Here is a 288,358-nt window from a genome sequence, read left to right on the forward strand (position 1 = left end):
ATGAAATATATTGACAGGTCCTTAGAATTTGATAACACTTAATAAATTCTGGTTACCTTTTTGAAGAACCTCTTCACCAATCACATAAATCAATTAAAAATTAATTAACTAATACCTCAATTTGGCCAGAGGCGTGTAATCATCAGTCTTTGAAAAAGATTCGCCTCTTATAGTTCACCAATCACATAAAGGTTTGTTATTCTCAAAAAAAAATATCTCTAACATTGAAAGGTACACAGATTCTGATTGGACAGGTGATCAGACAACCAGAAGATCCATGTTTGGTTACTTTACTTATGTGGAAGGTAATCTTGTCACTTGGAATAACAAAAAAACAGAAGGTAATATCAAGATCAAATATTGAAACTGAATTTCGAGACATGGTTCATGGTGTATGTAAATTGTTATGAATAAGGAATATACTGAGGGACTTAGAGATTGAATATGTTAAACCTATGAATCTCCACTGTAATAATAAGGCAGCCATCGCAATTGCACGAAATCTTGTTCAACAGGCTGATATGCTCACGAAGGGAGCGTGTGCAAAGCTGTAAAATTGTATCCATAGAATTAGTTACCATAATTTTAGGAAACGATATGTTTCCCGGATTTGCCTCTCTATTTTAGGATTTAAGTTTGACCTAATTTTATGGTGTAATTGTATTGATAAATAGCCTCCAGTTGAGAGAATAATACATCGGGAAAAAAACTAAATTCGAAACTTTGTATTTGCTCTGTTTTACACAAAGTCAATGAACTTCCATCACAAGATTAGTAGAAAAAGGAGAGCAAAGGTGAAACTAAACAGTAAACGTTAGAAGTTGAACAGTAACCCCACGTCTGTCATCAAATAATTCTCCCTAGCTTTCCACTTCCTATGGCTAGGAAGTTGTTAAATTCTCCCAAACTGTGAGTGAAGGGGAATTCTCCTATACAGTCTTGAGCACCGCCATCAGGACTTTAAACTGATCTCCAGTCAATGTTTTCTTTAAACCCACACCATACAAATTTTCATTGCTTTCATTATCAGAATCTTTACACAAAGTTCACAGAGCTGCTAAGAGAAGAATGTCTCCTCTTATTTCATTTCCACCAACCCATGTAAAGCAGCGAGCACTGAGAGTCTCTTTGTCCCTCATGGCAAATCTGACCCTCGTTTTTGCTTGTTTTTTCCTTCTTGCACTAACTCCATCTCCTCTAACCCATGTCTGTCAAGCAAGGAATTTGATTCTTCGTCGACAACGGGTGCTCGTCCTGGCGGAACCCAGTAATGGCAGAGAAGATCCAGGCATGGCTACGACATGGGGTGACGGTGGGGACGAAGCAGAAAAGCAGGGAAAAGCGGACCGGCGAGTGGCGATAGGGGCTGCACAGACAACGAGAATAGGACACAGCCCTGGTGCTGGTCACCAAGTTCATGACTAGGCCGTGCATCAGTAGCCATCGCCACTCACTATGTATCAGTGAGGGAGAAGATGGAGCTCGGAGAGCTTGCTCAAAGAATAAGAGAGTAAGGTTGATTCACACTGTTCATGATGGGTCGTCCTTACACATGCCCACTTTCAAAAATTGGTCGTTGAAAACAATTGGAACTATGCCATGCATTATGCTCTCTTGAATAAGTTTTTATGTTGTTAATGGTGATGCCACAGTTTGCTCAAAGAGCTACCAAGAGATTTGTGGTTAAGAGAAGAGGGTGAGAGAGAAGTGGTTCTTAGGAGCAATGGAGGGATCCGCCTTTGTAATGTAACCATCTACTTGGATGAGTAAATGAGTTCGACAAGAGATTATTCACACTATAAAAAAATTATTTTTGGCATGGTTTCTTTCGTTTCTAAATTTCCCAATTGATGGTGATAAGGGATAAGTATAATCTCTTTAGTTGTCGGATAACATCCCATTGGATTTATCCCATGTTATATTTATCTTATCATGTAAAATCTAACTTTTCTATTCTAAATTGTACAAATACCACCTTTACTCAATTGTATACCTATCTAACAGACTAGTATACCTCAAAAATAGGAACTCTTGAGCATTTTAGATTGTATTGATCGACCCGATTATTAAGCTGTTAAGTGGTATTTTTTGTTTCAATAGTATATATTAAATGGATTGATATACCTACATTTCATAATCAGCAGTCCAAGATATATAAAATTGAATTATTGATTCATACAATGATCCAGGGGGTCCCAAAACAATTTTGAATATGTATTAATTAATTAGAATTTTTATAATTATAAAATAAACAACATTTTGTAGAAACTAAAAATTTCTCCTCATTTACTTGAAGTCTACCAATCTTCATTGGTGTAATTTCCTCAAATGTAAATTCTTTCTCAAACTTAAATTCTAGTTAGTTAAGATGTCCCCCAACAACTGTGTTTCACCCCAAATATAACACTAAAGATATGGGGTACACAAAGCCAAAGTTTTGCAAAATTTTAAATAAAATATTTTAAAAAATATATATTTTTTTTTTAATTTTAAAATAGTTATTATTAAATCATTCAAGAATTATAATATTCATAATTTTGAGTGTAATCAATGAATTCCTAGGTTTATTACTTTTTCTTGGAATTATGATTTTACCCTTAAGATGATTTTCTCTTGGAATAAAAACTTCTCGACTTCATAGAAAAATATCAATTTTCTAAAGTAGCTAAATGTGTCAAATAAAGTGTTTGTGTCATTTGTTCCCATTTCAAAAGAATCATGAATCTCACACAAAAATCAAGTCAATTCGTATGATCAAAGAAAGATATATAAGATGGTGATCAGGATTTTGGCCCAAGGCCTAATTACTCAATCAAGTGATCACCTATCCTATGTACTATGCACACAATATTATACGTTTATGTGACATCTTGTGAGTGCATGGTCCTAGTCCAACACCTCATATGCGGTCATCTATCATACAAAGGTTTATCCAAATAAAAAGTTGAGCACTAGGCTCTAAGACAAAGTGTTAATATGACACCTACCTCCCAGTGATCAACAGTCCAAAGGATGAATTCTATGGAATCAACCCAAAAATTCCAACCTAACTTGTAAGTTTCAAACTATATAATATGTTAAAATTAAATAAGGAACAAATAGATGATGGTAATTCGATAATTTATTAAAGATAAATTTTGAACATATGTTAGTAAATTATGTTCATGCCCTTAATTATTAAATAAATAAAAAATTAAGAAAATTAAGTAAAATATTCAAGAAACTTTCCTAGGATGAGGTAGGTACACAGGAATGAGGCAGAGATAAGGTTTATGGACAAGGATTGGTCTATAATTCAACTCCATAATGAGTTTGAATGTGGACAAGATTTGGGGATGGAGTGGCAAGGCAGAGTCCAACCTCTCTCCTTTCATCCTCTAATTCTCTAAATTTGAGACAAGTCACTTGATATGCAAGTCACCTTACAAGTTTCAAGTAGTTGTTGAATCTATAAAGAACATTTTAAGAAAAAATAGGAAAGTATGTTTGTGCTAATAGGAAAGTATAAAAAAATGTCATAGAAAATTTTCCCGTTAACCAAAATTTTCTAGTATTTGTGCCATTTTTGGGATGGAAAATTTTTTTCTCTTTATTCTTAATTCCTCTTACCTTTAAGAAACATTAAAAAGGATATGAAAATTAATTTCCTTTTACTCCAATAGAAAACTATATGAACAATAAACCAAGAAGCACTAAATGGATCTTAATCACTTACCTCTTACTTTTAACCTTATTTTTATTATTTATTAAAATTAAATTATTTCTAGAATAAAATACAAAGACCATTACTAATTTTTACGTTGTTTCATATGGTGGCATAAACGCATGAAAACCGATCAAAAGGAATTTGTTCCAATAGAAAAAAATTAATGAGTCAGCTAAAAGAAAAAGAAACAAAGATTTTTGTACAACCAAAATGAAAAAAAAAACTTATATTAATCTTCAAAACTTGTTCAAAGCTACAACAAATTCACTTATTTATAGACTCTAAAACATCCAAAGACTTGCTAAAATAAGTAGCATCATAATAGTAAAAATTTCATAAGAGTGGATATCCTTTTTACAATTGAGCATCGACTTTCTACACTAAAGCCACTTACTCAAAATAAATTCCAACAACTAATTGAAATGGAAAATAGTAATAATGGATTTACTAATTTCAAGACTTCTCTAAGTTGTTTAATAATAAAAAAAAAAACTTACTAACTAAAGACTTTCCTGAAGAAAACTCTCCTAATTAGGATCGCAGACAAGCTAGAAAACTACTAAAAGGTGAAATATTCCAACTTTTCCTACGTAGAAAGTACCAAAATAGAGTATTATCCTAAAATAAAAACAACTCCATTTTATTTTTTTATTTTTTTCTTAATTCCTTTTTTATAAATCTCCGATCGTTTTGGATGGCTTTCTTCTTCCACGGATAAGTCATGTACTATACCATTCACTCTCTTGTCAAAACAACTTGACTTCGAGTTCGTAGTTTCAACTTCATGCTCTCTATGATAAGGTGATAGATGTGTGAAATCCAATGGTGAACAAAAAAACACAAACAAAGAATGATATTGCTCAGAGTTGAAAATTGTAAATTATCATACCAGCCCAAAGCATACAAGGAATTAAAAAAAAAAAAAAAAGCCTTAGAAGAATGTATTGAGTTCTAATGCAAACGTAAAGCACTTGGGAAATCATCATGGACATGGAAGAACACATTTGTTTTCCTCTAATCAGTGTCTTGATCCTTGACTAGTTCTCTAAATGGTATTTTCACGTCATTACTATAGCACATGGCTGATTTGGGTTGAGTTTATGTGAATCATTTCTTACAAGGCTGCACTTCTTTCCTCTCATTGAAGCCTATCTTTCCCCTCTTTAAAGTGAAGAATACTTGTTTGATGATGAAATTGGAAATGCTCAATGAACTCTGATGTAATCCATTATATGTAACCTCCATTATCTCCAGAGGTTGAAGAAATACTTAAACATGGGTGTGCCAAGTGCTTGCTTGTCTTTTAATCCTCATTCTTAAAAAAACCTGTCCATGTGAATGGCAGTAACCTTTCCTCTCCTTTAGGCTTTTACTTCATCAAAGGGTTCCTTTTTCTTCCAAAAGAAACGAGGAAAAGAAAAGAAGATGAAGCTGATCACTCTGAATCAAAACTGTCTTGTGATCCATTGGAGAAGTCTGAGAGACTCGAACCAATCAATGTGCTTTCCACTCAAAACTAAACTAATGCTTCTTTCCGAGACATGTTTGATCAGATCACATCATGGCGACTCTCTTAATAGTTGCCTCGATGATGAAAGTTTCTCAGGAAAGACAACGATGAGACCTTAAACCATTGATGCTTCTCTTCTGTGAGGGAACCATTGGTGCTTCAGAAGGTCTTTCCCAATAGAAAGTGATCAGTTAGTGCATAATGAAAGTGAACAGAGAAAAATACTTTACGTAGAAAATAGACTTCTTCTAGTTTTATTTTTAAAATGACGCAATGTCAAATTCAACCATTGCGGCTATAATTTATTATTTTATAGTTCTATCACTTGTTTCACTGCTTTCTTGTATCACTTAGTATATAGTAAGGGGAGGCGAGGGCAAGATCCCTTTACTAATATATATATATTGACTCTTATTGCCACACTACATGAGATGCCACAAACTATCAATTTGGACAAAGATTCAATTTTTCTAAGCTCCTTTAGAGAGATTTTTTTTCTATTGCAAGACACAATTGTACGACTTATCATCTTGAAATGGATGGCCAAACTGAAGTGGTCAACCGATGCTTAGAGATTCACGTATATGGGTTCGTAGGCGACAAACCATCTTCTTGGAGCCTCTGTCTTCCTTGGGTGGAATGCTCTTACAGCACTTCATATCATTCTTCCTTGATGATGTCCCCTTTCAAAATAGTATATGGCAAAGCTTCGCGATCATTTCATCATATGTGAAAGACACCACACAAATCGCCATTCTAGAAGAAGCCTATTAGATCGAGATCAGAGCTTGAAACTGGTCATGTACCATCTTGCCTTAGTAATAATGCATAAAGAGTTAGAACGAATGCAAATACAAGGAAGTCGAGTTTTACATATGCGATTGGGTCTATCTCAGCTTCAACCATACCAACAACAAACACTAACCACTAGATGGAATCATAAACTTTCGCAAAAAAAAAAAAATGGACCATTTAAAGTGCTCCAACGAATCAACAAGGTGTCATTCTTTTTACACCTACCAGATAAATCCACCATCCATCCGGTATCCACGTCTCTCAACTAAAGAAGTGACACGAAGAGGCACAAACCGTTTCCACCACTGCCATTCATTGAAGCTGAAACCGCCACTCTCCCACTAGCTATAATGAAGAAACATCGAGTATGACATGACTCCCACTTACATATAGAGATCCTCGTTCAATGGGAACAAACCCCGTTGAAAGAAGGCACGTGGAATGTGAGGATGACTTCCTTCATTTTTAAGGATTTCTAACCTTAAAGGCAAGGTTGATCTTCGGGAGGGGATGAATAATAGCAAACCTAAAATCCTCAAAAGCATCAAGGAAGAAGGAAGAAGAAGCAAGAGAAAACTTGGTGCACATATGGATCCATGTTGGTAGAAATGGGAGTCTTACCTTCCTCTATTGATGGATTCCTAGAATTTCTACTTTTCTCTCTTAAAGAATCTCTAGAGATAAGATTGTAGTTAATTTAGAAGTTCCCTTGATTGATGTAATTAAGGAGCCTAATTGATTGAAGAGTTTTCCTAAACATGTAAAATGAAAAAAAAGTATAAATAGGTGTCTTGGTTGAAGGAAAAATCAATCAAGTCTTTCTTGCCTTGTTCCCCTATCCCCCTCCTAGAGGTCGTCCCCCTCTTTCCTCGTCTCTGTCTCTCTTTGAAATGCAAATATATTTAAATTAGAGTATGAAAATAACTTCGTCTGAAAATGCATACATTTATTGAAATTGAAATGAAATAACATGTATAAATTAAATTTATAAAATTTGAAAATAATTAAAACTATATAAGATGGTTTACATTAATGAATTGAATACTTTATTCTAGTAACATGAATTTATTAAATTATTTTTATATAAAAATTGTTTAAGAAAAAACTTAGTTGATATGACATTTAAACTAAATTACACTCAATTAGTTGCCATGAGGTTCAATTAATTAACTACTATGGTCTATAATATTAATTACTAGGTTTTCTAAATAAACTTAGTCAATATGAAATTAAAATTAAATTAATAATAATGGAAAATTTTAAATTTAGTATAATTTATAATTTATTATTCATAAAATATGTTATAGACTAAAAATAAATATTATATGTATAAATATTCTATAGTCGACAAGGTTGTTAAGAAAGATAATTATTATATTTATTTAATAATCAATTTATTTTTATATCACAAGTTTTATAGACTCGAAGTTAAGTTGACAATGCTTGTTCTTTCGATATCTGAAATTAATTTGACAAAAAAAAAAGTCCTACTATAGCAAAGTTCAAACTAAAAACTAAATCAATTATGAATTGTCTTCAAGGTGACATCATAGCTTAGACAAATAATGACTTCTCCTTAGACAAATAAATTCATAGTTTTCATTTCATAGGAAGGTTTATGTGATAAATCATAGATACATTAAAATAATAATAATAATAATTGATTTTTATATTTTAAAAATTGATTATAAGAGTTATTCAAAATTAAATTAAATATAGAAAATTGAATTGGATTAAATATTATGAAATTAAAGTATTAAATAAATACAAATATAACATTATTACACATTACATAAAGTGGACAAGTAAAATAGATACTATAAATACTAACATAAATGAAGGCATTACATAAAATATAATAAAGTACATAATTATATAGATATTAAGAAATTAAAATAACGTAAGATTATAATAAATATAAAACTAAAAATAATTAAATAAATATTAATAGAAAATCTAATGTATAAGACTTCTTCATTAGACTTATTCATATAAGACTTATAAGAAAACCTAGTTTGGCATTGTCTTGACCCAAATTTGTGCAACACAACTGATTTTATAATTTCTAATTGAATCAAATATAAAAACTTTTAAACAAATTACTAGTGGATAAATTCCTACAAAAATTTTGACGATTTTTTTCTTATGAATGTAGTTAATAACTAGTTGTAAGAACATCGATTTGTCTCACTGAAAATGGATAGAGGGTAATATAGGGTGTTTTTATTTTGTTTTTTTTACCCAATTGCCTATGGGTAACTACATAAAGAAAGTGGATAAATTCTTACAAAAAAAAAAAATAGCTATTGTTGCCATCAATGGCTAATCATATTGAACAAAAGCTAAGTTAAATGAAAAATAGAGGAAGGAAAATCTGTAATTGTCTAGTTAGGATAAAAGGGCATGTAACAATCCCTCCATAACCAATCACAAAATTAATAAAACTAAAGAACCTTCCAAAAAATAGAAAATATATATTAAAAGTAGCCATCAACAACTGAAATCAAAGTGAAGAACAATGTAACAATGGGTGAGAAGAAAAGGGAAGACATCTTCTCGATTAGTAAGATGAGGGAGGGGTGAAATTCACTTTTTTATTGCTACATTATTATTGAACTAAAAAAAATATATTTTAAATATTTTTATAAATTATTTTTTTCTTTTCCTCTTTTCTCCTTCTCCTCTATTCTTATTTCAAGTATAATTTTTACCTCATTTTTTAAATTTTAAACATATTTATAATTTTTTTTTTGTTTTCATCTTTTTCCTTGTCCTCCTGCTTTTTCTTTTTTTCCCTTTTTAGCTTCTTCTCCTTTCTCCATTTTTTTCTCTTTCTCCCCTTTTTTCCCCTTTCTTCACTTCTTTTTCCTTTTTTTTTTTTCCTTTCTCCCCTTCTTTTTCCTTTTCTTTTTCCCCTTCCCTTCTATTTCCTTTTCTTTTTTCCTTCCCCTTTTTCCCTTTTCTTTTCGCCCTCTTCCGCTCTACCTCAGGCCTTCTTTTTCCTTCTTTGCCTCTCCTTCTTCCATCCTCTCCCCTTAACATTGAGGGGAAGGGGGGAAGGGAGGGAGGGAGGGATAGGAGAGGAGAGAGGAACGAGGGGGGAGAAAGAGGAGGAACAAAGGATTGGGAGACTAGGGAGTATTGAAGTGAAAGAGGAAAATACGATGGGACCGTTGCATGAATTTTTTGTTCGTGTTTATATGTTGTGAGATAGGTCACATGGTAGCCAAGGGAAGAGTCATGATGTTTTTATTTATTTTTGTGTTTGTCTTAGTTATTAGTTTGGGTAGTTGATGAAAGAGTCATAGGACTATAAGTTTAATCGAGCTTAATTCTAAAAAAAAATACAAATTTTATTGGCAATTAAGATTAGTGTAATATATAGAAGCAAAAGTGAACATAATGTGTAAAAATGTAACCATAACACAAATTTAAAATTTTGCAATATGAAACTAATTATAGAGGTAAATTATATAAAATTTTCAGCATAATAAGGAACAAATAAACAACAAACAACTAAACTAATATGAAACATAATGTGTGGTAATTCATAACATTATGTATAACATGTCAAAATGCTCGATCCAACTTTAGCTTAGGTAGTAGGGGAGTTGTGATAAAAAGTCATGTTGGTGTAAGAATAAAATTTTGATTGAATGTGCCTTATATTTCACCATTTTATGCTTTGGCAATATGAGTTTTTCATTGTCCGTGGCCTAATAAATATTTGCTAGTATCTAACATAATAAATTTAAATAGTTTGATTAAAATCAGACTGCATGTTCAAGATATTGTAATGTATATGTTAGTTTTTTGTAAAGTTTGAGTTATCCATTCATACAAACAAATTGTACAAGTACTAAATATGCTCATACAACTCTTGAATTATCTCGTCAAACTCTTAGGGACTCAATTTTTTTTTTATTGTTGTTAGTATTATAATTTGAGATGGTTTTTTATGCACTCAATTCATCTTCTTTATTTTTTATTTTTTTTAGTGTTATATAGCATACTTCATTAACTAGTATGCATTGTGCTCTAGTAATAGAGTGTGCTATAGCACGTTAATTAGTTATGTCGATATAACATGAGAAGTGTAGGAAGATGCTACCACAATTTTTGCCAAGTCATGGATCGGTAGGTGGAGTCACAAACTTAAGTAAACATTAATGAAGTTGGATGTGATTTGGGAGCATAGTCTAGGACCTCTCTCATCTAGAATTAGAGATCTTAAAGTACAATATTCTCTTGAATAGTTGGATGTTGCCGATGTCTAATTTGTGTGTTTAGATATTTTGGTTTTAAGTAGAAAATAGACAAGAATTGGATGAAGATCATTTGCACAATACCTTTGACTTGAAGAATATAAGAAAGGGGTAGAGGTTTTTATTCGTATAGCCTACACCATATGTATGGTAGGGTAAAACAAAAGATGTGTTATCCATGCAAAGTGTGTGCTAATAAGCCTTTTTGGGATGGATGCCAAATAGAGAACTTGTATGTGAATGGGATGTTACTGAGCTATACTTGATGATATTTTATGCGGAACAATTGGATACCTATTAGGAAACTCATCAAAGGTGAAATCCTACAACTGGACAGATCATCAAATGGAATTGAGGGTCGTATGTATGGTGGTATCGTGATCTCATCCATGATGTACAAGTTGAACAAACCTTTCTCAATGATAGTCAACTAGGGCCCAGTATTCATGCCAAGGTCTTTGGATTTGGATCAAGTGAGCTTGATAAATTCACTTGCTTGTTAATAGATGCTAATAGGTCTTTATATCTTGGTTGTCAGAGGTTCTCTAAGTTGATGTTTCTTAGTTGTTTGCTTCATAAGAAAACAAATTCATGAGCAACAGAGCATTGGATAATAGGTTCTCTAAGTTGATGTTTCTTAGTTGTTTGCTTCATAAGAAAACAACTTCATGAGCAACAGAGTATTGGATAATATATTTTCTCTGTAGAAAGAAACATATTTCCTAGTGAGTCACCGCCTCGTAACATTATGATACGAAAATTCTGCATGAATTGGGATTTCATTACAAAAAGATACATGCTTGTAAAAATGATTGTATCTTCTTTTGGAAGTAATATATAAAAACAAACGCGTATCTGCAATGCCATAAGCTAGGGTACATATGGCCAACCAACAAACTGAAGTCGATCCTATATAAGGTCTTATGTTTTTTTCCTCTCAAACCATGACTTCACGACGGTTTACATCAAATGATACAGTTAAGGACATGAGGTGGCATGCCAAGGTATATGTAGATGAAACAAATACGCTGAGATATCTGGTAGATTTAGAACTTTGGCGTGAATTTGACAAAGAGTACCTTTGGTTTGTTAGGGACTCAGGGAATGTATTTCTCGGTCTTGTAAGCTATGGTTTAAACCCATTTGGTAATATGAGTACATCATATAGTATTTGGCCATGGTGTTGATGTCAATTAATCTGCCCCCATAGAAATGTATGAAAGATCAATATTATATGATGGACTTACTCATTCCAAGGCTGAAGTCTCCTTATAACAACAGTTATATTTATTTATGCCATTTTTTTATGAGTTACGAGATTTTTGGTTATAAGATTTGTAGGCCATAGAAGAGAGGTATTTATAATGCATGCTACACTTTTTTGGACAATAAATGATTTTCTGGGTATATCATTTTTAGGTTGGAGTACCAAGGAAAATTTGCATGTACAACATGTATAAGTGAAACAAACGTTGTGTGATTGAATCAGGGAAGAGAGGAATGTTATATAGGTCATCGGTGACTTTTACCCATGGAAAATAAACGATGATGGGATAAAAAAATTATTGGTAAATTGCAGAAACTCCCTTCTACATTGTATGCCAAAACACAATCAAATAGGAAGAACAAGCGATTTGCCAATAAATTGAATGGGAAGAAGAAGAGCATGCTTTTTTAGTTAAGTTTTTAGTCAAATTGATATTTAGACATAATTTGCACGTCAAGCATATTAAAAAATATTTGTGATAGTATTGTGGGCATACTTTTAACATAGTGATAAATTGAAAGACTCTTTGAATACTAAGCTTGACTTGGAAAATATGGGAATAAAAAGGGAACTACCTTTGATAAGAGACAATGATTCAGTTTATATGTCTCATATATCATACACGATATCTCAACAAGAGAAAAATTATTATGTACATGACTCTATAACATAAGTTTCCAGATGTGATTGATTCAAATATATCACGTTGTGTCGTCGTGGACCCCCCAATGTATCTAACCTAAAGAGATATGATTGTCACATAATGATGCAATATTTGCTTCTAGTGGGTTTATGTATTTAACTTTTTCAATTATTGAACTTGAATTATTCTAAAAAGAGTTGTGTTAAAAAACACTTACAATTGATGCATTGAAGAAATTTCAAGGAGACATCAGAGTGATTTTATGTAAGTTAGAAAAATTCACACCTACTCTTTGATGTAATGGTTCATCTGGTAGATCATCTACCTCATGAAGTACAATTACGTGGTCCAATACAATATCAATAGATGTACCCAATTGTGAGTTTTCTTCATAAATTAAAAATAATGGTAGGAAATAGAGTTCATTTGGAAGGTTCAATTGTAGTAGTGTATATTGATAATGGAACTTTGATGTTTTGCTTGATGTACTTGAATGGTACTGAAACAAAATTTAACCAAATGGATCAAGATTATGACGAAGAAATCCACTACCTAAAGAAAAATATCTCACTAATTGCACACACTACATGTGAACTAAGTGGAAGAACTGAATTAATCCTTGACCCAAACTTGTATAACAAGATGTAGTTGGTTATAATCAGCATTTGATCGAACAATACATCTTGTAAGTATTTCTTGATTTCATCTTGTAGGTTTAGTTATCATATATGATTTTAAATCTTTTAGCATTTTTGTTTTATAGTGAACACATAGAAATTTTATAAAAAGAAGGTACATCTCAACCTGGACCAATGACGTCATTTAGTTTAAATAAAAGGTTAGTTGTGTCAATCAAGTGTATATGAGATCATATTGTAGAGTGTATTGTATATTGATCTTCCTTATGTTATTTAAACTATCATCAATTAAAAATGCAAAAGTTTGTGGCCAACTTGAAATGAACAATGATATTTTCCATCTTCAAATGGGTCCTATATCAAGTAGCTGCTTAATGACATGCACATGCACACTAAACAAATTGAGGTAAATTGTAAAAATCAAAATAGTAGTGTTGTTGTAAAGGAGTACTATGAAGATAAATACTTTGAATATTATGGGGTTTTAATTGATATAATTGAACTATGGTACTTTAGTAATAATTTTATTTATGTGCTCAAGTGCAAGTGGTTTGATAGAAACGACAATTGACAATGTATTAAGACCAATGAATGGTTTAGTAGTGCTAATATCTAGTGAACATGATGCAATGATGACCCTTTTGTATTTGCATTACAAACAAAACAAGTTTATTATATAGAAGACCCTAAAAATGGTGGTCTTTGGTACTAGTTCAGAATGTAATTATGAGAAGTGTGTTTGATGTGTTCAAGCAGTAATTATTGACATCTAATGAAACGACTATCTACCAATAGGAGTTGTCAAATGTTAATCTCCATGTTGACCAAGTGGACGATAATGTCGGACCATTGACAAGTTCAGATGTTCTTCCAGATCATGTGAGGTACAAGTGGTAAAGGATGAAGATAACGAAGATAATGTAAATGAAGAATACGAGGTTGAGGTAGAAGACAAGTACAATGAAGGACAAGAGAAAGTATAAGAAGAAAAGAAAGTGGTTGAAGAAGAGGGGGAAGGAGATTGAATTTGAATAATTTTCCATAGCTCTAAAATGTTTAATATTATTTACTTCAAACATCGTTAGTGTTATTATTTTTTAGAAAGAATATTATTAATGATATAAATATACTACACAAGTTTATCTGATCTCATGCCTCCTAGTTCACCTAGGTTACCACCAATCTCAAGCCTTGCATCACCCAAAGATATGGATTCAATGGAGCTACCATTGGAGATGAATGGTAGTGAGGTACTTGGGGCATGAGGATGATTGTGTCCCAATGACTCATGGACCACTATTCTTCTTTTATGTTAATTATATTTTATCTGTAGTAATTTATTTCCTTTGTGTATATAGATCCATCTACACTCTCTCCTTCCATATCATCTCCATCCAGTCTCTTCCATCCATATCCTCACTGACAGGGTGAGCATGTGGCTTGACCAATGGCTCCAAAGTGGATGATGTTATGAGATAGCTTGGTAGGAGGATCCAGGTGTAGTTTAGAGCTTTACATAGAAGGGTATCAAGACCCTATTGTCCACTTTTCACTCATTGAGTGGGTCATATCCTTAAGACTAACATGGAGGTGAAGGTGGGCAAGTTCAAGGCCTAAGTTGATGATTAGTTAGCTTCTGGTACCCCTATATTGAGGTAATATTATAAATTACTCAATTAGATTTCCTTTTATTTCTTCTAGTTTACAATGTTAAATTTGATAATATTTTGTGTTATTCATTTTTCCAAGGAGAACTTTGATATTGATATGCAAAGAGATACGGTGGCATGAGCTATCATGTGTTCTATATGGGGTATTGCATTTTGATAATACCGAACAACCATGCACGCCTACTATAGAGAGGGTGGAAGTCACCCCATGACACTGTCCACACCTTATAGAGGGGTTTCCCTCAAGGATGGCAATGGTTATGTGAACGTATTTAAGGGGGAAAGGTTCCAGGTGATGACATTTCTAGGGGTTGTGTTTCAAAGTCTCAATTATTTTTCATTTTACTAATGTCTAATTTTCATTTTCAAAGACTTTCTTGAATAAATATCAAAAAGGTTAGCAAACAAATAGTTCGACATACGATGAGATCAAAGACTTTTATGCGTATCGAAGAGGAGATATATGTATTTAACTTGGAGTATATTTTCTTTCAATTATACTAGTAATGTAATATTTTTCCATGCATGTGTCCTTTTTAAATATGTAGGGTACAAATTGCTCTTATATTGACCATTTTTAGTTTATTCATCAGTTCAAGTACAGGTGGACTAAGGGATCTGAACAACAATATGTAAGTATAATTACAACTTTAAATTTATTTAAATAATATATTTTATTTTAAGAGAAAATAACTATAATTGTATTATGTTAGTTTTCATAGGAGGAGATGCAGCGGTGATGAGCCGATCATCTTCGTCTCAGTCGACTGTACATATGGAGGAGTTGCGGCAGACTAAAAAGGTATTTACCCAAACTCAGGAGAAAATTGAAAAATGCTTAGTGTTGGAGACAAAGTCTGAACGTCTTGCTGAAGAACAACTAAATAATATCTAATTGACTACAAAAATAAGATGAAGGCCATTGAGGATAATATGAATAGTTCTTTCAATAGATGTATACTTGGAGTTATCATCCTCCAAATCCTCTCGTGGATGGTGTATACATTTTTATTATTTTTATATATTTTATAAAATTTTATTAGGTTATAAAAAAATTTGGGTTTTTATTGTAGATAATTTTATTTTTTATACATTTGATTTTACAATTCTATTGAAGATTTTAAAAAAATATGATATTCATATTAAACGAGGAAAATATCAATTTAAAAAAAATCAAATTATATTTTTATATGTCCGAACGAAATTCAATTTTTATTTGGGAAAACATCATTGCAATATAAATTAATATAAAATACCCTATGCCAACAAATTTTCAGAATAGCCTTTTTGCCAATGAATTTTTAAGTTCTTCGACAAGGAAGAGCTAAATTTGTTGGCAGATGCTTTTCTGCCAATGATTTTTTAAATTCATTGATAGAGATTTTAATTTCTACTAGCACATTTACAATTTTGCTGAGAAAACTTCTCCTAACAAATTTTGGACTTCTACCACCAAAAAAATTTCCTTGATAGAGATACATTTTTTTGTAGTATCATCTCTAGTTGCATAATAGAGACTCGGAGGTGAGGGGCCTCCCCTCTACTCTCAAAAACCCAAAGAGGGGAAAGAAGGGGGAAAAGGTGAGATAGCATGTTGGGTTAGATGCGGCAGGGGATGCGATTACTCCTATTTTGTTTGACTAAAAATTTATGATGTTAAATTCTTTGGTTCCTTTTTAAAATTTATTGAATTATAAAGATCAATAAATAATAATCAAACTAATTATAAAATTCTTAATTTAATTAAATAATTATAAAATTCTTATTTTAATTAAATAATTAAATAATAATTATTTTGATTAAATAATTATAAAATTATTATTTTAATTAAATAATTTGCTAACTTATAACAAGAAACAATGTAGAAAAAATAAGAAGTAGCTGAAATATTTTATATTCTCATCTCGTCTCGCGAGAAGGGATATAGAAGCAGCTGAGAAATACCGAGATCGAGTTAAAAAATCTCATCGTCTGTCTCGCGTGATCGTCGAATGTTTGTACGGATCTAACTACTTCTTGCTCGTTGGATACCCAACAGAACGGATGAACGGAACGGAGTACCCAAAAGGACAAACGGGATTTTAAGTGGTTTTTTTTTTTTGTGAAGATCAACTAGCATCGCTGTCGTCCCGATTGGAAAGGAAGGCTTCAAAAGCCGCTTAAGCTTCTGCAGAGCCTCTTCACTCTTTGTCTTCCGATATTCTCTCAAAGTCGAGCAAAATACAGACTTTTTTTCAGTGGAAAGAGCTTCCAGAAGAGAGGTCTCTCTTTTGCCTCTCTGATAAAAAAAAAAAAAAAAAAAGCTCAGAGTTAGAAGTACAGGGACGACGACTCGGGTTTTTTAATTTTAGTTCCTCTAATGTCCGGAATTGAGCTTCTCCTCCTTCTTTCCCCTCCGGTCCTCGCCTTCTTCTTCATCTGGAGTTTCAACAGGAGGAAGAAAATAAGCCTCAAACTTCCCCCGGGAAACATGGGTTGGCCCTTCCTGGGAGAGACGATTGCTTATCTGAAGCCTCATTCGGCCATCTCCATGGGTGGATTTATGAAGGAGCATATGTCGAGGTAAATCATATATATATATATACACTTCCAAATTTAGCTACAACTCAGAGTAAAGAATTAGAAAACCCAGGTCATTTTCCTTGCCCCGTTGAAATTCGAATCGGATTGGCAGGTACGGCAAGATCTACAGGTCCAATTTGTTCGGCGAGCCAACGATTATATCGGCGGATGCAGGGTTCAATCGCTTTATACTGCAGAACGAAGGGCGACTGTTCGAGTGTAGCTACCCGAGAAGCATTGGTGGGATTTTGGGGAAATGGTCCATGTTGGTTTTGGGGGGCGACCTGCATCGGAACATGAGGATGATATCTCTCAACTTCATGAGCAATGCCAGGCTTCGGACCCATTTGTTGGCGGAAGTGGAGAGGCATACTCTCTTCGTTCTCAGCTCTTGGAACGACAATTCTCTCGTTTCAGCTCAAGAAGAAGCAAAGAAGGTGAAAGAAACAGTTACAGCAACTAGATTTTCCCCTTTCTCTTTCTTCCCCGATTTCAGAACTAACAAAAACCGTGCAGTTTACATTTAATTTCATGGCCAAACATATCATGAGCATGGACCCCGGGAGGCCTGAAACTGAGAACCTGAAAAAGGAATATATCACCTTCATGAAAGGAGTGGTGTCTCCTCCTCATAATTTCCCAGGGACGGCATACAGAAAAGCTTTACAGGTACGGAGCTGATATTATTTCAGGCTTTGATCAGCCCTTGGGATTTTTCTTTGTCTGTTTATTTATTTCATTATTTTCTTCTTCTGATGAATCCGTGTTCGGTCTATCAATAACAAATCAGCTGCTCCGCTGAAAATCATTCAGACTTCCTTAAAAAAACGGAAAAAAACAATTAAAGTCATCATCCTTAAACAAGGATTTGTATTAATTTCACAAAGTCGCAGTAGATACCTCCGTAAGTTTCCTCATCACTATTTTTTATGTTATCCATTCATTAATGGTGAAAAACTTTTTGACTTTTTTTTTTTCGATTTTCTGCCGATTTTGAATATGTGATCCAACTTACCTTGAAAACGTTGGTTATTTTTCCACCAGCAGCTAATCATTCTCAACTATGTTCCTCCCAGAAACAAATTAACATATCTGAAGTTGGGAAAGAGAAATTAAGAATTTACTAATTTTTACAAAACGCAACGGAAAAGAAGGGATGGGAAAAAAATTACAGCTTAAATTCGATCTTCGGGGTCTTAATTTCTCCAATTTCTTCTCACAGTCGAGATCAATCATTCTTAAAGTCATCGAGCGTAAAATGGAAGAGAGACTCCAGAAAGCAAATGGCGACCGCAGGAAAGTCGAGGAAGATGATCTTCTAGGATGGGTTCTGAAGCAATCTGATCTCTCAAATGAACAGATTCTTGATCTGATACTGAGCTTACTCTTTGCTGGCCATGAAACCTCCTCAGTAGCCATTGCTCTAGCTATCTACTTCCTGGAAGGCTGTCCCGAGGCAGTCCAACAGCTGCGGGTAAAGATGATTTAACATTATCTATAACATTTCTTTACCCGATATCAGCAATAAAATGAAATTTCTAGCTAAAGATCAGGTCTGTTAAAATGTTTCAGGAGGAGCACCTGCGAATTGCCCAAACGAAGAAGGAAACAGGAGATCAAAGGGTGCTCGGTTGGGATGACTACAAGCAAATGGAGTTCACCCAATTCGTAAGCTTTCCTTTTTCAAACGCTTAAGTTTACTTTCTTTATTGTTAAACTGCTTCCTGCTTCCATTATCTGCTTCTCTTTACTGGACATGCACCAACGAAAAGCATTCCTAACTCCTCTTGTAGGTCATCAACGAGACACTCAGACTGGGCAACGTCGTTAGATTCGTGCATCGAAAAGCTATTAAAGATATTCGATTCGGAGGTAGGAGGAGAATCGTACCTTAATCCTTAATCGGCTTTTCCCATTTTTATTTTTTTGTTTTCTTTCTCTTCCTGCTTCCAGATTACGAGATTCCTTCTGGGTGGAAAGTTCTTCCGGTGTTCACCGCTGTTCATTTGGATCCATCGCTTTATGAAGAGCCTCAACGATTCAATCCTTGGAGATGGCAGGTTAGATACTGATCGATTAGAGTTTCTTTAGTTAATTAAAAAAACCAAAGAGTTGGATTCGATCTTTTCTGGGCGAAGATCCGTTTAAATTTTAAAACCATGTGATCGAGACATGAAAGCCAGAAGTGATGGGTTGGCAGTAGCAGATGATTGAAAGTCATGTGGGTTCACATGCACGTGCATGCATGTTTTTTGCCTTTTTTTTCTTTCCTCTTTCGTTATTTTTTTCTATTTTAAATACATAAAAATAACAAAAAATAGTTGTAAAATAAATAAATAAATAACTGGTTGAAATTTTTAAGGGAAACCCAGAGTTACAGAGTTGGCCTTCATGACGAGAAGTGAATCATTTGAGAGACTCTCATGGAGGATTGAGATAGCATTCAAAGTTGCAGCAGAAAGGGGCCGATTAATTCAACCCAGAAACAGACTGTAAAGAAGGAACGAATTAATGATCATCGGAGTGGGAGAATATCTTTTTTTTTTCTTTCAGTTCTAAACTCTTCTGTTGTTGCGTTGATAATGTGCAGAAGGGGAGCTGCAGCGTAACGACGAGTACAAGCTTCATGCCGTTCGGTGGTGGTCCACGGCTGTGTGCAGGATCGGAGCTGGCCAAGTTGGAAATGGCAGTGTTTCTTCACCACCTTACATTGAATTACAGGTGGAAATTGGCCGAAGCCGACGAGCCCCTCGTTTTCCCTTTCGTCGACTTCCCCAAAGGCCTGCCCATCAAACTACTGTTACAATCCCCACGTTTACAGTTGTAAATCGATTTCTCCTCCCTTCTAATAATCCAGCCCCCACGTCTCGAGGGATTTTTCATTGATTGTAACTCCTTCATGTATACACATCAGTTTCAATTCAAAATAATAGTTTCATATTTTCACAGTACGAAAGTACAGAGAAAGGCGGAAAGAGAGGAAAAGGAAAAAGGCAGAAACCCAGGAAGATAAAGAAAGAGAAGTGGAAGCCGTAGGGAATTATCTAAGCTTCTTACTAGATGAAGTAATGACCACTCGTTAAGGATAGGTCGGAGGCTGTGCAGTGAGTACTACAGGTCGCACATTTGCTTTCCAGACTCTTATCGATCTATGTGTGGTTGTCTGGTTCAGAGATTGGAACATCCATTGGATTATCGTAACTGCAACACAAAGAAGAAAATGCACAGCCAGTAGCCACCGTCGTCTCTTCCTTGTATTCTTCTTCCTATTGTTTATCTCTTTCATCAAGCCCTGGTTTGAGTAAGAAACTTGTCAGATTTGGGAAATTAACAATTACATTGACCCTTCTGGTTGTGTGAGACCATGATGAAGATAAGAGTCATATATCCATCACATTCAAGTTGCTGACAACTGCCAAATGCCCTTCAAATATTAAGGGGTAAGAATGTCTCTCAACAGAAAGCAAGGATCTACTTGAGCAAAGAACTCACTACAAGAAAAAACATTTCTGTCAACAAAAACTTCTGCTAATGAAATTAAATTTGTTTGTCAACTTGGTACATGTAGTTGAGAGGGAGCTTGCAAGATAGCTTTTATGAAAATATCTGTTAATTGGCTATTGGAAGGAACATACTGTATCGATATGACACTTGCTTGGAATTTTTCTCGAAAAAAATGATAGGCAATTTCAATCTATTTGGTTCTCTCAATATAAACTAGATTGGTTGTAATGTAAATGATTGCCTGGTTGTCACAGTGGAGTTGCATAGGCTTAGTTGTCTGAAACCCGAGCTCTCTCATCAATAATTTTAGTTATAACAATTCACTTACTGCATCAGTCATGGCCCTGTAGTATGCTTCGGTATTTTACTTAGCCACAACATTCTATTTTTTGCTTCTTCATGTGACTAAATTACCTCAAACAAGTGTATAATAATCGAAAGTTGATTTTGTGTCATCAGGAGAGCGAATCCAATCTGCATATGCAAAACCCTCGATATTAGTATATCCATAATAACCCTTGACCTAGATTTTTATTTAGATACTGGAGTACTCACTCCAATGCTATCCAATGAGACTGTTGGGGTTTATGTATAAATTAATTGATGACACACACAGAATAAGATATGGTGGGCATTGTGAACACTTTGTAAATATAGAGTGATCACTTTCACAATGTGTGAACCCAAGGCAAACAACCACAATAGTGAATTTGTTAAACCTAGCATAAGGGGATTGTTTCCACCCAGAAATAGCCTTATTTAAGCAACACATCTTCTCCCCCTCAACCACATAACCTAGTAGTTGGCACATATAGACCTCTTCTAATAGGTCGTCATTGAGAAACACATTTTTAACATCCAAATAATATATGACCTATTTAGAATTGGCCACTAAAGAAACAAGAACTAGGACAAAATGCTTCTTGGCTACCGAATAACATGTCTCGTCATAATCAATGCCACAAGACTAAGTGTAGCCTTTTACAACCAATCTAGCTTTATAGCTGGCCATGGCATTATCGAGGTTATATTTAAGGGTAAACACCCATTTACAGTCTACTGCCCTTTTAGTTAATGGAAGATACATCAAATCCCAAGTATGGTTATGGTACATGGCCTGCCTGCAACTCATCTTTTATGGCAGTCTTCCATCTTGGATCAAGTAATGTCTGATTAATATATATGGAATGGAGGAGGATGGCACTGAAATTAAGAATGAAACACAAGGTTCGGATAGGCGGTGTGCGAAAACAAAGTTACCCATGGGATGAGATGTGGGCAATTGTCTAGCAACTGTAATCCAAGGTTCTTTACGGAGGGCAATTGGTCTAGTGTCATTTGCTGGACCAAAAATAATAGGAGAAGATGGAGGAAAGTATACCTCAAAAACATTATGATACTCCATAGGTGAGTGGTTGCTCAGAGGAGAGAGAGTAGTCTCTGATGTTGAAGATGATTTCCCTTTTTCCTACACTTGGTCATCCAATGTAACAACTAGATTGGTTATCCCTACAGAAGGTGTAAAACTTGAAGGAGACTTAGCGGAAAAAAATAATGGTTGATCTTCAAAAAAATGTTATATCAATAGAGATAAATGTCCTTTTGAGACTAGGTGAATAACACAACCTCTTTTTTTCTTTTGAGTATCCCAGGAAAATATACTTGATAGCCCTGGGGATAAACTTGTTTTAGTGAGAACCCAAATTATTATCAAACGGAACACATGCAAATACTCAAGGAGCTAATGGGAAAGCAAAAGAATCATGAAATAACTTGGAGAATGGTATACTATCATGTAATACAATAGAAAACATGTGGTTTATTAAAAAATAAGCAGTGAGAATTGCATATGGCCAATAGAAAAGGGATATTCATGGACAACATAACTGTTCGTGCAACTTCAACAAGATGCATGTTCTTCCTTTCTAAGACACCATTCTGTTGTAGTATATACAAACAGGAAGATTAATGGATAATGCATTTTTGTTAGCATAAATTCTGAAGTTGAGAGGAATTTTTTTCCTTTGCAATGTCAAACCTAAATATCTGAATTTTACATTGAAACTATGTCTCAACCATAACACAAAAATAATTAAAGATAGTAAACACATTATATCTATCTCATATTAAAAATAACCAAGTAACCCTTGTATGATCATCCACAAAAATCACAAATTTCTTAGACTATGAAATATTCAGTACTTTAAGGCCCCACACATCTGAATGAATCAAAGAGTACTATGATATATTGTTTTACCTGGGCTTTAACACACCTTGGTGATGTCTCTCCAAGCTCACAAAACTCACAAGATTCCTGAGAAACAAATTTTAATGAGGGAACTAATAGTTTCAAACTTGACAAGGAAGGATGGCCCAGCTTATTGAACCATTGTATGGCGACTTTATCGGTTGTTGCTATAAAGTAGAGACCTCCTCTCTCATGGCCGCCAATCACCTGCTTCGTCTCGATATCCTAAAAAAACCAATGAGAAGGAAAAAGGTTACAAAGCAATTAAACATTTTAGTTGATAGATTAATAGACATATGACTAAGAGAGAATTGACATGCAAATAAAATAATAGAAAGTGAAAGAGAGGGAAATAAAGTGGATGTACCAATACCCTGAAATTTAGTTTGGGACCCATCTACAATAGATACATACCGGTCTGTAGTATAAGGGGTCAAGGAATATATCTATTTTACCAGTAAGATGTTCAAAGGCACCAGAGTCAATGAAAAAAAGGATAATGTACCAGTAGTAGCAACTGTAGTTGTAGTGACACTTGGAGGTTGAGTCATCGAGTTCTAAAATTTCTAAAATAAGTCATAATCTTCTTCTTTAAGAATCATCTTCCCTTTGGGATGATCAAAGATAACACCTTGTGGGGTTGTTGTGGTAGTAGTTGGGGCTTGATTAGCTTTAAAAACTCTAGTTTACCATGTAAATTTTAGCATTTTTCAACCAGATGATTGTTTAAACCACTGACTGTACACTTTCCGTTCTAAGTAAAGTTTGGGGAGTTGGAAGTTGGTCACCCACAGTTCGTCCTCTCCCTCTACCATTAAATTTTCCACCTCTTCCTCTTCCTCTTCCATAGTTGTTGCACCCCCTTCCTTGAGAGAACATTGTTGAATTTTCTACTTATTCTTGCTAAGTTGAGGATCCCTTAAGTGGAATCAAAAGCATGGTAACATACATATCATTCAAAAAAGGTTTGGTTGTAGAACTAAGTACTTGTGATTTTGCAACATCCAGGTAAGGTTATAGATTTGCAAGGCATATGTCTAAGACCAGATCTTCTATTTGTTTTTCTTGAATTGTAATATTTGTTAAGTAAGGTTGAGCAACCTTCCATTCCTATAATAGACATCTGAATATGGCAAAGTATTCATCAAGGTTGTATTTATACTTTGCCCTGCACATCTCTTAAATTATCATAAATATTTTGAAGACTGTGAAGAGTAGAATATAATTCAAGACATTTATCCTAAATCTCCTTAGTTGTTTCCAAACAAACAATATTATTTGTAAATTGTTCTTCCATGCTATTTATTAGCCAATTGATAACTGAGGTATCTTCCCTCGACCACTTGTGATAGGAAAGTGAATCAACATGCATAGGTGGCAAATTTATATGTCCAATAAGTTCTCTAGTAATCAGAAAATGTTTGATAGATTGAGACCATGACAAATAGTTACTCAAACCCTTGAGAGGAATTGAAGTGATTCTCAAGGCATCTATGTTTGCTGAAATCAACATATGATGAGGCAGAAGAATAATTACTTGAGATTTCTGCCATGTTAGATCAATTAAAAATACTCTATTTTGTAATTAACTCAAGTGATTAGCAAGGCAAACACTCAATTTCATAATTAGAATCAACAAAAATCAACATAGTATGTGTGAATAAATGTAGAATAAATTATGAAGAATATGAATTCATATATGAACTAAAAATGCAAAATTCGAAATTGAATCAATTCCAGCAATCAAACATTAAATGAGTGCTAAAAATGATGATTAACCCATGAAAACAACACACTTAAAGGTGGGATTGAAGGCTGACTTAAATAGACACTTTTCCTTCAACAATTTACTTCAAACCCTACTTTGCATTAGTTTTAATCCAGCATTAAAAATGAATTTTAGAAATTGAATACCTGAATTTTTTTGCATCAAATCCATGGCTAAACATTTGAGATATAAGAACACAAAAAAAAATCAGAATTTAGCCATAATGACTATGAAGAAGCTTGTTTTTCACTTAATCATGGAGATTGAAGCTCAAATGAAATTGGAATGTTTAGGACTTGGTTTTGGATGAATTAAAAACTAGTTGCAAGGATTAAGAACCACTTATCTAATTTAGAACTTTGCTAGAATTTGAAAAATCCAGCACCTTGCTTCCTTCAATGGTTGGAAAAACTCTTCCTTTGCACACTTTTAACACTTAGAGAGCAACTCTACTTAAATCCTAGAATCTCTATTCTGATACCATGTTAAACTCTAGGGTTTTATTCTTAGAAAATTTAGTATTTAGGGGAAGGAGGAAAGGAGAGAAGAGAGTTTAATAGAGAAGGTTAGGCACATGAGGCAAGAAAGAAGAGAGAGAGTGAGGAATTAGAGCACAAATTGTAGTGCCCTTCCCCTTGGCTTGATAATTATAATTTTAGGGCAGAAACCTTATTACATGAGTAAAGAGAGAAGGAACATAAAACCAATCAGAATTATAACTTATATCACTCACTCATTTAAATAGATGTCACTCATACTACTTCAACTTAATTAAGAGAGAAGTAAAGTAGAAGAAGAGAATGATATAGAGTTAGAGCTAGAAGGAAAAGTGAAAAGAAAAGTAGAGAAAAGAAATGAGAGGTACTAGGGCACAAATTAGAGAAGCGAAAGAGAAACAACTGAGATTTTGGAAAAATGCTTGATTGACTTTTCGTTCACCCAACAACCACTTTTGTTATTGCACTCCTCAATCAATTAGAATTCCTTAATTACACAAATCAAGGGAAGATTAAATAATTGAGAAATTTAACAAGCTACCCGATATTTTTAAAATATTTATGAAAATTACCAATTCACAAACATAATTTTAAAAATACCCAACTTTGATCAGCCAACTATTCACTTGGAAGTCCAATGAGACACCCCAACATTGACTGCCCACATGGCACTATGTCATCCATCACCTCACCATCCTGAAGATAGCATGCGCCACATCAGCCTCCATGTAGGCTACCACGTCAGTAACCATATAGGCAGCCACGTCAACAACACGGCTTTTTTGCCTCCCAATTTTCTTTCGTTATTGATTTAAGTTATTTTGTAATAAAATATTTTAAAATTTGATTTTAGGTTTTAAAAATCTTATTTGTTGGTACTAGTTTCATTACCTTCTATTTATTTTAATAAAAAAATATAAAATTATACAATAATTATTTCAAAAAAAAAATTAATGTAATTAACACCTTTCATTATAGATTTAAGATATTTAATAATTCAAAATATAATTTTTAAAAAATATTTTAGGTTTTAAAAATCTTATTTGTGTACAAGTTTCATTGCCTTCTATTATTATAATAAAAATATAAAATTGTAAATTAATTATATAAAAATATTTGTTAATGTAATTAACACCTTTTTATTATGGATTTAAGATATTTTATAATTCAAAATATAATTTTTAAAATATTTTAGGTTTTAAAAATCTTATTTGTTGGTACATGTTTTATAACCTTCTAGTAATTATAATAAAATATAAATATTGTATATTAAATAATTAAAAACCTATTTTAATCTCTTTAACACCTTTCATTATCAATTAAAGAAAATTTTTATTTTAAAAAATATTTTATCAAAAATTATATTAATTTTTAAAAATCTTATATATCAGTACATGTTTCATTAACATCTATTTATTATAATAAAATTAAATAATTTTATATTAATTATTAAAAATATTCTAATTTGATTAACACTTTCATTGCTAATTTAAATTTCTTTAGAATTTGAAAATTATTTTAATTTTTAAAAATCTTACTTGTTGATGCATGTCTATTACCATCTTTTTTATTGTAAATAAATATAACTTTAATATATTAATTAAAAATATATTCTAATCTATTTAACATCTTTCATTATCCATTTAAGATATTTAGTAATTTAAAATTTTATTTTAGTTTTTGAAATTTTTATTTGTCGATACACATTCCATTGCCTTCTATTTATTGTAATAAAATAGAAAAATTTTATATTAATCAATTTTAAAATCATATTCTAACCATTCATATCGAATTAAGATATTTTCTATTATAAAAAATATTTTATAAAAATTAATTTAATTTTCAAAAATCTTATATGTGAGTGCATGTCTTATTACCTTTTATTTATTGTAATAAAATATATATTTTTATATTAATTAATTAAAAAATCTTCTTCAAATCTATTTAACACCTTTCATTTAAGATATATTTAAATTTAAATATTTTATTAAATTTTATTTTTATAAAAAATTATTTGTTGGTACAATTTTTATTACTTTCTATTTATTGTAAAAAAATTTAATTAGTTATTAAAAAATCATCTTCTAATCTGATTAACACCTTTTATTATCCATTAAAGATATTTTCTAATTGAAAAAATATTTTATGAAAAAAAAAAATAGTTTTTAAAACTCTTACGTGTTGATACACTTTTGATTACCTTCTATTTTATTTTAATAAAATATAAAATTTGAATATTAATCTGATTAACATATTTTATTATCAATATAAGAATTTAAAAAAAAATTAAAAATTATTTTTAAAAATCTTATTTGTCGGTACATATTTCATTACCTTCTAAATTATAAAATTTGTATGTTAATTAATTAAAAAAATCTTCTTCTAATTTATTTTACATATTCATTATAGATTTATGATATTTCAAATTTAAAAAATTATTTTAGGGTTTTATGTTTTAAAAATCTTATTTGACGATACATGTTTACTTTTTTTTATTTAAAAATAAATATATATTATATTAATTAATTACTTCTAACATATTTAACACCTCTCATTATCGATTTAAGATATTTTTAATTTAAAAATTATTTTTATCGTTTCATTTCCATCTATTTATTGTAATAAAATATAAATTTTGTATTAATGAGTTTAAAAATTATATTCTAATTTAATTAACATCTGTCATTATCAATTTAAGATATTTTAAATTTTATAAAAATATTTGGTTTCAAAAATATTTTATTGAATACACATTTTATTAAGTTATATTTATAATATATATATTAATTAAAAATCTTATTTTTATCTATTTACCTCCTTTCTTTATCGATTTAAGACATTTTATAATTTAAAAATAATTTATAAAAACTTTTTTAATTTTTAAAATCTTATTATTCAATACACGATTCTTTACCCTCTTTTTATTAAAACAAAATATAAAATTTATATATTAATGAATTAAATATCTTCTTTTAATCCATTTGACACCTTTTATAATCGATTTAAGACATTTTCTATTTTAAAAAATATTTTAAAAAAAATCTCTTTTGATGGTAGTGGATAGCTTGTGTTTTTGTTTTCACCTTTCATTATCAATTTAAGATATTTTCAATTTTAAACATTGTTTTTATTGAAAATTTATTTTTTCGTACAATTTTTATATTGTAAATTTTGTACATTAGTTATTGAGAAATCATCTTCTAATCTGATTAACACCTTTTATTATCCTTTAAAGATATTTAAAAATTAAAAAATTATTTTATTAAAAAATTATTTTAGTTTTTAAAAATCTTATGTGTTGGTACACGTTTGATTACCTTCTATTTATTGTAATAAAATATAAAAATTTTATATTAATCTGATTGACATATTTTATTATCAATTTCAGATATTTTTAAATTTTTAAAATATTTTTAAAAATCTTATTAGTCGTACATTTTTCATTACCTTCTAAATTATAAAATGTATGTTAATTAATTAAAAAAATCTTCTTCTAATCTATTTAAGACATTCATTATAGATTTAAGATATTTTTTAATTTAAAAAATTATTCATTACCTTCTATTTATTGAAACAAAATATAAAATTTATATATTAATGAATTAAAAATCTTCTTTTAATCTATTTAACACCTGTTATAATCAATTTAGGACATTTTCTAATTTAAAAATATATTCGTAAAAAATTATTTTTCACATTTGATGGTAGTGTACAATTTTTGCTTTTACATCTATTCTGTTTTTAGTTTACAAATGGAAAACTACAAGGTAACAGAGGCACCTCATTAGATGAGGAATGTCAGTTTTCTGGGTTGCTGAATTAGAACAAGCAATTTGGATAGAAAAACAGTGGTACAAAACGAAACATATTTTCAGTAAAAGCTAACAATGTTTCCGAGAGAAGAGCCAAAATGCTTCTCACTCACCGGAATTGTCAATTACATCGACGTTAGGCCTCACCATGAAGTAGCATAAATACAAATATCGCCATCATTCCCTGAGAAAGCTCAATAATGACTATCTCAGAAATATCAGCAGAAACCTCCAATTTCTAGTGTTCTGAAGGCCCTTTCAGAATGAATTGCTGGCAGCAAAAGTTTCTTCCCCACTTTGCTTGGCGCAATAAGAATGACGTAACCTCGGATGGGTCACGGAGCTAGAAGGAAGCTTTGGTATCCCTGTGGAGATTGAAATTCAGAAAGTAGCAAGTCTTAGTTTTAATTAGAACCAGAAACAAAAGCCAAAAGAAAAAATAATAATCTCAGACGTAAGGAGCTAATTCATACAGGTAATGGCAGTTGCTGCATTGACCCACTCATCGACCATTGTCTTCTATTTGCTGCAATTTGCAAAACGGCAAGAAATCAGAAAGATATAAGGAGCAGCTGAAAATCCTCTCCCCACTTGAGGGGAATGGATTATTCCCCATAATCATTTGCCAGATACGCAAAAATAGAATATGACAACAAGCTTAAGTGAACTCAAGAGTTTCGAAGGCTCAAAAAAAGCAAGATTTTGAAACCATGACGCATTCACTCAAAAATGAGTAAACAAAGTAAAGCACCAGAGACATGCTCTGAAAATAGAGATTTGAAAAGCAACCAACCTAATCTGAACTAACATTCTAATATACCAGCATGCTGCATCAACATAACTAAAGAACATCGAAGCCCAATCCAATAATCTGAATGACGAACTGACCTATCTCAACCTGATTTATGCAAGAAGGGGGACATAAACACCAGTTAACTGCAGATATGGGGGAAAATCAACAGCTGAAAAACCTGCAGATTTTATCTCAATAGAGTATACTGCAATTTAATCAATATAACACTAACAGATTAAAGAACCTTTCAAAATGGTAAATCCTCCTCAGATGCTCAAACTGAATTCTGCTTAACAGTATTCCAAAATAAAACAAAACAAAACAAAGTATGCAATTTCTAAGAGTAGTAAAACAAGAAAAATCTGGATAAACCTGCAGAATTGAGGTAATATAACATGACGAATTATTCAAGTTGTCATGTCAGATAGTAGCGAAGTGGTAGGCAGCATTCATCTCCAGTCTTTTAATCTATGGTTAACTAAGAATATCAAGAACTTGAAGAATTAATCCAAGTATAAGACCAATACAGGAACCCCATATTTTCTTTTTAGAATGGAAAACGAATATTAACCAAAGTATAAGAGCAGATATATACCCATACGCCTATGATACAGAAAAAAAAAAAAAAGAGTATCAAAGGCAACAAATATCTTGAGGGCCCACGACCCCAATATGGAGTAAGCAGATCTGAACCAACTGGATTTCATTCAAGGACGAAGTTCTATCCGTAGAAATGGTTAGTCAGTCTTCTCATGATTGATACGGCAGAATTACTGGTTTTTTAAAAGGAAATCTGGTCTTTCCAAGGCCAAGGGAACCTCTTCTCAGATTCCATCATTGCAAAATGCAACAAGAATTTCAGTTCAATGAAATCTAAATCAGCTAACAAGAGGCAAGCAATCTGAAATATGGCAAACCAAAATTTTCGCAATGGTTTGTGTAGTGGGAGGAAAAAATGACCTATTTCACAAAAAGGTAAACCTCCTTTTTAAATAGTAAAAAGCCAAAAATTTACAAATGGAAGTTCTCTGCTCTGGTGTGAATATTGTACACAACTTTGCATTCGAATCATAAGTAACTCTACCCTCTGAAATACTTTTTGCATATCTACCTTCAGTCAAGGGACTCTGGAATACAGCTGCTTTAAGTGTTGGATCGAACATTACTCTTTCCTGAAAATTTTCTTTTCAAAGCTAACTCCAACTTATGAAATACAGATAAGAACAGTCCTGCCCAAAAACAGTTGCACTTAAGTAAGTTCATAAGACTAATTGTAGTTCGATAAGGAAAGGAAGATCAATAACATCCCATTTTGCCTACTTTTTTAGGGGAAGAGTCAAAATATTTGGATACTCATAGTTGATTTAAAAAAACTATTTCAATGGTTCATGCAGCTAGAAGTTTTCATTGTACCAAACTCAAGAGAGGTGATGCTGGTATAGTACTGTACCTGAGGTCCATAAACTTAATATGTGACAAAAAAAATGAAGGTTTGGTTCATGTAAAACAAGAAACGATCATGTAGAACAACAATATGAGTTAACGCCCTATCTGGTCACAAATTTCAAATATATGGTCTGGATAGTTAATGAGTTTCTTTTCGCAACTGGAAGAAAATGCTTTGATGATGTCTGGACCCTTGACCTTTTACATTCATATTAGGGAAGCCATGATGCTCCTGCCAGCTAATGGCCACTGCAATATGAATAGTCTAGTGGTATTATCTTCAATCTGCGGGTCCGAGAGATAGCCTACTAACAAGTTAGACATTTGTTATCAGCAAGGGTAAAACCTGCAGGTCTCATTACAAAGAGATGTCCATGTCTGTTGAATTAGTTCAACAATCCCCAGTATTTCTACTTTATCATTTATGAGATCCATTTATGGTTTCTTCAAGCCTTTCATTCCAAGTCAATTTTTTTCCTTCACTATTTCTCATCTATCCCTCTAAAGACAAGAATCTAAAAGTGCACTAGAAGTCTCCATCAAACCTGCAAAGCATCTCAAACATCTATCTTTTGTTTTCCACCACCCTAAATTGTTCTCTGTTTGGTTCATCTATTTTGAAATTTCTAGTTCTGATCAAAATGGATTTCAACATAAATGAAGACAAGCATCCAACTTAAAACTTAAGCATAGCTAGCAAGGGGAATAAGTTCCTTTATCTACCCTCTTCATACATTTGAGTATTTATTTTTAGCAATGAAAGGCAACCACCATTTCAAAACAAACCTGACGATTAGAATAGAGATGCCCAACCCAAGTTCTTATAAAAGATGGTAGATCCCTTTACCACCTATATGGGACCGTGCTCTTAACACTCTTCCCCACTTATGGTTCATCTTTGTGGCTCCAAAGAGATGAACAATGTTTGGGAGGAGATACAAATGGTGGGGGGCCACTCAACCAGCTATCATACCTGAATAAAGGCATCAAACTCAAGGCTTAAGCTTAAGTGGAGATGCTCAACCCAAGATCTCATACATGATTATGTATCACTCAATTACCAATTTTCTTGACACTTGCCTGCACATGTGGCGCTCTTTGTTACTGATAACATGTTACAATTTTTTGGTAAATGTCCGCTATCAAAGAAGATCCATGAAACCTACTCCAATATCATGCAAACGGCATCTAACTCAAAATCTCAAGTTTTAGAGTAGAGGTACCCAACACAAGTTACTACAAAAGGTTGTGGATCACTTTACTATCCTTGGGGGACTATTTTTAATAATTATTTATCTCAGCCAATTTGAAACACTTCAAGTAAAAATAATATACTTTCTTACAGCCAGGTACACCTGGCAGAAAAAATAATCTTCTTTTTCTGAAAAAGTGATAAGCTTTGTGTTAATGAAAAGTTCATGGGAAAAAGGGAGTGAAGACAGCATCCCCACCATATTCTACAAGGGAAGAGAAGCCCAACAGCAAGATGCTGTCAGAGACCCCATCTTTAGCTATCTGATCAGTAACACTTTGCTAATCAACGAACATGCATCTATAAGGTTGTCCATGAAGTACAAAAGAGAAAATCGTCCATATAACTGAGCCACCTTGGTGGATCCAGTTTCTTTGACTTCCATGATGTCTCAATAGCTGAGTCTCCTTCAATTTCTACATAGAAAGAAAAATTTTGGGAGCAAGTCCCTTAAGTTAGGGCCCTCCTTTCAGAATCCACAGAGTCATACCCACCAGCTGACCCTGAGAAGTCAAGAAGGTCAGATCAAAACCAGCTGGGCCCAGGTTGCCAAGTGCAGTGCCACCAAAATTCAGCTTTAACCAACTACGGCTGAGGCACCTACAGAGTGATGGAGGGAGATATGAGATTTTTAAAGTCAATTATAATCTGCCAATGCCTACAAGATGAGCAACAGGAGCCATTTTCTTAAGCAAGTTTGCCTGAGGAGAAAAGAGTGTCGTATGGTTTCAATTATCCCCCCTAAGGAGCAGAAGTAATGAAATGTTCTCCAATTCAGATCTTTCCAAAAATGTCATAAGACAGCAGGCCTGGCTACTTTCCACATATTATGAAATCATCACTTAAGAAAGCTGAATAAAGCTGTAGGGAAGCAAATACTAGCACCAAACTTCCTAAAAATGCCCCCAATACTTGGAAGCTGAAAGGGCAGTGTAGTACATGATCAGCTGATTCTTCCACTGGTCCACAAGTTTATGTAGCTGTTTAACACTTGAAACCCTCTTCCAGTTAGTTGGCAGTCCAATTGCTTCCATTAGTAGCAGGCATTTGAGGTATTTATTTAGGGTACTAGGTTTGTAGAGATCATAAAAGAATGCAAGTGAAGATACACAAGGTGGTGAGACTCCATACAGAATTGTACTATTCCCACTTCAGATATAAATGAATTCGCCAGCTATTTTATAGCACAACTATTTCAGCATCATTCATAGCCCTTCTGAGGTTCAGATCCCAGCCAATTGTGTCCCTATGCAGGACTCTAGAAGTCTGGAGCGTAATGTCTAGGTCAAGGGCCACTCTATGTAGCCTCAGGAAAGCACCACAAATAGGTGAATCCCCAACCCAAGCAGCAGAACAATACCTTGCAAGTGCCCTGTCCTTAACATGAAAGCGAGCGTGCTGTTAACAATAGATCATTGCCTATGGATGGCCTTCCACAGGCTAGAAACTCTACTTAAAGAAGTTTGACGTGAAGCAGCAATTTTCTGAGAGCTTATTGTTGGCAGAACTTACCCTTCTGTGCTATGGTTGCTGCTCAGTAGGCAAATCTCCATATCCACCTGACTAAGAAGGTAGCAGTCATTGCTTTTAGGCCATTGATTCCTAAACTACCTTCTCTCTTTTTTAATAAATGTGTTCAATACAGCCCACAAATAGCTATAGCTAAATTTTTTGGGGCACCCAACCACAGGAAATGCCACTGCAAACCTGCAAATCTCCATATCCACCTGACTAAGAAGGTAGCAGTCATTGCTTTTAGGCCCTTGATTCCAAACTACCTTCTCTCTTGTTTAATAAATGTGTTCAATACAGCCCACAAATAGCTAAATTTTGTGGGGCACCCAACCACAGGAAATGCCAGTGCAAACTTCCAATCTCAAGATGACGCTTGCAGGATAAGGGATTAAAGATAAGTAATAGTTTGGGAGTCTAGCTGGAGACTATTCTTATTAGGATTGTCCTTCATATGAATAAAAGCAAACTCCCCTTCCATGCTGCTACCCACCTTTCATATCTGTCAATTACCAGATTCCAGAGTTGCCCAATCAGCCCTTCAATGAAAAAGAAGCATAAGAAATTTTAAAAAAATTTAAATTTTTTTTTATTATCCTTCATCAACATCCTTCAAAGTCATCCCTTTGTCCTTGATCAACATTCTTCACAAGTCTTCATTGTCACGTATCAATATTTTCAAAGTACTTCATTCTATGAGATCAATACAGTTTTTTTTTTTTTTTGATAAAGATGTATATTTATATTTTACGAAGGAAGAGGGAGCAGCTCCCTCACAACCAGAGATTGCAAGGACACTCCCTGCTTGGCTAGCACATCTACAGCCAAATTTGCAGATCTCGGAATGTGAGACCAAATACAAGACTAGAGTGAGGTAAAATCTAAAATCTCCCAAAAGATATCCCAATGGCGCCACAGTGGAGGGGAAGCACGTACACACCATCCAATGACCACCTTTGAGTCTCTTTCAATGTGAATGGGACCACTACAGTTGTCTCTGAAATGCGAAGCCCATTGAGTAGGCCATAGAGCTTAGTCATCGTAGAATCAGAAATGCCTAACGGACCAGCATAAGAGAAACATTGATTGCCAGATGGATCCGAAATAATTCCCCCAAAACCAGTAATCCCCGGATTGCCGAGAAAAGAGCCATCAAAATTCAGCTTCAGGTATCCAGCTTCCGGGGGGGTCCACTCCTACATTACTGGAGCCTTACTCCCAACATGCATCCTAGCCAAGATATTCCAATTTTCACGAATAGAGGTTCTTTTGAAGGAGGAAAAAGCCTTCTTAGTTATAAGCCAAGAGGATATTTGCCCCGACACCCTGTCCGCTACTCTTACCTCCGATTCACTTTTAGCAAATCAATACAATTCTATTCATCTTTTTAGATCAACTTCCTACTTGTCCATGAGGTAGGTGTACTCACCAATATCAACTGATTCTTGACTGCCTCTATGGCTTAAAAGTGGTTTAACCGTGTCAGATTTTCACTTATTGATGAATCTAACTTTGCTAATGTTAGCATAATAAGAATTTTCACTTTTTGCTTAGCTACTTTTTTCTTTTCATTCACATTATCGTATATTTTTAATATTAATTGACCAGAAGATATGTTATAGACTTTGACTCCTCGCAAATGTTTTCCTCTCCTCTATTTTCATCAAAAAGCAGCGATTAGGAAAGGATATAAAATCATGCAACATATTTGGTCAAGTTACCATTTCCATATTATTATGGGAGCATAATATGGAAATCATGCAACATATTATAAAAAATAAAATAAAATAATAGACATCATTTATTTGATAGTTAGAATGTTTAGGCACAAAAAATGTGCATAAAATTGGGAACAGGTACAAACCGGAAAGTGGACTTGGTTTATGCCGCAATGACCCTCTCACCAGAAGTGTGCCAGGAATTTGCTCAAAAACCTGAATTAAAAATTCTAATAATGAAGTGAATTCAAATGAAGCAAGTGTTGATTAACTATCAAGACAAGTAGAAGCAAGCTTACTGAAACACGAAAACATAGTTCATCTGATAGAGGAAGCCTTTTACACAACAGCTCATGTAAGGATTGAACCTCACTGACACCAGAGTTTTCAGAATCATCTTTTAGAAATACATCACAGCTTTCATTTGATGCAGTGATCTGAGAAGAAATATTTTTCAAATGAGACCAAAATAAAAGATGCCACCACCAGTACCTCCTGAAATAATATTTGAGTAGCGAGCATCTTACATCAACAGTAAATGCGAATACATTAGTCTTGCAAGAAGCACCAGCAGCAAGAAAAAGCAGTTCCGCAGATTTCAAGACCTCTACAGCACCCAATAGACGAGGAAGACCCTGAAAGATCATCTTATCACATTAAAGGCAATTGATCTCAACCAAAAGGTATCAAAACATAATAAAATCCTAGTCTTGTTTGAAGTTGTACTATAAATAGCTCTCACCAAACCACAAGAGTATGAAAAGATCAGGACAACTAATTTTTTATCCCAAAAGAGAATCCATTTCCAGAAAGAATGCATAAAGGCACATAAGCAACCCAAGGTCAATGAAGGTTTCCAAATGTGGTTTCAAGATGGTCCGGAAGTTAATAGTCAGGACATCTTCTATATTTACCAACAGCCTTCAAATAAGGCTGGCATGAAATGGATATTACATTATGGTAAAATATAAAACTCCACCAGTGAGACTAAAATTATTATTTTTATCACTGAGACTTTGGAAGCTGATTCTTCAATTGGTATCTTCGTGTTCTCTAAATATGCATCATAAGGAAAACCAAGCAACTATTGACTCCAGGAATGAATGCTTTCTAAATTATCAACCAATTGTTTTCCACACAAGGCCTTCAACTCATAATTTGTCTAGTAAGAGCCATGAAGATACCAATTGATCACAATATGCCAAAAAAAAATTGTATCTTGAAGGTTGGCTCAACCAGAAACAGAAAGAATTATATAGTGTAGAAAAATATGGTTTAATCTTGGCATATCTGCAATGATATGCTCTAGCCCACTTCTAAATGGTGACAGAAAGAGCCACACTTGCATGCCTCATTTCAGTTCAAATTCCCTCTCTTTTAATGCATAGAGGTTACAACACTCAAACACCCTTAAGAACAAGCACAAAATGAAGGTATGTCTGCTTTGAAGTGATCTAATTAGTTAACAAAGTAATTGTGCCTTTTCTTTCGTTTATTGGATAAAACAGACACCAAGATATCCCTCAACTGTTAAAAACCTATGAAAATTTAGAACTGAACCACAGATATGCATTAAAAAACTTAATGCAGCCATTACACTGAATGCTCACAAGGCAATGAGATAGAAACCAACAAACTGCTTTTTATCCAAACCTCAAGCATGAAGGACTGATGATTCTTTTCAGGCATATGAGCCGCCATTATCTTCATGTTTGGCACTGCAAAAGACCAGGCTAGCCCCCATCTAGATGTTTGACCCTGTACAAATTCAGTAGTCTTCACAATTGAGACCCCAACCTCACGAAGCTTTGACACTAGAAATTTTAAGTTGGCTTTTCGCCCAACCATTGAAGTGTACCACCTACATCAAATTCATTAAATACAAAAGTTGATATAAACTCACTTGATAAAATAAAACTGATACCACATATATCAATATGTTTCTATTATGCAATTTATGGTACTTTTCACTTAATACTAAAGAATCCTAATATACTAAGGAGAGCGCACAAGCAGAAGGGAACTTCCAACCATCACATGACAGCAAGATAAACTTTCCTTGGCAAGTAAATCAGATACACTGCTAACAGATCTTAGCATGTGCCTGAAGGATTTATTAAGGGATGAGCAAACATATAGTATTTCATCAAGCTGTGCCGCATCCTCCAAGGTGGGGGAGGCTTTTTTTCTGAAGCTATCCTACAACTAAGGCTAAACAACAGTAGTCATTGCTGCTTTCCAAACAGACTTTCCTGTTTTCAGGAAAGGCCATAGCCATGTTGATTGATGACGCTTGATATAGTGGCTGGGAAACAGGTTTTGATTGTAAGCTTGCTACAGCCCGATGCCTCCCAAAACAAAAAAAGCTAAATTAGTAGTGCAACATTAGTTTTTTGAAAAGTCAGTGCAACATGATTAAATTATAAAAAAAAGACCAATTATTATAGAAGTGGCAATTTTTACCGGAAGGATTGCTTCAGCTCAACACTATCTTCAATAATTTTAGTAATAAAAACCTGTTCTCCCCCAGGACAAACCATCTCCTCATGAGTTCCTCCAAACGAAGTTTCTGGATTCAACCCTGCTTCTTCAATTGTCTTGAAAAATGGAGGGTTGCACATACAAAAATCAAAATTTTCAGAGTCCCTGACAACACCAAGGAGTACAGGTAGGCCAGCATGGGTCTTCTTATCAACTCTACTTTGATCAGTATTTTGACCAAAGAAAGTTTCTTCAGAATATTTAACAGTAATATCAGCACTGTCTTCTACTTCACTGTCATCTCCAACTCTCCTTATTTCGATGAGATCCAAAAGATGAGGATTACTATCAACATTTTTCCTCGCCCATTCTATGGCTATATCAGTCACATCTACAACAAACAAATAAAAAAATTACATTGTGCCAAAAAAAAAATTAAAAAATTAAAAAAAAAAAATTGCAATAGTAAGAATGGCAAATAATGATCTAAATAGAACAGAACAGGTTACCTGAGCCAACAAAGCTCCAACCAAGAAGAGATGCACCAAGAAGAGGGTAAATGCAATTCGCTCCAGTCCCAATGTCAAAACCTCTCACTTTATCACCACAACCATCGAACCTTGATATGATATCTGAGGAGAGCAAATCTTCAATCCAATGGATGTAATTTGACCGGTTGGGAACTGCTGGACAAAGCTGCCCATCAGGGATCCACCTGCCCAGATAATAATAATAAAAATATAGTAGTACCAAGTCAACAAATCTCAATCCAATCATTCTTTCCACAAATGTTTCACTCTTTCCAACTTCAAGTCAAAAAACAGAGAAATAAAAGGAAAAGACAAGAAATAATACCACTTAACATTGTGATCATGATCAAGAAGAACACGAGTGAGCTCCCTGGTAGCATTGTAATCAGTCCAGTCTATTCTTGGCCATCCTCCACGTGAGTAATAGACAAAGGGCTCAAAAGAAGGGTACAGTGAAGCTAATAGACGGAAATCGGGAGCATTTTCAGAATATCTGTTGCGAGGGTGGATAGTTGGGCGCTGAAGCGTCTTCCTCTTCTTGCTAGGCATGGCAAAGGCAAGCCAGAAAAATATACGCTAGCTCTTCAAAAATTATATTTATCCTGTATCAAGCATTATCCGTACTATGTATCAAGTAAGCCCCATATGACTGGATCACACAAATCCAATTACTAGACTAAAATTAGAGTATACATCAGTATAAAACTTACTGAGAAAAAAGAAAAGGAAAAACTCAGCTTTATTGTACTTCAAAAAATTTCTTTCATGTAAATTCTTCCATTTTTAACCATTTTTAAAGATGTCAAATTTATAACTCAGGAAATAGAATACAGCCACACCCTCTAATTTGCTTATCATGATAGATGAACAGTCTCCAATTTAACATTACTAGCCTCCTCTCAGTCAGAGGTCAAATCACTTTCAATAAGACCTAATGGATAAGGGATTCACATAAATAACTGTAACTCATGCAATTCAAATTTATAACATCAACTAACCTGCCATTACAAGCATCTGACCTCAAATTTAATACCATTAGCTTAAACAATTCAGAACTCTAATCCATCTAAAGAAATAGCTGCAACAAAGCTCAATAAGGAAAGAACCCACGAGACAATCCATAACTCCCGCAATAGAAAGCAGCATCAAATTAATATAGTTTTCCATCATGAACAACAGAACTCAACTTAAATATCATCAGCTTCATGAAATCATAATTCAATTCCTCTAAATAAATAGCCTACAACAAAGCTCAATAGGGAAGGAATCCACAATAATCTATAACTCATGCAATCGGATTCAACAACGTCAACTAATATAATTTATCCTTATAAACAAAGTCCCAAACTTTAAGATCGCCCGCTTCTCCAAATTAGAATTTAATTCCTCTAAATAAATAACCTGTAACAAAGCTCAATAGGGAAGGAGTCCTCAACTAGCCATAACTCATGCAATGGGGTTCAGCAGCGTCAACTAATATAATTCATTATTATAAACAAAGTTTCAAACTTTAAGATTACCAGCTTCACAAATCAGAATTCGATTCCTCTAAATAAATAACCTGCAACAAAGGTCAATAGAGAAGGGATCCACAACAAGTTATAACTCATGCAATGGGATTCATCAGCATTAGCTATTATAATATATCATTATAAACAAAAGACAATCAAATTTTACCTTTCTAATCACTAACTAACCCAAAATTTTAAAACCCCTTCTTAACGGGGATCTAACAAAAATTTATGCAATAGATTAGTACTGAGCATGCCATTTACAGCTTCTTACATACACCTAAAATCCATCGGTCACATTAGAGAAAAGACCAAAATTTTCAGCTCCTCTAATCTCTAGTTAATTAAAGGATTTAAACGCTTCCATAACGAGTATTTAACGAGAAGGTTCTTATAAAATGTAACATATTTTTCAAAAAAAAAAAAAGGTAATGCAACAAGCAAATTGAAATTTCTAACCTACCCTCAAAATCAGTGGGTATTCTAACTGAAAGACTTCAAATTTCAATTTTTTCTAGCCTCTAACTACCCCAGAAATTTAGAAGCCCTGATACAAAAACTTAGCCGAGGATAAATATTTTGTAAAAGAGGGACCTCGACCATCAAACCTAACAACCCAAACTCGTAACTTTATACTGTATGAGCAGGAAATATATCAGATTCAACATCAACAAACCCACCTAAATTAGAATGAGAGAGACAAGTTTTCTTTCTAGAGAACTGAAAGAGGAGGGCCCAAAAGGGCAGAAATTAAGAGAGAAGAGAGGGGAGACACATGAATGAACTTACCTCCCTTCTCTTCTTATTCTTCTCCTCAAATTTTCCGTTCCCAATCATTCTTCTTCTCCTCTTCCCTAGGTCGAGCGCTCTCTCTTCTTTCGTCTCCTCTCCTTTTTTGTCTTCTTTCCGTGTCGTCTCTCGGGCATTCTCTAAGGGACAAAGGAACTTTTTTAGCACCTTCCTTTGTAATCCAAATATTAAATATTATTAATATAAATGATATATTTGACATATTAAATTAAATTAAATTTATTTATTTAATAATAGTTTTGATGAAAAGTTTTGTTGTATAATAACTAAAAATAAAAAATAATAATAAATCAATGAATAAGATACACGTAAATTGATTTTATATCAATAGACTACTAGCAAAATTACCAAAATTAAACTCTAAACTAAACATAATTAATCGGTGGTATAAGTTATAAAATTTATTATCCCAATATACATGTTCCCCCTCAACCATATACCCAAGTGGCTGAACATATAAACCTCCTCGGAAAGGTCACCATTTAAGAAAGCTTTATTAACATCCAATTGATATAGATTCCATTGAAAAGTAATTGTAAAAAAAAAAAAAAAAAACCTGAACAGAATTTATTTTGGCTACTAGTGAAAATGTTTCATCATAATCAATGTCATATGATTGAGTATAGTCTTTAGCAACCAACCATGATTTATATCAGGCAATAGTGCCATCTAGATTATATTTAAGTGTAAAAACACACTTGCAACCGATTGTCTTCTTACCTTTGAGAAGAAGAACCAATTTCTAAGTAGAATTTTGATACATGGCATGAATCTCTTCATCCGTGACAACTCTCCATCTTGGATCTATCAATGCCTCTTCATAATTACTTGGACCCTGAGAAAAAGAAATGGAGGACAAACAAGAAACACAACTGGAAGACATGTGACGAATAGAAACAAAATTAGAAATGGGATGTGAAGTGGATGGTGGACGAGTAGTGGTACGTGGTTCTTTACGAAGGGCGATATGATGAGTATCATATAGTGGCCCAAACACAACTAGAGAAGAGGGAGGAGAACTTACCTCAAGAGCATCGGATCACTGCATAAGTGAGTGGTCAGCAGGAAGAGAGAGAGGAGTCTCAGATGTTTGCTTCTCATGATGAATGTGACGATTAATAGGCACACTTGGCTTGGGCATACCTACAGAGGGTGAGAAACCAATTGGGGAGCTTGCCGAGAAGTACGACTAATCCTAAAAAAAGTAACATGAACTAAAACATACCTCTTCTTGTTATAAAGCACTCACGTCTAAAGGTGGCAAATGAGGTAAATAAATTGACTTTCATAAGGATGGCATAAGGGTATAATTATGTACGATGATGTACATCCACTTATGTCATTTCTCTCATAAAGTTTGTTGCCTCAAGGGTATCGTAATCAGTGTAAACATCACCCCACAACTATAAATAAGAGCCTTAAGGCATGGGGTAGAGCATCAAGCCTATCATCTTCTCAAATAGGTCCCTAACCTATTCTCTCTTCTCCTAAGAGCTCTTTCTCTCTTTCTCAACTAGTCTTCCCACTCTTCCTTTTCTCTTCTTCTCTCTTCTTCCTTTCTCCTTTTCTTCTTCCTCCTCTCTTTCTCCCCCACCTTGATCGAGGCCTTCCCCAATGGAATCCTAAATTCCACATAGTATTAGAATAATGGTTTTAGAATTCCAAGTCCCTTGATTAAAGTGCTAATTATATGAGTTTATCAAGTTTGCCAAGTTGAAGTTTCGGTTGAAGCAAAGTTGAGCAACTCATGCTCATTTAAGATAAGTGTTCTTCCTCATTTTTTTTTAGATGATTATCGAAGGAGAATGAGTATTTTCTTCTTATTTGCATGAAGATTTAAGTGTTGCTACTTTGTATGAATCAAGATAAGGTTTTTTTATTCGATTTCCTCTCTTCCATACAAGTTTTTGTTAAGGAGCAACTTTCTATATCTTAATGTTGTTTTTGGTCTTTGGAAAATTATTTGAATCAAGCCTAGTTGATTCTCTACTAGAATCTTGATTTATTTCACTTAGTACCATGGTTAAAATTCATTGAACAACCCCTAGAAGACTGTTGATCTTGGTTGTTTATTGCTTGATTCTCCTCCACCATTGATTATTGGTTGACACAAGGCAAGGAATTTTTTATTTATTTTTTGGCAAGAAGGTTGTTGAATTCAGCAACATTTAGGTCCTTCCAATTAGGACTATAATCTGGGATTTCATTATCTAAATACTCAAGAGCCAAAGGAAAGTCTAAATCTTGAGATTTCTTTACATATGGGGCATGCACTTGAGGAAAGATTTCTTATTTGGAATTGACTTGATTTTAAGCAAGATTTGATGATTTGATTTGATTTTCTTTGGATTCGAAGTTTCTTTCTTGATTAAGAGTGATATGAGAATCCTTCTAGATTGCATGGGCCAGCATGTGGAAGGTTTATTCTTGTTCAAGCGCATGTATGTTGAGGTTCGGATTTAAGAAAAACAACACTTGGTATATGCTCTCCTCGATTCATTTGTTGTTTTCTTAGCTTAATTCTGGATTGTAGCACCTTATACATGAATCTAGTTTGATTCTCTTTTGGTTTTACTTCATCTTTGACTTTAAAATCAAGAGGATGTGTGGTTAAGAGATTGTTGTCCCATGCCAAAGAAAAAAGGGGTGCTTAAATTTCAGCAAGTGTGATTGATTCTTGAAGATACAACTTAAGCTCATAAATTATTTGATTGGTGATTATTTATTTAGTGGTTAATATTTCATGGCTGAATATATTGGATTTAATGTAGCTAGAAAAAAGTGACATACACAAAATCAGCACAATGCCTCTTAAGGGGTTATCAAATTATTTGAGTTGGCCGCAATCTGTTAAGAAATTTTTCATCACTTGTGACTTGTTGAGTCACTTTAATAAGTCACCTCCTCTACTTGATGAGGAAGATAGTGTATACACCGAAGGGTTTAAGGAGGATACACTTATTCTTAATTGGTTGATTAACAATATGGAAGAGACTATTGCAAATAATGTGGTGCATCTTGAGACTGCTATACAAGTGTGGGATACTTATGCCAAACTATACTCCAGTGCCAACAACTTGCAGAAATTATACATTGTTTTTTAAAAAAAGTATAATACCAAGCAAGGAGATAATGTACACGAATATCTTGCATGGTTTAGAGGTTCATTCAAGAGTGAAAACTTGTTCAACCCTATTCCACGAATCTTTCAGTTCAAGATAAATAAAGGGAAGCATTAGCACTAACCATTTGTCTTGCCAATATTCAAACCCTCAACTCAACAACTCTTCCCATCTTGGATGATATAAGTGTGACACTTATATGTATCCCGAATCCATCCACCAAAGTTGATGTCTCCTCAACCATGTACTCTAATAATAGAGGTGGTAATTATAGTAATGAGGGACGAGGAAGAAATACTAGAGGTGGTAGGAAAGGGCAAGGCTCTTCTCGATCTGAAAATCAAACCTATTCTCACTATGGGAAAACAGGTCACATAGTAGACACTTGCCAAAAAATCCATGGGAAACCAAATTGGGTTATCGCCAACCAAGCTTCTACCAATAGTGGAGACAAGCAAGGAACAAACCTGACACATCTAGAGGCAAGAAAACTGTATCTGAAGAAGACTATGACTTCAATGGATGAAAAGTATTATGATATTTCCCTCGAACAAGACCTCTCCAATTACTGCAACTACAACTATCTTAGGTATGATCTCAACTACTTCACCCTCTCCATCCTGGATTATTAACTCTAGGGCCTCCAAGCACTTGACAGGTAATGGTAATCTTCTGAGTTCTATCTCCCCTTGTTTGACTGATAAATTTGTTTCCATAGCAGATGGATCCCAAACCATCCAAGGGATGAGTTCCACGTATGCTACGCCCAAAATGCACTTACAAGATGTGTTTTTTGTTCCCCAATTTCCTTTAAATCTTCTATCAATTAGTTAATTAACAAAAAAAATTAAATGTTCCATTACTTTTTCTCCTACCTCTTGTGTCTTTCAAGACCTGCAGACGAAATAGGTGATTGGTGGAGGCCATGAACAAGGGGGTATGTACTTTCTCAAACAGTCAATAGTCTTAGCCGCAACCAATTCCCAACACAAGCCCTCCAATGACACAACAAATTAGACCACCGATCTTTGCAATCCCTTAAACATGTGGTTCCATCATTACAATCCATTTCTCATTTTAATTGTGAAAGTTGTCAACTGAGTAAACACCAGTGGAGTACTTACTCCTCTCGAGGTGAAACTAAAGGAGGTGTTGCTCTTTTTTATTTAGTTCATACTAATGTGTGGGGATCCTTGAACATCTCTAATATGTTTCCTTCAAAGTATTTGATTACATTTGTTGATGACTTCTCTCGAGTTACATGGTTATTTTTACTTAAAGATAGATAAGGGGTATAACCTACTTTCAAATCCTTTTATGCGATCTTTACTAAGTTCAATACCACCTTACAGGTTCTCTGGTAAGATAATGTAAAAGAATATATGTCAAGAGAATTCCAATCCTATGGTCAGACTAATGGAATCATACATCAAACCTCTTGTGTCTATACATCACAACAAAATGGTGTTGTTGAGAGAAAAAATAGTTACCTTCTTGAGGTTGTTCGGGCCCTTCTTCAACATATGCACGTGCCCCACTTATACTGGCCCCATGCTATCCTTTTGACATGCTTTCCCATCAATAAGTTATTATCTTTGAATGTAAATGATCAGTCACCTTTTCCTGTCTCTTTCCTACTAAAGATATATTTTCCCTTTCTATGAAAGTATTTGGGTGTACTTGTCTTGTCCATGTCACATCTCTGCATATAGCCAGTAAATGTATTTTTTTGGGCTACTCTCGTACTAAAATATGACACGTGTGTTATAATTCTTCACTCAATAAAATGTTCATATCCAATTATGTGAACTTTTTGAAGAGTAGACTTTTTATTTGTCCACTAGTGCCCCCCCTAGTTTCCCTCCTACAAATAAGTTTCCTAAGCATGTTGTGCCATTCGAAGACTCAACAATTCATGGCCATGATGACTTATCTTTTTAGCCCCTGGAAGCATTGGCGTACACCACACCTGTGGAGTCTCTAACTCCTTCTGAGGTAAGTTCTCCTTTTTATCCTTGTATTTTTGGTCTTCCTTTTTATACCCGACCAATTGCTCTTCAGAATGAGCCAAGGTCTTGCACACGATCATCTACTTCTCACCCCATCTCCAATTTTTGATTGATTCATTGGTTATCACCATCTTGTCATCACTTCCTTGCCTCCATATCATCTACCTCTATTCATCAGGAGGCCCTTTAGCATACAGGATGGAAATCGGCGATGGATGAAGAAATGGCAGCCCTACATGAAAATCAAATTTGGACACTTGTTCCCCTCTCATTCAAGAAACAACTAGTGGGTTGTAAATGAGTTTTCATTGTTAAGCACAATCCAAATGGTTCTATGGCCCGCCTTCAAGCTCGTCTCATAGAAAAAGGCTACACTCAGTGCTATGATGTTGACTATGAGAAAACCTTCTCCCATGTCACCAAACTCAACTCGGTACGTCTCTTATTGTCTCCTGCTACTAACTCTAGTTCGTCACTATTTCAACTAGATGTGAAAAGTGACTTTCTCAATGGAGATATTAAGGAGGAGATTTATATGCATCAACCATTTGGCTATGCGGTTGAGGAGGAGTTGGTATGCCGTTTACAAAAATCCTTTTATGGGTTGAAGTAGTCTCTACGAGTTTGGTTTGACAAGTTCTGTCAAGCCATGCTTCGATTTGGATTCACCAGGTGTTTTGTGGACCATTCGGTATTTTTCACGCACACTAAGAAGGGTGTGGTGCTACTTGTTGCATAAGTGGATGACATTATTTTGACAGGAAGTGATACCAAGAGCATAAGTCAAATTCAATAAAAAATTACAGTGAATTCAAGATGAAAGACTTGGGACTCCTCAAGTACTTCCTAGGTATTGAAGTCCTTCGGTCCAGACATGACATTATCCTATCACAAAGAAAGTATGTACTTTTACTTGCTCAAAGACACAATAATGATGGGATGTCACCCTGTTAACACCCCAATGGATACAAATATAAAATTATGTGCAGGCTCTGGTGAGGATGTTGATGTGGAAAAATACCAAAGGCTGGTAAAAAAAGTTGATTTATCTTATAGTGACTAGACCAAATATCTCACTTGCGGGCACAAACCCCAAATCTCTCACTAGGAGGCACTAGAAAGATTCTTCATACACTTGAAGAAGGCCCAGGACAAAGACTTTTATATAAGTGTCACAATCATCTCAACATTGAAAGTTTTACTGATGCAGATTGGGTTGGATCTCCAGATGATAGAAAATCCACTTGAGGGTGACGTATCCTAGTCGGAGGTAACCTTGTGACATGGAAAAGTAAAAAACCAAAATGTAGTATCACGATCCAATGCCGAGGGAGAATATCGAGCTACGACACTTGTGGTAAGTGAACTTCTATGGATCAACTCCCTCCTAACAGAAATGGGATTTAACAAAAATGGCTCGATGGAATTCCAATGTGATAATCAAGGTGTAATCCACATTGCTTCCAACCTAGTCTTTTATGAAATAACTAAGCATATTGAAGTTGATTGTCACTTTGTCAGAGAGAAGTTGCAAGCAGGCATTATAAATCTCAAACATGTCTCATCTCACAACTAACATGCAGATATACACACAAAATTAGTTAGTTCAAAAGTTTTCTTTGCTATGAGCACTAAGTTGGGGATATCATGTCTTCTCACCACTAGCTTGAGGAGGAGTGTTAGAAGACACCCACGTGAAGGGTGGCATGATTGGTAAAAAGGAGGAACTTTGCACCCATGTCTAGAGGTGGTAAAGGAGGTAAATAATGTGATTTTCATAAAGATGGCATAAGGGTGTAATTATGTAAGATGATGTATGTCTACTTATGTATTTTCTTTCATAAAGCTTGTAGCCCTGAGGACATTGTAGTCATTGTAAACATCCTCCCACAACTATAAATAAGAACCTCAAGGCATAGGGTAGAGCATCAAGTCTCTCTTCCTCTCAAATTCATCCCTAGCATATTATCTCTTCTCCCATGAGCTCTCTCTCTCTTTCTCAACCAACCGTCCCTCTCTTCCTCTTCTCTTCTTCTCTCTTCTTCCTTTCTTATCTTCTTCCTCCTTTTTTTCTCCACCACCTTGATTGAGACCTTCCGCCATGGAATCCTAAATTTCACACTTCTTAAGAACAAGCAAGTAACACACATAGCATTTTGGAATACCTAAAAAATATACACTTAATGGCTTTGAGAGAAAATTTGTTTTGATGTGGCTCTATATTATGAATGAAGGAGGTGCATCCAAACACGTGTGGGGGTAATCGAAGTGTAGTATTAGGAAATAACCATGTAAGACACTTGATGGCATTCGATTTAATTAACAAATAAGTTGTAAGAACACTATACAGCCAATAAAACATAGGGACATGCATAGAGAGCATGATTGTCTTGCTAACTTCAACTTGATGCCTGTTTTTCCTTTCAGACACACCAGTTTGTTGTAGATTGTAGACACAGGAGGACTGATGAGTAATTCCTTGTTCTTAATAGAGATTCTGAAATTAAGTAGAAAAGTACTTTTTAACTTTATCAGATTGGAATATCTGAATCTTGGTATGAAACTAAATTTCTACCATAGCACAAAAGGCATTGAATATAGATAACACCTTGATCCTTGATCTTTCTTTTATAAAATATAACCATGTTACCCTAGTATGATCATCCACAAAAATTATGAAATACTTAGGTTAAGAGATATGTGGGACATTAACAAGTTCCCACACATTTGAATGAACAAAAGCAATTAATAAAGGGTGGCCACTTTTTCAACTCGATGCGAAAAATGCTTTATTGTATGGTGATCTATAAGAGGAAGTATATAAGGACCAACCTCCTGGGTATATTGATCAGGGGGGAGCTAGGGAAGGTATGTAGGTTAAAGAAGGTGATAATGGACTTAAACAAAGTCCAAGAGCATGGTTGGAAAAGTTTAGTAATGTAGTGATGCAGTTTGGTTCCTACAGACACTATTGTGATAATTATATGTTCTTGCTCAAAAGGAAGACTAGTATGGTTATCATAGTTATATATGTGGATAATATTGTACTATTGGGGATAGTCTTGAAGGCATTGCAGAAGTTAAAAAGCACTTGGTCACACACTTTTAAACAAAAAAGTTGGGTCATTTGAAGTACTTCCTTGGCATCGAAGTTACTCGTAATAAACAAGGTATGGTTATCTCTCAGAGAAAGTATGTATTAGATATACTGCAAAAATATGGTCTATTGGGTGCCAAATTAGTAGACACCCCCATAGAAATCAACCATAATCTCCATGATACACAAAGTCCTAATCTCAAGGACAAAACACAGTACAAATACTTAATAGGTAAATTGATTTATGCTACAATTCACAAACCCGATATATCCATTGTTGTGGGAGTTGTGAGCTTGTTCATGACCCTTAGAAAGTGTATTTACAAGTCGTCTAGAGGATTTTAAATTATTTGAAAGGTGCCCCTGGAAAATGTCTATTATGTACTCAAAATGACAAAATAGATGTACTTGGTTATCCTGATACAAATTATGTTAGATATAAAATAGATAGAAGGTCTACTTTAGGCTCCTGTTGCTTTTTTAGGGGTAACTTAGTAAGCTAGAAAAGTAAGAAACAGACAGTTGTGGTTAGGTTGAGTGCAGAGGCCGAATATAAAGTAGTGGCTCACACTGTTAGTGAGTTTATGTGGATTAAGTATATTCATTTTGAGTTTGGTTTTCAAATTCTGTAACCCATGGTTATGAAGTGTGACAACTAGGTTGCTATATTCATTACAAGTAATCCTGTATTCCATGAGAGAACTAAATATATAGAGGTAGATTGTCATTTTATTAGAGATGCAATTAAGCAAAAAAGGTAATTACTCCATATGTGAAATCATCAGACCAATTTGGAAATGTGTTTATAAAACCTCTTGGAAGATGTGAACATATGGTCTTTTGTGACAAGTTGGGATAGTTTGATATCTACTCGCCAGCTTGAGGAGGAGTTTTAAATACCAGTCTGAGGGTATTTGGGTTATTTCTCATATTTTGATTTATGTTAGCAGAGTTATGTTAGATAGATAATGTTATTAGACTCTTATTTTTCAAGTTTCATTCAAATCAAAGTTGTATTGTACGAGTTATAGGAGTTTTTGTAACTAAGGACTTTTTTGTAATTATCACTTAAGGATTTAATAAAGAAGGGAACTCATGCTTTTCTGGCACAAACTCCAATGCAACCAAGGATGTTTCTTCCTCCTCTTTCTCTCTCAAATCACCTTCTTTAAAATATGTTTATGGTCATATCTTATTTATCTTACAATACACATTACCACTAGTCTACTTCTTTCCCTTTTTTTTGCATTTCTCTTTTGTTAACAAGGCCCTTCACTGTCTTGTTTCGTAGGTGCTGGAGTAATGGCACAGTTCAGCTTGATTATGGCCTGTCTGCATGAATATGTTGGATTATGAAATTCAATCATTCCCACCGAAAGCACTTCTTTACTAATGAAGGACATCTTAAGATTACCTTATCATAGGAGAAGTTTTAATGAAGTTATGATACTTGCTTTCTTAAATGGTTTTACTGCAAGGAAATGGGGAAGCTGAAATGTAGATTAAGTTCTTCATATCTCCAATAATGTTTGAAGTTTTCAATTTTGGAGGACACTTCCAAATGATTTTATGTTCTCTCTGTTCCTGCATCACAGGTTTTGTATTCTCCATATTTATGGAGACAAGAAACTGTTGTTGGTGACATTTTTCAGGTGTAAAGCAACAGCCTGCTTTTGGAATGACTCTAGGTTCTTAACAGTGAAAGCATTTAATTGCTCAAATAAGTTAAAAACTTCCAAAGTGACTAGTGTAAAGAGGCAGATACATGTCGGTGACCTTTTCAAGGGAATAAAAGAAAATTAAAAAAAAAAATTTAGATTATCTTGTTCAATCATCAATAGTCTAATAGACACATCAAACCATGAAACTCCCTATAAGACATTGTAAACTCCTACTAACAGACAACTGATGCACCTTCCAGAGCTTATATAACCCTAGTTTTTGTTGTTCTTGTTTGTAAAAGGTCTCCGATGATCTCATCAATCAATCTATTCAATTGATGTTTCTCAACATCCCTAATGACTTCTTCTTTCTCTATATGTGCAAACATTGTGCAGTTCCATCCAAATTCCCACATGCAATTTGCTTCTGGGTTTGTGTTTTCGATCTCTCTCTCTAGTATTTTATGTGGGTATGTTGCAGCATCATAATCATCACCCTGAGGTTGCCTACATCGTTTTAAGCAAGCAAGGTTTTTGTTCAATTCCTTAACCAAATCATCTAAGCTTTTCACTTTCAAGGGCATAATTGGCATTGTTACTGATGGATGGAATGCCAGTTCTTCTTTCCTTCCTTTTTTCTTCATTATCTCATATGCACAATCAAGCACTAGTTTGCTTTCTCTGTCTTCGTCTTTGGGGCAACTGGAGTGGAGAATGCTTACAGGAATATGGAACTTGAAAAATGCCACTGCAGCAGTAAGAAATTGTTGGCTTGTTATTAACATCTGCTTAAGATTGCTTTCCTCTTCTGTGAGTGATCCTTGTTTGAGTGCTTTGTTGATTGTCTGAATCTGGTGTTTCGAGCGATTGAATCTCCCATCTCCATTCCGGTGATTTACTCCTGCTACAATACAAAGAGTTATTCATATTTCCCATATTTTAACCTTTTTAAATATTTGGTCTAAGCTTGAACAGTTTAGTCATCAGTGTAAAAAAGACAACTACCATTTGTAAGTGTGGAAGCAGGGGAAAAAAAGAGAGTATCTTATTGTATGATATTGCATAACTTATACTAGATGATGGGTTTTTAAGGCATCATATAGTTGTCTCACTCAGGAAGTGAATTTTTGTGGGCAATATTAGTTAAATATAAGAAGAGTGAGGTACCTTCAAGTTGAAAGTCTTTGTGGCTGGCAGCTGGTATAATTTGATCCCCAACAAAGGGTACTGAGAATTGTGGAACTGCTACCATCTCACTGGCCTTTGCCTGAGAGTGCACAAAGATGGGAAACTTAGAGGGAGCTAACCATTGATCAATGGTAAAATTTTAATGAAAAAGAGAAGCTAAAGTAAGGATGGAAGCTGGTTGCTTGGATGTGCTAAAACATGTACCCTTTTTTACTGGGAGAATGTAAATTTTTCCTTGTTTTGATCTTCTCAGGTTTTAAGTATTTCATAAATTAGACAGTATAATATCTTTTGCTTCTCATAATAGTAAAGGGTGGAATCATGAGGCTTTCCATGGAAATAAAAGTATTAGATGCTTGCTTGAGTTACTCCTCAAAGGTAAAAGCAACTTACTTTGGTATCTGTTATTATTCCTGGGACTGTTTCTCTTGGTCTTCCACAATCATCTTCTATAGACTTGCTTGAAGAGGAGCTATGCAAAGATTGTTTCTTCACTTGTTGCTCCATAACTGTGGCCGTTTGAAGGCTTGGTGCTGCTTCTTTTGCCTTGATGATTCTCTCTTGTCTTCTCTGTTTCAACTGCTGTAGAAGTGATGTTCCTTCTTTGTTTGTCTGGACTATACCATGCATTCCACCTTGTTTTTTACATGGCTCATCAATCTTTCCAGGCCCCACAATTGTTGATGTTACTCTATGATCTTTGATTCTCTCTGGTGGTGAACTACCTTCTGGATACATAATGAAGGTGGGTGAAATAGGATCTACTGGCTTTTCCTGGGCTTTCGAATCTTTGTGTTTTTGTTCCTCCAAGCTCCCGTTTGACGACTGTTCACAGGGAGAATTTCTGCCTTCTTTGTTTTGTGGCACATTAATGTTTTCTTTTGAACTTCTCTTGTTGGGGAATAGCAACCTCTTTTCTGGATTTATTTTAGGAACATGTTTTTGAGTGTTCTTCAAAATCTCAGTCTTCCTTTCCTCCCATACTATAGACTTGCTTTTCTCACTTTGATCTCCTGTTGCCATGTGCTTGTCATTGTGATGTTTTAGAGTGTTCTTCAAAATCTCACTCTTCCTTTCCTCCCATACTCTTGACTTGCTTTTCTCAGTTTGATCTCCTATTGCTATGTGCTTGTCATTGTGATGATGTGATATTTGTAGGACAGATGGCTCTAGGGACTGACTGCTGTTTGTTCCATTGTATATACTCCGGATGCTATTTTGATGTTTGGAAACTTTCTGCTCTTTTTGGAGTTGGATCCCATTTCTTCTAGGAACTTGACTATCGAGAGCTTGTGTTGAGTTATATCTTGACAAGGCCGGCCCTTTCGGATTTAATTTAAAAGTTGATACTACAGAATCTTGTGTCATCTGGTCACCTTTTCCTGTGTAATTTTGGTTTTCCTTCAGATGTATATTCAGCTGACTGACTTCTGCATCCTGCTTGCTGAGTCTTTGTTCTTGGGTTCGGTTAATTTGGGTTGTATAAGGCTGTGCAGTGACTTTGGAAGATGTGGTTTTTGAATCTTCATTTCTCAGAGGAATCACATTATCTGTCTCCTTTTCTTCATTTGCACGTTCTTTTCTTTCGCTGGATATTGTTTCAATGGGAGCACTTAGACTTGCTCCTGTTTTCATTGTTTGTAACACCCTCTCATGCTGATCAAGTAGACCAATTTCCTTCTCTGCCTTCACTAGTGGCATCCTGTTCTTCGTGTTTCTTTGACAATATGTTTTCCATTTTCCTTCATCAATGACAGCATCACTAGAGGAGTCCTGAGTTACTCTCCTTTTATTTTCTTGCAGCGCCATCATCTGCAGAGGATCAAGGCCCTCTGAATGTGTTCTCATTGAATTAGCATCTTCTGTACCGGCAAGCTGCAACCTTTGATTTCTCTTCTGGATCAGTTCAGCTCCTTCCTTGGAAACTTTGTGTGTCCTTTTGGTCTTTGGCTCATGGCTAGGAGGGAGCTCTTCAAGACCCATCAGCTTTGCAATGACATTTGGAATTCTCCCCTTCCCCTTTTCAGGACCCAAAGACCTTTGCTCTGTCATCTTGTTCCTTGAAGCTGTGGAGGTCAGTAAGCTTGCAGAGATTGGATTCTTTTCAGAACTGAAACCCTTTGTAGTACCTGTAACTGTATGATCTGGCAGTGAATCCCAATCAGAACTTCGTGTGCGCCTATGTGAGAGAAAATGTGAAGTTGTCTTTCTAGATGTCTTCAATTTGTGCTGCTGACTCAGTGGATTTGCTTGGGGGGCAGATGACTCCAGTAGCTTTTGCAAATGGGTACCACTTCCAAGTGGTTTACTCGAGGGCCTATCAAACGAAAATCTGGGTTTCTCTAACAGCCTCATTTCTTTCACTTCATCTTGTGCATCATCCTCCTCATCGCCTTCAAGTAACTGGATTTTCTTCTTCTGTGAGTGGACTCTGCATTCATGCAAGTTGACAAGCATTCTAAGAGACGCCTCCAAATCCATAGCTCCTTTCAGCAGCTCTCTCCTCATGTCTATAGAGTATCGATCATAATTAAGCCCCTTAGAGCAGGCCTTGAGGATCTGATGGAGCTTCTGTGCGCCTCTAGAGATTTCATTGATTTGCAGGTGAGAATGAGCAGGGTATTCACCAGAGAGAACTAGATGAATCTTATCTGAAAGAATGAAGTTGCTGTGTGTCATTGTCCCAAGGTCAATCAGCCTCCTATCTGAATGATTCCCATGAAATTCAAATTCTCCAAGTCTCTCATAGTTTTCAAGTGCAAATGCAATTGCCATATGCAAATCTATGGTATGTTTGGAGCTTTGGGGCCGCTGTGATAGAACAATCTCTTGTGATACTTGGTCCATGAGAAATGGTTTCTGGCGAACAAGCTCCACCTTGTCATGGCGTCCATTCTGCGGAGGAAACAAATCCAACTGAACTAAACAGATTTTATTACGATTTTCTCATAACAATGTGAAAGGCGTGAGGATAGTTCTTACGATGAAACTGACACTAGCGTTTCTGGATCCTTGATAAGGTCTTCGAATGTGTTGCCTTGAATCTGGTCACGATTTTAAGGTAAGTATGCTGCGGTTTGGACCTTCTGGGTTCAGAATTTGTTAGGAAGCATCGTATTATGATTTAATCTAAATACATCAGTTTCTGGGACAAGTTTACTGTAAGAATATGAGCCTACATTCCTCTGCAAGCCGCAGCTGAACAACCTCAGGTCCATTATTCTCATAAATGAGACACCGAAATTCCTTCATGGATATGAAACGCAAAGAAAAGATTGGTTCGTGAACCGTCTTACCGGAAGGAGCAGTCTGCATCTGCGTCTGTGAAGCAGCCATTTTCTGCTTCCGCAGCCGGAGGTCATCCAGTAATTTCTGCGCGAAATCCGATTTCTTGGTCATGGCTTTGTCGAAGATACCTCTGCTATCCTCGCTGTTATCATCCGAGTACAGACTTCATAGCTAGCCTGAACTTACCACGAGAAAACCTCACACGTATAGGGAGCTGATTTCCTTTTTGTGTTTGTGTTTGATGATTGAAACAAGCGAATCTGGGGTCTTTGTATTTAGTAAAAAACGGCGAAAGAGGAGGAGGAGAGCATGGTTGGAGTGGAGCTTTCAGAGGAAAGAGAGGTGAGCAGTCGTCGCGTCGGTCTTCAGGAATACGATGGTGTTGATATGACAGTCGAATGCTTTTGTGGAAGTTTGACGCTAACGTTAGCTTCCTTCTTGCCATTACATGAGGTGGGATGAGGCGCAGAGCATCCATACCTCCAGACTTCAATTCCAATCTAAGCAACCTCCGCTCTGTTTCCACACCCTTCTCTTCCAAGCCTCCCTTCCCCCCTCTCTCTCTCTATGAAAATTTTGGTTATCAACTTTTTTTTTCTTTTTATGATGTGGAGTATGGAATGTTTTACTTCCGTTTCACCATCACCACCGATACCAACTCTTGTCCACCATTTCACTGGGGCAGACAGGTTTCATCTAGGAACCCAGCAAGGCCGTCTTTGTCAAAGAGACTGATTGTTTTATCAGGAAACGTTGATTACTGCATTTTGCAGGAACGGAATAGAACATGAGGAGTACCGTTGGTAAGACTTGAATTCTTTCTGATGCGGTGAACGAAGGACAGCCTCCTCTGTTCGCTTCACAAAGAAGTTACAGAAGGATGGTCCAAGTTTTCTTTCTCTTATCCAATTTAGGCAGCGAACCTAAAAATGGTGCCGATTCGATCATCGTCTCTCTGGAATACCAAGTTGAGAATGACAGTGGATTAGGATATATAATGTCTCAGAAACAAACTTTTTGCTGTTTTGGAAGCACTAGGCTGAGCTGAAAGCTGAAGCACTGGATTGAGAAATGAGGATGAACAAGCAGGGCCATCGTATCTCCAAATTTTGAGTGTATCTAACTCCAAAGTCTTTATGTATTTTGTGAAAAATTTCAGTGAAATTAAAAATCATTTTGACACCAATGTTCAAGTGTTTCAAATAGATAACGGTCTTGTATTTCTCAATCACAAGTTTAATTCATTTTGTGCTTTATATGGTATTACTCTTCAAATTTCTTGTATAAATTCTCCCCAACAAAATAAGGTTGTTGTAAGAAAAAACAAGCATTTTCTTGAAGTTATTGGTACCTTGTTATTCCACATGAATGTTCCCAAATCTTTTTAGGGGGATGCAGTGTTACATCATGTTTCTTAATCAATCGCATGCCATCATTTGTTTTGCAAGAACAAGTTCCTATATAGGTTTTAAAACCACAATGTAAACTCTTTGATGTTCTTCCTCTTATCTTCAAGTCTACGTGTTTTGTTTATTTGTTTAGTAACTCTACGAATTAAATTGTCTCTTCTCTCTGTTAAATGTGTTTTTATGGGTTATTCCGATCATAAGAAATGATGTAAGTGTCATGATCTTGTTAAGCTTAAGACATATATTTTTGTTAATGTTACATTTTTTTAGAACACGGTATTTTGACTCTTCAACTGATTCACAACCATCATTTGATCCTTCTTTGGATAACCCAATGCCTATTGCTATTATGGATGCACAAACCATAGCTTCCTCTCCCTCACTTCAAGTGTACAATTGACATTCTCGTTGTCTGTTACCAGCACCAGTGGTCTATGGCGTTCTAGCTCATGAGCCCATTCCTCAAGACCAATCATCTTCCTTTTTGCCTATAGGTTCACTTCCATCTAATTTGGATTTTTCCATTGGTCTCTGGAAAAAGGTAAAAGATCATGTACTCCTTAATTTGCCCATGTCAAAATATGTGTCTTAATTTTTTGTCACTCTCATACAAGTCATTTGCCTTGTCATTATCTATTTCTCCTATCCCACATTCAATGCGGGATGTTGTAACTTCACTTGCATGAAAATTAAATATGGATGAGGAGATGGATGCTTTGGTGTCTAGGGGGGACATGTAGTCTTTGTGTTCCACCTACATGGGTCGTTGTAATGAAATGTCATTGAGTGTAAAAATTTAAGTACAAAGCATATGGGACCCTTGATCAATACAAGGCTAGATTAGTGGTTGTTGAAGAACAGGTATGAAAGAGTCTTATATGACTCTCACACCAAGAAGTTTCACAGGGTCAAAATTATTATGGTAGAGCCTTACAAGAGTCTCACAAGAGGTCTCCTAGAAGAGTCTAAGTTAAAAGTGTTTTAGCTATGTTTCAATTGTCCAATTGTTCAGGGACTTATCTTTTAGTATTAACTTCAATTTTTGAGCCATTTTATGCCATCAAGAATGAAACATTATATGGATATATATATGTCAAAAGAAATATCTGTAAGTCTATTTTCTATCTTATCAAACCAATTATCAATCTGAGATTTCTAGAGTGAGATATCAATTTCACTAGGGTCAATGGTCATGCTAGCCAAAGAATAAAGAGTACTCAATTCAGCAAGATTACATAGTCCAAAATCTATCAAATTCTTTCTCTAAAAATAAGTATATTTTTTGAAGAAAAATTATACTTTAATGAAAGCTATCAAATTCTAGTTTTAGAATGAGCATATTTCATGTCGATTTGATCTATCTATAAGGAGATATTCACATTGCAATCGACAAGGGTCAAGCTACAGAACAAAGCAAATCAAGTGGTCATAATAAATTCAAGAACAAAGTTTTTTATGTCAAATTAGGTATCAAATTAAATTTATTTGAGTCTAGTTTCTTGAGAAATAATCTTTTGTGATTCTAAGTTATATTTTGAGAGATATGGGTATTAGAAGTGCCAAAGGTCAGATCAGCCAAAAATTTCTCTTTTTCCTATTTTCTCTCTTGTTATCTCTCCATGCATTGTTGTGAATTGAGTTTTCTTTTCTTCTAGAAACCTAGTTTTTTTTTGGTCAAATTTCTCTTCTAATTAGAGAGTTTTGGTCAAATTTAATCGCTACATGATGTACTCGTTCAAGGTATGTAATATCCTGTTTTGATGTTGTTTAAGTTTTACATTTTTGTTACTTGGTTGTGTATTTTCTACATAGTCAACTCCCAAAAATTGTGGTCACCCCCCCAAAAAAAGTTAGCTGTTGTCAAATTTATTAAGTTCTACCGTTATATTATCGCATAATTTTTTTTTTTTTAAATGTCACATTCTAGATTAGTTTGGAAGTATGAGTGTTGCATAATGGCCTCTTTTTGGTTAAAGTTATTTTCCTCTAGTATTTCTACAGTTTATCATCTTGTGTTTTCATCACTTCAGAGTAATCCCTAGACCCACTACCTAAAAAATATAGGAGTGTGCCCAACATCCAACTAGAGTCAAGTTTTTTATTCTTCACCCAAGATATGATTTTTGTTTGAGCTATTCTTAATAGTGACTAGTCTCTTTGTTGTGCCCTAAGTTTGGCCATTTTTTTGCCTTTAAAATTGAGCAAAGTATGTTTTAGACTATGACCATTTTGACTGATATTTGGAGTTTTGTCGTACAGTTAGGAGTGATTTTTTTCTTCCATATTGTGTTTTGTCCACGATGGGTCTCGATGTCATTTTTATCCCCAACTTGAGGGGGAGAAGAAGAAAAGGTATAAGAAAGAGATATTTTATTCCATATATTGTAGTAATTTTTATGTGACCAAAATATTCAAGAAAGGAGAAAAACTAAAGATGAAGAATTTTGCATCAATGAAGAATTTTTTTAGCAAAATAAGATTAAAGACCAAATTTTTTTTTCCTTGCAAGTTGAAGTTACAAACTCCAGCTTGAGGGGGAGTGATGAAGAACATGTATGAATGAGTTTTACATGACTCTCACAACAAGAAGTCTCATAAAGCCAAAACTATTATGGTGGAGTCTTACAAGAGTCTCACAAGCAGAGGTCTCACAGAATTGTCTCAGTTAAATGTGTTGTAGTTATATTAGTTTTTTATTTATGTTCGGTTGTTCAATTGTTCTAGGACTTATCTTTTAGTGTTAAACTTTGGTTGTAATCGGGACAATGGTAGTTCAATTGTAATTGAATTTTACTTATTTTCTTTATTATAAATAGAGGTCCGTTGCATTCAAATTACATCAATTCAGTGAATTTTTTTTTTTTTCAAAAATTCAACAAATCTTTGGTGTTGGTGTGTTTGAAATATTTTCTCCAGTTGCTCAACTCATCTTGGTTCATAATTTAATTTTCGGTGCCCACTGTTTCAATTGGACATTAAAAATATTTTTCTATATGGTGATTTAGAGGGGAGGGTTTATATGGTGCAACCTCCGGGATATGTTGCTTAAGGGGAGAGAGGGAAAGTGTGCCTCGCTTGAAATCCATCTCCATTAAAACCTTTCGTGGGTTTGAGAATTTAAACCAATTCCCTAATGTAACGGGTTTGTGTGAAGATGGATATGGGTGATCGCAGTTAGCTTCCTGCAAATCACATCCTCTGTTGAGGCGAGGCAAAGGAATGATGAATGATTCAGGAGGAGCACAGTGGCGGTCCCTCTCCTCTCACCATCTTCTCTTATTGTCTACAGCCTCATAATATCCACAGTCATTTTTATTTTTTTCCGTGGAGTCTTGCCTACCTCTTTCTTTTTGTTTCCTCTTTAATGGCAGGGGATTCATTAAGAAGAAAATGAGGATGTAATCATCCTCAGTTTGGATAGCCATTTTCATTATTTGGAGTAACTCTTACCTGCTCGGTTTAAGATCACTCGTAATCTAAATTGCAAGTAAGACGATGATATATTCGTTACTGCTGCTTGGTGACAACTCATCGTCTTCCAAATTCAGTACAGGCTTGGAATTAGAAGCTCTTTCTTTCCCTTGTTGCGCCTTTCGTCTTCAAACCTTCCTTACTTTTCCACTACTTTAAAAGGGGAGACCAAATCTAGTGTTTACATAGAAATGATCACAGAAAGATTTAGCCTCATTTGCTTCTCCTGCTAGCTTTTTTTTTAAAAATTCTTTCATTTTCTTGCCGACATCCATGACTGAAGTGCGTCAGATGTTACACCGGAAACAGCAGAAATTTCTCTCTCCTCTTTAAGCTCTTGGTGGTAATGGAAGAGAAGAGGCAGGCTGGAATCCATTTGATTTGTGATCCGATCAATCCTTCCACACCTTGATTGTCTTTATGACTAAGACATAATACCCAAGGCCTCCCTTGTCTTCTGGCCTTTTCTCCTCAGAGACCTGAAGAGGTTTTCTTTCTTTCTTTCTTTCTTTGGCCAATTGGCCCCGTTGGACTGCTCCAAAAGATCAGCTTCTCTTCCTAACAATGATGGCCTCGTTGAAGATTCCATCTCCGAAGAAGAACACTTGCTCCTCGTCCCTCCCGTCAGCAATCCCATCATTTCTTTCAACCTTAAGAGTCTTGAATCCGGTACTGATTCTGAAAGCTCCATCTCCCCCCTACCGTGTCTGAGTACTGATCACCATTTTACATTTTACATCCGGTACTGATCCCTGTCTACTGCATCGTACATTTTACAGTCACAGGACTGAGAAATTCACAGGAGTCTTCTCCGATTCGGGAGAGATTTTATTAAACTAATCGAAACTTCGCGTCCATCAATCTTTAAATTCAACAATTCACATTCCACCAGCCTGAAGCTTAATCTCTTGATCCAAGAACTTGCAGGGCGCCAGAGATCATTCATGTTGGACCACTAATTCCATTGATTGTACTTATCATTATATAATGGCTGACAAATTAACCAATAAATGGGATGGAAAGTGGAAGTCGCATTCGGAAATGAAAGCGATCCCCCTTCATGGCACCAATGAAGCGGACAGTGGAGATTAACTTTGAGACAAGGACGGGACCACTGTCAACTCCTGCTGCTGCAAACTGGGGTCGTAAATGGGAGTGAGGTGATCGAGAGCTTTCCAGTTTGAAGAAGAAGAAGAAGAAATGATTGCTTTTTTTTCTTATCACTTTCTACTTTCTTTATTGCCGCGCTAGCTGGTCATGCACACATGGGCACGGCACGTCCAGTTCTTGAAGGCCATCTCCAACCATCGCCGGTGGAAGTGAGCCGTCCATCCACAGGACTTTCATTAGTGGAGACGGAGAGTGGAAATTGCAGTCGCAGGTGGGTGGAGGACGAAGACCATCTTCCTCGGTCTTCTGATGTGACATACATTGCAATCCGAGAACACATTTTTAATAGCAGAGGCTGCTACTGATAAGGAAGTGCGATTTTCCTTCTCATTTATTTGAGTAGAAGGAAGGACGGAAAGAAACAATAGCAGCTCCTGTAGCAATCCCTGTTTCGATTTAACATGTCACCAATTTGCAGCTCTTTGCGACTAAAAAACGGACTTAACAGAGCTGAATTCTGAAGAATTACGCATCGTCGTCTTCCCTCGTTTTGAATAATCATCCATGTTAATTAATTACTGCAAGAAAATGATTCTGAGCTTGAAGGGACTTTAGGAGTTTTGGAGCTTCAACCGTAAGAGATTGCGTCACACCCCATTACAGTCGTGCACTCTACACTGAGAGAAGTCAAAAAGTTCACGACTCCCTCAATCTGCTTCTTGTAGATTTCTGGAGCCACAAATAAAAAAGAGAATGACACAGAAGTAGTCTAATAAAATCCCAAACAAATCTTAATTCAGCCAAAAGCATATATCGTTCAGAATCAGTCGTCGACGGGCTAAGCGAGATTGAGAAAACTAAAGATCCATTCCAAGCTTAGAGACGAGTCTCTCTCTCTTGGCTTTTTATCTTGCCGAAAAGCGCTTGGATTCATATCCATTCATTTGCTTTTCCCTCCTTTTTTCCTGCTCCGAAGAGTGAAAGTGGTCGACCTGACCTGGCAGGGCCCACCACTATGGTCTTCTCATTTACGTTTTTTTTTTTTTTTTTAAAAAAAATTAAATATCTTCTCCGCTTTTTTCTCTAACTTTTTGACCGCCGTTAAAAAGCTGAATGGTGGCCCTGCCGGGTTCTTCTCCAAACCGTTGGATCAAACTCGAAAGAGGGGCCACTGCCGATGACATAAAAAAGGCGCCGTATACGGACGTGGCTCGGATGTGATGTCCCATGGGTCCCGCCCTTAGCTGCAACCCTGCGACTTGTGGGCACTGCCACGCCACTTCGGCCCACCGCGTAACTGACCTAGGCCTGTTTTCAAAATCTAGAAATAGACGGTGGGCCTCCACTAGTTAGCCACTTTACCGCATTGCGTGTCCCTTTTGGTTACCCTAGCTTTTTTCTAATATTTCCATTTTCTCCTTTCGGGCCCATGGCGTGGGTCCACATTCTATTTCATCACTAATGATGCTACTTTTTTTTTTAATCCGAGGTGGGAGCCGAGTTTCCGACGGGTGATCACGAGTCGTCTGTGAGAACTGAGTCGTCAGTTCGTCAGTTTTGAGTTTTTATTTGAAGAGAGGAGGAGAGGGACTCACCCTGCCTGAGTGGTGGCGATTGCTTTCTTGTTCTCTCTTCTCTTCTCACCATCAAGCTCGGCTCTTTCCTGTGTCTCTCTCGACAGGAGCGGAGCCAGTGGGAGGAAATACTCGCTACAGAGTACAGACTGCGATCAGCTAAATAGATATACAGTGATGAAAAGTGTGGAGTGAGCGTTACTATCGTTTTCATTTGAGGCCTTTTTCCTCATTCTTTCCGAGCTTCAAAATCCCGTAGCGCCTCTGCTGAATCTCTCTCAACCAACCGGTGCTAGTCTCTCCCGGCAAGATTTGCAGGAAATATATAAGAAAATACTCCGAGGGGAGGGAGTATGGCCTTCATGTGTGCGGATAGCGGCAATCTCATGGCGATCGCTCAACAGGTGATCCAACAGCAGCAGCAGCAGCAACAGCAACAGCAGCAGCAGCAGCTCGCCGCCGGTGTTGGACTTAACGGCGCCTTTGCTCCCGCCCCTTGGGCTCCCACTCACTCCAACCCTGCCTTTTCCGCCCGTCCCTCCGACGATCGCTTTGGATTTGGGACCGCCGCTCAGGGCTTCGCCGATGCCTTTCACCTTGGTGGCCCGGCTGCTGGGGCCCCCGATACTGCGGTTTCGCTCTTCCCCCACCTCGACCACGTCCCCGCCGGCTTCCCTCTCTCCGATTTGGGAACGCCTGGCACCGGCACCGCTGCCGCTTTCGATTCGGACGAGTGGATGGAGAGTCTGATGGGTGAGTCCACTGACAGCTGCTGCGACTTCTCTTCCATTCTCGTTGATCCCTTTGTTTCCTCTTCTGCTCGACTTCCAAACCCCCCTACCGATCTCAACCCCCTCGCCGCCTTCACCCCTCGTACCCAGCCCAGCACCAACGCCCCCATCCACCAGAGTACTACCGCCCCTGGTCCTCCTCCGCCTACGGTTACGTGGGGTCAGCCCCCGCAGCCGGAGAATTCGCCTCCTCCGCTTCCTCCGACGGACACACTGAGGGAAGACCCTTCGCCGGAGGCCTCCTCACATGACTCCCCTCTCCTCAATTCCCTCCTCGACTGTGCCCGAATTGCCGATTCCGACAGGGATCGGGCGGCCAAGACACTTATCCGCGTGCGAGAGTCCACCTCCGACCGTGGGGATCCGAAGGAGCGTGTTGCTTTTTACTTCGCTGAAGCCCTTTACAACCGCCTCGGAAAGACCCCTCTTTGCTTCGAATCGTCCCCGGAAGATTTTACTCTCTCCTATAAGGCCCTCAACGACGCCTGCCCCTACTCCAAATTCGCGCATCTCACTGCAAACCAAGCCATTCTTGAAGCAACAGAGACGGTTGGCCGGATACACATAGTCGATTTCGGGATTGTTCAGGGTGTTCAGTGGGCCGCGCTTTTGCAAGCTCTTGCTACTCGATCTACTGGAAAGCCTGCTAAGATCCGTATCTCCGGCATTCCTGCTCCGGCTCTGGGTCCCTCTCCCTCTCTTTCTTTGAAGGCAACGGGAGCTCGCCTTCGTGATTTTGCTAAATTGCTCAATCTCGATTTCGAGTTCATTCCAATCCTGACTCCTATTCAGGAGCTGGACGAATCCTGTTTCCGAGTCGATTCGGAAGAAGTTCTTGCAGTCAATTTCATGCTTCAGTTGTACAACCTAATATCCGAGACCTCAGAGGCGGTGGAGACGGTGCTCCGTTTGGCGAAATCTCTGAATCCCAGAGTGGTGACTCTGGGCGAGTACGAAGCGAGTTTGAACCGATTGGGTTTCGTCGACCGCTTCAAGAACGCGTTGAGGTATTACTCGTCAGTGTTCGAATCCCTGGAGCCAACCATGGCGAGGGATTCCACCGAGCGGATCCAAGTTGAGAGGCTCCTGTTGGGGAGGCGCATTATGGGCGTCGTGGGTCCGGAAGAAGGTGCCAAGAGGCGCGAGAGGTTGCAGGAGAAGTCGCAATGGAAGTCTCTGATGGAAGGATGTGGATACGAATCGGTTTCGCTCAGCCATTATGCCGTTAGTCAGGCCAAAATCCTTCTCTGGAATTACAGTCCACTCTATTCATTGATCGAGTCCCCGCCCGGCTTTCTTTCTCTGGCCTGGGACGAAAACCCTGTTCTCTCTATCTCAGCTTGGCGATAACCGGCAGTTCTGTTTTACTTAATTTCAAATTAATCTACCGAACGCCTCTCTGCTCCATTTTTCTTTTTGTGGAGTTTTGGGTCTCTACTCACCGCTCCTTCATCAGAATTATCTTAGCTTTTTGATATGCAACCATGGTTCCGCTGACGTAGTAACCAGGGATCTTTCTCAGTTCATGTCTACCGGTAAGCATCTGCCACGAGGAGCAAGGAATTTCTTCGTCTCGTCTGGTAAATGGGTTTGTTTAGAATTTCATTAAGGCTCAAATGGTTGCGCTTTGTCGCAGGATTGGGTATTAGCAAATGTAAAAATAGAAATGTTCTATCTTTTTAGAGTCTGTATATAACTTGCCAAATACAATGTTTCGGATTTCAGAAGGAAAAACAGAACGAAGCAATGTTTTGAATTGAAAAGAATTACAGAACGTAGACGATTTTGAGTTTCAATGTCTTGTGTATATTGTCGTCTGAACGGTAGGAATTTTCCTCACAAATAAGTAAATAAAGACGGAATGTAGTTTAAGAAATGATCAGAGATGGCGGAAAGCAGATTACGACTCATGAAAACTTCCCCAATTTGGAGCAAGGCAGGGTAGTCTGCTTTGTCTTTCCCGTTCCTAACTGACTGGCATAGCTGCAGTTTTCAAGTGCTCTTCTGTGCAATTCTCGCTGTCGTCCACTACCTATCTGGTGTACGGCCTGGAGGATTTTCCTTGCCAGTACCAGGTTGCAGTGTCGCGGCATCAGAATTTCCACAGCAGGGATGAAGGATTATAACCAGGGGAAAGAGCCCGTAGCCCTTTTCTCAAGTCTCTAGTCTCATGGTTACAGTGTCCGACTCGGTCGAAACGAGCAACCGAGATGCTCCCCTGTTCCGCATGAATTAGAGAAATGTCGGGGAGATCCGCCTACGGAAGCAAAATAATTCAAAAAAGAGTGAGATGAGCTTGTATCTAACGGGCTGTATCGAAAGAACCGTTTCAATGATTTACCAGCGGTGAAAAGCTTTAATGCCGAGGAGAAATTATGATGGCTGTCGAGGAGAACCAAGTGCTCGAGTAGTTCGATGGTTTGTGTTTGGATATATCCGTTGGATCAGCTTTTCACTCTCTCCCAATCTGCCAATTGGACTGCTGACAATATTGAGCAGAGCAGATCCCTCTTCCCCCACAGACGCTTCTGATAACCAAAATTTCACTGAGGCCGGGTAAAAAGAGTGCCCAGGGTAAGGAAAAGTGAATTCAGATGGGTTGACCTCCGGCTGTCGGGAGGGCTATGTTCAACAAGGGTTTTAGAGAAAAAAAATCTCACTTGCCACTGACCTTTTGGCAATTTCAATCGCCCTTTGTGCGACCTGTCTCTGGTGCTCGATTCTCTTCCTGTCGCCGTCCCCAACACCGACGACCCTATTTTATATCCATCCTATGTCTTTCACTGCTTGGGAGGTAATTGCGGCACTTCTTAGTCCCCATCCCCCCTCTTCCTCTCTCGATTTCATCTTCTTCCTCCTTTTTTGACCATCCTGTGTAATTTCCGTGTTTGATTTATGTGCTTAATAGTCTCTCTACAATGTCTTTTTCCGTGCTTGTTGTTTACTCTCCTTCTCCCTCATTTCTCTCAAAAAAATTTTCATTCCTTGGCGCTCAAATAATTTTCCGGCATGGTAGTAGTTGGGTCTCTGTCGCCGTAGCTCTCAGACATTAGTAGACGAAACAAACACCCTTCTTTGTATACCTTATGATTTTCCTTATTTCCCGCACATTCTGATGTTTCCTTGTGTGATTTATTGGTATTATTTTCAAGCTAACCACGTGGAAGTTTCAGAGAAATTTAACATTACCATTGTTAATAGTAATTAACAATGAAAAGTTAATTAATACTTAATTTCTAGTAAGTAACTGAAGTAGTTTATAAAGTAATTAATAACTAATTAGTGGTTGATAGTAGACACCTAAATAATTCATTAATCAAATCATGGTAATTATTGGCTAAAAATTAATGATTAATGATAGGTATAATAATGAAATGTGTATTATAATTAATGTTGAATTTATGGTAATAAAAATAAAACATAATAGTTGTAATATAAATTACTAAAATATGTTTACTGATTAATACTTAAATAGTTAAAAATTAATAAATAACTATTATATTATCTAAACATTAACAACTTAGATATTCCCACCAGTAGTAAGGGGAGCGAGTACAATTCCCACGCGTCTCCCAATTGGATATATTAAAATATTTTATTTAATAAATAATCTATTTGTACTTTACATCACATTTTCCATTAGTACTTTATACTGCACAAACAAAGTACTTTACATTCCATATCACTTTTCCTAGAAAAATACTTCCCTTTCTGTTTCCTTTTTCACTGCCCTACATTTAAGGGTGGCTTCAAACCGAGCCGGCTCATGAGCCGCTCGAGTTCGACTCGGTTTGAAACGTTATACTTCGAGCTCGAGCGGAGCTCGAACTCAGACATGGGCTCATTTACATTAACAAGTCGAGCTCGAGCAGAGCCCGGTTCGGCTCGTCGGTTTACGAGCCAACTTGTTAAAATAACAAACGATTCAGGGATAGGGAGATTTCAAAATTTTTGGGAAACCTCTCTTCGTTTTGTCTTGCCGCCTGCGAAACCCATACCTCACTCTGCCATTTCCATGCCGTTTCAGCATGATTTCTTGCGGAAATCGCTATCTGTCGACAGGTATTCAAGGGAAATGGGGGATTTGGTCTTCAAATCCCTCGTTCTCCCTCTCCCTCTTCGATTCCTCGATTTCTTCCTTTGCGGTTTCTGTCTCTTCTTCCTCTACAATTTCTTTCTCTTCTTCCTCTTCGATTTCTTCATCCAAAGTTTTTCATCGTCGACGAGACGAAATCGACGGTCCAACGGAAGGAGATAAGATTTTTGTTTAATCTTTCTGTTTTTTTTTTTCGCCGACCTGACCTAAAAAATCTTTAACTCTCGCTTCGTTTCTCAACAGTGCTCCTTCATTCTTGGAAAGTCTTTTTGGATATCCAAATGGCAAACACTTTGTTTCTGTAAGTGAAATATTCTGTATTAGAATGCAGTTATGCCTAAGCAAAGATAAACGATCTGTTTTTTTTTTTTTCTTTTGCAGATATTTGCAGCTGATAGTTCAAAGTACACTCGGGAAGAAATCCTTGGAAGAAAACTGTCGGTATGAATTTTATTTCATGATTTTGAATGTCGAATTTTATTTCATGATTTTGAGTGTTGATACTATTTGATTTTTTGAAACGGTGAGCTCTTGATTTAAGGGTAGAAGGTAATGCACTGTCACAACGTACTGGGAAGATCATTTTATACAGATTGTATAAGGATGTTTCCTTTTCCTCTATAACTTAAAGAAAAAGAGCTTTGGGGGATGAATTTTCCAACAGAGATGGTCATAATTATTCTCTTTGTTCTCATGTCTTATTTCAAGTCTCATCTGCACAACCTCCACTGTTTCAAGGAAATCTCCTTTACAATTACAATCCTAATGTTAATGTTAAAGTTAGTTTTAAGTGATTTTGGTGGGTGAGGGGCATTCAAATTCTGGCAGTTGGTATTGTAATATAGGTTCCTCCACTAGATGACTTTTTTGTATACTCTCTTTTTCTTGCAATTGTTTGCATCTCAAATAGTTCAATGGTGCTTTAGTGACACCTGTTCTTACTAGAGGTTGACCTATTTTATTCTCTTAATTTATTTTTTCATTTTTTTTAATTTTTTGCTTGAGTGTGCCATCAATTGCATTCTAGCTGGCTGAGAGCCAGGAAACTTCATTCTGAGTTATGACATTCAAGAAGGAAAGGAGGGGTGGGGGAGAAAAATCCCCCACCTTGTCATTTGTTATGTTTTTGTATATCTCATAATGACTTACTAAGCTCAAGTGCTATAATGTTTGGAAAATAGTTGGTTATCAATGATTTTTTTGCTCAAATTCCACTGTTTTTCATAAATGAAGTTATTATTCTAGACTTTCAAATATTTTTATGTTTTGGGATTTTGTTTCTTTTTTGCCCTCTTATTTTTAGGTGTTAGACCTCTTATAAAATTTTGTACGTTTATCATACATTTCAACAATAAACAACAATGGTATTCAAATTGTTACTTGATATATTTTAGCAATGGAATTTTATTTCATGATTTTGAGTGTTGATAACATATTCTGTTCAATAATACTCTATTATAGTTAATGGAATCAGGAGCTTTCTTAATTGCATCCAACTTCTCTTTATTATAAAAATGAATAAAAATGTTAGTTTTTGTCCTTCTTTCTTAATTCTCATTGAACTTATATTTGCTGCTGTTCTAAAATGTTATATGGCTTGATGTATTAGCAAAAGTGATTTGATTGTTACTTTTCTATCTTTTAGAAATTGAGATCTTGTGTGTGAACCATTAATGTCTTAAATTTACTCATTGGATGATATATGATGCCTAAACCTTGTCAAATGTTCATATTTCATTGAATTGGTACGTTAGATATAGACGGATGTAAATTATCTCTCTTTTTTACAATCGATTTTTATCCTTCTTCTTTGATTTCTTCATCCGAAGTTCTTCCTCGCTGACGAGATGAAAGCGACGGTCCGACGGGAGGTAAGAGTTTTATTTAATGTTCTTTTTTCTTTTCGTCGCCGACCTAACCCTACAAAATTTCTAACTCTTGCTTCATTTCAATAGTGCTCCTTCATTCTTGGAAAAGGCTTTTGGAGATATCCCTGAACGACGAACACACTTTCGAGTTCTGTAAGTGTTGATTTTTTTTTTTTCATTTTTATCATTAATTACTTGGTATTGAGGTTGAATTTTATCAGAATATTAGAAGAGAATGTTGGTGTGCTTATTTCCTTATCTTAGAAGTTTTTAAATTTATATATAAAAAAAAGATCAAAATATTGGACTGAAAACTATTGGGTGCAGAGCTACTGGCTCAAAGAGACCCCGCTGCATTGAAAGACAAGGGTCATTCCCGATTGTCACAATGTCACGTACCTTCCTCTAAGAATAGATAAGTATCTTAAATTATGTGTAGGATCTTTGTTGTTTGGATAATTTTCTTTTCGTTATGTTTTTAATTTGTAATTTTGTTTTTTGTAGAAGTAAGAATGTCAACACCTCCTCAATTGACATCAATAATTAACACTAGTTCTAGTGTGGCTATAAATAGTTACTCAACTCCACCAGAGTCACTACCCTCTGTCATAGAAGTGGGCCCAGATGAAATTTTCATAAATGAGGATGAAGGTGATTCTACTCATACTTCAAAAAGACAAAAAAAGTTTCATGTGTGGTTGAAATTAAAAAAAGTATCACATAATGGTACAAAAAAGGCTCAATGTGTTCATTATAAAATCAATTTGAGTGTTATTAGTAGTGGAGTGACCACACATATGAGTCGACATTTGAAACGTTGCACTAGTGGAAAAGTGGAAATGAGAAAACAAAAAACCTTAAACTTTCAACCAGTACGAGTGGGGTCTAATGTTGATCAGAGTCCATCTGGACTTCCTTTTATGGATTTTGGAGGAAAACATGATCAAGCTAAAATGAGAGTACTCATTGCTCATTGGATTCTTATGCATGATTATCCATTCGTGAGAGTAGAAAAGGAGGGATTTAATTTTATAATGAAGATAACAAATATGAATTATGAGAAAATATCCCGTAAGACTATTAAGAAGGAGTGTATGGAGGAATATGAGGCAGATAAAAAGAAATTAAAATTTTTGTTAAAAGTGATTAACAAGATTAGTCTTACCATAGATCTTTGGAAGTCTCAAAATCAAAAAATTGAATACATGGTTATTACTGGGCATTTTATTGACAGTAATTGGAAGCTACAAAAACGAGTCTTGAGTTTTGTGCATGTTCCTTCTCCTCGTCGTGGTGTTGATATAGCTGATGCTATTTACAAGTGTTTGAAAGAGTGGGAGATCGAAAATAAAGTTTTTAGTATTTCAGTTCATAATGCTGCATATAATGATGTTTGTATCAAAGTTTTAAAACAAAATTTTTCAAGGAAAAAAAATTTGGTGTGTGATGGAAAGTTGTTTCATGTGCGTTGTTGTGCTCATATTTTGAACTTATTAGTCTAAGATGGTCTTGTTCAAATTAAGGATATCATTGATAATGTGTGTGAAAGTGTCAAATTCATAAATCTGTTTGAGGCTAGACTTCACACTTTTTCTAAAATTATACAACAATTAGAACTTGGTGCAAAGAGGTTGGTTATTGATTGTCCAACTCGTTGGAACTCCATTTATGACATGTTGTCTTCTGCATTAAAATTCAAAGATATATTAACTAGATTTAAAGTTAGAGAACCAACTTATGATTATTTGCCAAGTTTTGATGAATGGGAAAAGGTTGACATGGTGTGTGAGATTTTAGAAGTTTTTAATGCAGTTACTAATATAATTTCTAGGAGTGACTACCCTACTTCTAATTTGTACGTTAGTCAGGTATATAGGGTAAAAGAAGTTCTAGATTTTCATTCTACAAATGAAAATGTTTTCATTAGGACAATGGTTAGTAGAATGAAAGAGAAATTTGAGAAGAATTAGGGTGAATGCAATTTATTGATGGTTGTTGCTTCAGTTTTGGATCCAAGGGTCAAATTAAAGTTGATCGAAATGTGTTTTCTACTGATATATTCTAAGAAGGAAGCTACAATAAATATAAATTTAGTTCGACGCACCTTATATGAGATCTACGATGAATATGTATCCTTATATAATGTGGATATTAGAAATGAAAAGATTGTTTCAAGTACTAGCTCTATGGGTGTTTCCACAAGTCGTTGGCCTTTATCAAGTTCAGGTTGGTCAAAGTTAATGAGTTATATGAAACAAAAGGATGTAGTTAATTCACCAAGGTCAGAATTGGAAATTTATCTTGAAGAAAGTGTATATAGTGAAAGGAAACTTAACAATATGATTTTGACGTTTTAGAATGGTGGAAAGTGAATCATATGAAATTTCGGATATTATCTAAGATGGCCGCAGACATCCTTGTAATTCCCATATCCACAGTAGCTTCAGAGTCTACATTTAGTACTGGTGGTAGAGTAATAGACTCATATCGTTCTTCCTTGGCACCAAGTACAGTTCAAGCTTTGATTTGTGGCAGTGATTGAGTTCGGGTTCTTCACAGTGTAAAGAAAAATCAAAAGGTGAATTTTTTTTAACAATTCTTTATTATGATATTTTTTAGTATATTTTTTATTTATTAAAAATTTGTTTTATGATTACAGCCTGAGAAGAAGAGTGTAGAGATAATGCTACCAGCTACATGATTTTTCATGTTTCTCTCATCATGGTGATTTTAATATTTTTAACGGCATTAAGTAACTAGTAGTGGAAGAGTATTTTTTTATCTGACAATAACTAATTTTATTTTTTTGTTTTGGTCATAGGTGGAGATTTTGCTCATGCAGGGATGCATATTATTTTCTAGCTTTAAGAGAAACAACTATAGTTTGTAATTTTATAATGGATTTATAGTTTTTATTTGGGTGATTATAAATTGATAGTGATATTTCATTTAATTTTGTTGTATTTGATTATTGTATGGAGTTTATTTATAATATTATGCAGTGTATGAAGTGTTTAGACTATTTTTGTTCTATAAACAATTTAATGGAGTGTTTATGGAATGTATAGATAATTTTATGAAGTGTTTATGCAAGTATTATGTATATTGATTATGCCCAATTTTAAGTAGAGGTCATACTGAATTTTATACAAGTATTATATACATAGATTATACTCAATTTTAAGAAGAGGTTATGCCTCAATCTTATACATGTATTATATATATAGGTTATGTCTAATTTTATGTAGAGGTCATGTCCAATTTTATGTAAAATATATGTATAATTTTATATATAATTTATTTGATATATATTTTTTGAAAATTTTTGAATTTATGTTGAGGCTCGAGTTTGGCTCGAAACTCGGTTAAAATTTTTAAGCTTGAGCTCGATAATAATTTTAGGCTCGAGACTAGGCTTCGCTCGAAGCTCGGCTCGAAGCTCGGCTCGAAGCTCAACTCGAATTCGGCTCGTTCACCAAACGAAGCTCCGCTCGAAGCTCAACTCAAGTTCGGGCTCGTTCACCAAACTATGTGACAATGTTATGACAATGTTATTTGAGGAGTGTTGAGCGGCGCCACCGTCGACCCATTGATGATCTTTTGTTTGCGGCGTTTGGTGGTGGTCCGATGACAAGACAAGACAAGACAAGAGGTGGAGGCTGAGAGGGTACATGGCAGAGCTACAGCATAGCGCACCGGAGCTCCTTCGCAGAGGCAGGCACGAGGGCGTGCACGTATTTCAACCTCTCTCCCTGCTGGCTGCTACTGCGACTGCTGATCACTGATGTCACTGTTCTATCCGGTGGTCGGCTGGTCCCACCGCCCTCTGCCGTTCTGCAATCTCCAGGAAGACGGTCGAGGAGAATCTGTGATTCTGCATTTTTGTATATCTGAATTTTGATCACTTCTGTCGGGAAGGCAGATGCAGGCGAGGAAAACGAATCCAAGCTAGTTAAAAAAACTAAACAAAACAGTGTCTGTCCTTTCATTCATGGGGATAAACAGCTTATTTGCTTCGAAAGGAAAAACCAAGAAGAAAAGCGGGAAAGGAGCAGATGTGCAGGTTTTTAGTATAGTTTTTTTTTCATGACCGTCCTGCTGGTTAATTCAATTCATCGGGGACACAAGGAGAGCGCCACCGTTGTCCGCGCTGAACCATCTTCGCTGCCCGTGTCAGCCATCGATTGCCTGTATTTTCTTTCGCCTTGTCTCTGCCACTCTTTTCGTTTTGCCCTGCATCGTCTTGTACAGTGTTTCCTCTGCCATTCATTTTTTTCACTGACCCTCGAAGGACTGATCTATTGATTTTACTAAAACAGGCCAAACTTCGTTAGCGGTTTTGTCGTGTAAGATTTTATTTATATGGATCATCGTCTCTACCGGATTAACGGTGGAGAAGAGTTAGGAAGGCGGGTACCTTGAGAATTGATTGTTTAGACTTTAGAGAGGCTAGTAATTAGTGGTTAGTACAGCCCGTAGCTTTCTGCTGCTGCTGCTGCTGTTCGCCGTAACTACGATTCTGCCGCGCTTCTGGTTTTTCTAAATGCTTCTCAACGTTTCCCTTTTTCTACCGCGGGCCAAAATTTGAAATTCTCAGAAACTGCAGCCAAGGATCCAAGAGGAAGTTAAATCAGAAAACCTTTCATTTCACTCTGGATTTTCTCCGATGCACTCCTCTGAGTGCTTCATCGTTATGCAGGTAGCTGTCAAGTGTAGGGGATTTATTATGTACTCACTCACGAGCTTATCAAACCCATTGGGCGCTCTTCGTGATGAATACGGAACGAGAACCGATATGACTCTATGACTGCCGGTAGCTAATCTCCGAACCTAAGACGATGAAGTAATGGGGGGGTTAGTCCATCAACTAATGGCGTTAGTGTAGCCTCCTGTTACACATAAAACTCGACTGCCTGTTCATTTTTTCCCTCAAATTCATTCAGAAGGAAAAGATGTTCGAGTCCAGGGACTTGGAATGAGGATGCCAATCTTTAGCCACAGCAGACGATACGAGAGAGGAAATGGAGAAGTTTTACAAGGAAGTAGCAGAATAAAAGATGGTGAAGAGAAGTAATTACTTCGGGGGATCCAAAAAAGCAACCACTATCACATTCTCACATTCTACTTACCCTAATAGTTTTCTCGTTGAATTTGTTCGAGCCATATCAACCACCCCTTGATGTACATAGACTTATGGTATTTGCTCATCAATTGCTTCAGGAAACTTGTTGACCTCGTTAATTCACACTCACGTATATAAGGGTGGTATGATTAGTAAATAATGAGAACTTTTATAGAAAGAACATTGAATTGTAATTATGCATGTTGATGTATGTTCTTTTATGTCTTTTTTCTTTTGAAGCATACAACCCTAACTGTAATGTAGTCACTGTAAACACCTTCACACAACTATAAATAAAAATATCAAGTTATGGTATAGAGCATTCAAGCCTCTTCCTCTTTGCTCAAATTTGTCTATACAACTCCCTCTTTTCGTCTTTTTTTTTCTCCCTTGGTTTATTTTCTCCTCTTTTCCAAAGAGTTAGAGTTCTTCTCTTTTCTCCTTCCCTTTAGATCTCTTGTATTTTGTTGAATTTTTTGGAAAAGAGAAAAACTTTATTAGCTTGTTGTAATTTGAGTACATAAGACTCTATTTATAATAAAGGAAACAAGTAGAATCCTATTACAATTAAACTACTCTTGTCCAAGTTACACCCAAAGTTAAACACTAAAAGATAAGTCTTAGAACAATTGAACATAAATAGAAAACTAACATAACTAAAACACCTTTAAACTGAGACTCTTCTGTGAGACCTTATTCCATAATAATTTTGGCTCTGTAAAACTTCTTGTTGTGAAAGTCATGTGAGACTCTTTCAAACATGATCTTCATCACTCTTTCTCAAGTTGGAGTTTATAACTTCAGCTTGCAATGAAAAAGATTATTGATCTTCAATCTTCGTTCCTCAAAAAAATCTTCATAGATGCAAAATTCTTTATCTTTTGTTCTTACACGTTCTAGAATATTTTGGTCACAAAAAAATTACCACATGTAGAATTTTTCATTGTAGATTATGCTACTTCTTCTCAAACGTGGAATTCGGAAGGAGGTGCAACCATTGTAGCGCTCAACTTCCAATCTCATTCACATGGTTCTCCTTTTATTCCTCCTCTCAAGATGGGAAGGCTCTAAAAAACAAAATACAAACTCTCAAAGAGTAAAAAAATGGGTGATAAAAACATTAGTCAAAACCAACATTAAAGGATTTAAAAAAAATGATATTAATCGATAAAGTGGGTAATGTTTGTCAGTCACAAGACGACAATAAAAACCCAAGGGTACCAATAAAAAAGTTTCACAGGACATAAAAATATTATATATAGATAGACTGATAGATAGATAATATAAAGGACCAACCAATGCAACACGCCAAAAGGTTGGCCAAAAAGGGAGTAAATGAGAGGAAAAAAAAGATGTTAGGAGAAAAGCTACAAAGTAAAAGGCTAATGGGCAATTAAATGAAGAGAAAAAATCCACCACCGTAATAAGAAGGAGATTGTAACGGTACTAATGAAATAATTGAACAGATTTGACCAATGTATAATTTTTTTGGGATGACCACAATTTTTCGTAGTTAACTCTATGGAAGATATATAACCAAGTATCAAAAACACAAAACTTGAAAACAATATAAATGTAAGATATTGAATGAGCACATCATGGAGTGATTAAATTGGACCAAAACTCTCTGATTTGAAGATAAATTTCGGTGGAGAGATAATCGGAGAAAAAATAGGAAAAAATGAGATTTTTGGCTGAATTGACCTTCTTTATGATATCAATATCTCCCAAAATATAGCTCAGAATTACAAATGGTTTGTTGTTCAAGAAACTAGACTCGAAGAGCTTTAATTTGATACCAAATTTTACATAAAACATATCGTTCTTGAATCTTTTAAGACCCCTTGATTCTCTTTGTTTTGTACCTTTGTTTACTCCGATGTAGATATCTACTTAAATATAGATCAGATTGACATTGAATTTTCTCTTTCTGAAACTAAACTTTGATACATTTCATAAAGTTATAATATGTCTTAATATAATATACTTATTTTGAGAGAAATAATCTAATAGATTTCGGACTCTATAATCTGGCTGAACTGAGTACTCTTTCTTCTTTGGCCACTATGACCATTGACTGTTGCGAAATTGATATCTTTTTTTAGAAAACTCATATTGAGAATTGGTTTGATACGGTATAAAACAAACTTATCGAACTAAAGTGTAATTCTTGATGGTATAAAATAGCTTAAAAGTTGAAGTTTTCTTCTTATGTTCGAACCTTTCTTGCAGTCTCTTGTTTTATGTTGTTAATATGCTACAAAAATTTCTTATAACCAGAGAAGAAATACATGTTTTGAATCTGATCCTAGATCAAAATCTCCTTACATAGATACTTCTGTTATTTGCAGTATTAAATCAATTGACTAGTTTTTTGGGAAGTTGCCATAATTCAAAGTAAGAACACTTCTTCTCTTTAACAAATAAATCAAGGAAAATTTATAAAAATAAGATGATTTTCTAAAGATGTTTTCCAGATATTGTTAGTTAACAAACAAAAATTTTTAAGGGTAGATCATGAGATATTTTCCTCATATTATTGATCAATAGCTGTTACTCAAAAAGTGAAGCAAAAAATTCGGCTTAAATTCGGATCTTCGAGTGCAACAAGATTCTGACATAATCTTTGATTCTTCCAATACGAATATCTCCATAAATATAGATCAAATTGTCATGAAATTTTCTCCTTTTGAAATTGGACGTAAAGCAATTTCATCCAAGTATAACTTATTTTCATAAAATATACTTTTTTTAGATAAATAATCACATAGATTTCAGACTCTATAATTTGGCCGAACTAAGTACTCTTTCTTTTTTGGCAATATCTCCATCTAAAAAACACAAATTGAGAATTGGTTGAATAAGTAAAAAAATTGATTTACAAATATTTATTTGGATATATATATTTCTCCATATAAGGTCTCATTTTTATGACATAAAACGGCTAAAAAATTAAAACTTTTTGCTACAACATGAAACTTTTCTACTACTTAACCTTTGTTCATTCAAATGTCTATTTCTCATTTGTAAAGAAATCTAATTTCAACGATTTTTTTTACTTTGAAACTAAACTTAAATATCTTTCCAAAAATATATAATTTTCTATACCAATCATCTTGTTTTTTTTTCTTTCTTCTTCCCCTTTTTCTCTGTCTTCTTCTCCGTAAGATAAAAGAAGAGATGAGTCGTGGATAAAATATTCAGGAGGAGGAGAAAAAACGAAGAGCTACGAATTAGGAGATGGGAGAAAAAGGATTAAGAATTAAGTTACGGATAAAAGCCGACTCTATTTATGATATTTACTTGTTTAATCCGCCCGAGTTGTCAACATCCCATGCTTAGTCAGCGCGGTTGTCTGCATGATCCACGCGTCCACGTCCGACAACGTTGCGTACACTCCAGGCTACCATTCCTACTCTAGAAAGTGCGATTCCGAAGATGCCCTATCTAAATCTAGCCGTTGATTCCCCTTCACCGCCTTTTGCGAGGAAAAAGCCAACTGGAGCTCCTCTGGCCTCTTTTCTGCCCTTAATCTTCACCGACTCCTAATGGATCTACACCGTTCAGCGGCCTCTAGGTTGAGAATAAATACATCCCTGCCTGTATCCTTTTACCTTATCCTCTGCTTTCTGCATACATTTTAGTTGTTCGTTGCTTTTCTTCATCTTGTTCAGATCTAGATTTGGTTTACCTCCTTGCCTGAATTTTTTTTTTTTTTTTTGTTGTAGATCTCCCCGTGATTTGGTCTTTTGTTGGTGCTTCCTTACTTATACGTTTGGATCGCTTGTAGTTCTTGGTGTGTCGCTGTTTGTAAATTTTATCTCCTTAGATCTGTTTTGATTTCTGGAAGATTGGGTTGATTTGATTACGGATCTCTGCAATTCTCCTGGGTCTTTCGATTTACGTTTGATATCTGATTGCTACAAAGCTGTTTTCCGTCTGTTGTTGTTTGATTGTTTGTTTAAGATTTATGTGAAGTGCTTTCGACCCTCTCTTCTTTGTTTTTCTCGTATCTGCTGTTTTTATGTGTTTCGGTGATTTGAGATTTCTAAAGATTTGTTCTTCAGACGAATTTCGAGTTATTTAACTTCCTAACGTTGGAGATCTGGATTTTTGTTTCCCAAAAAATAGGTTCTGTCGATATTGTTTGTTGTTGCTGTTGTTTTTTACAGGATTGATGTGGATCCGTTCGTCGTCGGTGGTGAACTGAGCATTTTTCAGATTTTATTGTCAGCGTCGTTGAAAAAGAATGCATCTTTAGATCGGATCTTCTTGAGAGGTGTCTCAGATTGTTGATTTCTCCGTTCCTCTGCTTGATGGCGCGTCTCTGGCGAGATAAATCTTTGGCAGACCTATGTGTGCGTTCAGCTTGTTTTGTAGATGAGCGAAGTTGTGAGGTTGGTTAGATGAATGATTGTGCGTCATAGCGGCAGCCGAGCAAGTCGTGTAGACAGGGCCTGAATAACCTGTAAGGATGGGTTCTGGCATCGATCTATCGTCTTATGTCATCTCTGACCTTTGCCATGTTGGGTGCGCTCGCATGGCAGGTCACAATCCCTAATGAAATTATTGATTTTTGGTCGTTGGGAGATCGCACGAGGCGCTTTGGCCCGGGATCTCCCTTTGGTGTTGTCTTGCTTTTCTGCTTCGACTCCTTTATCTTCCGCATCGTCTCTTCCTTGCACAACGATCGAGGTCAAAGACTCCACTTCGAGGTAAACAAGTTTATATTCATGATTGTTAGCCAATTTTAACGATGAATTATGCTACGAGGTAGAGCTCATGTATTTATTCCTTTTTAAATCCACACAATACTCGGAAGACTTGCCTTGTGCTTCTTCTAAAACAAATTATCACAGAAGCCTAAGGTATTCTCTTTAATATCGAGTTAACACCTTTTGTGAATCCTTTCCTCATGTCGCCGAGTGTTCTCTACAACAGATTTTCTTACCCCTTAATCATCCGCAACTGTCATGATATTCTGAGCTAAAAATCCATTTACATGAATCTTGAACAGAATCTTTTCCTTTTTTTTTTTAATGCATTTAGGATGCAGGTTTTTTGGTACAATTGTTAAAATTGAGAATATGTTTGTATGAAACATATTGTATCTTTTCGGATAGATGTAGAGGGTGGGACATGGCTATGTATGTTCTTTGCGGTAAGCTGGACGGACATGTACACGGGCTTGAAGCTTTGTCTTTTTAAGTGGACGAGCTTCTCAAGAGATGGGGAAAGAAGAATATATGTAGGAGATCTGAACTACATGATATTTGACAGCGTCTCTCGGCCTTCGAAGGTAACTGATGTCCGTGATGATATTCGCTTCTGTCGGTTTTACCTTCGGTTGTTCTTCGGTAAGAATTTTATAGTGGATCAATTGATATTTGAAGCAGTGTTGTGTTAGTGGATTGTTTATTCATTGAATTTTTTCTGTCATAATTCTGATTTGGAATGTTACTGATTGTAACAAATTTTTTTATTGTATAAACTGTTTCATGCAAGAATCTTTAATGTTCAACTCTTAATTTATGCTGTTCTTTCTAATGGGTATATACTACTATGGTGTCGACCGAGGATCTTTGAGCTCAAAATGGGAGAGCACTCGAAGATTTGATCTTTGAGAAGATGGTGGTTCGAATCCACCAAGATCCATATATTTGTTATGTATATAAAATCTTAGATCGCAACCCGAAGTGGAGCGTGACGGCGCGTAGATGTTCTTATTAAATTCATAGTCTAGAAAATGTTAACTCGTTGAACGGATTCTTTTCCTCTGTCTCGATGGGGAATATGCCTGTATTTCTCGTTTTTTCTCCCTTGTGGAGCCCTTACATTTTTTGTCAGTCATATTTTTTGCTCTGTTGTATTTAAAAAAATATCCAATTGATATTTTAAAGTGCTTTGTAGAATTTTGTGGCGGTGTAGGCGACTACGATGTTGATGGAAGAATATGCCACAGCCGGGGCCTCACATCCGGAGGTGCTCATAATTGGATTCTGTTTCTTGTTGCTATATTTTATTTGCATCGAAGGCACTTTAATGGCAGGAAATTCCCTAAATTTGATGAAAAAAGGGTGACCTCAATTTCTCAAGAAAAAAAATCTGGTTATAGTACCAATTGTTTTCTTGTTTTTTTTTCTTTTTTATCTTGTATTTATGAATAATATATAATATATATGCATAATATAATATATATATATATATATATATATTATATTACTGGAATTTATGAATAAAATAGATTTTTAATAATATAACTAAGAAAAGAGGGCATGAAAATAACTTTTGAATAAAATTTAGGATTGAATTCACATTTAATACTAATAATAATAGTAATTCAATTAATAAAATAAAATTAACGAATTAATTTAGTTTAAAATGAAAATTTTATAATTAAATAATAAGAATGTATTAAATGCGTAATTGCATCAATAATAATAATATAAGATTGTAGAATAAATAAAACTTAATCATTTAAAAATTGAATATGTAATATTTTTTTACATAATATTGATGATAAAATAACTTTTACTTATATAGCACTAATTTGAATTTTAATACAATAAATTAAATTCTTAATCACTTAGTACTACAATTAACTTTCTATCACTACAGTACAAATGATGAAATAATAATATAAGATTAAACTTGTCATACATGATCAATTAAATATGTAATACATTTTTATTTAATTAAAATCTATCTTAAAAAATTAATTGCATTATTGAAATAATTAAAATAAGTTATTAATCAATCCAGGAGGGAAAAAGTGAGGCGACTTCCCAAGGAGGATGACATATGAATGAGGTGCAGCCCAGAATGTTCCGCGCAGAGGCGGGGGCGAAGGAAATGCGTCCCCTTTCCTGATGTCCTCCACAACTTGTTAGATGACGTTGGAAAAAGAGAGCGTCAGGGAAGGAGACGATGTCCTCTCCCCGTTCCGGCGTATCTTTTGGCTTCTTCTCCCTGTTCCAGCAGAGCCTCCCTGTAGAAAAATTACATAAAAAAAAGAGGAGGAAGAGAAGAATTAATCAATGATATAAAGTGAAATTTCATATACCAGAGTTAGAAAAAATTTAAAATAATTTCCTAGAGACAAACTAAAATTCTTCTGTTGGTAATGAATATTGTTTTTAAGCATTAAAATCTGCACAATTACTGCACGCCATGCCTCGATTCTGGAAGATTGGAGCTTAAAAAGTTGTCTCCGTAACCAGACACCTAATTATTTTCTGTTGTTGCAGATTTAAGGTGGGTGGTCGGAGTAGTCAAGAGTAGCTGCCAACGGCTGAAAAATTCCCAATTTTGAATTGCTCCAAAAGGCTACACTACTGTCAAATCATACATGGCAATACCCAATTCGGTGGTGAGAGATGATTTCAGCCGCAAATCCGAAGAAAAAGCAACGCTTTGGTTGCATCAGTTGTCTCTCCTCCGCCGACGCCGATTTACCCGAAATCTCCCGAGGGAACTGTAACGCAATCCCCGGCGCCTTCAACGACACCCTCACCGCCATAAGTCATTCTCCGCTTCTTCCGGGAAATGAACTAGCGACCTCTGCCAGTCAATTTTCTCCACCTTATCTATCCAAAGTCCAAAGCAGGCCTCTCCTCCCCCTTTTGATTTCACTATCATTACATTTTGAACTTGCTCTGATCTCGTCTGGCCCATGGAACCTCCAAACCCATTTTCTTAAGGGCCTTTGGAACCAATAAAATGTTGATCATAGGGTGACTTTTTTAATGATAATAAAATTTAATTATTTTTACAACTTACAAAACTAAGTATTTCAGATATTTTATCTTTACCCTCAATCCATCTTAATGTCTAAAACTTCAAAACGATCAAATTTATTCAAGACCTCAAACAATATTGAAGAACGTCTTTAGATCAAACAAAAGAAAACAAAAAAACAAGAGAATTCCTAAATCTTTTCTTTTATGTATAATAGTGAATATGAAATTTTAGGTCATATATTACATATAAACATGTTTTTTGAATTTTATTTACCTGTTTATTGTGGCGAGTGCAGAGCTCCATAGAGCCGGATAGGATAGGACGCCATGAGTCTCCAAAGTTTGGGGAGTTAGGGTAGCATCAAGCCGATCTAAGCTCCGGTATGCATATGTTCATAGCTTGATTTGAATGCTTTGAACTTGATCTCGAACTCAACCTTGATTCTAAAATTGGAATTAATCTCAAACCCAAAAATTTTAATCAAGTTTTAGTTTGAGCTCGAGCCAAGTTCAAACTATAGCCTACATTTAAAACTATATAAAAACTTTGCGATGAAATATACTAATATATGATACTTAGCTTAATAGACCTATAAGAAAGAGCAAACATTTCCATTAATAGTATTTATTCTATTGACAAACAATAACATTAGATGTTGAGGAAGTTGAATGAAAGGCTATTTTTATAAAAATATTACGCTAAAGAGTCGACTCAGTGTGCTAATAGGGGGGTTAGTGCACAATGTAAGTTCAGGAAGAAAGTGAGAAGGAATGTAAAATACTTGTTTGTGTTAGTGTGCGCAATGGAAAATGCAGTGTAAAGTACTTGTTTGTGTTAGTGTGTACAATGGAAAGTGTAGTGTAAAGTGCAGATAAATTATTTATTAAATAAAATATTTTGATATATCTAACTTTCAGAAAATTAAATTAATATTAGTTAATAAATAAAATATATTAAATATAAAAATTAAATAAATGTTTACTTTTATATTATTAAAATTTTAATTTTATAATATCTAAATATGAAATAATTATACAAACATCGTAATAATAAAAATAAAAATAATACAAATATAACTCAATCACTTATTTAATATAAAAAAATTACAATTATATATACAAAAATACAATACACAAAATATTTGTCAAATTAGGGTGGGAAAACAGGGTGGATCTAGTTCCTTTTTTTAGCATTTTGTTTGTTGTCAAATTAAAAGTAGGGGTTTAAGGTTAAGGGTTCGGGGTAAAGTTGAGTTCTTAAAAATATGACTCGAGGTTAAGTTGAATGTTTAGAAACTCCACTTTACCCAAACATTAAACAAAGTTAAAATTATTTTAAAAGGAACGAAAGAAAATAAAAATGAATTATTAGTTTTAATTATACTTTATAATTAAAAAGTAAAATTGAGAAGTAATTAAATACTAAGTATTGCATAATTAAAAAGTCCAAAATATGAATATAAAATAAAAAACAGAAAAACGAGATTATAAAAAAAATAAACAGAACATAAATAATAACAATGGTTATTTAAAAGGAAAAATTAATAATAATAATTATTTAAAACGAGTTACTGTAGCTCGTCTTTCTAGTGGAACAAATAACGGAGGTTGCAGAGAGGGGAGAGAAGTCGCTGAAGGTCGTCAATGTTGGGAATTGCGAGAGGAAGGGAGTCGAGCGCCGAAGATAGGTTGGTTGCGAACGAGAGAGAAATTATTTTTTCTCTGAAGCCCTCGTTCAAGAGAGCCTTCCTTCTTGAGAGCTTGAGCCCGATGTAATTGAGAGAGAGAAAGTAAATTAAGTGGTCGACCCTTTGAATTCACTTTCCCTCCCATTAAACCTAATTTCCGCCTGCACTTACACTACGCACTAACAGGCCTTATAAGTGAAAATCTCAAACGGGGCCTACAAACGGGGCCTTTTAAGTGAAAATATCAAACATAGCTCGTTATACTTGACTAGCCATATTTAAGTTCGAGTTCCAAAAGCAAAAAATTGACCTGAACTCGACTGTTTGCTATTGGTTCGGTGCCATCCCTAATGGGATTCCAGAGTCCGTCCTCGACGGCACTGCCACATCTGCCGGAATTATCCTCCGACGGACCCGGTGACTTCAAGCTGCTGTCGGCTATCGATTATTGGCATATTCGATTGACTGTTACTCGTCATCACTCTTTCCAACCTCAGGTTTCGCGGTTGAATTCGAACGAGGAAGACCCAGCCCAAGGAAGACTCGATCCGGTATGATAATTGATATGATGTCCTTACTCGTTTGTCCTTTCGGCTTCACCCTCTCGAATTTGGATTGCCGAGTACTCCAGAAAAAAAAGTTATCGTTTATAAATCCACCTAGAATCGGACGCTCAAACTCACAGCCGCCGGCTTGAATTTGGAACGGCACTGTTCATCGATTCAATCGCAGGCAACAGCAGAGTCTAACAAAATCTGTTACGAAGTCCACGCCTCCGGTACTGAACCATTATTTTAACTCGTAATTAACTTCAGTTCTCTGCTTTCGTTCGGAGGTCAAATCTTTGTTCCTATTTTCTACGACAACCTTTTTAATCGATCGGTTGAATTCGAATCAAGACTCAGAAATGGATGACTCTGTGAAGCTACCGTTCTTCTCTTTTTTTTTTCCTCCATGCGTTTCTCGTGTCGCCGATAAATGTATCGACTTGCCAAAAACTGATGCCTTTCGCACCTATTCTTTCTTTACCTACCTCTCTGCCTGTCTCATCAACCCTCCTCGTTCTACCAGTGCTACCGCTTGTCCTTATTATTTCAATCTCTGTTTCTCTGTTGCTATCATACTCCAAGCTGTGCGCTGCTCTGTCGATCTTCACCGCTTTCAGGTATCACACTATCATTATATCCATCGTCATATTCCCTCCTATTTTGCTTTTGTTATGTTTAAATGAAGGGTTATCGGCTATTTGTATTATTTCCCCTCCCCTCTCCGTTATCATATCTTTAAATTAATTCTTGCTCTTTTTGCTTGATTCATAGGCAACGCAGCTCCAAATTCGGATCTCTCTCCCTTTTAGTTATACTTCATATGAACTTACAAGAATTCGATTATGATGGACTGTTTCATTCATAGTTTTTTTTTTTTTTTTTTTATGTATGCTTCTTTTTCATATCTAATCCACTGCTTTACCCTAAGGCTAGTTCATTCATTATTCTCTTATTTGTCTTCTTTTGTTTGGAGAAATTATCCGTAGTCTCCTTTAAGCAACATCATTCTTTCGGTTCCGTCCGGAGACTGCTGCTGCCACCATATAGCTCTCATCTTTCTACTTCAGCTAAGTGTGTGAGGATGATTCCAATTGGCTTTGGGCTACTCCCAATTTTTTTCTCTGATCATAGGCCAGTAGAAACTGAATCGTTAGTGCCCATGTTGATCTGCGTCTCAAAAGCTAGAAAATATGCTTTTCGATTCTCATCTCGCCTCACGTCTGTGCTGATTTTAGGCATCTTCCATTATCTCCATGGATGATATTGATTATGAGTTCACAAACTTGCTGCTTTTCTAGTGTTTGACTGTCTTTTTAGGCTTCATATATGCTTGCTTTCAACAGGATTAACTCGTTGCTGCTCTTTTGACTTATCCGACGGCTTGGCTATAACCACTAATTTAGTTTTCAACGCTTGTTCTATGTCTAGAATTTGATAAGATCCATGACAGATGACGAGCCCAGCACCTTTTTGATTTTTATCAGCATAATTATTGTTATCTTCTTCGTATTAGGGAATAAAATTTTTCAGCATGAATTTGAGGAAAGCTTGAAGTGCTCCTTTTCTAGTAATTGATGGATATGATATTGAATTTGCTGCTTGAGGCCTTGGTTTTTTCCTTTTATCTTTCTTTGATGATCCAACAACCTAATTGTTTTTTTTCCTGACTTCCAAAACACATCTTGTTTACTTCTAATTTCCACTTAGTTCTTCACCAGCATTACCAAAATAATGTATGACTGAATTACTATTTTGGTAGTGGGAAAACTTCACCACATCTGATAAGAGTAAGAAACACTTGTATTTTCTCGACTGATTATTGGATTTAAGATCATGGAAATGTTGTTTTCTTGTACCGTATTCGATAAGGCTTAGTTATCACAAATTCTTTTACTTGTAATTTCTTAATGTTTCCTCTTCAGGATGCACTTTCTTTCTCAGAAAACTGACCATAGCAATATGTAACTGATTTACTTATAGATAGTGTTCAACTTGAAATATTGCCAATGTCTAACACAACTTAACTGATGCTTTATTCTCTTTGTTAATATTGGTTTTAAAGACAGAAGAATGTTGTTTCTTCTCTTATATTCATTAACTTTGCACTGGACCTGTGGCTGGTAGTGGCTGGTAGCTGCAGCATTTCTTTAAGATGTTCTCCTCTGTAATAATGTTTATAAGCCTCCTTATTTGCCCTTTTTTTAACTGTGGTCTAAGTGACTTTATGGTCTATCCTCTTTCTAGACGTTGCATCAGTTACATACACTGCCTGTTATTGCAGGTGGGACTTTGTTGTAGGTTTTGATAGTGGGCTCCATGTTCCAGAGAAAGCATAATACTCATGGTCTTCTAGAGAATGATTATGCAAACCAAGAAGCAAAGGTGATTTTATTTATATATTTGGCCATATTGATTGAACTTTTCAATTGTTCAATGAGCATCTGTGATAATTTCCTTCTTTCTGATATTGAATATTCGGGTATCCTTCCTGTTTATCTCTTTCTTAATTGATGAAGTTATGCTTGGGCCTCATAAAGGAGTCCTCAATGCTACAAGTGTTTGACAAGAGTCCTACTTGTTAGCTCTCCACAGTGCTTGGCGTATTTTTTCCATAAAATAGGTTTGGGAATATTAAGAGTTCCTGGTCAGGGAACAATGTTTTACTTTTAAACAGTACTTGTATAACATTGATTACTTCTTTCTTCTCCTGTTTATCTGCATTTTCTATTGCTTGCCAAGGTCTTCTGGCTTGAATTATTGTCTCACCAGAGAGAGTTGCTAGCGATCATAAAGAAGAGAGATTACATAGAGCTATTTTCATCCCATTGAATTTAAATGGAGTAAAATCATTCGGAAACCAATGGTTGATCAATAGTATGAGAGTATGTTGATGGTAATTATGGATGCAACTGCATCATTATACCAGGTAGAATTGGCTAAATACTTTGTCTCACATGACTGAAAAATAATAATGATGAAGTTCCTTTATCAAATACCTGTCTTTTTACTGATGTGCTCTCCATGCGGGTAAACATGCAAGCACTATTCTTCAGGTCTAGAAGATCCAAGAGTAGTTCTCTCATGCTCATTCATTTATTTTTAATTATTCCTTGTGTCTAGGCTCTGAAAGCATCTTAAAGAAAGCAGTGAATAGCATTCGCCCTCTGAAAAGTTGCAATATAGTAAAATTTGAAAACCACGGGGTAAGTGTAATCTTGCAGTTTTTCTGGGGGTTGAGTTTAATTAAAAAATAAAAAATGATGAGTGATCCTTAAAGCTATATTACTCTTGTTAACTTTTTCAGATGTCATTTTTGCCCTTTAATATGTTTCATGTGCACTAAATGTGCGTTCACAAGGAAACATTCTTCCTTAGGTTTTATGGATTTCCAAATACACAAGTTTGTAGCTTGCATCTTTTTCATGTTCTTATCAAGCCGACGGGTGTTCACCTCATATTGATTAATTGGCAAGTGGGTCAAAGCTAAAGCATTTTCCTGCACTAATTTTTTAAACAGATGAATGAGCTTAGAGATGCCATTGGCCCGTTATCGGGACGCAGTTTACACTATTGTGAGAATGCATGCCTGAGAAGATATTTGGAAGCTCAAAATTGGAACCTTGACAAATCGAAGAAGATGCTAGAGGAAACACTAAAGTGGAGATCAACCTTTAAGCCCGAGGAAATTCGCTGGGTAAGACCTAAGTAGTTGGTGAAGAGTTTTTAGTTACTTTGCAATACCATTGAACTTAACTTTGGTTCTCTTCTTTTTTGAATTTTACAAGTGGTTCTTTTTGGTGCATTGAAAGCCATGCATATGTAAAAACATAAATAAGATTCTCCATTCAAAACTTGCATGAAATGTTTCTGAGAGTTGCATGTCTCTTTTAAGCACGAAGTGGCAAGTGAAGGTGAAACAGGGAAAGTGTACAGAGCAATTTTTCATGATCTACATGGAAGAGCAGTTCTAATAATGAGACCGGCAAAGCAGGTTTGGACGGACACTTTTGATTTAGGGTGATATCTTTCACTGATGTTAAAGAACTCTCGAAAGAACAGGGTTTTAGACAAATAAGTATATCATTGTTTTCCTGGGCAGAACACATCATCACCTCATAATCAGCTCCGCCATCTAGTGTATCTGTTAGAGAATGCTATTCTCAACCTGGCTGAGGGCCAAGAACAGATGGTTTGGCTGATTGACTTTAGTGGATGGTCATTGAGAAATTCAGTACCCATCAAGACTGCCAGAGAAACTGCCAACATATTGCAGAATCACTATCCCGAGAGGCTTGCGCTAGCATTTCTCTACAATCCACCAAGGATATTTGAAGCCTTTTGGAAGGTTTGATATCCACTCAACTAATTCTCTGTTAGGGCTCCTATTATTAGAATAGAACCTTATGGGGGACTATTCGAATGATTTGTGACTTTTTTATTTGGAGAATTGGATTCTTTTGCAATGTTAAATCCAGCTTCTTTTCTTCTCGTCCTTTCTGTCTTCCTGGTGATTCGTTAGTTATTGCCTTGAGCTCATTCTGGCTGTGCAGATTGTTAAATTCTTCCTGGATCCAAAGACATTCGAGAAGGTAAAATTTGTCTACCCAAAAAATGAAGAAAGCATGGAGCTTATGAAGCAGACCTTTGATCTAGAGGTGCTTCCATCTGACTTTGGAGGAAGACATTCTTTCCACTATGACCACGAGGAGTTCTCAAGACTGATGACCCAGGACGATGCTAAGTTTGCTGCATTTTTGGAAGTCAAACTTAGCCACAGTAGGAATGGCCATTTACCAGCAGAAGTGACTCCTGAAGCACCAGTTCCTGTTGCTCCACCAGTGAGCTAAGCGGAACAGATTTTGGTTTATCTGTTCCCCAGCTACAGACATCAAGTTGGATTACATATTTCTGATCCATAGGCCAAGATTGATAGCTTGGCAAAGAGAAGCGAACCTCTAATTATGAAACTTTTACACATTATCTGAGATCTAAGCATTCAACTTGAAGAGTCTCAAACTATGCTTTCAAAATAAGTGAATGAGAACAAGCTTTAGTTCCCACTTTCTTGTCTAATATCTCTCCCCTGCATTCTTATACTCCAGTCTTGTGAGCACCAACAAACAACTTTGTTCTCCACTCTTTTTCTGCTTAAATTTTCAGGATTAAGTGAGGCTTGGGGGGGCCTCCCTAACTGCATTTTAACAAAACAATCAGGGGCCACAGATATGAGCCCTTTTGTTGACCATGTGGCTGCATACTTGTAACTGGTCTCTTATAATAAGTAATTTGGAAAAAGAGAAGTAAATGGTGATGACTGATTATCTATTATGCAATTGAAGGCTGGATCTTAATGAAAATGCACTATGAGACTGTTAAGAGTCAATGCCTTTTATAATGATACAGCTTCATGTCTGTCAAAAGCTAAAGAGATACTAGAGTCTAGAATAAGACCTCTCCCATGTCAAATAGATAATCCAGTAACATGAGATGCTCAGCAAAGTTAAGAAAGATGTTCCAATCTCCAGCTTTACCAATGAAAACTTTGGTCCATACCATATCAAAATGGGGATATCCCCAAGTCAGCTTGTTAGTTGTGGCTGCTCAACTAGCAAAATTGTTATTCCATTGGGTAGGAGATATAAGGGATTATTACACAAGCCGCCTTTTGAAATTCTGGGTTGTTGCTTGGTAAGTGCGCGCTAGCAATCCTACTCCTATGCCAATTCCTAAGCAGATACCAAGGCCAATTCCAACACCCACCCTAACTCCAGCATTGAACCATGAGAGTTCACCATCTTCGCTTTCTGTATATTCTGCTCCTGAGAACAGATTGTAGTCATCCCCATCATCCTTTTCTTGTTTGTAATCTCTAAATTCTGATACCTGCATAATTGAAAAAGGCAAACAAGCAGGATGGCATTAGTGTTCCCAGTGGTATGTTTAGTAAGACAAGGAATCATGATGAAGAAATATCCACATCTCTGAAACTTCTCCTTCCTGTTAAGTCATCAAAAGCTCAATTTTCTTGATCAAGGGTTTATTCTAACCCTACCTTATGTTTTTAATCCAACAAAACACAAATTTCAATATCAGCAGGCAGGAGAGGAATCATTCGTTCTGCTTGAGTTATGGATATTTTGGACTTTGGGTTAATAGCGATAACAATACACTCAAAAACTTTGCAGCCAGGTAAAACTATCCAAATGGGTTTTCTCATAAAACATATATTGAAAAAATATTAATGTAAATCTGATATTGGTATGGGCTGTTAAGGAATAGTCCGACATGGATTAGTGAGTACAAAGATCTTGAGTTTATTAGTTGGAAGTTTTTTTTCCTAAGTTGACTAATCATTTTGGGATAGGGCCTTGGACCCAATTTAATATGGGCATTAGGCAATAAAATAAATAAATGACCAAATCTTAAAGAAAAGGCCAGGTATAAACACTACATGCATAACTTAATGAATTCATTTTCCAGACTCATCCAATACTCCATCTTCAGCATGTCCAAAATCTCATTCAATGTGATTGGCACTTGACTAAATATGTATTGAAATCGCTGCTGTGACCTTCATGTCATGCCTGTGCTTGTACCATCTTAAGTTATCAATTTTGGAGGAACACAAACACATGGCAACCTCTACAACTTAGAGCTGTCCGAAAGCTTCACGAAGGGTAATGAGGCACAATAGGACCATTTTGATGAATTGTAGAAAGATATCTTAGGTACTAATATTACCCAAAAAAATCTCAGGTAGCAAAAACCCACTTAAATTGTCCATGGCACAAAATGCAATAAAAAATTATTTTTTTCATAATATATGGAACAATAAAGAAGCTCACAAGTCTAGAACAACTGAAGGAAATATCATTTTCCTTCTGAAAAATCTACATGCAGCTAAAATTATCCAAGTTCAGTTTTCTAGGTGTTTATAACATGTATGATACATTGAAGTATCAGTATTCACCTTTATCTAGAATGTTCTATCCTTCAAAACTTTTTTTTTGTGTGCATAACAAGCATCTTAATAAGTTTGTATGTGCAAATCAGCTATCCTAGCAACATTACCAACATTTCCTCTTTGAGGAACTTTACAAGTTATACCCTCTCTGTCGACTTTTAAATTTATCATTGGCATGGAACGGATAAACACAATGCTAATGGCAGGTCAAAGAGCCAAAACTTGTTCCTCATTGAAGCATTTAAGCTCTGTACATGCAGGTAGCTATATAACATTATGAGAGGAATGATATATCTGAGATATAACATAAGAAAGCACAACTGTCATTTGAATAGAAAACACTAGAGAGCAAAGACAAGCTAGCTAAATTATCCGAGTTCAGTTTTCTTAAGTCTTTATAACATGCTTCAATATTCAATGAAAATCCTATGATGCATCGAAGTATCAGTAGTCACCTTTATATGGAACATTCTATCCTTTGAAACTTTCTTTTGTGCATAAGAAGCATCTTAACAAGTTTGTATGTGCAGATCAGTTATCCCAGCAACATCACCAACATTTCCTCTTTTAGAAACTTAAAGAGTTATACTCTCTGTCCTTCAACTTTTAAATTTATCATTGCCATGCAACAGATAAACAATATGCTCATGGCAGGTTAAAGGGCCAAAGCTTGTTCCTCATTGGTGCATTTAAGATCCTTACATACTAATATTATGAAAGAATGACATATTTGAGATGCAGCACACGAAAGCACAGTTGTTATTTGAATAATAGACACGAGAGCAAAGACAAGCTCGATAGAGGCTAGTACCTGTAAAGCAAGCTTAGAATGCACAAATGTCTTAGTTTCAGCTGTCTCATACTCGGGGATAGAGTCCAAGGTATTTTTCCTTAAGAGCTTCCTCCGGGAATTGAGCTGAAGAGTCTTGGTTAATATTATAGGATTGCCAGAGAAGCATCCGGCAACATAAACCTCCACAGTTGGGGAATGCAATTCAGAACTAGTTGTATTTGGTTTCCCTGGAAAGAAGCCTGAACCAACTGTCATGACTGGTTGGCAATTCATGCACCATCGCTTGCTATGGGTTTTTGATTCGGAAAAGCCATGGCTGTTAGACCTCTCTAGCACTCCAGACAACAAAAGATGCTCTCTGAAATATACCTCAAATCTCACACTGCCTGTCATTCTTATATTATCTGTGCTGACAAATGTTGCTTCTTTAGATTTCCGGCCAACTCTATCCCTCCTAAGAAGAGAAGATACACTATCCGAGTAAAGGTTACTTCTTCCCCTATTGACTTCAAGGAGGATAGCAGGGCACAGAGGTATATGATTCAGAGTAAGAAATTCAGGAGTTGATTCATCAATGTCACAGTTGCTGATCCTAACATAGAATACCCTCATGTCAAACCACGATGACATTTTAGATTGGTAATTTGAGTGCTTAATACTCTTCCAACCAGTATTGGCTGCTTCATCTGTGTTTGCAGGCTCGCAGGAACAGTCCATAATTTGGTTGGACTACAGTCCCTCTCATAAGTAGGCTAGGACTTGCCTCAAAGAGCGAAGAACATAGCAAAGAGCTGGACAAAAGAAGTACTCAACTAATCATTAGAGGTTCAGATATTTGCTAAATAAACGGAATGACAGAAGAATAATTAAAATTTGAATGCATTGAACAAGTTATAGAGGTTGATATTGTAACAAATTTTGGTAGAAATAGAAGCTAGGCCAAAAGAAATCCAGCTAGTAAGAACCCGAACCAATGTTAAAGAAACACTGAGCCAATAAAGCCCCCGAAAACTACAGTTTAGAATAGGCACGAAGAACATAAGAACCCCACAGTAACGAGAGTTGAAGCTGAGAGATTGAGTGGAAGCAAAGAACTAAATTCAAGGAAAAAAGAAGACTCACCAAAAGTGTAAATTCAGGAGATACATAAACTTTCATTTCTGCTTCCATTTTCATCTGGAAATGACAGAAAAACAAGCTCAAATTTTAATTGGAGATATACTCAAGTGAAAGAAGAAGATAAAAAGTTCTCAGAAAATAGAAATATAGCAGGTTGGGAGGAAGTAAACTTCACGAACAATGTTCGCCTCCTTGTCTCAGTTCCTTCCATTTCTTTAAATCCGGACAAAACTGCAGGCAAAGGGTCGTCACTCCCACGTCAGAGAAGCTGCCAAACAACGCTTCTTCTCTCTCGCTCGCTCCCATTTAACCATTCGCTTTGACGTCTTCATTCTAATTCTAAATGTACAACACAGGGACTTACTTTACAACCGAGGATGAGTCAAGATGTGTCTTACCTAAACAAGACGGATCAAGAGAGCTCTTTAATCGGCTAGGAAATTGGACAAAACAGAGAAAGATACAACTCACTTGTGGGTTTTGTAGTTTTATCTGTTTTTGCTGAGCTCGTAGCAGTTGCTTTTACAGAATCGGAAAACGTGGATAGAAAGAAGGAAAGGTTGCATTCCTGTGTTTGCGTGGAAGAAATTTTGTTTCAACAACACTGGGTAGAATAAGAACGATGATCTGGTTTCTGGATTTCAATTTAGTAGTGGGGGTTGGGGCACGGGGATCTTATCCTCTGTCTAGACTCGTACAAATTTACGTTCACGAGGTAGTGGATGGATACCCGACATAGGAACAGATAAAGGAAAGATGAATCGAGTCCACTGCCCATGCACATGCTGGAACTGGTCGATTTCGCCGATTGGCTTCTTTCGTCCTCGTCCTAATGCGTCTCCTTCGGGTCATCGAGAAGGATGAGGGCGAATACCAAGTACAAACAAACAACACTCAGGCTCATGCACTTGGCGGCATTGTCGATGCACGCTTATAGATGGTCTATCGTTACATACAGACACGAAACATTTAAGATCAGTTAGCATAAACATCTCGACGAAGCATCAACTACTGTACAAGGAGAGAATTTAAGGAGGGAAGAACACCAAAACTCCCTACAGTTCATTCGAATACAGACACTCATCCACAAGTTGGCGAAGGTTGGGATTCTCCAAGGCAGCAGCAACCCTTTCTTTGTCGTTCAATTGTTTATTCACTGCAAGCATATGATGCATAATGACCATGTAAAAGAAAAGCTAATAAACCAAATCACAACAATACTAAATAGAGCATGTAACAGATTGAAATGTTTCTGGCACAACACCTGATTCTTCATTTGCATGAGATCCTGGAGATACACAGACGTCAACCTGCACAGTATTAGCTGACTAAGGCTTGATAAAAGAAGCAAAGCTACTCCAAGATGAGGAAGGACAAAACAGATGAGCCAACAATATTTTTAACAAGGGAATCAATAATGATTTAATTACTCATATACAATCATCTAATCAGAGGATAACAGGGATAACTCTTTGAACATGTCATCTCATTTTTGTCCTTACTCATAATAGGATACTTCCCAGAGCAAAAGGGGAAACACGTTAGTTGATTGCTTAGGCATAGGGAAATAGTTCTCATCTTCATCAAAATGGATGGCATGTGACCAATAAGACAACGTTAGTACAATTTTTTGGAGATTCCCATAACATAAAGACTCTCATGCAGCTTCCTCCAGATTTTGTAGATATCAGAGTCGATAATCCCCGCTATCATGTCTACGACAAGCAGAGAATGCCTTCAATATCCTTGTTTATAAAACCTCTTCACTCAACAAAAGGCAGTGCACCTCAAGAGAAAATAATTGAGAAGCCATGCTGCTTCAAGAAAATTGAAGTGTCTACGATGATAATCATGGAGGCAAGAAACATTCTAATCCCTCCATAGGAATGAAGAGTTGCCTTATCCAAATGTGAGATAGAGAGGGAAATCCTATTGGATGTGCAATGCGTGGACAAACACACACACACACACATACACACAAAGATAATATTCTATATTGAGTAATACTTGAACCCAAGACCTCACACTAGACACACTCATATGACCCATACCCTTGTGAGACTAGAACACAAAACCACCCAGTAGAAATCCTACCACTTCCCCACTTTTCACTTGCTCACTTAGGAAACAGAACTAAGCAAAAACATCCAAAATGAGTAACAAATGTGGTATGAAAGAAATTTGAAAGATAAGAAAATTTAAGTTATCAAAATCAAGCAGGCTTTCTAACAAAAAGCATGCCGATAGAGCATCTCAGAGTTGGAGGCTAGAATGCTTACAGAGACTCAAGAGAAGTACACAAAAAAAACTTACTAAATCATGCCCATATGACAGCCAAGTGGGTGAAAAGGCACTAAGAATTGATCCCATAAAACAGTAAATACATCCCACAGTATGAAACAGGTGGAAGGAAAGAACAAAATCAGTAGAAAAAAGATATCTTTCATAAAGACACAATATGAAAAACCTCAGATGATAAGCTTAACTACAGATGCCCCCTAATAGTACACCATGAATACCCACTTAAGTTGACCACTTATTATACTAGGAATGAATTAATGTGACCTAGCTGCCAAAATGTTCAGCAGTTAGGAAACACTATTAGACTGTATTGTTTGAATTTTTACTAAATTTCTTGAGCTAAAGATATAGATCAGCCAAGATCAGCAGCCTCGCACATCAGATACGACAAAAACAAACACCAAGCGTTGAGAAATAATTCAAACTTTGCACAAGAGTTCCACCATTCCTTTGTGGTGAGACAATGGGTCCTCCAAATTTAGTAACTAGAACATACACATACACATATTTATGCATGGAAATGGTTAAAAATGTAAAATTGTGTTCAATCATCACAGGTAAAAAAATGTGTTTGAGATGCTAGATATGTAGCCTGAATAACTGACAAAACTCTAAATGAAACTGAAACTGCCAGAGCTTAACAAGACACTGTTTACAGATAGAACAAAAGATAATTGATTAATGACAAAACATCATATCCGAATCAGAATAGAATTCCACATATAAACGTGTACTAGAAATTAAAGCCAGGATACTTCCCAAAATTTTAGATGTCCTTGGGCAATCCCTGATCCTGATAAAGATAAGACTAAATGCATCCACTCACCTTGTAATGTGGAGGGAAACAACGCATCAACTTAACACGCAAACACAGGCCAATGACTGTTGCCATGCTACAATGCTGAACCGTTGGTGTGAAGGTAATACTACAATCCGGATAGATAATTAGTGGCATATTAAAAAAAAAAAGTGTGAGGGATGTTAATGTCACTTGCAGGAACTTGCAGTGGCCAATGATCCAATAAACTACGGTGAAGTACACTTGCAGTGAGAATGAGACAACAAAGATACACTGTGATATACAGTTGTTCAGCATGGGGCAAAGTTAAGTGTAAAAGTAAAGAGAAAGAACCTTCTTGCGGATTTTTAAGCTGTTTAAGCAATGTCATCACCTTTCCAGAAACAAAAAAAAAGCTGTTTTTATGACTGAAATGTTTTGGGAAGTCATCTGCATCCTGTATACCCGTATCATAGTGACAAGGCTCAGTTGACAATGAGAATTGTACCTTGAATATTCTCACGCCTTGTCTTTTATATTAATTGGGCTTCAATTGACGTGCAATAAATGAAAGTGTCTCAAGTAATGCAAGAACACACCTCAACACCTCTCTAATATCTCTTAAGACATCACTTCAATGCAACATATACAAGAACTTAAGAATGAGATGGAGGTCTATAAAGGATAAGATGAAGCAGATATTAATACTCAAATAAAATTCCTAAGATATGCAATGTTTCTTTTTTTTGTTTTAATGGTGGATATTTTTATTAAATAAAAAACAAAATTAAAAAATTACAAGAATATGGGAAACGGAAAGAGAAAAACAAAATTACAAAAGAACATCAAAACTTTCTTTTTTTTGAAAAAGTATAAAAGAACATCAAAACTTTCATGCAATTTTGATACCCATTAAACAGTAGTGGCATTCAAGGCCAATCATGATCTATCAATAGTGTAAATGGATTTTCAACTTTTGGTGCACTGTCATCAGATGCTCTTCACAGGTTACAGTTCATTATGAACCTTTAGGTCTTTTAGAGATTGGCACCAGAGAGTTGGAAAATCCCTCACTCAAATGTAAGAACTAGCTCAGTGATGCTGGGTGACAAAACTCACAGTATCCTTCCAAGCTTCTCATCAACGGTAATTGATTCCTCAGATAGCACGCTCAACTGTTCCAATGAGTAAGGATGCTCAGGATCTCTGATGTCCCTCACAGAATCTGCCAAGTTAAATATTCGCTTGCAAAGTGAGAGCTTGAAGTAGGAGCATCCACACACAGTAAATACCGAAACTGGGACAGAAATTAGCCGAAACAAGGAAAAGAACGAAAAAGCTGGCAACCTTAATTTCCTCTTGATTGTAGCAACATAGCATAAAAAACGAAAAGAAGGTTGATGCACCTTGAGCATTTCAAACCAAAAGATGAAACTACTGAGAAACCACAACTTTGTTGAAGCACCAGAGAAAGACTGAAACTAAAAATCAAGCGTGTGCCATCTCAAGCTTTTCTAAGCAAAATGAAAATTTTCGACACAAAAACTTTGAACTTGTGTCCTATTAGCTAGAGTATATAGAAAAAAAAAAAACGCATCGATTTCAAGGACATCACAACATTTCGTAATATCTCTACCTAAATCATATAGAAAATAGGTAGTCTCCCCAAGAGGAAGAAAAATTCGATTTAGTCGTTTAAAAATTGTTCCTTAAAAATAAATTTATCCGTCAAAGGAGAAAGTGGTAGGAAGTCCCAGGTGGGAATATGCCCCTTTATCAGCAGGCTCAGATCCGGTCTCGGGGCAAAGAAACCGTTGAATTTGGAAAGAAGTGAAGTAGCAGAAGATACCATAGATTTCAAGGGGATCAACGGCATCATCGGCATGTGAATCTTCCACTCTAGCAATCCTTTCCTTCTTTGCGTGAACGACCGGATTGGCATTGATGAGACCCAGTGTCATCTCTGTTCAGACGGCTACGCCGGAAGTCCTTAAGGTGGCTCCGGTCTACACGGACAGCAATCAAGTGTAGCAGAGAGTAGATACGAATTCAATCAGTAAACGATAAAGGGGAGGGACGGGAGAGGAAGGAGAAAACCCTCTGCTGCTACTCACGGGAAAATACTATTTGACACCAGACTCGTGACTTGACGAAAGGAAGAAGCTGTGCGGCTGAACAATCCATGCATGATGCACCCAGCCGATGACAATGGGCCAGTGAGGGGTTGATTCTTCATTTCTACTGTCAGGGTTAAAAAAAAAAAATGAAAAAGAAAAAGGGTAACAGCTTTCTGAAAAGTCGAAACAATTTATTTCCAGAAAAAAAAGCCAAAAAGGAAGACTGAGGTTACAGTTTCTAGAGAAAGCTCATGCCTGCTTTGAAAAAGAATTTTTTTAAGGCGGCCATGAATTTAATACAAAACCATTCGAGAAGGGTTTATCATTCTCAAACATCGGATTCAGTCAGAAATACAAAGACTGTAGAATGGTTGTGTAACATCTTCTACGTAGTTTTATCTCGTTCGAGACTTAAAAAAAAAAAGAATAAATGTTTTGATTTTGGGAGCTTTGTATTTGTTTGATCTAATTGTTGGTTTTTCACAATGATCGAATCTGGTGAAGAATTAAAATGTGATTACTACTAAAAAAATTGAACAACCAGAGTTACCTCGTTAGTCAAAATCAATTCGTACATAGCTAAAGTCAAAGAGAAAAACCAAATACCTAAGAAGTTATCCTCCTATTCCTGTAATTGATTACTGGGAAATAGAAGATAACAAAGAAATGATTTGGCTACAGACTCAAAAGTTAGATCACGACTCTAAAACAACTAAGGCGAGGTTAGTCCACAAAAAACTTGAATTAAAGTAAATAATTGAATTAAACTTAAATGAATTGATTCAACTTCAACTCATCTTTGGGTGTTAATATAGACGAGTTCAAGTACACTAGAAAACAGATTCCAGTGTTAGTGCCCCCAAATGAAAAGTATGATATAAAGAAAAGAATGTATAACCTTATATAATATACTTAAATAGAATATATACCTAAATAAATAATTAACCAAAATAAACATGGTTACTACACTTATAAGTAATTTAACGTGTAGTATTAGAATATATTAATATTTTAATTAATAAAAAATTATATTATATTACTTAATGATTATAGTTTATTATAAATTAAAACAATAATCACATGTGACTAGAATAAATTATTTAAAATAAATAAAAAAATTTAAAATAACATAAGTGAATATAATAAATAAACAAATTATTTTGTAATAACATAAGATATAGTTTAACATTAAAACTCACTATTTTAATAAAAATAAAAAATACATAATAAATAAATAAATATATTAATTTATCAATAACATAATATATATTTTACATATTATTAATTAATAATATATTAACAAAATGAAAAACTAATGGTTTACTTAATTGGATAATTAAACCAATTATGACGATGGTTTAATTTTTCCTAACTTAGGAAAAATTAAACATTGTTTTCCTTAGAGCACTCATCTTCCTCAGAGGTGGGCAACGACGACGGAGGCGACAGAAAATAGGGAGGCCGAGAGAGAAGAGAAGTGGGAGGCCAAGAGGCTCGGTCTCCCGTGCTCTACGACGGAGATCGAGAGGGAGAGGACAGGGAGGAAGGCCGACGCGGGGAAGGGGGGGGGGGAAGAGAGGGAGGCCGTGAGAGAAGAGAAGCCAGGAGGGTCTACAATAGAGGTTCGACCTCCCGTGCTCTACGACGGAGGTTGAGAGGGAGAGGAGGGGGAGGCCGAGAGGGAGGAAGGCCAACGGGGGTGGGGGAAGAGGGAGGAGAAAAAAAAAATTGTTGAAGGATTGCGGGGGGAGAAGGGAAAGAGCAATGCGCGCTTCAATCGGTTGATTCACAAAATAGGTATGAATCAGCTTTCCCCGATTTTTGCCTGAGCGAATGAAATGGTGTAATCTCACTTCAACGTAATTCATTCCACTTCATTGTGGACTAACCCCCCCACCCCCCAAGGAAATTTGAACTTCCCTTGAATTAATGTATGTAAAAAAAGAAACATGTCAAGAATTTATGAGTTATATGTAAAAAAAAATTAGTCTAAAAAGGGGTGAAAAAAAGTTATTAGTATATATGGTCCTTTTACCATTGATGGAAAAGAACTTTGGAATCAATAAGGACAGATTTATGTTGCCAAGTTTTTAAATTGTTTGGGATCTAAATATGATGAAATTCAAGCACAAATTACATGCCTCAAATGATGTACCTTAATTTCTCAATACTTTCAATGGGGTCATGTATGTCAAATTTGTTGTGGTCTCACTGAGTAGTAAAGAAAATTCAAATGTTGAGATTGCTGCCCTCAATAATCAACATGCACCTAATCATTCAGATACCACCTATAGACAAGGTGGGGGCAATAGAGGATGAGGACGAGGCCAAGATAGTTCAGGTCATAATAGAGGCACAGGTGAAGAAAGAAGTTGTAGAAGGTCCGCACATTGTAGATGTACCAACCACATTTCAAATAAATGTTGGGATAAATTCAGTAAACCAACATGGGTGAGTTGTAGTTTATTGAGACTTGTGAGACTTCCACTACTCGTGTGAAAGATATTGTATATGGTGCTCTAGATGAGATGCAATAGTTACACCAAAGGATGGCACAATTGACTTCCTCCTTTGCCTCCTTACCTCCAACTAACTTGTTACCTAAAGCCACTTGGGAAAGTTCAAGTGAGTCTATTTTACACGTGAGTTCAAAGTCATCACACATGTCAAGTATATCCTCATTATTTTTATATTTGAGTCAACCTTCACCATGTAAACAAGTTGCATTTGAATATGGCTCCTCTTCTATTAGTGGAGTAGGCTCCATCCAACTTACTTCCTCATTGCCATTAGCCACAATTTCATTAGTTCCTGAATTTCCAATGAATCTTCTATCTGTAACTCAAAAATTACAATTTTTAAAAATTGTTCAATGAGCTTTTATCTTACTCAATGTGTTTTCAGGACCTCTGAGAGAAGAGGACGATTGGTTCAAGGTGTGAGAGAGATGGACTTTATCACTTAGAGCGTTCACGACAACATACCTTTTTAGAACTTCATGTAGATTGTATACTCTTCCAGTGGTATCTTCTGCTAGGACATTCTTCTCTTGCAAAGATATCTCAGTTATTTCCCACCTTGCCATCTAGATCTCAGTTTCATTGCGACTCCTATCAACTATAGAAGCACCAATGAGCATCTTTCCTTTCAATCAAATATCTAGTAGTAGTCTCTTTGAAATAATTATTCAAATCTATGAAGATCATGTCTTGTTACTAGTACTTTTTGTTACAAGTATTTTATGTCATTTATTGATGACTTTAGTAGGTCTACTTGGGTGTATCTCATATGGGAGAAATGTGAAGTTTTCAATGTATTTTTGACATTTTACAACAAAATAAAAACCCAGTATGGTGCTTCTTTTTGTATTATGTGTATAGATAATGGACTTGAGTTCATGAATTACTTGTTATTGTCACTCCCCCATTATCATTCATCTATCTTCATATAAGTATATTCCACAACAAAATAGAGTTGCAAAAATAAAAAAAAAGGTCATTTGCTTAAAGTTGCATGCATTATATTGTTTCATATGCATTTTCCCAAGTCTAATTGGGGTAATGCAATTATCATTGTTTGTTTTCTTATAAACATGATGGATACCCAGTACTAGGAGGAAAAATTCCACTCCACATTTTAAAATCTAAAATTAAATTGTTTCCTATGTGTCCTTGTTTTTTTTTTTTATGCATGTGCTTTGTGCAATGTGTTTCATTCTAAGGTTGATAAACTTTCACGGAAAGCCATTAAGTGTGTTTTCTTGGGCCGCTCGTACACAAAAAGGGGTTCAAATATTATTGTCCATCTACTAAGAAAACTTTTGTATCTGGTGATGTTACAAATTTTGTGGACACTCCATATTACTCATGGTATGTTCTCTAGCCTATTCCTCCACTTCTCTCGGTTCTTGTTGCTCCTAATCATGTGACATTGGTTGAGGCATCCAAACCATTAAAAGTTTACCAGTAAAAAAAATATACTAAGACACCACGAAAGGCTCTCTCTTAGCCACCTGAGCTACCATCCTTTCAGTCTGAAGATCCTGAAGAAAATGACTTATACCACTTTGTTTTTGTTTATAAGGTGTTCGTACCTATACTTTGATATCCTATTTTTCAATTTTTTCATTTGATTCATTGTAAGGGTCTTTTAAAGGGTTTACTCTATCATTATCTACGTGTACTTTTCCTTCCTCAATGTTGGAATCATTGTTATTTCCTATATGGAAACAAGCTATGGACGCAAAGATGAATGCTCCTAGTTGATTGAGGAACATGGATGTCAATGATTGCCCCCTTGTGCTGCAATTGTGGGTTGTCATTGAGTATATACAGTGAAGTATAAAGTTGAAGAAGTAAAGAGATATACTGGTAATGTGGTACTACTTGTCAATGTGGACGATATAATATTCATTAGGAATGATAAACAAGGGATGAAGTGGTGAGGATCAATGAAATACTTTTTGGGGATTGAGTTAGCCAGAAGTAAAACATGAATTGTTTTGATGCAAAAGAAATACTTGATATATGTGTTGCAAGAATATCACTTAATAGGTGAAAATCCCGCAAAGAGGCCTAAAAAAGTAAATCATAATCTCCATGAAAATGATAGTGTGGAACTCAAGGATAGACCATGTAGAGAAGGTTGGCTAGTAAGCTTATTTATGCTACTTTTGCATGTCTAGATATATCATTTTTTGTAAGCACGATCAACCAATTTATGAAGTGTCATTTACAAGCAACTCATAGAATATTACGATACCTAAAGGGGGCACCAGGAAAAGTTCTGCTATATAAACCTCAAGGTCACTTGAAGATTGAAGCATATTCATATGTAGATTATGTGGGATCAAAACTAGACAAAAAGTCTAGTACTGGCCATTGTGTTATTGTTGGTGGTAACTTAGTTAACTGAAAGAATAAAACACAAAATGTAGTAGCACGCCTCAATGCATAAGTTGCATAAAGAGCAATGAGTCATATGGTTAGTGAGTTTATGTGGGTTAGATCCATGCCACGAGAGTTAAATTTCCTGAACAAAGAGGCTACAATCACTGCGGCAATCAAGCAATGATTTTTATTGCTAGCAACCCTGTATTTCATGAACATACCAAACATGTTGAAGTAGACCGTCACTTCATTTGATATGAAATAATGAGTGGAGCAGTGGTCACTCCGTATGTTCGATTTGCTAATCAAGTTTGTGATATATCATCAAAGCCTTGGGCAAGAAGGAATTTTGGATTTTCTATAACAAGCTAAGACTGCTTGACATATGCACTCTAGTTTGAGGGAGAGTGTTAAGATCTATGTAAGGGTATTATGGTCTTTTCACTATGGTATGTACCTTGTAAGGTAACAGCAGTATAGGTATCATGTTAGGAGTATTAGTTTCAAATTTGATAGAATTCTGAATAGTATTCTAAGAGTTATGAGGATTTAAGTTGTGAGGGGAATTTTTATAACTTTACAAAGTCTATAGCTTAAGTGATATATGAGGGAAACAAGGGCTCGATTTCAGCCCTGAAAGTGCCTTTCAAACGCACTCTTGTTTCACCTTTCTCTCTACTTTTTTCTCTTCTCTTTTTTTTTTTTTTTTTCTCAAAGCCCATTTCTTTCATTTGTTGTCACTGCAAGCTTATCAAAGAACTACGAAGACAGCTCACCTCAAAGCTCTCCCATGGATGGCCCCTCCATCCCATTGGCTGAAACTTATTAACAAAAAAGGGTAGTGCTTTAGGGAACGTTAGACCTGTGATAAGATCCAGCTTGTCTTTCGAGATCTGTCAGTACCTTTGAATCTGCTAAGGCATCAAGCTCTTCACTCCGTATTTCTTCTTCCCTGCTATCATCAAAGAGGACTTGGATGACCATAGGGGAGAAGAAATACTGAGAGAAGTTGATGTATAGCCTTTTGGAACGGTAATGGAGAGGTTTGAGAAGAGGTTGGCATCATAGAAAGGCCGCGTCCTCTCACTAACAGGCAGAGCGGTCTTGATAAAGACTTCCTTGGCAGGTGTCGTGAACTATTTTTTATCACTTATTACCTGCCCTTCCTGGATTGCCAACAGCCTAGAGGTGGGGTTCCTCAGAAAGCTTCTCTACCACTGGTTAAAGGGGAAGAAGTTTGCAAAAGTAGAAGAGATGGGTAATGGCTATAAAGGGTCCAAGCTAAGCTTTTGAATGAAGCTTTCTTGACAAAGGGGCTATGGCGTTTTGAGACTTCTAAATCCTCCCTACGGAGGAGAGTCATTAACAGCAAAAATTGCTGCCACCCTTAATGCTGGATTCCACCTGACATGCCTTTCTATAGAGCATCAAGTCTGTGGCCAGCCATTGTTAAACATTAAGGAGCATTCAAATCAATGAGATCATAACAGAAAACAAACTAAAACAAAGGAGAACTACCTGGAGACTCAAGCGGCATAGTAACAAAAACAAAGAAGAAATTATTGTAACCTCGTGGAAAGTGCATGGAATCTACTCAGAACAAAACGAGCGATTGTTCATTGTATCCTTCTTACCTCCAAGAGTCCAAAATCCGGAACTTGGATGATTCCTTTATTTGACTCTTGATTAGGGTTTTTTATTGCCGTCTTGTGAATGATAAATATTACCCACTTTAGTGATTACTATCAGTATAATTATTCAAAATCATTTGAGGTTAGTTTCGCCTTATATTTGTGTCCAGTTTCGTACTTATCCTTGGGACACATTGATGAAGAAGATTATTACTATATCTATGTTATTTGTTTTAAACTAGGATTACTACCATTACCTCCCAACTTGAGGGAGAGTATTGGAAGATATGAATATGTTGGAGTGTCATTGATGTAATTAATTTATGTTTGTTTTTTGTCTCTTCTTCACTCTTATTAGGGTAAGTGTATAGGTATATTGGTACTTTTAGCATCTATAAATAGAGCTTAAAGGGGGAGCGTTTGGAGGGTTTGGACTAAGTCCATAACCCTAATCTTTCTCCTCTTTTCTCCCTAATGTGAGCACTCTTCTCTCTTCTTATTCCTTCTCTTCTTTACCCAAGATGTAATCTATGGAGTCCTGAAAATCAACACACCTCAAAACTTTCCTTTTGGAGATTATTTTTGGAATCTATTTATGTGAGTCCATTCTAAAGAGCTTATAAAAGTGTAAAAAATCTAGTGGTTGTCCCTAATTCAAAGTGAATCAAAGCCTTCAATTAAAATTTTCAAAGTTAAGGGTCATTGATTGATCAACCATTCCAAGGATGATCGATCAACCTGAGAGTAACATATCTTTGTTTAAGCTATTACTCAATCATGGAAAGTCATGGAGGTTGTTTGAAAAATTATCTATCTCCTGCTTGAGTCAAGTCTATTCACTTTCATTCATTTATTGGTCTACTAAGTGCTTCTTTCTTATTCAAAAGTATGAGTGTTGCATTGTGTGTCTTCTTCCAGAGGAAATGTAAGTACTGCTATCTTTTATTCATGCCCTTGGTTCCTCAAATATTTCTTCAATTTGTCATTATTAAAAAAATTACTTCAGAGCAATGACTATAGACCCACAACTTGCAAAGAATGGGAGTGCACTCAATAACAATTTAAAATCAATTCTTTAATTTTTTACCCAAGTAGTGTTCTTGAGCTACCTTTATAAAGTGAGTAGCCTTTTTTATTACCCTAAAACTGGGTTAGTCCGCCTTTAAATTTGAGCAACCTTTTTCTAACTAGTGTTTGGAGTTTTGTTGTTGGATTAAGGGTAATTTGTCTTCTCTCACATTAATTTTGTGCATGTTAGGGCTCTTGACAAAGAAAAGAATTATCCCTAGTTTGAGGGGGAGAAGTAAAAGAACTACAAGTAAGAAGTAATCTACAATGAAGAGTTTCACATATTGTAGTAATCAAATTTTATATGAATAGAATATCTAAGTAAGAGAGAGAACAAGATAACAAGAAGAAATTTTTCTTGGAGAACCAAAAGAAGGTTTAAGAAGGTTTTTTATGAAATTTCTTTTGCACCCACATAAAATTGAAGACTAAGAATTTTTGCAAGTTGAACTTACAAGCTCCAACTTGAGGGGAAGTGTTGAAGAAGTCATTACCAAGTAAAATAAGGCGAGTCCCATGCAACGAAGGTCTCATAGTTGAAATAAAGTTAGAGAACAAGAGGAGAAAAAGACTCCACAAGGAGCACGTGTGGGTGGAATATTTCCTCCTAATTCTCTTAGTTTTAGTTTCCTTATTACAACTTATTGTGATTGGATTTAGTGAGATATTATAGGAAGTAATTAGGAAAGTTTATTTTTAGTAGGATTCAAATTGTAATTCATTATAAAGAACATGATGTCAGAAAGCAAGACATTTATCTCGCATTATTTTTTCAAATTAATACTAATGTGCCTCTCTTTGTCCTCTCTTTTCTCTCTCACGTTTTGATGAGTTCCGATTAGTCCCACATCAGTTAGCAAGGGTGGTCTTGGGTGTTATTTATATGGGTTTGTAAAACTCCCCTCTTGAGCTAGCTTTTGGGCCGGAGTTAGGTAGGTTCATATCATCTGGCATCAGAGTCATACTTTAACTGGCTGGTCGATGGACCCATACGCCGGTTCCTTGCACAAGGACGTGCATTTTAAAGGAGTCGGGCATGATGAGTCCCAATTAGTCCCACATCGGTTAGCAAGGGTGGTCTTGGGTGTTATTTATATGGGTTTGTAATCCTTCCCTCTTGAGTTAGCTTTTGGGGCGGAGTTAGGTAGATTCATATCATTTGGTATCAGAGTCATACCTTGACTAGTCAGGTGAGCTGGTCAATGGGCCCATACGTCGGTTCCCTGCACGAGAACTTGCAGTTTAAAGGGGTCAGGTATGATGAGTCCCGGTTAGTCCCACATCGGTTAGCAAGGGTGGTCTTGGGTGTTATTTATATAGGTTTGTAAACCTCCCATATTGAGCTAGCTTTTGGGGCAGAGTTAGGCAGGTTCATATCATCTGGTATCAGAGTCGTACCTTGACTGGTCGGGTGGGTTGGTCGATGAGCCCATACGCCGGTTCTCTACACAAGGATATGCAGTTTAAAGGGGTCGGATATGATGAGTCCTGGTTAGTCCCACATCGGTTAGCAAGGGTGATCTTGGGTGTTATTTATATGGGTATGTAAATCTCCCCTCTTGAGCTAGCTTTTGGGGTGGAGTTAGGCAGGTTCATATCACGTTTCTTCTCCTTTATTCTCTTCTATCCTCCATATTTCTTCTTTGAAATCAACAAAAAAACATGTTCAACACCATATGGTTTAGTGACACCTTTTTCTTGTCCTCATCAATGTTTACATTGGTTTCCTTCTCCACTTTTTTTTCTCCATCCTTGTTCTTAGAGATGTAAGGTCCTTGAGTAGTCAGTTCCAATAAGTAAAAATTGTAGCATAGCAAGAAGTTTTTCATCTTATACTTTTAGTGTGTGTAATTGTTTCCATAAAAGAAGTTGAGGAGACATACAAATAGCAAAGGCTTGGTAGTAGCTTGAACTAGCCATCTTAGTGGATATTTAATATTCCACCTAAGATTAGGCAAATCAAAGTATACTTTCTCTCATAAAACTAAATTGGTCCAACAAAGATAAATCAAGAGCATGAAGAAAGGGGAGAGGGTGACAAATTTTTGTAGCTAGTACAAACTTTAAACTAATTAAAAAGCAATCCACTTAAATTAATCAACAAGTAAATAAATCAATCAAAATTACACCAAATTTTTTATAGTAGTTCACAATTGTATTTAAGATTGTTAATCCACTCCCAAGAACAATCCACTTTAGAATTAAACAATCTATTAATAACAACCAAACGATATCTGTAATAGCAAACCACAAAGGGTCCAAATTAAAACATAGCCATATACTTGAGACTTTTGGTCGACAACAACTAGGTTCAAACACCTAGACCCTTAAAAGAGATTTTCAACAACAACTACCAATCAGCTTATTCAATTTTAGATTGATTTACAAAAAAAAAAATAAAAAAAAAATACAAGAATCACTATCTTTTCAATTAAACTCAAAACCTCTAATCTAGGCTGATATTACAATATCCAAGCACATTGAAAGTACACCAAATCCTAGGTGATACTATAGCAACTCAAATTAATCTCAACTGAATGATTTCAAAATAAAAACCCAATGAGATTTGAAACTCAAGAATTTGAGTTTAGAAAGGTTGTAGAGTGGCTTAAATATGATGTCTAATGCAATAGAGTCACAACCATATCAACACGAAACTCAAATAAATCGATTTCAAGTTAAACACAATATAGTTCAATGAGAAAAAAACACCAAGTACTCTTAAGATGTATTGGGTCTTCTGAATTGATTCCAAACTCACATAGCACGAAGGAGGATGTAGAAACTTCTATTTTATTGTAACAACCTATGGGTATTAAGTGAATACCGTAAAAACTACACAAACATTAAAAAAAATCTATTTAAAGAGTTGTTTTTCCATAAAACAATAATGTCATTTTGTGAATATCATTCAAATTGACATCAAAATCCTTGGAAAAATATTCTAAATTCATTATTTGAGCGGCCAAACACAATGTATATCACATATAGTTTACAATGATCTATGTTATCTCATTTGATATAAGAAGCATTTCCACATTTTTGTCTTCAAAAGAGCCATTTGGTCGACTAGGTTTTGGTCGCCCGACATTGTAAGTTGCTTCTAGCTCTTTTCTTTAGACATTTGGTCAATGGGCTAAACGAGCATTTATTGAATTTTTTTTCTTTCATCTCGTTTAGTTGAGGTTTGTCTAGTTGGTTAGACTTTTTTTTTTATTCCATCTTCCGTTCTAACTTGTTAACATGGTCGGAGGGTCGAGTGTTAGTCGTTATTTTGCAATGCCTCTTTTTCTTTTCACGCATTTGTGTCTTGCTCGTCGGTCGTCTAGGCATACAAGTACAACTCGAGTCTTTTCTCTATCATGTCGTATAGACATGGTATAGTCAAATGGTTGACCTTCATTAACTCCTTGCTAACAATGTTCGATCGACCATAGTTGATTAGACGGGTGTAACCACAAATTTATTTTCTAGTTTTGTTCTACCCATGTTACTCATTTTAATTTTATACTTAGTTTTTAAGTATTTATTATCATCAAAATTAATTTCATGAGAAGTGACAAAGAAAAAGTCAATTGATAAGTAATTTGATAAGTTATTACTATTTATTAATTATGATGTGATAGAGTGTTATGGTCGGAAGTCAAGTGTTTAACCCAAGACCATAACATAGAGTCTTTAATGACCCATTGCTTCCTAATCAAAGTTTTGACAGAAATTGGACAATTTACGCCCAACAAATAAATAAGATCAGAATTATGAATTATCAACCTCTTTCATTTTGAAATTTCAAACTTGGAACTTGAATAAGGGAGATCGGTAGGGGTAGGTCGGACTGGGCTTGAGCCTAATGGTCCCAATTCCCAAAAGCCAGTTCAGAATTAACGCCTCAAACAAGCAGATGTGGTCTCAAAGAGACTCCCGATCGTATGGCCACCGCCTCGCCCAAAGTCGCAACTCCGCGTTCATCTTCGCAAAGCTCTGCTCCAATGGAGGCGTCCCGGCGGGCCGCGACGCGCTTCAAGCCTTTCATCCTTCACGTCTTTGTATGTTGCTGTTAGACGACCGCTGATTAGTAGTCTTTTTTTTTTCTTTTCTCTAGAAAAAAAAACATCTTCTGAAGTCTGATTTTTTTCTTTTTTTTTGTCTGAGAATAAATGAAATAAATCCAAATCATGATTTATCGGAAACGAAGAAAAATAATTAACAGTCTCAAGAACAATGTAAAATTCGAGCAGCCGTTAAAAGTTTAAATCATAAAAAAGTCGGCATAATGCAAAGACTCTGGTAAATAGAAAAAATATATCCGCAAAATGAAAGGTGCGTTGAAGTCCGAGACTTGACTGACTTTTCCGCAACAGGCCCTAGTAGAAGGTGGAAGATGGCGAACGTGGTAGAGGGTAGCGCAGGATAAGGCGGAGCGGGTTGCAGAGGGTACGCAGGCTTAGATAGGCGAACGTGGATGGGCCAGTCGGCTTCTTCCGTTCCGGCGTCGTCTTACCGGACGAGGACGAGATCGATATCGAGATCGATGTCGTCGGTACCGGCTGTAAGTACCATCTCGGAGGAGAGGGCGGTGGTAGAGGAACCTATCCAGCCCTTTGGAGAGGAAGATGAGGGTCATCGGGATTGTATTTCGGATCTACCGGATGAGTGTCTCGCCTACGTCTTCCAGTCGCTTGGCTCTGGTGACCGGAAGCGGTGCTCACTTGTTTGCCAGCGGTGGCTTCTGGTCGAGGGACAGTCGCGTCACCGCCTCTCTCTCGATGCCAAGGCTGATCTTCTCCACGTTATTTCCGACCTTTTTGTACGATTCGATTCGGTTTCCAAGCTCGCCCTCAAATGCGATAGGCGATCGGTCAGCATCGGCGACGAAGCGCTCGAGTTAATCTCGAAACTTTGTCCTAATCTCACCAGACTCAAGCTCCGTGCCTGCAGGGAACTGACAGATGCCGGCATGGTGGCCTTTGCGCACAACGCTAAGCACCTGAAGAAGCTTTCGTGTGGCTCCTGTACGTTCGGCGCCAAGGGCGTGAACGCTGTGCTGGACCACTGCTCTTTTTTGGAGGAGCTCTCGGTTAAGCGACTCCGGGGACTGACAGACGGGGCCGCCACGGAACCAATCAGACCCGGTGCCGCGGCGCTGTCTCTGAAGACCATCTGTCTTAAAGAGCTCTACAACGGCCAGTGCTTTGGGCCCGTCTTAGTGGGCTCTAAAAATCTCAGAACCCTGAAGCTCTTCCGCTGCTCCGGCGACTGGGATAAGCTGCTTGAATTGATCGCAGTTCGTGTCACTGGATTGGTGGAGATCCACCTCGAGCGTCTTCAGGTCAGTGACCGTGGCCTTTCCGCCATCTCTAACTGTGTAGATCTGGAGATTTTGCACCTCGTGAAGACCCCTGAGTGCACAAATGCGGGGCTTATTTCTGTCGCTGATCGGTGCAAGCTTCTACGGAAGCTTCATATCGATGGGTGGAAGACGAATCGAATTGGGGATGATGGATTGATTGCTGTAGCTAAGCGATGCCCGAACTTGCAAGAGCTTGTTTTAATTGGTGTGAACCCGACTTCGACCAGTTTAGGGCTTCTAGCCAGCAATTGTCAAAATCTTGAAAGGTTGGCTTTGTGCGGAAGTGAGACTATTGGGGACGCGGAAATCTCTTGTATTGCGGCCAAATGTGTTGCCTTGAAGAAACTATGTATCAAGGGGTGTCCAGTCTCGGATCATGGGATGGAAGCTTTGGCGGGCGGATGTCCTAATTTGGTGAAGGTGAAGGTTAAGAAATGCAGAGGGGTGACGTGCGAGGGCGCCGAATGTCTAAGGGCAAGCAGGGAATCTCTAGCAGTTAATCTGGATACCGGAGTGATCGAACCACATGATGCAAGTACCAGCGATGGCGGTTTACAGGAAAATGGAGTTGACCATGTAATACCAGTACTTGACCAGGTTGATCTGCCGTCAAGTAGTAGTGGCCGGTCTGCATTATCCAAGGCGAGAATGAGCCTTTTTGCCGGGAGGAATTTTATGGCCTGCACTCTCTGGAGGTGGTCAAACACAAGCAACAATGCTCACAAAACTTAAGAGTTTAGTTGGTAATATGGAAAAACAAATGGAAAGATAAGAAGAGACTGCTCTTGCTTGTTTTAATTGTGCCAAAATCGGTCTCTTACTCTACCTGTCTGTATCCCAGGAAATTTGGTTAACGTTAATCTTTTCCTTGGAAATTACAGCATCGAGACAAAGTTCTGTATTCTCTTACTTCTATTGTTGTCTACTGTGCGTACTTTTTCTTTTTATTATTTTTTTAGTTGAGAATACTGTGCATGCTTTTTTGTATAGGCAGTTTTCTCGTTCATTGTAGTTTGCTATCTGATTGAATTCTCTATGTGTGATCTTGATGAAAGATTGTTTGATGTGTGTATTCAGTTCTCTGTGATGTTTACTTGTAGATTCAAGTTGCTACTTATGGAAAGAATGATTTCTTTTAACCATTTATCTTAGTGATGAGATATTGCTACATGTATATGGATACACTTTCTCGTTTATTTGTGCAGACTGCATAAAAATATGCACACAATGAGTAAGCCGCCCTATGGTCCATAATTAGGTTGGGTAATGAGACCAAGTTCAAGCAACAAGCTCGCAGAGGAGAAAACTAGCTCCTTATGCTGAAGAAATTTGTTCTAGCTATATCTTTTTGCCTAGATTGTTCTTTCTGGTTTTGAAGCTATCGGGATCCATAATCTTCCAGCTTGATGAAAGCCCTGTTGTTGGAGAAAACTCATGTCTATTCTGCGAACTACTTCTTGAGTAAAAAACTGACTGATAGTTCAGTCAACTGTCATGTTCATTAAGAAAATAGTAGTTTTGTCATTGGCACAAATTCTTAGAAGGTAATGTGCAGTTTCGCTTCCTGAGCCTTTTGATTTTGAGTTGCTCTGAACCCTAAAGAACCTTATTTTCCAGTTGTAGCTTGTGATATTTCTGGTGGATTGAGCCTTTGGATTTGATGGTTGTATTGGGCAGTTTCCTAATGTACAGTGTGAACCATTGCTTGTTGGTACCCTAATATTGCAATTGCCATTGGAGAAGCTTGGCTGCATGCCTGGTTTGAACCTAAAGCTCGGTAAGACTTGAAGTCATTGTGTATCTACATGGCATATACCACAGGCTCTCATTCTTTCCCTTTTAGAGTCATCTCAAGCTGAATCATTAGCCCCAAGCAAAGCAGCATTACCTTGCCTCTCTGGATTCAACGATTTGTTCAATCTCTTGACTGAGACTTGTTTAAAACTAGCTGCGAATGTCCAAGCACATGTAATTTTCCTCAGAATGTTTTGTACTGATCATTGGTAGTAGTTGTTTGATCAAGCTTGTGACGGAGATGCTAAACTTTCAACTGCTTATCTCATTTCCAACATTATCTCAGTTTGGTTGCCTGGTCTGACTATAGTTTGCCATTTGTAGTTTGACAGAGGCAGCAGTCAGGCACATATTATTCCTCTTTTGGTAGAAGAATTTGATATAACTCTTCCTCTATTCTGATGTGTACAGGAGGAATGCTGGCTTGTTAGATATTGGCCTATCAGGTATGTGGTTTATCAGTTGGGACTCTCCTCTGATATGTGGTTTATCAAGCATCACATATCTGGTATGTGGTTATTATAAAGATATATTGTTCCTCTATTAATGTGAAATTCCAAGCTATATTCTTCTTCTTTTGGTGTTTGTAGTAGTTTGACAGAGGATGCATCAATTTCTGCATATCTAATTCTATATATTAAAATAGCTTCCTGCCTCCACCCAACATTGAAAATTACTCATCTTACTTTCCAGCTCTCTTCTCTGTTGACAAGTCAAAGGAGTCAAAATGGAGAGGAGTTACAGATTAGCAGCAGGCAGATACTTCTGGCAAAAGGGCTTGGGCATGGATGTGAACTGTATATTCCAGCTTTCTTACCAAGATCCATTTGGTATTGGCATGATCATGATTCTATATGATAGTTATTAACATGTAACAAATGTATGATTCTTTTCAAGATTAAAATTCCAAATCGACAAACTATTGCATGAGAAGATATGGTTTTTGAGTTAAAAAAAGTTCCTGTAAGTTTTATTGGGTATGACAGAAATGAATTTCATGGAACTTCAGGTGTTTGTTGGATCAGCTTGAAAAGTAAAATCAGAAGAAAGATGTTGTGTCGTTAATGTTCTCTTAATGGTGTATTTACCTAGAATTCTTGACTGGCAAATGTCTACTGACTTTCAAATTTTGAACAAGACTCCATAGCCAAGTGCATTCACTTGCACTCCCAGTCTCTCCACTACACACAAGAAATCATAGGTTTCTTGAACACCTTTCTCACTAGATTCTATTGGAAGGATGACTGTCTCAGGATCCTATTTCACCCAGTTTTGATGATTATAAACACCTAAGTCTCCAATTATGTGCATTTAGAATGTCTTAGTGCTAAAAAAAACTCTAAAAAGAAATGTCAGGTAGCATATTTGTTCAACCAGCTAAAGATCATCTAAATGACCAATACATGTAATAGGGAACAAGTAGTATATACCAGAAAGCACACTATCTAAATGGCCTAGCTACACCATTTAATCGAACAAGAAATTAACAATTATCTTTTACAAATAGCCAACCTACAAGAGACAAAAAGAGTAAAATAGGTAAGAGGAGTTTATCACATAGCAAGGAATCGATCACTCGAGCAGAAAGATTAAAGCCTTGAAGTACCAAGGCCCAAAGGAGTTGATCACTAGTGTCATGCACTTTGAAATTATTAATTAAAGTTCAGATTACTAGTCAAGAACTATACTTTGAAATAATTTATTTTATTCCCCCATTTTGAAAAAAAAAAAAAATCTAAGATTTTCCTGGGGCCTAGATTTTGAAATTAAGTTATTTAAGGATTATTTGAGCTATTGTTATATAGACGTACCTAGGATTGTGTACTTATATTTTTGTTCTTGATATGTGAAATTTAGCTATTGAAGAGATTTGTGTATGTGTTGAAGAGTAAGAAGGTAGCACTGCTTGCAAGCATTAGTCAAAACTTAGGTATGCCAAACTGTGCTTATCTCAATTTGATTGAAAAGAACTTGTATGACAAAAGAGTAAAGACTAAGAAGCTATATTTGTTTTTCTGTGAGCCATAAGATCTTGTGTAGGAGCCATAAGATCTTGTGTAGGCAAGCAGTGTAGAAAATCCATGTGTGGCTCTATGTTGGTGTGTCCAATGTACAACTAAAAAATCTCTTTGTGGGTTTAGGGTATTTGCATAGTTTTGCTACTATAAATTTATGTGAAGGTGTGCATTATAAATTAGCTATTGGGTCAAGTGAGTGGCATAAATCCCTATGTGGGTAGTATTATAATTTTCCTTAAAGGAAATTTGATGTAAGTGCCACTTGGTAACCTTAACATAGTAGAACTGTAAGTTGCAAAACATTTTGGAGAATAGATTAGCAATCCTCAAAGAAGATTGTTAACCACTATAAGTCACTACATGTTTCCTGTGTATTTTTTTGTTTAAGTTATTACTTGTGCCTGAAGTTTGATTGTAGAATCAATTTTGCATGTTGATTTTAGGGCCAACACATTAACACAAAAGATTTCAAGGGAGGGAAAGAAGAGAGGGACTTTAGCTCTTGGGGGAGGGGAAAAGAAACCAAGAGAGAGAGAAAAAGAAGAGGAAAAGAGACAGAGAGGTGTAAGGATGAATTTGAGCAAGGAAGAAGATGCTTGAATGCTCTGACCATGCCTTGAGGCTATATTTATAGTTAGGGGAAAGTGCTTACAATGACTACATTAGCCTTAGAGTGACATGCATCAAAAAGAAAAATACATAAGAGGACATCTAGTTTTGAGTCACCTTCTTCTTGTTTTCATCTTGTTCTCCCCCTTACTTCTTCTTGTACTTCTCTCCCTTAAGCTAGGGATCTCTTTGTTTTGTACCAAGAGACCAAACTTGCACAAAATAATGGCGAGAGAAGAAAAACCACTCCTAATTGTGTGATACAGTTCCATACACTTGTCAAAATGGTCATAGTCTAAAACAAACTCCACTAAATTTCAAGGGTGGAAAAGTCGTACAACAGTGCACAACAAAGAGACTACTCACTTTTAAAACTAACTCAAACAAAAAACACCTATTGGGTGAAGAATAAAAAGACTTGATTCAAGCTAGATGTTGGACACACTCCTATACTTTTAGGTAGTGGGTCTATAGGAATTACTCTAAAGTGATTTTAACAAACACAAATTGAAGAAAATACTTTTTAAGGAATTAAGGTGTGAATAAAAAGATAACAACTCTCATACTTCAAAGAGAAGGAGGTGCACAATACAGTTCTTCATACTTCCAAATGAAAATGAGACACTTTAAGACCAATAAATGGATAAAAAGTTACTAGGTTTGATTCAACTTGTAGAATCCTTCATGGTAGATTTTATCACCTACCTCATCCTTCACACTTCTCTTAGTTATTCTTTCCCTCAAACTGGGAGGTAATGACAGTAATCTCATCTTGAAAAAAAATAGTTGTAATAATTATCTCCTCCATCAAGGTGTCTCAAGGATAAGTCCTCTATCGGACACAGTGTCAAAAAGTAAAAAACATGGGTGATAAAGCAGGAGTTGAAACCACCACAAAGGATTTCGAACAAAATAGTAACAATAATCACTAAATAGGGTAATGTATATCACTTACAGGACAGCGATAAAACCCACTTAAGGCTACCAGTAAAGAAGTCTGAATAGACTTAAAAACACCCATATATAAAAAGGGACCAACCAAAACAACGCACCAAGGGGTTCGCCATGTATAAAAAGGGACCAACCAAAACAACACACCAAGGGGTTCGCCTAAGAGGGTAAATGAGAGTAAAAAAGAATGGTAGGAGAAAGACAAATGATTAAAAGGGTAATGGGGGATTAAAGGAAGATAAAATAACCACCATCGTAATAAGGAGACATTAATGATAGTACTGAAATAACTTAACAAATTTGACCAAGTATGACCCAAGAGGGAGATAAAAAAAGTAATTCTTCTATGAACATGGTAAGAAGGAGGAGAAGAGAGAAGAGAAGAAGGTGACGTCTAAGAAAAGGAGTTATAAAAAGGGGCGTGTTGAGGAGAAAAGGGGAGGAGAATTAGGGTTGTGGACTTATGTCCTAACCCTTTCCCTTAAGCTTTATTTATAGATGCCAATAATATAATAATTACAAGTGTACCCTTCACCCTAGTAGGAGTTAATAAGGGACAAAGATCATAAGATAATTATGTCAATGACACCCAGGTTTGTCTATATCTTCTATCATTTTGAATTTCTCATACTCATTTAGGAGTTGTTTACCTTAGCATCTTTTAGTTGTAAGGCACTAGACCTCTATATCTTTTAGTTGTGGGTTACTTCTACTTTGTCCTACACCTCCTTAACATTAGAGGCACCAATTACTCCTGAGTGCTCCATAGCCCTTGAAGAACATAAAAACATGTTCAATGCTTTTTGGTTTAAGAATACTTTCTTTTTTGTTCAAGAAACATAAAAGCATGTCGAACGGTTTGTAGCTTACATATATACTTTCTTTTTTCTCTTCATCCATGTGTTCCTTAGGAGGATTTTTCTACTTGCTTGTCCAATTTAGTCTTCATAAGGATATAAAGTCCTTGGTACGGGTCTCCCGTTACTCACAATCATATCCTAAGAGGAAGTACTTCATTCTATACTTTCAATGGGTATAATCATTTCCATCAAACAATTGAGGTTTTGTTCTGTACTTTCAATGGGAATAATTATTTCCATCAAACAATTGAGGTTTTGTGGAAAACATGCTATGTCAAAAATTAGGGTTTGAGATGAATAGGAGCTAGCCTGGGTGGATCTTTGACACCCAACCTAAGGATTAAATTAGGTATTTCAAAGTAGACTTACTCTAATACCACTTCTTAGGTCCTTAAAAGATAAAGTTTGAGGGGGTGAATGAGTTTATCTAGATTAATGACCAAGTTTTACTTTAATTTAATATGAAGAACTCAGTGCACAAACAACGCAGGACTTTAGAAAAAGGTAAACTAAAAATACACAAGGATTTATAGTAGTTCACAATACAAATTCAAGATGTTATGTCCAGTCCCAAGGTGTTTTAACCTTAGAGTTAAATCCATTATGAAAAAACAAATAATATCTACAACAAAAGATCACAAAGTCCTGAACTGCAACATCTAACCACACTGGATTTACCTAATCCCTCAAATTGATTTTCAATTTTCAATCAGCTCACACAAACTAAATGATAGGGTTTACTATCCAAGCACTACTTGCCTTACTAGTACAACATAAATTTGCCTCTTTAATAGGTTGATATTACAGTAAAAAGATTAAAAATAATAATAACCCAACCTTAGGTGATTCTACCAAGATCACAATAACTCAAAATTTAATCTAAAAAATAGTTTCAAAGTCAATTAATGCATAATGAGATTAAAGATTTTTTGAAAATTGTTATAATGTATTCTCGAAAGAGACTCAACAATCAAATGCTCCAGGCAACACAAGCAAACTGAACAAATTCAATCATCTCAAAGTATGGGAGCATGAGTTCAACTAAGAAAAACTGAGTATAATTATTGATTTTGAAATTCAAGAACAAATGTGTTTAACTCAAATTAAAACCTTGAGGTAAATTTCTTCTTTCAAATTGGAGGATACACACTTGTAGATAAGAACATGAGAGGAATTTTGAACACTATTGAAACCATTGGATTAAAGATTTCACTCAGAATTGCTTAAATAGATAGAATTCCAACTTTACAAAACTAGTTGTTTTACTTAGAAAATATCCCTTTGTCCTCTAGTAGAAATTGGTCAAAAAAATACTAAACAACTATGACAAAATACTTTAAAAAAATTAGACGTTGATTAAAATGGTAGCTTACGTACAAGTTTTGATGACCTATGGAGGTCGATCGGAGGATTAAAATCTCCATGTAGGGTGTTTTGGACGGCCAATGTTTGAACAACTCGACTATTCAAACTTTCATGTATGTATTGAGCTTCTATCCAGAGAGATAATGTTCAAATATAAACCTCATTCAAAAATCCATTTATCTTCCAAAAATTCAGTTTAATAGATGTTGGTATAGTCGAACACTTCATTTCTTCAGAAAGTTTTATGTTAGATCAGGCCATTCAAATATTGCCTTTGGTCAAACAACAACCTTTTAGTAGAACTATTTGTTGCTTCAGGTTCTTTGATAAGTATTTTTATCGTTATTGTATGGCTCAAACCTTGTATAAGTATCAAGACCCTCAAGATCCAAGTGGACTTAGTAAGTATGTTTTGCCTTGACAAATTCTACTAACCTATCCCATAACCTAAAACAAGACAATGTTTGACGAGTTAGATTGAGTTTCCTCATTTGAGTGAAACTAATTCAAACTTTATGTTTGCATGATACGTGGTCTTATCGAGTCAGCTGATAAATGCCATATTCTGACATGAGAACTAGGTTAATTATAATAGAATAACCTTTATAATTGTGTTATAGGTGGTTACTTATCGGTTTTCAAATGAAATGAGCATTTATTGAATTTGGCATTAATCACTGTCGATATTGCATATTTCTCTCTCCTGAATTATATTTTATTATTTTTTTAGTCTTATTTCTTCCTGAAATGCTTTTTATAGATTCAATTATAGAATTTCAGGAGAATTTGGGTGGAGAAAAAGATATTTACCAAAATGCCCTTAGTGAAATGGAGGTAATTTCTAGGGCAAATTGTTTTAAAATAAGAAAATCATATTTAAAGGAGGGAGGCGTCGAACGAGAGGGAGGAGGAGCGTGAAAGGAAAAGAGAAACAGAGTATCGAAAAACAGAGGAGCACCGTCGACCGAAACAGGGGAGGATCCGAGAGGAGTTCCCCACCGCCGTCCACCACCGTCCACCGCCGTCCAGCAACCGAGAACAACCCCGAGGAGAGCTCGAGAGAGTCTCCGTCGAGGTGATTTCGACAGTGCTATTTTTTGCTCGCCAGGCCGGGAGGGGATCCGAGAGGGCTTCTCCAGTGCCACTTCTTCTTTCCGACCATCCTCCGGCGTCGGTTACGTATTTCCGACCAGTCCCGGAGCTATTCCGACTCCAACCGAGACTCGAGAGAGCCGGTTGGAGAACGTCAGCTCTGTTTCGTTCTTCGCCGGACGTTACCTCCGTCCGTCGGCTTCTAACCGTCGTCGCCGGCGTTGTCTCTACCTCCGGCCACTCACTATTGCTACCCGACGTCACCAATTTCCGGAAATTGCAGCACCTGTGAGAACGAGTTGCTGCCCGAGCGAGAGGAGGAAGAAGGGGAGTAATTCGTCATTATTGAATTTAATTTTTCATATAGTTTGAACTTAGGTTTTGAATGTTAATTGAATCTTATTTGATAATTAAGGTTTATTTAAGATTTATTTTCTTGATATTTGATTAAATTAGCTAATTAGGGTAAGATTATAATTGAGGTTGGATTTTGGTATTTTAATCCGATTTTTGTCTTTAACTCTAGGCGTCCGAGAGGGGCTAGACGCAAGGATTGAGAATCCGGATTCGTGGTTACGTGGCGCTCGAGAGAGGCACGAATCACGGTAAAATCCAAAGTTGATAATTTTAGCATCATCACAATAGAAAATTGATTCTCGCATTCTATTGTAATCCGATCTTTATCATTAACTCTAGGCGCCCGAGAGGGGCTAGACTCAAGGATTGATAATCCGGATTCGTGGTTACGTGGCGCTCGAGCGACCCACAATTTGCATTGTCCAAATGAAATTTTAAGTGGACTCCTTAGTTAGTGGACATAAAATATGATTTTCACGAATAACTATGAGAATTTTTTTACTATGTTTTCATGCAATTTCCTATCAAGGCACTAATCAAATTACAAAGTAAAAAAAATCTTTGAAACCTAATATAAATGACATGGCCCAAAGATATATTTTTGTCCTAAAACAAGTTTTTTCAGGCTTCAAACTAGAGTACGATTGATCCAATACAAAAAGTTATTTGGTGCGAAACATAAAACGGTTATCTCAACCATCCAATCATGGTCGAACGGTTGAGATAGTCGTTAATCGAATAGCTTCGGTAGCCGTTGATCGGACACCTGATCAAGATAAGGTTTCGCACCTAATGGCTTTATTGGATCAGTCCTCCAACCTAGAGTACGGGGCGATGCACATGCGAGTGGGAAAAAGTATAAAAGAAGTCTAATTACTGCTTGGGAGAGTTGTACACGCGAAAAGTATATAAGAAGAGCAGCTTGGGTGGTCATGGCCAAAAGCATTCCAAAGAGAGAGAAAGATTGTTGCTGGCGTCGTCTTGAAAACAGCCACACGATGGAGAAGCCCAAACATGAGTGGAAGAATTCAAGACAGGAGCAGAGTTCAGAGGCGAGAATTTAAGATAAAGAGACCCATTAGACTTGCTTTTGATGCTTCTTCTCCTTCTGTCTACCCGCAGAGATTCAGTTAAAGCCTTTCCTCCACTTTAATGGCCATGTCAGTACATTTACTAACCCATTTATGCTCCTCCCCTCTTTAATTTGCTCTCTTCTTGAAGGCGGAAAGGCGTGAGCTCTTTAGTTTGCTTTCCCCATCTCCATCATCTTGCCATGATTTTTTTTCTCGTGTTGGGCTCCAAGTCTCCGCGCTGATCAGCCGCAAGTCCGGTGCAGAGATGTCTTACATTACCAGGTTAATCTCCATAACATTATTATTAGTTCTGGGCTTGAGAATTTTGGGGTCAGTGGGAGCTGCTCGGGACATCCATGGTTTCCCTCACCCTTCATCATCGACGTCGTTGTCATCGTCTTCTACTTGCTCTTCCTGTTTGAGTTCTACATACGAAGAAGAAAAGAGAAGTGTGCCTGGAGGACCCAATCCTCTCCACAACAGGTAGCAAAGCAAAGAGTGAATTAATTAACCATAGTTAGCGATGGAAGATTCAGGTTTCTGAAGATTAAAACAATATAATATCCCGCTTTCTTCTTTATGATTTGTTAAATGTTTTGATAAGGATTTTGTGCGGCAATTCCCAGAGAAAGCTCTTCTGGTTCGAGCAAGAGTTGTCTGTTGGTTTTGGGATCAGGGGGACTCAAATTCCTCGGCATGCTTATCGATCAGTTGGACGGATAACAGCTTGTCGGTCTTTTATTTTTTAGCTTCTTTGTTTTTTCTTTTTCCTCTTTTTCATTATAGATTTCCCATTAAAATATTTGCATGGCGTGCAGCGAGTTCTAACAAATAGTGGGTACTTCCAAAAAAAAACCTGAATCATTGCTCCTAATGCCCGCATAAGAACAAAGCAAGAGAGTGAAGTAGGTCCCCGATGAACATTAGAGAGGGAGAAGAGTAGGCCATGCCTCACATGGCTTTCCTCCTCATCTCACCTTCTTCTTCCTTTTTTTCAGCTTTCTTTTCGTTTTCCTTCAACTGGACATTAAATCTGAGTACATAGTAATGATAGAATTTGCTACAGACATTATGTAGAGAACGCGGATAGATCAAATGCTTAAGATGGACATGGCGGAGAGATGTTGGGACCCTCCGACTCTTCTCTCTCCTGCGTATAGAACCTTTTTCCATGGCGTGAATCGTGATTTGATGAAGCCCGAGGAGTTTTACAAATTAAAAACCAGAGAGCCAAAGTGTTCATTGCAGCTACGATCTTTTTGGGCTCCCAGCCTTTCACGCATGTTCCTCTGCACCTGAACGCCTGCTTTGAATGTCTTAATCGCAGAGACTCGATGGCCCCCCTTCCTACGACTGGTCCAAACAAGAATTTCAGCAATAGTAAAACTTCCCTAAATAGGTGCCTCGTTCTACATCAGAGTAGGAAGAATAGGAGTTAACATAAACATTCCAAAGGGGCATTTACATAGAATTGATTCATTGGAGGCCAGTTTTGAAAATCCAAACATCATTGCATTCATATTTTGAAATATTTTGATTGAGATTGGTCTCAAAAATCTGAATACTAGAATTTAGATCCCTACCTAGTGTGCATGTATTGTGAGATCATATTTGAGTTAAGTTGCTTTGATTAATATTCTCCCATTTGAAAACCATTATGTTTTATCAATCTTATATTTTGAAATTTGGTCAATTAAATATATTTGAGTTATTATTTGCATTAAATAGGTACTTAGGATTGTTGTGCCTATTCATTATGCGCGAATTGTGAAATATCCCTATTGAAAAACATTTTGTATTGAGCTAAAATAAAAGCAAGTAACATTTGTTCATTAGTCACGCCTAGGCAATGCAAGACCATTCCCACCTCAAGAGAATTGAGTGAAATTGTAGTTGTGGGACAAGATTTTAAGCCTAGTTTGTTATTGTTGTGAGCCATTAGTCCTTTGTATAGGTTGGTTGTGCTGAAAACCCCATTGTGTGTCTAAACCTAGTGTGTCTAGTGAGTTGTTGTTGAAAATCCTTTGTGGGTTTAGGCAGGATTGTCTAGTTAGCTGCTAAAAATCTCTTTTTGGGTCTAGCCTGTTGACCGTAGGTTAACTCCTATGTTATTTTTTTATGATAACAACACTTAATTGATCGAACAACATAAAAATCTAAGTATTTCAGATTCTTCACCTTCAAGAGTAAATGCCTCTCTAGGTCCAAAACTTAAAGTCAAACTCAACACCTCAAACACCATTGAAGAACATCTCTTGAAAAGCACCCACAAGGAAGAAGATGACAAAAATACTAGAGTTCAAGTGCAAAAGTCAAAATGTCCAACTCAGATACTTATGTAAGAAAGCATTATAAATCTCTTCTTTTAATTACAAATGTGAAATCAGAGTTTTAAGTCATAATTTGCACTTAGACACGTTTATGACCATCATAAACATCATTTAGAACATGCTAGAGCACTTAGAAAAAAAATGTTCTAATGTTTTGAAAGTTAACATTGTTAAACTGACATTGGAATGATCGATCAACCACTAGTAATGATCGATCATCGAAAACTGTGCAAGCTTGGAATATAAAACATGATTGATCAATCATCTAGAACATGTCCATTTCATGTTATAAAGCATGATCGATCATCCCACTTGGATTGATCGATCATTTCGACTTAGGCAAGCAAATTTCAAATGGAATGATCGATTATCCCACCTGATTGATCAATCAGACAAAACCTTGTCAATAAGGGACATAAAGGGGGGTTAATCAACCTAAGTAATTAATTGAAGTTCAATTTCAACTTCAAATTCAAGTCAATGATTTAATTCAGCTTCAAGTTCAAGTTGGGTGTTAGTATACACGAGTTCAAGTGCACTAGAAAACAATTTTCAGTGTTAGTGTCCCAAAATAAAAAATATGACCAAAACAAGAGAATGAGTAACTTGTAATAATATACTTAAATAGAACATATCTACCTAAACATCAAATTAACCAAAACAAACATGAGTACTACACTAATAAATAATTTAATGTAGAATTAAAATATATTAATATACTAATTAATTAATAAAGATATTATATTAATTAATATTTACAGTTTATTCTACATTAATACAATAATTACGTGTGACAATTAACTGTGCACTGATCAATTATAAAAATAAATAAATAAATAATAACATAAATGAATATAATAGATAAATTTATTTATTTATTAATAACATTAAGCTCACATCAAACACTACCGGCTCCCCCAATAATAACATTAAACAAAAACAAGATAAATGTCAATGGAGTCTGTATAATTTCATTAAGCTCACATCAAACACTACCAGTTCCCCCAGTAAAATCTCCTAAAATCACGCCGAAAGCTCGAACTTTCGATCGTTGAATTCTGTTAAGGCCTCTCCCCAGTTGATCAGTTTGTGGGCAATCTGAAAGCAATTGTTGAAGTGTACCGAAAGACAATTGGGCATCCGAACAAGAACGTGTTGATATTAGACTACAAGGGCAGAGAAGGGTTGCTAGGTTGGGTCATCCGTGAAATCTATGATAGCATTTCCGAGAAAAAGTAGCACTTTGTGTTCACAAATAACCTCTTGGGTCTGGGGAGAAGTTACAAAACCAATTTTTGTAGAGTTGCAAGATGCAATTTGCCCTTTAACTTTTGTTCAAGTTGTTGCCGTCGTGAATATTTTAAGGGGCTGAAAACAGCGAGGGAGGACATGCGGGGGAGAAGGGAGAGGGAGAGTGAGTGCAAGAGAGAAAGGGACGTCAAGAGGGAGACAATGCCAAGAGGAAAGAAAAAAATTTGGGAGATCTTCTGGTCACGAGAGGCAGCCCCAACGACTTCAACTAGATGAATCAGGATTTTGGTCAGAATCCTGATTCACCCGATTTAGCCTTGGGTGATGTCAACTAGATTACATGCTTCATTCGCTTGAAGTCAGCGGAGGTGCACCACTAACGGCTTTAAGTGAATGAATCATGTAATCACATGAACTTCAAGTTTAAGTTCATGTTGACTAACCCCCACCCCCTCCCCACCCCAAAGCATGATCGATCATAGGAAATACATTGATCGATCATATTTGTATTGCATAGCTAGAGGAAATTTTGATTAATTAATCAATCAAAGTACTAACTTTTTCAAATAGGAAAATAACAGCTAGTTTGAGTTAGGGAAGCAATTAATACCCCCACAAAATCGTGTAGGGAGGAGTAAATGAGCTTTCCTGGCAAATACTCCAAGTCATTATTCTCTTTCTTGTAAAAAAAATTTGAAAGTGCTTTAGTGTGAAAGAGAGAGACACACCGTGAAAAATCTCAATTCTCTTTCATCAATCCTTGCTTACACATAGTCAAAAGCTCCTTCATCATTTCACATCATGCTATAAAGGACAAGATAACTTGAATTTCTCAAGGAGAAGCATCTCTCCAAGTAAAGGTGTATTTTTACCTTTTTATTTTATTTTGTGAAATGTTCATCTAGAGCCTATATAATCTAGATAGAAATGCCTAGCTAGAGTTAGAATCTAGCAGCAATCTTTTAGGGAGATTGACATTATAAAAATCATGTATTGAGCTATACGTGCCCAAAGAGAGTTTGAATTTCTTTTGTAATTCCAGCTATTAGATCTTTTGAAAATAGTGGAATTTTCCTAAGTAAGGGTTCTTGGGCAGTGACTACCACTAGGGGAACATCGATAACAAAAAAAAAAAAATTGTCCATGCGGTTTATGCATGTTACATTTTATCTTGACTTGTTTTATGCATGATTTTCAGTTATATGCATAACATGTTTTTAATTTGATAATCTCAATTCACCCACTTCTTGAAAAGCCACCTGGGCCAACATAACCTATTAGCCTGCTATACTAATGTAAGACTATGTGAGGGTGTGCTATTGTTAGTTGACAATTGTTGTCAATTGAGTAGCATGAGTCCTTGTTTGAACAACATTGTAATTAGCTTTAAAAACGATATGTTGTGGATATTGTAGGGCAACCCAAACATAGTGAAACTCCAAAGTTCAAAAACACTTTAGGAGTAGATTAATAATTTGAGGATAGATTGTGAACCATAATACATTATGTGTATACTTGCCATTGATTCTTCCACTTGTACGTTGATTATTTGTGCATAAACAAAAATAAAAATATTGGCATTACAAGTTAGATTAAATGAATACCTAAACACAACTAGAGGGTTAAGTTAAAAAGGATTCAAATTAGGCTATAGAAGTTAACAAACCAATTTACCCCTCCCCAACCCACCACCCACCTCTCCCCGCCTTTATTCCTCACCAAACCTAACAAGTGGTATTGGAGCAAGGGAGCTTTAATAACTTCATTCTAAGTTGCGTATAAAAGATCCTGAGTAAGGAATTAAGAAAGTAAGACCTAACCCCATTTTATTGGGAGTCTACATAGATGTCAGTCTATGAGAACATTACATTTAAGGAGGGCCATGACCCCCTTTACCCCCTCTAATGTTTCATGGGACCCAATACCAACATGGAGAATATAGAATAAAATTGTTTATTTAATTTGAGAACTTAGACATGTGGGAATATGTATGCAATGAACCCCATCTTCAATCACAAAAAGTGTAAAGTAGAATTATCCCGAGAGTTGTGAATGATTGGGATAAGAATGACTTTGCCAAAGTGAATGGATTAAGCAATGAAGTAGTTGAATTAAGTTGCATCATTCAAATCAATTACACAAAATTTGGGATAAACTAGAGTTAAGAGTACTCTAGGAACAATGAGGACAATCCATCATATTTAGAGTGCACACTTGAGTACTTGTGCTTAGTATGAGACATCATCTCAGATGAAGATGATGAGTTTAGAAGTGAGAGTTCTAAGAAGTAATACTTGGGAGAATTATTGTCCTTGTTGGATGAGTCATGCATTGCCCTGGGTGTGTTAGAAGACGAGAAGAAGTGTAGCATATCTATAATTTACTTTATGATTCAACCCTTATTTTCAACTCTTATAATAAGGGGTGTTTATGTAAACATTTTTCTTAAAGTTATTATTTAAATCAATGAGGAGAGGAATAAGGCATCACTTTGAAACCCTAGTCACTTTTTCACCCTCCTCTCACTCTCGAGCCTCTCACTTCCCCTCTTCTCTTCCCAACTTTCTTCTTCTTCACAACTCTCTCTCTCTCTTCTTTTCTCACCTCTTTCTTATTCAAAGGTCTTCTAAGATTGTGTTAATAAAATCCTAATATTCAAAATGGTATCGAGGTCTGTGGTGTCTCTCCATTTCATGAAATCCACAAGGTAAACTAGTAAGAGACATTAAAGAAGGAACAAGAGATTGTAAGGCTGCAAAGGAGGGATGAAGCCTATTATGCCACTAGATTGCTTGTTGATTTGATGACATCTGATGAATAATGTCCTTCTAACTAGATAATGTTTGAAATTGACATGAGAGATATTCTTTGTAGTTATTAGAATGAAACATTTGCACTTTTTTCAAAATTGTGTCTCAACAGTAGCACAAAAGAAATAAAAAATAGATAACACTTCATATCTATCTTTCATCAAATAAAGCCAAGCGACATCAACCACAAGTATAACAAAGTATTTAGATTGAGTAATATTTGGAACATGGACAGTTTCCCAAACATCCGAATGCACTAAAAAAAAAAGAACTACCACTAACTTTATCCAGTCTAGGTGGGAACATGGTTCTATGGTGTGTCCCCATTTCACGAAATCCACAAGGTAAAATTAAGAGACATTAAAGAAGGAACAAGGGATTGTAAGGTTGCAAAAGAGGGATGACAAAGCCTATTATACCATTGGATTGCTTGTTGGTTTGATGACATCGCTACTAAAATTATTTGATTGCCCAAGCATTAAAGGCCTCCTCTCTCATGGCCTCCACCAATCACCCAATTTGTCTTGATGTCCTGAAAAACACAGTGAGATAAAATAAAAGTCACAGAACAATTGAATTTCTTAGTTAACTCATTCATAGACATAAGACTTATTAAAAACTAAGAAACAAGTAGGACATTAGAAAGAGAGACACCATGAGATAAAGTGGATATACCTATACCTTGTACTTTGGTTTGGGATCTATCAACAATGAAAATAAATTAGTTCATAGCACAAAGGAAGAGAAATTTTTTTTCCAATTTTACTTATAAGATGCTCAGAGGTTCTAGAATCAATGACCCAAGATGAAGGACTAGCACATGTGAAAGAAGAAGACAAACCTGTAATGACAATTGTATGAGTACTAATATAAGAATGCAACAAGCTCTTAAGTTTCTGTAAGAGATCATAATCTTTTTCTGCGAAATTTACCTTACTCTTAGAAGGTTCTGGAGGGCCCTCTCTACTTTCTTTGCGAAATTTACCTTACTCTTAGAAGGTTCTGGAGGGCCCTCTCTACTTTCTTTAGAGGTAATGATAGAGGCTTGATTTGCTTTGAAAAAAATCATGTTTTCCATGTGGCTTCCAACACCTCTTCGCTGTATGATTTTTGAGACCACAATAAGTGCATGTTCTAGAGGAAGAAAGATAGAATTGTTTGTCAACAATATAAAAAATAATAAGAAAATCATACATTAAAAAAATGGAAAAGTACCAACCAAGAATAGAAAATGAAATGGGTTGCCAAATAAATTTATAAAGTTTAAAAAATATTGAGTTTCTATTTCTTGTATTATTCTCTAGAGATAAGATCTTTGTTAATTTAGCGATCTCTTTCAATTTTCTAAAATTATATAATTTGATTTCCTTGATTGCTATAATTTAAAATCCTAATTGAAGTAGGAGTTTCCTAATACATGCAAAGGAAAAACTACAATAGAGGAAGCTAGAATGTAAAAATCCTCTAAAGCCAAAGAATATATTTTAGTTTACTCTCCCTCAATCCTCTTCTCCCTCTTCTCTGTCTCAAATTTCTACCCTTGCATGTCTCCTATCTTTTTTCCTCTCTTCTTCTCTCTTTTCCTTCTTACTCTTTCTCTCTCTCTATCTCTCTCTCGTCCTCTAAGTGACTTCTCTCTTATTTTGACATTCTTAACCTCTCTCTTTCAATTCCTCCTTACAATTTAAAAAAAAAAAGATTGGACCTTTACCAAGGGGTTCCTATCAAAGAATCATTACCACTCCATGATCTAGAAGAAGAGTCATCACTACTTCTCCACGTCCTCGATCACAACTTATGCAACCCATTCCCTTGTCACTATCATAACTTCCAGTCTCCCTCCCTTAGGAGAACATGATAGAATTTTCCGATGGCTCAAAGTGAGAATCAGGTCCTTTGTTAGGAATTTGAAGCATGGCTGCAAAAACATCATCAAAGGAAGACTTTATTGTGGAGCTAAAAACTTTTGACTTTACAACATCAAAGCAGGGCTTCAAATTAAAAGGCATATGACTAAGTCAAGGGCTTCTCTTTGTTGTTCTTTCTCTTTGTTGTTATTGAGTGGTAATATCTATAGAATAATGCTGAGTAAGCTTCCATTCTTAAAGAAGTCTTCTGAATCTAGCAAAGTAATCATTAAGATTATCACCTTGGTCAAATACATTGCCTAAAAAAGGCCATAAATCTTTTGAAGACTGTCAAAATCGGAATATAGTTTAGCATAGGTGCCTCAAATTTTGTTTGGTCATATTCTAGTAATATTATTGGAAATAAATTCTTCTATGCTAGTAATTAGTTGGCTTGTAACAATAGTGTTTTTCTTCAACCACCTTTGGTAGGAGGGATCATCTTCATCAATATGTGGAGGTGGTTGGGTTAGGTGTCGAGCAAGATCTCTCTAGATTAAAAGAAGTTTCACAGATTATGACCATGAAAGAAAATTAGACTAACCTTTAAGAGAGATGGAAGTGATCTTTAGGACATCAATGTTTGCTGAATTCAGCAAAGGAAGTGATTTACTTGAGGTTTCAGCCATGATTTTAAAACAAAAGCTTGATTTTTAAAGGTAAAAACTTGGAAAGAAATGATAATAAGGGACAAATCAAGGAGGGTGGATCATAATCAACTAAATTTTAGCAACTTACAATGCAGCAATTTGATCTACCATGCATGCATGAAGACTGACATGCATGGTAATAAAAAACCAAAATTGGATCTTATATGAGGCTTCATAGTTCCATGCATGGTTGGGCTTAAGATGGCAACCAAAACATAGGATTATAGGACATGAAAAAATTAGGAAAAATTAAGTTCTCAACCTTTGAGCATAAAGAAAATTTAATGGAAGAATACCACGAAACTCTAAATTAGGATTTGGAGTCACAAAAGTTAAAAATTGGAACAAGCTATTAAGAACACAATTGCCACAATGCAGGGAGTTTTTGAATTCTTTTAAACGATTTTCCAAGACAAAAAAAAATCAAACTTTGAGAAAGTATGTATTTCAAACAAAAACAATAGTTACATTTCGGAGATAGAAGCTGTAGTTTCTTAGGAAATAGTACATGTATGATGAATTGGGCGTCCTCCAAGGTATGATCAACAAAAAAGTTGATTTTGGATTGAAGAAGGATAGATCTTTGTTGTACTCATCTGCCCATAATCATGGTTGGAATTCTGAAATTGTTGTTATCGTTTTTTTGTGATTGGAATTCGGATGCCCCTTGAGAGCGTTTTTCCTCCTTCTCCCTTTTTTATATGTAGAGTAATATGACAAAACCCTAAAACCCTTGCTCTGACACCATGTTGAATTCTAGGGTTTCATGCTTAAAATAGAGGTAGCAAAAGTGGTAGAGACAGTGAGAAAGAGGAAGAGAGATGGAAGAAAGATAGAGATGAGAGAAAGACAAGGGTACAAGTGTGGGTGAGTAGAGAGGAGAAAGAAATCCAAAGAGGAGACTTGGCTCACTCATTATCAATTCATGCCCTCTTCGATGTCTATTTAAAATGAATGAAAAAGATTATACAGGGTCAAAACTACCCTCATACAACCATGAACTGAATATGAAAGAATTATAGTTATACCATTAATGATTACATAGAATAATTTTCTTCTTTCTCCGGAGTGATTCTTTTTTTAGATGGATTTTGCTGCTAATTTTAATAATTGAAAAGGTTGTTGGAGCATCCATTGTCTTCTATTAGTATTTAAAATCTTAATATTTTTAAAAATAATAATAATAATATATTTTAATTACTTTTAAATAACTAAAAAAATTATCACTTTTTAATTTTTTGATTGATGGATGAGGAGTAGAGAGAAGGCTCCTTCCCCACACATTATTGGAAGTCTCTATTCTCTCTTATGCTAGTAGAAAAGAGAAATCATTTTCCTTTTCATTTTTAAAATTTTAAGAATTAATAGTTTTAAAAATATCATTCTTCCATCTAATGTTTTTGTCTGTTTCCATTAAAGATTGCAAGCTCACACATATTCATTCAGATAAGATGGAAATGTATCATACGATAGGGTTACACTAGAAAGTGCCCATTTCATTAAATTGTATTAAATTTTAAACTCTTACCAGAATACACCATTAACATATTTTCACAGTAGTTGAATGCAATCCCACTCTGTGTTTAAAACTCGTCTTCATTAATAGTTAATACCAATCTTTTCACCAAATAATTGATTACAAAGTGAGGGAAGATTTTATATCGTTCACTTGAATCAAGTATATATCATAAACAACGACCATGGAATGCCTTATTAATCTCCACAGTATCCTTTGCATATATGCACCAATGAAGGCAACTATTACACTCTTATACTTCCACTTGACCATGACAATCAAGGGTGTACTCAATATATGAAGACGACGTTATATCCCGGCCTCACATTCCGGTGGGGTCATCGGATAGCGTGATTTGTCCGTGCAGTAGCCGTAGATCATGTGGTTGAGTCGGATCCACCTGTACTTTCTTGCTTGAACTGGATTGAGTTGCCGGTAGAGTGGCCCTTCCCAGAAGTTCCTTGGGTTAACGGCACAAGAGGCGGGACCGGGAATGGGGCAGCCCTCTATGTTGAAATCTTTGTAGTAGGAGTAGAAGGGAGCTTTGCTCCAATCAATCTTCTCTAATCCACCCCTAGTTGCCCAATCATCAGCTTCCCACAACGTGGAGTAGATTCCCATTGGTTGCATTTTAGGGTAGGGGATACCTCTTGCTTCATTGTTCTTGTACACCCTAATCCGCACATCATCGATAGAGAAGCTGCCTCCATTGCCAAGATAATTAGGAGAAAAAGTCATGATAGAATAGAAGGAAAAATTATGAAGATATGATGATGATGATGATGATGATGATATATTTGGATTTTAAAGTGCATAGATAACATAAACTAATTCCACACTAATGTAGTATTGGATTTCTTATATGGGACTTGTTGAAACAAAGCAATTCTAATATATGATGAACGAGATTCACTCATGTAGATGTAAATAGTGATAATGGATTAGCATAATCTCTTTGTTTATCGAATAAGATCTCATTGTATTTATCCCGTGTTGTAATTATCTTCTCATACAAAGTTTATCTTTTCTATTCTAAATTGTATAAATACCACCCTTAATCAATTGTAAAGGTGTGGTTCAATTCATCCTCTAATATTGTTCAGTTCAATATCTAACAAATAGGTCATATTGACGACACTTTTGTGTAAATGTAGTAATATAACTTCATGGCACTTGATAAAATCAGCCTTAATTTTTAGCCTTGTAAAAGCTTTAAATAAAAATAAGAGAAGCTTACACAACGTGATGGCTGTTCCAGAGGATAGTGTAAGTGTGAAAATCAGTAGCTGGATCAAACCAGAGGTTAACCCTTTCTTCCCTATCAGCCTTCCCGTGTGCATACACGTTTGTCTGTACAGTGTAAGGCTGCCCGCTACGATTGCCCAGAAACTCGAAATCCAGTTCATCTCTGATCGTATCAGTATCTGAGTTCATCTGAAACGAAATACGTACAGAAACAGATTGATTGACACAAAAAATTATTGAGTTCTGCTTGATTACTGACAGAGGAAAGTAGATAGAGATGTATTAATTACATAAAAGGCGGTGACTGTTCCGGCGGAGTCGCCGGGGATGAGCTTGATCTTGATACTGAAAAGCCCATACAAGTACCGGCTCTTGGAAGCAAACCCACAACCTGCAAGTACAACGCACCGACAGATGTGTCGTCAAATGAATGTATTTTACTGATTTCATAAGCACAGGCAAGAACATTACTCAGACAATAATGGCCCCATGACTGTACATGTGAAATACTTGTAGGAGAAAAGGAAATTTTGAGTACCAGAGTTTTGGTCCAGGACTAGCTGGACGGCAGTTCCTCCATCAATTTGCCTGATGTGGGAATCAGACCATGTAATCCGGAAGTCCTGAAGGAAAGTAGCCAGCTTGGCACTGACGGAAAGAGAAGCAAAGGAGATGAAAAAGAAGAAAAGAAATAGTAGGGAGTCTTGAAATGTTAAGACTAGCCATGAGGGCTTAGAGAGAGAAAATCTGAGTCTAGGAAAACTAATCTTCCCCTCTCCCCCTTTTCATTCATGTATAGTGAAGTCAAACAGAAGAGGGCATGGACCCCTTTCACATGAAAGAAAGGGGAAGCTCCTATCAAAACAAAGAAGCGGGAGGGAAAGGTGGAGCCTCCAATCCCCCTCTTCCGTTCATTCTTTCCACAAAATAGAAGTCAATGAGACAAGGGATTTTGCTGCATGCACCCTTCCACTTCCTTCTCTAGCTAAAGAGGGCCTCAACCACAACAAAGGAAGGGGGAGCTTAGGGCCAATCCTTTTTGCCAATGTGGGAAGGCCTACTATCTATAAAACAAGGGGAGAAAGGTATGGATTTCTAGGGCCAACACATAAACCCAAGAGATCTCAAGGGAAGGAGAGAAAAAAGGAATTTTAGCTCTTGGGAGAGAAGGAATTTTAGTTTTTAGTATTTCAGTTTATATGCAATATTATCAACTGAAATACTAAAAACTTTATTTTCGATCTCCCACTCTTTCAAACACTTGTAAATAGCATCTGCTATATCAACGCCATGACGAGGAGGAAGAACATGCACAAAACTCAAGACTCGTTTTTGTAGCTTCCAATTACTGTCAATAAAATGCCCAGTAATAACCATGTATTCAATTTTTTGATTTCGAAACTTCCAAAGATCCGTGGTAAGACTAATTTTGTTAATCTCTTTTAACAAAATTTTCAATTTCTTTTTCTCTGCCTCATACACCTCCATACACTCCTTCTTAATGGTCTTACAAGATATTTTCTCATAATTCATATTTGTCATCTTCATTACAAAATTAAATCCCTCCTCTTCTACTATCATGAATGGATGCTCATGCATAAGAATCCAATGAGCAATGAGTACTCTCATTTTAGCTTGATCATATTTTCCTCCAAAATCCATAAAAGGAAGTCCAGATGGACTCTGATCAACATTAGACCCCGCTCCTACTGGTTGAAAGTTTAAGGTTTTTTGTTTTCTCATTGCCACTTTTCTACTAGTGCAACGTTTCAAATGTCGACTCATATGTATGGTCACTCCACTACTAGTAACACTCAAATTGATTTTACAATGAACACACTGAGCCTTTTTTGTACCATTAAGTGATACTTCTTTGAATTCCAACCACACAAGAGACTTTTTTTGTCCTTTTGAAGTATGAGTAGAATCACCTTCATCCTCATTTATGGTAATTTTATCTGGGCCCACTTCTATGACAGAGGGTAGTGACTCTGGTGGAGTTGAGTCACTATTTATAGCCACACTAGAACTAGTGTTAATTATTGATGTCAATTGAGGAGGTGTTGACATTCTTACTTCTACAAAAAAAAAAAATTACAAATTAAAAACATAAAGAAAAGAAAGTTATCCGAACAACAAAGATCCTACACATAATTTAAGATACTTGTCTATTCTTAGAGGAAGGTACGTGACATTGTGACAATCGGGAACGACCCTTGTCTTTCAATGCAGCGGGGTCTCTTTGAGCCAGTACCCCTGCACCCAATAGTTTCCAGTCCAATATACCGATCCTTTTTTTATATATAAATTTAAAAACTTCTAAGAGAAAGAAATAAGCACACCAACATTTTATTCTAATATTCTGATGAAATTCAACCTCAATACCAAGAAATTAATGATAAAAATGAAAAAAAAAAATCAACACTTACAGAACCCGAAAGTGTGTTCGCCGTTCAGGGATATCTCCAAAAGCCTTTCCAAGAATGAAGGAGCACTGCTGAAACGAAGCGAGAGTTAGAAATTTTGTAGGGTTAGGTCAGCGATGAAAAAAAAAATAGAACATTAAATAAAAATCTTACTTCCCATTGGACTGTCGCTTTCGTCTCGTCAGCGAGGAAGAACTTCGAATGAAGAAATCGAAGAGGAAGGATAAAAATCGATTGTAAAAAAGAGAGATAATTTACATCCGTCTATATCTAACGTATCAATTCAACGAAATATGAACATTTGACAAGGTTTAGGCATCATATATCATCCAATGAGTAAATTTAAGATATCAAAGGTTCACACACAAGATCTCAATTTCCAAAAGATAGAAAATGAACTATCAAATCACTTTTGCTTATACATCAAGCCATATAACATTTTAGAACAACAACAGATATAAGTTCAATGAGAATTAAGAAAGAAGGACAAAAACTAACATTTTTTATTCTTTTTTATAATAAAGAGAAGTTGGTTGCAATTAAGGAAGCTCCTGATTCCATTAACTATAATAGAGTATTATTGAACAGAATATGTTATCAACACTCAAAATCATGAAATAAAATTTCATTGCTAAAATATATCAAGTAACAATTTGAATACCATTGTTGTTTATTGCTGAAATGTATGATAAACGTACAAAATTTTATAAGAGGTCAGACACCTAAAAATAAGAAGCCAAAAAAGAAACAAGATCCCACAACATAAAAATATTTGAAAGTCTAGAATAATAACTTCATTTATTAAGAACAGTGGAGTTTGAGCAAAAAAATCACTGATAACCAACTATTTTCCAAACATTATAGCACTTGAGCTTAGTAAGTCATTCTAAGATATACAAAAACATAACAAATGACAAGGTGGGAGATTTTTCTCCCCCACCCTTCCTTTCCTTCTTGAATGTCATAACTCAGTATGAAGTTTCTTGGCTCTCAGCCAACTAGAATGCAATTGATGGCACACTCAAGCAAAAAATAAAAAAAAATGAAAAAAAAAAATTAAGAGAATAAAATAGGTCAACCTCTAGTAAGAACAGGTGTCACTGAAGCACCATTGAACTATTTGAGATGCAAACAATTGCAAGAAAAAGAGAGTATACCAAAAGCTCATGTAGTGGAGGAACCTATATTACAATACCAACTGCCAGAATTTGAATGCCCCTCACCCACCAAAATCACTTAAAACTAACTTTAACATTAACATTAGGATTGGAATTGTAAAGGAGATTTCCTTGAAACAGTGGAGGTTGTGCAGATGAGACTTGAAATAAGACATGAGAACAAAGAGAATAATTATGACCATCTCTATTGGAAAATCCATCCCCCAAAGCTCTTTTTCTTTAAGTTATTGAGGAAAAGGAAACATCCTTATACAATCTGTATAAAATGATCTTCCCAGTACGTTGAAACATTACCTTCTACCCTTAAATCAAGAACTCACCGTTTCAAAAAATCAAACAGTATCAACACTCAAAATCATAAAATAAAATTCATACCGGCAATTTTCTTCGAAGGATTTCTTCCCGAGTGTACTTTAAACTGTCAGTTGCAAATATTTGCAAAAAAAAAAAAAAAAAAAAAAAAACAGAGCTGAGAAAAAGAACATTTGCTTACAGAAACAGAGTGTTTTTTGTTCAGATATCCAAAAAGACTTTCCAATAATGAAGGAGCACTGCTAGGAAACGAAGCGAGAGTTAGAGATTTTTTAGGTTAGCTCGACGACAAAAAAAAAACAGAAAGATTAAATAAAAATCTTACCTCCTTCTGTCGGACCGTCAATTTTGTCTCGTTGGCGAGGAAAAACTTTGGATGAAGAAATCAAAGAGGAAGAAGAGAAAGAAATCAAAGAGGAAGAAGAGACAAAAATCGCAGAGGAAGAAGAGACAGAAATCACAGAGGAAGAAGAGACAAAAATCGGAAAGGAAGAAATCGAGGAATCGAAGAGGGAGAGGGAGAACGAGGGATTTAAAGACCAAATCCCCCATTTCCCCTGAATACCTACCGACGGATAGCGATTTCCGCAAGAAATCATGCTGAAACGGCATGGAAATGGCAAAGTGAGGTATGGGTTTCGCAGGTGAAACGAAGAGAGGTTTCCCGAAATGAAGAGAGGTCTCTTGATCCCCAAATCACTCGTTATATTAACGAGTCGGTTCACGAGCCGACGAGCCGAACCGAACTCTGCTTGAGCTCGACTCGTTAATGTAAACGAGCCCATTTCTAAGTTCGAGCTCGGCTCGAGCTCGAAATATAACGTTTTGAACCGAGCAAAAATCAAGCCGAATTCGAGCAACTCGCGAGCCGGCTCGGTTCGAAGCCACCCTTATACACATGGGTGTCTTTTAACAAAGGGGTTGTTGACTCTCTCATATTTGTTTTGATCCATCCATTTCAAACTTATTTATGGATCTTGCAATGTCTTGACCTCATTGAGAGAACAAGTCTTATTGAACCTTATTCAATCATCTAGCCCAATCTGATAGGTCCAATATCTAACACACCAATGGCACAACTTAAAATATGCAAAGGAAATATTCTTATCAATTCAACTACTGAACCAAAAACTTAACATGGTCAGTCAAGTCATTTGTTACATGGACAAGAGATTAGTCCACCATTCCATTGTCTTCCAATATTAAAACCCCACCTATCTAACACCAAAAATGATGGAGGGCCTACTGTTACGTTCGAAGAGGAAGGCCCATTGTAATATTGTACATTTATCATCTATAAATATAGCTTAATGGGGAGGGTTTGGACTAAGTCCATAACCCCATGCTTCCTCATATTTTCTTCCCAACTTGTGTTCTCTCCTTTACCCGAGATGTAATTCATAGTCTTGAAAATCAATATGGTATCAGAGCATTGATTTTCAAGACACATAGCTATGGTTTTTTAGAATTTCAAACTAGTTATTGCTCGATGGATGATCTACTTGTTGATGGTATTTACTCAGCATTGTCTTTTGAAAGATATTCCTTCTGGCTTTGCTCGTGATTAGCCTACTGCTTCATTTCCATGATCAGACAAACCATAGCAAGCCAGTGTTTCATTATTCCTCACAACATAATCACATGCATGAGCATCTTCAAGCTTGACATGGCTATTCAAAACTTGTAGTTCTTTCTATATAAGAAGCTATCTTAAGTTCCCCTTCTCTAGGGAAATGGCCATTGCCCATAGGAGGGAAACTCTTGTTGAGATCTCCATTGAAGACATCGCCACCCCATTGAACTATATTGGCTTTTTTCATCTTGTTGTTGAAGACTGAAGGAGCCCAAAAACTCACATGCTCGTTATTGACAAGAAGCCACCATGCCCCATCATTTGCTAAGTAAATCAAATCTTTGAGATCTACTTGAGGCCCTCCAAATTCATAGCTGGTAGGAAAGACTTTTGCACCCAATATCACATAGTCGTTGACTTGAACAAATCCTTGGCATTCAAGATTGAAGCAACCTTTGTTGTGCTCATTATCTTCACTCCAGTGTGCAAAAAATCAAGGTTCATGGTAAAAAAAAAAGTTTTTGTTCACCATCCATCTAGTTTGAATGATCTATGTCCATTGGTCAACGATCTCGTACCGTTGGAAGTCGAGTTACTTTGCTGACTCACTTTGTTCGACTGACTTGCTGCCATTACTCTGCTAATGTTCCCATTTTTTCCCGTTGCTCTCAGGATGATCTGGCATTCTACTGCAGTGAAAGTTTCATCTTCAATTAAGAGCCAAAGTGACTCATAATTTTCTCTTGTAGTTGGCGCCTATCATTGGCATCTTGTTGGTATCTATCATCTATTGTCTTATTTCTGGCAGAGAGTGCTCTCTTTAGCAAAGTTTTTTCCATGATTTGGTAAATTGTTGTATGACATCACCTTAGAGATTACAGTGGATTTTATGTGTGATTGCTGAGATCGCTTTCTATTTATAGCTTGGGACTAGATTCATATTTCGTTCTAGCTATCTGATGGCATATCAAAAGTCTTGGAAAGTTGCTCTATCTGGTGGACGTAACTTGCTCTCAATCAATGCAAAATTATCTCATATCTTCGAAAGTTATACCTTTGGAATTTGCTGGCAAATCATAACTTGTTGGGATACCAAATATTGATTTTTCATTGATTGATTAATTTGCCATCAAGTTATTTTTCGGTAGTTTATCCAGTTGATCTGGCTTATTGCTTTTAGTCTGAGTTCACTGTTGTCTTGGTTTGTCTTGGTTGTTGTCATCTGGAACGTTGTTGTTTTCTTTTTCGTTGGGAAGATTGCCTCCTGAGCTACTTAATCTCTGATCCACTCAATCCGGATTGCATATCTAACTACATATGAAGCAACTCGAACCAACGTTCATCTGGGAAGTTGTTGTTTCTTCTCCTTTATTGGGTGGCTCATCTCTTTGTTGGCATTGGATCGGATTGATCCTCCTGGAAATATGCTATTGTATCTCCTTGATTTATCTCTGCATAATTATTACTGGTTTGACAATTATAGAGACTCGGCGACTCGGCAATCTCTTGTTCTCTTGACTCAACTATTGGGTTTGTATTTAGTTTGTTAGAGTAATCTCTTTTGTATTTAATCTGTCTGGTCGTCAGTTGTCGTCGTTAGGAGAGCATAAGCGATTTTCAATTTCTCCCTTTCATCTGCATCGCGCGACTTGCTTCTGCTATTTGACACTACAAAGATTGTGTTTCGTTCACCGTTCTTACTTTGTGCGTCTTCGAGTTCGACTAGTTCCCGTTTTCTTTGTTTGAGAACTGGTCAGAGGATTGAAAATTGATTAATCTGTTTCTAAACTCTTGGTTTTCTTCTCAATCAGGTTCGAACCAACGAACCATCACACCAGCATACAGCTTATTACTGTTGTTCTCGGGCCTGGTCAACTCGGACTCGAGTTAGCCTGACTGGGCCGATTTGCTCTCTGCCTTTGGTATACTGGTCTAGGTTCCAAGTACTCTACTGATTCCTCCCGTGACTCAATTATATTGGTCTGACATCGACTTGAAGTAACTCTGGTTTTTAACTCAAGCTCACTCACCCTTGACTCGGATCCTTGACTTCGGCTTGATTATTACCTTGGGTTATCATCAGCTTATTACTTGGTTCACTACTCCTTTATCCATGGATGGACTCGTTGCAAATTATTTCATGTATCCTTATTACTCTTAAGAACTTTCATTATTTACCGGTTATTCGCTGCTATATAATTGCATATTTGGTATGTGTTATTTGGGTATTACCTCATTACCATTATTGTTATTGTGTCTCTTTGATTGAGACATAATTGTTGAAGATGAACTCCTCAGTTGTTTGCCTTGGGTTCATTATTTATTAATTGTTACTGATATTGGTTCTTCTAATGAAGATTTGAATTACTAAGGAAAACAAAGCACATGGTGACCCTAGCTTCTTCACTTTATATTCCTATTGATTCCCTGTTACCTTTTTAGTGTTTGACAACCTTTCTTCTCACCTTCTTCTATTTAACTCTCACTTACCCCTTTGGCCAACCCTTTTTGGAGTGTTGCTTTGGTTGGTCCTTTTATATATATGGGTGTTTTTAAGTCCATTAAGGTTTTTTTATTAGTAACCTTGGGTTTTTTATCGTCATCTTGTGAATGATAAACATTACCTATTTTAGTGATTATTATCACTATGTTTGTTCGAAATCATTTGAGGTTTGTTTCGACTTATGTTATTTCACTCATTTCTTCTATTTGAGAGTTTATGCCCAGTGTTGTAATTATCCTTGGGACACCATGATGGAGGAGATTATTATTGCATCTATGTTATTTGTTTCAAGTTGCTATCACTACCATTACTTCCCAACTTGAGGGGGAGTGTTGGAAGATATGATGTAATTAGGGTGTCATTGATGTAATTAGTTTATATATTTTTTTTCTTATTCACTCTTACTAGGGTGAAAGGTATAATTTTAATATTTTACTTTTATCATCTATAAATATAGCTTAAGGATTGGGGGGGGGGGGGGGGGGGTGATAAGTACGTAACCCTATTCTTCCTCCTATTTTCTCCTCAACGGGTGTTCTCTTCTTTACCCGAGTTGTAATCCATGGAGTCCTGAAAATCAAATTATTAAAAGATTGTGAACAAATATAAAGTTTATTCATAAAATTAGCAGTAAAATTCAACAAACTTACTCACCTTCTCTCTCCCCTTTTGATTTATTTCTCATTGAACCTAACACCCTGCCCTTACCTCTATCTCTTCTGTCAAGAGAATTCCACATGTTAGGCAAAGAGGAGGGGATAAAGTGGAATATCTAAGTTTATATCTCACTAGCACAATTTTTCTAAATCAAAAACATTCCAATGACATTTTTTCAATGCCTGTGAACACCAATGCTTCATTTTCCATGTCTTCTCAATAGAAGATAAAGAAATAAAAGATATGTTTTTTTCAGTTATTTTTGTGATTGTGGCATTATTACAAGTGTAACATATTAGAGTATGCTTTTTTATTTTAAATGATCCCATTTTGTCTTGCACCCTGAAGACTATTAGACCTCACTCATATGACAGAGACTTGTAACGCTGAAGATGACCAATGAAAAGCTGCAATTTGGGTCAAATATTCACTCAATAAAAAGGCAACTCCTGATTTGTCTACCGCATCATATTCGATATCTTAACATACCTATCTTGTGGTTATGTTTTTTCTTTATCAACAACAGATTCTCCTTTTAAGCTCCCTTGTTTGTAAATTAGGGCTTTGTGGGTTCATGTCTTGTCCATTTCACTGTAAAACTGAACAATATCAAATATGTATTGGGTCTTTACTAATCTCGCAATTAGGATTACCTAGTGTGATGATGTGAGGATGATAATGATATTATCCTGTTTTGACCCAATAGACTTAAAGAGTAAGAGAGATTCATTTCACTTGCAGCCCCAGTTTGTGGTTGTTAAAATGTCTCTTAAACCATAGGAGATTCTTATCTTGAATATGGGTCCTAGAAAGTAATGGAGATTACTTAAGCTTTGATATGAGAAAACAAATTTTGTGGCTCAAAACTTGGATTCATTTGTAAGCTTCAACTGAATAGTCAAGAGTGTAATCACTTCTGGAAACCATTTTATTCCCTCCCACAAGACTCAAGAACTGGAAGCAACTCAGATGGTTTTACAAGATGGTTCCATGGTGAAAGTATCTGGAAGTAATGAAAACAAGGGGAATATAGGAACCATGCAGCCTATAGCCAAGGGAAGAAAAACCCATTATGTGAATCACAAAAACAAGTTCACCAAAGGGAGAAATAAAGAATGAAAATTCTCCTGTGTTTAGTACTTGGGAAGGAAGCACTCTTTGGGAAGCTGGTTTTGGAACCTTGTACTGTCTTGACAGTAATCATAGATGAGGTGGTACTTCCTCACCCATTTGAACAACCTTCTTTGGGCTGGTGTTAGAGTGCTGTACTTTGGTTTGTGCCACCAATTAGTTTCGCTCTCACCCCTGCAGAACCTGGCATTCCCTCTCCAAACACATGCATCGATCTTATGGTTTCTGAATGAAGCTATGAAAGGACCATTCGACCAGTCTATCTTGTCGTGTCCACCGCGTGTTGCCCAAATTTCACCATTCCATAGGCTAACTTTGATGCTCATTGGCTGCCACCTTGGGAATGCTACACCTTTGTCTGCATGGTTTCTGTACACTCTGATGGGTACCCAGTCCACCATAAATCTGAAACACACAAAAATGAGGTTTTTAATTGCATTACAAGTTCAAACAGAAAATTGTACAAAACCTTAATAAAGCAAAACAAAGTTGTATTTTTTTTTTTTTTTTTGCTTATTCTTAGTACTTGCGTTCCAAGCGCAAACAGAAAAGCAATAAATATTATCGTAATTTTTTATTTTTTTTGGCTTCTTCTTGATCAATAGTTACTCTCTGTTGATTCTCAGTCTATGAAATCTTGAACAGAAAAATAAGTCATGCAATCTAATTTAATTCAACTTACACAATTTGATGAAGATTCCACAGAATTGAATAAGTGTGGAAGTCTGTAGTTGGATCAAACCATAAATAGATCCTCTCTTCCCGGTTATCAAATCCATCAGCAAAAACATTAGTTTGCAGAATGTAAGGTTGGCCAGTGACATTGCCAAGGAACTCAAAATCAATCTCATCTCTGTTGGGTTGATCAGAAGTCAGCTGCATTTCAAATTGCAAAAGCACGATCATCAACCCTTCTCTGAAACCTGTATTCAACTAGAAAAAAACAAAATGTAACAGTACTCACATAAAAGGCTACAACAGTGCCTGCAGAGTTTTTGGGAACTAGTTTGATCTGCATGTCAATCTCTCCGAACAGGAACATCTCATTTGAATCAAACGCAGCTCCTGAAAAAGACTAAGATCCAAGTAAGCTTCTGCATCTAATATTTCTCAGTACAAAAGTTGAAATCTCTTTACGTTCTTACCGGATTCTTGGTCAAGCTTAAGGCCTCTCTGACGCCCATCCGCTGAAGTGTTTACATGGCTGGGAGACCACGTAATGTAGAAATCTCGATTGAAATCACCAACGGAGACGACAGAAGACAACGCAGTTCCTACCAAACTCACAAGCAGAAGCACTAGAAACGCACTGAATTTCCAACTCGGAGACATGTTCTCTTTAGCACTGTGCTGTGTCTTTGAGAGGAAAGAAATGGAGATTGGCACTATATATATATAGATTTATATAGTTGCATGTCAATGGTAACTAACTGAAACGACAAGCAAGGAAGGTTTGATGGGAGAAGAATGCCTTCAGATGGAAGCAAAGGAATATTGAGCTGTTTGAATTTAGCATTCATGCCAGTTCAGTTCACACTTGGTTCTTATCATCAGAAAGAATTGGTTTTAAAACTCACCGGGCTGAGTCTAAACTCGTTTGAGTTCGTTGGTTCTTCTACCTCTCTTCTCTTTGTAATGTTAGCTCAAAATCAAAGATTCAAGTATGTACAGCGACCGAAATTTTCCAAATAGTGACTCGCTAAATCACCGAGTCAATCCATGCAAGTCTAGATACCTATCTTTGAGCACCCTCGGGCTTTTTCATGGGAACGTTTTGCTGTCTTCGGAAAGTTTGGAAAGTAGGCAACTTACATAAGATCAGCTTTTACTTTCTAGTTTTAAGGGATAACTTGGCCATCCATCTTACCTATCTTTCCTTATCTATTGAGGAGGTTTCTCTTGATTCTTGCCCTTCCTCGTGTCCTTGATAAGGAAGAACTTGTGGGATAAGTTGACTCACTCGATCTCTGGAGCATAGAGCTGTGAGCAACTCGGAAGTTTCTAACTGGAATGATTCGGTTATCCTTGTTTACACATAAATAGAACAGATACGGGTAAAGGTAACTTACATAAAGAGAAGCAGTTTTATGATATTAGTCTCTCCCATATAGGGAGAAGATAACAAAAGCAACACCAAGGGTGCTTTGGCTTCTCCACATCACATTTAACAACAAAGACTAGGAGAATCAACAGAACTGAAAGACCAAATGGCCCTCTCGTTCGAGTCACTATAAATTTATGTACAGAACCAATTGGCCGTCTCCTTCCTCAACAACAAACTTCTGAGAGACTGTCTTAGTTGGGGCTACCACTTCTACGTCATATGTTCCGTAAAACCCTCTAAACTCGAACTCTTTTTTATCATTTATTTGCCCATGAGAATGTGATAACCACTCTTCTCTTAGTGCTAAATATCTCTTACCAGCTTCGTTAATACTTCCATCTGCCTCAAGTAGGTGTGCATTATCTCGGCTCATAAGTAATTCCCAGAATCCCCAAAGCATAATTCCTTCAACAGCTGGGTGCGCAAAGGCCTCGCGAAGCATCACTTCCAAGTCATCAGCTCTAACATGCTCATTTGTAGATGACACATCCAATTCAGTGAACCAAACTGGAAGACCAAGAATAGCTATTTTATCCAAAGCAGAACAAACAATAGATCCGATAGGACTATGGACATGCCCCTGTAGTCCTATCCCACCAACTGGTGCACCCTGCTCCTGCAAATCAAGAACATGCTCAATATACTTCTCAGGGGAAGATTTATTATCACATCCGTCTTCCACATGATAATCGTTCACAAAGAGAATGGCGCTGGGATCCAGTTTATGAGCAGTCTTGAACATATAAACTCTTATTTCTTTCCCTAATTTATCCTGATAAAAAGACCCATGAAGCATCTCATTGTTCACATCATAATGCTGAAATTTTTCTTTGTACCTAGAGAGTAGGCCTATGAGACGGTTTTCTATGGCAACCTTCAGATCATTTTCACTCAATGAGCGGACCCATGACTGGACTGTGTCTTCAACTTCCCAAAATATACAGTGACCTCTTACTTTTAATTTATGGCTCTTACAGAAATCCAAGAGTTCATCAACGCCTTGATAGTTAACTTTACCTTGTTGAGGCTCAGTGGAAGACCACTTCAACTCATTTTCCATTACTGCCCAATTGAAATTCTCCACAAAAAAGTTGATGAACTTTTCATTATCTATGGCTCTCCGACAGATACAAGAACCAAAGGGGAAGCTGTTTTGGTTTTGTTGGACCTTCACAAAAGCACCAGGCGCAATGCTTCCATCCAATCCCAAGAACTTTATTATTACATCTCGCTTTCTTACCTAAGACAAATACCAATAAAGTTTTAGATAGGAGTCTGAAGGTAAATATAACAATAGCAAACGAGGTAAAATTTGCCAATAGCACGCAGCAACTGTTCTGGATTCCACTGGTTCATCCAGCCAACCCCACCTCTAGCTCAATGGTGGCCACATTAGGGGCTTTCTTAAAGCAAGGTCTGGGGATTCAAATCTCATGAACAATAGGGTATTTGAACCAAATATTCAGAAAAATAAAAAAGTACCTTGTCAGTCTTCTGTTTGAGATGCTTGAATCTAGCCTTCCGGTCAACAGGAAATATTTGGAGTCCTGCCACCATTAAATCAACACCCGGTGAAGGACCTTGAACATAAACCATGACTTTGGCTGGTTTCTTCTCAATTCTAAATGAGCCTCCATTGATCCATTTGCTATCGACATCAAGTGCGACATTTACATGCTGTAGACCACTAATTCTTGTACCAATCCGGACCCATGCAGACACTTGGTATGTCAAGTATAAATTTATTTTATCAGTAATCATCTGAGCTGGACCCATCCAATTTTCGGTGCGATTTGTCACTGATATGTAGTGCCCACTTAAAGTTTCATGGAACTCAAGAGATTCAATTGCCTTTGAGGGAAGCACACAAGGTGAACCCATGGCAACACTAAGAGTACATGGGCCAAGAGGAAACCACCCTTTCAGGCCATCCTGAAGACTGCTGTTCTGAATCACATTGACTCCAAAGTCAACATTCTGCAAAGAAAAAGTGGTTATTTTAAAACTGATACGATTCTCAAGTTAACTATCTAAGACATCAAACTTCACTGACTTTAGATTGAGAGAAAATTTACAAGCTACTAACCTTAATTACAGGAGGCGGTGAAGAAATTATTTTTGCAGCACGTTTTATTACCATATGGTTTAAAAGAAGGTCAGTACCCGGAGGAGGGCCTTCAACATAAATCATTACTCTCGAAACGGCCCCGCACAGAAGGAACCTTCCCTGCACTTGCACCCACTCCTTGTCTGAGGCTTGCAAGCTGTATAAGCGTACTTGTATCAGCCATATGACTGGTCAAAAGGTTCTTATTTCAGTGCACTTTCTTTTAACCAAAGTAAAAATGTTAAAGACAAAACACTGACTTATCAGAGTAAGAAATTTAGAAAAACATAAAAGTTTGTGCATATTACAATTCATTTACTGATTGAAATATTATAATAGCTTTGGAGGAGTAAAATATTATAATAGGTGTCAGGCAGTAAAATGTAATTGCCCGGCATGTCCAGATCTTCGCAGGAAAATAGTGTGTTCTCTACTGATCTTGGCTTACACCAAGGATCAACTCTAAGCCCTTCATTTTTGGTACTTCTACTAAACAAAGCAACTGCTGATTAGAGATTAAAAAAAAAAAAAAAAAGTAAATGCTGACAGACTCTGGTATGTTGTTTGCCACACAAACAAAATATTAACAATGAATCTTAGTTTTAATAAAGATTGAACCCGTTCCCTCTAAAAAGTAATAACCACTTAAGAGCCTTATTTTTTGCTCAACCTTATAAACCAACAATTTTGCACAATATCTAAGTGAAATTATTCCTAACAACACTCCCTCACATCCAGGCTTACACATATGGACAAATCCAAGATATGGACAACATAAACAGGGTGCAAACTACGCTAGAGCTACCTTCAGTTCCCAAAGGCCGTTATCTCTACCCCACGTACTGGTGTGCATCTGAGCTTCTAAGAGCTTTGTTGAAAGGTATAATTAGTGTTTATTTAGTTTACTTTGTTTTCTAGGAATGTCATTTCTTGTGGAAAGTCATTTCTAAGGGCTCAATGAGAACAGGGACATGGATGTAATTTTGAAGTGTTTTAATTATAAATAAGGAAGAAGGGTTTGTAAACACTTCCCATCTCTTTTTCTCCTACAAACTCCAATATAGTATAAGAGCAGGGCCTGTAAGCTATAACTCACAGAGACTATGGCAAAACTTTTTCTTTGTCTTTGTAGAAAGTTAATCTTTATAGGTTTTTGCAAGTCATTCATTTTTAGATTTTTAGTTATTCCTTCATCAATGGTTCCCTACTCGACGGCTCGTTCTGGTGAGAAAAACTGGATTGTCTCTCATCCCAAAACCCATATTTGAAGCCCCTTTCTTTTTCACAAAAATCCTTGTTTCAGTCTCTTCCATGTATGTGTGCTCCATTAAGAGTAAGAAGCAAGTCAGATTCGGCATAGTAGAGTGGATGTCATGCTGGAATTCCGAATTGGGTCAATCGGCAGAGAAGAATGATGAATGAACTGCTCATCGGGATCTTAACTAAAGAATTTCAGGATCTGTTGGTCCTTAAGGGTAATCAAGGAAAGACTCATCTTGTAGACAAAGTGATAGATTTGAAGGCAAACCATCCCCTGCTCTGTCCCAATATCTTTGTTGAAGTTCCTCTGTGGCTCTAAACCTGTCCAATCTAATCAGTTTGGTGAACTCTATCTGATCTCTTACCCAATTTCTGGGTATTTCAGTATGCCACCAACTCCTGTGCAACCAGACATCCACCATCTATGTAGAAGATTGCCGATTCTAGTGAAGATGCTTCTTCTTCAATAGACATCCCTGAGTGACAATTTGAAAGAGGAAAGATTCCGAGAACTGAGCCCATCTCCCTCTGCTCAGTTTGAGGAGCCAGTGTTTGCTTCTCATTTTGTTCATCAGATTACAGAAGCAAGAGGCTAGAGGCTCGATGGCTTATGCTGCTACTTAGTGGCAGTTCATACTTGCGAAGGAGAGCGAATTGAGAATTGCAGGGGGTAAAGAGACATCCTTGCGTTTCTGTCTTCAGTCTGGCATTGCTGACATCTTCGGCACCAAACTCACCTGTCTACTGCTCATCACTCAATCCATAGGAGATTGCCTAATGCCACCATATACATGCTTCAAAATCTACCAACTTCGACCAAGCTCCTAGGCCTAAAACTACATCACCACCTCCCAATTTCAGAAATTTCAAGGTTACAAGGGACCCAAGATCAAGAGTAATTGTGTTTGATCCTCAAGGACTGGCCTGATAAGGGTGTAGCCAATAGCAGAATTCTCAAGATTTTGCACCTAATGGATCAGAGATAAGTGATCCAAAGCCATCACCTGCACGAGCTGGATTTTCCAAGTGTTGGCCAACATCAAATGTTGCATTCAGAAGAGCCTGGTTTGAGTGGTGGCCCATGGGAGTTGGGTATCTTTTGGTGTTTTTCTCTCCTTAATCCTAGTTTGGTGTTTAAGTTTCAATCAATATTCTAGTCATTTATGTGGTAACTTAGGTAGTCAATTTTTATTTTTTATTTTCTAATTAAAATAGTGGGTGGCTAATATTCTGGCCAAATTCAAATTGTTGGTCTCAATTGTGGTTGATTTTGATGGTTAATTTTGGTACATCTATGTTGTGAGCTCAAATTCATTGCACTTATGTCAATATATCTTCCATGAGTTCTTTATATTTTTTTACTATTCGATTCCACCTATCTCCCTTTTCAATCTCATATTGTATGCATTCTCTTACTTTCTAAACCAATCCTTATATTTTTGTTTCGGAACTCTTTGTTTTTGTTCGGACTTTTAAATTCTTAGTGTGGTTTGAACTTTGTCTCAGGAAAACTTTTCTTTGTGCAAGCCCAAGAGAGTATGCCCTATACTATCTTCTTCTTATTCCTCTAATAGATTGAGAAAGACAAAAGTGTGACATAGTTACTCCAAGATTTCTCTTCTCATACCATGTTAAGATTGAAACCAATTCCATCCCAAAATGACCACTCACTTAAAAAACAACACTCCCTCACACACTTACCTAGGTTAGACTATTCTCACTAACACTTCCCCTTACGTCCATCCCAAAATGACTAGTCAAGTTAAGAACCCTCTTTCTCAACTAATAAACCTAAAATTTTTCTACTCATTGATCTATTTGGGACTATTCTTTAACACTCTCCTTTATATGCGGGCACACTTTGTGACAAATGGACAGTTTGGGTAGAGGTCCACATTCAAGCACCTGCTCTAATACCATGTTAAGATTGACTACAATTACATCCCAAAATGACTAATCACTTAGAAGGTTTGTTGTTCAACCTTTTAAGCCAAGAGATGCCTAAGCAATTCTCCAATATGGGACTAATACCCACTTCTAACAACTTCACATTGTTGGTGATGAAGTAATGTTTTGTAAAGATAAATACAATAGAGCTAATAAAGTTTAACTAGATGTGTGGCAAAAATAAGTAAGACAAACTTAAGGATGAACAAGACTGCATATTCTAGTGTAGGATCAGAAATCCAAGAGACAAAAAAGAGAATGGTTAAGAGTAATTTTCTCAACCCACTTTGCTATTTACTTACAAAATAAAAGATTACAATATTTCCTAATTTAAATAAAACTCCAATTGAGAACTCAAGACACTAAGAATGGAGTCCATTTTACGTGGACCCTCATCCCATGTTACTTCTTTGTTTACAACAGATATTATGACACTTTTACATATAAGTTCGTAGATGCCCAACATGCTATAATTGAACACGTAGCTTGCCACAAATTGATGAAACTGAAGCTAACGCTGAAGTCTTGCTAAATACATATGCAAGCTGACTTTAGATGACACATTACAATGACATGACTTTTTCTGCATTTTGTCTCACCAAAAATAATTCTTGAAAAAGATTCTTGAAGCAACTTCATCAACATTGACACACTTATTCATAACTCTAACTGAAGCAAGGAGGAAATAACATGGAGCCCAGCTCAAACAAGCAAATATAAGTGAACCAGATAAGAAGCTTTAGATTGCTCTCATTATTTTTCTTACTTTCTCTAAATAGTAACACCATGTCAAGTAGTTGTTACATATTGTAATATAAAGGTCTTTTAGTCAATCCCTGTTATGATAGATTACTGATTATCCTCTCCTCTCATAGGTATGTTATGCAGTTGTTTTTGCACTTAGTTTATATTTGATCTATTAGAAATATGTTGTACTCATTATGTTACGGAGATAGAGGGTATAATTGTCTATTTGTACTATTTCACTCAAGTTAATATAAAGAGGGCAAAGGGATCAAACTCGACTCCTAATTCTTTTGTGTGGCAACTTCTACTCTCCTCTCCCTTGCTTCTATTCTCTCTTCTCTCTTATTCTAACCCTAAATAGTTATTCCACATGGTATTAAAGCAGGTTTTTAGGCCCTAGTAAGATCTTTACAGGCTTGTTCTCCTTCTCTATTGACTTTATTGCTTGAAACAAATACAAGGAAGAATCACCCTCAAATTACAATTGGAAAAGAATTACCAACGACAACGCAGTGGCAAGAAACACTCCCCTTAGTTATTTTCTCAAACATGCTATTGCAAGACCTTAATATGCTTAATATACCTAATTTGTGCTGCCATGATACATAAGTGATTCACATAAATCTTTAATTTCAAATACACAAAGATCTCCATCAATGCATCCGATCCTAGGGTTCCATGCTTAAAGTGTTTAGGTTGAAGGGAAGAAGAAGAAGAGAAGAGGTTAAATGTGTGAGAGAAAAGGAGAAAATTAGGGCAAAGGAGTGAAGCTTGAATTGTTCCTTGAGCGCTCTCTAATGACTCTTATTTATAATGATATGTTTGGTTCAAGAGGGATAAAAATACCCTTCTACATGATAGTGAATAAAGAGTTCTAAAACACTTAGTAATTACAAGCTATGCCACTTCATAATTTGAATATTTTTCAGCAAATAGTTCAATATTAGTATGCCCATTATGTTTATATAATAATCCTTGATGTGGATTTTTCTTTGAATATCGAAGGATTCTTTCTAATGCCAACAAATGAGACTATCGAGGTTGATGTATAAATTGACCGATAACATTAACAGAAAAAAATAGTTTTGTAACTATGAGATAGATAAGTTTTCCAACCAAATGTTGAAATATGCCAACATCCACATTATTTCCAGATTCAGCACATAATTTAACATTTTGTTCAATAGGTGTATCAATTGGCTTACAACCAAGCATTCTAGTTTCTTTCATTAAATCAAGAACGTACTTTCTTTCAAACAAAATTAGAGAACTTTTATACCAAAAAAATACTTCAGTAGGCCAAGTCTTTGGTTTGACACACATTATTCCAATTCTTCTTAACTTGCACAGTGTTACTACCTATTATGATAATATCACCTACATAAACAGCCATAAGAATCATACATTGTGCAAGTTTTTTTTTAGAAAACCGAAGCATCACTCTCACATCTTGTAAAACCGAGTCTAAAAACTGCCTTAGTAAATTTATCAAACCAAGTACGAGGTGATTGTTTCAGCCCATTAATTGCCTTATTAAGAAGACATACTTTCTCCCCCTCAACCACATAATTAGGTGGTTGAACCATATAAACCTTCTCAGATAAATCACCATTGAAAAAAGCATTTTTAATATCTAGTTGTAAAATAGTCCACTTAAAATTAGCAACAAAAGAAATAAGAACTCTTACCCAATTCAGCTTGGCCACTAGAGAAAATTTTTCACCATAGTCAATGTCATATAATTGGACATAGCCTTTTGCCACTAACCTTGCTTTGAACCAAGCAATCGTTTCATCAGGATTATATTTTAGGGTAAAAATCCATCGAGTACCCATTGTTTTTTTTATAGGAGGAAGAGATGATAACTCCCATGTTTGTTGTACATGGCTTGCATCTCCTCATCCATGGCAGTTTTCCACCTTGGATCATTTGAGACCTCTTCATTAGTGATAGAAATAGATGAGGATGACAAAGCTACCAAAAAAGTGACACCACTCGTGAGCAATATGTGAGTGGATAAATGATTAGCAAGAGAGTGAGCAAAAGAAGGTTGTCTGGAAGTACTAGAGTGGGATTTCTTACATACAGCAATGGGTCTAGTGTCATAAGGTAGGCCAAACATAATAGGAGAAGATGGAGGACAAGAAACCTCAGGAACATCATAGGACTCCACAAGTGAGCCATCAATAGTGGGAGAGAAGGTCTCAAGAGCTGAAGAAGGAAGTTGTTCATCATGTGAAAAGTGTTGGTTTGGTGGAACAAGGTCTTGGCATCCCTATAGAAGACTGAAAACTAGGAGGAGAACTACTAGATTAGAAGGGTTAATCTTCAAAAAATGTGGCATTTGTTGAAATAAACGTTTTCTTCATAGAAGAGGAATAACGCATATCCTTTTTGGTTTTCAGGGTAACCAAGACAAATGACATTTTACAGCCCCGGGACTGGATTTATTTTGATGGGAGAATGATTATTTTAAACAATCTGTTGTTTCTTCAACTAATCCACATAACTTGCAAGTGAATCAATAATGAGATACCCTCACTTTTGAATCTCATCACGAGTATTTTCCTGGGTGCAGCGGTCCTTAGAAAATGTCATTCTTTTTGGAGGCCCAATTAAGTTCCAAACAAAGGAGCAATTGTTCACTTGGAGGCCTAAGGAAATGATTGCATTGGGATGAAATGGATAACAGACCTGTAATCTGCTAGATTCTAGCAGCTCTAACAATTGTGTGGCTTCAGATGTCTTCATCATGCAAATCCCTTCATCAAGAAAGACTCAATTTTTTTTTTCTGTTCAGAGTCTCTATAGTCTTCTTCTTCACTACTTGCGTGCCACAACCTCCTGGTTGATGGTGTGAGTGGATTTATGATCCACATACGATCATTTAAGTGCTCTTGTATTGGGTAATTGGAATTGTCAGGCTTCCTAGCCCTATACCCGGTCTGATGGATATGTACTGGTTTCTGTACTTTTAAGTTTTCTCTCTTACAAATATGTTGCACAAATATCTTGTACTCATTATATTAGAGAGAGAGGAATGTACTTGTCTTTTTTGTAATATTTCACTTAATATAAAGAGAACATAGGGGTCGAACTCAACCCATAATTGCTGCACATTCTTTTGTGAGGCAACTTCCACTATCCTCTCCCCCTTGTTTCTCTTCACTCTTCTCTTTTAACCTAAACCTAGAACATCACCCATAACAAACTGACAAAAAAAAAAAAAAAAAACAAATAACATGTTATATTTGTAGGAGAAAAAGAATGGGAGATGTTAGGGTTTATGTTGTCTCCTATTTATAACTTAAATAACATTTATAATTTCATCCATGTCCTTGCTTCCTATAAACCCTATGAAACTACTTTCTCCAAGAAATGACTTTCTTAGAAAATAAGCAAAACTAAATAAACTCTACATTATACCTTATAACACTCCCCCTCAAACTATAGCATATAGTTTCAGTTTGTTACAAAATTTCCCTCAATCCCTTTTTAAGCACAAAAAAATTGGTCTTCAAGAAATTATGGTCTATATGACTTAAAAAATTTGTGGTTTCTGGGTCTTCGACCATTGAGCTTGCACTTAGCATTCGCACGCTTATATTTTCTTTCCCTCAAGCTGAGGAGTAGATGCAATGATTCCTGGCTTGACCATAATACAAACTTCAGAAATTGCTAAAAAAAATTTACTCCATCTCCCTTTGAATAGAAACCCATCTTATGTATCCAATGAATAAATACTAAAACAAACAAGGACTCCCACAGTCCTAAATAGAGGGACTCATATTTTCCCTTAAGTAGGTTCTCACAATCTTTAGCATTTTCTAGGTAGTCCAAGTGGATGGAAACCTAAAGGACAACAATTGAAAACCCACTTAAGGGCAAAGATAAGTGTTCAAGGACGAAATCACCCATATATACTCGAACAAGAAAATCAACTTAAGGAACTCAAACAATGGGATTGACACACACAATTCTCAATGCACAAGAAAATTTTCCCAAGACAAAGTTCAAACCACACAAAGTATTTAGAAAGTTTGAATAGAAACAAAAGACTTCAAAAACAAAAAGTAGTAAATGACCTTATCAAATAAGAGAGTCCACTGCACAATTTTGAGATAGTATGGGAAACAAGTAGAAGTGAATAAGTGGAAGATACAAGCCAAAAACACAACAAAAGTAAGTGGAACAAAGATTGCATCAAAAGCCTTGGAACTAAGTTCAAGCATAACAAAGAGTGCAGCTCACAAAACACCAACTTATAAATCCAATAATCTTATTTCTAAATCAAAACAGGTATGAAGCAAAAATGTGATCACACGATAGATAAGCAAAGATAAAAACAGGATTTCAAACTTCAAACCAACACAATTAAGAGCTAGCTTGCACGCCGGATCCAACTAAAAAATCCTTCCAACCAATGAGGAAGAGAGAGTCTACCAAACTGGTTAGATGCCAATAGTTCCATGTGCTTTTCCCAAAACAAATTTTATAAAATCTGGACCAAGTAAAAGGAGAGACATAGGTAAAAAAAAAGAATGGAAGTCAACTGTTAACTCTCCAAGAAGAAGAAAAACAAGATGAAAGAAAGAGTGATAGAAAATTCAGGTGAAGGACGAGGTGAGAATAATTCAGTAATACCTCTTGTTAAGGAATAGTCCCACATGGATTAGTGAGTACAAATATCTTGAGTTTATTAGTTGAGAAAAAGGTTTCCTAATGTGGCTAGTCATTTTGGAATGGGCCTTGGACCCAACTTAACATGGTATCAGAGCAGGTACTCATATGTGGGCCTGCACCTAAACTATTTACTTGTAGAGCCACAAAAGAGGGCCTACACCTAAACTATCTACTTGTAGAGCCACAAAAGAGGGCCTACACCTAAATTGCCTACTCTTAAATTATCCACTTGTAGAACCACAAAAAGAGGGTCTACATGTGAGGGGGAGTGTTAAGGAATAGTCCCACATGGATTAATGAGTACAAATATCTTGAGTTTATTAGTTGAGAAAGAAGTTTCCTAAGGTAGCTAGTCATTTTGGGATGGGCCTTGGACCCAACTTAACACCTCTGATAGGGGAGATTTGGATTAGATGAAACAAAATAAGTGCGCACCGCTGAAACTGCCAATAGGCATGTGCCTCATAAGGCAATGACTTGAGTGAAAAGAATCCAGCACTGCTGGATAAATATTCAGCATCACCAAATATAATCCAGAGCCATTAGATCTGAATCCAATATCGCTAAAAATGAATCCAGTGATGCTAGCTAAATTGAGTATATAGCAATTAAATGAGATATTCTTGTCCTAAATTAAGTATGCACTCAACAGTGAGTATATATTCATTTAAAAAAAAAGTGAATATATAAACTCAAAAAACAAGTAGATGCGCAGAAACTGTAGGCCCAGCAATACTAAAGACTTAGCGCTGCTAATTTAGCAACAGTGAATCACCCAACAGCCCACAGGACTCATTGCCACATCATTTCCTTACAGAGCACACCCCCTGGCAGTTTCAGTGGTGTATGCATTTTTTGTTTCAGCAAATCCAAACCCTCACACAGGGATATGAAGAGCAGAAGAGTAGGTGATTTCTTTGTTAGGGAGATAAGTAGAGAAATATTTTATAATTCCTCCAACTAGAACCGCACAAAAAAGAGAAGGATTGGATTTTCAATTACCCATAGGGTTTCTGACGAGTTCTTTTGATGTAAATTAAATCAGAGGTAACAGTAGGATTGATTCACCAATCAATCTGCAGAGCACACTGTAACAAATGCAAGAGCAGGTCCTTCAATCTGGGAACAAATCAGTACCAAAGGAGCAACCAAACCATATTTTACACGGAAAGAAGTTTTCTTCTTCTCCTTTTTCTACTTTATTTTCTTCTTCTTCTTCATTTTCTCCTTCTCTTTCTTCCTTCTTCTTTCCTTCTTCTCGGAAATCACTCTCTAATTCCAAGACATTTGAGAGTAAGAGAATAGAACAGTCTAGAGTAATTTTTTGAACCCCTTCTATAATTTATTTACAATGAAAGATTGGACCGTTTCCTAATTAAGATTGTTAAGGAATAGTCCTACATAGATTAGTGAGTACAAAGATCTTGAGTTTATTAGTTGGTAAAGAGGTTTTCTAAATTGACTAGTCATTTTGGGATAGGGCCTTGGACCCAACTTAACAAAGATAAAACTTCATTTGAGAACTCAAAAAACTAACGAGGACCCCTTAACATGGACTCTCCTTTCCTGTCACTTCTTTGTTTACGACATATAAGTTAACACTGCTGTAAAGTAAATATGTAAAGTTCCTTTTTTTTTTAAGGAAATATGCAAAGTTTGATCACTGGACTGGATTGCTCTAACTTAATTTGCTTCCACAACCCACCACTGTAGTCTGTAAATGCGAGAGAGAGAGAGAGAGAGAGAGAGAGAGAGAGAGAGAGAGAGAGAGAGAGAGAGAGAGAGAGAGAGAACTGATAACTAAATTGTACGATATCACAAAGAAACAGAGCCAAGTAAGGCATGAGCATTAAAATAACTGTTATTTATCTTGAACTGTAATATACTAGTACATCAACAAGCACTTCTTAAGAAACAATCTAGAGAATTTTAATCATGTTGTGTGCAACTATGATGTTACTCAAGAAATTAATTAATAAGTAAAGGTTATTACTGTTTAATATTATACATAAGAGGTTAAACTCTCAACTGAATATTCTTTTAAAAATTATATCAGATATTATCTACATTTCAAAGACACTTTGAAAAAGATAGCTTGACTGTCAGAAAATTGAAGAAATAAGAAGATCAAATGCAATACAGTAAAATAAAATGCAGAAAAGAAGACAGACTCACTTGGCAACTCTTATATATTCTTCGCATTGATTCTGTTTCTGAACCCATAAAGTCACTTCTACATTAGCAGTACTAGAGATCCCCCCCCCATATCCTTAACACAGCTCTAACCTCATATGCAACATTTTGCTTTACCCTGCCCGTGATTTCCTGCTGAATTCCATTCCACTCTTGAGTTCGCTTGGTTGCAGAAGCAAAGAATTTCCCATGTAATGGGGTAACTTTCCCATCACCGATGCAATCATGCAGGGCAGTCCCGCAACCACGTCCAGACCAGTTAGCAAGGCCAGTTTCAAAACGTGGGTTCAGCAAGATATTTTCATCTCCTTCAAGAGGAAGAGTTCTGCATGTTTCCTTTGAGGTAAAGACGAAAAAGAAAGCAATAGAATGAAGAAACCAAACATAGGATGTAAATGGTAATCAATTCCGGAGAAACAAGCAAAAGGAACTAAAGGAACAAAACAAGGCGTTAAAATAAATATAATACAAAAAAAAAAAAATCTTACCTTCCCCTCCCTACGACTCGATGAAGAGGCAACAACAACAGAATCAATGAGAAGATCTATGCCTGGAGATGGCCCTTCCAAATAAAACATTACACTTTTGGGCATTTTTTCCAGTGAAAATCTGCCATCCAATTTCTTCCAACTGTCCTTTGATGTCAATGTACTAGAAAAAATAAAATCGTCTCAATTCCATAAACAATTTATTAGTTTCCAGTTAGATTATAAAACAGGGGTTCCGATTAGATCCCGTGTAGTCCAAATGGATGGCTATTAATGTACGTGAATAGTGAAAGAGAGCAAGAAATAAACTTACCTCCCAACAAATAAATAGGCTGTTGCTGCATCTGCGTACTCAAGTCTTAGCGTTGCTTGGACATTCAAAGGAACATCAAGAGAAGCAGCCCAAACTCTGACATAGGCTGAGACTGTGTAAGTAGCTGCTGGGGAAATTCTGCTCGTGATATCTTGTTCCAGCCCCTGCCAGCATTGTCTGCGATTTGAAGTAACAGCAAAATTCGTTCCGGTATTAGCTTTTACTCCGTTAAGGTTGGAAGACTGCCCAGAAACCACATACGCATCACAACAGTTGGGTTTCCATGGGTCAAGTCCTCCTGCAAAATCGTGATTTAGAATAATATTCTCAGCACGATCGTCCTCGCCAATATTCATATTTTCCTGTCTTCTGCAGTGACAAATAAGTCTTACAGGTAAACAAAAATTCTCCGCCGAAGTAAATTAGTTGCTAGACAAGAAAAGTCAGTACCTAAAAATGCGAATGCCCTGATCTCGACGCTATGGATCCATCAATCCGCAGCTCATCAACTCATCATTATCCTGGTAATTGAGGTTAACTTGGCACTACAAAAAAAATCTGCAAAGCCGCTCCACCTCATCTTCCAACATGGTTCATTCGAAATGTCCGCACAAATAAATAGCAATATCTTCCGTATCTTCTTCGTCTATGTTTTGCCTACCGATACAAGAACAGACGGGAAACTGATTTATGTCTGTTGAAGCTTCATGACAATTGACGGCACCAACCTACTACTTCTACCCCATCCTCAAAAATATAATATTTTTTCATAAGATTTAAATTATTATTTTGATAAAAATGAATTCTGAATTATATATAGTATGATTTTAAATTTTGATACAATAAATTAAATTCATAATTACATGGTATGATTAAGTAATAATAATAGTCGTAAAATTTTTAATCAATATAAATAAGAACTATGAAATAATAATGTAAGATTGATAATAAATTTATTTAATTAATATGTTTTAATAAATTAAGTAAATGATTAAAATATTTAAAATAAATTATTTAATCAAACACTAGGCCTGAAACTCAGTTTTCACACCGACAAATGCAGCTTATCATACTATATATTTGCTTATAATGGAAAAATAATTATAATATGTTGAAAAGATAATCCATTCAATCTACAAATTGTAGATTTTTAGTATCATTTAAAATTTAATCCGTAAATTTTCCTTTGCCTCAGCCTCGGGTATTCTTCCAGCACAGACGATCCAACGACTCTACTGATATCCGTACACAAATTTCGACGTGAAGGTAAAATATACCTGGTTGAGAGTTAAACCCTCCTCTTGGCCTGTCCTCCGCCTTCTGTTTCCATTTCCATTTCTCGAGTGAAGAAAGAAGGAAGAACTCACGGCGAGCGGAGGAAGAAAACGGAAGACCGGAAACAGGAAAAGAGAAACTTGAGAGAGAAAGCAATCATGGAACCAGGAGGACTGGGCTTAGGCGGGGACGATGGGACTAACTCTGCGATCGCCCAATGGAATGCCGATCTCTCCCGCCGGTATCAGTATTATCTTGACAAGTCAACTCCGCACGTCTACCGGCGCTGGATGGCCTTCGTCGTGATCGCATTCTTCTATGCCCTTCGCGTCTTCTTCATCCAGGGCTTCTACATCGTCTCCTATGGCCTTGGCATCTACATCCTCAACCTTCTTATTGCCTTCCTCTCTCCACAGGTGGACCCGGAGATCCAGGAACTCGTTGACGGGCCTATCCTCCCAACGCGCGGCTCCGACGAGTTTCGCCCCTTCGTCCGTCGCCTTCCTGAATTTAAGTTCTGGTACGATTCCTCTCTATATTTATCTCGCTAGGTTTCTCATTTATGGATTACATTAATGCATGTCCTGTTGCGCTTACAATTCGATTACTACGAATGGTTGACTGGTTCTTTAGGATAAGTAATTTTAAATGCTGAGCTCTGCGATTTAGCTTGTGATCTGGATGCGATCCATCTGAAATATCAGGAAGAAACTTGATCTGGATTCTTGTTAAATGTTTATAGGAATTAACCGTGTTGCGCCAGTCTCTGATGCTATGTGATTTCATTCCCGTTCTATTTATTTCATATGGCTATTTAATGACCCTATTTCTGCGGGTGTTTTGTTATGTTCTTGGCTGATACTCTTACTGGACAAACAGTTTGGAAATGGAAGTGCTTTAGAAGAACTGTGAGGCTACTGATGTATCACAGCTAAAGCTTTTCTTTGCAGGAATCTTTATCATGTCCTGATGCATAATGCAGGAATCTTGTCACTTAGGGGTAACCATGTTTTTGTAAAAGATGAAAATTTTTATTTCAATAGAGGAGAAGAGAAATGAAAAAAGCTATATGTAAAAAAAGAAGAAGCAAAAAACATAAACACAAAACAGAAATACAATGCCTAGGAGTGGGAGGGACTAGGCACCTCTAAAGGGTAAAAGGTCTCAACAAACTGCTCCATCATGCATGAGAGCATCACTCAGCTGATTGGCTCCATGAGGAGTATGTATCCAAGAGATGCCGAGATGCAATGCGATGTCCAAAATTAAAATAAGCAATGAAATGCTCATGGGGGAAATGACTGTCCAGACACCCAATTGATGAAGATCCTAGAGTTGCCCTCAACCATCAATGGCTTGAAGAAACAATCATGTTGCAGCTGCAAACCCATAAGTAGGCTTTGGGCCACATCAAAGGGGTGAAATGTCCAAGTTTGATTTTCCCCAAGTGGTCACAAATTGTGTCTTGCCACTAGTTGGACTAGGGTTTCCATGAAGCCTACCGTCAAAATAGAGTTTTAGGTGAGAATTGGGAGGACTCTATTCATAGCCGGTGAGAGGTTGAGAGCTGGAGAGAGCTGCAACTTGTGGCCAATTGTTTCTGCTGACAACACAAGGAAGGTGGCTAAAACTTGAAAGTTATTGACGCTGAAGAGGGTGAAATGGAGATTTATCGAATACTTTACCAACAGTGTGAGAGTGCCTCTCAAAAACTCTGGAGTTTCTTTTTTTTCTTCTTCTGTATAGCCCAAATAGCAAAAAGGAAGGAGAGGCAACAGAGAATCTTTTCAGATTTGGTAGGCTACCAACTAAATAGATGTGAGAAAACATTTGGGAGGGTAGTCAGGAGGCATCAACAAACATACCTCAGATGTTGAAATTAAATGGTTCTGAAGAAAGATCAGCATAGTGCAAAGCTTAAATGAGTAGCCTTCCATGACATGGTCTATCTAGGGTGGTTGGATGGGCATTTTCCAGGGGTAGGGGGATTTAGATTTGTGAAGAAGTTGAGGGCCTAGAAAATTAAAAGAAAATAGTGAACCGAGCAGCACTTTTGGGGAATTTCATAAAAAAAGGGCAAACACACTTGCATTCAGCAGCTTGATCTTGAGAAAGAAACAAGAACCCTATTAAAAGTGGACGATATTACACATGATGTCTTAAAATATGAATACAAGAACAGTGTTCCAAGAGAGGCTATATTGGAAACAAAGATTGAGATTTAAATGGATCAGTTTAGGAGATGCTCGTACAGCTTCTGTCACTCGGTGGCTTCTGCCCATTGAGGGAGAAACTGTATATTTTTTATTCTGCGTTTAACAAAAGAAGAAATAAATAATGCATTTATGAGTTTCTTTGTAGAAGTATATGGTGAGGAGATGCCCTTCAGACCTAAGCCTGAGAACATTGAATTTAAAATAGTCCTAGTGGGCATTGCTGAATCATTAGAACAGCCTTATATGTTGGAATAGTGTGAAGCTGCCTCGCCCTCAATGTCTCTTGACAAATCTCCCAGGCCAGACAAGTTTCCCACATAATTCTATAAAGAAATAAGTGATGATAAAGATGGATATGGAAAAAGGCATTTGACAGAATAAATTGGAACTTCTTATACTCTCAGCGATGCAAAATGGGTTGGCTTTGGGTTAGAATCGCCTACATTTTCCTACTCAAAATTACTCAATTAGGGCTTTTTTTAGAAGTTCTAAAGGCATCAGTCAAGTGGATCCACTCTCACCTTTGCTTTTCAATGTTGTAAGTGGGCATTATGCTTCTCTTCAATAGCTCAATGAAAAAGATGGATCATGGGTTTTGAGGTCAATGGTTCCCAGTTTTTCATCCTACTCTTGCTGTTTGTAGATGAAATGTTTTTTTTTTGCGATGGATCAATTGGTCCTGTGATTAATGTTAAAGCACTTCTGTCTATGAGTTAGTCTCGGGCTAGAAATTAAATCAGGGTAAATCAGGCATTTTTGGCATTCATATTGGACAAGAGAGACTGAAACATAGCTGAAACATAGCTGAAATTCCTGGGTGTGGTTCCTTAACATTCCTCTCAGGCCACATTGAGCTCATTTTTTTTGTGGTCAACCTGTGAAGACCTTGCTGAATCCAATCGTTGAAAGGCTGGAAAAATGTCTTACTACATGGAAAGACTAGCTCCTATCACTTGTGGGTCTAGCTACTTTCGTGAAGTCTACATTGACTGGACTCCAATTTATTTCTTGTCCTTCAGGCCTTGCTGGCTTTTGTAGTTTAAAAAATTGAAGCAGTCCAAAGTAAATTTCTTTGGTAGGGTGCAGTGGATTGAGTCATATAGCACTTATTGAATAAGAATCTATTTGCAGAAAGATGGCTGATGGGGGTGCTAGGTGTTAAGAGAATGAGGCTAATTAACTTGGCTTTCCTTTCGAAGTAGTTATGGCACTTTGCCTCAACAAAGGACTCTTTGTGGAGAAGAGTCCTTCACAGTGAATATGGGTTTGAACCTCGATGCTACTAAGTGACAATCCTTTATACAGGCTTCAAGAATAAGCAAAATTTTGTAGAGCATTTCAGGTTCCATGCTCAGGAAGTGTGCAAGAGTTGGCTAGAAGAATGGTGGAGAATGAAAGGGTGGCAGAGAGGGTGACTTTAAATTGCAAATACGATTGAAAGGGACCGTAAATAGTTTGATGATCATCATATCTTGGAACACAAGGGGATTGGGAAGCAAATTGAAGAGAGCTTTGGTTTGTGGCTTAATAAAAAAGGCTTAAAGCCCATCTAGCCATTCTCCAAGAGATGAAGTTGGAAACGAACACTCTTGCATCATAAGGGACTATGGAGCAAGAATGACCTCTCTGGGACTGTTGATTGGGGACAGATGTATATTGAAAATCAATGATCTCTCCTCTTGTTTATACTCAATCAGGCGAGGGTGAAAGATCTTCATATCGGTGCTTACTGGAGATGTTGGGTGGAATCTATGGCCCTACATGGTATCAACACTGTGCCGCTGTTTGGGATGAATTGTCTAACTTCCTTCAAAATAATGGTGGCTCTCGATTTCAACTACACTAGATTTAGGAATGAGAACCAACCTCCAGCCACTAGAACCACTGCTTCCATGCGAGGCTTTAGTGATTCATTGGAGCTCATAATTTGGAAGGAGTCCTTCTATCAGGTAAGGCTTTTATGTGATCTAATTGCCAATCTCCTCCAATCATATTAATGAACGTTTTCTTAGCAAATGTTGAATGGCTTGAGTTGTACCATGGTGTTGCTGGAAAAGTCCTCCCCCGCGATATTGATCACTAGACTATTTTTTTCTGGACCAGTTTTGGTCAATAGGTCCCTGCTCCATTTCGTTTTTTGTAAAATCCTTGGCTCATCAGTGAGGGTTTCTTTGATTTCATGGACCAGTGGTGGATGGATTTGGTTATCCATGGGCTGGCAGGATGGGTATTCACACAAAATGCTCAAATGCAAAATTAAATATTGGGCGAAGACTGAGAACAACATAGTTGCCTCTTATAAATCAGAAACCACTGTGCAAATAAACCAGCAGGAGTTAATTGAGGAAACCAGAGAGCTTAACCTTGATTAGATTTCCTCTTGTAGTGAACTCCTTGTGGACCTATCCAAAGTATTACATAGGGATAAAATCTTCAAGAAACAGAAGGCAAGATATAAGTGTCTTCAAGAAAGGGACGAGAACACACAATTCTTTCATGGCACTACCTCTCGAGGCGAAGAGTGATTAAAATATTTGCTCTTTGCCTTAGTGATGAGATCAATGGCTGTATGGACAATATTGCAAATGAAATGGTCAATTATTTCCAAAACCTATATAAGGAGGAAAACAAGGTCAAGCTTGACATGATTGAATGGCTTTTCACTGAGAAGGAGGTTGCGGCAGCCTATTCTAGCCTCATGATTAGGGCTTATGGCTATAATTCAGAATTTCTTTAGCTATACTGGAGCACCATCAAGAAGGTTGTGATTAATATGAAAAAATGAATTCTATGCAAAAGGAATCACTGCTAGGACCATGGGGCATCAATCATTGCCTTTGTCCCAAAGAAGACTCTGTTGGAAACTCCTTGCAACATTTGGCCTATGAGCTTGGTCTCTTGTTTCTGTAAAATTGTCACCCGCATTCTAGCCTTCAAGTTGTGAGCTATCCTTCTTGTAGTTATGGAACTGTGCCAAAGTGCTTTCTTGAAAGGCGGAAACATCTTGGATTCTGCAATGGGGGTACACGAGTTTCTTCAGTATCACAGGATGAAGGGGGAAAAACTTGAGCGGCGCTGGCCACTTGTAGAGGGTGTCATCTATCAAAAGTTGGACTCTCTCTCTTGCATTCCTGCATCATCGACATCCCCAACTATTACCTCTCTTTCTTACATTGACCAGCTACGGTTTGCCATCAAATTGAGGCTCTCAAGCGTAAATTCCTTTGGAGAGGATCAAATGAAGCATTCAAATATCACTTAATCAGCTGAATTGAGGTTTGTCGTGATGCTAATGGTACCACACTCATTACTTATGCCGGTCCGATGGGTGTTACCGACTCTATTTCAGTGGAGCTCTTTCCCCTCCTCCAAGGGCTCATCATATTCCGTGATCATCTCAATGGTCCCTTCATTATTGAGGATGACTCTCAAGTGGTAACTAGTTGGGCTCTTCCTTTATTGACACCTTGGAGACATTGGGCCATTTTCCACCAGATTTCTGGAACTATATCTCGTTTCCATTATTCATGGACTCATGTACCTCGTTCAGCTAATTCTCTAGTTAATTCACTTGCCAAGCGAGGATCTTCCCTCCAATCTCTTGTTGTACATGGAATGCTCCTTTAGCTGGCCTTGTATTTCTTCAATTGCTAATTAAATATTCACTTCTCTAAAAAGAAAAACAGGATGAAGGGTAGCCTGTAATTGCTATCAAGCTTGATCTTGGGAAAGCTTTCAACAAAGCTGATTGGAAGGTCCTATATTACCTTCTAGACAAACTTAGGCTTAGCAAGCGGCAATGCTTTTGGATGAGGACATGTATTTCTTTGGTTGTATTCTTGGGTCTGCTCAATGGAAAGACATATGGGTTCTTCAAGGGCTCTAGGGTCCGAGGCAAGGAGACCTCTTATTGCATTGGCTCTCAACATTATTGGAGAGAGCGTGTTCTTGTTATTCTCAAGCTTGCGAAGTGGGTGGATTGATTCGATTGGATAGAAATTGGGAATGGACATTCTACTACAATTTGTTGACGAACCTGTTGTTTCTACAAAGCAACCAATTAGCAAGTTAAAAACATCATGGCGCTTCTTTGCAATTACTACACCTTCTTTAGGCAGAAAGTTAACTAGGAGAAGAATAAGGAATACGGGCTTAACATGTCGGCTAATATCATGCAAGAAGTTGAAGGCATCTTAGGCTGCAAAAGTGGCTCTCTTATCTTGGCCTCCCTTTATTTGTCGACAAAATCAATGCGCCATTATGGGACAGGGCGGTGGAAAAGATTGAGATCGAGCAATTGGCTTGGAAAGAGAAATTCTATCTAAAGCAGGTAGACTCACAATATTAAAGTCCTCTCTTGCGGGAATTCTTGCCTATCATCTGGCCTTCCTCCTTGCTGGAAGAATTGAGAAGTTGAAGAGGAATTTTCTCTGGAAAGAGAACATTGAGGGGTTCAAATTCGACCTTGTCAGCTGGTTGGACAGCTACTAGCCCAAAGGAGTGGGTGGCCTTGGTGTTAGATTGGTGAAAGGGAAAGTCAGTAGAAAAGCGATGACGGATCATGATCGTGAGTGAGCGAGAAAGTGAGAGAGAGCAGGAGGGAGAGCAAGAGGAGAGCGCGAGGAAAAACCAATGGAAGAGATGGAAGGATTTCTATGGCTGTTCACAGAGAAGGGAATACTTCTGTGAAAAATGCTGGCACGGGCAATTTTGAGGTGGAATCAGGAAAGGGAAAATTTGTTCCTCATGGCAATGTATTGGAGAAGGAGGATGACTACAACTCGTCAAAAGCGAAGCAGCCAAGAGACAACCATGCAAAAGCTTGTCGGACTGCCAACACAAGGATTTATCCTTCCGCTATGGTGACACCATGCTAGCCACAAGGAAACTCTTAGATCATTTTGGCATGGTGACTAGGGTAACCATTTATTTTCAAAGGAAACGAGATCTTTCATCACCATCCCCGATGTCACTAGTGACTCCTCCATCAAACAATTTGAGCAAGCCAATCTGAGACATCATTCTTGGAACAATACCAAGGAGCTTTGGACTGGGCATCTTGTCTTCTATTTCTCTGTCTTTAAATACCGGCAGATTTGGGAATGCAAGATTACCCACTATTGTCAAGGAGCTAGCATGGGAAAAATTCAAATCCTAGAATCAACTCTTCAAGCTTCGGGTGGTGCACTTTCAAAGATTGCCTCCAAAGCCTTTCCCCTCCTACCACTCCCACCCCTTACAACCCTGACACCACCTCGGTCTTCCTTGCCCTTGCACTCACTACCAAACCATCAACTCCACTAGTCTCGCTACCACTACCGTTTCCAGCTCCTCATAACACCGAAGCACCCACCAACCATCTTACTATCTCCCTATCCACCCAATCCCCTGATCGATGGCCATGATGGGCTCGCCACCTCTCTGACTATTACTACAACTTGCCACTTAGTCGACAAAATCTCCATTGTTGGATGGATATCCAGCCAGCTACAACTTCAAAATCCTTCCAAGCACTCCTAGTTGGGACACTTTAACTGGTTACTCCAATTCACCTTGCCAGAAGATATGTCATCAGTATCGAACCTTAGACCTAGCCTTGAGTTCAACATCCTCAGCATTAGGAAATAGACCCCAGGCTCTGTGAACTCCTTTTTCGGCCAGTGGATATGCATTTGGGGCCTTCCTGCTGAGCTATGGCATGGCCCAACCATCACGACGATTGCTAGTATCTTTGGCAAGATGGTCAAACAAGATGACATTACAACTCATATGATCAGACTTGACTTTGTGCTAATGTTTATTGCACCAAATCAACACTGGGTTGGATACAAGCTGCTTAAGATCATTGTTGGTAATAGCTTCTTTTGGGTCAAGATCACATTTGAGGAATTCTGCTCCAATCCAAGCACTGTTGAGAACCTTGATTGCCAAGGATGATGACACCGAGTCCAGCCAGCTGCCATGACACCACTGAGTGCCAACAGAGTTGACCACCACCATTACTCAAACATGGAAATCGATAACTCACCTACCTCTTGCCCATCCAATTCAAATTCAAATCCCAACCTCCCAACCTGTTCATAGACCACCACCAACCCAGCCAACCATGCTAACAAAATCCAGAATTGCGTGTAAGTAGTTGACAAATCCAAGAAAGGTTTGCTAGAAATGCCCACTTCCCCTACCCGTCACAAGTTGCCTCCTCCATCTTCACCCAGAAAGGCTTGCCAGAAATGTCCACTTCCCCTACCCATCACAAGTTGCCACGTACCCTCCATCTTCACCCATAACCAAAAGACTCCAACCTCGTTGACCAACAGAACTCCCATCCCAAGACTTTGTCCAATCTTAATGGCACCCTCATACCCTCTGCTAGTCAACGCAACATTTGTTGGCACACACCAGCCTAACCCACCAACCCTCACACGCCTATTGAGCACCACATGATGGGTCACTCAACTAGCAATACCTTGAACATCTCCCCTTCCCTAGGTGAAGCTTCTTTGGACATGTGACAACCTTGCTGTGACCCGTAGAACAACTCCTCTGTCATTACCTCTTTAAGCCCAAAAAACTTTCCAACGCCTGCCAACTGCCACATGCATCTTCCCATTCCCGGAATGGGGAACCTCCCCCCTTCACCTCCACATCCCAGCCACACTTTGGACTCAGAGTCGGTCACTCCCACTGCCAACAGAACTTCCATTCGATCAGCCGCAACAATTTCATATTCAGACTACCCAGAAAACCTATCCCCCCATCCCCTTGCAACTTACCAAAGGAAAGGAAAATGACCCCAGCAACAACTCCTCCTAGGGGAGTCCAACAATCCAAATCCATTCCCTTCACCTCATCTTCCCCCTACCTAATGAAAGATCCCACAAACTTGTTGCTGAACTTCAATATGAGAGGCACAAATATGATGATGAGACTTGGTGCCAAAGGCCCCATCTATGGATGATTTAACTGCTCACAAACATTGGCATTGTCCCACTCTTAGCTAGATGACTGTGAATGCAACTGGCCATTCTAGGGACATTCTCATCCTTTGGAACTCAAAACCTGGTTAATGTCAGTAATGTTGTTCATGGATCCTTTGCCATTGCACTCAAACTATGTGATAGCAGCTCCAAAAACATTTGGTGCTTGGCTAGAGTCTATAGCCCTACAAAATATTTGGAACGAAAATCCTTCTAGGAGGAGCTCCTTTTCTTTCAGTAGTGGCATCTACCTTGGCTTTTTGTGGGTGACATCAATTTCATCCGTTTTTGCAATGAAAAATCTTTCTGAGCTATCTGTATCTCCTCCTCCATGAGGGGTTTTACTGACTTCATTTGCTGTTGTGAGCTTCATGAAATCAACACCTCCTGGAAATCTTTCACATGGTCAAATGGGCAGTCACAACCCGTTCTCTCCAAGTTCGACAGTTTCTTAGCAAATGGTGATTGGTTTCAGCTCTATAAAAATGCTGTTGGCAAAGTTCACAATCGAGCACGTTTTGATCATTGCCCAATCCAATTGTACGCCAAAGTTGGAAGGTGGGGAGCCAAGCCTTTCCATTTTGAAAATTTTTGGCTCTTGGAAGAAGACTTCGGCTTGCTCCTCTTCGATTGATGGTCTTCCATCAACACCTTTGGGGCTGCTAGTTGGCATCTTCTTGAAAGGCAGTCTTAAATGTTGGTTGACAACTCGCCATGCTGCAAGTGCACCCGAAAAGGTATCTCTTCTTGTCCCAAAGTGTCCATCTTGATGAATTGGAAGAACAAAATCCGCTCTCTCGTACTAAATTCTTTTGCTGTGTCTTCCTCAACAAGTTCCTCCATACCCACCTTGAGTGCATTCAATGGAAGCAAAGAGTCCACTTTCAATAGCTGGTTGTGGGTGATGGAAACACCAAGTTCTTCCATGCCATTGCCTCAACTAGACAGATATCCAACCGAATTGCTTCATTATCCATCAACAATGAAGTAACTTCGAACATGAGCTCATTACTAATGCTTTTATCTGTTTTTGTAGACATATTGAAGAATGTCTTGTTCTCCAATCTATCCAGCACAACAGATTCTCTAGAATTTCCTCTTTTGTTGCATCACTCCTTGAGCTCCGCTTCACCAAAGAAATTGAAGTCACTGTTCTGGGTATACCATCTGACCCTGCCCTTGGTATGGATGTGTTCAACGACTACTTCTACTATAGATGCTGGCCAAGCATAAAAGATAACATCCTCAGCATGACTCGAAGTTTCTTCTACAAGGGAATCACCTACTGTTCCATGGGTGCTTCCTTCATTGCACTCATCCCCAAGAAGACTAGTACAAAACATCCACGAGACTTCAGATCTATCAGTATAGTCTCCAGCCCCTACAAAATCATCACCAAAATACTTGCTCACAGGCATAAGGCCACTCTTCTTATGGTCATTCACTAGGGCCAAAGTGCCTTCATTAAGGGGCACAATATCCTTGACTCAGCGATGGCAGTACATGAGATGATTAACCACTTTAAGAGATCTAGAAAGGGCAAGGTCATCATCAAGCTCGATCTTGAGAAAGCCTTCAATTATGACAACTAGCAACTTCTTGACGATATTCTTGAGCGTATGGGCTATGGGAAGCAATGGCGCTTTTGGATGAAGAGCTGCTTTTCCTCCGCTACATATTCCATTCTAATCAATGCCACTGCATGTGGTTATTTCAAGGACAGGCATGGCATCTGACAAGGGATTCTCTCTTCCCTCTCCTCTTCAACTTCATTGTTGAGTATCTCTCCTCTATGATTTACTTGACGAAGGAAGTTGGGTGGCTCTCGCCAATAGTAGATCAACAAGAATTCGATGTCCCCTCCAATTCGCTGATGACACCCTCTGGTTTGATGGCATACTAGACTAGATTGAGTGAATCAAGGCACTCCTTGGCCTCTTTGAAATTACCTCTGGTTAGAAAATAAGTTGGAGCAAAATCACGCTTACGGGCTTGAACATTGACGAGGAAGAACTTAGTTCCATGGCCGCCTATCTTGGCTGTTCTCTTGCCACTCTTTCCACCACATATCTAGGGTTCTCTTTTTTCTATTGCCGTCCACACAAAAACCTTTGGTCCCCTATGATTGAGAGGATGAATCGACGTCTGGCCACTTGGCTCGAAAGACTACTCACTAAAGCTGGTCGTCTCGTCCTCATGAATTCCTGCATTACTGGTCTTCCGTTTCAATTTCTCTCCTTCCTCCCATACCCAGCCTTCATTTGCAATCAAATTGAGAGCATTAAGAAGCCTTCCTCTGGTGGGGGGCTGATGATGGTTTTGGGTACCATCTTGTGAATTGAAGGACTTTTGCAAGCCAAAGGCCCTAGGTGGTTTGGGGATTAGGCTCACCAAAGAAATGAACTCCACTCTCCTTTTCAGGTGGTTGTGGAAATTCAATACCTCCTCGAAAACTTTTTGGGAGACCCATGGTTGCTTCAAAGCTTAGACGAGATTTGATTTGGTGTATCTCTGGAGGATTGCGTCACAAACTCTCTTCTGTGGGGCTTCCTCTTCCTCTTGTTCCACACTTTTGCGACAAATATTAAACTCTATGTTGAGAATATGGACGACACTGCATTCTGGAATGATTGGTGGAGAGGATCAGGGCCCCTCAGGGACTCCTATCCTGCCTTGCACGGACTCAGTCGACACCCCTCTATCTCAATGGCTGACTCTTGGGCTACCAATTTGCTGGAATCTCCACTTTCATCGAGGTTTGAATGACTCAAAGGCTCAAGATGTTTGAAAGCTCCTTGATGATCTCACTCCAATCAAAATCAGAAGCAACCTTGATGACAAGTTGATTTGGAGGCCCGTTGACAGTGGCTCATGTTCAACTACCTTTGTCTATCTCTGGAGAAGAGGCAACTTGAGTTCATCCACCCAATCCCCTTTGCAATGTTATTGATGAGATTGTTCCCCATCTCCTTCTCCACTGTCCTTACCCCTGGAAAGTTTGGACTTGTTTGATTGACATGATTGAGATCCAAATTTGCCTTCCTAGTGATTTCTCTCTATGTCAAGTTTGTTGATTAGCTTGGTAATGTCCTACTAAAGCTTTAAGACAAGCGAGAATTTTGGAAGTTTTGTAACAAGCTAGGGCTCCTTAATATATACACTCCAGCTTGAGGGGGAGTGTTGAAATATACATCTAACACTTTGGTCATTTGTTTTGATCGTATGTCCCTTGTAGGATAGTAGTATGATTGTCTTCATGTTAGAGTTATATGTTCCAATTTTTGTTTTATTCTGAGTTGTAGTTAGGGAGTTGTAATGGTTTACGTGTAGAAGGGCATTATTATAACTAGATGCCTTTTCATTTTAGTGACTCCATAATGCATAAGGGGGTTTTCTCTAGCCCTAATTAGTGCCGTCTCTCGCACCCTTCTCTCAATCTCTCTCGTGCTCCTCTCCTCTGCTTTCTTCCTTTTTCCTTTTTATTATTATTACTTTTTAAAATACCCATTTCACACATGAGTAGAAATCCATATTTGAAGTGAATTTTGAGCTTACAAATTCATTTCCAAAATGAAAATCGCTAGGATTTATTAGGCTGCTTATATACATTTCTTGTCCTTGGTTTGTAGGATTATTGCAGACTATCTGGGACATGATATGGTTATCATCTTTGTTTCTAGACAAAGAAATTGTTGAAAGATTTTACACATTCATTGCATGAAGAGTTGGTAAATGAGATAGCTGATTTTTAGTGCAGTAGTTTCTTTTTCTACTTCAATTCATTGGCAGAATCTCAGTCAGTTCAATCTTTTCCTTTTTGAATTGGTTAGTCGTATCATGTGTTCAGTCACAGTTGCATTGGGCCTTTAGCTCAATGGTCACAATAGGGGGTTTCTAATATGAAATCTTAGGTTCAAATTTCACCATGGTAAGGGATTTCAACGCTCAGAAAAAAAAAATGATTAGCTTTTTTGAACTTAGTTGTTATATTTCGTTATTCTTATAGTTACAGTTTTGTAACTAATCAAACATATGAATATGGCAAAGCTGTTACATCGATGCAACCCTAGCTCTTCGGACACTAATAATGTGTTCCAGATGCTTTTTAAGAGTGAGATAGAGCCAATTTGTTATCTAATGATCTAAATTCATATTCTTCTGTTTACATTCTTTGTTTGAAGTGTTTTAGGTTTTCTGTTGCTGATATGCAGCAGCAGCAGCAGCTGTTAAAACCATCCAATGGAATGTTGTTTATTTCATTTTCTAGATCATCACCTTTGTGTGACACTTGCTACTTACCTCAACAAAGAATTGAGCTATTGTAGATGTCTCTGTTTCATGTAGTGGTTGGTAAGATGCTAGCTGATGGATATTATTTAGCACCATTACATTGAAGCATCTTATTAGGTGAAGTCATTAGCAACGTTAAGATTCTTCTCATAAAAATCTGTCAGCTTCGAGGATCCAGAGGAGCATGGATTTAACCTCTATTTCATGTCTGAACTGTCGTGCAGGTATTCCCTCACAAAAGCCTTCTGCATTGCTTTTGTGATGACCTTCTTTAGTGTCTTTGATGTGCCGGTGTTTTGGCCAATATTACTTTTCTACTGGATCATGCTCTTTGTGCTCACCATGAAGAGGCAGATAAAGCATATGATAAAATACAAATATGTGCCATTTTCCTTCGGCAAACAGGTAATGCTTTTTTTGCTTCTTATCCAAAGATGTGCAGAGTAACTTAATCGTACATGGGATTCAAGTTTGTATAATCAAAACTGTTAATTGCACCATTTCTTTTCACAGCGATACAGTGGGAAGAAGGCAGCCTCAATTGACAATTCAGACATAACTAAAGATTGATCTTTGTACAGCATGTAGGTTTGTAAATTTTGCCCATTTATGACGACATGTCATTCTTCTATTAATATTTATTGCTCTTCTTTGTTGTAATTTAGGAGCTTTATCAAGAGTAAAAAAATAGACTGGAAGCAAAAGTTACCCCACGACTCCTACATGCCCCCGCATCTCCTGATTTTACAACGTTTATGTCAGCAGATTTCCAATGCTTCTGGAGGTTGAGAATCAGGCAATGAGAAGCTAGCTGGTTTTGCACGCCTTTTTTCTTTTTTTGTTGTTTGGCTTATTTATAAGAGAGACTTGTTCTATGCTTCTGTTGATGGGATGTAGCACACACACAAGGGGTTTCATAGCAGCAGAAAATTGCTGACCTGACCTGGGTTGGCTCTAGAACATTGTATAATTGTTTTTGATTGATATTGCGCATAATTGGCTCTCTCAATCAGGTTGGTATAGTCTCGTTCTGGCAAAAACTATGATGAACAAATATCATGCGCAGACTATATGCCATCTATCAGACACTATATGAAAGTATCATGTTCGACTACATTTCATCTATCAGTTTACAAAAAAACAAGACATTACATGAAGTGGGTTGCTCATTGTTAATGAAACTTAGCAACTCTTGATCAATGTCTCCAGATCTAAAACAACTAATGACCTAGATGGCAATCAAGGGCAAGGATAGATTATGTAAGAATTAAGTTTTTTTCATAGTTTAATTATGTAAATTTATATGTATGCATGAAAATAAAAATTCAATAGTGATGTATACAAAGGGTTTTTGTAAGTTGTTCCTTTCAACATATGTCTTAGAGTCATCCTCTTCCAAATCCTCCCTCAAATGCTGTATATATTTGTTGTTGTTATTTTTTTATAATTTATAACTTTTTTGAACTTATATATATATATATATATATATATATATATATATATTTGTTTGTATAGTTTTTTTTATCATTTCTTATTATATTTATATTAAATAGGGAAAATATGAATTTTAAGTAAAATAAAAAAATATTATTTTCAAGCTTTTCTAGCAAAATTAAAATTCTTGTTGTGGAAAAGTAGAAAAAAATTAGTAGTGTGAATTTCTATAGAGTTCAATTCAATCTCTAGTAGTGGATTTGTAAATTTGTTGCAAGAGGTTAAATACTGAAAAACGAATTGCCCAATTTGTTGCTAGAGATAAAAATCTATAGTAGTGAATCGCTACTAGAGATTTAAATTCTATAGTAGCTAATTACGAATTTTGCTAGTTGAGAAATTGAACTATAGCAATGGCTAGTACAAGTTGTACTAATGGAAATGCGGAACCAAATTCTTACAATGAATTTTTTGTTGGAAGAGCTTCCATTAGCAAATTTGGAACTTTCGCGGGCGGAAGTCAACTTTCTTGTAGTGAAATTTCCAAAGCCTATCTATCATACTCAAGTGGTTTCAAAGGACTTGAGTTTGAAATTTGTGACTAAAAAAATTTTCAACTAAGATTTGTGCATTTATTTTTATAGCTCTTAGATTCTTTCTCAAAATGTTTGAAGTTTTGATTCTATTTGAGCCTTTGATTTTGAAATTTGTGACTAAAAAAGTTTTCAACTAAGATTTGTGCATTTATTTTTATAGCTCTTAGATTCTTTCTCAAAATGTTTGAAGTTTTGATTACTATCTATTTGAGCCTTTGATTTTCAAATCAAAACTTCTATTCTGATTAGCAACAATTGATTTTGTTTTTATATATACTATAATGCTGCTAACCAAAGTGATAGTTTCACCTACAAATTGAGGTGTAGCTCTGTTATTGCTTTCAATTGTATATTTGCCTCTTAAAGAGTGTACTTAGTGAGAACATTGTAAAGTAAAAAATCTCTACTCTTAAGTCAATCAAAGTAAATTAACTTGTTATAATTTAAAAATCCCTTTTAGATCTAGGTATTTGTACTTAAGAGTTGTTGACCATAAGTGCCAAAGTGTTTGTGTAAGTGCTCTAAATGAACATGTGAGGTTCAAAGTTGTGGGTAGTGGATCTTTTAGTTCCAGAGAGTAGTGGATGTGTTTGTATGAGTTTTATTGAAATGTAATAAATCTTAGTAAACCTATTTACCTCCCCCCTCTAGTTTACTTGAATAAAACTTCTTCATTATCTTATCTATTAAGTACTTCCTTCCTATCAAACCTTTTTGAAAATGATGAGGACCAAGAGGACTTCCCAAAGAGAGATTTTTAGTGATCAATCCAAACTCTCGGATTGTAAATGGCATTTCCACTCCAAGACCAAGAGAAGTTGGGACATGAAACTTTTGCGGAGCATAGTTGAGCCTTCCAAGTTCGACATTGGATTTTTTAGGAGAGAATTTCCACAATTCAATGACATATTCAAGCCGTACGAGTTGATTCTAAAGATGGATAAGGAGATTCTCCTAAACTTCATAACAATATTCTGATCCAACTTCAAACTAGTAGAAGAAGGAGGAAAGAAGTTGAGGTTCACTTCTATGTGAAGAAGGTGACATATCAATGGGTGTGGGAGAACTCAACTCACTTCTTGGGAGTCTAACAAATGGACTGAACTACTATGTCAATGAAAGATGGCTTGCCGATCTTGAGGATAGCCATCCTCAATTCAGCCAAGATGCAATCTATGAATTTTGTGGTTAGCAAGTGGACAACTGATATGATATCAAGATTAAGGACCCAAACATGCCATTGAAGTTGTGCATGGAGATTATCACACACTTCCTCAATCCATGCAAGGCTACCTTCTCAGGAATCATGATCACATATGTCTTTTGGATGTGGGCCTTATTGTGGGGGAGTCAAGCTTGACTATTGTTGAATTTCTAGAAAAGAGAAAAACCTCACTAACTTGTTGTAATTTGAGTACATGAACCTCAATTTATAATAGAGAAAAAATAAATAGAATCCAATTACAATTAAACTACACTTGTCTCAATTACACCCAAAGTCTAACACTTAAATATAAGTCATAGCATAATTAAACAACTGAATATAATAGAAGACTAACATAACTAAAACACCGTTTAATTGAAACTCTTTTGTAGACCTCTTTCCATAATAATTTTGGCTTTGTAAGATTTCTCATTGTGAGAGTCATGTAAGACTCTTCCATATTTGCTTTTTAACCCGCCCCCTCAAGTGGGAGTTTATAACTTCAACTTGTAATGAAAAGTTTTGTTGTGCCTTCAATTTTATTTTACTAATAAAAATTCTTCACAAATGCAATTCATCATAGATGCAAAAACTTATCTTTTGTGCTCCCCTTTTTTTGAATATTTTAGTTACATAAAAATTACCATAACGTGTGGAATAAAATACCTCTTCCATATTTGCTTTTTAACCCGCCCCCTAAAGTGGGAGTTTATAACTTCAACTTGTAATGAAAAGTTTTTTTGTGCCTTCAATTTTATTTTGCTAATAAAAATTCTTCACAAATGCAATTCATCATAGATGCAAAAACTTATCTTTTGTGCTCCCCTTTTTTTGAATATTTTAGTTACATAAAAATTACCATAACATGTGGAATAAAATACCTCTTCCATATTTGCTTTTTAACCCGCCCCCTCAAGTGGGAGTTTATAACTTCAACTTGTAATGAAAAGTTTTTTTGTGCCTTCAATTTTATTTTTCTAATAAAAATTCTTCACAAATGCAATTCGTCATAGATGCAAAAACTTATCTTTTGTGCTCCCCTTTTTTTGAATATTTTAGTTACATAAAAATTACCATAACGTGTGGAATAAAATACCTCTTTCTTATACTTCTTTTTTTACTTCTCCCCTTCAAGCTGGAAGGTATCAGTGTAATCCTAGCTTGAAACAAAAGCATAATTGTATTTATTATCTCCTCCATCAAGTTGTCCTAAGGATAAGTACTCAATTGGACACATACTCTCAAAAAATACGATGGGTGATGTATGTATAGAAAAATATCAAAACTAACCTCATAGGATTTCAAGCAGTGATAATAATCACTAAAAAGGATAACGCCAGTCACTCAAACGACGACGATAAAAAACTACTCAAGGGTAATCATAAAAAAGTTTCAATGGACTTAAAAACACCCATATGTATATAAAAAGATAAATCAATCGAAGCAACACACAAAAGGTTAGCCCAAAGGGGGATGCAATAGTTAAAAAAGGATGGAAAGACAAAAGGTAACCGATAAAAAGGCGTATGTAGGGAATCTAATGAAGAGAAAATAACCACCTCAATAACAAGAAGGAGATTGTAACGATAGAAAAATAACTTAAATTTTTTTACTAAGTATGACCTCAAAATAATTTCATGAAGGTGAGCAAAAATACTCAATGAGTTCCTATCTGGAATACGTTCCAGATTCTACAGAATCAAAACAGAAACTTGTTAAGTTGTGGAACCTAATCAATGCCTTACACTGAGTCAGTACGCGGATATATTGATTGTTGTTTCATTAAGGGTAGTTTGTGAATTTCACTCTTGTCAAGCGGTTGCCCTACTTTTCTATTTATAATTGTGTGTGTGTGTGTGTGTGTGTGTTGGGGGGGGGGGGGAGGGGGGGGTGAGGGCCATTATAAATAAACCCACTACCCCCCCTGTAATGGTTTTTATTACTCCTACCACTTGAGAGTCGTTGTCCTGTGGAAGGACATGGTGATGGACACTTCAGAGCAATGTCGATAAACACACTACCGTGTGCCTTACATCCAGCATTAAGACTGGAGTATGGAGCATTGTCTTACCGGCTAGGAGTGATTTTTACTCTCACTTATATTATGCCAGCAGGGCCTCATGGAAGGACACAACAGCGTGAGGGGGAGTGTTGGAAGAGGGAGGCATATTGGAAGATGTGCCATTTTATACAAAAAAATTATATACATCATTTGCAGCAAACTGGGAGTTCATGTTGTTCTTTCACCCCCAGCTTGAGGGGGAGTGTTGGAAGATAGGCCTAAACCCACACGACCAAGGACGACCCACATATCTAAGAGTATTATAAGATGGGCCCAAGTACATAAGAAGTAGGACTCACCATGATTACCACGAGCTGGCATCTTTATCACATAAGTTGGAAGATCAAAAAGGATTCACAAAGACATCTTTATCTTATGGTCACGTCCTTGAAGAGTTATTGTTTGAGTTATGTTTGTCTTTTATCTATATTGAGTTATTTAATTATGTTAGGACTTATCTTTAAATGTTAGAGTTTGGGTGTAATTGGGACAAAGGTAGTTTTATTGTGATTGGACTCTACTACCTTCCTCTATTATAAATAGAGATTCATGTACTCTAATTATAATAAGTTAATGAAGTCAATGAAGTATTTTTATTTTTCATAAATTCAACAAGCATTGATTATTCTGATGAAGAAGAATGCATATGGTGGTGACAGCGGCTAGCCAATACACCCAACAGACTGATTTGTTAGGTGCGGAAAGCTACCGCCTACAAGAGTGGACGGAACAACTTTAAAACCCACCCTGCCCATTCTTGACCGCCTCTCACGGGATTTGAACGTAGGACGTGGCGTGCCTAACTCTGATACCATGACAGCGGCTAACCAATACACCCAAAAGACCGATCTGTTAGGTGCGAAAAGCTACCACCGACAAGAGTGGACAGAACCACTCTAACAGGTGGCCCCAAAATATTATCTTCCTGGTGATTACCTTTTACCCCCCTTAATTGGCATTTATTACTCCTACCACTTAAGAGTTGGTGTCATATGGAGGGACACGGCGATGGAGGAGTTTTATTACACTTCTGAGCAATGCCTATAGACCTACTACCTATAGAAGATAGGAGTGTGCCTAATATCCAACATGAGTTATTTGATTGGAGTATGTAGCAATGTCTTACGGCTAGGAATGATTTTACTCTTACTTATATTACGCCAACTGGGCCTCATGGAAGAGACCACCAGCTTGAGGGGGAGTGTTGGAGGAGGAATTGCCAAAACTAAAGAGGCATTATCCCAAACTCAGGAGCAGCTGAGGAATGTACAACATCATGTTGAGGAGTCTAATTGTTGTGTTAAGAAGCAAAAGCATTGGGTTGAGAAACAAGAGCATAAGATGAAGAACTTAGAGATGTAGATGCAATTGTTCTTTTAGCATATGTCGATTCAGAGCCAGCCACCCTCGGATCTTCTTGCTGATGGTGTATACTTTTTCATTTTTGAATAATTTGTACATTTTTTTATTTTAAAAAAATTGATATTTTCTAATACATTTTTTGGTTATATATAGTTTCTTTTATATTTAATTATTTTTATTTTCAATGAATTCATTTATTAGAGAAGGAATAATAAATAAAATATATATTTAAAAAAATAAAATTCCTAAAAAAAATTACAAATTTGTTGACAGAAGTGTTTATTTGCTAATTGAATTTATAGAAATAAATTCACTGGAAAAAATTAAATTAGATATTTCTTAAATAATTATTTATTAAATATTATTTTGATATTTGTCAATTAACTTGAATTTTGTAGGGAGAAGAGTCGCCCAACGAATATTAGAGTTCAGTGGAAGAATCATAACCTAATGAAATTCCCATTTGTTAGTAGGAGAACTTCCTAGCGAATTACTTTCATCATTGGTAGAATGCTATCCCAACAAAGAATGAAATTCATTGGCCAAAGTCTCTTCCAATGCAGACAAACTAGAGAAATTTTCGTTGGAAGAATTTTCTACTAGCGAAAAATTTCATTGGTAGAAGTGTTATATTTCTTGTAGTGCTAGGTTTCCTCTTTGCTTAGAGAATCGATCAAAACCTAAGGTCTTTGTGAAAATATCTACAAATTAGTTTTTGAAAATATCCTAAGGTCAAATCCCCATTATTGATTTTTTTAATGTTTTTGAGATTATTTACAAGTACCTCTCTTTCTCATCCTCCACTCGACGCAACCGTCTTATAGGTACTTCTCTTTCTCACTCTCACTCTCCTCTCCTCTCCTCTCCTCTCTCCTCTCTCCTCTCTCCTCTCTCTACTCTCTCATTGGGTGGAGTAGTTGTTAGCCTCAAATACACGACGCCATGGAATATTTGAAGGTTTCAACATTATCTAGCTCAATCGTGTTATCTGGGAGTTTGCCCAGTTCTACAGCCGAGGAGGGCTAACTGCTTTCGTTTCATTTCCCAGAGACATATAAAGAAAGACTTTTCTACAAATTTCGAAAGATCTCTCGGTGAACCTCAGTGACACCCTATTATAAATGTAAACAGAGACAAAGAAAGTATAGAAATTGTAATTTCATTCTCCTCAATTGATCTATGTACAAGTGGTGGTATTTATACAGATTACAATGCTTTGGATGATTCTAGAATACATGTCATGTATCAGTATTCTAGATGTTTCTAGAATACATGCTTTGATTATACGTTCTGGATTCTTCTGGAGGAGGTGATTGTGTCTTTTGTTGAGGTGGAAGTCTGAGTAGTGCTGAGTTGTCGTTGGGAGACTTAACCTTGTTGTTACCCCCCGACGAGCCCAGTAGTCCTGGTAGGACGGTGAGGCTCGATCTGAGTGTGCAAAATCGGGTACTAAATAGGGGCTTGGTCAAGACATCTGTAATCTGATCTTTGCTGGAAAGGAAGGAGACTTGAAGAGTCTTGTTATGAACACGATCATGAACAAAATGATAATCAATGTCCACATGCTTGGTTCGAGAATGCATCACAGGTTCACAGATAAGTAAGTGGCCCCCAAATTATCACAATAAAGAATGGGGGGTTGAGATAAGAAAATGTCGAGTTCAGATAATAAGGATTGAACCCAAATGAGTTCACACATAGCATGGGCCAAGGCCTTGTACTCAGCCTCTGTGCTAGACCAAGCAATAGTAGTTTGTTTCTTTGAACTCCAGTAGATGAGATTAGTGTCATAGAATAAACAATAGCCACTGGTAGATTTTCGATCATCGGGGCAACCTGCCCAGTCAGCATCAAAGAAGGCAGCCAAAACAAGAGATGGAGAAGGGGTGAGAACTAAACCATAATCCAGAGTTTGTTTTAAATAACGTAAGATTAGCTTCACAGATTGCTAGTGAGAAAGACAGGGGGAATGCATAAATTGACAGACCCGATTGACGAAGAAGGCTAAATCAGGTCAAGTGAAGAGAAGATATTGGAGGCTTCCCACCACACTCCGGTACAAAGAAGGATCATCCATAGAGGTTGAATCAAAGGCAAAGAGTTTAGTGGAGGGAGACATAGGTGTGCCAACAGGCTTACATGTTGGTCTTATGTAATAAATCAAGAATATATTTGCGTTAGGACAAAACAATCCTATTCGAAGTTCGGTGACACTCAATACCGAGGAAGTAATGAAGATGACCAAGATCTTTCACATGAAAATCAGCACTGAATAATTTAACGAGCTGAGCAATGGAAGAGCTATCTGTGCTAGTAAGTAGAACATCATCAACATAAACTAAAAAATACAAAACAATGGACTGACGACGGTAGATGAATAAGGAAGGTCGGACTTGGAAGTAACAAAGCCAAATTCAATCAGCTTGCTGCTTAGACGAGCAAACCACGCACGGGGGGCCTGCTTAAGGCTGTAGAGAGCATGATTGAGCTTCCAGACATAGGTGGGAAATTGAGGATGGACAAATCCACTGGGCTGGGACATAAAGACAGTTTAATCTAACGTGCCATGAAGAAATGCATTTTGAACATCTAATTGATGAACCAACCAATTTTTAGAGAGGGCAATGGAAAGAACTAACCTGATGGTTGTCGGTTTGAAAACTGGACTGAAAGTTTCGGAATAGTCCAAACCCTCGAGCTGACTGTAACCCTTGGCAACAAGGCGCGCCTTTCGCCGTTCAACTGAGCCATTGGAGAGATATGTTGTTTTGAAAATCCAGCGGCAGCCCACAACATTCTAAGATGAGAATGGAGGAACAAGAGTCCAGGTATTGTTAGAGAGAAGGGCATCAAATTCGAGTTACATCGTACGATGCCATTCTGGATACTTGGAAGCTTCGGTGAAGGAGGAGGGTTCATCGGGAGGGTCACGGGATGTGAGAAGAGCTTGAGGGGGTGGCCAGGAGACGGTGCCATAAGTCCGGATTTTAGGAAAATGAAGATTGGATTTGGACTTGGTTTGCATGGGATGAATATGCGAAATGGGGGAAGGGGAGACGACTGAAGACTCAAGAGGTACAGGCGTAGAAGGGGCTTGAGAAGAGACAAAATCACGAGGAGGAGAAGTGGGCAGCGATAAGAGTGGGGAAGTGGGCCTAGTTGACGGGGTTTGAGAGGAAGGGGAAGGGACGATGGATGGAGGTGTGAGTCCAGGAGAGGAAGGAAGAGTGATGAGATGGGGAAGTTCAGTGGTAATGAACTGTAGGGGCAGAGAATGGGATTCTGGAGGAGATGAGTTTGATGGAGATGATTGAAAGAAAAAAACGGTTTCATCAAAAAGAACATCACGGGAGACGTACATACGAGAGGTAAGAATATGATAGCATAAGTACCCATGATGATTAGGACTGTAACCAAGAAAGACAGAAGGAAGAGAGCGATAATCCATTTTTTGGCGATTATAAGGACGGAGATTAGGCCAACAGAAACAACCAAAAGTTTTCAAGAAATTGTAATCGGGTTTGCGATTCCACAATTTTTCAAAGGGGACTTATGATGTAACACCAAAGTAGGTAAGCGATTAATGAGGTAGACAGCAGTGAGGAAGGCATCAGACCAATATTTCTAAAGAGCAAAGGAAAGGGCCAGAAGGGCAAGAACAGTTTTGATAATGTATCTATTTTTGCGTTCAACAGACCCATTTTGAGAGTGGGCATAGGGACAAGCCAATCGATGAGAAATCCCAAAAGATTGTAACACAGTATGAAGAGAACAAAATTCGCCACCCCAATCAGATTGTAGTGCACGGATTTTTGTCTGAAGTAAATTTTTGACTTGAGACTTGAAGGATACAAACACGTTAACGACATCGGATTTACACTTGAGCAGAAAAATCCATGTAAACCGACTATAGTCATCAACAAATGAAAGATAATATCGAAAACCACCCCTAGACACAGTGGGTGCAGGACCCCATACATCAGCAAAAAGAAGTTGGAGTGGAGCAGTGGTCCAAGATGGAAAAGATGAATACGAGAGTTGATGGAGTTTGGCCTGACAGACAAAGGAGCATAACCCAGTGTGTGGAGAGTGCTTTACTGGGAGAGAGAGTTGGGAGATGGTGCGATAAACTAGTTGCATGGAGGGATGACCTAGACTATCGTGCCATTGGAAGGGAGAGATGTGCGAACCAGTATGAGCTTGAAAGGAGAAGGCAGCTAGAGGGAAGACATACATGCCTTGACTAGTGGGACCGTGCAGAAATATTTTCTTGGTACGACAATCCTTCACAAAGAAACAAGATGAATGAAATTCAAAAAAGGCAAAATTATCCTCACATAATTTTTTAACAGAAATTAAATTATTGGAAATGGACGAAACATGATAAAGTTGAGAGAAGAGGAAGGAAGAACCGAGCTGCCAACATGGTGAATAGGAAGAGAATTACCGTCACCAACCCGAACCTGGTCATCGCCCGTGTACTCAATAAGATTAAGTGATAAGTTGGAAAAATTGTGAGTGAAGTGATGACTGGCGGCCGAATCATGGTACCAATTATGGTCAACAGACGGAGCGCAGGCATAAGAGGAATGGGCGGAAGAAATCGGGGGAGAGGTTAAGTGTGCAAATAAAGCTGGGGTTGGGGCCGACTGAAAGGAGTGGTCAAAATGGTGATAACATTGCAGAGCAGTGTGGCCCTGTCAGTGACATATCTGACAGGGTGGGCGATTTGGGGAAAAGGGGGAAAATGAGGAGGATGAGGGGCGACCGCCGGATAGTCTGCGGGAGGTGCCTCGGCCGCATAATCCTGACCGATTGAAGCCCTTGCCTCGGGTGTTGGGATGCGACGAAAGGGAGGTTGCATTGGTTGAGAGCTCAGGGGACGCTGGGAGGGTGGTTTGGTGGTGGAGGAGGCGGGATTCGTGGCTGAGGAGCTGTAGACTTGGGAGGGAGAAAGGGGTTCCAGACACATCGTAATGGAGGTTACGACAAAATCAAAATCAGAACCGAGGCCGACCAACAGGAAGGTGATGAAATCGGAAGTGTGAAGGACTTTTTCGGCCGCCGCGAGTGTGTCACGAAGATGTTTGGCCTTTTGGTAGTAGTCGGTAATCGATTTTGACCCTTTTTTAAGGGTCGTGAGTTGATATTGGAGTTGCATTACACGAGCATGAGATTTGGACTCAAATAGAGTCTCGAGAATCAACCAAATTTCATGGGAGGTGGTGGCTTCGACGACATGGGCAATGAGGGTTTCAGTGAGGGAGGAAATGAGGACAGACATGATGGTCTGGTCTTGCTGCTTCCAGATCGAGTAGGGAGAGGAGATTTTTGGGGGAGAGTCGTCGGACGGTGGTTTGGGCGCAGGGATGGAGACATCGATGTATCCAAAGGCATTCCGACTGTGGAGGTAAGACATGAGTTGAGCCTTCCACAATAGATAGTTGTCATGGTTAATTTTACGGTGATGAAATGGGAGGGAGATGGGAGGGAGAATTTTGGGAGGTTTGATTCAGTCATGAAGGGAGGGAAAAATAGAGATATGATCGAGAGGGAAAGAGATGGATACGGACGTGGGTCCTTACAGGGATCTGATACCATGTTAAAAATGTAAACAGAGACAAAGAAAGTATAGAAATTGTAATTTCATTCTCCTCAATTGATCTATGTACAAGTGGTGGTATTTATACATATTACAATGCTCTGGATGATTCTGGAATACATGTTATGTATCAGTATTTTGGATGTTTCTGGAATACATGCAGTGATTGTACGTTCTGGATTCTTCTGGAGGAGGTGACTGTGTCTTTTGTTGAGGTGGAAGTCTGAGTAGTGCTGAGTTGGCGCTGGGAGACTTAACCTTGTTGTTACACCCAGATCAAAGTTTCCCATGATTGGCACTCCAACATCTTCCCAAGCCAATTAAGTTCCTCCACTATCCCCTCTCTATCATTCGCTAGCACGAAGAACGGAAGCAATAGCAAGAAAAAAAAGAAGACCAACGGGAACATCTGGTGAGCACACAACACTCTTTTGATTATTGAATTACTTTCTTGACACAAATTTGAAAATTTTGTGGGCTTCTTCTTCCTCCTCGATTGAACTCTCCTCCTTTTTTAGATTTTAATTTTGTTTTGCCTTTGTTGATTCTAATGGAGAGGTCATTTCTATATCGTCGAAGACATTTTTAGAATCATATCGTTACGTCTGTGAGATATACAATGAAGGACTCCTACGAGAGCGAAAACTGTAATAAATGCATCGGAGAAGACACAAGGTCACCTGGATGTTATTGAAAAGAATTTTATAAAACCCTTCATTATTTTTTTGTGGTTCATTTGTAATTTAATTTTTTTATGTATTTTTTTATTAAGTCACTAATAAAATTTTATACATAAGGTTTCTTAAAAATATATATCTTAGAAAAAATATTTCTAATTTTTCGTGGGATATAAATTTTCAACTAGAGGCACTAAGTCTTAGAATCGACAAAAAAATGCAAGACTTTCATCCCGATTACTTCTTTGAATCTTTTAAGAGTTCAACAAGAAAATGCAAACTTACGTTACGATAACCTCTCCAAATCTTTCATGAATCCATGATAATATATCATTTTGTTCTTTATCTTGTATTTTTATATTTATAATCAACATATGAGGTATTTGGGGAGACGATGACAATGACGATGATGTAGTTTTAACTTGAAAATCTTATAGAAAGAAAAAAATATTTAAAATAAAAAATAGAAGATACTTTTTGTATTATTTTTAATTATGGGTTTGAAAATTTTCTCACATTTAAAAGCATTCAGGGTCTGTTTCAAACCCTATGGAAAAAAAAAGAAATAAAAAAGAAATAAAAAATTAATCATTAATATTTCAAAAAATAATTAGTAAAAAAAAGAATTTGATCATTATCTCATTTTTACTACTTATTTTTTTAAATAATAATAATCATAATCTTATTTTTTTCCGGTAAATAAAATACAATAATGAATACAGTGTGACAATTACTTTTTGCATTCATTCGGAAAATAATATTAAAATTTCCCAAGAAAATGTCTTGAAAGGGCAGTAGCGGTGGTTGATTACTTGATTTCCCATCAAACCACTTGAGAAGATTCCTACTTCCTTCATCGGCAACTCTTGCTGACTTAAATTTCATCAAATGAGCGTAGGAAATATTAGGTGTGGGAAGGAGAGGAAAAACGAATGAAAGGGAGAAAAAGTTATAACATAAGCCGATAGCGTAAAATTAGAGAGAGAGAGAGAGAGGAGAGGGTGCAGGTTAAAATAAAAAAGGAAGAAGCAGGTAAGAAGAAAGATAAGAAAAGCAAAGCCCACTCGGGAAGACAGACCAAGACTCTCCGAGGTCGGCCACGTTATGGGGACAGGGACCTGATTTTAATATTAATAAGGTGGGGGAGGTAGTGACGTCATCATTTATCTGTAATCCTAGTGGCTTCTTTTAAGTAATTTTATTTTTTTAATATTTATAAAATTACTATATTTTGGTCAAATCATTGTGGGGATGGGAGAAAATGGACGGCTGGGATGAGCCGAGGAAACGGGGACGGAAGGAGAAAAAGAAAAACGAGGAAGGCGAGCAGACGTTTCATCTCTCATGGGGGCTTCAGACTTATAAGTCAGTCGCCGCTGTCTTTCTCTCTCTCTCGTTGGTCACCGTCCCCTTCCTCCCCCTGCCCCATCTGTGTCTGTCCTCTAGAGAGAGAGAAATGGACACCTACTGGCCAAGGGGGGTAGAGAGCGACCCGACGCAGACAAATAAATACGCCTCTTAAAGAGAAGCATGAATCTTTTTATTAGGTAGAAGTAGAGAGAGAGAGAGAGCGAGAAAGAGAAAAGGGCGGAGATTTAGGTATGTGAGAGAGATGAGATGCCTCGTTTAAAGGTCTCCTTTGGAGCCTCAAGAGTGGGAAGCTGAGATACCAACAAGCGGTCGAGCGCCACGGTTAGAGAGAGAAAGGGAGCACTTCTCTTTCATCGCTTTCTTTCCTTTCTTTATAGACTTCACGTTTACAAGGACTACTACACAAGGTTTGATTTGGCATTTTGGCTTTGGTCCTCCTGCCCCTTATTCCCCCTCCCATTCTTCCTTATTTTCCATGTCCAATATCCCATTCCATTTTGGAGGCCAAACCGACCGCAAACCCTCCTACCCTTTTTCTCTCTCTAAAACCTCCGACCACCTCCCACCCCGCCCTCTCCGCCTATTCGCCTTCTTTCTTCTCTGACTTCCATCGATCTGCCCATCCATAGCCCGATTTCGGTCATTTTCGTTTTATCTCTCAGGTACCTTTTATTCCCCTTCTCACTTATCGGTCCGTACATCCCATATTGGGGTTGGTTAACGCCGTTTCTTTCTACGATTACCTGTTTTTTCTCTTATTTGGGAGATTCCGTTTCCGATCTTTCTCTGTTGTTTGGGTTTTTTTTTCTCTTTGTCCTGGGTTTTATGTAATAGCTCTGCTCGTTATTTTCTGTAGAGTTCCCGCCGTCGTTTGGCTGGTTGATCGACCATGTTATGAGACCGCCTCTTTGCACGATTATTTTAGATTTTGTTTTTGTTTTTTAAGGTTACTTCCTTTCCAGGTCTTTTTTCCGATCTGTTTCTCGATTAATGCATGCGCGTAATTATGTTTTGCTTATTTTTGTGATTTTATTTGGGCACGAGTTTCTATTTGGTGGGTTGGATTACCTTTAGCTGATCGTATCGTGTAAGGCGAGGCGTCTTTGCGGAACGCCGACGATAGTGGTTTTTGGGTAGGGTTTGACTGGTGTGATTTTTCCGTGAAGCTACAGGTAGTTGCATCCCTAAAATTCTCTTGAACACGTATAGTAAACATTCTCAAATTCCTAATTTCATTAAAGCTGAAACCTTGAATGTTTATGTGAAATAGTTCGTTCGTCTTCTTACGATCCATCTCCTCACTCGTCTCTTCGGTCATACTCTTGCTTCTAATGGTTTTTTTAGTTCTCAACTTGGCTTTGTTTATGTGCATTGTTTTAGATTCTGAAATTTTTACTTTAGTAGCTGGGTAATAACAATTCCAATCGGAAGAGTTGAAGATGCCATCCTAGTATCGTGTGTCCTGAAGAGAGATGGATGTCTTCAATCCATAAAATCAGCTTAGAGGCTTTCAACTTTACCCAAAGAAAAACAAGAAAGAAACCTTTCAGAGTTCACCTTTTCAAAATTGGCCTTTTCTGTAATTTCCTGAGGTACCAAGAAGTCATGGGTGGCGTCTTCTGAAAATGCCTAGAAGTTGCTTCTTTGGCAAATTAAATGAGAAATATCTGGTGAAAGGTAAGGGAGGTACTGAACGACAGAACGAATGTGGTGTTATATTTTCATTAAAGAACTCTGAAAAGACTAACAACGCTGCCACCGTATTTTCATATTTGCTGTCGTTGTCTGTCCTTTGATGAGATTATCTGTTGGTTATCACTCTGCGGTTGTTATGCAAACGAAAGTTCTGAATTGTCATAACCTGGAGAAGAGGTTACTTGAATTATCAACATTTTGGTTACCTTATGACATCTGCCTTTTGTTCTGAGCAGCAGTTTGGAATTGGTTCTCCAATTCTTGACAAGATTTGGCAAGCCATTGAATATTTGTAGTGCCTGTGGTATCTTACTTGGCTATTAGTTTTATTTTCACTAGTCTATCTTTATGTGTGAGGTGGCCAACAAATTGCCTTATTGTGATTAAATCGTTTGTTAAAAAGCCAATTAGCATCTGGGTTGGCTTATTTGTGCAATGTAGCAGGTTTCTGCTAGTGGACACAAAACATCTATTTACTTGAAAGCTTATTGCTCTAATGGCCTTCTTCATCATAAGGGGTAACTATTATACGAGTTAAAACATCTTATAGGGTTTAGCACCATAGAAAAGCTGTTTGCAACTGTAGATTTCAATTTGTCGTGGGTTGCTGGGTGTCTATTATCCTGCTTTTTGCTTCCTGTATCTTCAAGATTTTTTACTCTAATATTATGTGCTTCTTTGATCCTGGAAGACTCCATTTGTGTCTGGTCAGGACTCTGTTTTTGGAAATTCTTCAGAAATTTCAAGATGAGCCTCCATTTGGGTTTCCACTCATTTGTGCTATAATGGTGGTGTATATATGAACATCTTTGAATTTTTTATGATTATGCCAAAGTTTTTTTTTTATTCCTTTAGGTATTTTTTTCTAAAAAGAGAAATTCTGTGTAGGTTGGAGAAACCACTTAAGAATTTTTTTCTTTAATTATTATTTTTTGTGGAAAGAAGAGATGTTAAGATGTTATAGAAGGTATAGAAAGCTAGGGAAATCATCACTCTTTGCAAAATAAAGTATGCTGATTACTTAGGAAAATGGAATCTGGATTATTGAATATAAATGGCTTATTGAGATTGACATATGTTGGCAAAATTGTTTGAGAGAGAAATTTGATCCTCTGTCTGAATTTTATTGGTTAACTTTTGAGTTACCTAATGTTGTCAAATAAACACTATTTACTGAAGATAGCTTAAGTTCTGATTTTTATTTTTGTGTGTGTGGTATATATGTTGATGAAAAAAGTTTAACTTCTACTTTAACATATGGTGTAGCTAATGTAATAAACTGTTTAGTTTATGGAGTACCAAAAGGAACTTGTAGGCATTGCCTTATTTGTGGTATTCAACAAGTCTAACTTGTTACACTCAATCTTAATATGAGGCTTTAGTGGCTAAAATGCACTTGCTCTGGCACTAGATAATTCAGGGCCTTAGAAGACGACTCTAAAAACCATGTGGTCATGAAGCTTAAGGTGTTTACTTTGTAATTGTCTTACATGAGATTACGTTGTTTGGGCAAAGTGTGTTTTAGTGGAGGCTTCAAATGATATTTATTATAATTAATATGTTTTTGCAGATGATCATAGTCTCTGTAGGTGCCTTGCCTGCAAAAGTTAAGGTTGGCCCTTGAGAAACGGTGAACTTACAAGCATCTCTGGCTTGTGTGTTCCACGAATTTACCAGTAAGACATGACTACTGGTTGAGTCATTATTTTAGTGAAAAATTCTTTCAGAAAATGCAACTTATCATTTGGTTTTATTTGCTTTCAAAATTTCCAAATGTTTTAATCGTCTCCCCCCATTCTCTTGGAAGTGTTTTTATGGTTTCTCTGAAATATAACTTTCCTTCATTATTTAGCAACATTATGCTCATAAAGCTTCATTTGTATTGTAGATCACATGATTTCAGATCTGTAGCTGTGGTCTTGCTTGTGACATATACTTCCTCCTATACATTTTAATAAGGACAAGTTACGCATCAGAAATGCATAGTCAGAGGAGTACTGTCCAATCCTTATCGGAGACATTTGAGTTTGATCATGGATCTAGCTCTAATAGCTCTGGTGTGGATCAATCTCATTATTGGAACAATGTGCTTAATCCTGTGGACTCACGTAACTTGCCAGATTTTCTATTGCCCCCTACTGACACAAGTGCTGCGTACACGAGTTCAATTGGTCACAGTAGTGGTGGCTTGCCAAGCTGGAATGTTGGAGGCCCCACCTCTAGTGATCAGATAAGGCCTCATTCCAGCCATGAAGAAGCCAAAGTGGAGCAATCATGGCCTGATTCATTCACCAGTCATCCGGGACCTAGTTTGGGCTTAGAAGAAAGAAGATTCGAACCAAGCAGTGTTCTTTCTTTGGAAAGTGTCAATATAAACCTTAATAGCAATCAAGTCACTGGAGGATCATGGTATTCACAAGGTTCTACTTCTAGTGATTTGCTTCAAAACACAAACCTCAATACCGGATTTGTTGGAAATGGTGCCCAGGTCATAGGGCCCCATCCTTATAAGCCAGGTGGATCTGAAGCTGAGCAGATGCTGCATTCCACTACTGCCGTTGATCCATGTGCATCTGCGTCTGGAACTACTGTTGACTACCTTGCAGAAGCTGGAGAAGCTAGGCAAGTTGGTTCCTTGGATGGTCAACGTTTATCCTGCAAGCGGAAGGCCCTTGAGGCTGTTTCTGGGCAGTCTTCTTTAGGTGCAAGCCCAAGTTTCTTCCAAAGAGCTGAGTGTAGTGCATGGCATCCAGTCTCTGCTCGACATAATACTGGAAGCAGCTTAAGTATATCCAGTGGTCCTGTGGAGCAGAGCTCTAGTGTGAATCCTCGTGAAGAATTGATGAATCAAAGATTGGGTGGTGGTACAAGGACTCTTGTGACTGCTGACAACTATCCTGCTTTTACTGTGGCTGAAAGTTCACAGAGAAATTTTCGTATGAGAATCAACCCTGGGCTGCAACAAGATTCTACTGCTCCTAATAGTTTGTGGGTTGCAGGTGGTAATGTCAATCCAAGGCGAGCTCCTGTTTGGTCATCCCATCAGACTTCCAGAGTTCCTCCATTTAATCACTTGGTGGAACCGAGAGCTGCAGGGACAGCAGTGACCAGTACCAGTGCCTCTTCAGCCCCACATCTTCCTACTTATCCAAGAAGCTTGAACCCTTACTCTTTTCATGGTGCCAGCAGTTCAAGAGTTGGTTCTGCATCAAGTTCTCCTGTCATTTCAGGAGAGAGAGCAGCAACTTTTAGAGAAGAGGTGAACTCTAGGACTATTCCTAGAAGCATCTCAGAGCATCCAATGTTTGTGCCTGTAACTGATGTTAGATCTCTCTCAAATGGGAATATGAATGCTCCTGCAAATGTTGCATCATCATCTCGAGCTAGCACAAGTGCTGGTGGAATACCCCCAGCTTCTGGTGTGACATGGATAGCTCATCACAGTCCCCCACCACATCATCCACGTAGGCTCTCTGAGATTGTGAGGCGGTCTTTATTTCCTGCAAGTGACTCTGGAGCTCAGAGTAGTAGTTTTCCTCCTGTTGGTCCACCAGGTCCCACCTCACCAGAGATGTTGCTGTCATCAGGGTCCTCTCACCATGGAGGTAATCAGCACTCATATCTCAGGTCATCATTGTGGATGGACAGGCAAGGTGATGGTGTTCTAGGGGTTCCCCTGTCGCTTCGGACTCTTGCAGCTGTCCCTGAAGGAAGAAGTAGACTGGCAACTGAGGTTTGCTCCTGAATACTAACAGTTTATATATGCTATTTTTTTTTTAGTTACATACAATTGATATAGTAATTATTTGAAACCACATGTACTTCGCAAGTATCAAATAGAAAATGCTATGACATTGAGAAATGAAAAATAACCGGAACACGAGACTAATGCCATGTCCAGAGAAAATCAGAAGCATTAGGAGACACTAATTAGTGCAATACCTCTTTATTATTATTATTTTTATCATTGTAGACTTGGTCGAGTGTCAGCTTTCAAAATTTCCTCTCAACTTTATAACAAGGGTAAATTTTACTAGTTCGCTATGCCTTGTGTTATTAACCCATTTTTCAACTGCAGGAGCAGGAGTTGTACTTTGAAATAATAGTTGATAGTCAGTTTTGTCAAATTAAGTGCCGGTTTGCTTTTTCCTTTTGGTGCTAGATGCTATGAAAAACTTTTTTTTCTTTTAATTATTTTTTAACTTTACATCAAATCTCTAATGTTTATGTTGGAGGGTGAAAAGTTCCCCAATGTACAGTTGTATGTGCTCCACTCCAAGGGTAGTTGTTTGAAGTGAGAGTGACATTATGTAAGAAAAAAATCCTCCTTAACTTTTGGTTTCAAGAGATCCTATACTTATTAGTTGGGAAGAGACCTCTTAACTTTGGTTAATCATTGTGGGAGGAATCAACCCAACTTTAACGTGGTGTTAGAGCCAACATGGGCCTGTATGTGTGTTCTATGTGGCTTCTATGTGCATTCTATATGGGTCAATTGTGTTGTCATCTATGTTTTGAACCAGGTTTTCTGTTAAGGTATGGACCTAGGAGTGTTGGAGGGTAAAAAGTTAGGCTGGCTATAGTTGCATGTGTTCTATGTCTCTGTCGAGTTGTCTGAAATGAGAGTTGATGTGATTTACGTCTCAGGCTACTTCTCTGAAATGAGGGTTGTGGTGTTTGGGAGAATAATCCTACATTGGTTCTTTGTTTACTTGGGAATTGACTTCCTAACTTTATATGGCCATTCTGGGAGAAAATAGTAGTCTATAAGGTGAAATCTGTAAATAGATTTTGGGATATGTCGGCTTTATAAGTAGGAGCTTAGGTATAATGCTCTCCCTGTTTGGTTAGAGAAAGGAGTGGGATTTGAGATAAATAGTTGTATTCATTGAGTCAGAGGATGATTAGGTTATTGAAACTAATTATAATGTATTTAATAGTTTGTGCTTAACAAGAGATAGAGACATATGCTCTGGTAATTGTTATATGCATGGGAATGAAATGAGAAAGCAATGAATGCTGCACTTTGTAAACATCTTGAATGGACGACTTGTTGTTTGATCATTGATGTGTATTTTGATTTTATATACAGATACGTAATGTGTTGGATCTTGTGCGTCGGGGAGAAAACATAAGATTTGAGGTAAGTTACTTGATTGTGTGATGTCGGTGTACACTGCTGTATGAATGAGTGTTTGATCTCTTTCATGCTTACGAAGATCTGGTAGCATTTGTTGAAGTTCGAATGGTTGTGACGTTTTTGCAGGATGTTGTGATCCTTGACCAGTCTGTATTTTATGGAGTTGCTGACTTGCATGATCGTCACAGAGACATGCGGCTTGATGTAGATAATATGTCTTACGAGGTTGAAGACACCACATGTGGAACTCAATTTTTATTTAAATTGCCATCTTCGTTGTCTTTCTAAATGTGGGGTTGATGTTTCATATTCAGGAATTGCTGGCATTGGAAGAACGCATAGGAAATGTGAACACTGGATTGAGTGAGGAGACTGTTCTGAAATGTCTGAAGCAGCGGACATATGCATTAGTCACAGCAGGAGAGACTCAAGACGTTGAACCTTGCTGTATTTGTCAAGTAAGTTGAGAGCTTCTACGGGACTTCTGGATGACTGGCCGTGAATAATATTTTGACATAATTTGACGGGTTGTGTGGCAGGAAGAATATGTCGGAGGAGTGCAGCTTGGCACATTGGACTGTGGGCATGACTTTCACTCTGCCTGCATAAGGCAATGGCTAATGCTCAAGAATCTCTGTCCGATTTGCAAAACAACTGCCTTAGTTCAATCGCATTGAAGGCCTCTTGAGTCATTTTGTTCAATGTTCTTCTTTATTGAACCCAATACCCGTGGCGAATCATATTCAGTGGGGAATTTTTTTTATTTTTTTTTAGAATATAGTGTTATGCGACGACCAGTGGAGGCGTGAGAGTAAATCACCCCTCTCGTCCTCGTGGCATCCTTATTATTTATGCGCAGTAGCTCCGAAGTGATAATACTTGGGTCAATTATTTTTTCAAAGAGTAAGTGCATGTTCATTGTGTTTCCAAGTGAGCAAGTCATCGTCTACATAATTCGTCGAAACAAAATGTCACGAGAGCATTGTCAGAGAAGTCATTGATGGGAAGCTGCACCTACTTCACTTAAATGTAGGCTCTCTCTCTCTCTCTCTCTCTCTCTCTCTCTCTCTCTCTCTCTCTCTCTCTCTATATATATATATATATATATATATATATATATATGGTTGGACAGGGCTGGTGCGACTTGATACACCTCAGCGAGTGAAACTAAATACAGTAGATAATACCCATGAATGGGGTTAACTATCATAGTCAGTTGGATGCCTTGGGGTTGTTGAATCCAATAAAGGAGTACAGTATTGAAACTAAGTTGATGCAATGGCTCATAAAGCCTACAATTTATAGACTGAGTACTCGAGCAATTTTCACTTTCTATTCTACATGAGACTATAGCTGGACTTTTGCTTGTTGGCTCCTTACTCCACCTTTATACCTGCATCGTAGATGAGACTCCGTTTTTTTTAGTGCTCTTTAGTCTCCTCCTCTAAGTAGCCCACTTGTTTAGGGAGAATTTTTTTTCTTCTGCAAACCTCTTTATTGTGGGTTGATTATATAGTCAACACTTTTTATCTATTTGGGCTGATCATTCATGCTTCTATCATTGATCGATCAATCAATTCCAACGACTTTTATTTTTTGAATTTCCTTTGTTTGTTGATCAATCAATCATTTTTTTGAAATTCCTTAGCTTATTGATCACTCAGTCTTGTGGGCATGATTGATCGAGCTTTATAATGTTTGCCTACAATATTCTAGTTGATAGGTCAATTATGAGTTTAAACTTTGAACTTTTGTATTCTCGTTAGTTGATCATTCCTACAAAGGTTGATCGATCATACCTTGTACATGGAGCCTTGTTGCTCTCTGATTGATCAATCATATATCTAGCCATGATTAATCATTCAATCTCGCAATCTTCTATAATAAAATTTTAAGCATTAAAAGGCTAAAAAATATATTTCTAAAACATTTGATTTATGAGTTAAAACATGGTTTTAGAAAACATGATATCTTAAAGCTCTAAGTCATGTTTTTACTAAGTGATGGAATTTAGTTGTCTACTCTTTTTACGGTACTAGAGTACTAGACTTTTGACTTATGACTCTAGTCTTAAAAAAACAAAAAGAATTTGATAGTTTTCTTATTTTTGGAACCCTATGGAAAAGAAGAAAAAAAAAGGAGAATTTGATCATTATCTCGTTTTTACTAACTATTTTTAAAAATAATAATGGTCAAATTCTTTTTTCTTTTCTAAGAGTTCCGAACAAACCTTTTAACAGACACCTGTTATATAACTGGTTGGATGCATATGTTCGTTAATGATCTGAGTTTTAACCCATTGATTTGGTTTTACTCTTTTTCCTAAAACTAAAAATATTTTTCTCAAGAGCTTCAATAGTGAACTCTCAAAATTTCATCAAATTTCTATTAAATAGAAAAAGAATATGGCTCATTTCGAAGGCAGCTATATGTACTTCACAGCATTCAAATTTGTGTAGACCTTCTGCTCATTAGGCACGATCAGCTATCTATCAGCTGACTACTTTTTACAACTATGTTACATACACTCAGATTTCCCAGCTGGTTGAATAATTACACCTTGTCCTCTATCGCTGCTTCATGGCACTCAAATCCAGACAACTCGAGCCATGTCAAAAATGCTTCAAATATGAGCCCAAGATAAAGCTTTATTGAACAAAAGGGTCAGCAAAAGTATTTCAAGGAACAGCCTCAGACTTCAAAAATCCAATGTTTCACTCTTGACATCATCAGTGGGCAAGTTTCTTCCTGTATGCAAACTGAAAAATCACAATAAAAATAAGAAACACCATGACAGACATCTTCGCAGCAAACATTTGTTGCATCAAGCACCTCTCTTCTACAAACTTGAAGTGCCATTGAGAAGGTGATAAGAGGACTATAGGAAAACTGTCTGAAACTAAAAAATGATGAGGAAAAGAAAGATCTTTACAAATGTGATGTGTTACCTCTGAAGATGTTGAAGAAATAACTCGTTATCTATTACATCCTTCGGGAGTATATCTAGTGAGTTCCTTGGAGGTAGCCCGCACGCTTCCAAACAGTGTCCCTCCCCCAGAGTGAATGTCGAATGTTCTTCTAAAGTATGAAACACAGTTCTAGGTTTATTCACATTAGTTCTGTCTGACAGACCAAATATAGAGTAAACAAGAGGAACTTGCACACGTTTATTTCCTATGGACTTGGCAGAGAGTGGCCTTCATGAAACCACAAGATGAATGAATTATTTCACCATGGACAACTAATGTATCCGAAAGTGGTCAAGTACCAATATGAGTATTAGCCCTGAAGTCTAAAGTAAATTTCTCATGCCTCAAGTGCAATGGAGAAACAGAATTTCGACCACGAGGCTACCCACATTTAACTGGTCACCGTGCAAATCTGTTGTTGCTGAGATGCAGGTGTTTTTGTTAAAGACTAAAAGCTGAAGAAGTGATCATGAGTGTGAATTGAATGAAACGGTAATTTGTGTTTATGAAACGCACCTGATGGGTTCACAGCAGAGTGGTTAACATCTAATTGTGGTCGTGATAACATGGCCTCTGCATGTATCTCCTTCAAAGTATAAATAAAATGGTCAGCACCACTCAAGTGATCTCATGTGATGATAATTGTTCAACAGTGACGACTTACCTTGTCCGCAGTTTTCATCTGAACAGAACTTTGATGAGTACGTGATAGGTCCAGGCGCAAAGATGTCTCTGTATTGGCCATCTTCATCATACTGGGTAAGGTGATGTGTTGATGAGAAGATGTGGACTGATTTGATAGACCAAATGGGACTTTTACTGAGGAATCTGCGTTTGAGGGTAGCATGCCCATTCCCATGTTGTTCATGTGGATTTGGGCATCTCCTGGGTCCATGCCTATCCGCATCTGGGACATTTGCAGGGGTTGAAATGTTCCAGGTACATACATTGGGTGTAAGTTTAGCCCATTTCTCATTGACAACATCTGTGAAACCCCAGGATGCAGTTAGAGAAATCATTTTCTGGAGAATGATTTAATCTTTGAAGTATCAAGGAACACCACGAATTGCAAAAAATAGAGGGAGTTCAGACCCTAATGTCAACTTTCAAGCCTCAGTGGATTGTTCAATTCCAGGCATTTTGCAACAATATAACCTCCACAAGTAGAACAGCCACTCGTAGTAACAACAGTTAAAGTTTCATTGACATTCAAACATCTTTAGGTCTCTACGTGATTTTTTTTAGAAATGTTAGGGCTTCTATATTTGAATAAAACATAACTTCTCTTTGCAATTGATAGTGTTCTCTCCTGTAAGGTAACTGTAGGGCTACAGCTCCCTCCCATGAGATAACTATAAGATTACAGTGTACAAGAAACTAATGCATGGGAGCAAATTCATGTAAACAAACAGATAAAGAATAATAAGGACTATAAAATAAGACAAGAGTCCTCTACTTTATTAACTACGGGGACTCTGCCTTCAGAAGGAAAAGTTAGACGTTGAGTTCATTGCCAGCATAGCTCTTCAGTGCAGAGTCTGAACTTATTGCAGAGGACAGCAATCTCTCCTTTCACATGGCTCATGCCACACAAAACCCTGTAAATTATAATGGCATATTGCCATAAGATGCTTCACTAATGGCAGTTTTTTGCCTTTTAAGTAAAGCCTCTTCATTCCAAAACAATACATTTGGTACTGTTGAAATTTTAGGAATTGCCTTGTAATAGATGCTGCACTATTTGCAATGAACTTTTTTGTGGTTCTCAATATCTGGACCTCACTTGCTTGTAATTATGATTGGTACATATTGTTCAAGTCTAATCCATGACTGATTGATATGTGGAGGCTGCTGAAAGATCTAGCTGGTAAGTTACTGTGCAGAAGCTGTGAGTAGTACAAACGAGAGAGCCACACTCAAGAAATAATATCTCTATTAGGGTTGAAGAGGTAGCTGATCCTAAGATTGGTGATTGTCTCAATACACCATTTTATATTCGATAAGAGAGGAGTTTGTTGGAAATGTCAATTTTCAAGTAAAAGAAAACTTTCACTTTTTTTTACCAGTTGTCTGAATTGTTCTTATCAGAGGTATAAAGTTTTCTATTATTCTTTGATCAAGAATACTTTACCAATTTCCAGATTAATAGAATTTTTTTCTTCACAATAGCGGCCTTAAGACTTTAAGGAATGCCAACAGAGGACATAAGTTCAGTCTACTTCCAGATGATGACAAATTAAGATTTCAATGGTGATTGCTGTCCCAATGGAATGTGTGATCCCTTGTCCTAGTAGTAAAGGAATCAGAAAATTTAAATAACATGAAATAGATTTTATAATAAAAAGTATGTTTTGACATGCATGGTGAAGCTCTTGACTAGATGAAGGATTTTGAAATAAACTGATAATAGTTTTCTTACATTCAAAACTAAGATCAGAATTGTTCTTTTATGTCCCTCGGTAACACCTCTTTATAACTGTGTTGAATATTGCAATCCAAGGGTATATTCGTCATCTCACTTATGGAGAGCTTAGTCATTCACATCTCGTATGTCTATTATATACATGTTCCAGCAATTAGTTTTTGCTAATTCTCAAAGAACTTTGATGTACTGTCCAATAGAGAGAAGGGTAATTTAGACCTTTTTAATTTTTCTACCTACATTAACATAAAAGGGGCAGAGAGATTAAATTTGATGCCTAATCGCTCCATCCTGTCTTCTGCAACAACTTCTTTTCCCCTATTCTTTTCTCTCTTCCTTCCTTCTTACTTAATTTTATCCTAAATCTCCAACTTCACACTCTGTTAGAGCAAAGTTGAAGGAGTCTTTAGTCATTTGAGTAAGACACTCACAATCTTATTCCCATTTTGGAAATACAGTTACTTATTTCTTTTAATTCATTGAATTAGAAGCCATTTTTTGGAACAAAAGTCCCATTCTAAAACAATTTTTAACTTAAATAAAACAAAATGACAATTGATATGCATGTACACGCATGCCTTTGCTTGAATCAGGAGAAAGAGAGGAATTCATCGCAGTCAGACTGCAACATGAGCAGATACAGAGGCTACTAGGTGTAGCAAAGATTCAGGCTCTTGCAAACATGTTAACTTGTATCCAAATGAGGCAATACAAGGACAAGCAAATAGCAGTTAATTGAACACTGACAATTGAAGTGATGACCAATGCTTTCAACTATACACAAACAATAATATGAATGCAAAAGACAGAGCATTAGCAATCTCGATACACTACTGCATTCTTAAGTTCCTACATCTAGCTCCCAGTTAGAATGCATTGAAAGATGTATGAGTACAAACTAATTCTGGAAAGTCCTGAATATGGCAATTGACACACTTTTGATGAAAAGACAAGTAACATTGGTTAAAGGAATAAAACTTGAGTACAGTCATAAAAGATGATCCACTGCTTGGTAAAATTGACCAGAGGACCCACAAGTAGCCAAAATTACTATGGTTGTACCAGCTGTCATTACATTCATGATGGAAAAGTCCATGGTGTAATTGGATTGAAATTCCTGAAGCGAAGTGCCTAAAGTGTTCTCCACACTTTACCCTCTTTGGAATTGAAAATTTTCCTGTGTTCTACTACTGTCATCAATGGGCAGCAACCCTCTTATTTCCTGTGCCTGCTCCCTTCCTCCAAGACAAACTACCATCTTTTCGACTTACACCCTTATGCAAACCAACTTGCTGAAGGGCTCTTTCACAACAAGTAGAAGCTCCTGACAAAACCTTGGGAGTTTCCTTCATCTTCACATAGACTGCTTAATGAACTATATGTATCAAATCAGGCAGTTCCTGCTGGGGTCAGAATAGGCTCACAAAAACATGACCTCTGATGCCGCCCAAGTAAGTGATATCAATTTGGTGATCCCTGCCTGGGAGTATTAGATTGAGGGTGTAAAAGTTAGAAGATTTATTTTTGCTTAATCTCGATATGAAGAGGACTTGTTTCTCCACTTTACAAATTCAAAGGCATGTGTATCTTCTATTTGAACTAAATCCATGCCTCAGATAATAAAAATCTCTGGCTGGTCGTAATAATTTGTATAGATGCACAAGACAATGGTATTCTTAGATGCAAGGAGCATAAAAATAAGGGTTCACCTGCACTTGGAGCTGAAGTTGCTTGAGATATTCAATGGCTTCATCAAGCATTGAAGCCTTATCTGTCTGCGAAAATTAAGCGAAACGAAAAAATTAAATAAAAATCAAATTGTGGATTGTTGAAATCATTACGCTAAAAGGCTCGAACCTGTTAGGAAAACAACCCCACAGATCTTATACAAGGACTGGCCTGGTCGATACAAACACAAATTCCAACACTCCCCCGCACGGTGAAAACCCGTAGACAAATTCACCGGAAAAACCCGGGACAAACTCCTGGAAAAACCTAGGACAAAATTCGGTGGGAGCGAGACTCGAACTCGGGACCAACCTACTCTGATACCATGTTGAAACCAGTGCGCTAAAAGGCTCGAACCTTTTAGGAAAGCAATCCCACGGATTTTATACAAGGACTGGCCCGGTCGATACAAACACAAATTCCAACATGTGCGGGGAAAACCCGTGGACAAACTCCTGGAAAAACCCAGGACAAATTCACCAGAAATACCTGGGACAAAATTCGGTGGGAGCGGGACTCGAACTCGGGACCAACTTTGCTTTGATACCATATTGAAACCATTACGCTAAAAGGCTCGAACCTATTAAGAAAGCAACCCCACGGATCTTATACAAGGACTGGCCCGGTCGATACAAACACAAATTCCAACATGGATCAAACCAAATGCACGGTCGGGACTAGAACCCAACAAAAACCAATGTCTTTCGTGAAAGCCAGTACCTTGTTAGAATTAGGAATGAGATTCTGTAAGGCCTTCATTTTCTCATTAATCCTGCTCCTCCTCCTCTGCCCAGGCAATCGACAATTACAGAACTCAACATAAGAGCAAACAAATAAATCTAAATAGAGATCAAAAGCCATACATGAACAGAAGACATCAAAAACCTTTTCCGATAAATTGTGCACTTCAGCTGCTCTACTCCTCTTCAAGCCAGTCCGAGGCGGGGCCAGCTTACATGGCTCCTCCGCCACTTCAGTCCCTTCCTGCGTCATCGAGGATTAAAAAATAAAAATAAAAACCCGAAAATTTTGCAGCCAAAAGATAAAATTAAGAAAAAAAAAACACTGCAGAAGAAGAACGTAGGACTTAAAGCTGAGTTTAGTTACCCCCACCTCGCTCTCATACTCAAACTCGTCCAGTTCGACTGACTCCCCTTTCCTTCTCTTGAGTGGCGTAGGCCCGCAGCATTCCAACCTCATGGATGAAAGGATCGGCGAGGATGATTCCGCCACGGCGCTGGAAGCCCCATTCTGGCCAAAATCGTTGCCAAGAGTCTTGACATGCCAATCGGAAACGGGTACTTCCTTGGCTTTACCCGAGGCAGAAGGGGAGGCCGAGGAAGAGAGAAGATGACGCAGGAAGAGAGACATGTCGTCGTCCTCGTTAGCAGAATCCGGAGGCGGGGGAGAAGGTGAACATATTTTCCCATACATGGTTGCCGCCGACGTTCAGACACCCAACAGACAGCACCAGCAGGTCCTCCTGCGACACCATTCCAACGCCATCTCCTTAATGTCTCTCTATCTCTCAAAAACCCACCGTCCCCGTTCTCTCTCTACTCAGATATCTGCCTCAGACGTCGTAAAAAATTCCAAAAGAAAAAAGAGAGAAAAGAATTCTCAAGTTGATTTAAGCTTAAAGAGGAGGCTCGTTCGCAGGCTTGGCAGGGTTTAAACGACGCAAGTATTCGTTAAGGAGCGGGGTTTAAAGACTTTGGATCATTTGTTGGATATGAGTGATGGGCACCAACGACACGAGTTGTCGGATGCGCGGATTCACTGGGAGACGACGGGAGGGTGCGGGGCCCGCATATATTTATGGGTGCGAAAACCGATGCTCGCGATGGGCTTTTCATGTTTGACCAGAACGAGACTTTAGCATGTCCAGGGGCCCGCTCTGACACAATTGTCGCAGAGGTTACTGGGCCTTTAATTTTGTGGGCCGCGTTTGCACCGGCTGGTTGAGTAACGAGAAACCCGGATTTCCAATTCCAAAAAATGAGCGGATTCGAATCTCTATGTTAGAGTAGAAAACTCCAGCTAATTTTGGGGAAAAAATGACACTCCTTTTAAAAAAAAAAATGGTAGAAGATCTTCAAACATTTCTTCAAACCATGTATTTCATCTTTATAAAAGTGATAGTCAAAATGTGCAGGTGAGACTATAAGTCTCTACTAAAACAAGTTTGTAAACCTCTTTCTCTCATGTGAAGATCAAAAATAAGTTCTAGTAGCTTTGTGAAACAAGTTTTGGGGTTTGTTTAGAACCCTTAAAATAAAAAGAGAATTTAACCATTATTATTCACAAAAATAGTTAGTGAAAAAGAGATAATAATCAAATTCTCCTTTTCACTATCTATTTTTTTGGGAATAATAATGGTAAAATTCTCATTTTCTTTTCATTTATTTTCTTTTCCATGAGGCTCCAAACAGACCCTTGATGTTACAAATCAGAAAGTATGGCTTGTGGATAGAGCTAGGGAGAGAAATGAGCAGCAAGAGACTCAAAAGGGGTATGGAAGAAAAAATAATAGTTATGTTAAGTTGTGGAGCCTAATCAATGCCCTACGCGGATCGTGGTTTTATTAAGGGTAGTTTGAGAATTTTACTCTTGTACCGCGGTTGCCTTAGTTTTTTTTTTATATTTTGGGTGCCGTTATTAGGGTTTTATCATCATCTAAGGAACATCAGTTGTAGCCGAGAGAGGTTAGAGAAAAATAACACCTTTAAGTGTGTGCGATCTCTCTTGTTAACTATTTCATCTTCATAATGGATTACTACAGCGGTGAAAGATAGTCTCACCTTGAGGCGAACCTATATAAATCTTGTTATCTTTTTCGTGTTTGTTTTTTCTTTTCTTCCGCGATTATTAGTATTACTCTCGTTAGTTTAGAATTAAGGCGTCTAACTCCTAACAAGGTAGACTCACTTATTTGGGGTCTCCCTCCTATCATGGAGTCAACTACCTAAGGTTTGGACTAAAAGAGAAATTGTATTTGATGGAATGAATAAAAAGCTCAAAGAAATTAAATTTTGTAGAGCAAAAGCTCTAGGTTAGTTGGCGCCATTCTTTGGAATTTAACTATTGTTGATTTGGCACCACTTGTTCTCCTCTTCCCTCTTCCTTTTCTACATCTAAAAACAAACCATAATTACCTCCCTTATCCCTAATTGAGTGAAACATTCCTCCCCCTTAAGACCAACCTTGTCTCGAAGTTCAAGCTCTAGAAATCTTACTTTTATTTATTTGGCATTCTCGAATGTTACATCTTCTTTCGATAATTCCTTCCATTGAACCACATTGTCACGCGGTTAGATTTGGGCTAGGTCCGTCTAACCAAGCCGAATATCTACCCCGTGCGGCCTAGCTCTTCCCAAGAACTAGTCAGCCTCCTTGAGCTTCGGATCTTCCAACCAATACTTCACACAAGAAGTTACAAGCCAAATGGGACAATGAAAAGACCAAGATATAGAAGAGAAAAACCTACTTTGTATTGATAATACAAGATTACAAATGGTGGCCAAACACTCTTGAAGGCCAAGACTAAAAACTCTCTCTATACACTAAAAGAGTAAAGAAGGTTAAGGATTTTTCGACCCTTTTACAATGGGAGAGGCCTCTCTATTTATAGTCTCTCCTATTGCCTTTTGAAATCTCAAAAAACGCTCAGAAAACCGTTAGATCCTAAAAATTCGGTTTCTGGCGTCAAGGGGCGCCCTGGTCTGGCGGGCGCCTGGCGACCAGGTCGCCAGGAAACCCCATTTCGCGCGCGGGCGCCTGCGCCTGGAGTCCTGTCGCGCGCGCGCCTGCGCCTGGCGTCCTGAGGAAACCCCATTTCGCCCCGCCTGGAGTCCTGGCCGTGCGCCAGCAACCCCATTTCGCCCCGCCAGGATTCCTGGTTGCGCCCAACCCCATTTTGCCCCTCCAGAAGTGTCTGCTGGCGTGCTGCCTTGTGTCTGAGCTGGCTATTGGGGTTGTTGTGCACCTTGTTGCTTGGTCATCCGTTTGGCAAGCTCAAGTGTGTCTTCTTTTGCTGAAGTTGATGTCGGGCCAGCCATATGTGTGCGCCCCTCTGGGCCATGCCATTGCACTTGGCCTTGGTCGTTGCTTCTATTGCTGTGCACTGGACTTGCACAATCTTCCACCTTGGTGTTTGGCCACACATGGCTTCATCCTCCGTCTCACACATACTCAAATGGCTAAATGATTACTGTGCCAAAGTTGATCTTGGTTGCTACTTTGGGAGGACGAAGGTGCTGGCTGATTGATCCCGCCGTGTTGCTTGTTCTGGACGGCGAACCAGCGTCTCTACTGCGCGGTGAAGGTGACAATGTTGTTGAATATCAAGTCTCCTAAGTTAGGAAACTTGATTTAATGGAACACCAGCTTGAGCGTCTGTCAAGCAACCCGGACCAGACCGATTTAACCCAGCTACCCGAGGTTCCTTACTGGTTTTGTTCATGACCGAGTCAACTTGGACCAACTCAACTCGACTGAGTCAACCTGACTCGGCCCACTTATTTTCTGCCTTGGTTATACATGTCTAGGTTCTGAGTTCTATACATATTTCTTCTACGACTCGGTGACATTTGTCTACTATTTGACTCGGTTGTCTCTCCAGCTGAATTATTATCTTGGATTATTACTCAATTTCTACATACTATTTTGTGAAACTTTCTTATTTACTAATGGACTCATAACTGATTATTTCATATGTCCATATTACTCTTAAGGACTTTCATTATTTACTGGTTATCTACTGCTATACTATTGCAAATTTGGTATATGTTATTTGGTCATTGACAACTTTTCTCTTACCATCCTTTATTTGACTTTCACATACCCATTTGTGCCAACCTCTTGTGTGTTGCTTCGGTTGGTTTACCTTTATCTATATATATATAATAGATACATGTGTTTTTAAGTCCATTGAGACTTTTTATATGTACATGTGGGTCTTTTATTGTCGTTTTGTGAATGACAGGCATTACCCACTTTTCTCACCCATTTTTACCTTTCGAGAGTTGGTGCCCGAGTTGGGACACCGTGATGGAGGAGTTTATTACTATATCTATGTTATTTGGTTCAAGCTGGGATCACTACCATTACCACCCAGCTTGAGGAGAAGAGTTGGAAGATATGATGTAATTAGGGTGACACTAATATAATTAGTTTAAATTTATTGTCTCTTCTTCACTCTTATTAGGGTAAAGGGTATACTTGTAATATTAGTAGTTTTGGTACCTATAAATATACCTTATGGGGGAAGGTTTGAATTAAGTCCAATACCCTAATTTCTGCCTCCTTTTTCCCTCACATATTCTTCTCTCTTTTCTCTGTTGGACGTGTATCATACTCTATCCACTCTTCTTCTTCTCCCTTCTTCCTTCTCTCCATTGTTTAATCTCATTACCTATGGAATCAAGAAAATCAACACATAGTAAAGCTTATAGAGTATATAACAAAACTACTATGAGAGTTGAGGAGTCGTATATGTTGAATTTGATCAGTGAGACTCACAAAATGAAACTACAAGTCCAATTTCAGATCATGAAGAGGAAAGCCCTCTTGAATCATCCAGGGGATCTAAATGTCAAGACCTAAATCTCAAGGAGAACCCACAAAACTTGAATAAACAAGAGGAACTGACCAAGAACAACGAGTTCATCATTGATCCCTTAGAGCAAATCATTGGTGACCCAATGAGTGAAATGGAAATTAGAAGAGCAACAAGAACCTAATTTTTTTATTAAAGATAAAAAATATGATTTTTGGATTATGACAATGCACGAAAAACTTAACCAATTTGAAAAATCAAGTTTGAACTCTAATTCCTAGATAACCAATTTGAAAGAAATCAAGTTTAAACTCTAGTCCTAGACCCCAAAACCAATAAATCAAAGGTACAAAATAAGTTTTTAGTGTTGAATTTTTGGAAAAGACAAATATTTCACTAACTTGTTGTAATTTGAGTACAATGAGCTTCTATTTATAATAAATAAAATAAGTAGAATCCAATTATAATTAAATTACATTTGTCCCAGTTACACCCAAAGTCTAATACTTAAAGATAAGTCCTAGCATAATTAAACAACTGAACATAAATATAAGACTAAAATAACTAAAACACCTTTTAAATTAAACACTTTTGTGAGACATCCTCTCATGAGACGTCTGTCAAATTCTGCTATATAAATTATTGCTTTGTGAGAGTCAAGTAAGACTCTCCCATACCTGCTTTTCAACACTCCCCTTCAAGTTGGAGTTCATAATTTCAACTTGCAAGGAAAAAAGAAATTGGTCTTCAATCTAATTTGGCTGAAAAAAATTATTTATAGATGCCAGTTCTTCATTTTATATTCTCCCTTTTTGATTATATTGGTCACATGAAAATTACCATAACATGTAGAATAAAATATTTTTTTCTTGTACTTCTCCCCACTAGCTGGGGATAAAATGATGTAGAGGCCTAGCTTAGATAAAACACAATATGAGAGAAGAAAATCATTCATAACCATACGTTAAAACTCTATACATTAGTCAATATTAAAGAACTGAAATCAATTTTTAGTAAATAATATAAAATCAACCATTATGAGAGCGAACGAATAAAAATAACTGAAGTCAAGTACTTATTTGAATCCAGATGAAGAAGTTTTGAAACCAATAGTCCTATGCAACTTAGATAACCATGCCAAGTGGATGATAGACCCCCTTGAGGTTTGTGCCTCATGGGACCAAGAACTATTAATTTTTAATTTTTAATTTATTTAATTTTTAATTTAAAACTATGTGCACTGTTTTTTCTATTTAATTTTTAATTTATTTAAATTTTAATTTATTTAGTTTTTAATTTAAAACTATGTGCACTGTTTTTTCCTATGTATGTACTGAGTCAAAATTTTCAAAACTAATCCGAGTCAACCGAGTTAAATGATTTTAGGTTAGCTAGATTCGATCCGATTCCCTACTTTCCCATCTATGCTCTCGTCTTTTTCCTCTCCAAAATCCTGGTTGCAGTGAGCCACAGCCTCTCATACCAGTCATCACTTGTCACTTCACATGGCCCCTCACGAGACAACAGTTGAGGTGTGTTCTTTCTCCCATCTTCTGTTTCCGCTGCTTCAGTCCTCTACTTCTTCTATTTTCTTTACCGGTGAGGACACGCTTATTTTTCTTGAAGCATCCCCGACTTCTTGTCACCACTTCGTCCGTTTCAAAAATGCATCTTTATCCATCTTCAACTTTGGAACTCTAATATTCTTATGTTATTCGCAGTTTCTGTTATTCACTATGTTCATTCTTTTTGAATAATTGGATAAAACCTTGATTGGTAAGTCTTCTTCGTTTGGTCTATGTTTGAAATGAGGGAGGCCCGAAACCGAATAAGTAGGGCAGATGAGGTGCTTTCATTGCAAAGGATCAAGCTGTGCAAATGGTATAATTTTGATGGGGCCAGTAACATTGATGAGAGAATGCTTTCTTCTTTGTTTGTTTCTTTTGTTGTCAGTAGGGATTACTGTTATTTAGATTTTATTCCAATTTATGCGTAGACAATCTCTCAGATTTCTAAATTATGCTCTTGCTCATTATAGCATCTATGTTTGTCCTTCGCAGGTGGTTGTGGAATACAATTTCATCTGTCGTATTTTCTTTGCTCAACTTGTTCTCATACCGAGAAGAATTAAGAACTCCTGACTTTTAAATGAAATGGTACCGCTTCAAATATTGCATTTTTAGGTTTCTGAATTTATGTCCTTACTGGATTTTATTTAGATTTACTTCTATCACTGGTTTCAACAAAAAAAAAAAACTATTTGATTTCTTTAAAAGCTGCCAGAAAAACCCCACCCTTTTCGATGATTACATTTGGCTGACTACAGTGGAAAAGAGAACCGGCATAGTTCCATCAGAAATGCCCTCCTAATAAGTGTTTGAAAAATTCTCTTATACCTCTCAATAAAATGTTGATGGCTTTTATGTTCCATACTTGTTCCACTTTATAATTACATGCATATGAAATTAGTTTCATATGGAAGATTGAAAATCTAACATTTACTAGTTGACATGCGAAATATATCACTGATATATCTTACGCTTTGCTGAGGAGGCTATTTGATAATTCTAAAGGAATTTTGGGCCACACCTTACCCCTCTAACATCTGTAGCAGTAGGCTCATTAGCCCTCTTCTTTCTCTTGATTAAACAATACATAAGAGAAGGCAACCATCCATTAACCAATGTATAACAAGGTTGTTGGGTTTTCTTCTTTTCTTTCTCGTCTGGATTCAAAGAGTTACTTGTGGATGTAAGATAATGTTTCTGATAGGATGGCCATCTGCTTTAATAACTCCCTTACTGCAAATGATGTTCTCTTTTCAGTTATATAGGTTGCTCTACTTTCTTGATGGTGACAGGATCTTTGTCCCAAGTCTTCTTTCCTTGCATGGCACAGAAAAAGGAACATAAATCCATAAAATTTCATAGCGTCGGCAATGTTCTAGACCTGGCCATGGTGGACAATGAGTGTGTTCTATACCTGGTTCATTCCATGCTCTCTTCCTCTGTGATGGTCATGCTGTTATATCCACATGGTTGGGTCCTGAATAATAATTTAGGAGCACTAAATCCTAAGTTGTTATCCTCTGTCACTATTCTCATTATGTTTCTTCTCTCTGTTGCCACATTTTTGTTGACTTTTTTCTGGATTTTGATCTGTTGCCTGGTTTTCATTTGTCTTGATCAGAAGCTTACCTGTTGCCACTTTTCAAACAAAACAAAACTAAAGGTGTAGTGTGGGGAAGCATCTTTTTTTGACACTTCTTCCTATCTTAATTATTCAAACTAACCCTTCAAATCTTATGCAGGTTCTGGGCTTCTCAAATTGAAAAGCTACTCCAGATAATGATCTGCAGCTTCTCAACACGCCTATTTAATATCTGCATAGCTTCACTCTGTAAGATCCAGAAACTAGATAAGGCTGAGGCAGTTATTGTTGATGCAATTCGACTTGGATATGTTCCTGATGTTGTAACTTACAATACACTAATTTCTGCTTATTCGCGTTTTGTTGGAGTTGATGAGGCTTACTCAGTTCTTTATAGAATGAGAGAAGTTGGTATCAAACCCGATGTTATTACTTACAACTCTTTAATTGCGGGGGCCAGCAGAAACTGCCAGCCATCTCGGTCCCTGGACCTGTTTGAAGAAATGTTACATAATGGAATCCTTCCTGATACATGGAGCTACAATACTTTGATGCACTGTTTTTTTAAAGCTGGTCAACCTGTAGCAGCTTACAAGATATTCTGTGATATGGTGTCAAGAAATATCACTCCCTGTGTAACCACTTATAATACTATGATCAATGGCCTCTGCAAGACAGGAAATACTATTAATGCCCTGAGATTGTTTAGGGATTTACCAAGACTAGGGTTTACTCCGGGCATTGTCACTTATAATACACTTATTGATGGACTCTGTAAATCACATAAATCCGGATTAGCAGGAAGGGTTCTGAGGGAGCTTGCAAAATCGGGTTGCTCTCCAGACCTGACAACTTACACAACAGTCATGAAGTGTTACTTTAGATCTGGAAAGTTTGACCAAGGTTTTGAGATTTTCTCTGACATGAAGAGGAAAGGATATGCCTTTGATTCTTTTGTTTATTGTACAGTAATTAGTGCTTTGGCTAAATTAGGTAAGACAGAAGAGGCTTATTCGTGCATGGAAGATATGATGAGGGATGGAGTAGAGTTAGACTTGGTATGTTACAATACTCTTATCAATGTGTATTGTAAGGAAGGTAAAATGGACTTAGCATATCAATTATTGAAAGAGGTGGAGGATTGTGGCCTCCGGAGTGATGAGTATACCCATGCTATATTGATTCATGGATTTTGTAAACTTGGGGATGTTGATTCTGCTAAGAGGCTCTTGGGGAGCAGGTCAGCAGAGTCAAATTTGGTAGCCAACAATTGTTTAATTCATGGATTGTGTAGAGTGGGTCAGGTGGATTTTGCATTGAGATTATTTAATAAGCTGAGAATAAAAGATACTTTTACTTACTCAATTTTGTTGCATGGCCTTTGTAAATCTGGGAGGTACATTGTAGCATTCAACATATTAATGACTTGTTTAAGAGATAAGGTCAAAATTTTATCTTCTGCAAAACGTGCAGTTCGTGTTGGTCTTCGTGATTCTGGATTTAGGAAAGAGGAGAGGAAACTGAAGTCAGCAATTCGCCTGGCAAGGCTTTTAGTGTCCTAAACAGGGTTCACATATCTATTCCTCTTGGACTTTGCAGTATTCAATTTTTCTTATGGTGGAAAAACAATTTTGAGAATGGTGCAGGCAATGTTGTGATTTTATTAGTGTTGCAGGATGATGAATGCATATTCATAAGATCATTTATCCGTCTTATTTTGTGGAACTAGAGGGTAAGTTGACGGTCTTTGTGCTTGAGGGTTGCTTTGATGTGAAGGGAGACTTGTTACCTACAAAGAATAAAGGAAAAGAAATAGTGGATAAAAATTTGAGACTAGTCCAGCCTTATCGGAAACTTGCTTAAGGATAAGAAGGAGATACTCTTGAGGAAATTTCACAAAATATATATTTGGATGTCAATAATGAAGAAGATGCCTTGAGGAAATTCCACAGAATATATTCGGGTGTTCATGGATGCTTCGGATATTTCCAATTCTTTGAATTGAGACCGATTGGGACTTTGTCAGAGATTGTTATAGTTTCTCAATACCTGTAGAAAATGGTCGATGTTCCAATCCTGGCTTGAGCAAGCTGTCACATATGAGCTAAAATGAATATGGTTGTGGGGCCAAGACATATTGAAACTGTAAGCAAGCACTATCTTTTTGCCTTCTCAATTGACTGTTCTAATATCCCATCTTTATATTGAATATAAATTGCATAATCTGTGGAGAAGCTGTACTTAGAGCCTTCCAGAGTGCTTTGGTTCCATCAGTTTTTGTTCAATGTGGCTCCTCTATGTTTTGGAATTAGATGGGGCAAAATTCTTCTTTATATTCTGCTTCTACCGGTTTTAAGTCCATGGGTTCTGTTTTTTTGGGAACATCGGTTGCATACAGACTCACCCAAGTCTCCCACACACCCAATCCTCCTCCCCCTCCTCCCACCCCAACTGTTGAGCTTAAGGTTCAATCCTGTGTGTGTGCGCATTAATTTTCTGAAGAAGTATGACTTTCCCTATTTTATTTCATTGCATTTGATATGGCTGAGCCCTTTTTATTGGTTCATGGTTTAGTGTTTTGACTTGATTGCTTTGGATATCTTGGCTGATCCATTTACTGTACAGTTCTTTTTCCAGATTTAGAAGGGATGTCCTTCTGAAATTTTTTGTGAGCTTGATAGTGTTCTACATCAAATGGCAAGGAGCCTGAAATGTTGGCCGCACCAATCTAGTACTGCATAGTTTGCTTAAATGTGGTATGATTTCTACTATATGCTGTATAAATATGTATTTCTTCCTGCAATCTCTCACCGTAGATGATGCTTTCAAAGAAAAACCTTCCTGTTTTCAATAGGCTTGTTATGCATGGTTTTGTAAAATTTTGGTATTTAATGAGGCAAGGAAATGCCTTCCATACATTCTAAAAAAATAAAAAATAAAAAATAAATTAAAATAAAATAAAAATAAAAATAAAAATAAATATAGAGATGCCTTTGACAACATTATGAGTTTTTCTTTTAGAGTGTATCTCTAGGCTGCTGGCAGATACGGATGTAACTGAGGATCAATCTCAAATTAATCTTCGACTAAAAAATAAGTACAAAATAGAAATTTATATTTGAGCATTGCTAGCTCCACTTGTCTGGCTGATGATGTGACCATCTAATGGAATCTCATCACTACGCCATTTCACAAGATATTCTGATGGTGGTGTCTTTTTCTTCCCTTACTGCTGCTTCATGCATCCCTCCTTTCCAGCAGTGTCTCTCTCCTCGGAATCTCATCTTTTATCCACTATGGTATTTTTTCTCTTTTCCCCCTTTTGTCTGTCATTTCCTCTTCTCTTGTTCTTTTACTTTTTATTTATTTATTCATATGTATTTATTAGTCCTTTTCTTCATTTCCGTGACTCTGTTGTACTTTCCCATGTTTACATGGGCAAAAGCCTTAATGACCTTTGTTTCTTTATTTGTTATGTTTTTGGCTTTTTCAGAAGGGTAGTGGAGTTGTAGGAGATGATACCTGCTAGCATCACTGCTCACTGCCTATTGGTTGCTGTACATCTCATGCTTGACAGCCCCACAACTGTTGAGGTGAGTATCAGTTTGTCTTAGTTTAAACTTGTCTGGTGCAAAATTTCCAGCAATCTTCCTGAAATCTGATAACCTAAGATTTTGGGAATATGTGAGGACCTTGATGCTTTTCTTCTGATTAGTTTGTTGTAATTGTGCAATGATTTTTTCTTTTGACAATAAGGCCAACCTTAAAGTTGGCATGAATCTGTTACTGTTCAGAAAAATACCTTTTGTTGCATCTGTGCAAATCCATAGCATAGATATATATCCACAGTTTTTTTACTCTAGCTTCCTATTCTTCTTAGGAGTATGCTTGGCAGTCTAGAAAAAGAAAGAAAAGAAAAGAAACAGAGAAAAAAGTCAAATTTATATTGTTTGGAAGCAAAGAATCTGAGAGAGGAGAAATTATTCAAAAAAAAAAAATTCTCTCTTAGTTATAACATGTTGAAATATTTGTAAAAGGAGTATTTTGGTCATTTACCATGGTTGTATGTCCCTCGTCGGATTATTGTTAACTTATCTTTATGATAACTTTGTGTCATTAGGGAGATATAAGGGTTTCTATGTATAGGGGAATATTTGTTACTTTGTTATCTTTTTTTCATTAAGTTAGTATATAAATGAATAGAGAGCTTTATTTTACCTCTTGCTTGCTGAAAACGAGGCGGCCTATATAAGGCGCTTTATAGGCAGGCTTTAAAGCCCTCTAAGCTGCACATATTCAAGGGGTAAAGGCATACATCTTTCTTTTGGTTTGTACTCTAGGAACCTTTTTCTTTTCCAAATTCTATAAAACTATATAAGCCTCTTTAGTTTGGTTTTCTACTTGTAGTTTATAAAGGTTAAAATTTTGAAATGCTTTATTTTTAATCTTGGTCAAATAACAAACATATCATCTATAAAGGTAATAAAATATATTTTTCCTCCGTCACAATACCACTCATCTCACATTTTATGTCATTGTGTATAAGCTTTAGTAGGTTGTTTTGATTGGACACATATCTCATATTTATTTTTAAATCTATGTTATTTTGGGTCTAACATGACACATGATAAATTTTTATCTATTATAATACTCTTTGCAAAAATTACTTTTAATTTTAACTATCCATAAAAAATATAACTCTTCCCTAGAAAAGACCCTCCCTTGGTAATTACAACTTTATATGACTTTTTCGCCTAATCGACTCAAAAACGTAATATTTTTTCTAAAGTCTAGCACATAATGCATATTGTGGAAAGTAAAAGTATTCCCGGATGTAAACTTCAACTCTATTTTTCCTTCATTGATTACTTGAGCAATATTAAGATTGTCCATTATCACATATTTCCCTTAGACTTCTTAGTAGGAAGAGATAAAAGGAATATCATAACAAATATGGACAGTTGCTCCTGTGCTAATCTGCTAATCCACCAACCGGTTGGATTGAATGTCAAGTGTAACTCTAAGTTAGTTATAACTAACCTATCACCGATTTCTATGGAGTTACTCCCAATTATCATGTTTGCTTGAGGGGTCCTATTATCCCCTGGCCGTTTTGTCTTTACTTTTTTTCGTGTTTACACTAGTTAGAAAAGTTATCCGATTTTTCACAAATATAACAAATACTTCTGTTTTGTTCCTTCTAAATCTTTTATTTGGGCTTAATAAAGTATTTCTTATGTTTCTTTTTGTGAAGTTAGTCTTTCTTGGATTCTATAAAAAAAACAATTCATCTGACTTCATACCCATTCAATTTAACAAAACGAAAACTCATATATTATTAGAGGGTAGATTAGGGGTATGGTCATGGTAGATAGTTGGTCAGTCTACTGTTCCATTGTGTTATATTAAGTTAAGAAATATATATATATATATATTGATAACTAACAGATTGCATCCTATTTTTTGAATTTTTTTTTTACAAATAACTCCCTATTTTGCTTCAACAACTGGATGGAACTAGTGTAACTGGGTGAGGCAGAAATTAACCATCTATCTGATTTAATGTCAGATTTGATTTTAACAACATTGAACTAAACGGTCAAAAGATATTCTCAATCCTCAAAAGAAAATTTCAAAGATCCCTAACAAATTGCCCAAATTTTAGAAATTTCAAAATTCTAAAACCTAAATAAACTTCGAAAAAGTCCTATGTTACTCTTAAAAGTTGTTCAAGTTCCCTCTTTCTCTCACCATGGCTTTCAAGTAGTCCGTTTTGTCCTAGATTGGAGTCTAATTGGATATCCCATATACTATTACCATTATCTGGTTCCATATTAATAGCAAAGTATGACTGAATAGAGAATCATACTATTACGTTTTTCTAATAACTCTTATTTCTTGTTCTGAGTTGAGAATAAATCTTATTTTTTTACAAAACCTTTTTTATTACTTTGTCTTAGTCCAAACTTTAATATCAGTTCAATCCAATTGAGACAAACAAGACATCTATTGATTAATAAGTCCCAACTTGAAGATAAACTGAGCATATCAAATAGATGATAAATCTACCTCTTTCACTCCCCAGTTATTTCCACTCACCGCAATTTATCAAAGTCAATCAGCTGCCTTCTGTATCTCAAATATTCCGAGGATGAAGAGTCTTGAAACGCTCTCTATGCCGGATCACCACCATCGACTCCATTGGAACATTCCTAGCCAAACTTCGTACGTTACAAATTAAAATAACCATGAAAATAAGAAAGTCTAAGATGAACAAACAGCCAGAAAAGAAAATTCGCAGCTTATTTGCAATAACTACGGTCAGTTTGATGATTGCATGGCCTTGTTTGGGAGACCAAAAAAAGTTTTTCTTGCTTTCATTATCCTTGAAAAAAACACAAGTGACCGAAAAAAAGGGGGCCTGTCATTGAAGTTTACAGATGAAATCCAACTTCATTTCTCTCTCAACACAACGTAGCTGGGTCCATTTGTCTTCTGAATTTTAGATATTCTCCTCAAGATCTCAGCAAAAGCTGATTTGTCCTGCAATAACCAATCTCAGATTAAAAGGAGTGAATCCGTCATGCATAGACGTAAACTTTCTGCATAAAATACCCTAATTCAACTTATATCTGGAAAATTGCCAGTAAAGTGATTCATGGACAACTAAAAATGGGAGCCAACAAAAACAAAAGTTGCATATCATCCAACATGGTTAGGAAAACCGGATCAACATTTAGAAGGTCAAAGAGATGATTAGTGCACATAAGTGATGCATACAAAGATAAACCCTGAAGTCCATATTTTAGTAGAGACTATATTTTACAATTCAGTGTCCTACAACGGAATTAATCACGCAGCCATTGCCCATACAACTATGGGAAGTCTCTTTTTCAAAAAAGAGAAATTATGGAAAGTATCTGACTCATAATTAGAGCCTTCTATAATAATAAAAAAGAAAAAAGAGCTCCTATACCTTTTATCTACCAGGAGAACACTGTTTTTATATTTTTCTCACTTAAAAAAATATAAAAAAAGCTCCTCTAATCATTGCCTTTCCATAATAATGAATCTCCAAAGCATAAGCATTTTCCCACCAATTATCATGAGGTTCATCAAATACTTCAGACTCAACACCACAACACCTTCAGTCTCCCAAACCCAAATTAAATAGCACAAGGTACAAGTCCTATGCAACGACTGCAAATATCTATCAAACGTCTTTAAATTCTTTCAAAAAAATCAACTAGCATTAAAAAAGCTTTTTTCTTGTGATCTGCATTTTAAATTGAAGGACACTCAAGTGGCAGGAATAATAATCATTCAAAGTAAGCAATTCTTTTTTCCTTTTGAGAAACGAAGTCTAGTAAACAGATCTAATCAACATAAGACATTGAAAAAGTAATAAGAGATTAAAAATACATTAAAATAATCATCAATATAAATGTATTTCATCTATTTTTAGAAAAATATATACCCTATAGGCAGCGGAGGAAAATAATTCAGAAGATAAACATGTAATTTAGAAAGTCAAAACTGAAAAAAAAATGTGACTTTTAAAAACAAAAAATCTATGAAATTGTTGCTTTGACACTGATAAAGTCGTTTATGCTATTCTATTTTCCATATATATGGTGTACATGAATCAGAACTGCTATCCTCCCTCACATTTTAATAAGCACATGCTTAAATATACTGTTTCACAAATCCCCACAAATATGCATGCATAATGTCATACTCCTACACGCACTGCCACAAAAACCTTTTAGTTACAGATTTGCTAAGCTCAAACAATCTATACAAGAAGATAACCCAACAATTCATAGTCTCAGAGCAAGTACAATATGGATAATATAAGAATAAGATTTCTAATTTTTAACCAACTTTACGAGATGAAAACCAGCTTTACAGGATTGCTTACAAGAGAGAATCTCAAATTCCACATCCTTCAATATTCACATGGATCTCTGATGATGATAAAAATCAATACAAGCACACACTGCACTACAGCCTGTCCACATTCAATTTGTAATATAAAACCTTAAAAAGGGGACTATTGTTCAGCCAAGCCTTACAGCAATAAGAAACAGGTTCATATAGCATAAATGCAGAAAAGATCTTAGTAAAATTATTCCCACATCAATCATTGCTTCAAGTGCTGCTTCATGTCTTATAGATATAGATTTCCCAAACTGATGCAAGAAACTAGAAAAAGACAGCATCCACAAATTTATTCTTCCCCATGGTGGGTAGCATCCATAAATGAACAAATAAAATCATAATTATCAAATTAGTATACCTCCAGTGTCCTTAATCTTGCCTTGAACTTAGCAACAAGGTCCTGTGTTGTCACTGTGGCCTTCTGCAACAGAACAACCCTAATTTCCTCCTCAGTCACAGGAGCTGTAACTAAAGTGGACCCACTTTTTGAAGATAAAGAAACTTTTGGATGTGCACCATTTTTGGAAGTGAAGGATGGTTCTTTTTTAACAGATGAAGGCTTTGAATCCTGATTGAAAAATAAGAAACTCCCTGTCAGACCTAATGAGAAGCAGAATATAATATAGTGGAATATGGCTAACACTCAATTCATAAGGCCACATTAAATAAATAAATAAAAAGAGAAGAAAACCTCGCATGTGCGTATAGAATTCACATTTTCAGATTTCAACTTTTTTGCAGGTGTACTGTATGGTTTTATATCCTCTCCACTATCTTTTCTCTTTGTCTTAGCTGACTTAGATTGAGATGGAGTTCCTCGAGGAGCAGCAGTTGGTGGTTTTGAAGGACTGCTTTCAACAGGCTCTTCTTTAGGTGCATCTTTCTGCTTAGATTTAGGAGCCAACACAGGTGACAATCCAATCTCATCATCCATCTGGACATGCCAAATGTAAGAGAATATCAGTCACTATACAAACATTCTATTAAAAAATAATCCACTGGGACATTTTGTATCTGTTAGAATGGATCTAATGGTAATTGTAAAACAAAAAAATAACTGAATTTCAGGACGTTTAGAAGGACCTCTTACTAGGTGGATAAAGAGTGCTTTGTGAAATGAATTTTTTTCCCTTAAAAAACAGTAGTAAAGAAGAAAGTGAAAGATTACATCATCATCCTCATCATCATCATCAGCATCAGATTCATTCAATCCTGCAGCTTTTCCAAGTAGCTTTTTCAGTTCTTTGCCTGATTTGCTCAGCTTTGTCCCGTCCTCCTCATTACCATCTTCTTCATCTTCATCATCCTGTACCACCAAGAAAATTTAAATAACCTTCCAAAGTGACATTCACTCTTTTGGAAGTTAAGATGTCTCAACTTCAGAGAAGGTCATGAAATATAAAAAGACAAGACAGTTAAGCAGTCATGTTTATGTCACAGTAAAATCGAGGTAAATTTTGAGGCTAAACTGTGGAACTTTATAAAATATTACCAGGGTAAGGTTCTATCAGTTCAGGGTTATCTTGAGATATTAGACCAGACATATTTGAACTCTTTTAAAACTTCATTAACTACTTGCAACTAGCTTGCTTTAAGAACATTTCCTCTCTCTGCAGATGTGTCTTCTGCTTGATTCTTCTTGTATTTTTCTTTAAATAAAATCCCCAATATATACATACATATATTATAAAAAAAAAAACTAGAATCTCAGATAAGCCCTACGATAAATCTTCAAAGTCATCATCACAAATGGACAATATGTGTATAGCATCCACCCAACGGGTGGCTGGACCTAATCCAGGCTATGTGGTAGATAGTCTAGCCAAATTGTGACAGCACACACACACACTCTAACAAGGATATAATAACGGAAACTTCATGAGGGTCCAGTTGTACCTGCTTAATTTCTGGTGGTGCAGGAACTGCAGGGGCTAAATCCTCTCTTTCCTCTGGATCATTACCAACAGCTTCATCATCATCAGTGAATATTTCTTCATGCTCCCAATCATCGCCTGAGGAAAAAGACCAACCAGATAATCTGTCTTTATACAATTTCATGCAAAACTATTAACCCAAGATAATATTTCTATGGTCCTTCCAGCATATTCATGATCACATCACCAAGATGAGTAATGACAAACAGTTTTGGAACAAATTAAAGCAGTAGCAAAAGATTTCAAATGTAAAAAAGACAAAGAAGAAGAATTGAATTGGCATCCTAATGATCTTGTTATCATGGACTTATAAAGAAAATATAAAACAAAAAGGTATTAAAATAAAATGAAGTAAATAAACTAATGGTTAATCCTGTATTCCAACCAGTAAGCGCAATCAGTTAGATGTATCTAATATGGCTTTCCAGAGATAAAAACAGCGGAACTAACAGCATTCCTCCTCACTACTTCTACTGGACCATATCCAAGGAAAGGTCTAACTGGAAGTATCTCAAGACTGGTGTCTAGCACATACAATACTTTGATGGAACTTCCAACTCTAGAAACGAAAAATGAGCAATCTTAGATAATAAAATTTGTATGTCAAATCAGTCTCTGTTTAAAACTGGAAAGCTAACATTCATGCATAAGTTTGGAGGTTACAGTAGCATTCAAAATAATATTTTAATTTTTGCATATATAAGGGTATTCTAGTCTTTTTGGAGCGTAAGGTTAATGAATAGTTTAGTCTTTGTTTTCATTAGCGCAAACACAGATGATGCATTACATCACAATGTGCAAGAGGTAGCTTAAAAATACGTAAGGACACGAGATCAACCCAAAGTCACTCATGTTTATTAAAGAAGAAGAAAGAAGGAAACTCGATTTAAAAATATATGATTATCTATTTTAGGTCAAGTTCTAAAAATAGGCAGTCCGAAATTAGAAAGTCTCTATTGGAGACCTTAGTCTCAGAAGACTTCCTGAACTGGTGTAAAACTGTTGATCACGATCCTCTCTAGACTTCAAGGGTCTAGAATCCTCCCTTCAGGTGAATTTTTTCCTCCTCCCCTCTTTGCCAACTCTTCTTCTTTATTCCTTATTCCCATAACTAACTGTCTTTATGGGATAGCCTTGCTCCTGCCAGGTGGATGTGCTGTGTTGGATGCTTGGGTGCTTCATTCCCCCTTTTTGGCCTGATTCGTCTTCCCACTTTCGTCTATCCTCACACCCCAACCCACACACCACCACCCCCGATTGAGAGGCAACTTGTCCTCAAGGTGGAAAGAAGGGAACTGGGATAGAATGGTGGTGTAGGGTTCCCATGTGACTTCAAAACTCAGGGAGGTCCTTCCATTGGACGATTTGCTGAGTGGGAAGGATGTGGGCCTGTTGGACTGAGAGTACTATGTCATCTATTTTTGGACCGAGAGTACTATGTCATCTATGAGGCAAGGAGGTACGTGTTGGCAGGAAATGGGAGGCTGAGTAGGCTTTTTGAGTTGGCTGATGTGGAAGACAGGGTGGATGAGAGAATATGGAGGAGGGTCAAGACAGTAGGCCATATCACCAATCTTGACCAAAATTTGAAGGGTTCATAGAAACGGGGGACTAAGTTTCTCATTGGATTTGAGGGCCAAGGGTTGGAGTGGGTAAGGCTATAACTTGAGGTAAACAAGATCACCGACTTGGAATTGTAGTTCCTTCCGTTTAGTATCAGCATGTGCCTTCATTTGAGCTTGAGCCTTGCGTAAATTGAGTTTGAGTTCTTCTAGGATGGCATCATGGTCCTAAAGTTGTCGGTCAACTTCATCTATCAAGGATGTGCCAAGGGAGTATCAGAGTAGTGTCGATGGATCCCTCTCATAAATAGCTCAAAAACGGTCATGCTAGCTGCTCGATGGAAGGTGATGTTGTACCAGAATTCGGCCCAAGTAATCCATTTAGCCCATTGCCGAGGGTGGCTGCTAACGAAGCAACGGAGGTATGTGATCAAACACCTGTTGACCACTTCAGTTTGACTGTCTGGGGGTGGTAGGCAGAGCTCATACGGAGCTGGGTACCGAATTGTTTAAAGAGCTCCTTCCAAAAAGTGCTAATGAAGATCCTATCTCGATCAAATACGATGGACTGAGGAAACTCGTGCAAACGTATATCCTCTCAGATGAACAATGAAGCAACCTGGGTGGTGGTGTAGGGATGACGAAGAAGGAAATGGTTATTCTTGGTCAATCAGTCCATGACTACTAGGATACTGTTGAACCCTTGAGGCTTTGGAAGACCACCGAGGAAGTCTCTCTCATACCTGGTTGGGGATGAGGAATGGTTGCAGCAATCTGGCTGGAGTGAGTGCATTGTATTTGTTCAGTTGGCAGACCTCACAACTGGCTACAAATCGTTGTACATCACGTTTGAGGCATGTCCAATACACCATGTTGGCAAGGCGTTTGTAGGTGCAATAGTAACCTGAATGCCCTCCACAAGGGGTAGAGTCAAATTCTTCAAGGAGGTGGGGGATATAAGTGGCAGAAGAAGGCAATACCAAGCGGTTCTTGTACATCAAACAACCCTAGAAAATGTGGTAGGGCAGGTGGCCGTCGCTGTCTATGAGTAGCTCTTGCTGAATTTTGTGAAGTCTGTCATCCTTGTGAATCTCTAGCTCCAATTCTTCAAGATCAAAAAACATACCAGGGATACGGCGGATATGTCCATGGGTTATTCCCTTCGTCGCAAAGCATCAACAACCTTGTTATCTACACCGGGTTTGTATTGGATTTCAAAGTCAAACCCCATGAGCTTGCTGACCCACTTTTGTTGTTTTTCTTCCATCAACCGCTGGTCCATCAAGAAACATAGGCTCTTTTGGTCAGTGTGGATGATGAAGTGTCGACGGAGAAGATAGAGCCGCCACTTTTGGACAGTGAAGACAATAGCCATAAGTTCACGCTCGTAGACGGACTTCAAATGGGCTCTGGGAGATAGGGCTTGACTTAAAAATGCCAAGCGTCGCCCTTCTTGCATGAGGATAGCCCCAATTCCCGTGCCAGAGGCGTAGGTCTCCAAAATGAACGGCTTAGACAAGTCGGGCAGAGCTAGCACAGGCATTGTGGTCATGGCATGCTTCAATTTGTCAAAGGCCATCTAAGTGGTGTCAGTCCATTAGAAGGCATCTTTCTTGAGTAATTGAGTGACATGTTCAACAGTTTTGTCATAGCCTTTGACAAATCTATGGTAGTGTCCAGTGAGGCCCAAGAAGTCGTGGAGTCCCTTAACAACTAGTGGTGGTTGCTATTGGAGAATGGCTGTGATTTTGGAGGGGTCAGCCGAGACACCTTCTATGAGATCAGATGCCCAAGTAATTCAATTGGCGTTGGCCAAAGGAACATTTTGGGGATTCACCACCAGGTGATTATCGCTTAACAATTGGAGAGTGGCTCATAAGTGAGACAAATGAGTGGCATGGTCAGGACTATAGACCAGGATGTCATTGAAGAAGACCAACATAACTTACGGAGGATGAGCTGGAAGATCCGATTCATCAATGCTTGAAAGGTGGATGGTGCATTAGAGAGGCCGAACGGCATCATCAAAAACTCATAGTGCCCTTCATGAGTGTGGAATGTTGTTTTGTGGGTGTCCTCCTCCTTCACCCAAATCTGGCTTGATATCCTGACTTGAGGTCCTCCTTCGTCCAGATGAGAGGTTAGTTGGTGTGAGGGGACAAAATACCCTCCTTAGTGTCACTGACCCTGTTTCTTTAAAATCCAAGATTTGGCCAGAAATGTTGTTTGTATTTGGAGCCATGTCCATAGATCAGCTAATAGTTTAGTTGATTCTCTGGTTAAAGAGGAGGTTTCCCCTCAATCTCTCATTGTAAGGGATCCCCTCTCTGATGTTTCTTCTTTGTCTTCATGCTTAATGAAATCATGCCCTTTCTCAAAAACAAAAAAACAAAAAAAAAACAAAGTCCATTCACTAGATCCATTACATAGTTACATCCTGTAGACCACCTATAGAAATAATGTATAAGTTGATGTTTACACTCCTGATGTACCATAATTACAATTTTAAGAAAAAAGCTTCCTCACACTCGCTACCTAGAAAAAATACCAATATGAAGCTTCTACATGATAGCAGACCGTGGATGTTTCTACAACAGCTGCACATGGAAAAGCTTCATAGAGCTGATAAGAGAACTAAAAGAGTTTGTGTGTGAACTAGCGCTTTCTCAACCAGATATACAATCTTAGAAATTGTCAAAGAAAGGCTTGAAAAGCGATGATTACTCTATATTTTTAAACATATTTAAATTAGTTGACAATAGATTCTTCAAAATAAAGTGAGAATAAAGTACATGGAATCCTCTTATCAGCAGGAGAGGTGAAATTCTAAAAAAACAAATTATACTTTCAAATTTTTTCCTTATACTCAGCCCTCTAATGTTGTTACAGCTTTTTGTATTCAAATATTTTAGATATTTTGGATTAATTGCCCCACCATTTGCATGAGAGGCAACTTCCAGTTGCTGGAGTTAGCTGATCAAATGCTATAACATTGATGTATCACCACAAATTGAATTATTTGTAGTATAAAGCACAAAGAGTGTAACAAACTTCCACTCATTCATCTGAATCAAGGCACAAGTAATTGCAGAGGAAGCATTCAGCCTCCTATTTTAGGGCAATTTTGTTGTAAGGAAGTTAAGGCTATTTAAACTTTTGCACCAACAACTAAAATCATTAGTAAAAGAAATGAAGAAGTTCACTAAATAGGTATTAGCTGTAAAGTTTTGGGTTTCTCTGGCAAAGGTCAACTTCCTACGCCAGATTTTATCATCTCCTTTTTCCTCTCCCTCTGTTTGTTAATTATGTTAACAAGAAGTAATTCTTGGAGCCAAACACTCGTATAGATTAAAAACTCAATCAATGTTATCAATAAGGAGACAGACAGGAAAGAGAAAAACTAAAAACATACCCTTTTCAATATCATCATCATCAAGATCAAGATCTCCTCCTCTTAGACCTTCTTCATCATCATCCAATTTTTTTATGTTGAAACCTAACCTATTCTTCCTTGCCTGCTCCTCCTCCTCGTCTTCTTCCCCTTGCTCTGAAGTAGTAGTTTCATCATCATCAATATCTACTTTTTTGTGAGACCCTCCTTCAGTCCTCTCTTTACCAAGATCAATCTCCTCAACTTCTCCAAATGCAGCAGGTCCATTATTTGCTGCTTTCATCATCCACCTTTGATATCCATCTGCCGTTCTCCTTCGGTTCTTCATCTTCTCTTCTGCTTCTTCAAGTGTAAGTTGCTTGTAGTGAGCCACTTTATTGAAGTTGTACCTGCAGGAAAATGCATCTCATGATATGTTCATTTCCCAGAATAAAACAAGCTATCATTTTTATACTAGAACATGCAACTAAATCTAGTGATATGAGACTGACATGATGTGAGATAAAATTGTATCATCCTTTAGTATCTTGAGAATGCTTAATTTCTACAATTAGGAATCTACCATAATTCATACATACTGTTAGCCTTGTAAGAAATCTTACAACAGATGAGTCTTAAAGAAGAATGAACAGCAGTTACAGAAAATTATGTAGCTGATGTTGATACTCATCTGTCCCTGAAACTCTTTAGCTATCCTTTTTTCTTTGCTTGAAACCCATCTTAATAAGGATCTAAATGGAGATCCTAATAAATTAGTCATGCATACCAAGAGCCAGCTGGAATAGCTACAAACTCCTTCCCCTGCATCATTAACAGGTAATAATTTGCAGACTGGGAGCCCTCAAGGTGACCTTGATACTGTGACTGACCTGTCTCATCCTCCAGCACCCATGGCTTATTCTTATACTTCTCCTATTGATGTGCATCAAACATGGAACTCATCAGCCATAAGGCAATTCAATATAAAAAAAAAATGTGAAAGAGGAGACAGAGGGCAAATGAGTAGTTGAGATGGCACTTCGTTCTAAAGAAATAAATAGGCAAACTAGACAATCCATCAGTTATCCCCACCAGGTTTTCACTGTTATTCAAAGTAAAACGAAACAAAGGTTAATTACCTACATAATCTTAAAATATTGAATAAATACTTACATGCTCATGCATTTGAAATTGATACCTGCATACCCTTAAAATATTATTAAAAAAAAGAAAAAAGCACAACCCTGTCTCTAGGTTCTGTTATCTAGCTATAGAATGAAAAGGACCACAGAACTCCCATAAAGGTGATAATATGATTTGTAGTTTTTTTTTTTCTCTAAGCAATATGTTGTGTATGTATCAGTCATTCAATTTAGGTCCACATAACTGACAAAAGTCACACACCCACCCCCCCCCCCCCCCCCCCCAACCCTGCAAAAACGTATATTAAGATGGTTGCAACTATTTTAACTCATGATTTCTAAGTAGATCCTATATCATAGCAGTGGTTTTATACAAAATAAGTGATATAAGACCATTAATCGTAATAATGTTTTTACAAGGATACACAGGATTAAGACTATCCATGGATCCAGATATTCTCCAGATCCTATCCAAGTTCAGATTCTTAGGGAACTATCTGAACTGAAGTTCTTTGGACCTTAATTGGATATCCGTTAATGAGTGATTTATAGAAATATTAGTCATAATCATGTTTTTACAATGATACTTGGGACTAAAGCTGTCAATGGATCTGGATACTCTTCAAATCCGAGTTTGAATTCTTAGATAACTATCCAACCCAGAATTCAGACAGACCATAATTGGATATCCAATGACGGACCTTAATTGGATATATTATAACAGATCCGACACTGTATCATAGCAGGACGTGTATCAAAAGATCTGCATCCAGTAAATATCAGGTTCAAAACTTCAGTCATTAGATTTATATCCAACAGTGCATATTGGTTCGAGGTTTGCAATTACCCTAACCCTAAAAATGCCCATCAAGAAGCCTCTTGTCACTTCATTTGCCCATTCACACATAACAGCACAACTACACGACAGCAGTACTGGTTGCTTGTTAAAAAATTGTATTAATTGCAAAAAGGCTTTAAAGTCCAGTTCTCCAGTTCAGACTTCCTTTGCATAATATCGTGATTTGGCTATCTGGACATTTGTAAACAAACTGTAGTGGGACAGTGCTATATTCAGTCAGCCCTATTTGTGACTTAATTAATATAAAGCCAGAGAATGAGGGTATTCTTGATGATGCTGCCAAGCTATATAAGTAGGTAGAATGTGATGTTTAATGAATCCATATGTCATTAACCCAAATAAAAATGTTACTTGTACAGCAGCGATCACAATTTCATCCATAGGTAGAACACCCACTGGTGGCTTGCACTATGCTAGTCTTCTATATTGTCTATTCTCAATTACCATATAAAATAACAGCAACTCATACAAAAAATTCTCCCAATGGCCCAAAAGCCTCAAAAACCCATCTTGCAGCTCCAAGCCCAAGAAAGTGCAACAATAGTTCATTGCAGACCAATCAGTTCTAAGTAAATTTAAAGGAGAAGCTCACCGCTACCACAGTAGTGCAAGGTGGAAAGGAACATTATACCATGCTTTATATGAATAACTTCTCTGCTAACTTGTACCTTAGATTCAAAAACCTTAAACATCCTAACAATGTTGAAGGCTTCAAACCCAAGGCAGCCTGCAAGTATAGTTATCAGAAAGGAAGTAGAGAATCAAGCTAATGGCGATTTATAGACAGAAACTACGTATACTGATAAATATCTGTCCAACTTAGCAAATTTAACTTTTCCATATAATAATTGTGGTCCGTTCATTCATCACAATTACCCATCAGTAACTCATAATAAACCAAACTTATGAAGTTATCAAGCTTCACTGTAGAAACTGAAATTGCATTACTTAAAAAGCACCCGCAAGCCATCAGTAATCTGACGCCCTTGAAGTCCTTCTTTGAAAAGCGACCACTTATTTTCTGCGCTTTTCTTCTTGGAGAAACTCGGTAAACCCGCAGTAAATCTGGCAATAGAGTAAGTCTTATCATTGCTGGTACTAGTCCGGACGTTGTACTCCTACGCCAAATATTTGGCGAATTCAGGTTTTAAAGTCATATTTGCAAGTAATCAAGTCTCAAAAGGATGAAGTAGCGAGAAATTACTCTAATCAATCGAGTAACGGGAGCTCCACAGTCGTAGCATTTGGAGTGACTCTCCGCCATTCTTTTTCCGCAGGACAAACAAAGCGTCAAGTGCTTGCAGTAACTGCCATAAAGATCAGTGGCAGTTCCACATTCACCACACGACGGCTTCAGAAGAAGATCAAATGACATTATCCTCCCTCAAACACGAAATCCTAACTTTGCCGGAAATTATTTATCTGACGATGGAGAACAGTGACAGAGACCAACCATAGAATTAAGAAGGAACACGAAATTAGATTAAAAAAAAAAAAAAAAAAAACTTTCAAAAAAATCATGAAAGAAAAAAAGACAGGATTATGAAGTGAAAAAACAGATAGAGTCAATTTTAGCTAGATACATAAACTTAGGGTTAGACCTTCCTACGGCAGTGCGAAGGAGAAACAGAGGCCGGCGCCCGCTTTCTTGGATTCTCGGAACGAGCAACCGACCAAAGCCAACCGATTCCGTCGAAGGCCTGGACAGGAATCAGACCGGGTCTGGACTTTGGGCTAGACCCTGTTGTCTTCCGACTTGATAAGTCGACAAAGGTTCAGCCATAGAAGCCTTCAATATCCTCCCACTTGGAAACAAATTTGTGACAAAGGGCCATTAGTTATTTGACTGTTTAATCGAGGTTTGTTCAATTGATTTCACGCCTCGTACTTTTCACCAACCATTGCTACAATAAACAAAAGCGCTCACACGCCTCCCTCAAGTCTTCCCAGTGATCTGAGACATTCGATTTTAACAAAAACAGGCCAGGAGAAGGTGAGTCCCTTTCCATTTAGTAGGTCTAACTAAATCCATATGGATTAGTTGATGTGGTTGAGAGGTTGAAACTACATTCTTGGACTTGAAAGAGTTTTTGTGTTACTTTTTAAGTTGGCAAACATCACAATGTTTCTCTCTCCAAAAATTTTATTCGCCAGTCCTCTCACAAGGTTTTTCTTAGCTAATTTGTTCAAATGTCCTAATCTCTTATGCCCAAACCAAGATCCATCGATTTTTTCACCCAAGTAAATGGCTCTAATTGAGGGTAAATCAACTATATTCACAATATAGAGGTTCTTATTTCTATGTCCCTTTAGAACTAGTTCATCATTCTCATTCTTTACTAAGCATTTGCCTTTTTCAAATGAGACTTTGTTTCCTTGGTCACAAAATTGACTAATGCTAAGTAAACCATGCATCAACCCTTTTACATAATAGACATTAGATATGAAAGAGGTTGAGGTACCGATTTTACCAATTCCTTTAATAGTATTTTGCTATTGTCTCCAAATGTTACACGACCACCATATTTCGGTTTGAATTTTATGAACTTCTTCTTATCACCAGTCATGTGCATCGAGCACCCGCTATCCAAAATCTATACATTTTTCGATGTCTTGGCTTAGAAACAAACCTACATCACAAGAAATTTAACCCTTAGAGACAAAACTTGTTTGCCCGAGGTTCTGTTGGTTTCCACAACCCTATTGTTTGTTTTGAGTAACCAATGTTGTTTTATGCCCTTAGCATTTTTTATTTGGCAAATGTGGGTACAGTATCGCACTCCATTGCAATAGTGGCATCGAATGTGAGGAACCTGAATGGACTTCTTGTTTTGACTTTTCTTATTCTTCCCAATTTTCCTCCTTGGTGTGGGTTTTTGTGATAGAGCTTTGACTTGTTATTCTAGTTCAATGCTCTTCTTTTCAAAGGTAAGTTGTTGATTTTTAGGGCCAATACATAAATACAAGAGATCTCAAGGGAATGAGAGAAGAGAAGAACTCTAACTCTTGGGAGAGGAGAGAAAAAACCAAGGGAGAGAAAGAAGAAGAAAAGAGAGAGATGTGTATGGACGAATTTGAACCAAGAGGAAGAAGTTTGAATGTTTTATCCCATGCCTTGAGGTTGTATTTATAGTTGTGTGAAGGTGTCTACATCGACTACAATACCCTTAGGACTACATTATTCAAAAGGATAAAGACATAACATGGCATGCACCAACTTACATAATTACAATTATTTGCCATTTCTATAGAAGTTCTCCTTATTTACTACTCATGTCACCCCTCCACATGTGGGTGCCTTTTAACACTCCCCCTCAAACTGGTGTTTGTAACTTCACTTGCAAATAATCTTGGTAAAAAAACTTGTGTGCTTGAAAGAAATTTTTGATATCCTTGCTTTGACTCATCTTCTTCTTGTTCACATCTTACTTTTAATCTTCATCTTCTTCTTATCTTATTCTCCCCCTTACTTGGATATTCTAGTTACATAAAATTTGATTACTACAATACTTGGAATTCTTCATTGTAGATTGTATTTTTTCTTCTCAAATGATAGTACCGCCAATATTTCAAATCGGAAGGAGGCGTAACCACTGCAACACTCAACTTCCAATCTGAATTCTTACACGAGAAGAAAATAAGAAGAGGACAAATATCAAATCGATAGAGTAATGAATGTGACCTAACTTGATTCAGCTTGTAGAATCTTTCATAGTTGATTTTGTCACCTATCCCATCCTTCATATTTCCCCTTTCTACTCTCCTCCTCAAACTAGGAAGTAATGATAGTGATCCCAGCTTGAAACAAAAAAAATAGTTGTAGTAATTATCTCCTCCATCAAGGTGTCCCAATGATAAGTACTCAATCAGACATAGACTCTCAAAAAGTAAAAAATATGGGTGATAAAATAGGAGTTGAAACCGACCTCAAAGGATTTCAAACAAAATAGTAATGATACTCACTAAAAAGGGTAATGTCTGTCACTCAAAAGACGATGATAAAAAGCCAAAGGGTATGAATAAAAAAGTCTCAATGGACTTAAAAACACCCATATATAAAAAAAAAAGACCATCCAAAGCAACGCACCAAGGGGTTGGCCTAAGAGGGTAAATGAGAGTGAGAAAAGGATGACAGGAGAAAGGTGACCAAGTAAAAGGGTAATGGGAGATTTAAGGAAAAGAAAATAACCACCACCGTAATAAGAAGGAGGTTGTAATGGTAGTACTGGAATAACTTAACAAATTTGACCAAAACTTTTGGGGGTTGACGAAGTTTGACTCAAGAGAGAGATAAAAACCAATACCTCTATGAACATGATAATTGAGGAAAGTTAAAAAAATATCTTCAATAAGAAAGTTTTGGGATGGAACATAATAATGAAACAATTTTAAACATAGACTTCTTGTATAAGGCAATTACTTTTTAACACAACTAGACCAGTTTGGAAAGAAAATATTCAAGAGATAAATTCTAGAATAAGGGAGATTTAGGAAATATTTGGAATTATAATGAAGAAACAAGACTTTCTAATTCAAAAAATTTAGACTTCGTAAAAAAAAAAAACTAAACTTATATAAGGAAAAACTTCTCTTAAGAAAACTAATATAATGTGAGATTAAATAAAGGAAAAATTTTAATGAAGGAAAGATACTCAAGTTGGTAAAATATTGACTAGAGTTTGAAAACAAATAGGAAACCTAACCAATATTAGCAGCTCGAAAAGTGAAGCAAAAAATTTGGCTTAAATTCGGATTTTCGCATCCAATAGGATACTATCATGATCTTTGATTCTTCCAATGTGGATATCTCTTTCTAGAAAGATCAGATTGAGAAATGGTTTATTGGGATAGAAAGTAAACACACATAGCTTTATTTTGAGATAGAATTGTCAAAATAAATTTCCAGTCATGTTAATATAAACCATTCAAAAATTTGAGGTTTTTTGTTGCTACATGAAACTTTTTTTGCTGCTTTACCTCTGCTACTTCAAATGTCAATTTTTCTTTGTAGAAAAATTTGATTCCATCAATTCTTTTTTAGTTGAAAACTATAGTCAAATATTTTTCCAACAATATATTTTTTTTTATATGAAATGTTAAGTTGTGGAGCCTAAGGTCATCGTGGGGGTTGGAAGGGGGCGGGGAGCCCCCCTCCCGGGAGTGTGGGGGCGGAGCCCTCGCCAAATCTATGATATATTGACTCCTGTTTCATTAAGGGTAGTTTGGGGATTTTACACTTGTAATCTAGTTGTCCTAATTTTCTCTTTATATTTGGGGGCGTTATTATTAGGGTTTTATCACCTGGAGTATTATCATCTGTTGTAGCCAAAGAGGTTAGAGAAGTGATTTATCTTGTAAACTATTTCATCTTTATAGTGGATTACAGCAGTGGCGAAAGACATGACGTAATCTCACCTTGAGGCAAACCTGTATAAATCTTGTTGTATTTTTCTGTGTTTATTTTTCTTTCTTCTTCCCAATTATTATTATTGTTCTTGTTAGTTTGAAAATAGAACGTCTAATTCCGAACATGAAATGTATGGTATGATAGTGAAAAATCCTATGAAATTCTAAACTTTGGAAAGAAGACTAAAGGAAAAAACGAGAAACTCGTTTTCTTTTTCTTTTTCTTCTTCTTCCTCCCTTTGTTTTCCATCTTCTTCTCCTTTTCCATCTCAGATCTTTGCCCACTTTGCTATGTTGCTTTAGCTCTAGGAAGATAGGACAGAAGAAACCAAGGGAGAGAAAGAAGAGGAAAAAAAAGAGGTGTACGAAAGAATTTGACCCAAGAGGAAGAGGCTTAAATGCTCTACCCCATGCATTGAAGTTGTATTTATAGTTGTGGGAAAGTGTTTACAATGACTACAATGCTTTTAGAGCTACATGATTCAGAAAGAGAAATACATAAGAAAGAATACACGAGATTGCATAATTATAATTTTTTGTCATTTCTATGAAAGTTCTTCTTATTTACTAGTCATGCCACCCACCCACACGTGGGTGTGTTTTAACACAAGTCTATCACATGATAGCTTGTCTATCACCCCACTTTGCCTTTAAGCATTAACCATATGCTTTTCATTTGCTTCCTTCATGACAATGAATGGGCTCTTCCTTGAGCTTTGCAATCTCATGTCTTTGAGTTTGCATTTCTCTTTGTATTTATTTAGACTCTGAATAAATCTTTCCAAAAGATTCTAATTCACTTTCATAATCTGAATTGCTTACCTTTTCCGAAGTGGTAGACTTGTCTTCATCTTCAATTGCCTTGAGTCCTACATTTCTTCCTTGGAAAGGCTAGACTTTTCTTCCATGACATCTCAAACTGAGATCAAGATTTTTTTTTCTTCTTCTTCTTTGGATCTTTACTTAAGGATGGAGTTCCTTCTAGGTTTGGGCATTTGTTTCTTCTAAGCCTTGGTTTTCCATACTCAAAACAAACATAAATTTTCTTAAAAATTTAATTTATTTTATTTTGAATCATAAATTGGTTTTTTCTAAAGTTCTTATTTTTAGTACATATTTTGTAGAAGTCTAGTGATGAAACTCACCTCATCGAAACAAGTAGCCATTTTTTTTACGGATGGAAGCAAAGGGCTTTCATCCTTTACTAGAATCCACTCTAGGTTGCCAAAAATCCCTTAAAAATAGAATCAATTGTTGGTGAACAAGAGAGTCAACGTTGCATACTTTGATAAGCAAAATTTCAACAAGGTTTTTCCACTCGCACACATGAAATTCTTAGGGTCAAATTGAGACTCGCAAGTCTCGTGGTCAAACTTGGGGTGATTGAAAGGGCAATCGATCAGAGTAAAAGGGATGAGTCCCACCCTTTAACTAGGCTTGCCCAATCCTAATTCCTAAATCTGATTTGACTCGGTTGAGTGACTCAATGAGTCGAAAAACCATGGTCTATAAACAAGCTAGAGTCAAATTTTTTATATTTACAAATAGACTTTGTCCAACCTTGAGAATGACAAGAGTCAACTCTGCAGAACCACGAGAAAGACTAGACTCTCCTCAAAGAGGATTTTATACAAAATTAAATATTAAAAGAAATAACAACAATAACAACACGCAAAATAAAAGTAAATAAATAACAAATACAATGAGTTTTCTTTAATGGCCTTCTTCCAGTTTGACTTGTCTTCATCTCAATAGTATGATTCTTCAACTTAATAGTGTGAAGGTGTTGTGTCAGCTTTAAGAACATTAAATACTCTCTGTTTGATCAACTTACTAGAGACCACAAATGACTGCTGCTGGAAGGATTGTACCTACTTCTACTCATTCAAACCATTAGTAACTGCTTCAAGCTACAGTTTTGATAACATAGAAACTAGAGGGACTACATGATATAAAACCTCGGGCTAACGACACAAACCAGCAAAAATATAACATTGTCAGCCAGTTTAGGGGAATTCTGGGATGAGAAATGACCATGGTAAAAAGACGACATTTATAACGAAGCTATGTAGAAGAACACAAACAAAACAAATATTGGACATAGTTCATCACTACAAATATAACATCTCCTTGAGACCAGTAAATATGGCATTACAGATGTGTGAGGTCAAACACAATATGACTAGTTCACAAAAGCATCAGAGATTGCTAGTGGGAGCAATCAACTAAACAGCACAAAACCTTCAAATCTTCACTACCATCATAGCAAGCATGCACCGAACTTCAATCCATTTCCCAAAACAGCACGTTGGCATCCTGAAAACATGCTAATCAGTAGAAAGCAGACCACTTTCATACACCACTGAATGACACAAGTGGTTCACATTACACCACAGACTAGGTGGTCAAAACGATGATAAGCACCTAAGCAGGAGTGCCAACTTCTATACACAGGATATTTGTTGAATAGCACAATATGGCATTTCAAGTGATGATTTCTCTCACCAGCCAATCCAAACTAGGATAAGCAAAGTAAAGTATGAGAAAAGATGGCAGAGCAAACAGCACAGTCACAAGAATATACAGAGCCAAGACGGCAGCACTGGCCGGAATTGCATATAGAACAATCAAAAGAAGTATAACAACCAATGGGAATTTGGCAGTCAAGTGAACGAAGAAAACTAAAGATTTGCACAATGATGAATGAAGCCTACCTAAGTTAAGGTAGTCACCAGCAAGGTTCACTTGATTACGATTTGGTTGAGATTCCTCTGGTATCATGCAAGGACCTCTTCTAAGTTGGTTACTGTGACGTGGAGACTGATTACCCAGTGCTACATCACCATTTGAGGACCAACTAGTCTGGTGATCTTGACAATGACGAGTATGAGGCTGAGCACAGTCCCCATTCATGCTCTCAACCATCCAGAGGAGGAAAAAGTTCTTTCGGGGAAACTTGAGGTTTCCCTTGTAAACCAACCGAAAGGAAAGTAGGTGACACCAAGGGCAGGAGATGAAAAGAGGAAGCTGAACTGGGAGTGTCGGGAACTTTACTACAGCCCACTGAAGGCCTAAGACACAGTTCTTGCAAAGGGTGTGACCACACCATAAGACATAAGGTACATTCTCAACAATATTGAAGGATTCCCAACATATAGGGCACTCGAGCCCTTCCTCTCTGCTTGTGCTAGCAGAAACTTCATCATCTGAGCATTCAGATGCAACTTGACTTAAAATTGTAGAAGAATTCTTCTGCCCGATGCTTCCAGCTAGGGCATTTGAAGCAAAACTCCACATATTGCTAAAGAAAGAGCGCAACTACAAGAACATCCAGCTGAAATGTAAAACCCAAAGCATGGATTTTATCAGAAGCCACTTTGGGAAACCCAAGATTCCAACTATTGGTCCGGATGTTCCATTCCGTGAGATGAACCTGAAATAAGATATGCTGCCTGTAAGTAGATGATGAAGGAGTTGAGATGATATATCCTGCAAGCAAAATACTCAAGATGGCAAGGTCGTAACTCAACTACAAGAACTTTTAAAAGGTGACAGAAAAAGAAAACTTATTAAATAGAAGCCGGTTTCTAAAGAATTAAGGAGCCCCTACACAAAGCGCTCATCCACTTAGATTTAACTATGACCTATGAATCTCGTTATGTCCAATAAATTTTTGGCTTCACATAATCTTCAGATGGAAATCCAACCGGTAACTAAAAAAAATTCTATTTGATTAGCTTGTTTTTGTCAAAGAATAACCAACATGGATTAGTCAATACCAAGATCTTGAGTTTATTAAGTGAAAAAGAGGTTTTCTAACTTGGCTAGTCATTTTAAGATGGGTCTTGGATCCAACTTCACATTGTATAGTATGAACTCAAACGTGGCCTCTACCAAAATTGTCCACATGTAAAGCCCTAAAAGAGAGCCGAGAGAAGGAATATTAAAGAATAGTCCCACATGGATTAGTGAGTACAAAGATCTTAGATTAATTAGTTGGGAAAGAGGTTTTCTACCTTGGCTAATCATTTTGGGATGGGCCCTGGACCCAACTTACAGTTTTCATATCATTTTCCAGGTCAAACATATACTGAGACATAAACACTCACGAAAAAGTATTGCAAAAGAGGATCGAAAGGTAAAAGGAAAAAGATCTATAGCTACTTAGCAGATGGTTTTTTTTTTCTGTTAACGACTAAACAGATTAAATACTTACTACTTGAAAGGATGAAAAGACCAAAACTCCAAGCTTTTTAAAATCCGATATACATCATTATTTCAAAGTTCATTACCAGTATTGAACCTCCCCTCACAGTGGATAAGATTCCCATCCCCGTTTCAGTGATTGGAATACGTAATACCAGGATCAGTTTATTTCGGACACAAGCCTTCCCCCCTCAGAAACATACACCAAAAAATTCCATAGCATCGCCCACAGTCCCTAGTCCAAGCTTCAAAATCTCAATAGCTTTGAGGCAAATTATTCCAAAATATTCACCTTAGACAGCACCAAGCAGCAAAGTGCTAGATATACTGCTGAATTTTGTGAAATAAAGGAAACAAACACGTAAACACAAAACTTTAATCCAATAATGCAGAATTGTAAAAGACCCCAAATTCCATAGCACCGCCCACAGTCCCGACAGACAAAACCTCGATACACCTAGGCCAAGACGTTTCACAAGTTGGAAACAGGGCGACCCAAAAAACTAAAAGAAAAATGGATCAAAAGACTAACGGATGAGTCAATCTTACCAATGATAAAATCCGGAAGCATCGGGATCATCTGAAGGACAAGGAAGAGGACCGAGGAGAGACGGAGAAGAGGAAAGAACCCTCCATTTCTACCTTCCTCTCCCCTTACTCTCTCGTGTCACTCTTTCTATCCCTGCCTTGGTTCTCTCTTCTTTCTCCCTCCCGATCGATCGGTTCGAACTCGAGGAAAAGCAGAACCAGCCTTCTTTATGGTCTCGCGTCTCTGGAATTCGCCAACAAGCTCTTTCAATGACTTTATAGGATCGAAATGGAGATAATATGAAGTTACAAATCTACCCATGCCCATGGGGCATCAGGTAGAAATCATTTTGCCCCTGAACGAATCTGTTTATGGGTGGAAATGGAGCGACCATGGGACCCACATGTACAATTGCCATGATTCCGTATGATTAAGGGGGCTTTGAGAAAGTGATAGTGAATTATTAGTGTGTATAATAAAAAATTTAGTGAAAAATGGAGAATGAGTTTATTAATAAAATACCTTGATTGATTTAATTTTATTAAGATATTTTTATTTAATTTTTAATTAAAAATAAGATAAATTATTTTTTAATAAAAATATAAAATTAATTAAATATAAAAAATAATATACATAAATAAACATGATTAATTTTATAATGTCTAGATACTTAATCAAGTTCTTAGTTTTACAATATCTAAATTATCACTCTTAAGTTAGTAATTTAATATACTATTAAAAGTGTTGAATATAATAAATAAATAAATAGGATATTTTATTAATAGATTTTTGTTTAATCAAAATTAATACAATAATTAAAAATTAAAATTAAAATAATAATTTAATTAATTGTAAAACATAGAATACTTTAAAAATATTTACTCTAAATACTTGATCAAATTTTTACTTTTACAATATCTTAATTATCATTCTTAGATTAATAATTTAATATTATATTAAAAGTCATAAAAATAATAAATAAATAAATAAGATATTTTATTAATAAAATAATATAAATATTTCCATTAAAATTCAATTAAATTAATTTAGTCTTGACGTCAGACATTGAGTGAAATGACGAGTGAAAGTGAATTCACTGGTCTCATGGAGTGAATTCACTGTCACTCTCCACTTACACAATACACTAAAGCTTTTGAAGCCACTTCCCCTAATGAAAGTGAATTATAAAGTGCACTAACAAGCCCTAAATTTAGTTTCAGTTAACTCAAAAAATTATATTATAATGCTATCATTTTTTTAAAAAAAAAAGTGTATAAGAAAAATTAACACCCTAAAGTCTCTTTAGTACCCTTACTAAGAAATTTATATCCAAAGAAAAGCTAGAAATATTTTTCCCTAGGATACATATTTTCAATAAACCTTCATATAAAATCCTATTAGTGTCTTACAAGGAAATTACATAAAAAATAGAAAAATTCAAGGAAAATTAAATGGACCTATTGGTATCTTTTCCAAGGAAATAAATAAAAATTAATAATCAATCTCATACATTACCATACTTATCCGATAAATTTCAGTAAAATAAATTATCAAATATAAATTGCCATGAAAAATTACTTTGTGTTGAAAGTATTATAACATCAATTGTAAAATATTTATTAAAAAAAAATTCATATGATTTTTCGATCCATTTTAACTGAAAAATCTTACTTGAAAAATTATATAATTTTCCTGATAGTAAATTCTAGCAAAAAAAAATTTTCAAGAAACATGAGGCACTAATGGTCCCTGAAAGTGCATTTTTACAAAAAATACTTGGAAAAAACACTAACATGTACTATGAAAGGTAGAGTTATCTCTTCTGATTTATAGGAAAAAACCAGTGAATCAAAGAATTGACATGCTTGATTGCATGTTCGAACTTTCTTTGTCACGAGGACAAGTTGTTTGATGTCCATGTATAATGTATCAAATGAGGCCAAAAGGAAAGGGCATGAAAGGAGCCTTTTTTAGTCTTTTCTTCGTCAAGTTTTCATTCAATAGAGATGAGATGTGGATCAAGTCCATACCAGAGGAATTTGATGTATCAGTTGCAAATCCTATAGAGATGTGATGTGATAATCAGGTAACTATTTTTATTGTAATTCCTCCATTTCTTTTAGCAAACAGAGCCTATTAAAGCGGATCATCGCTTTATCCAAGATGCGGTGTTGAACGGCTACATTTCTACTTTATATGTAACATCTTCATAACAAGTTGGTCATATTTTTACCATGGTCTTTAATAAGAAATATTTCATTTATTTATGTAATAATCTAGGTTTGTTTGATTTGTATCACCCAACTTGTAGGAGAGTGTTGACATATGTTATATATTCTTAAAGAGCGGTTCAATCATTTAAGTGCGAACTAAAAAATAGTTTTATAAAATGAGATTAGGGACTTCTTAAAAGATACTTCAAAAAACTTGGGACAACATTTGGTTATAAAGAGCAAGTAGAACCTCTAAATCACCAAGGTTCAAATTTCTTGTGAAACCCATGATATGAAACCTATGTTCAGATTAAATGAGTGAGGGACATGTCTTATGTCTTATCTCGCTTGGTTGTTTACTTCCCCTAAGGAGGAAGAAGGAAGAACATCACTTACTCCCGCCAAACTACAAGGAGAGGGCACCTCCCTGCCCCTTTCTCTTTCCAAATTCTCTTCGAATTTCAAAAGGTATATCCTAGAAATACAATTCTAAACATACTAACCCCCTAGGAAAGTTAATCTATTTACAAGAATGTTATTCACTTTGTTATGTGTACAACAATGCCATTATCTCTTTTATATCATTAAATTTTGTTAAAAAATAAAAATAAAAATGGACATATGTATTAAAGCATGGATCAATAAATGAATGTGAAATAAGGGGAAAAAATTAGGTTATTCAACTAAGTTTGATGGTTAAACTAAACATTGTATGCACATAAGTTTATATGGCCTCATGTGCACACTTTTTTTTTCCATTAAAAATATGATATAAAAATACTTATACTACTTTTCAATAAAAATAAATGAATTAAGGCTGAGCAATGTTTTTGTGTAGTTGTGTGGGGGAGTGGGGATCTCTCCTTGCCATGCAAGCACATAAGGGCTAGTAAGGGGTTCGGATTTGTATGAACTTTCATTAGGAGCTCCTTGGTACATTGGTTGAATCTCTCACACTACTTGAGTCAAGTGACTTTTCCTCCCATTTTGTCTTAGTTTTAGGGTCGGTTTGGAACCCCTAGAAAAGAAAAAAAAATTGACCATTAAATGAGATAATGATCAAATTCTCGTTTTCACTAACTATATTTTGGAATAATAATAGTCAAATTCTTATTTTTATTTTTTTTCTATGGGGTTCCAAACAAACCCTTAATGTCGTTGAAACCAAATAATGGTCCATTTCTAACTGGACCAGCTTGAAGGGCAAATCTACCCTAGTTATAAAGACAACAGGCATCATAGGTATTTAAAAATATTAATGGTCTAGTGAAGGGACTAGAGGGTTTTAGTCTTTAGATACTTATAATCTCCATTAACACCAGAGTTTCCATTTTTCTTGTCTAATAAGGCCAGGAAGACACTACTAGTCCACAAAAAAAGTTGCCCAGTGCTTTTGTTTTCCTTTGGAGGCAAAGTATGGGTGTCACGGGGCCTTTTCATTTTTGGTGATGGCTCCAAGGCTCCTAGTAACCATTAAAACCTGCAAACAAACAGTCGCAGTCCCCTCTTCCCCAAGCGTTAACATTCTCTGCTGCCCAAGCAATGATCCTCCTTTAAATGGTTTTGTACAAGAGAAGCGCACCAGATACAAAAAAAGCTGAGTATTCTTATAGCTTTAAGAGAAGGGATTAGAATGTAGCTTTTGGTTTCATTGGTTAGATAGTCATCTTCTCCAAACAAACGTTTACCACCGAAGCAGATGAGACTTCGCTATCAATACCAAAAAAGAAGAAAAAAAAGTCAAGAGCAGAGGCCCAGAGAGTTAAAACTGGAGCATGTGGTCGGGCGCTGATTAGGAGACGACTAAATGTTTTCATTCATTCCAGAACTCTGGCATCATTCCGGATAGATGAAAAGGGTAGAGGTGGGACATGATCAGAGAGAGAATCCAATGAGCTTTTTTTAAAAGATTAATGTTTACCAGTGCTGTTCAGCCTTGCTCCTCCAAATCGTGATGAAATGATCAGGAGGAAGCAAGAGTTTTCGTCAGAGAAGATGGAGTGCTTTCTGGTTTTTCAAACCAGAAGAATAAAGGGGAAATTAATGGCCTCGGTTGGGACTAGTCTGCCTCCATTGATGCACGAGCTTTTTTGTCTATTTTATTTTCTTTAACAACTCGGTCTTGACTCGGTTCTTCTTCATTCATTTTACATCCAGATCACTCAACTCACTAGGTCTGAGTCGACTCAGATGAGTTACAAAACCCTACATGGTTACCATAGATTCTCAGGAGCTTTACCGTATCAATGTTTAATTCTAGTGACCATAAGGGAAGGAAATTTCGACGAGAGAAAGGGTAGAAGAGGAGACGTCAAAAATCGCTCGGAACAACCCCCTGCGTGTGACCGTTGCTTTCGGTTGGGACCCGCAATTGCGCTGTCGTGTTTCTTCTTTTCGTTTCGTGCAACAAACTCGCAAAATCCAAACGGCTTGGAAAGAAAAGAAGCGGATCCCATCAAAGAACCCAACTTTGTTGCTTACACGATCTCTGTACACCAAAAGTCGCTTCTCAAAAGCCTGTCGACTTGTCTTGCTTTCTTCTTTACCGATTTCTCGTACCCAGCGATTGCAGAGAGGTATGTGTCTCATGCGTCGGCATCTTCGTGGTTGTGGGTTCAATGTTTGGATGAGAATATGACGTTTCTTTTGTAGATATGGATTGTCTGATTTTCTTTTGTTCCTGACGGGAGAAATAGTGGTGAGGCAGGAGATTTGGATTTTATGGCGTTTTTTTTCATGCGCATCAATTTTACCTCCCGTGCCCTGTTTTTAGATTCATTTAGCTATAAAACGTTCTCAGGCATTGTTATTTAATGAGATTTTTCGCATTTTTTTTGTTTTCGCGGGGTTAAAATATGGACCGGGCAATCTATCTTGTTATCCTCATGATCTTTATATAAAAATTTATTACTTGAGAACCAGGATTATTTAATTTTACATTTGTTGTTACTATTTCGGGACTGGATCGGATGGTTTCTTTTTCTTCCTCTTTTATTTATTTATTTTTTGGCGTTTAATGTCTTTGATTCATTTAGTTGAGATAGGTAATTTTTTTTCGTCCCGATATCTGTAGTTTCTTTTTTGTCATCTTATAGAGTTTTTCAGATTCTGAATGTTTGATGTAGTTTTAGAAAGAAAAACGCTTGCTGGACTTTGATAACCTTTATGATGTACCCTTTATCTACATGGGTTGATGGCATTGCTGGATTTCCTTTTCTAAAAATTTGAGGACTTGCCGTTTGACCACAGCTGATAGATTCAACTTTCTGGGCTAAGCTTTGCTCTCTGTTGAACTCTTTTTCCATTAAACCTTGGCCTTTCCTTTCTGATGATGGAATTCTTTAAAAAAAGTTTTAATATTTGATAAACACATGTGAATTGAATTTGTTGGTTATTTCTCATGTGTCACTCTTCCTATGGACTTCCCTTTTCTCTTCCTTCTCCACTTAAGTTTTGCTACTATAACTTCTTCTTCTTATAGTACTGTTCTTTATTACTATCTATGAATATTTCAGATGAACTTTATAGATTATTTGTGAAATTTTCTTTAGAAAGCAGTACTTATTTTGGAACCAGGATTGAGTTTAAGAAAGATTTTTCTTCCAGTTTTGTTCTCTAATGTTGCTTTCATGGTCTCTATTACGTGGTTACCACATCTTATTCTAGAATGGCAGAGAATTGTGCAGAATGCTGTCCTATTTGTGCTATTTAATCTATTTGTTTCGGTCAATTGCTTACTCATTTACATATCTAACTTGTCTGGGAAGTTTTCATATTCAAAGTTGGTGTTTCCTAACTTGTTTTGAGATTGACTATAGAAAAATAAAAGAAAAATAAAACTCCATTAGAGATTGAAGATTACTGGTTTTACATTTCTTGACTTGGCCTAGAAGTTTCATATTCAAAGTTGGAGTTTCCTAATTCATTTGGAGAGTGAAGGGAAGCATAAATGCAAATGCCTAAATGATTCATATTCCTTTTTTTTTTTAGCATTGCTTTCTTCTAACAAAAAAAAAAAAAGGAATAGAAAAACTTTTTGTATCATAATGTTATATATAAATGTCTGCTTAGTGTCTCAAAGTTTTCTTATGTTGTCTGTCCTCTTAATGCCACTTAATGAAATATACTAATGACCTGGAATTTTAAATGCAGGTATTGGGTACATGTTTGAGGTGGATCTTGGTTTGGGTTAGTTCTCAGAATCGAGCTATTATCGCCAAATTGCGGCATTAATTTGGGTAAGAAGTTGACGATTTAGGTTATCAAGGAATCATAGCTTTTGAAACTCTAGTAGGAGAGTTTTTGTTCCTACTACATTGATGGGGCTGTACAAGAGTTCTTCTATGGTATTTTCTTTGTTTCTTCATAAACAACCTGCTATGGCTTTCAGGCTAATCTGCTTATAAACTACATTTATAATTTCCTGATACAGGGAAGTGAGGAATAGTCTGGAGCTTGGAGAGGATTGCAGCTTTTCTGAATTCGGTACCTTCCAAGTATCTTCAGGGAAGGTAGCAGATATTTTGCTGTTTCCCTTATGGGAGAAGAAAGCATGGAAAAGGAAACTATTCCTGACCAAGCTGTAGAAGGAACTGGAAAGAGTGGTGATGAACTCCACTCAGATGTTAAGGAGATAAAGGTTATTACTCAGGCTGAAAGGGGATCAGAAAATGACATTGTTTCACAGGCTATGTTCTCTGAGAAGCCAAAGCCTGAAGAAAGTGGTGCTAGAATAAATTCAACAGGAAACCATGAAGGTAGCAGATATTTTGTTGTTTCCCTTATGGCAGAAGAAAGCATGGAAAAGGAAACTATTCCTGACCAAGCTGAAGAAGGAACTGGAAAGAGTGGTGATGAACTCCACCCAGTAGATGTTATGGAGATAGAGGTTATTACTCAGGCTGAAAGGGGATCAGAAAATGACATTGTTTCACAGGCTATGTTCTCTGAGAAGCCAAAGCCTGGAGGAAGTGGTGCTAGAAGAAATTCAACAGGAAACCGTGAAGGAAGACCTGTACCAATATACCTGAGAGCTTCAACAAGTTCTTGCCATGATTTCTGCAAGTATGGAAGAGAGCAGTCATTTCCAAATAGAGAAAAAAGACTCCCTATTCGTGCACTCGTTCTGGGAAATAAGGAGTCCAAGGTGGAGTTGTCTGGGGTGGATGTTCAAACTGAGTTAAAAAAGCCATCAATTAGTGAGCAGAAAAAGAAACAGGCAACCAAGGCAGAGGCAACTAGTAGTCCCGAGCTGATAGCACAATCATCTGGTTCAACAAAGGTAATCAAGCAGAAGGCTATCACACCTGCCAAGAAAATTGAAATCACAGTTAAACCCACAATTTCTTCGAAGACAAAGCTGAAGCCACCAGTTTCAAAAACTTCACCATCTCCTTCAAGTCCTTCAGTAGGTCTTGCAAAAAGAAGTAACCAAAGTAGTATCTCCATGAATCGTCTCAAACGTCTAAGTTCGCTGCAGAAGAATCGCATCAATCCTGTAAACCCTTCACATTTATTAGGTGGTTTGAGTAGTGAAAAGAGTGAAAGAGATGCATCAAATCGTTTGGAAAATTCAAATGGGCGGAGGAGAAGCAATGCTATGTTAACAAAGCATACAGGATTATCCACCCCTGTGGAAAGAAAAACACTTAGATCATCCATTACTACTTTAACCCCAAAATCTTCTTCCAATGGAACGGCGCAGTTGAATGCGTTGACATATCAAAAAATGAAGAGGCCTTCTACAGAGAGTATTCAGACGAGAGTTAGAACATCAAAAGCCAAAGAGGACAAAGTCAGCGAGAAGACTTTATACATGTCTGAGTCAAAACCTAAGAGAAAATCATCTACTTCTTCAAGGCAATCACAGTCATCATTAACTTTGTCAACCTCATTACATGATAAGGAAGACATATTGGGTTCTGAATGCTTAACTAGTGAAGCTGAGGGTTCAGTTTCTGAACAAGAAGATACTGAAACATGCAAGTCTAATGAAGTTCCAAAGAATGGAGCTAAAAGGAGACAGAGTCGGAGCAAAGTTACGCATCCTGAAGATAAAGATGAGGTTGCACAAAAACTTTCCTTCAGGAGAGGTAGGGTGGTTAGCCTTCCAAGTGAGAACAATGTGGCAAGGAAAATGAGATTCACGCGAGGAAGAGTGACTGGTGAGAACCAAAATGGTAAAAGCGTTCTTGGGAGGAGAAGTTTTCGAAAGAAGAAAGAATTGGGTAGTCTGGAATTGGAGAAACCTAAAGCTGGAACTGAAAGTGTAGTTCTTAGACATCAAGATGCGCAGGGAAAAAAAGAAGAGCTAGGTTTGTTGAATGAGATGATTGAGGAAACAGCAAGTAAGCTTGTGGAGATGAGGAAGAGTAAAGTGAAGGCCTTAGTGGGTGCATTTGAAACGGTGATTTCTCTGCAAGAAAGTAAACCTGCCACTGGCGCTTGACTTATTGAAAACATTTTGTTCTCTTGTTTTTTTTTTTCTGTACAAATAAGACTGATAAGTGGAAGTGTGAAGATTGGATTTTCTTTGATGGGATGTGTGAAGATGGAGAAGGCTTTTTGTATTGTAAACTGAGAGGTTAAGTTTGGTGAAGAGACTCTTGCAGTTCATGGAGTTGTGAGCATTATTTATAACTTGGTTGTGCTTCACATCCGAACTAGAAGACATGCTATCTTCAAATATTTTTTAAATTTTTTATACCAATGTATACACAGAAACTGATGTGGATTATAGTCTTTGTACATTTGAGCTTATAATAATATGTCCAGATAGAAAGTCAAGTGATGCACTGCCATAGAAACACATTAATTGTTTCTCATTCCATCCGTTAGTTGACTTTCTATTTACTGTTCCTGCTACTAATCTTATTTAGATCATTGTTTTTCTCAATATTTGATGATTATAAGATTTTCCATCAGAGCTTAATAAATGATTTCCATCTTTTTTCCATTTCTTTCCTCTGGTATCTCACTGATCTTATCAGTGCCTTCCCATGAAAGTAGGATATATTTCTATGTGGATTTCCCTTTTATTTCTATAGAAAATCTACTAAAGCTGAAAATTCTTTCCAGAAACTGTGGTCTTTTTTCAGATTCATGTTTTGAACAAAAACTTTAATATGCTCATTTATTTGGTTTTTTCCTTCATCCATTTCTCTAAGTTTCTCATTTTTTTTTTTCTTTCTTTTTCTCTCTATCCTTCTTTGTTTCAGTTTTCTTTGATGTTCTCCACCTTGTTGCTGGTCCTTCTTTATCTTGTCTCACCCCCTTCTCAAATTGCAAGTTTTTCTAATGTTTCTGGATTTAAAAACTGAAAAAAAAAATGACCTAAATCCATCAAAACTTAGATGCATCTTAGATGCACACAACTTTGATTTAACCATTAAATTTGAATTGTATGACTTAATTTTTTTATTTTATTATGTATTTATTTATTACCTCATATATTCATGTTGATTTTCATTAGAGAATTTTTCTTATTTTTATAATAAAATAGAGATAATGGTATTATTGTAGATTAATATTTAATATATTTAGTATTTATTAATTAAAATGAAAAAAAGAAAGAGGGGGATGATTTCACATATTTAGTATTTCATCTGGGTCGAATCGGTTTAGGTCTGGCCTGGTTTGGTCAAATCGATTCGGTTCGAGTCCAATCTGATCGGGTCGCAAAACCCGACGCAATGCCGACCCACTAAACGGGAGCATCCATTTCTTTTTAGCGCAGCCGAAAATCTCCGAGGCAACAAAACCATGCACATCTTCAAAGCATTCCTGGCTGTCCACTAGAAAACTCGGTTCGCCCGTCTGTAGGGACCTGCCATGCAGCTGCGAAAGCTAAATAGGATTCCGAGATCTTCGTCCAGTATATTTTGGAGAATATCTTTGTAGGTTCGTGAAGTCGAGGGAACATTGCGAGAGCTCTCTTTCTGATCTTGCAATGTTTGCGCCATTGACGACTTTCCGATTTTTTGCTCAGGCGAACTACGGATTCGACCAATCATTTCCAGCTCGGCCCTTCAGGTAGGTAGACTTATCCACTTTTCCGTCCTATTTTTGAGATGCGATAAAACAGATAACTTTCCGCTCCTCTGCAATTGCTACCCTGTAAGTGTGACAATGAAGTTTCTGTAGATATAGCGTAGGAATTCCATCTTCTATCTGCAGATTTCATCGAAACTTTAATAACAAAACCATCATCGAAGGAGATAACGTCAACATAGGGACGCGTGTTCGAGTCGAAGTAGGAGGACAATCTGTTTTGGCCTGAAGAAATTCTCCGGCGAGTTGTCTTCGCCGGTGAAGCTGCTTTCTTTTCCCTATTGCTTTCCTCTTGCTCCATTTTCTTTTTTTTATTCCTTGTCTAGCTGTAAGATTATGAGGAACACGGGTACTCTTCGCTAAAAATATCGCTTCCCTCTTTCGTCTCTCCCAAAACAAACCATAGATACCAAATAGACGATTCACCGCGGCTTTTGGAGTTCTTCTTAAATGAGCAAGGAGGACAAGAAGGTGCATTCTTTTTAATTGTTTGTTCACTACTTGAATGTCTTCAGTGAGTAGGGATGGACCACTTTTCTACCCTGTACTTGAAGTTTTACCAGATGCATAGGATACATATCTGCAGTTAACGTATCTATTTTTTCTGTATTTTCAAGTTTTTGAGGTCATGTTACTCGATTTATTTCATACTGGTTTTAGCACTGTCTATATCTTTGAGGTTCATGTGGATAATGTTGACCAAAAACAAGGTTCATTTGCATAAGTAATCACAATAACAAATTTGAAAGTGGCCCTTTTTGTGGCTTCATGATTTTAAAGTCGGCTGGATTTTTCAAGTTCACAAGTTGGTTCAGAACTATGTGGATTTTGACTTTCAGTTATGTGGGATTTCATCGAAAAGTGCAGAACTCTTTTCACTGTAATTCTGAAAACGTTGCTTTGTGTCAAATCACACTTTGCTTAGGATAATAAACAATTGTTCATGTTGGAGGTCTCTTAATTTTCAATAGAAGACACAAACGAATGGAAGAGGTTTTGCATGAATAGTGACAGTGCTTGCAAGGTTAGGTTTCATTTTTGGTAAATACTTAGATGTTTAATTACTGACAAGAAGGGAAAGAATGAAGACAGGTATTCATTGGTGATATGGAGAAACATCCATTGTGTATTAGAAACATTATATTGAAGTTGGTTTACTCTTTCACCGGGTCTGCCTTTGTTTATAAAAATGGAGTAAGAGTGAGGAGGCCATGCACATGTGATGAGAAGGGCATGAACAAATCCCCATATCTGTAGTGTCATCTAGTGTTAAGAAGGCATGAGGATGTTTTGGGTGAAGAATATTCATCCTCCAGTAAAGCATGTGACAGAGACAGATTATAGGTTTAGATAGATAAATGAAGGGAAATAAACATTAAAGAAGATTATTAGATGATGGAACCTTAAGTAATGACTACCTCTTTGGATTTCTGCAATTTATGTAGACAAGGAGTTCAAACCACCAGATAGATTATAAATGTATGTCTACGTAATCCATTCTTTTCATTGCAGAAAATCTTGAAAAGAGTGCAAGTTCTGCTCTGTCCTTCTCTCTCTGGTGCTTGCAACTACTGAGAAAGGTGGAATTTCTCTTCTCTTCGGCTGAAGGACTCTCAAGGTCAGACCTTTCCCTTATCTGTGTGCCTGAACCTGTTGGTTCATGGCTCAATGTGTTGTGTAAACACCTAATTATGTGCTGTGCCCTTTCAAGGGTTCTGTACATCCCATTTTTTGAGTATGTGCTTTTCTGGATTCTCTGATGAGTTAAGACTTCTTACTGCTACCTACCACTTCTAGATTGTGTAGTGGGTGTTTACATAGATATTTTTCTTTGAATATTGGATTCTGGATTGGAATCTGATGTTGAGACACTTTGATGACTGTCACACCTGCTGTTTTTAATCTGATTCTTGGCTGAAATTGGTTTCTTTGCTGGTGTTGTTGGGCGTTATTGGATCTGGTCGACTATGTCATCTCCACAGAGTAGTAAAGAGTGATTTGATTGCTGTTGTTGCTGCTATTATCAATTGTGTGTGCTACCTCATGGCTGATCGAGGTGAAGTTGTTACCCCTGTCAGGAATTCAGAGAAGTCTGAAAGTAAGGATTCCACCTCTATTGAAACAACCTTTGTAAGGCTGAACTGTGTGAACTATGTGTACTGGTCAATTTCTTTTTGAGATGTATCTTGGAGCAAAGAGGAAATTGAAGTCTCTCAAGGAAGATCCACCAGATCCTACGACTGAGGATTGGAAGTCTGACAATTACTAAGTAATGACATGGCTCATCAATAGTGTGGGGCCGACAATTGGCTCTCATGTAATGACCTATAAGACAGCTGAAAAGATATGGAATACTCTTTTGTCAGTATACTCTCATCAGAGTAGTCTGTCTGTAATTTATGAGTTGTATTTCTCAATTTTTCTCTATGATGCTTGGGAATAGGAGTGTTATTGAGTGTTTTTGAGAGATGCTAGCGGTTTTTTAGAGGATTTGTATCTACCACCCGTTTTCCACTAATGAAGAGTTACTAAAGAAGAAAGAAAGTCAAATGCAATTTATCTAAAAAGAGAAAGTCAAATACAATTTATTTAAAACAAGAAAGTCAAATGCAGATCACTTGTTTTTCTACATGGATTTGGGCCTTAATATGATGCTATACAAGCCCAATTACAAGCTGATAAGGATGTCCCTACTCTTGAGAAGGCTATCTCTATATTTATTTGAATTGAAATTGCTGTTATTTTCTTAGTGGACAAAGGTACTAGATCTAGTGATGCATTCAGCCTTAGATTCTGCTCCCACATCAAATAGGGTTGAAAATTCAAGGGGAAGTGGAGGTGGTGGTAGAGGAAGAGGAAAATATGGTGCTGTTCATAGCAGAGGAATAGGTGATACGAAGTGTATATATTGTGTTTGAACCAACTTCATTTCTAAGAAGTGTTGGGTTGAATTTGGAAAACTTGCATGGGCTAATTCTACTGTAACTGAGGCTCCAAAAACTAATAATGGAGGTGAATTTGTTGAATCTATTCAATCTCAGATTCAGCACTCGGTTCAGATGTTGGGTCAAATGTCTTCATCCTTTGGTAGCTCTTTGCCTACTTTTACATCTATTACTAGTGCCACTTTGGCTGGTTTAGCAATGCCTACTTTCTAGGTGTCCTCTTCTCCTACTTGGATCATTGATTCTGGTGCATTTGCTCATATGTTAGGTGTGTCATTTCACTTCTTATCTCTTACTTCGTATGTTGTCTTGGCCGATGAGTCTACATCCAATGTTCATGGGGAAAGTGTGGTTTGTGCCTCATCTACCTTATCTTTACTATCCGTTTTTTTTGTTTCCATTTTTCCTAATAACCTTCCATCCGTAAGTTGGTTAACTAAATCCTTGGATCACATTGTGACCTTGTCTCCTTTTGGATGTGTTTTTAACTTGAGGATGAAGAAGATGATCGGTGGTCATGCGAATGTGATGGTCTTTACTATCTTGAGGAGAATTCAGTATAAAAGGATAGTGCATTTCATGTTGCAATTTCTTCATATCAATGACATCTTCGATGGGGACATTCATCCTTGGCTTTTCTCCTTCAGATGTTTTGTTCAACTTTGAGGCATGCGAGCTTGGGACGCAATGTGGGACGTTATTTCCTTCAAGTGGTCTTAAGAGTAGTCATGTGTTTGAATTAGTCCACTCTGATGTTTGGGGACAATATAGGCTTCCCATATCTTTGGTTACCAATATTTTGTCATTTTTTGAATGAAGTGATAATTTATTAAAAAAGAGAGGAGCAAAATAGAAACCAAGAATTCAAGGAGCACTCCCCCCACAACAAGGGATTGGATGGAGTCTCCATTTTTAGCAAGATAATCAACAAGCGAATTTGTTGATCTCGGGATATGCGTCCAATAACATTGAAAGAGGGAGATAATGTCAAAAGTTTTATGAAGTACATTCCAATGCCGCTGAGAGAGAGAGAGAGAGAGAGAGAGAGAGAGAGAGAGAGAGAGAGAGAGAGAGAGAGAGATGGGGGGGGGGGACTTGTGGAGGCTGAACACCCACTGATGACGACTTGCGAGTCACCTTTGATTATAAGAGGACCACTAAGGTGATCTCTGAAGAGTAAGAGGCCTTGAAGGAGGGCAAAAAGTTCTTCTTTAGTGGAGTCAACAACTCCCATTGGTCCTGAGAATGTGATTGATCGTGCTGAATTCTCTTCTGGTGTGCAACTAGGCTGAGACCTGTCCAACAATGTTGCTGGCCACAACCTCGGGACTGCAGGCCTTGAGATTGAAATGTGATTGTTTCTTTCTTTCTAGATGGCTCAAAGAATATGGCTGACGGCTGAGGAGAGGAGGTTCCTACCTAATGTGGGAAAGGAGGAGCCAGCGGCGATCCTGTAGGCGCTGAGGCAGCTAGGCAAACAGAATTGGAGCCCAATTTGGTTGAAGATGTTGGCCCATATTGGCCAGTGAAGGAGAAGATGGGTGGTTGTTTCTTTAGCTGTGTTGCGTAGGGGGTGGTATTACCTCACGTGTGAAGGTTGACAGCAGTGGTGATCTTGTCTTTGATGGCACTCCAGAGAAAGAATTTCATTTTGTGTGGGGCAGCCAATCTCCAAATGAGGGTCATCTCATGAGGATCGGTAGAAGAGGACCAGCCATTGATGAGGCAATAAGCGGATGTTACAGAGAAAACACCATTTCTCTCAAGGCGCCAAAGGATTTTGTCTTTAAAATTTGGTCGAATATGAATGTTCTGCAATGATAGAGGAGACAAGAGTGGTCTCTGAGTCACTTAGGCCTCGACGAAGATGGAGATTCCAGCAAGCCAGGGGAGACCAAGAGGAAGCAACTGTAGCATTAGGTCGAGAGCTGATCGGCAGAAGGGGGGCAAAGGACGAGCAGAAAGGCCCAAGTCACACCACCAGTCAATCCAGAATTTTAGGCTGTCTCCATTCCCGACGAAAAATCATATTCCTTTCTTAAAAAGACCGAGGAGAAGGAAGAAAGCTCTTCACAAGGGGGAGAGATGTAGATGTCTACCCCCAAAAATCCACCAATTCGATTCCCATTTAAGGTTGGCAACAATCATCGGCCTCCAGATGGCATTAGGAGTCACATTGAATTTCTAGAGCCATTTCATGATGAACGCTTTGTTCATATAGTAAGTGAGCCGAATGCCAAAACCCCTCTGTCCTTGGGTTTGCAAATGTCAATCCACTTGATTAAATGATATTTGAAACCAATATCAACATCTTGCCATAAGAACCTTCGCTTAAGACCACCAATTTTCCGACAAATGGAGGCAAGAGTGTAATAAGGACAAATGATAATTAGGAATTCCAGCGAGGCGCAAAAGTTAATAAGAATTAGCCTTCCCGCTTTGGAAAGCAATCTGCTTCTTCAAGAAGCAAGTTGTCGTTCAAGTTTTTCCAAGATAGGGCTCCAAAGATGGTGGTGGGGTCTACCATAAAAAAGGGTAGACCTAGATATGGGGTGGGTAGAGAGCTGATCCCACAATTCAGGTATGTGGCCATGTTATGGAGCAACGATGTTTCAATTTGATATCCAATGATAATACTCTTTCTCCAATTGATTTTTTGGTTAGAGGTAATCTCGAAGAGATCGAGCAACGCCTTAAGATGTTTTACTTGCTCCATTGTGCGAACTTTGAAGATCATTGTGTCATCAGCGAATTGAAGCAAAAGAACATTGAAGGCAGCCTGAGAGGCAACGGGCGTGAGCCAGTTGAGTTGGTGAGCAGAGTAGATCAGTGTTGAGAGGTATTCCCCCACTATATTGAATAGGAGGGGGGACAAAGGATCCCCTTGACGCAAGCCCCGATAGCTCTTGAAGTAGCCACACATAGTACCATTGAGTAAAAGAGAGAAGGATGGGGAGGAGATGCAACTTCTAATCTAGAAGCGCCATTTATCCCCAAAGGTCATCGAATTGAGGAGGTCATCCAACAGGTTCCAATTCACCCGGTCAAAAGCTTTCTCCAAGTCAATTTTGAGAGCTATCCTGGGTTTGCTAGCAGTCTTGAAGTGGTTGAGGATCTCACAGGAGGCCATGGCAGTGTCAAGGATAGACCTTCCTTTGATAAAGGCGCATTGGCCAGGGTGAATAATCAAAGGAAGAGCAGTTTTGAGCCAGTGGGAGAGAATGCGGGCAATGCTTTGGTAGTGATTGGATGTGAGGCTGATGGATCTAAAACCAGTAGGATGTTCCGTAGAGTCCTTCTTAGGGATCAAGGCAATGAAGGTAGCACCCAAGTTTTTGAACAAAATCCCTTGATGGCTGAGATGTCATCTTTGATGTTAGTTCAGCAATGACGAAAGAAGTCCCCATTATACCCGATCGCGCCAGGCACACAATCCATGGGCATGCCCAGAGTGGCACGCTCAATCTCCAAAGTGGAAAAAGGAACCTCCAAGAGACCAGCAATAGTGCTGGAAATAGAGGGGAATTGAAGATTATGGATTTTGGGGCGACAAGGCCAATCATCCCTGTATAAATCTGCAAAGAAATCAAGAAAGATGTTAGTAATAACGGTTCGGTTTGGTTCTCTAAAAAAAAGTAATAACGGTTCGGATAGAAGTGATCACATCATTGAGGCATAAGGATGTCATACGATTCATTCTCCTTCTAGAAGATGCCATGACGTGGAAGAACTTGGTATTGCCATCTCCTTCCGAGAGCCATTTGAAATGGGCTTTCTATTTCCAGTGGATTTGGTCAAGATGGGTGAGGGAGAGAACATGTAATTGGAGAGCGAGACAGGTAGAGAATTCGGATGTGGAGAGGGGCCTTTCATCTTCTTCAATCTTATCTCACAATTTTGGCAATAAAATCGGTCTTGCTGGCAATAGAGGTGGTGCAACAGGTAGCGGCCCAGTTCTTTAGATGACCTTTCATAGCTTTGAGTTTCAGAGGTAATCGCCATCCATGTCCATATGTGTTTGAAAGAAGATTTCAATGGTTAGAGAACACGTTCTGGAAATCATCATCAAATGACCAAGAATTCTCAAAATGGAAAGGCTTGGGACCCCATTGCCCCAACTTGGTATCCAATAAAATTGGCCAGTGGTCAGAACAGATCCGGTTGAGAAGTTTCCCGGTAGCATGTTGGTATGTATTTGGCCATTCTCTGTTTGCAAGAAAATAGTCGAGTTTAAAGAGAATGTGGCAGGATTGTTAACAGTTGGACCAACTGAGTTTTTCCCAGTTGGACCAACCGCATCATCTTACTGCACTGGAGTTAAAAGACATCCATAATGACACTTTAACCTTTATGTTTCAACTTTTAACTTTAGAAAGAAGAGAAGTGGGGCTTAATTACTTTTGATTGAAAAAAAAAATACCAACTCTTGCTTGGAGGAGGGTTTATGCATGGTTCATCTTTTCAATTATTCTCTACAATTCTGTTTTATAAATTTTTCTGTAGGACACAAGCTTGAGCTCATTGTCATGTTGTTTGTGCAGGAACCTTGGCTTCAGCTGGGTTTGACTTGAATTCAACTCCTCTATCAGTCATAGGGCTCCATCAAAAGAGCAGTCACATAAGAACATAGTAGTTTTTTCCCGCTGTTCCAGATCTTCTTTTTCACCATTATCCATTGATGGAATAAGACCTGGTTTCCTGTATAATGCAGTTCTCATGTCCCACTGTCCACTTCATTTCTTATCAAAATGTCCATTTCACTAAATTCCCTCCGTTAACTTCCAGTCGAACATGTTTCCATCTTCAGAGGAATCTGAAGTTTGCATTCTGTAATGCATTTAATGTTCGAGAGGCCTATCAACAGAGCAAAATAACATCTTACTGGCCTATAGGTGACACTCTTGTTTATTCCAAATTATTGAGAAAATACTCTTCAATGCCACAACTATGCACTTCAAAGACAAAACTGGATGATGGTCTGCCACTTCATAGGCAAGTCATAAAGTGCAATTTTGACCGTGAGTCACTAGTATCAGAAATAGAATATTCGAGCAACACATATGGTAAATGTGATGCTCTGTCTTCTGGAGAGAGGGTGACTGATGAAATGCCCCAACAATATGCAGTTGTTTCTGGCAGTACTTGGATTTCTGAGCCTGAAGGAAGAGATCAAGAAGTTATTTCCTCGTTCAGTAAAGTGATCCAAAGAGGTATGCCACGTCTACATAATAGTGTTATTTGTATGAAGGTTTTAAAAAGCTACTCCTCAATGCTGCAGAAATGTGTTTCTAACCGCTCCTTGGTCAATGGCCAAGCTGTCCATGGTCATGTCATCAAGTGCGGGATCAAGCCTGATTCACATTTATGGAGTTGTTTAGTAAGCATGTATGCCAAATGTGGTGACATTTTCTGTGTGCAACAATTGTTCAGTCAAATGCCTCAAGAAGATGCAATTGTTGGTTGGCATGCTCTAATAAATGGTCTTGTTATAGAAGGAAATGGTGAGGAGGCTGTGTTGTTGTTCAGTGAGATGCTGAAAACAGGGGTTCAACCAAATAAATTTATTTATGCCACAGGTTTGAAAGCTTGTTCTATGTGTTGTTTCTTGAATGTTTCAGAACAAATGCATGGCCAAGTGATAAAATTTGGAATATCGTCATATTTATATGTGGGTTCAGCTTTGGTTGATGTTTATGCAAAAAAAAGCGAAATGGAAATCGCAAAAGAAGTTTTTGTACGTATGCGGCAACATAATGCTGTATCTTGGAATTCATTGCTTAATGGGTATGTTCGAATTGGGAATGGAAAGGAGGTTTTGAAGCTGTTTTTTCAAATGACTGAGGCTGACATACGATTGAGCAAGTTCACTTTGTCTAGTGTCATTAAGGCTTGTGCAAATCTTGGAAATGCAAGAGAGGGCAGAGGTATCCATGGTTTGGCAATAAAGATTGGTTCAGTGCTTGACAGATTTTTATCTACTAGTTTGATTGATATGTATTCAAAGTGTGAATTGGCTGATGATGCATACAAGGCTTTTATAGGGATTGAATATCCAGATGTGGTGGCTTGGAGTTCAATAATATCATGTTTTGATCAGTGTGGATATGCTGTAGAAGCAGCTGAACTTTTTGATTCTATGCGGAAAATGGGTGTTTGGCCAAATGAATATACTCTTTCTAGTCTTGTTAGTTCAGCAACAGATCTAGAAGATATGAGATATGGCCAGAGTCTACATGCTTATATCATTAAATTACGCTTTGATATTAATAATTCTGTTTGTAATGCTTTGGTTACAATGTATATGAAGAATGGATTTAGTCAAGATGGTTTTAAGATTTTCAATGCATTAAGGGATAGAGATGTGGTATCATGGAATGCACTTCTGTTGGGGTTCCATGATGGCTCTGGTTCTGAGACAGGATGGAAAATTTTCAATGCTATGCTTTTGGAATCTCTCAAACCCAACAAGTACACTTTCATCAGTGTATTAAGGTCTTGCACCAATCTCTCAAGACTCAACCAAGGGAAACAAGCCCATGCTTATATAATGAAGAATGGCCTTGACGAGGATTCTTTTGTTGGAACAACTCTTGTTGACATGTATGCAAACTGTGGAGACGTGGGTAGTGCTCATCAAGTGTTTGATAGCTTGAATGGGAGGGATGTATTTACTTGGACAGTGATAATAGCGGGATATGCACATATAGATCAAGGGGAGATGGCTATTCGGATTTTCTGTCAAATGCGAAGGGAAGGCATTAAAGCCAATGAATACACATTTGCAAGTTGTTTGAAAGCTTGTTCTTCCCTAGCTGCATTAATAAGTGGTTGCCAGGTCCATGCCCAGGTGACTAAGATGGGCATGCTGGCTGATGGCTTTGTTGCAAGTGCACTCATAGATATGTATGGGAAGTGTGGGTGCCTAAAAGAGTTTGAAAGGGTCTTCGATGAAGCAACTACAAGAGATGTGGTTTTGTGGAACACAATCATATGTGGGTATTCACATCATGGGCTAGGACTGAAGGCTCTTGAAGCATTCCAGCTCATGTTAGAGGAAGGGTTGTGGCCTGATGATATAACCTTTATTGGTGTTCTATCAGCATGTGCTCGTCGTGGTTTGATCAAGGAGGGGCAATGCCATTTTGAGTCGCTGAGTAAAGTTTATGGAGTGACACCAACAATGGAACACCACGCATGTATGATAGATATCCTTGGTAAGGCCGCAAATTTTAACAAGATTGAGCACTTAATTGCAAAAATGCCATTTGTACCAAACTCATTGATTTGGCAAACAGTTCTTGGGGCTTGCACAGTGCATGGGAATGTGGAGCTTGGTGAACGAGCTGCAGAAAAACTATTTGAGTTGGAACCACACAAGGATTCCACATATATTTTGTTATCGAACATTTATGCAGCTAAGAGAAGGTGGGATGATGTCTTGAAAGTTAGGATTATGATGCAAAACCAAAGGGTGAAAAAAGAACCGGGGTGTAGTTGGATTGAAGTGAATGGCCAAGTTCATGTATTTATTCCTCAAGATAGGTCTCACCAAAAAACAGCAGAGATCTATGCAAAGTTGGAGGAACTAGGGCGAGAACTAACTTTACGTGGATACACTCCGAGAACAGATGAAGTTCTCCACAATGTTGATGAGGATGAAAAGAAGGAGAGTCTTCTTTACCATAGTGAGAGGTTAACCCTTGCCTATGGTCTTATAAGTATGAACCCAGGGAGATCCATTCAAATTTTCAAGAATCTCCGTATTTGTAAAGATTGTCATAGTGCTTTCAAGCTTTTTTCAGATATCACAAGTAGAGAAATTGTTGTTCGTGACATCGGCCGTTTCCATCACTTTCAGAATGGTTCTTGTTCCTGTGCAGATTATTGGTGATTCTAACCTGTTGTTGCTTTTGGACGTTTTAATGATATGATACCAGTGGGTGGCATTTGCACTCTTTTCTGCATCTGGAAAGTTGTAGTGATACTGATGGTTTTTCACCTGACAGGGCAAATTAAGGTCTGGCTCTTGTCTTTGATCTTAGTTTCAGTAGAGTAGTTTTGTAGAAAAGATCAAAGGTAGTTTGCCTGCTCACTAATTTGATAGTCATTGAACTTTTTGATTTCTACCTGTAATGAAGTTAAAATTTTAGAGAAAGAGAGAAGACAAATTGGAGAAAACAAAGGAGAGCTGTCTGACTTGTTTTAAATAAGCAGTAGACCTTAAATATATATTCATCATGTAAGTATCGGTACAATGAAGAGCGCTAAGACACTTAAAAGCTTTAAAAAATAGGATTGCTAAATGTTTATTGGCTCTATAAATATAATATTTTGCTTAAGAAACTGATATAGGATAAAAAAACACAGATATTTCTGTCTGAAAAACACAATCTGACGTTCTGACTTCTATCAACTGATAAACTAAGAAGAAAACTACTTTTTGTAGATAAAATTGACTTCTCGTTGGGCTATGATTCAATGACACTTTAAATCTTTCTAAGTCTCTAACAACCTCCTTCAAGCTGGAGGGTTCACAAGAATAAGATGAAGAGTGAGCTTGTGAAAATCCTAACTAAAGGGCTAAGACACTATAACATTAATGGTGAAACAGAAAAATAGATTCATTTCAAAAAAAAAAAAACAGAAAAATAGATGTCTGTAATCAGTAGAAAAGAAAAGATGAAGTTGAACACTATTAGTGCTAAAAATTACTAAGTAGAAACTCTTGACAGGACATAAGAGAGTAAGTTTGTCTTCCTGATAACCCATCAAAGTTGTGAAAGAATTAGCCAAGGAACCCAGAATAAAGGAGATTGATCAAAGGGACTCAAGAACAAAGGATTTGAGCAGCTCGAAAAAAGGAAGGGAACTTTTTGTGTGCAGAGAAAAAATGGACTGAATTTAGAAACTGTGCGTGTGTAACTGTGAAAGGGATGTAATGTGACTGTAATAATCATTCAACAAAAAAAAGAAAAAAAGAAAAAAGAAATATTGAGCAATTCTATACCACTGTCTTTTGTTCTGAGAGCTATAGTGGGTGGGAGCTTGGTGATGTTGTTGTGTAGGAGCTATATAACTGAATTTGAATTTCATGAAATTCATACTGTAGATTAGGTGCACCTGATAGTGTTTTCTTTTATTCACTTACAGAGGATAATTTATCTTTCAGAAAATGAAATGAAATTATACTTTCATCAACTAGATATATGCAATCTCATGTATAAACTTATCTGCTGTCATACAGAAATGCATTGATATTTCTGTGCCCTAGATCATGAGTGGTTTTATTGTTTATTTCAATTTTTTTATTCGTTTTTTTTTCCCACAGAATGATTCAGCTATACTGGGAAGGTCTTCAATCTCAGTCCTTGCTACTTTTGTGGGAGGGAACCTTGTTTATTGTGAAGGGAGGCAAGCTCTATCTTCTTGTGGTGTTCATCCTTGCAATAAGAAGGTAAATGATATCATTATGTTGTTCCTTATACTAGGTATTGATTTTACAAAGTACCATAAAATCTGACAGGGATCTAGTGCCTAGCAACATTTATAGCACATCTATTTCCTGGAAAGATGTACTTTCCTGTGTCAGTGTCATTTAAGGAGGGGAAAGCACAAGATTCTCTTGTAATTCTTGGAGAGATACACTATTCCTAGCTCCAGTTTAAATTGGACAGCCGAGAGGAACTTTAATATGCCATGTGGAGACCGGTATGCTGAATTCACCTGTATTCTGCTTCTCCTGGAAATTTGGATGGAGACCTCCCTCAGCTTCTCGATTCATGCCTTTTCTCTTTCTTTCTGAATCCATGTTCTCTACTGCGAGCATCTTTGCGATGCTCAAATCTCTCTGCAGCCAACTGGTATGTTCTATCATCCTCTTTTTGTATTTTGCCTTGACTTTTTCTGTAGTCATTGTATTCAAGTACTCTCTTTTCTTTTTGAGTTATCTGATTTTGTTTCTATATTCTGGTGGGGACACCAGTATGCCCATCGGGCTCCAGTGGACCCACCAATTATTTTTGAACTTATTATTTTTATAATCCCTTTATTTTATTTTTAATTTATCTTGATTTTACTGGATTTGACCATATATTGACCTTATCTATTTTGAAGATTTGATCAGACATTGAATTTTAAATTTCAATTTTATTTATTAATAGGCTGTAACAGCATGTTGAAGGCAGCTTTGAAGATGAATTAATAAAATCTTTGTTTCTGTACTTCCCCTTCTTCTTCTCCTTCCCACCTCCTCCTGTATATTCTTCTTCCCAATCCTTCTTCTTTCTTCACTATTCTTCTTCTTGTAAATTATTCTTCTAAATTCTCCTTCACGGTTTTCTCTTCATTTCCCCTTCCTAATTCCTCCATCAGAGCCAGCTAATCGACAATCGCATACGTCAATTGAAATCACATAGTCGTCCCGCGTCTATTGGAACTTGAGCTCTGCAATGGTTGTGCTTCCTTTCGAATTGAAATATGGGTGTTGCTATCATTTGAGAAAAAAAAGTATAATCTACAATGAAGAATTGCATGTGTTGTGGTGATCAAATTTTTTATGACTAGAATATCCAAGTAAGGGGGAGAATAAGATGAGAGCAAGATGAAGATTGCAAACAAGATGTCAACAAGAATAAGATGAATCAAAGCAAGGCAATCAAAATTTCTTTCTCAAGCACACAAGTTTCTTGACCAAGATTATTTGCAAAGCAAAGTTACAAACACCAGCTTGAGAGGGAGTGTTAAAAGACACCCATGTGTGTAGGGGTGACATGGCTAGTAAATAAGGAAAACTTCAATAGAGATGGCATATAATTGTTATTATGCAAGCCGATGTATGTCCTCTTATGTCATTTTCCTTTTGAAGCATGTAGTCTTAAGGGTATTAAAGTCATTGTAAATACCTTCCCACAACTATAAATATAGCCTCAAAGCATGGGTAGAGCATTCAAGCCTCTTTTTCTTGGCTCAAATTCGTCCTTACACCTCTCTCTACTTTCCTCTTCTTTTTTTCCTTTGGTTTCTTCTCTCCTCTCTCCCAAGAGCTAGAGTTCCACTCTTTTCTCCTTCCCTTGAGATCTCTTGTGTTTATGTGTTGGCCATAGAAATTAATAACTGCTATTTCACTTATGATAACTTCACGTACAAAATGGCAGTTTACTTCTATATGCTTGGTTTCTCTTGTGAAATGTAAGGTTATTGGTAAAAAAAATGGTTGTTTGGCTATCACACTTCGACAACATAAGATCTTTAGAATTAATTTCAAATTCTTTTAAATCAACTCTTATCCACATAAGTTCACTCACTATGTGAGCCATTGTACAATATTTGGCTTTAGCACTTGGATGAATTTGTTTCTTTCTCTTATAGCTTATGAGATTTCCTCCAAAAAATATTCAGAACTCTGTGGTGGACTTGGAACCGATGTAACCTGCATTTGAATATCCAACAATATCAGAAAGTACATGTGATTTATAGAATAATCCTTTACCTAGAGCTCCTTTCAAATATTGAGCTGCCTGAAGATGAACTTTGTGAGGAATCTCATAAATTGTCTTAGCACATTGATTGAGGAAGAGACATATGGTTTTTCACTATTAGATAATTCAATTGACTAACCAGTCTCTTACACATTGTCTTGTCTTTCAAGTAGGGGCTCTCATCATCGAACATATTATAACCTATTTCCATGGATGCCTCTGTTGGTCTGGTTCCTAACAAACCATACTCATGCAACATGTTAGAAACATATTTATGTTGGGATAACACCATAACTTCTAACTCTTAGCAATCTTGATCCCAAAGAAATATTTTACAGATCCAAGGTCCTTGATCTAAAAATGTTCTTTGAGGTACTTCTTCAATTCCCTTAGTATCACTCCTACTTAACATAATGTCATCTACATATATTACCAAAACCACAACTCCACAAGATCGATGCAAAACAAAGAGAGAGTGATCACTATGACTTTTTGTAAAACTAAAAGACATGACAACCTTATTGAACTTGTCGAACCATGGCCCTGGATTGTTGCTTCAACGCATAAATTGATTTATTCAATTTAAACACTTTCCTATTAACTCCCTAGGCAACATACCAAAGAGGTTACTCTATAAAAATTGCTTCTGATAAATCACCATACAAATAGATATTATTTTATGGGATAGAAATAATTATTCTTAATATCTAATTAATACAACAGTCACCTCTTAGTCACATGAACAAAAATTAAAATCTAAATAGCACTCATTCTAGCCACTAGAGAAAAAGTATATAAAACATCACTCCCGTAGTTTCGGGTGTAGTCTTTAGCAACCAACTATCCCTTATAACGCAATGATGTACCATCAACATTGTATTTAATTGTATAAACCAACAAAATCCCACAATGTTTGCATCTGTTGAGAAATCAACTAAAGCCCAAGTCTGCTTGGTCACTAAAACAACCATTTCTTCCACTCAGGAGAACACAAAGCATACTATACCTTAGTAAAAATAAAAATACTAGACAAAGACAAAACAAAGGATTGAAATGTAGGAGACAAACTATGAAAAGAAACAATTTGAATAGCATGTTTTGTACCTTTTTAATGAGCAATTGGAAGGTGCAAGGTACCCAAGGCAGGATTTATAGATTTGGAGGAAGAAGGCACGGGCAAATTAGTTGTGAGGGGATCATGTACCTGACTAGCATCATCTTTGTTGTTGCTCTACCTGAACTTCCTTGCACTAGTATACATGTAATGGCTTAATAGGAAATGGTGTGGAAGAAACTGTGGGGCTATCCGTCACAGATAGATAGATGCAAAGGAGACTCGAGTGAGACATCATTAATGGAGGGAGATTTAGAACTCTCAGAAAAATATGGTATACCTTCAAAGAATGTCCCATATGCAAATATGTATGTCTTTCTATATTTAGGATCATAACACTTATACCCTTTCAAAATGTGTGAATAACTAAGAAAGACACATGTAATAGCTTGAGGAGATAACTTATCAGTAATGGAACTAAATGAGTGAACAAAGCACATGGAGCCAACAACACATGGAGTAACCTCAAATATCCAGTTAATTAAATAGCAATAAGTGAAAATGACATCACCTCATAATGACTCTAGAACATTCATCTAAAATAATTAGGACCTTCGAGAGATGCCTATTCTTCTTTTATGCAATCCCATTGTGTTGGGGAGTGTAAATATTAGAAGTCTAATGGATAATTTCATAACTAGCACAAAAAGAAGAAAATTGACAATCCATAAAATCAACACCATTATCTCAACGAAATACATGGATTGAAGCATCAAGTTGATTTTTATTTCATTGAAAAATTTGACAAATACATTTGAAGGAGGTATACACCCAAGTAACTTGATTGTAATCATCTATAGAAGTTAAAACATACTTAAAACCAAACACATTGGATATCCTACATGGGCCCTATCATCTGAATTAACTTTTTCAAAAGGACTTTGATTTCTACTCGAAGGAAATGAACTTTTATGGTGTTTCCCAAGTTGACTCTACTGATATTCAAAAGATAAATTTGAAGGTAGAGAAGAAAGAAATTGACGAAGCTTCAAAGAGGATCGATGTCCCAACTGTAAATGCCATAGGAGAGGCTTGGCCTGAGCCTTACATGTGGTAAATTGATATTGACGAACAACATCTTGGTAGTACAACCTCTCGTAGTTGAAAACCAATCTTCTTCTTCGTCTTTAAATCTTGAAACACACAACAAAGAAGGAAAGAATGTAATAGAGTAGTTTAAAGATTTGGTAAGGTGATTGTCTGATAATAAATTGATGGAGAACTTTGGGACATATAGTACAAAAAAACAAGGAAAGTTGGGGAGTAGGATGTACCATACTTTCACCCTTACTAAATGAACCACATCTTCGCCCTTACTGGATGAAGAGTATCCATCGGCTAACTTAACCGACTTACAAGATGAAGATGAGGAGAAATTAGAAAATACAGACGGCATACCTGACATATGGGTTGATGCTTCACAGTTAATAACTAGGGAGAAGCAGATGACACATGAAGTGTAAACATAATTGATGTTGCCAGAGTGTTGTTGGCTGTAGATGAAGTCGTGGCTATAGAGGGAATAGATGTAAAAGTGGTGGCAAACTGTCTTAAATGCTGAAGCAATTTCTAAATATCATCCAGCGGGGTGTCCTAGTGGACCCCACTCACTTCTAGATACCCCAACACTTTCAGATACGATAGAATTTTCCGAAGGCGATTTTCCAAACTTATCCCAATACTTATTAGAACAATGATTGGACATACTGTAGTGTACACATTTCCTTTCTATGATCATTACCAGGACCACCACTATCACGTCTACATCCTCGACCTCCCCCTTGTCCTCTAGATGAATCAGACCGAGTGGAGTGGAGGACAAGTTATCGGCATTGACATGTGAATTTTTAATTGCTCTACTCCCACTGGATAATATAACACTTTCTGCTCTAATAACGCTATTATAAGCCTTCTCTGGGGTAAGAACATCATCAAGAGCCGACATCTAAGCACGTGAAGCATCATTAGCTGGCCCAAGGCCTTCCAAAAACTGTGTAACCTGAATCTGACCCTTCTTCCTATGTATAGTAGGACGAACGGCAACAGGATGAAGAATTGCAATCTCCTATATGACTCCTTTCAACTCTGTGGAATACTTTGTAACAGTTTTATCATTCCTACTCATGCTAAAAAAATTCACTTACAACTTCTATGTTCGTGAGAGACTAATTTCTCAGGCAAAAATAGATGTGTCTTCCACATTGGCATGACAATGTTACAACTCATTGTCTGATCACTCACATGCGGCAACATGCTATTCAACAACCAAGTTTAAACTTGATAATCTTTAGCCTCCCAATCTTTAGTAATAGGCGAGGGAGGACCATCATAGGGGTAACAATTTCCAGAAAGATCTGGCAAATTCAAATAATTAGATCTTGTCAATTTAACAGTTGTAATTTGAATGGTGCCATAATCCTTGGGCCTAGTAGAATCTAACACCTTACAAGGGGTAACAACTGCTCCGACATCAACCATAATGACATCCAATAACCAGAATTATAACAACAGAAATACTAAAAAAAACACCTCCCTCACACACGAGATAAACACTTGCTCACAAAGGGAAAACTCGATCTATGCAGACACTTGTGGGCCCCATGCAAGCGTATGCTTAAGGTTTAGTAAATACTGAATTCCAGCAACCCAATAGGGCCAAAAGACATTCAACTATTTCCAACAACAAGCAATCTGTTACTCCACTACATAAACCTATCTGCGCAGGTACATTTGTACACCTGGATAGGTGACTAAGGCACAAGTCTCCTGTAGACATTACTTAAATTAATCATTCAACCTTAAAAAGGTCACAATGACACAAACTAACTGCTTTTTGAAGCAACACAAGCCATTAAGCCTTGAGATAGGGCACAATTAAAGGAAAAAACACTTATCTTTAAGATCAATTAGTAGAATAGATTTGAAAGAAGAACATGGAGAGAAATTGAGTGCTTCAAAAACAACAACCTTAAACCCTTCCTTTATGGATTGAAAAAGCTTTGATACCATGTCAAATTATAAGTTTCAGAGAAAAAAAAGACGAAAGGAAAGAAAGAAGAAGAAGAGAGGAGAAAGCTGTAAGAGAGCAGCTTGTTTGTTAGGGGAAAAGTTGACCTCCTAACCTTTTTTATTATTTCAATTAAACGTTACTTGAATAGTGCAAAATACCCTTCACTCCTACGCATCAGATAACTCTACAATTACAACTCTGATTTGAGTAAAAAATGCACCAAGCTGAATTTAATATATTCAAAAAGACATCTAAGGGGTACCCTATATATAATAAAATGAACAATATGCCCTTATGTACATAATTTAACAATCTTAATTTTCTAGCTATTGCTTGGTTTGTGATAATTATAAGAGTGATGACATATCTATATCTGGACTTATATAGAAATGTATTGCCCCAGAGAGAAGTTGAAGATGCTGGAAGCGGCCACAGAGCATGAGAGAATGGATCCTCACATGGACTGGAAGAGAAAATCAAGTGATGCTTAACTTGATGGTTGAGCTTGTTGGCAATAAGGTGAAAATGAAGCATTCTCAATAGCCTTAATTGCATGTGAAACTTTACCCAAAGTTCAATAAAATCTGCAACACAAAGTCGGGAGTTTGACTATTACAAGGCTCAAATGGAAGACATAGAAGAGACCATTATCCACTATGGTTGATATGTTAAATAGCAGTAGTGGATTCGGACAATATGTAGATACAAGTGAGTAATGAGATGGTTACATCAAGGTAAACATACAATTTTCACTTATTCAATATTGTTAGATCTTAATTTTTTTTATCCAAGTGTTGTAATCTACTTGAATAATACATCTGGTTAACATTTCTCTAATAACTAATGTCTCACGAATTATCAGTGGGTTGAACTAACAATATATGCTAAAGTCTGGATTAACAACTACTAAGAAGAGGATGACTTCATGGACTACAAAGTCTCTTTTCAGATTGATTTCTTTGTGGACTAAGCTTTGGTAAGATTATGTATGCATCACTTTCTACTTCTCTCTTATCAGATCGCATTCTTTTGGACTGAAAGGAAGGGTCATCAGCTATCTAACATACTAAATCTTGAAGCTCAACAGCTATTTGGTGGTTTGCTTGTCTTGACCACCAACTGCATAGGCATGTTAGTTATTGGGATGTAGATTGTAGAGGTTGGCTTGTGAGAGGGAGAAATTTCTGGGTCTTACAAACGAAGGACAAGTCTCAGTGTGAGTGTGAAAGTGAGAATGAAAGTGATATTAAGAGAATGGAATGTCAAATTTTCATCCATGGAGGAATTTTAGTATTATTAGTCTTCTACTTTGTTAGTGTTGTTAAATTGTTGTAGGATTTATCTTTTAAAAGTTTTACTTTGTGTGTAATTAGAATATGGGTAGTTTTAACTCGGATTCTATGTATTCTCTTTATCATAAATAAAAACATGGTGTACTTATATTAGTAAATGAAATATTTTTCTCTAGAGCAAGTTCTACGAGTTGACTAAGTCAATGACAATGACGTGTTCCTTTTCTTATCTGCCATATTTGTTAGTGTAGTTTTGTTTTCCTTTCCCTTTAATCTTTTTCTTTTTTGGGTACCCTTTTTCCTTAAATATCTTTATACCATATTTTTTATATTTTAAATTATATATTGTTGGAAAGATATTTAAATCTAGTTTCGAAAGAAAAAATAATTTTGTTAATCGGAGTACTCTACAATGAAAATTGACATATGAAGCAACAAAAGTTAGGTATTAGAAACGATTTGTGTTGTTGGTAGTTTCGTTATTTGAGATTATTTGTACCATCAAGAACACAAATTTATATAGAGAAATTATGTTTTAAACGAAATCTCTTCAATCTATTTTCTAACCCAACAAACTATTTCTTGATGCGATATTTCAAAAGAGATATTAACATTGAAAAAATTAATACATAATTTGAAATTTAAGTTGATTTTCCCTTTCCTTTATTGAGTTGCTAATTTTATTGTTCCCAAGTTTCTTTTTTTTTTCAAACTTTAGTGCAAGTCTTTACCAACATGAGTCCTTTTTGCTGATCTTCTAAGTTGTTTTCCTTTTTTGTGTAAGATTGATCACTCTCATTAATCTATTGATTTAATGACTGTCTCCTTCTTAGTTGGAAGTACTTGTGTTGCTATTTTTTTTTACTTACATCATTGAGTTCATGTAAAATCTCTAATATTTTATCCATTTTCATTATTTTTATTACTTTAGAGCAATGTTTATTGACCTACTACTTGCAAAGAACAGGAATAGACCCAACATCCAGCACTAGACAAGTTTTTTTATTCTCCTAAGTAGTGATTTTTTTTCGAGCTACATTTAAATTGTGAGCAATCTCTCTTTTTTTTTGCCCTAAAATTGGACAATTTTTTTGCCTTGGAATTTGTGTGAATTTTTTTTGTTCAGACTAATGCATTTGTTGACAGGTGCATGGAGTTTTGCCGTTCGACTAGGAATCATGTTTTCTTCTTCCATATTTGTTTCATCCAAATAGGGTCTTTATGTCCTTTATATCCCTAGCTTGAGGGGGAGAAGTAGAAGAATAAATACAAGGAAAATGCATTTTATTCTACATTTAGTAAATTTTATATAACTATAATATTTAAGGTGAGAACAAAAAGAATTTTTCAGCCAAAGAAGTTTGAAGATTAGGAATATTTTTTCTTATAAGTTAAAGTTACAAACTCTAACTTCAAGGAGAGTGTTGAAAAACAAATATGAAAGGATTTTACATGGCTCTTACGAAAAATGAGTCTCATGAGACCAGTCAAGGAAGAAATTTAGCATTATTAGACCTTACTTTATTAGTGTTTAGGGTTTAGGGTTTGTTTTTTACAAGTTGTACTTTGGGTGTAATTGGGATATGAGTAGTTAAATTTAACTTAAGACTATATATTCTCCCTATTATAAATAGAGACCCAATCTACTTAATTTACTTCATTATAAATTAGTTTCTTCTCTGGAAATTTCAATAGGATTTTATAAAAACAAATGCTAGAAGGTAAACAGATCTTTCTTAGAGATTTTTGTGCGATTTGGGAGCCACAATGAGAAATTAATTTAATTCCTAATGAGATAAATGTCAATTTAATTTTAGACTGAGTTTCCTATTTTGGTCAAAGAGTTATCATGGCAGATTTGGTTATTTAAAAAATTTAGGCAGGATATCTTTTTGTTTAAATTGTTTTTTTTTGCTTTGGGAAGTTTTACTTCTATCAGATTGAGCATAAAAAATAAGAATTCTGTTGAAATTTTATCATATTACTCGTGGAATTTTACCAACTCCCTTTGCATAATTTCACTCATCTGTTTCATAACATTTCTTGTTACGCTTCATTGATTGATAAATTCTAGTAACCAATATGACAATCGACACATGTCAAGTTATTTTATCTATCTAGCAGTATGTGTTATGATCCATGCAATGAGAAGAGCAACTCTTAAGTTTTTGAAAGAAGGAGAGGGAGAGCCGCGAATTTGGAGAAAAAAATAAAGTTAAAATAAGTTACTTTACAGTTTCAAACTTCTTTTACATGTCTACTTCAACTCTTTAAATAGAGAGAGCAAAGTCACAACCCCTATCTATGCCCATGATTTATTTTGGGCTACACTACCCTTAAATTGTCAATCTAATATACCAAACCCTCTTACACCTGAATTTCCTAGTTTAATCTTATATATTAAATAACTAATTAACCTCTTGGTTCACTTCCATACTCACATTAGGGGCATTAAGGTGAATACCTTTCCCACGTCAAAGAGATGGCATATGGTGTAAATTAGTGTCTTTCTCATAAGGATGACATAAGGGTGTAAATAGATAAGATAATGTATATCTACTTATGTCTTTTCCTTTTGAGAGTTTGTAGCCCTAAAGGTAATGTAGTCATTGTAACCTTCCTTTATAAACTATAAATAGAGACTTAAAGCAAGGAGTAGATCATTAAGTCTCCCCTCTTCTCTCTCAAATCCATCCTTACACTTTTCTCTCAAACCCTCTCTCTCTCTCTCTCTCCATCTCCTTAGTCGTCCCTTTCTTCTCTTCCTTCTTCCTCTCCTTTTCTTCTTCTCTTCTTCGTCTTTCTATCCACTCTCACCCTCTTGACTGAGTACTTATCATGGGATCCTAAATCTAACATTGTATCAGAGCTTCAGGTTTAAGATCCTGAAATTATGATGTTGGTTAATCAAGTTTTTATCAATTCTATCAATGGAAGTTGAGGTATTGATCAAGGTTCAGTTTTGATCCTTTTTTGGCTCACAAAGATAAGTTTTTTTTTTCTTTTCATTTCCTTGAGATGAATGTTACTGTATATCTCGAAAAGATGAAAGTTTGTTAAGCATGTTTTGATTAAAAAATATTGAGTTACTACATCTTATATATTAGCTTCAACTTGGTTAATATCGATGTGTTTAATCCATGCTATCTTCGGTTAAAGAGATCGATTTTTAGACTGATACAACTTGTGGATTTTTGGTTATTTTTTTGATGAATGAAGCCTTGCTATTCCATTGTTTGTTCTATAATTGAAAGACTATATTTACATATGTTGAAGATTGAAGGTTTATATCATAGTTCAATTTTTTTTTTTTTTTAACTTGTGAAGGTGCTTGCATTGGTGCAAGGATTTTTTTTTTAAATACATGATGTTCTCTCACGATTTTGGGATTTTGTCATTAAGATTTGCTCTTGATCCTCTTTCCTAAAATTTAAAAAGAAAAAAAGGAAAGAAAAGGCTGGAATTACATGATTACTTGGCACATGACTTATAGAAGGAAAATCCCTTCTTTAGAAGATCCACAAGATTGATTCAGATCTCTTGTTTTTTTGGTATAATTTTACATACCTTGATATTCTCATTGGAGTATATCCCATGTGAAACAAGATTAGAAAGCCTTACCAATTTTGTTATTTAAGGAAAAAGGTAACAAAGGCTGGATCTTATGGTTAGTGGTTGGCGCCAAACAACTAGAAGGAAAAGTTCATTATTTAAAAGAACTCCAAGATATCCGAGATTTTTTTTGTGTAATTATTGATTACCTCCCTTAATTATCCCCTTGCCTAAAATGATTTAAGGCAAGTCAATGATTGAGATCGATTTATTGAAGTGGCAACTAAAATGTTAAATGAAGGTTCCCTATTTTTTATTTTTTATTTTGGAAAGTGGTTGATTGAAGGAAGATCTTCTTTGATTTGATTTCTTGATGAATATTCTTTCCTAAGTGAAAAAACATCACATGCCCTATCTATTTGTTGATTTTGGCCAACATGCACTCTCCTTATTTAGTGCATGATTAGTTGTTGCAAATATTTCTTTGATTTTTTGGGATATTTCTTTCTCCTTTCCCAAAATTGGTTCCGACCCGAGCTAGTTAGCTCTTCCTTTCCAAGTTGGTTCCAACCCGAGTTGGCCTTGGTTTCCCTCCTCTTGGGTTGGTTCATATTCTTTGTGGTTGCCTTATTGGCTTGATTTAAGGTGCTTCCATTACTCATATTAGACTTATAAATTCTTTTTATATGTCTTATTTGGTGGTTCCCTCTCGGGTTACAACTCTCTTCTAAGTAATAGATTTTTCATCTGTAATGGCCAAGACTCAACTTCTCAGCTCTTCGACACTTCTATCCTTTGATGATATAAGTGCCATCTTACTTCAGATACTAGACCATTCTTCCTTCACTCACATTGGGGTATCCTCTGATATGTACTCAAGTAATAGGGGGTACACCTTCTACCACCAGAGGGTGTGGTAGAAATTACAAAGGAGGCCGAGCAAGGGGCGAAAGGCCTATCTTTGGTCCTTCAAGGTCTGATAATTGGGTCTGCACTCATTGTAGTGGACAAAATCATTTAGTTGGAAGCTGCATGGAAAACCAGACTGGTCCACTGTCAACTAGGCCTCGGTTCATGTTGATAAAACTGAAGACAAACCTGAGTCACACAAATGAAAGACAATTATAACTAATGAAGATTATGAATTCTTGCAAAGATTGAAGACTATGATGATATCTTATTCTGCATCTTCTACTACTGCTGCCACTACCGTTTTAAGTATGCTCTCTGCCACTTCCTCATCTTTATCTTGGATCATTGACTTAAGAGCCTCCGAGCATCTGATAGGTAAAAAAATATTATATTCCATGTCTCCCTGTTTATCAGACAAGTTTGTTACTATACCTAACGGATCCTAAGCCAAAGTTTTTGGGAAAGGATCCTCCTCTGCTACACCTTCACTTCCACTTACTAATATCTTATTTGTTCCCCAATTTCCCTTAAACTTATTATCTGTTAGCCAGCTCACCAAACGTTTCAATTGCTCCATCACCTTCTCATCTTCTTCTTGTGATTTTTAGGATCTATCAAAGAAGTAGGTGATCGGTAGAGGCCATGAACAAGGAAGCTTTTATTACTTGGACCTGTCTTCGGTAACTAAAACTTCCACTTCTTAGACAGAGGCAAGATTATGGCATGACTGGTTCAAACATCTCTCAACAACACCAATTCAAAAATTATTTCATTTTTTAAAAATAATTTCTAGTTTAAACTGTGAAGTATGTCAGTTGAGCAAACACTAGAGGACAACAGACTCTCCTCGAGCTGAAATTAAATGCTTTGCTCCCTTTTTCTCAATTTACTCCGATGAATGGGGACCATGAGTGTCTCAAATATTTCACAAGTTAAGTATTTTGTCACATTTGTGGATGATTTTACTCGAGTCACATGGTTGTTTATGTATAAAAAAAGGTCAAAAAATTTCCTCATCTTTAAGTCCTTTCATGCCATGGTACAAACTCAAATTTGTAAAAACATACAAGTTTTTCATTCCAATAATGCCAAAGAGTACCTCTGGTGAATTTCAATCATTTTTTCAGGATTAGGGCATTATCCATCAGACATTATGTGCTTACACCCGTCAACAAAATGGTGTAGCCGAAAGAGAAAAATAGACATCTAGAGGTAGCCTATGGTATGCTCTATTCTATGAACATGACCTATTTTTATTGGCCTCACACCATACTTATTGCATGCTTCCTTAGTAATTGGTTACCTTCCTCAATGCTTACACATAAACCCCCTTATTCATTGTTATTTCATAATGAAGACCCCATCTCTCTTCCCTTAAAAGTTTTTGGATTCTTGTCACATCCCCCTAGAAGAGTAAGCATGATCCTAAGTCTCTTAATTGTATCTTCTTGGGTTACTCTCATACCCAAAAAGGTTATGTTTGCTATAATCCTTCTCTTCTCTGGGGATATTACTTTTTTTTAGGACACATCTTTTTAGTCTTCCAAAGATGCTCCTCCAGGACTCATCAGTTCAAACAATTTTGAGACTTGTTGTGCCACTTGATGCGGATCTCCTTCAACCCTTAAAGCAACAACCAATACCACACTTGTGGAGTTTACAAATCCCTTCGAGGTAAGCCCATCTCCTATCACCTAGCCACAACTTCATACTAGGCCCATAGCTCTACGAAAGGAACCTAGGACTTGCACTAGGCCCTCCACTTCTCATCTTATACCAAATTTTGTTTCTCACCATCGATTGTCTTCTCCTTGTTGTCAATTTATTGCATCCATTTCCCCTTTATTTGTCCCACAGTCATATCAGGAAGCTCTCAGACATCCAGGATGGAAAGTAGCAATGGAAGAAGAAATTCAAGCTTTATATGAGAATCAGACATGGATCTTGATTCCACTTCTCCGCTTCCTTCCACAAAGAAACCTATGGGCTGTAAATGAGTTTTTACCATCAAGCACAATCCTAATGGTTCTGTGGCTCATCTTAAAGACCTCATCGTTGCAAAAGGTTATACTTAGTGCTATAGAGTTGATTATGAGGAAACCTTCTCTCCAATTACCAAGTTAAACTCGATACGAATCCTATCATCACTTGTTGTAAATTCTTCTTGACTTATATATCAACACAATGTTAAAAATGCATTTCTAAATGGTGATATTGAGGAGGAGATCTATATGCATCAACCACCTGGTTTTGTTGTTGAGGGGGAGTTAGTATGCAGACTGAAGAAATCACTATACGGCTTAAAACAATCTCCTCAAGCTTGGTTCGACAAATTTAGACAAACTATAATGCGGTTTGGGTTCCATATATGCTTCGTTGATTATTCTGTATTTATCAAGAACACCTCAAAGGGAAGTGTATTACTGGTAGTTTATGTAGATGATATTGTCTTAACTGGTAGCGATGCGAAAGGAAGACAAAAAGTCAAAGCGAATATATACAAGGAATTCAAATAAAATGCCTTAGACTTCTGAAGTATTTTTTGGGTATTGAGGTCTTCCAGTCGAAACATGGGATTATCTTATCTCAGAGGAAGTATATTCTTGATCTACTAGAAGACACATGGATGTGTTAGGAATTACATGCCCTAATCCAAACTAACGAGAACAATAATAATAATTGCGGAAGAAGGAAAAAAACAATCATGATGTTGAATTTATGGAAAATAGAAATACTTTATTAACTTATTTTAATCATGTACAAAGAATCTCTATTTATAATAGAGGAAGGTAGTAGAGTCCAATCATAATAAAAATACCTTTGTCCCAATTACACCCAAACTCTAATACTTAAAAATATCTCCTAACATAATTAAATAACCCAAAATAAATAGAAAATTAACATAACTAAAATACCTTTAAACTTAAACTCTTTTGTGGGTCCATATCTTATGGGCTTGGGTCTATCTTCCAACATTCTTAGGTATGTGGGTCTTCCTTGGTCGTGTAGGCTTGAGCCCATCTTATGTGGATTCATATTTTATGGGCTCGGGTCCAAATTCCAACACTCTTAGATATGCGGGCCTTCCTTGGTCATGTGGGGGCCCGTCTTCCAACACTCCCTCTCAAGTTGGGGGTGAGAGAACATCTTGAACTTTTAATTTGCTGCAAATGATGTATAAAATCTTTTTGTATAAAATGGCAGTCCTCCATACTTCCAACATTCCCCCCCTCAAGCTGGGGGTCAGAGAACATCATGAACTCCCACTTTGTAGCAAATGATATATAGAATCTTTTTGTATAAAATGGCAGTCCTCCATATCTTTCAACACTCCCCCTCACGCTGGTGCTCTCGTTCATGAGGCCCAACTGGCTTAAGATAAGAGAGTAAAATCACTTAAGCCGTATGACATTGCTCCATAATCCAGTCAAATAACTCATGTTGGATGTTCGACACACTCCTATCTTCTGTAGGTAGTACCACTCCTATTAATGTAGGTAGTAGGTCTATATGTTGTTCGGAAGTGTAATAAAAAAAAACTTCATTACCGTGTCCTTGCACAGGACAACAACTGTCAAGTGGTACGAATAATAAATGTCAATTTATGGAGGTATAACATAGAGTTAGTAATAAACTCTTCCATCACAGTGAAATAACATAGATATCCTTACGAGTAGTGGATGTAGTAATAATCTCCTCCATCATGGTGATGTAACATATACTGAGGCCATCTCTTCTTCAATAATAATGTCTCATCCAAAGAGACACAATAGCTGCAGCTGAAATGGGCTTGGGCCCATATAGTACGACCATCTTCCAACACATATAACACGAATAGTAGATCAATATATCCAAGTCATGGAAGAAATATGTATAAAACTTGGGACTTGAACACGTATACCGAGGCAGAAACAAAAGTGGCAGTTGGGTTGACCTGGTCCGAGACCGGGTTGACGCGGTCCGAGTAACTCGGAATACTGGTGCAGAAGCATTAAGCTCGGGTTGCTTGATTAACTCGGCTCGGTTTGGGTTGGGCTGGAACAGGCGTGGGCCGGCGCATGATTAAATTTTTCTAACTTAGGAAAAATTTAATCGCAATCTTCTTCTTCTTCAGCAATGACAACAAACAGAGTGGACTCAGGAAAATTTAATCGCACAATCTTTTTCTTCTTCTTCGACAACAGTGCCAAACAGAGCGGACTCAGGAAAATTTAATCGCACACTCTTCTTCTTCTTTCTTCTTCGGTAACGGTGCCAAACAGAGTGGACTCAGAACCAGAGAGCATAGCTGGCGATGAACCAATGAGAGCGAAGGAGAAAAAATAGCAGTTCCAACCGCAACCTATTTTTGTCGTCCTTGCTATGCTGAACAGCTCGGGACAACAATGAAATAGTGATGGCAGAGTACTGGAGATTCTTCCGAATAGAGTGGTTGAATGAAAACTAGAGAGCAGAGAGCCATGCGAAGTCCGTTGTCTAAGGAAATGGCAGAAAATAAACCCGGGCAAACACGTCTCTGTAAGATACAACGATATCCGAGAGATAGCAACGAAGATCTCTCAGAGATCAGTGATATCCGGGCTGAAACTTTTCAGAGATAAGTGGCATTCCAGCGTGAGGCCAATGAGTTGCGAAGTTTTCGGCAGAGGAAATAATCCAGTGAAATAATTTCGGAATGACAACAAGACAGAAACAACAACGAATATATGATTTTGATGAAGAAACCTTTGGCTTGACACAATCGGGACCTTCTGAAATAAACAGAGCATCGTTGGAGGGCAACCTTCTAGACAACAACGCAAAATATTTTTCTGAAGATAGGTGGCAGCAACAACTCTGAAATCGGATTACAATAGTTGAGGCAGATAGATCTTCTAGAATTAAACCTTCCGATGATAGGAGCACCCTCCAAAGGACTTCCGATGATTAACAACCATCTTTTGATGTCTCTGTACGAAATACATAACTAGAGAAGTTTCTTCCCCGACGCCGAACGGAGCAGGAGAGCAGCTTCAGAGACAGAGAGATCATCACGGTCGCCGATCAAGAACCAGAAATAGAATAGCAGTAAAGAGGTGAAAAACTTAAATAACGGCTGTAGGGACTAAAAAAAAAAAAATACAACCGAAATTGCTACAGATAATAGATCAGAAAAAGGATCACATTATCTTTGTGGGTTGACCACGTCAACTCATAGAACCTACTCTGATACCGTGTTGAATTTATAAAAAAGAGAAATACTAAAAGGAAGATAGTAGAGTCCAATTATAGAGTACATGAACCTCTATTTATAATAAAGGAAGATAGTAGAGTTCAATTACAATAAAATTATCTTTGTCCCAATTACACCCAAACTGTAACACTTAAAGATAAGTCCTATCATAATTAATTGACCCAAAATAAATAGAAGATTAACATGTATAAAACACCTTTAAATTGAAACTCTTCTGTGGGTCGATATCTTATGGGTTTGGGCCCATCTTCTAACATTATTAGGTATGTGGGTCTTCCTTGGTCGTGTGGGCTTGAGCCCATCTTTTGTGGATTCATATCGGTTTAGGCCCATCTTCCAACACTCTTAGATATATGGGCCTTCCTTGGTCATGTAGGCTTGGGCTCATCTTCCAACTCATGAGAACAAACAACAAGATTTATACAGGTTTGCCTCAAGGTGAGACTACGTCTTGTCTTTAGCCGCTATAGTAATTCACTATAAAGATGGAATAGTTTACAAGAGAAACTGCACACACTTACATGTATTTTTCTTTAACCTCTCTTGGTTGCAACTAATGATGCTCCTCGAATGATTGAACCCTAATAGCGGTGCCCCAAATGTAAAGAGGAAACTAGGGCAACCGCAATACAAGAGTAAAATTCCCAAACTGCCCTTAATGATCCGCGTACCGACTCAGCGTAGGGCATTGATTAGGCTCCCCAACTTAACAATCTCCTACTTGGAGACTAATCCATCATCAATATCTCTTCTGCAGTGGCAACAACTTCTCAATCCTCAAAGAGAAGTACAATTGAAGTTGCACACAACTTCAGTTTCTCAATCATAATAGTCTTTATCAACATATTAGCCGGATTCTAACTTTCTTGAATCTTCTCACGTGCTAAGACTCCATCCTTCAGAGCTGATCCGATGAAGTGATAACACACATGTATGCACTTTGTTCTGACATGATAAATAAGATTATTTGCTAAATGAATAACACTTTGACTGCCACAATACAACACATTCTTCCCATGCTTGAGACCTAATTCTTCCCAAAATGACTGCAACCATACCATCTCTTAGCTAGCTTCAGTCACGGTGACATATTTTGCCTCAATAATGAAAAGTGCAACCATCTTCTACAAATTAGAGACACAACTAACTGTTGTACCACCCAATATGTATACATATCCAGTGGTACTCTTCTTGCTATCAATATCTCCAATCATGTCAGTATCTACATAACCTTGTAATTCCAATTTTGACTTTCTGAAACATAAGGCTGAGTCTGCAGTGCCTTTCATTTACCTAGATTACTCATATATCTGCTCACAACTCCCACTGGATCAGTTATGTCTGGTCTAGTGCACACCATGGCATACATGAGTGCCAATAGTAGAAACATAATGCACATTGGCCATGTAGGCTCACTCATGCTCTGTAGAAGGTGACTGCTCCTTAGATAGCCTAAAGTGACTAGCCAAAGGAATACTTACTAGTTTTGCATCATTCATGTTGAATATGCTTTGCACCTTTTTCACATATTTTTCTTGTGACAGTTTTAAGACATCAATGTCCCTAGTAATCCTCATCCCAAGGATTTGTTTTGTAGCAACCAAATCCTTAATTGAAAACTCATTGGACAAGTCCCTTTTCAACTTATCTATTTCCTATTTGCAAGCCCCTGCTATCAACATATCATCAACATATAGCCGTAGTATGATGTAGGAGTCATCAAAGTTCTTCACATAACAGCAATGATCCGCCTAACACCTCAAGAAACCATTACTACTCATAAAGGTGTCAAACTTCTTATACTTGTCTTGGAGCTTGTTTAAGACCATACAAACTTTTTGGAAGTTTGCACACCATTTTTTTTCTTTCCTTGTGCTTTGAAACCTTGTGGCTGCATCATGTAAATTTCTTCCTTCAAATAACCTTGAAGAAAAGTTGTTTGTATATCCAACTGCTCTAAGTGCAAGTCTTCATTTTCCACCAGTCCAAGCACTGTTCCAATAGTAGTCAATTTTACTACCGAAGAGAAAATCTCGGTATAGTAAATGCCTTCTTTTTGTTGAAAGCCCTTTAAAACCAGTCTTGCTTTGTACCGCTTGCTATCATCATGTTCATTTTTTATGCGATAAACCCATTTATACTGCAAGGCATTCTTCCCTTTTGGTAGCTCAGTCAATTACCATGTCTGATTGGATAACAGTGAATTCATCTTATCCCGCATGGCTAACTCCCAATGAAATGATTCATCAACTTGCACGACTTCCTCATAACTCTCTCGTTCACCTTTATCAGTCAACAAAATATAATTCAATGCAGGGGAGTACCTCTGTGGTGGTCTGCTAGTCCTGGTAGATCTCCTAAGTTTAGTCACAAGAATGTTATGATTTACTTCTGGGGGTATGTTTTGCTGGTCTTCCTGAGCAATATTCTCCATCTCAATAACTGGAAGATCTCTCAACTGAATCACTTCATTACTTGTGCTCTCAGACTCTGATCTCAACTTGTCTTTATACAAGGCACCTTCATTGAAGATCACATCCTTGCTCCTGATAACTTTACGACTTTGGACATCCCAGAAGGGATAACCAAACTCGATACCACCATAGCCAATAAAGAAACATATGTTAGATTTAGCATTAAGTTTACTTCTAACAGTAGAATTAATGTGAATATAAGAAACACAACCAAACACTTTCAAGAAATAAAGGTTTACCTCTTTGCCGATCCAGACTTCTTCGGGTATTTTACAATCCAATGGTGTTGAAGGACCTCTGCTGATCAAATAGGCAGTGGTGCTAATACCCTCAGACTTGAACATCTTAGGCAATCCCGCATGCAATCACATGCTCCTAGCACGCTCGTTCAAGGTCTTGTTCATCCTCTTAGCTACAACATTTTGTTGAAGTTTTTCAAGAATGGTCTTCTTCATCTTGATTCCATTATCAACACAATACTGCTTGAAATCATCATCTATGTATTCTCCCCCATTATCTAACTGAAGACACTTTACCTTCAAATCTATCTCATTCTTAAGCATTGCTCTCCATCTCTTGAATGTATTAAAAACATCATTTTTTTTTCAGGAAATAAACACATACCTTTCTACTTGAATCATCAATAAATGTCACATACTAGTTAGAACCACCAAGGGAGGTAATTGTTGAAGGCGCCCACACATCTGTATGAACCAATTCCAATTTTATTGTCTTTTGCTCCTTTCCAGCCTTAGAAAAGCTAACCCTTTTCTGCTTACGAAAATACAGCCTTCACACAAACTGTTGTTTACAATTTTCAACTTTGCTAGCTTCCCTTTGGACTAAAGCACTTTCATTCTCTTCTCACTCATGTGACTGAGCCTGTAATGCCACAAATCAGACTAAGTAACAGCATCAACAATTGCAATTGTGTCTCTGCAACTGGAAGTGATGTAAAGAGTTCTAGTTTTAACTCCTTGTGCAACAACCATGACTCCCATAGTAACTTTCTAGGCAGTGTTAGGATCCACTATGAAGATGAAATAGTTTACAATAGAAATTGCACACACTTACAAGTGTTTTTCCCTAACCTCTCTCACCCACAACTAATGATGCTCCTTGGAATGATGAGTGATAAAACCCTAATAGCGGTTCCCCCCAATTATAAAGAGAAAACTAGAGCAATCGATTTATAAGAGTGAAATTTCCAATATGCCCTTAATAAAATAGCAACTAATATATTGTGGACCTAGTGGGGGATCTGTTCCCACACCCCCGAGAGAGGGGCACCCCCCCTCCCCCCTCCCTTCCAACCCCACGTCAACCTACGTACTGATTCAGCATAGGGCATTGATTAGGCTCCACAACTTAATAGGCAATACCATTAAAAGTCACATTATGACCTTCATCATCAAGTTGCCCTACTGAGATCAAATTACGTATAAGTTTTGGTATATGTCTCACCTTGTGAATTTTCCACATTAACTCGTTTGACATTCTCAAACTAACATTACCAATACCGACTATATCCAAGGGTTCTCCATCAACAAGATACACTTTCCCGTGATATCCAACAACATAATTCTCCATGATTTCACGGTGCGTAATGGTGTGAAAAGAAGCCCCTGAATTTAACACCCAAGAGTCAATATGGCTATCAACCGACAAGAGTAAAACATCTTGTACTTCTTCAGTCATCGTATTTGCAACATCGTTTCTATTTTCATCCTTCTTCGATGCTCTATAGTTATTCTTTATGTGACCAAACTTGCCACAATTTGAGCACTCCACATTCCTTCCGAATTTGGACTTGGATCTTCCATTCCTTGACTTCCCTCTACTGTTGCCCTTGTTAGAATTCCTCTCAAAGTTCCTGCCCCTACAATTGACATTTAGGGCAAAATTAGATGTCGATGATTCTCCGAAGACCTTTCTACGAACTTCCTTCACAAAAATGGTATCCCGGACATCATTAAAAATCAACTTCCTGTTGCCTACAGAGTTGCTGACCGCAACCATCATAGGCTCCCAACAATTTGGTAGAGATGCCAAACAAATTAAGGAACGAACCTCATCATCAAATTTAATATGAACGGAGGTCAATTGATTGATAATCGTGCTAAACTCATTTAAATGTGTTGCTACAAATGTATTTTCTGTCATCTTTAAATTGAAGTATTTTTCATGAGATGTACCTTTTTATTTGTGGAAGGCTTCTCATATTATCCGATAGAATCTTAATTATCCCTGCTGTGGTTTTCTCTGAAGCCACATTATGAGTGATGTTCTTCAACAGTGTTAACCAGACTACTTCCAACACTTGTCTATCAAGGAGATTCCACTCATCATCTTTCATACATTCTGGTTTCATATCCAGAAGTGGTGAGTGCAACTTTTTACTGTATAGATAACATTTGATCTGTATCCTTTAGAACGCAAAATCCATACCATCTAACTTGTTGATTCCAAGTACCGATCTTTCTTTGCCAGCCATTGCTCTCAATCATGAGCCAAAGCTCTAATACGACTTGTTAGGAATTAGATGCCCTAATTTCATACTAACTAGAGCAATAATAATAATTGTAGAAGAAGGAAAAAAAACAAATACAAGAACAAAACAACAAGATTTAAACAGGTTCACCTCAAGGTGAGACTATGTCCTATCTTTTGTCGTTGCAGTAATTCACTATAAAGATGAAATAGTTTACGGGAGAAATTGCACACACTTACATGTGTTTTTCTCTAAGCTCTCTTGGCTACAACTAATGATGTTCCTCGGATGATTGAACCCTAATAGTGGCGCCTAAAATATAAAGAGGAAACTAGGACAACCGCGATACAAGAGTAACAAACTGCCCTTAATGATCTGCATACTGACTCAGCATAGGGCATTGATTAGGCTCCACAACTTAACAGGATGATGGGATGTCGACTGACAAATACTCCTATGGATGCTAACACCAAGTTGTGTGCAAACTTCAACAAAGATGTGGATGTAGGAAAATATCAGATACTTGTTGGAAAACTCATCTATCTAATAATAACCAGACCAGATTTAGCATATGTCGTAAGTGTGATTAGTCCATACATGTATAAACCACAAGTTATTCACTAGCAATCTCTGGAGAGAAGCCTCCGATACTTAAAAAGAGCTCTCGATGAAGGACTTCTATATAAATGTCACCATCACCTCAACATTAAAGGATTTGCAGATGCTAATTGGGTTGGATCACCTGATGATAGGAAGCCCACCTCTGGGCATTTTACCTTAGTTGGAGGAAACTTGTTTACATGGAGGAGTAAAAAATAGAATGTGATTGCTAGATCCAATGTTGAAGGAGAATATAGGGTCATGACCCATGCAATCAATGAGCTTCTATGGATCAAATCTCTCCTCACTGAATTAGGGTTCCACAAAAAAACCCTATGGAACTTTATTGTGAAAACCAGGCAGCTATCCACATTACTTCAAATCCAGTTTTCCACGAGAGAAAAAAACATACTAAAGTAGATTGCCACTTTATACGAGAAAAATTTCAAGTTGGCAATATTGCTCTCAGACATATTTCATCTCATGGAAAAGCAGTAGATATACTCCCGAAGTAGGTCACATCCAAGATATAGATCACTATATGCAACAAGTTGGGCATCTATGACATTTTCTCTCCCCTGGCTTGAGGGAGAGTGTTGGAAGACATCTGATAGGGGCATTAAGCTAAATACTATCCCCAAGCCAAAGAGATGGCAAAGGGTGTAAATTAGTATCCTTTTTATAAGGATGGCACAAGAGTGTAAATAGAGAAGATGATGTATGTCTACTTATGTCTTTTTTTTTTAGAGCTTGTAGCCCTAATGGCAATATTGTCATTGTAACATTCCTTCATAAACTATAAATAGAGACTCAAGGCAAAGAGGTAGATCATTAAGTTTTCCCTCTTCTCTCTCAAATTCGTCCTTACACTTTTCTCTCAAATCCATCCTTACACTTTTCTCTCAAACCCTCTCTCTCTCTCTCTCTCTCTCTCTCTCTCCATCTCCTTAGCCGTCCCTCTCTTCTCTTCCTTCTTCCTCTCCTTTTCTTCTTCTCTTCTTTTTCTTTCTCTCCTCTCTCACCCTCTTGGTCAAGTACCTATCATGGGATCCTAAATCTAATAGTTACTAACACTAACATTATAGGCAAAGAAAGAGAAATTAGAAGTCAAATTTTATCTTACCTTATGCTACTATGCTACCAATTTCAGTCTTGACTTTTTCTACTTCTAGTTCTAACTTCTTTCTATAAAAAAATAAAAGAAAAAAATGATTCTTGACTTACAAAGTAAACTGATCGAGCTTTCATTCAAGATATGATCTACTACATAAAGCTCTGCACTTGATGGATCAAATTTCCTGTGAAGTGACACCTATTTCCAATGTGTGAGGGTACTTTTTGTCTAACCTTTGCTAATCCGATGAGGATTTTATTTTGTAGAAAAATTGAATTGATGATATGTTTGATGCGTTAGAAATTGGACTAAAAGAGCTTTTCGAGAAGGTATAATTTGTGATATAAAAATAATATCTCCTCATTCGAAATCAATTTGAAGTTCAGGTCATAGAGGTTGGCAGTGCAAACATCAATGAATGGAAACAATACCAGCTTTCGCTCCACCAAAGCTTGGTGTTGTACAAGAAAGACACACAGGGAAAATCTTCTCACAAAATATAGACAAACTTTTCACCAATCTTCTCTTTATCCCTTGAATCAAACAACTTTGACAATGTTACACCCATGAAACCTAATGTTAAGTTGTGTGGTGGAACTGGCAGTGTTGTTGATGTTGGTTGGTTTCAACGATTAGTTATGAAACTGATCTATCTCACAGTTACGAGACCATATATATCTTAGTCAATTAGTGTTATCAATCAATATATGTATCAACCTCAACAATCGCTTTAAGAAGCATTGGAAAGAATCTTTCGGTTCCTAAAGAAGAGTCCATGACAAGGATTGTTTTAAAAATGTCATGGGCACAACAAAATTGAAGGTTTTGTTGATGCAGATTGGGTCAGGTTTCCTAATGATAAGAAATCTATCGCTGGCTATTGCATAACAATTGGAGGCAATCTAGTCACGTGGAGGAGCAAAAAAAAAAAAAAAAATGGTGGCAAGATAAAATTATGAGGTTGAATATCGGGCTATGACACTTGTAGTGAATGAGTCGTTATGACTGAGATCATTCATCACTGAGCTGGATTCCGGATAACCAGGCCCATACAACTTTATTGTGATAATCAGGAAACTATCCATGTTGCAACCAATCTACTCTTTCATGAAAAGACCAAGCGTATTGAGATAAACTATTCCTTTGTTTGGAAAAACTCCAACCCAGATTAATATTTATGCAATATATACCTTCGATGAATCAATTGGCAAACATTTTTACAAAAGTTATTGATGCAAAGTCACTCACAGATACATGCACCAAGCATGGAATATTTGATGTTTTTTCACCAACTTGAGGGGGAGTGTTGAAGACGCTCGAGTGGTATATCATGTAATTAAGAGAGTGAGTGACATATGTTATAATTAATTATAATTTGAGAGTTATTTTTTACGTGCTTATGTGCTAGGGCATTCAAGCCCACCTATATAAGTAATATAGTGAGGGGGAGGAGGGTGATTTAGTTCCTAATTTTCACTCCAACTTGTATATCTCACAAGCTCTCTTCATCTTCTCTTCTCTTCTTTCATCCTTATTCTCCTCAATTCTAGTTCATATGGATTAACCCCAAGAATTTAACAAAGAGTTTCTAAAAAATAAAACGGCAATATTTGTGCATAAATCCTGCACATGTACAGAGTTAAAAAATGAATGGTTTCTAGTTAAATTACGAAAAAACTTAAATTCGGTGCACTAACAACACCTAAAAGAAACTTTTAGGAGAGAGAGAGAAAGAGAGAGAGACATTGAAGGATGACGGTGATCGATGGAGGTGGTGAAAACAAAGATGTTTCTAGCACTTACGCATTGTTGGTGCAGTTAATTATAAGTGTGGGTCCTTGGTCCCCCTTAATTGACTAGTCTGTTGGGTGCGGATGGCTTGGTACTTGGCATTTGACACTCCAACCTGTATTCGAATCCCCGAAGGGGACTTTGGTTTGTTTGGATTTGGTTTAGTCTTTGGATTTGATTTGGTCTTTGCATTTGGCGGGGTATGTGTAAGTGTGGGTCCTTGGTCCCACTTAATTGACTAGTCTTTTAGGGTTGTATTGGTTAGGTACTTACATTAATAACAGGGGCTTCAAAGACAGATAAAGAACTGAGGGAGAAGGATAGACATCGTCTTCGTTAGCTGCCCAAAAGATGGTGAGGATGGCTAGATGGCAATTACAATCAGAGACAGATGATTGAAAGAGTAGTAGAAGAGATCTCATCCTCGTTGGGAACATATACGACTTTTTCTATAATCTATTCTATATGTGGACAATATAGAGACCTATTCACATTTGAGGTCATTTAAAATATTGGACAACCTACTATATTTGAAAAAGGAATTACCTTTTTTCTAACACATCGATTATTCTTAAAGATTCTAATTATATGAAAAAAACGATCAGTTCTTTCAATAAATTCTACATCTAGGTAAAATGAACCAAACCAATTCAGCAAGCGGATAGAAATTAATAGGAAGATCAGCATTAGACAGATCAACAACCGATTACTGACTACCTCTCTAGGAACTAGGTTTTTTCAGGCCTTGTGGGTTCCTTCACCGCGTCTATATAGATAGCCATTGATCATGATCGGACAACTGAGATAGTCATATTGTATGTTTAGTACATAATAACTTTTGGTTTAGGATCACCAGTGTATTTTAATATATATATATATATATATAAAATCATATAAGAACTCTAATAAGGATTTGCCGTCTCCCCAAAAAATGTCATTCTCCAATAGATCAACTGCTTTGCGAATCTCAACCCTCCAGCTTCTGTGGCCACAATTGGGTAGTTAGTATTGAGATATTGTGTTTCTTAGTTGTCACCCATTTGTCCTAGTCATGGGAATTGCGCAAAAATGAGATCATTTTATAAAAGAAAGAACGAAGAGAATCTGAGGATACGTAACAGGTCCAAAAATATATAATAGGCAGATTTATTATGAATCACTCCTTTTCAGAAAAAGTTGTTCTCAAGTCTATCTTATCAAAATTTATCAATGCCACATTATGAATATTTAAGGGGGAAGAAAAAAAAGCCTAGAGACTTGAGGCTCACGTGAGGAAATAAAAAGATATTGATCATTTCAAGCCGAAAGGACCGCCATGAAAAAGTTAGCTGGATGAATCTTCCCTGAAACACTTCCATAAAAGGGAAAAAATTTACCCTACTTGTCACAGTTAAAAAGACTCGGAAATACAATAGCCTTTCATCAACGGAATCCACCCTAAGTGCGTGCTAAATCTCTAGGTCGCTCAGTTCATCTAAAAGGTCTTGCAGGTCACTTTTTACAACTGGGGATGCCTGATAATGTGGAATTTCTCTTTTTCTGGGAAAATCCAAGAACTGATTGGTGGTCCAGGAGCTTTAAATCAATGTACTGATTGATGGGAACCTCTAAAATATAATTATTTTAGTCTTGACTCCTAAGGGAAAAACCCAGTTACCGCAAAGCTAGGTTCATGCATGGAGTATACATGTTTCACTGAACCTGCGGATTCTATTTATGATTTTCCAGTGCCAAAGGCCTCTAGGGTTGCTTTCGTGGCTCCAAAAGGGATGGGAATATCTAGTTGGGCAATCGCTGCCAATATCTCCTCCCCATTAAGACCAAGATGATAGCCGTGCTTGCAATAATGAGCATTTTTAGCTTCAGTTGAAAGGTCCCATTCTTGATTTGAACTTGGTGGAGGGGTTGCGATGGGCCACCCTGCATCAGCATTCTCGGCTTATAGAACGCGCCCTTTTCCAAACACAATATGCAGTCAACTATAATGCTGTGTTAACTCTAAACTTCATGCTTAACAAAATATTTTATGTGACCGACGGTCAGAACACGTACATAGTAGGGTTATAAATGGTATATACACAGAAATGTAAGAACAATATCATTCTAATGTATAATAAGATCTTGAAAAGAATAATACGTAATCCTTGGAAAAAGAAAACTTTGAATTATGTTTGATCTCAACATACATTTTCTCAAACACCCTAGTACACACACATATATACACAGAGGAAAT

General features: G+C 36.9%; 18 protein-coding genes, 2 long non-coding RNA genes and 1 pseudogene across 39 annotated transcripts; 10 read left to right on the forward strand and 11 right to left on the reverse strand.

Annotated features, from left to right (window-relative positions):
• Window positions 1–16,640: 16,640 nt before the first annotated feature.
• Window positions 16,641–19,922, forward strand: LOC137953759 (cholesterol 22-monohydroxylase CYP90B52-like). Its single transcript, XM_068801257.1, has 8 exons — window positions 16,641–17,056; window positions 17,169–17,493; window positions 17,573–17,725; window positions 18,279–18,530; window positions 18,629–18,724; window positions 18,850–18,928; window positions 19,010–19,116; window positions 19,647–19,922. The coding sequence occupies exons 1-8, from the start codon at window positions 16,854–16,856 to the stop codon at window positions 19,881–19,883; spliced, it is 1,452 nt and encodes a 483-aa protein (XP_068657358.1). The 5' UTR covers window positions 16,641–16,853; the 3' UTR covers window positions 19,884–19,922.
• Window positions 19,923–28,925: 9,003 nt separating this feature from the next.
• LOC137953414 (uncharacterized) lies at window positions 28,926–41,051 on the reverse strand. 6 transcript variants are annotated; one of them, XM_068800810.1, is made up of 12 exons: window positions 40,918–41,051; window positions 38,943–39,219; window positions 38,597–38,802; window positions 38,070–38,478; window positions 37,260–37,467; window positions 36,134–36,241; window positions 35,906–36,043; window positions 35,753–35,822; window positions 30,790–30,907; window positions 29,679–29,783; window positions 29,359–29,411; window positions 28,926–29,250 (listed from the first exon to the last, which is right to left on the reverse strand). In XM_068800810.1, the coding sequence occupies exons 2-9, from the start codon at window positions 39,164–39,166 to the stop codon at window positions 30,822–30,824; spliced, it is 1,449 nt and encodes a 482-aa protein (XP_068656911.1). In that variant the 5' UTR covers window positions 39,167–39,219; window positions 40,918–41,051; the 3' UTR covers window positions 28,926–29,250; window positions 29,359–29,411; window positions 29,679–29,783; window positions 30,790–30,821. The 6 variants fall into 6 exon arrangements, with proteins under 6 accessions (XP_068656911.1, XP_068656910.1, XP_068656907.1 ...); XM_068800809.1 differs by having other exon boundaries at window positions 29,774–29,821; XM_068800806.1 differs by having other exon boundaries at window positions 29,774–29,856.
• A 9,992-nt stretch (window positions 41,052–51,043) lies between these two features.
• Window positions 51,044–55,414, reverse strand: LOC137952679 (uncharacterized). The gene is made up of 5 exons (XM_068799744.1): window positions 55,312–55,414; window positions 54,998–55,059; window positions 52,409–54,910; window positions 51,995–52,094; window positions 51,044–51,731 (listed from the first exon to the last, which is right to left on the reverse strand). The coding sequence occupies exons 1-5, from the start codon at window positions 55,412–55,414 to the stop codon at window positions 51,091–51,093; spliced, it is 3,408 nt and encodes a 1,135-aa protein (XP_068655845.1). The 3' UTR covers window positions 51,044–51,090.
• A 7,448-nt stretch (window positions 55,415–62,862) lies between these two features.
• On the forward strand, window positions 62,863–65,065 carry LOC137953570 (SCARECROW-LIKE protein 7-like). The gene has a single exon (XM_068801001.1). It carries the CDS (start codon window positions 63,221–63,223, stop codon window positions 65,006–65,008), a length of 1,788 nt encoding a protein of 595 aa, XP_068657102.1. The 5' UTR covers window positions 62,863–63,220; the 3' UTR covers window positions 65,009–65,065.
• Window positions 65,066–78,218: 13,153 nt separating this feature from the next.
• On the forward strand, window positions 78,219–80,204 carry LOC137953277 (uncharacterized). The gene is made up of 2 exons (XR_011112355.1): window positions 78,219–79,459; window positions 79,868–80,204. It is a non-coding gene; the product is annotated as an uncharacterized lncRNA (long non-coding RNA).
• Window positions 80,205–84,522: 4,318 nt separating this feature from the next.
• On the forward strand, window positions 84,523–89,980 carry LOC137953448 (CRAL-TRIO domain-containing protein C23B6.04c-like). The gene is made up of 6 exons (XM_068800866.1): window positions 84,523–85,336; window positions 87,001–87,101; window positions 88,237–88,413; window positions 88,612–88,710; window positions 88,819–89,064; window positions 89,270–89,980. Exons 2-6 carry the CDS (start codon window positions 87,036–87,038, stop codon window positions 89,564–89,566), a joined length of 885 nt encoding a protein of 294 aa, XP_068656967.1. The 5' UTR covers window positions 84,523–85,336; window positions 87,001–87,035; the 3' UTR covers window positions 89,567–89,980.
• A 289-nt stretch (window positions 89,981–90,269) lies between these two features.
• Window positions 90,270–93,229, reverse strand: LOC137953967 (uncharacterized protein At1g01500-like). Its single transcript, XM_068801545.1, has 2 exons — window positions 92,495–93,229; window positions 90,270–90,602 (listed from the first exon to the last, which is right to left on the reverse strand). Exons 1-2 carry the CDS (start codon window positions 93,191–93,193, stop codon window positions 90,369–90,371), a joined length of 933 nt encoding a protein of 310 aa, XP_068657646.1. The 5' UTR covers window positions 93,194–93,229; the 3' UTR covers window positions 90,270–90,368.
• On the reverse strand, window positions 93,224–93,843 carry LOC137953968 (uncharacterized). The gene is made up of 3 exons (XR_011112456.1): window positions 93,775–93,843; window positions 93,599–93,652; window positions 93,224–93,267 (listed from the first exon to the last, which is right to left on the reverse strand). It is a non-coding gene; the product is annotated as an uncharacterized lncRNA (long non-coding RNA).
• A 630-nt stretch (window positions 93,844–94,473) lies between these two features.
• On the reverse strand, window positions 94,474–98,845 carry LOC137953176 (protein AE7-like 1). Its single transcript, XM_068800434.1, has 5 exons — window positions 98,524–98,845; window positions 97,794–97,899; window positions 96,723–96,822; window positions 94,860–94,905; window positions 94,474–94,751 (listed from the first exon to the last, which is right to left on the reverse strand). Exons 1-5 carry the CDS (start codon window positions 98,633–98,635, stop codon window positions 94,651–94,653), a joined length of 465 nt encoding a protein of 154 aa, XP_068656535.1. The 5' UTR covers window positions 98,636–98,845; the 3' UTR covers window positions 94,474–94,650.
• Window positions 98,846–110,728: 11,883 nt separating this feature from the next.
• LOC137953416 (F-box protein At1g47056-like) lies at window positions 110,729–112,828 on the forward strand. The gene has a single exon (XM_068800812.1). The coding sequence runs from the start codon at window positions 110,842–110,844 to the stop codon at window positions 112,459–112,461; it is 1,620 nt and encodes a 539-aa protein (XP_068656913.1). The 5' UTR covers window positions 110,729–110,841; the 3' UTR covers window positions 112,462–112,828.
• A 19,793-nt stretch (window positions 112,829–132,621) lies between these two features.
• LOC137953646 (probable xyloglucan endotransglucosylase/hydrolase protein 7) lies at window positions 132,622–135,905 on the reverse strand. Its single transcript, XM_068801103.1, has 5 exons — window positions 135,875–135,905; window positions 134,096–134,260; window positions 133,848–133,948; window positions 133,550–133,746; window positions 132,622–133,012 (listed from the first exon to the last, which is right to left on the reverse strand). Exons 1-5 carry the CDS (start codon window positions 135,903–135,905, stop codon window positions 132,622–132,624), a joined length of 885 nt encoding a protein of 294 aa, XP_068657204.1.
• Window positions 135,906–143,137: 7,232 nt separating this feature from the next.
• LOC137953411 (probable xyloglucan endotransglucosylase/hydrolase protein 10) lies at window positions 143,138–144,669 on the reverse strand. Its single transcript, XM_068800802.1, has 4 exons — window positions 144,483–144,669; window positions 144,302–144,402; window positions 144,020–144,213; window positions 143,138–143,742 (listed from the first exon to the last, which is right to left on the reverse strand). Exons 1-4 carry the CDS (start codon window positions 144,667–144,669, stop codon window positions 143,340–143,342), a joined length of 885 nt encoding a protein of 294 aa, XP_068656903.1. The 3' UTR covers window positions 143,138–143,339.
• Window positions 144,670–145,407: 738 nt separating this feature from the next.
• Window positions 145,408–159,862, reverse strand: LOC137953871 (endo-1,4-beta-xylanase 1-like; annotated as a pseudogene).
• A 596-nt stretch (window positions 159,863–160,458) lies between these two features.
• LOC137952977 (protein RER1A-like) lies at window positions 160,459–174,949 on the forward strand. Of its 4 annotated transcripts, none has more exons than XM_068800122.1 (4): window positions 160,459–160,974; window positions 174,165–174,345; window positions 174,454–174,528; window positions 174,606–174,949. In XM_068800122.1, exons 1-3 carry the CDS (start codon window positions 160,613–160,615, stop codon window positions 174,508–174,510), a joined length of 600 nt encoding a protein of 199 aa, XP_068656223.1. In that variant the 5' UTR covers window positions 160,459–160,612; the 3' UTR covers window positions 174,511–174,528; window positions 174,606–174,949. The 4 variants fall into 4 exon arrangements, with proteins under 4 accessions (XP_068656223.1, XP_068656225.1, XP_068656224.1 ...); XM_068800124.1 differs by having other exon boundaries at window positions 174,706–174,949; XM_068800123.1 differs by having other exon boundaries at window positions 160,460–160,974; window positions 174,454–174,524; window positions 174,706–174,949.
• Window positions 174,950–188,282: 13,333 nt separating this feature from the next.
• Window positions 188,283–196,120, forward strand: LOC137953136 (probable E3 ubiquitin-protein ligase HIP1). Of its 2 annotated transcripts, XM_068800374.1 has the most exons (7): window positions 188,283–188,910; window positions 191,514–191,619; window positions 191,832–193,676; window positions 195,036–195,086; window positions 195,210–195,308; window positions 195,398–195,541; window positions 195,623–196,120. In XM_068800374.1, the coding sequence occupies exons 3-7, from the start codon at window positions 191,922–191,924 to the stop codon at window positions 195,758–195,760; spliced, it is 2,187 nt and encodes a 728-aa protein (XP_068656475.1). In that variant the 5' UTR covers window positions 188,283–188,910; window positions 191,514–191,619; window positions 191,832–191,921; the 3' UTR covers window positions 195,761–196,120. The 2 variants fall into 2 exon arrangements, with proteins under 2 accessions (XP_068656475.1, XP_068656476.1); XM_068800375.1 differs by lacking the exon at window positions 191,514–191,619.
• A 1,376-nt stretch (window positions 196,121–197,496) lies between these two features.
• Window positions 197,497–203,808, reverse strand: LOC137953701 (transcription factor SPATULA-like). 2 transcript variants are annotated; one of them, XM_068801177.1, is made up of 8 exons: window positions 203,316–203,808; window positions 203,088–203,186; window positions 202,923–202,988; window positions 202,184–202,249; window positions 198,717–199,037; window positions 198,569–198,635; window positions 198,032–198,161; window positions 197,497–197,842 (listed from the first exon to the last, which is right to left on the reverse strand). In XM_068801177.1, exons 1-8 carry the CDS (start codon window positions 203,634–203,636, stop codon window positions 197,782–197,784), a joined length of 1,131 nt encoding a protein of 376 aa, XP_068657278.1. In that variant the 5' UTR covers window positions 203,637–203,808; the 3' UTR covers window positions 197,497–197,781. The 2 variants fall into 2 exon arrangements, with proteins under 2 accessions (XP_068657278.1, XP_068657277.1); XM_068801176.1 differs by having other exon boundaries at window positions 198,569–198,638.
• Window positions 203,809–209,223: 5,415 nt separating this feature from the next.
• On the forward strand, window positions 209,224–215,051 carry LOC137953887 (pentatricopeptide repeat-containing protein At5g46680-like). Of its 7 annotated transcripts, none has more exons than XM_068801430.1 (6): window positions 209,302–209,640; window positions 209,820–209,915; window positions 211,070–213,054; window positions 213,535–213,665; window positions 214,403–214,502; window positions 214,790–215,051. In XM_068801430.1, exons 2-3 carry the CDS (start codon window positions 209,908–209,910, stop codon window positions 212,469–212,471), a joined length of 1,410 nt encoding a protein of 469 aa, XP_068657531.1. In that variant the 5' UTR covers window positions 209,302–209,640; window positions 209,820–209,907; the 3' UTR covers window positions 212,472–213,054; window positions 213,535–213,665; window positions 214,403–214,502; window positions 214,790–215,051. The 7 variants fall into 7 exon arrangements, with proteins under 7 accessions (XP_068657529.1, XP_068657531.1, XP_068657535.1 ...); XM_068801434.1 differs by lacking the exon at window positions 214,790–215,051 and adding an exon at window positions 210,949–210,990 and having other exon boundaries at window positions 209,820–210,836; window positions 214,403–214,781; XM_068801432.1 differs by lacking the exon at window positions 214,790–215,051 and adding an exon at window positions 210,949–210,990 and having other exon boundaries at window positions 214,403–214,781.
• A 2,142-nt stretch (window positions 215,052–217,193) lies between these two features.
• Window positions 217,194–229,532, reverse strand: LOC137953841 (transcription initiation factor IIF subunit alpha-like). Of its 3 annotated transcripts, none has more exons than XM_068801358.1 (10): window positions 229,327–229,532; window positions 228,922–229,139; window positions 228,677–228,835; window positions 226,504–226,649; window positions 225,759–226,126; window positions 220,747–220,862; window positions 220,019–220,156; window positions 219,542–219,784; window positions 219,209–219,418; window positions 217,194–217,452 (listed from the first exon to the last, which is right to left on the reverse strand). In XM_068801358.1, exons 2-10 carry the CDS (start codon window positions 229,090–229,092, stop codon window positions 217,363–217,365), a joined length of 1,641 nt encoding a protein of 546 aa, XP_068657459.1. In that variant the 5' UTR covers window positions 229,093–229,139; window positions 229,327–229,532; the 3' UTR covers window positions 217,194–217,362. The 3 variants fall into 3 exon arrangements, with proteins under 3 accessions (XP_068657459.1, XP_068657458.1, XP_068657461.1); XM_068801357.1 differs by having other exon boundaries at window positions 229,319–229,532; XM_068801360.1 differs by lacking the exon at window positions 228,677–228,835 and having other exon boundaries at window positions 229,319–229,532.
• Window positions 229,533–235,153: 5,621 nt separating this feature from the next.
• LOC137953171 (uncharacterized) lies at window positions 235,154–238,091 on the reverse strand. Its single transcript, XM_068800427.1, has 2 exons — window positions 237,879–238,091; window positions 235,154–236,556 (listed from the first exon to the last, which is right to left on the reverse strand). Exon 2 carries the CDS (start codon window positions 236,418–236,420, stop codon window positions 235,608–235,610), a length of 813 nt encoding a protein of 270 aa, XP_068656528.1. The 5' UTR covers window positions 236,421–236,556; window positions 237,879–238,091; the 3' UTR covers window positions 235,154–235,607.
• Window positions 238,092–242,540: 4,449 nt separating this feature from the next.
• Window positions 242,541–246,851, forward strand: LOC137953407 (uncharacterized). The gene is made up of 3 exons (XM_068800797.1): window positions 242,541–242,647; window positions 244,224–244,309; window positions 244,504–246,851. Exon 3 carries the CDS (start codon window positions 244,609–244,611, stop codon window positions 246,517–246,519), a length of 1,911 nt encoding a protein of 636 aa, XP_068656898.1. The 5' UTR covers window positions 242,541–242,647; window positions 244,224–244,309; window positions 244,504–244,608; the 3' UTR covers window positions 246,520–246,851.
• A 9,472-nt stretch (window positions 246,852–256,323) lies between these two features.
• Window positions 256,324–268,115, forward strand: LOC137953422 (putative pentatricopeptide repeat-containing protein At3g23330). 2 transcript variants are annotated; one of them, XM_068800824.1, is made up of 5 exons: window positions 256,324–259,082; window positions 260,394–260,519; window positions 260,589–260,925; window positions 267,070–267,400; window positions 267,685–268,115. In XM_068800824.1, the coding sequence occupies exon 1, from the start codon at window positions 256,335–256,337 to the stop codon at window positions 258,954–258,956; it is 2,622 nt and encodes an 873-aa protein (XP_068656925.1). In that variant the 5' UTR covers window positions 256,324–256,334; the 3' UTR covers window positions 258,957–259,082; window positions 260,394–260,519; window positions 260,589–260,925; window positions 267,070–267,400; window positions 267,685–268,115. The 2 variants fall into 2 exon arrangements, with proteins under 2 accessions (XP_068656925.1, XP_068656926.1); XM_068800825.1 differs by lacking the exon at window positions 267,070–267,400.
• Window positions 268,116–288,358: the final 20,243 nt, after the last annotated feature.

This window comes from Aristolochia californica, unplaced genomic scaffold (genome assembly GCF_029961685.1).
Source record: "Aristolochia californica isolate CCGP_79_NKW_82.1479 unplaced genomic scaffold, dmAriCali1.0.hap1 SCAF_16, whole genome shotgun sequence".
In the NCBI taxonomy this organism is placed as follows: Eukaryota; Viridiplantae; Streptophyta; class Magnoliopsida; order Piperales; family Aristolochiaceae; genus Aristolochia; species Aristolochia californica.

Coding starts and splice junctions, on each gene's coding strand:
- LOC137953407 (XM_068800797.1), top strand. CDS start 244,609: ATGGGAGAAGAAAGCATGGAAAAGGAAACTATTCCTGACCAAGCTGTA.
- LOC137953176 (XM_068800434.1), bottom strand. CDS start 98,635: ATGACACTGGGTCTCATCAATGCCAATCCGGTCGTTCACGCAAAGAAG. Junction 94,906..96,722: donor GTTTCCCTCCACATTACAAG/GTGAGTGGATGC, acceptor AATACTGTGCAG/GTTGACGTCTGTGTATCTCC. Junction 94,752..94,859: donor TCATGCAAATGAAGAATCAG/GTGTTGTGCCAG, acceptor ATATGCTTGCAG/TGAATAAACAATTGAACGAC.
- LOC137953411 (XM_068800802.1), bottom strand. CDS start 144,669: ATGTCTCCGAGTTGGAAATTCAGTGCGTTTCTAGTGCTTCTGCTTGTG. Junction 144,214..144,301: donor GCACTGTTGTAGCCTTTTAT/GTGAGTACTGTT, acceptor TTTGAAATGCAG/CTGACTTCTGATCAACCCAA. Junction 143,743..144,019: donor TGGAATCTTCATCAAATTGT/GTAAGTTGAATT, acceptor TGTGTGTTTCAG/ATTTATGGTGGACTGGGTAC.
- LOC137953448 (XM_068800866.1), top strand. CDS start 87,036: ATGTTCCAGAGAAAGCATAATACTCATGGTCTTCTAGAGAATGATTAT. Junction 88,414..88,611: donor AGCCCGAGGAAATTCGCTGG/GTAAGACCTAAG, acceptor GTCTCTTTTAAG/CACGAAGTGGCAAGTGAAGG. Junction 88,711..88,818: donor TAATGAGACCGGCAAAGCAG/GTTTGGACGGAC, acceptor TTTCCTGGGCAG/AACACATCATCACCTCATAA.
- LOC137952679 (XM_068799744.1), bottom strand. CDS start 55,414: ATGACCAAGAAATCGGATTTCGCGCAGAAATTACTGGATGACCTCCGG. Junction 52,095..52,408: donor GAATAATAACAGATACCAAA/GTAAGTTGCTTT, acceptor GTGCACTCTCAG/GCAAAGGCCAGTGAGATGGT. Junction 51,732..51,994: donor CAAAGACTTTCAACTTGAAG/GTACCTCACTCT, acceptor TTTGTATTGTAG/CAGGAGTAAATCACCGGAAT.
- LOC137953171 (XM_068800427.1), bottom strand. CDS start 236,420: ATGTGGAGTTTTGCTTCAAATGCCCTAGCTGGAAGCATCGGGCAGAAG.
- LOC137953422 (XM_068800824.1), top strand. CDS start 256,335: ATGCTGCAGAAATGTGTTTCTAACCGCTCCTTGGTCAATGGCCAAGCT.
- LOC137953416 (XM_068800812.1), top strand. CDS start 110,842: ATGGGCCAGTCGGCTTCTTCCGTTCCGGCGTCGTCTTACCGGACGAGG.
- LOC137953136 (XM_068800374.1), top strand. CDS start 191,922: ATGCATAGTCAGAGGAGTACTGTCCAATCCTTATCGGAGACATTTGAG. Junction 193,677..195,035: donor GAAGTAGACTGGCAACTGAG/GTTTGCTCCTGA, acceptor TTTTATATACAG/ATACGTAATGTGTTGGATCT. Junction 195,309..195,397: donor TAGATAATATGTCTTACGAG/GTTGAAGACACC, acceptor TTTCATATTCAG/GAATTGCTGGCATTGGAAGA.
- LOC137953759 (XM_068801257.1), top strand. CDS start 16,854: ATGTCCGGAATTGAGCTTCTCCTCCTTCTTTCCCCTCCGGTCCTCGCC. Junction 17,057..17,168: donor ATGAAGGAGCATATGTCGAG/GTAAATCATATA, acceptor TCGGATTGGCAG/GTACGGCAAGATCTACAGGT. Junction 18,531..18,628: donor AGGCAGTCCAACAGCTGCGG/GTAAAGATGATT, acceptor AAAATGTTTCAG/GAGGAGCACCTGCGAATTGC.
- LOC137953570 (XM_068801001.1), top strand. CDS start 63,221: ATGGCCTTCATGTGTGCGGATAGCGGCAATCTCATGGCGATCGCTCAA.
- LOC137953967 (XM_068801545.1), bottom strand. CDS start 93,193: ATGGACTGTTCCTGCGAGCCTGCAAACACAGATGAAGCAGCCAATACT. Junction 90,603..92,494: donor ATTCTAAGCTTGCTTTACAG/GTACTAGCCTCT, acceptor TCAATTATGCAG/GTATCAGAATTTAGAGATTA.
- LOC137953646 (XM_068801103.1), bottom strand. CDS start 135,905: ATGTTGGTGTGCTTATTTCTTTCTCTTAGAA. Junction 133,949..134,095: donor AGTCCTGGACCAAAACTCTG/GTACTCAAAATT, acceptor TTGTACTTGCAG/GTTGTGGGTTTGCTTCCAAG. Junction 133,013..133,549: donor TGGAACAGCCATCACGTTGT/GTAAGCTTCTCT, acceptor CAATGGAGGCAG/CTTCTCTATCGATGATGTGC.
- LOC137953841 (XM_068801358.1), bottom strand. CDS start 229,092: ATGTCATTTGATCTTCTTCTGAAGCCGTCGTGTGGTGAATGTGGAACT. Junction 220,157..220,746: donor CACCACCAGAAATTAAGCAG/GTACAACTGGAC, acceptor TTGGTGGTACAG/GATGATGAAGATGAAGAAGA. Junction 217,453..219,208: donor CAAGATTAAGGACACTGGAG/GTATACTAATTT, acceptor TGGTTATTGCAG/GACAAATCAGCTTTTGCTGA.
- LOC137953414 (XM_068800811.1), bottom strand. CDS start 39,166: ATGCCTAGCAAGAAGAGGAAGACGCTTCAGCGCCCAACTATCCACCCT. Junction 38,479..38,596: donor TTGGAGCTTTGTTGGCTCAG/GTAACCTGTTCT, acceptor TGTTTGTTGTAG/ATGTGACTGATATAGCCATA. Junction 37,468..38,069: donor GAGCTGAAGCAATCCTTCCG/GTAAAAATTGCC, acceptor AATTTGATGTAG/GTGGTACACTTCAATGGTTG.
- LOC137952977 (XM_068800122.1), top strand. CDS start 160,613: ATGGAACCAGGAGGACTGGGCTTAGGCGGGGACGATGGGACTAACTCT. Junction 160,975..174,164: donor CTTCCTGAATTTAAGTTCTG/GTACGATTCCTC, acceptor ACTGTCGTGCAG/GTATTCCCTCACAAAAGCCT. Junction 174,346..174,453: donor CATTTTCCTTCGGCAAACAG/GTAATGCTTTTT, acceptor TTCTTTTCACAG/CGATACAGTGGGAAGAAGGC.
- LOC137953701 (XM_068801176.1), bottom strand. CDS start 203,636: ATGTATGGGAAAATATGTTCACCTTCTCCCCCGCCTCCGGATTCTGCT. Junction 202,989..203,087: donor TGCACAATTTATCGGAAAAG/GTTTTTGATGTC, acceptor TTGCCTGGGCAG/AGGAGGAGGAGCAGGATTAA. Junction 197,843..198,031: donor TTTCTTCAACATCTTCAGAG/GTAACACATCAC, acceptor GTGATTTTTCAG/TTTGCATACAGGAAGAAACT.